The following is a 219,186-nucleotide window of genomic DNA, read 5'->3' as shown; positions in this document are numbered from 1 at the left end:
AGGCCTCTGCTCAGGCAATGGGTGAAGGATAGGGTTCCATAGTTGGTGGTCTCTGATTGGATGGAAGCTAGTACCTAACTCCAGGACAGCCCAGCCATAGGCTGGCTAGCTCCCAATGAGCTGGCTCGAGGAAGATATTCAGCCAATATGCTGTTAACATACACTCACCCAATCCCACAACTCCCCAGGAATACAAAGGGAGAAGGCAGACTTTTGGCATATCACTTTGACCTCTTTTTAGGCAGAGTATCACCGTATTTGCCTTTTAACTTGGGCTAAGGAATCCTCAACTAGCATATAGGACGTAGGAGGAATTTCTCTGTGCACATAAGATCACTATTTGCGTGGCCTCATTTGCTTAGATGGGTAGTAATATTAACAAAAGTGAAATATTGATACTGTATAATAAACCATGGCTACATTTGGAAGAGCCACATAACCCAATGAACCAATATTTTCTAAATGACCAATTCATGATGTTACCAAATCATGCATGAATAAAAGATCTATTCAAAGTGCAAGATAAACCAATGGAGTTTAGTGTAACTGAGTACAAAAGATTCATTCAAATGAATTTATGCAACTAAACTTTAAAAACTACCTCTTCTCAAGTTTTAGTGTAGTATCAAAAAAAGAATATGCACAACCATCTGAATTGTATGAGGCTGGATTGTCTTCATGTATTTCAACGAAAAAAAACGGACAGATTGAATGCAGAAGTAGATAGGAGAATGCAGAACTCCTGTGTTAAGTCAAACTTTAATAAGACCTGCAAATGTGTTAAACAATGCCATTTGGTTTTTTTTTTCTTTTTCTTATAAATTTATTTATCTATTTTTGGCTGCGCTGGGTCTTTGCTGCTGCGCGCGGGCTTTCTCTACTTGCAGTGAGTGGGGGCTACTCTGTTGCGGTGCATGGGCTTCTCATTGTGGTGGCATCTCGTTGTGGAGCACAGGCTCTAGGCGTTCAGGCTTCAGTAGTTGTGGTGCATGGGCTTAGTTGCTCCATGGCATGTAGGATCTTCCCCGACCAGGACTCAAACCTGTGTCTCCTGCATTGGCAGGCGGATTCTTTTTTTTTTTTTTAACATCTTTATTGGAGTATAATTACTTTACATTGTTGTGTTAGTTGCTGCTGTATAACAAAGTGAGTCAACTCTATGTATACATACATCCCCATATCCCCACGCTCTTGCGTCTCCCTCCCACGCTCCCTATCCCACCCCTCTAGGTGGTCACAAAGCACCCAGCTGATCTCCCTGTGCTATGTGGCTACTTCCTACTAGCTATCTATTTTACATTTGGTAGTGTATATGTGTCCATGCCACTCTCTCACTGCGTCTCAGCTTACCCTTCCCCCTCCCTGTGTCCTCAAGTCCATTCTCTATGTCTGCGTCTTTATTCCTGTCCTGGCAGGCAGATTCTTAACCACTGCCCCACCAGGGAAGTCCCCAATGCCATTCTTCTCATTAAATTTTTTGTTCTGGAAAATAGAGTAGTTTTCCACAAAAATATATTATTTATATTACCATGTCATGGGTTTATAATATTATTTTTAAACCATGTTATCTTTTAATAAATTATAAGTAATTTAACATCTTGTCAGTTTTAATTCTTAACAAGGTAAATATCAATTGACATACCCTATATAACAAAAGTTCTTCAGGGTCCTCAAAAATTTTATTTATTTTATTTTATTTTATTGGCTGCACAGCACAGCTTGCAGGGATCCTAGTTCCCCAACCAGAGATTGAACCCTCACCCCCTACAGTGGAAACTTGGAGTCTTAACCACTGGACCACCAGGGAAGTCCCTTTCTTTATTATTATTTATCAATAATTTTAAAGAAACCAAGAAGTTTGAGAACCACTGCCATATTCATTGGAGTTACTCAACCTCAAAGACATTTTTAGTCAGCACATGGATTTTTTAATTTAAATAGTTATGTTTAATATATATTTGGAAAAATATAACAGATCAAACTCAGTATCACAGATATCTTTGCTTAGGATGAGACTACATTTATTTATGTAAAGTAAGGAATTGATTTAAAGAAAAATGTGATATAAATATTAGTACAAAGCTGATTATGTCAAAAATTCATGAGGATAGTACTCAAATGACTGGTCTTTGGGAAACACTGAAATAGTGATGGAGTTTTTTAATCAGGCAAACCTGCCACCAAACCTTACTATGTGGGTGATTTCATATGGAAAATGAATTATTGTGGTGATTAAATAAGTTAGCCCATGTACAGATGTGTTTCCTGTCCTCCTCCCAGGGAGAGGCACCCAGCAGTCCCGTGTCAGGGAAGACCTGCTGCAATAGGAGGTAGGAGGCCTGGATTCGTGACCCAGCTGAACCACTGACCCACTGCCTGAACTGACCCCACCTTCCAAGCCTCAGTTTTCTCATCCAGAAAATCACAGAGTAGGATGTCATCCTCTCTCTGGAGCCTGCCAGTCCTACCAACCATGCTCTGATTAAAGGATTCAGCTTTACCTTGTTTGATTATTGCATCAGAGAATCACAGAATTGCAGCTGGAAAGGACTCAAGAGCTCCAAATACGTCTCCCTGCCAAGACCTCCCCACTCCCCCCACCATTGATTTCATAAATGAGGGAACTGAGGCCCAGAGAGGTTAAGAAGCTGGGGTCTAGGGGTTCAACAGGTACCACCCCAGGGTCCAGTGGGGAAATGAGAGTGCTTCCTCTACACTCTGATAAATGATTTAGATGTTTGGTGGTTTAGACACCACTCACGCTTTAATAAATACTGCACAGTTCTGCTGGGGATATGAATCCCACTTCAGCCTAAGAAAATCAGTGCTGTTTTTTGGGAACACTGTGTCAACCAGATTGATGGATCGCTTCATGTTGCTAACTAAATCCACCTTGAAAGGCCAGTCGCCCCCTCTAAATTCCCCCAGGGAAAGCAGAGGAGATGAAATTGGCAAGGAGAGGATAGAAAGGGATGGCGGGGAGCGAGAACCATAGGAGAGGAGCAGTACCTTCCCTCTTTCTCCTTTCCGTCCCCCTTCCCCCTCTCTCTACCATCTCTGATGTAAGACGACACACCCCTCTCAGTGCCCAACTTGCTCTACCCAAAGCTTCCCTGCAGCCTGGGCCAACTCGCAGCCACAAATAGAACCAGAATCCACTGAAAATAGCTCCTCCTCCCTTCTGCCCAGAGTTTCCAAGTGCTGCCAGGGATGCCCTGCCCCCACTAACCAGGTCCCAAGCAGGGAACTCGGGTCAAGGGACACCAAGACCAGGGTTAGGGACCATCTCAGGGACAACAGTCCCAATAATAGCTGACTCTTATTAAGTGCTGGTTCCGTGACAATACTGCTAGGAGCTTTAGTTCCCAGCAACCCAATGAGGAAGGGCCAGGCGATCCACCCCATCATGCAGATGAGGCTCTGAGAGGTGAGGAACTTGCCCAGAGCCCTAGCCAGTGGGAGGGGGAGGGGGGGTCCACATGGTTAACCACTGTGCTGCCTACACTCCTCTCTCCATGCAACACGGCCGCATCAGCACTCTCCAGATCCCCGAGGCTGTGGGGAGCTCAAGCCATCCAGACCCTCCCTTGCCAGCTGGGGAAACTGAGACCCAGAGAGAGGAAAGTCTTGCCCAAAGGCACTCTGTAAACAAGTAAATCAAGCACCCAGGTCTTTCAGCTCAAAAGCCAATGGTTTTTGCAAAGGTTGAAGCAAACAGAGACTCCCTTGTTCCTTTTATGTAAAAGCCCCATCAGTCTTTTCTTTTTTCTTTCTTTTTTTTCCTTAACATTTCAACTTCCTCCCATTTCCCACCAGAGCAGAGAGCCTGCCCCAAACACCCGTCTGGCAGCCAGGCATCCTGAGATTACCTCTTCTTCCGCCTCTGCTCAGGGTGTCTAATGTTCTAGGGGAAGAGAGCAAACAGTAGGGCATAAATCATGGGTGACACAGGCTGGGTTTCTCCTTTGCTAAGTATGAAGCAGACAGGACCCAGCAAGGGAAGAGAATTAGCAGGGATTTGCTGGCTCATTTAAATTCAAGGTCCAAAAAGACACACGTTTTTCCTTACCCCTGAGAGTTAGATAAATTTTCTTCTACCCTAAGATCCCATTTGTTATAAAATAATTCTCCGAAACAGTCTTAACCTCTAAGGTGATGACAAGAAAGACTAGAATAAGGCTTCAAAAGCTCTGCTGGAAAGGAATTACGTTATTTAAGAAGTGGTCTAGGAGTATGAAAAAGAATCTTATAACCGGTGTCAGAGGATCTCGGTTCCATTCCCAGACCTGCCACACCTCGTCAGTTTCTCCAATGTGTCTAAGAACCAAGCTGCCTCAGTTTCTCCAATGTGTCTGAGAACCAAGGAGTCCAAAGAGCATACACACTCAGTCTTTTGGTTTGTTACCAATGTTTGTGGAGTACCTGCTTTGTCCAGCACAATGCCAAGCTCTGCAGATGCAACAGTGTGCAAGACAATCGGTCCCTGCCCTCCTGGGACTTATGGTCTAGTTGACAAGGCAAAGTCAACAGAAGGCAGATAAGGGCTCTGATGGGGAAGATACAGGATTTACAGCAGCAGTTATGTAGAGAACCCACCCACACTTGTAGTGGTCCAGGTAACATTGATACAGAGACTGGAAAGAAAGCTGGAGTTAATTGGGCAAAAGTCAAGAGAAAGATGACTCTTGAGAGGGAACAGCACGTGCAAAGACCCAGAGGCAAAAGAGAGACTATTCACCAAACCAAGCAACTGAAGCAAGTATAGGTTTATTTGGGCATCTTTCTGTGTGGCAGGCTTACCATTTTAAGATTAAAATTGTGCCGAAATTCTATGATTTAATGCTGTGTTAATCATAGATGGCAGGCTAGATTCCATAATGGTTGCATTCTTCTAATATTACAAATTCCTTCATCAGCACCTCTAGGAAATAATCAACCCTGTTCCAACAAGCCTCTGGATGTTGACAAATTCTTTTATCGGATGTATGCCATCTGTCTCCCCGAGTCCTACATTCTTGACTTTTTAAGTTTGAGTCTTCTAGAACCTGACCCACTCCACCCTTCTTCATCAGGGCATACATGGCATAACAGGGCAGCTGATGTGATCTGGGGGCCTTGGTCTTTCAGGGAAATTACAGAATTATATCCAACCAGAGAGAAAAAATAATCCTGTACCCCTAGCCCAACAGCGTGAAAGATTGCCAACAAACACCTCTGTGGGAAATGTGACTTTAAAGGCAGGAAACAGAGGATCAGACATGTAGCTGGAAATAAGTCTTTGCTTTCCACCAATGAGGCTGGAAGAGGCTGAGTGACTTGCTCAGGGTCTTACAGCAAAGTGGCCAAGCCAGCTGTCAAATGCAAGTGATTGGCCTATAACTTCCGAATTACCCAAATGTTTCTGAGGAATGATATTACGTAGCTATCATCAAAATAAACAGAACAAAACAAAATTTTCCTAACTGAATAAATTTGGGACATGCTGAGTTCAACAAAGGTAACCAGATTATTTTCTTTGCTGTAGGACTTCTCAGAACCTTGATATGCTGTTATACATAGTGACCTTTCAAGAAGAGGTTATGGACTTTTCAGTTTACAGAACTCGTTTGAGCTGAGGACATGTTTCTGGGCAACTCCCAGGATCTGGGCTCCTCAGAACCCACTTTGGGAAATACTGCACTAACTATCCCATGCCTTTGTAGCCTTTTATCCTTACATATAAAGGGAGTCCAGTCTATATATTTTGGATGGATGAATGGATGGATAGCTTGACCATTTCCTTGTTGTGTGACCTCAGATATATGACATCCTCCCCTTCTTTGAGCCCCAGTTTTATCCTCTACCACGGGGGCCAGCAAACTTTATCTGTAAAGGGGCAGATAGTAAATATTTTAGGCTTTGCAAGCCACATACATCTCTGTGGCATATTCTGCCCTTTCCTTCTTTTACCAACACTTTAAAATGTAGAAACCATTCTTAAATCTCAGGCCATACAAAAAGAGGCTGGGGGTGTGTGGAAGAAGGGCAGGATTTGGGCCTGAGCCATAGTATAGAACCCCTGCTCAACAAAGCTTAACACATGTTAAGTATGAGGACATCCACCAGGTATTCTGTACTTTGTTATATGTTGGTCCTCCTAAGCCACCTTAGGAGGTGAAGACCAAGTTTCATCCCCTTTCTAAGGAAAAGCTGATGTCCAAAGAATGAAAATGATGAACCTCATTTGCAGTGTCAGTGACCAGATGAGGTTGAAATGGAGACCCTTGAATGCCAGTCCTAAGTTCTGATGCTCATGAGAACAGATGCCCAAGCTATACTGTGGACCTGTAGCATCTCTGCAATTTCTGTAAGAGAAGGGTTTAAGAGCAGTAGCTTGGTTAAAGGGAGGGACTAGGAAGTCCCTAGCTTTGAGACATCAAAGATGTCTTTGTAAAACACATTTACAAATCACACTCACTTTTTACTTACAGTGGATGTTTACTTTGGTTGCTTGGGAGGGGGCTGAGAGAGAAAATGGGGTAAAACTCCCAAACTATCTCTCAGATCTGTCTTTGCCGCAGCTACTGTGGACCAAGTTCGTTGTTGGCCATTTTCAGTTCCCCAACTCATTGGTCCACAAACTAATCCTGTGAGGCAGGTAATATTATCACCGTTGAACCATGGAGAAGGTGAGGCTCCAGGAGGTTAGTTAACTCACTTACCTGCCCCATGTCTTTCAGGTGATAAATTATGGAATCATAGTTCCAGAGTCAGGGCCTGATTCTTTTCTTTTTTAAAAAAAATTTTTTGGCCCACACCGCACAGCGTATGGAAATTTTAGTTCCCCAACCAAGGATTGAACCTGCACCCTCAGCATTGGAAGCTCGGAGTCTTAACCACTGGACCACCAGGGAAGTCCCAGGGCCTGTTTCAATACAACCTGCTGCTTTGGACCACTTCCCTGGGCCTATGTTGGAATGATCAGGATACTCACAGTCAATTTCTTACAGTTTCATACTTAATTACGTAGATCATTAGATTGCTTGATAAATACTTCACATGTTGGTCTTCATTCAGTCTTTGTATGGACTGATACCACGTGGTAAATATTTGATCAAAATTGCTTTGGGTTCTTGACTTAGAAATAGACACACACAAATACGCCCAACTGATTTTTGACAAAGGTATAAAAGCAATTCAGTAGAAGAAAAATAGCCTTTTAAACATACGTTGCTGGAGCAATTGGACATCCTTAGGCAAAAAAAAATGAACATTGACCTAAACGACACACGATGTACAAAAATTAACTCAACATGGATCAAGGATTTAAATGTAACATATAAGACCATAAAATTTTTAGAAAAGAAAAAAGGAGATCTAGGGTTAGGCAAAACATTTTTTAGACTTGACATCAAAAGCATAACTCATGAAAGGAAGTTAATAAGTTGGACCACATCAAAACTAAAACCTTAGGCTCTGCAAAAGGCTCTACGAAGAATACGAAAAGACAAGCTACAGACTGGGAGAAAATATCTGTAAACTACATATCTGACGAAGAACTCTCAAAACTCAGCAGTAAAAATCAAATAATTCGATTAGAAAATGGGCTAAAGACATGAACAGATGCTTCACGGAAGAGAGTAGACAGATGGCAAACAAGCACATGAAAAGATGTTCAACTTCGTTAGTCATTAGGGAAATGCACATTGAAACCATAGTAAGGTATAACAATAAACCTACCAGAATGGCTAAAATAAAAAATAATAATAACACCAAGGGCTGGTGAGGAAGCAGAGAAACTGATCACTTATACATTGCAGGTGGGAGTGTAAAATGGTAGAGTCACTCTGGAAAAAAGTACAGCAATTTCTTTTCCTTCTTTCTTTCTTTCTTTCTTTTTGGCTGCATTGGGTCTTCATTGCTGCGCATGGGCTTTCTCTAGTTGCGGTGAGCGGGGGCTACTCTTCGATGCGGTGCGCAGCTTCTCATTGCGGTGGCTTCTCTTGTTACGGAGCACGGGCTCTAGGCGCGCAGGCTTCAGTAGTTGTGGCTTGCGGGCTATAGAGCGCAGGCTCAGTAGTTATGGCACGTGGGCTTAGTTGCTCTGCGGCATGTGGGATCTTCCCGGACCAGGGCTCAAACTCGTGTCCCCTGCATTGGCAGGCAGATTCTTATCCACTGTGCCACCAGGGAAGTCCAGTATGGCAATTTCTTACAAAACTAAATATACACTTACAAATACCCAGCAGTTGTGTTCTTAGGCATTTAGTCCAGAGAAATGAAAACTTATGTTCACTCAAAAACCTGTACATGATTGTCCATAGCCGCTTTATTCATAATAGCCCCAAACTGGAATCAAACCAAATGTCCTTCAATGGCTGAATGTAAAACAAATTTTGGCACTTCCATACTATGGAATACTATTCAGTAATAAAAAGGAAGTAACTATTGACACCCACAACAACTTCATGGGATCTCAAGGGAATTATGCTGAACAAAAAAAGAGCCAACTTTAAAAGGCTACATACAGGATGATTCTATGTATATAACATTCTTGCAGTGACAAAATGGTAGAGATGGAGAATACATTAGTGGTTACCAGGCGTTAGGGAAGAAAAGAGGAAGGGAGAAGGCTGTGACTATAAAAGGGTTGCCTGAGGGATGCTTGAAATGAAACTCTTCTGCAACTTGACTGTGGTGGTAGTCAAACAAACCTACACATGTGATAACATTGCATAGAACTACACACACACACACACACACACACACACACACACGTAAAACTGGTGAAATCCAAATAAGTGGGTGGATTATATCAATATCAATTTCCTGGTTGTGATATGGTACTATAGTAATAAAGGGGAAAATCGGTAAAGGGCATGGGGCGATTTCTTACAATTGCATGTAAATCTACAATTATCTCAAAATAAAAGTGGTGTTTTTTTCTGGCTGTGCCATGCAGGATCCTAGTTCCCCAACCAAGGCTCGAACATGTGCCCCTTGCAGTGGAAGTGTGGAGTCTTAACTACTGGACCACTAGGGGAGTCCTGAAGTGGTGTTTTTTTTTTTAATTCCTTTGAGTTCTTGGCCCAAGATGGTTCCTTTCAGGGGTAAAGGTGCATTTAGCATTCATTTGCCTAACATGGTCTCACCTGATAATTTTTAGCAAAGACTGGATACGTCAAGCACTGGGCTAAGCACTCTCCATAGATGATCTCTTTTAAGAGAACTTAATGAAGACAGAAGCACTATTATTATATCTCCATTTAATAGATGAGGAAACAGGCTCAGCAAAGTCAAGTCATTTGCCCCAATCCACATAGTAAGTAAGAGTCAGGAACAAAACCAGAGCCTCTGAGTCCAAGACCCACACCCTTACCCTCTACACTGCTCCTCTTTGATTAGATGCCACATGGCATTTGTCTTTGGCTTAAGCTGGCCTTGAACCTGGGGCAAAAGGCTAGGCCTTTCCTTTGATTAGCTTCTAGGTGTGGCAGTACTACAGTGGAAGGAACACTGGATATTTCCACTAGACTCCCCTAGACCATTCCAATTCCCAGGACTAAGTTTAAGTCGCAAAACCATCACTTGCAGGCTGTATGGCCTTAGAAAAGTCACTTGTGTCTGAGCTTCCTCACCCTCAAATCAGAGCTTGTAATTCCAGCACTGCCAGTGGATCAAATGAAGTAATACATTTCAAAGGGCTTGGGACACTCCAAAGGGGGCAGTTATTAATAACAGGGCACCGTGAAATAAATTCTAAATATAGGCCACTTGCTCCTATTTATCTTCTGGCTTGACAGTAAATGTTCTGAGGGCATGGGCTGAGTTTTGACCTTTTATTTTATCCTAACGTCCCCTTATAAAGTGTTCACAAAAATAGTAGGTTTCTAAAAGTCCTTGTTAACTGCTATGTTGGTAGAAATGTGATCAGAATGCAAAAAGAAAAAGCAAAGTATTGAGGGTAAAAATGAAGAACTTGTTCTTTAACTGCACTTTACTTATAAATTGTGAAGAGAACTGAGAACTGTCTCAGCCCAAAATTGGCCCTTGAATTTCCTTCCTTAAAACCCCAGGTAACTCCTTGTTTTCAGTTTTGGACGTGTGGGTTCTATCTTTTTAGGGACAGGGAAGAATGTGAAATTTGAAAAGTCCTTTGAGGTACAGGGTGTTCTTGCTATTTATACCAACCAGGATCTGTGGCTATTTTTTGGGCAAGGTTTTTCCACATAAAATCAACCTTTTTTTTCCCCCCTTTTCCCAGTTATGACAACCTTGCAAACTCACAAACAAATTCCTCAGCTTTATTACTAATGCCAATAACATGGACTTTTAAAACTGCCTTTCATCTCAACATCTTAAGCAATGCTGCAAACAGTAATTAAATTTCAACACCCTGTTGAGGGAGACATCAATAATTCAACCCATTTTCCAAACAGGTAAGCCCAGACTTACAAATTAGAGGCCTGCCTGGCCGTGGGTCACCAAGGATGGAAACGGAGAGGAGAGCAAAATCAAGAATTCTAGGCCTCCCAGCTCTTGGATTCACCAAGGTGTGGGTAGTAAGAGCCTGTGGAGATGCCCTCTCAGTAACCAGCAGTCACAGAGGTGCGGTGATTCTGAGGGGGGAGAAAAGAATAGGCCAGATTCAATGATACTTAAGAAAAGGAAGGAAAAGAAGGAAGGAAGAAAGGAAGGAAGGAAGGAAGGAAGGGAAGAAGGAAGGAAAGAAGGGAGGAGTGGAGGAAGGAAGAGCTTAAAACTACTTAGAAAATACATTTATTTGATTCATGAAATCCATAAAACAGGAAGGTAAAGAGGAGTGTGGGACTTCCCTGGTGGCACAGTGGTTAAGAACCCACCTGCCAATGCAGGGGACACGGCTTCGATCCCTGGTCCGGGAAGATCCCACATGCCACGGAGCAACTAAGCCCATGCGCCACAACTGCTGTGCCTGTGCTCTAGAGCCCGCGAGCCACAACTACTGAACCTGCATGCCTCGAGCCTGTGCTCCGCAGCAAGAGAAGCCACCACACTGAGAAGTCAGTGCACCGCAATGAAGAGTAGCCCCCACTCACTGCAACTAGAGAAAGCCTGTGCAGCCAAAAATAATTTAAAAAATAAATAAGAGGAGTGCAATTGGAAGAGTAATGTTTAAACTGATTTATTTATTTATCTAAGCTTTGCTTTTATAAAATTAAAAATTTTTTTAAATTTTTTTGGCCACACTGTGCAGCATGTGGGATCTTAGTTCCCCGACCAGAGATTGAACCCATGCCCCCTGCAGTGGAGGTGCGACGCCTTAACCACCAGGGAAGTCCTTGCTTTTTTTTTTATATTGAAGTATAGGTAATGTACAATATTATGTAAATTACAGGTGTACAGTAGAGTGATTCACAATTTTTAAAGGTTATACTCCATTTATAGTTATTATAAAATATATTCTCCATGTTGTACAATATATCCTTGTAGTTTATTTTCTACATAATAGAACCAGGATCCCACAAGCCATGCGATGTGGCCCCACCCCCCACCCCCCAAAAATGCCAAGGAATGACACAGATTGGGGCTAATCTGTTACTATCCAGTCCTGTCCCAAATTTCCCTGTATACCTGATCATAAACTGAGATATTGTCAAATATGTATAAATTGGGCTGCCTCCGTGCCCTGCCAGCCCTGCTCTGGGTTTCTGTTGGAGAGCTAGAGGATTGTCAAAAGGCAAGACATACTGGGCCTGAGGGCCGTTTTGGCAGCAAGGAGCAAGGTTTGAGCTCAGGAGAGGTGGCCAAGGGCCCCGCCAGGAGGGGCGCACAGTAGGTGTATGGGCTGTGTCCAGAAGGTTGAGAAAATGAGGCATTCATCCCAACAGTGTCAGGGATTGTCAGTGGGCATTGGTGGAGGAAACCGAGCCTAGGGAGCAGGAAGCAGAGACATACTGTGACATGTGTCTATAGCCAGTGGAGGAGAGGCAGGCTGCTACAGAAAAGGAGGCAGCCCTTTCTCCAGGCCCCTCTCACTATCTCTGCAAAGACTGCTTTGTGCCTTGTCACCGGCGGGCCACCCCAAGTGAGCTCTTGATGCCCAAGTGGAGTTGAGGGCATGTCAGTCAGAATCACAGGGTGCAGCTGGAGGCAGGGCAGCCTTCCCAGTTCGGCTGGTGACATCTTGATAAAGTTCTCAAGGCTGCAGTCAGCCCCTGACAGCTTCTCTGGGCAGGGGTTCATCTTGGGACACTCCTGCCGCCCGCCTGGCACACCCTGGGCACAGCAGCTGGCAGACCACTGCCTCCTGCCAAGAAAGGTCTGGAACTCACATGGTCTCAAGAGGCTTGACTTTCAGCGCTGAGAGCAGTTTCTACTGAACATGGCCCCCAATCAACAGGCAGGAGGCCAATTTAAAGGCACAAAACTTTCTTTTATTTTCACATGCTGTCTAAAAAGTATAAAGACTTACATCTAAATCTCAGACTAGCTAAGATCTTTGACTTATCCTGGGTTGCCTCAAAATTATTTTACTTATTTATTTATTTTTATTTTATTTATTTTTGGCTGTGTTGTGTCTTCATTGCTGTGCGTGGGCTTTCTCTAGTTGCCACGAGCGGGGGCTACTCTTCGCTGCGGTGTGTGGGCTTCTCACTGTGATTCTCTTCTCTTCTCATTGTGGGCTTCTCTTGTTGCGGAGTACGGGCTCTAGGTGTGCTGGCTTCAGTAGTTGCGGCACGCGGGCTCAGTAGTTGTGGCACACGGGCTTAGTTGCTCCACGGCGTGTGGGCTCTTCCTGGACCAGGGCTCAAACCTGTGTCCCCTGCATTGGCAGGCAGATTCTTAATCACTGCGCCACCAGGGACGTCTCCCCCAAAATTAGAGTCTGAGATAAAGGCTTCTGTGTGAATAGTTTATTTAGGAAGTGGCCCCAGGGAGCAGGAGTGAAGGACAGGCAAGGAACAAGAGCCAAGACAAGGCGGGCCATGGGTGGATCTGATGTGGGTGACTGGTGGCTCAATACCTTGGGATTGTCTGAGATGCCTTAGAAAACATATCTGGGATGTGTCCACTCTGAGGAATAAAAGGGGAAGCATTTAGCGATCAGCTCCGAATCCCTTTGGTCAAGGGTTGCCTCGTGGGCATTAACATCCCACATTTCTAGGTTACACAGGGTGAGTACTGAGCCTGACAGATGGCATAGAGAGAGGAGGGGTGCTGTCCAGTCGCACCTGAGAGCACCTATCATTAGTTGGAATAAAAGGTGAGCTCCGTGCTGCTGAAGTGGTACACAGAGATGTCTGATCCCCTCTATAGATATCCTAACATGCCCCCTCCTCCACAGACCTCTCTTGACCTCATTCAACGGACACCTTTTATTCTTGCCTGCCCAGCATCCATTTCTGCCCTTTCCTGGTAGCTGCATCCCTATTTGGGTATTAGGAAACCAAGCTTCCCCCCCTTTCAGTCCCTCCAGCTGGGTGAGGCTGACTTCCCCACCTCCCCATGCCCTCATCTCTAAGGGTTGGCCAAGTCCCAGGTCCAGCCAATCAACTAGTCTATTCCTCCCCTCCACTAGAATGATTTGTTCTAGAACGCTCACTGGATCCTGTTGGTGCTAAGATCTTCACTTCTTCGTTTGAGTATCTACACAGCCATACCCTGGGAAAGGTGATTCCATCCCAAGCTCCAGGGATGGGACTTGATGGGCATAAACCACACAGCACACCCATTCTACTGAATGTAGATGCTAATTTCAAAGTGGGCTTGTGACTTAAGTGGCCCAGTCAGGCTGGCTCTCGGGACTCTGGCTTGGAATGCAGGAACAGATGTGTTCTTTCAGACCCTGAAGTGAATAAGAAGGCCCATGGTGCTGATGGCTGCTGAAGATCTTCCTAGGGCCTGAAGGTAGACCAATCTCAGTAGAAATCCTCACTGTATATGGCAGAGCAAAAAGACAGAAAGAACTGGTCCCTGAGGATGAGGACACGGGTGAATTGTGGGATCAACCAAACCTGAAGATCAGCTTACTTCTGGGACTCCAGTTATATGAACCAATCACTCCCCTTCACTGTTAAAGTCAGGTTAAGGTGGTTGTTCTGTTACCTGCAGCTGAACACAATCCTAACGGAGACCTGGACTCAGTAATAAAAGAAAACCGTCTGTTCCTGTAACAGAAATGTCCCAGGATGGGGACACTCTGAACAAGTGGAGACCTCACATCTGTGATCTTGTTTGACCATCATATTTCACCTTGGTAATTACTACCTAGATCCCCACTGAATAGATAGGAGAAGAAGAAGAAAGAAAAATACTCAAAGAAGTGAAAGCACTAACCCAGTGGCTCTCAAGTGGGAGCAACTTTGCCCCCGAGGGGACACTTGACAATGTCAAGACTTTTTGGTTGCCACAGCTGGGGGCAGGGGGCGGTATGTTACTGGCGTCTAGTGGGTAGAGGCCAGGAATGCCGCTCCACATCCTACAATGCACAGAACAGTCCCCAAAAAAGAGTTATCTGGGTCAAAATGTCAACAGGGCTATGGTTGAAAAATCCTGCTTGATTAACCCTGAGCCACTTAGATTCTAGGCTCAGAATCAAATCCAACTCACTCCACGGAATGCAGCTGGGCCCACTGTGGACACGCAATACAGCCTAGCACTGGAGCCAGTCAGGATTGCCACAGCGAAGACCCAGGAAAGCAAGGTGCCTGAGAGCCAGAGGAGAGTGGAGCCCAGCCACTTCAAGGGGCACCATGATCTTGTACCAACTTCGCCCTCAGTCAAATGCATTCCAGGGCGAGACCCTTGCAAATTCCTGCATAATTTCTTGGCCCTGGTGGCCTGTGCTTAAGGGGACCTGGGGAGGTCTGTGGCTCCATGCCCAGGGTCCCAAATCCATTTCTACCTGTTTGCCTGGCATTTGCTGCACAAAATTAGAAATTAATAATTCATCTCACCGGATGAATAATTCAACAGAGGGGACAAAGGGCTGCCGGCGATTGTTGGCATCGCAGAAACAGCCTGTGTTGCCTTCAAAAGGGAGAAGGAAAAAGAGATTCTACAGCCAGGCTGGTGTCTGGACCCAAAAGACTCTGATGCTAGACAATTTAAACGAGCTCTCCTTTGGGGCATGGGGAGTTGATGAGGACACTGGGGCTCACAGAAGGGAATTTGGGACCCTATCCCTCTCCCTACATCAATTCTAGCCCCTCAAACCTTCACAGTTCACTACAGCCCAGCTTAATTGGCACCTATTCCAGGAAGCTTTCCCTGATACACTCAACTAGCTGAAGAAGAAAATGCATTTCTCTCTGATTGCACGTGTTAGCCACTTAGCCCTGACCTCTGCTAGCTTCGCAGCCTCACACTAAGCCATGTTTCTGCTGCCAGAGATTCTTGGGCCGTGGAGTGGCTTTTCTAGTGAGAAGGAAAGAAGAGATTCAGCAGAGAGCTAGTGTGAGTGATTCTTAGCATTTGGGGATCTTGCTCATTTGAAGTTCAGATAAAACCTGGCAGCCCTTCCCCTGAAAAAAGCTCCCCAATATACCTGCATACATTTCAGGGGATGCATAGATCCTGGAGCCCCTTCACTGAGTCAGGTTTAGAATTCCTCCCTCATGGGGAGCCTTCTGCTAAGGAGGGGACTACAGTTGTCCAGAGCATGGAACACAGCTGAGTTCCTCAGCCTTGCATTGCCTTGAAGTGGCTGTGTCCCACGTGCCAAGGTATTTTAAGGGAGTGAATAATCAGTAAGGACCTATTAGATGCCTGCATGTGACCCTGGGCAAGTCATTGCCCATCTCTGGGGCACAGTTTCTTTACTTGGAATTAGAAGCATTGTTCTTGGGACTACCCTGGTAGCACAGTGGATAAGTCTCCACGCTCCCAATGCAGGGGGCCTGGGTTTGACCCCTGGCCTGGGAACTAGATCCTGCATGCATGCTGCGAATAAGCGTTCGTGTGCCTCAAATAAGAGTTCGCATGCCGCAACTAAGGAGCCTGCCTGCCACAACTAAGACCTGGTGCAACCAGATAAATAAATAAATAAATAAATACTTTTTAAAAAGAAGAGTCATTCTAGACTATCTTGGCACTTTGATTCAGTCATTCATTCAGCAAATATTTATTGCATGCAATTAGGTGCCAGGTACTAAGCTGAGAATTGGGAATATGGTTAGGGAACAAAACAGATGAGGTTCATAACTTGTCAGGACATATAGTCTAATGAGGGAGGCAGTCACTGATTAAATAATCACACAAAAAATACAAGATGATGAGCTCTGAGCAGTGATACAGGGGGAAATTCAGGGAGTGTATATATCGGGGAAATGATTATAACCTGGGGAAAGAAGAGATGAAGGCTTTACCTTGATAAGGAGAACATGGGGGGCATTTCAGGCTGAGGAAGCAGCATGGCTAATGCCCTGAAGTGTGAAGGGACCAGGGCATTTAAGAAATTAGAAGGCCAGAGTGGCTGCATTCTGGAGTCCGCTGGGGACTATGTGGCCCAGGGAGAAAACACCCAGGAACATGATAAGGCAAGGTTCCTCTGTTTTCATGATAGTCAAGGCATATCTTCCAGTAACTTCTTTTCATGCTCTCCAAAGGACAGCTAAAGAGCTGGCACTATTCCACTGTATTGAAACCCCAGGCTTAATGGTTAAAAATATCAAGTACCTACCTTTCCCATCACCAGAGTAGCTGGAGGTGCCTTTTGCAAGCCCTTCGTCTCAAAACCTACATGTAAAGTCTGAGACGCTACCAAATAAAAAATATTCAATCTTAAAGTGAAGCAAAAATCCCCCTGCCCAGCCCTCGCTGCAATTTAAACCTGGTCGCAGCCCTTGAGGAGTTATTTCTACCCCCTGGTTCTGTGGCTCCATCATCCCACACTGATGATTACCGAGAGCCCGGATGTGCCAATTGCCACTTCAATGGGTGGTCTGAGTGCAGTCTCTGAGCAGCATGGGGCAGACAGAGCTACCCTTTCATCTCCCTGGGTGGAGCTTTCAGCTGGAGCCAGCACGGAGACTTCAATTCCTGTGCCCCTTTGGCCACCCGCCAGTTGTGGACCTCTCTGGGCAAGTCTCACCCCCTTTCTGGGCCTCAGTTCCCTTACCCACCAAATGAGAGATCTGGACTACATGTTTGATAATATTCTTTTCTTTGACTTGGGGGTTCTCTGCCCTCTTGTTTCTAAAATGCATTAGCTTGGACTTTTTTTTTTTTTTTTTTTTTTTTTTGGCTGCACTGGGTCTTCGTTGCTGCGCGCAGTCTTTCTGTAGTTGAGGTAAGTGGGGGCTACTCTTCGTTGCGGTGCACAAGCTTCTCATTGCGGTGGCTTCTCTTGTTGCGGAGCACAGGCTCTAGGTGCGTGGGCTTCAGTAGTTGTGGCGCACGGGCTTAGTTGCTCCACAGCATGTGGGATCTTCCCAGACCAGGGCTTTAACCGTGTCCCTTGCACTGGCAGGTGGATTCTTAACCACTGCGCCACCAGGGAAGTCCGGATGTTTTTTTAATCTTTCCAACTACTGTTTGCAGACCAGTGACAGAAGGCAAGATAACCACTATCTGTAAATTATAATGAGTGGGTAATTAGCTGCCTTCAAATTAAGCCTCCCTTCTTGGAAGCCAGGAGGATTAGTTTTTAAGTTGTTTATCATTATCTTCATTTAATGCTGCTTTCTCACTAAAACCCAGAGGGAAAAGGAAGAATGGCAAGCAGATGTTTTGTTATTAGGGGCCCTGGGGGATGATTTGAGGCTTTCACTGCAGTGATCATTCTCTAGATTCTTCTTGAGTCAGCAGAAGCTTTGATGAACTCGACAGAGGGCAGGGGGATTGGACAGACACGGCCTATGGAGAGAAAGCCTGGCTTAACAGAAAGCTGCTGGGGACAGCAGTTCCTGGCTGGGGACAGTGTAGATTATGAAATTTGTATTTTTATGTAACACTTTGCAAAGAGATTTCACTGCTGTTGTTTCATTTTCTCCTGAGGATACTCTGCTACTGCCAGAGCTCAAAACACCATTATCTCCCACACAAATCTCTCTCATTGCATAGTCTCCCTAGCTGTTGTAGGTTGCCTGTAAAAACGGCCATCAAAAATCTATAGAGACAGGGCTTCCCTGGTGGCGCAGTGGTTGAGAGTCCGCCTGCCGATGCAGGGGACACAGGTTTGTGCCCTGGTCCGGGAAGATCCCACATGCCGCAGAGCGACTGGGCCCGTGAGCCATGGCCGCTGAGCCTGCGCGTCCGGAGCCTGTGCTCCGCAACGGGAGAGGCCACAGCAGTGAGAGGCCCGCGTACCGCAAAAAAAAAAAATAATCTCTAAAGACAGAAAGTAGATGAGTGGTTGCTTGTGGATGGGGCAGGAGGGCTACTTCCTCTCCCCATGAATCAGAGCTGGCCTTATAACTTGCTTTGACCAATAGAATGTGGAGGAAGTGATGTTGTATGAGTATCAGAGCCTAGGCCTCAAAAGATCTGGTAGCTCCCACTGTTACTCTGTGGGGACCCAACCACCATGTAAAGAAGCTTGGGTTGGGGGACTTCCGTGGTGGTCCAGTGGTTAAGATGCTGCGCTTCCACTGCAGGGGACGTGGGTTCGATCCCTGGTTGGGGGATCAAAGATCCTGCATGCTGCGTGGCACGACTGAAAAAAAGAAAGAGAACTTTTCTTTCTTCTTGACTCCAATAAAGATCTCAGAATTTGGTATAATTTGGATCATGTATCTATTCTTGAGTCAGTAACTATGGCTGAGGGTTTGGAATATGCTGATTGCCAGACTCAGATCGATATGGTAGCCACTTTCCAAGATGGCCCCCAACGATCTTGCTTTCTGATATTCATGTCCTTTGTCCCCTCCACGCTGAACAAACGCTGGCCTTTGTGACCAATAGAAATATGGATGAAGTCATGGCATGTGACTGCTAAGGCTAAATCATAGAGGCATAGCTGCTTCTGCTTTGATCTCTTGGATTGCTCCCTCTGAAGGAAGACAGGAGCCATGTTGTGGGGATACTCAAGCAGCCCTGTGGAGAGGAACTGTGGCCTCTGGCCAACAGTTGTTACCAACTTGCCAGCCACATGAGCGGATCCACCTGGAGGTGGGTTCTTTAGCTCTGATCAAGCCTTCAGAGGAGTGCAGTCCCAACTGACACCGATTGTATCTTCATGAGAGACCCTGAGCCAGATCCACCCAGCCTAGCCAGTTTGGAATCCTTAACCCACAGAAACCATGTGAGATAATAAATAATTATTATTGCTCTAAGCCACTGAGTTTTGGGGTGATTTGTTGCACAGCAATAGATAACTAATACAGTTGTACACCCCTCAACTCTGGGTGAAGAGTTAGTCCTACTCCATGTGGAGTGAAGCGGGAAGGATGGTTCTCTGAGGAGTAGTCAGGCTGCTGTGAGTGGGAAAACAGGAAATGAACACTGTGTGGGCCACACAACAGCTAACCCCAACAATGGGTGCTCTGCAGATACACACTTGCTGGAGGATTGAAACACAAAGGCAATACTGATTCATTTTAGGTGACTCAGAGCATCTGGGCCAGGTAGGACTCAGTCCCAGATATTCCTGTGCTGATTTTCTAGCTCCAACTCCTGACAGTTTTTCTCTTTAGCTATCCCTAGACTTGACTGATTATGAGCACCACAGACACTCGCCTCCTTTGCCAACCCAAATAATTGCTCTTAAAGTAAGTTAGTTGTCATTGTGTTTCTTTTAATGTAGAGAATAGAGGCCCCCACATTCCTCCATACTTGTGTGTAACTAATACATGGTTTAAGGTTTCTCCTGTTAAAGTGTTTTTTGTTTTTTGTTTTTTTTGGCTGCATCGGGACTTAGTTGCAGCACAGAGGATCTTCGTTGCGGCATGTGGGATCTTTCCTTGTGGTGCGCAGACTCTAGAGTGCGCGGGCTTAGTTGTCGCGCAGCATGTGGGACCCCTGTTACCCCAACCAGGGATTGAACCCACGACTCCTGCATTGGAAGGCAGATTTTTAACCACTGGACCACCAGGGAAGTCCCTATAGTGGCTTTTTAATTTCATTTCAGTTGGACATATGATAGCTCAGACAAGGATGCCTCCTTTGGAAGCTCACATTCCTCATTAATCTTTTCAGGCAAAGAAGAGAAAACAAAGATGAAATAAATATAAGGGTTAACACTCCAACTGATAGGGAGTCTCCTTCCTTCCTTCCTCCCTCCCTTCCTCCTCTTCTTTCTTCCTTCCTTTCTCTCTACTCAATTTTTTGAGCACTTACTATGTGCTTGCTATTGTCTACTATCTCATTAAGTCTCCTAATGATGATGAAGTGGGTATCAATGACCCCTTTTGACAGATGAGGAAACTGAGACATGTTTAGAGAAGTCAGGTGCCTTATTGGATGTTTTTGTCTTTTTATAGTCATGTTATTTAGCTCTAAAACTTCAGTGATATTAATACCCATCAGGTGAAACCAATCCATACACTTTTGCCAGAAGTCCTATTTTAAGCTTTCTCTGTACCAAAGGCTGCCTCACATTATTGTCCTCCAACCAACCATCAAGATACAAATTATATTTCCTGTGTGCCCAATGGATGTGATGCCAGAAGAAAAAAACATGGAGTTACCGGCACTTTTTTTTCTGTCCCTTCCATATCATTGGATGCTCAGTTTGCCTGAAAAAATGATGCCAATAAAGGGAAGCATTCAGTGTTCTGACACAGCTTGCAGCATTCAGCTGCAGAATTCCTCCTGGATTTGAGATTATGACTGAGTAGGTTAAGGAAGGAGGTGGAAGCCTGGGATCCTAAGAACCCAGGTATCATACTTGTTTTTTCCAAGAGGTGGAACCATACCTGCTCTCCGCCCACCTTCCATTCTCTCTGCAAAAGCAAGAAGGGAGCTAAGGGGGGACAGTGGGCGTGGCTACAGCCAGGCTGTTCCTTATGGGGCCAGAGTCTTGCGGCTGTGGGCGTGGCCCCGGGCCCGGCTTCCCGGCGGCAGTTGGCTTCGGGGGCGGGGCCGGGCCGAGGCTTCCTGTCTGCGCTTGCGGAATCGCAGTTTGACCCCGGAAGTGCCGGCGCTGTGGGAACTGTCATCGTGGAACGCGGCGGCTGTGGCGGCGGCGGTACAGCGCCGGCAGTGGAGCCGCCGAGGTGAGTGCGTGGCTGGGCCCTGCCGGATGTGGGGCATCGGGCCTGGGAAGGGCCGCAACCGTGCCTTACGCGGCCTTGGGCCTCCCTGCCTACACGGCAGGGCCAAGGGTTACGCTGCCCCCGGGGCCGCGAGTCGCCCCGTTCCTCCTACCCCTCCACCGACCCCCGCCCAATTAGGCCGCCAGAGCTTAGAGTCTCGGATTCGAGGATCGGCTCGAGAGTGACCTTGGCCTTGGACGAGTCACGATCCTCCCACTTCACCCCGAGCTTCAGTTTCCTCAACGTTCATTAATTCGTTCAACAAATATATGTCCAGCGCCTTCTGTGTGCCGGGCACAGATCTAGGCACTGGGGATACAAACAGAGCAAGACAGACAAGGCTCCCGCCCTCATGGAGCTTACAGTCTAATGGGCGGAGACAGTCAACGACAAATACATGCGCTAGGTAATTAAAGATATGACAGTAACTAGGGTAGTGAATACTTTAGATAGGGCAGTCTGGTGAGGTCTCTGAGAAGAGTAATATTGAATTGAGACCAGAAGGGTGAAGACAGAAACTGAGGCAGCAGTATCCCTGGGGATGCTCCCAGGACTTATTGAAATTGGTCAATATGGGGCCCTTTCCTAATTTGTGGCATCGACTGCCCTGCTTGGCACTGAGGATGCATTGGTGGGGCACAGATATCATCATGATCATTGTCCTTATTCTTTTGGAACTTAGAGTCCAGTCATTGCCTAGTTAATTTCTACTCACACTTGAGATGAAAACTCAAAACTTCCTTGACATCCTCTCTCCCTCAAGTTAGTTCTCTCCGTTAAATGCTGTTATAGTCCCAAGGGCCTTACCTGCATAGCATACTCACGGTGTTGAGTTTTACGTATTTGTATGGCTGTCTGGTTCACATCTGTCTTAACCATCAAGACTGTAAACTCTATGAATGGCAGAATCAGGTCTGTTACTTGCCCGCCTTAGGATTCTCCAGGCAGGCTTCCGTGCCTGGCACATAGTGGGTACTCAAAAACTCTTTGAATGGCCTATTAACACAGTTAATTAACACAGTTTTTGCTCTCCAGTGGTTCATAGAAGGCCTCTCCTGCACCAGGTTATTATCTTCTCTTTCTGATGGTGTCTCTCCTCTACTTAAATGACGCCTCACTGCCTTCAAATGAAAGGCCAAAACCTTCAGCATAGCATTTGAGGCTCTTTTTAAAATGGCTCCATCTTTCCTATCCAACCTCTTCTCTCCACTTCTGTCACCCCCTCTCTGACCTTGTGTTTTCAGCCATCCCAAATGTCTCCCTCTTCCTTCAGAGCCACAGGCTCTGAGCCTTTACTCATGCTTGCTCTTTGCTTGGAATGTCCTTCCTTTTCATCTTTTCCTCCTATCCTTCAACAGCCAGGTTGTAAGTCATCTTCTCTGTGACATCCTTCCTTTCTCTGCTCTGCTTGTTCTGGAAATTTCCAGTTACAGCTCTAACTACACGGAATGATAGTCATTTACATGCCCAGGATCCAGAATGTATTCAGTTAGTGTTTGTCGAGTAACTGAGGAAGCCCAAAATGCTCTGCTTATGATTGGGACTTGAATAATAACAACAAGTGAACTTTACTGAGTGCTTATTATGTGCCAAGTACTATCCTGATGACTTAGTGCTGGTTATTTATCATATCAACCCTGAGAGCTTATGAGATTATGTACTGTTATCATCCCGATTTTACAGATGAGGAAATCAAGGCTTAGAGAAGTTAAGGAACTGTCTCAAGGTCTCAACATGGGTAGGATGGAGCCAGGATTTGAACCCAGGCTGTAGAACTATAAACCTCTCTTTCAACCATCACACCAGCCTGGGTCTGAACAGGCACTGGCTTGTAGGAGTAGATTTCTTCCAAAAGCAGGTGCTGTCTCTACCTGTCTAGGCCTGAACCTTGGGGCCTAGAATTATAAGGGTGGAGAGCCACCTCCTCATTATGACTCTTTCCCCACCTTAGGTCCCCACACTGGATACTCCCACTACTGACTTTGGAAGGTGAGTATGGAAAGGACTGGGCTTGTGACTTCTGCACTGGTGAGCTGACCACTGATGTTTCCAGCTGCCCTCCCAGCATCGCTGAGGGGTTAGGAAAGAAGTATTTTTAACATATTCAGCACAAGAGACCCAGGTGCCCAGGCACAAGAGCTGGGCTTCAGTTTCAACTTGGCCACTCATGTATTTACCTGAGCAAATCAGGGCCCCTCTTTGGACATCTGAGCATAATAATCCTTGTCGTTCTTATCTGGGTTATTGCAAAAGGCTAGTAAGATAGTAACTTGATTAGAAGTAATGTATATACAACAGATGGTGTTATCTACATTTTGCAAAGGTGAAAGATGAAAGCTCAGACACGGGGACCATGTATCTGATCCACTATCCACTGCGATCCTAGAGCTGGAACAAGCCTCGAGGACTAGACAGACTGGACCTCTCTCTTTGCATCCCATGTGAAGATGGATATCTTCACAGTCTTTAAAGCAGCCGCTGAACCAAGGTTCCTCGTATACCAAGCTGCTTCCTACCTCCTTACCTTTGCTCCTGCCGTTTCCTCTGCCTGGGACACCCTTCTTCCCTGGCCATTCTCCACTCTCAAGACTCAACTCAGGCTCTCCTGAGCCTTCAGGCACTCCTCTAGAAATGCTTCTCCGACAGCCACAGCCCCCACCAGCTCAAGTGCACTAGACTCAGTACAGTGAATGGTTAAGAGCCAGCCTGCTTCACCAGCCACTAACTCTGAGACCTAGGGCAAGTTTCTTATCTTCTCCAAGCCTCTGTTACCTTATTGATAAAATGAAGGTAATAATAGTACCAACCTTAGAGTTGTTACGAGCATTAATACATGTAAAGCAACTTAAGGTGTATAAAGCGAGTTCATGCTGAGAAAAGCACTGAGAAGAGCACCAGCACATGAGAAGCATGCTTCCGCTGCTGCTATTGTCATTATTATTATTGGATCAGAAGCTCCCCCAGGGCAGAGACCCTGCTTTATCAGTCTGTCTTCATAACACCAGGGCCAGGCCTAATATCTGAGATCTGGGACTCCAGTAACTCATGGCTGACCATGCCCCTCAGCTCCTCTGTGAGGGGTCAGGAGGTGATGATTTCCTCATCCCAGGCTTGATATGTCTTCATGTCGTCATTGAGACTGTGCTGGCCTTTTGTGGCATGTCTGAGGCCTGAGTCACTTCTGTACCATGATTCAGCCAATACGCATGTCTTTCCGCAGGTCAGGCCAAGTTGTATTGAGAAAAGAGCATTGGATGGGAAGACAGGAGACGTGGTGTCCGCTGCTCACTGACTCTGAGGCCAGTTTGTGCCTCTCTAGAAAGGAGCTCGCTCTGGCAGTTTTCTGTGAATTCTGTTGACCTCCCTGGTCCTCCTGTTTATCCGTGTCCTTCTTTCCTGAAGCTTAGAAAGGTTGTAAACTCTTAACTCCCTCTGCAAGTGAAGAAAGGCCCATGGCTCCAACCCGCAAAAGACTTAAAATCTGGTTAGAGTGGTAAGAAAAGTATCCTCATATTCAGTTGTTCATGAAATATTGGATGAAGCCACGTCTGTATCAAGCCTGTGCTTGTCACAGGAAAGGTAGCAAGAGAAGGAGAGCCCAGGTACTGTCTTCACAGAGTTCACAGGCCAAGGAGGGCACAGACCTGGAGCCATAATAAAGATAATCTAGGTACTTTTAACCAGTACTTCTCAAATTGGGTGGGAATATTTCAGGAGTCACCTGGGGAGTGTTTTCCTCCTCAGCTGATAACTGCTGCTTTAGGCAAAAAAGTCACTTTGGTCTAGATTAGTAGGTACAGGAACCAGGCCTTTGAAGCCTTTGAGGCCAGAGGCTGAAGCTTCTCTCCTGGCTCTGGGATCAGCCCCAAAGCAGGCCTCTGCCCCCAGGAGCCTCTGTGTCTGCTGTCTTCTTCCCATCCATATTCCTTTCAGGAGGGTCAATGCAGCACAATGCCAGCTCTGCCCCTGGACCAACTCCAGATCACCCACAAGGACCTGAAGACAGGGAAGCTGAGGACTTCACCAGCGCTGGTGAGCCGGTGCCTTGAGGCCGTTCAGCCTGATATTATCATTCTTGCAATTTCAGAAGCAAAAAGTAAATTCCTTCTTTATCTGTTCTAGAATGACCCAAGGGCCACAGTGTGTAATTCAGTAGTCGGGACGCTATTAGGTCCTTCCAGGCCCATCGTAGAAGTTTCCTTTCCGAGCAGCTTGAATTTGAGTGGTATTTTCCATGTCACCACCCCACACCTTGCCTGCAAAGCATTTCATTTTGAATCAAAGTCTGATGGCAGTTCTGACTCAGCCTGAGCTGGCTAGCAGTGGGGCTGGCCCAAAGCTGGGTCTGGGGATTGGACCCTGTGGGAGGTGCTCAGGTTTCGGATGGGCCTTTTTCAGAGCTGTACCAGCTGCTATCCACTTTAGCAGGGCACACTGATTTCAGAGGTCAGTTCTGAGCGGACTGAGAAGCGCCACACACAGACCTGGCAGGGCCTGTGAGACTGAAAATTAAGGAGGCTGTGAGCATGCCGATTACCAGCTGTGGGGAGAGATTAGAGCCTCAGAGAGGTGCCAGGGTGCTGGAGAAGGAGACAGACGCGGGGACTGGAGTCCCCATACCCCCTTGCTCTTTTCCCAAGAATATGAGCTTACTTGAACAAGGTGGGAGGAAGTATTTTCTGGGAGCTTGAGTAAAATTGTGGGAAACAAGAGCTTGGTGTTTTATTTCCTGCTTTCTGGATGGCTTCCTATTATTTCCTAACTACTCTCTAATAATAGTACTTAATATTTATAGAGGGTGGCTCAGTGGTTAAGAATTCCCTGGTGGCTCAGTGGTTAAGAATCCGCCTGCCAATGCAGGGGACACGGGTTCGAGCCCTGGTCCGGGAAGATCCCACATGCCGCGGAATAACTAAGCCTGTGTGCCACAACTACTGAGCCTGTGCTCTAGAGCCCGCGAGCCACAACTGCTGAGCCCAAGCGCCTAGAGCCTGTGCTCCACAACAAGAGAAGCCACTGCAATGAGAAGCCCGTGCACCGTAACAAAGAGGAGCCCCTGCTCGCCGCAACTAGAGAAGGCCCGTGTGCAGCAACGAAGACCCAATATAGCCATAAATTTTTAAAAAATAAAAAAATAAAATGTATAGAGCACTCGCTCTGGGCCAAACCTTTCACCGGGATTATCTCATGTAAGCCGGACCACAGCCCTCTGAGTAGGCATTTTGGTTGTCCCCATTTTACAAATGAGGAAACTAAAAGTTCAGGGTCATAAAACTGGAAAATGAGGGGAGCCAGGATGGGAACACAGCTAGGCTGCCCCTAGAGCCCATACCCTTAACCTTTCTGCTATAAAGCCTCTTGTTTCTTTTTTATAACTTTTTTTTTAAATTGAAGTAGAGTTGATGTCCAACATTATATGTTTCAGGTGTATAATATAGTGATTCACAATTTTAAAGGTTATATTCCATTTATAGTTATTATAAAATGTTGGCTGTGTTCCCTGTGTTGTGCAATATATCCTTGTATTCATAATCTTTTTATGTAAGGGGCTTATTGATCAGAAAATTGAGAACTGTTCTGTCCAATATGTTAGCTGTTCACCACGTGTGGTGGTTGAGCTCTTGAAATTGTGGCTAGTTCAACTGAGGAACTGGATTTTTAATTTAGTTTTAGTTCATTTAAGTTAAAATAGCCCCATGTGGTGAGAGCCTACTGTATTGGCCAGCACGGACCAGGTCTAGAGCAGTTCCGTCACTGCAGAGGTTCTGTTGGTCGGCGCTGGTGGAGATGGGTTCCTTGGGTCTGATTTCCCACCTCAGTCCTTCCCCGTGTACTGGACACCTGGGCTGCTAGACTGTGGGCTCCGTGGGAACAGAGACTGGGCCCTTCCCTTTGTTATGGTTTTCCAGTGCCAGGCACATAGTAGCTCTCAGGAGACATTCAGTAAATGAGTCAAGGACCCTAGCCATGCTTTGTGACAGGCACTGGAGCTACAAAGAGAAAAGACGTGGTTCCTGCCCTTGAGGGGAGAAAGCAGACTGGTAGTTCTCTGCAGCATGATCAGGATATGAGGGAAGGAAGTCCAGGCTGCTGATCCAGACCAGCAGGGTGTATGGGTATGGGGAGGTCTTAGGGTGGTGGGAGAGCACACACTGCCAGGGACCCCTTCCAGAAAGAGGGGGATCCTGAACTGGGTATTGAAGGGTGAATAGGCACTAGCCGGGCAGAGCAATGGGAGGAGGGTGGACCTGGCAGGAGGACCTGAGTCTATTGGCCTGGGCTCCTGAGAGCCTGACTCCTACACCAACCACCTGGGGTGGAAGCAGAGTTAAGGAGCCCGGCTTTGTGTTTAATGTCACACAGACTTGGCCCTGTGACTTTGGGCAAGTTACTTAACGTCTCTAAGCCTCAGGATCCAAAACAGGGTAACAGTAGAACCAGCCTTGCGGGGGTGGCTGTGAGGATTAAATGAGATGCCTGTGAATTAGCAGTGAACCTAGGACATAGTGAGCACTCAATGAAGACGGTGATGACAGCTGTGACGGTGACAGCGGCATTATGAATGGGGTGTAGGGCGGGAAGAGGGACGAGCTAAGGAAGACAGCTGCTTGATTGAGGAGCAGTCTTTTGGCTGTGCTGCAGGCCACTAGAAGCTCCTGAAAGATTGTCCTCAGAGATGTACCTGCCCTGTATTTGTCTCTTTAGTCCCAACTTGGGAGAAGAAGATCTCCAGCAAAGGGACAGCCATCATGCTGCCTCTGCAGAGTGATAGCTGAAGCTAATGTTTATTGAGTAGTTACCGTGCAGATGCACATACTTACTATTGAAGATCCAAAAGAAATCAAGTCTTGGGCCAAAGTGGGTGAATGGGCTGTTGAGAAAGACAAGACTCATATAAGTGGAGCATTTGGAGAACAGTCCAAAATAGTTTCTTATCAGGATAAACAGAGCAGAAGTTTGAGGGGCAGAGAATGTTCAGCAAGCTTCATGCAGCAATGGGACCTAAGCCAGGCCTGAAGGGTAGAAGATACAGTTGGAGCCTGCTGCTCCTTGCCCTGGAATCTTCCATGCCCCCTACTCATTTTTTTTTTTTTTTTCTTTTTCGGCTGCACCACTCGGCATGTGGGATCTTAGTTCCCTGACCAGGGATCGAATCCATGCCCCCTGCATTGGGAGCATGGAGTCTTAACCACTGGACCGCCAGGGAAATCCCCAATGGCCCCTACTCTTGAGCGTGGCATTGAAGGTCCTTCAGAGACCCTGGCAGGATCTGGTCCTTCATTACCTCCATGCATTCCTTTGTTCAATCAGCAAATGTATATGGAGAGTCTGCTCAATGCCAGGCACTGTTCTAGGGGTTGGGACTGCTGTGGTGAGCAAAACTCAAACTCTCTCCAGAGACCTGCAGGGTAGTGGGGGAGAAGGAGAAGGCAGGCCCTCCCTTTTATATCACTTTATTGAGGTATCATTGGAGAACAATAAACTGCATGTATTTATCTAAAGTATGCGATTTGATTGGTTTTGACATCTGCATACACCCATGAAACCATCACCATAATCAAGATAATGAACATTTCTGGACTTCCATGGTGGTCCAGTGGTTAAGACTCTGCACTTCCACTGCAGGGGCCACGGGTTCTATCCCTTGTACCCCTGGTCGGGGAAGTTCCGCATGCTGTGTGGTGTGGCCAGAAAAAAAAAAAGATACTGAACATTTCTACTACTCCCGAAAGTGTCCTGGTGCCCCCGCTATAATCTATCCCTTCCTCTGTTCCCTTCCACAGCAACCACGGATCTGCAAGCACTTCTGATACAGTTTAACAAGTGCTACAGTCGGGGAAGCACAGAGTGCAGGTGTTGGGGAGCCCAGGTGAAACCCATAACCTAGTCAGGGTGGGACTTGGGAGACTTCCTGGAGGAGATGAGGCCAGAGCTGGGGTGAGAAGGATGAGCAGTGAGACTAGGGTGACACGTGGTACCTTAGGTCATTTAGTAGGTCTGCAGTGTCAGGTTTGGTTCAAATCCTGCCTCAATTGCTTCCTTAGCCCTGTGACCTTGGCAAAGTTCCTGAATCTGACTGAGTCTTGGTTTCCTCCTCTGTAAAATGGGGAGAATACTGTCTCCTTTTGAAATAGTTGTTGTAGGTAAAAAAGAAATGGGCCGGGGGACAGGCCTACTCAGCAGCCCGCACAAGGCAGGTCCTCCGTGAGTGATGGCTTTTATTATCCTTCCAGCATCTCTCCCTCCAAATCCATCTCCCACCGCCTGGTGCAATCTGTGCGCCCCCCCCCCTTTTTTTTAAATGGCCCATTTTTATGCTTCCATAAAAATACTGTGTTTTCCACCTAAAAATCCTTCTCATCGTCCAAGGGCCAGCTCAGATGCTGCCGGCCCTGGGAAGCGGCCCCTCGTCCTCCAGGCGCAGTTAATCACCTGTTGCCCTCTCACAGTCCCTCTTCCGGGTTTGAGCTGTCTGTGTTGTGCTCATTTGATAGCTTAGATGTGCATCTTCCCCTCTGCAGAGTGGGCTCTGGAAGCACACGGATGCCTTTCTTCATGTGCGCAGCAGGGTGCCAGTAAATGTGTAGGATTGTAGGGAGGTAGACTCTCAGGGGTGTGTGTATGTGTGTGTCTGTTGGGCAAGTGGGGTGAGTAGCCTGGCCTGAGAAGTGACCTAAGAGGTGAGATGTCAACAGACAAAGGCAGGAGGGGAACTCAAAAACCAAGGAAGTGAAATTAGGGCCTAGAGAGTAGTTTTGAACTTGTTTCAGGCAGCAGGATTCCTTTTGTATAAATTCTGATTTAAATGGGAGGGGTCCTGAAGACCCACCTGGCAGGTGACCCCCAAGGAATCCTGCAGGACTCAAGAGACTCCACAGTTTGCAAACTTGCGTTAGGCAGTTGGGAGGTGTAGGTGGTTCTCGAGGAGACTGACCAATCAGCTGTGGTTTCCTGTCCCCCCTCGATTGACAGACCTGGAAGTGGGTGGATTGTGGTTGATAATAGCTGAGACGCAGCCCAGCCTTCTTCCTGTTCTCACCTCCCCCCCACCCCAAGAGAAAGCAGCCCTTATGTAGTCAGAGGAGAAAACTGAGCTCATCCTCTCCTCTTTATGGTGAACAAAGTAAGATTTGTTCATGGCAAGGTAAGGGTTGCAAGAGAGAGCTTGTGATGCTAAGCTGAGACCTGCAATTACCTGATTAGCATCTTTTAAAAAAATATTGAGGTTTTTTTCTGATTATACGATATAGCACAATGATATGTACAGTATACTGTTTGTGTCAGAAAGATGAAAATGGGTCCAAACAATGCCTCATATGGGCACATTTTAATGTAAATACTTAGAAAAGGTCTGTGAGGATGCTCAGGGAATGGTGAGGGGTTACCTCTGGGTTGACACAGGGGCTGGGGGTATGGGCCAGGCAACTCACCTTTCTGTACTATTGTGAGTTTTTGAAAGAAAGGATGCTCAATGCCTCACTTGTATGATTTAAAAAATAATTTTAAAAATAATACATGTTCTTTTTTTTAATGGGAAAATATAGTCAAGTCATAATCCCTTCCACTAGAGATAGCCAGTGTTAGCTTTGGGGGGTTGCCCCCCCACACACACTTTTTAAAAAAATCTGTACCAGTGTGTGAATGTGTTAAATATGTGTACTTTTTTTTTTTACTCCCCAAACTGGTTTTATAAAATAGAGAGGTTTGTGTCCTGCTTTTTCTTCCCTTAACCTTTCCCCGTGTCATTAAATATTCTCCAAAAAACATGGTATTTAATGCCCGCCTGGTGTTCCCTGGCTGCAACCAAGCCCCCTTTGTCAGAGACACTCAGTTCTTTATGCTTGAGGGTCACCGGTTGGAACAGCCCAGTGTTGTCATTGCTGTGGGTTGGCAAATGGGCCCTCACTGACTAACCTCTGCCACGTTAACACGTGGTTTTTGGATCCGTAGCACCCCGAGCAGAAGGCAGACCGGTATTTTGTGTTATACAAACCGCCCCCTAAAGACAACATTCCCGCCCTAGTGGAGGAGTACCTGGAACGCGCCACCTTCGTAGCCAATGACCTCGACTGGCTCCTGGCCCTGCCTCACGATAAATTCTGGTGCCAGGTAACATTCTATCAAAATTCACGCTAAGACAAAGCACATGACATGCCATTGGTTGGGTGCTGTTGTTTTCCTCTTCCAGAAGATGCTTTTTTTCTCTCCTTCTTACACTGGATCCTTAACAGCAAATTGTGGTTTGGATTGCTCTGACTTGTATCACAGTCTTAGTGATGTTTACACAACGCCTTCCAACACGTCATTTTTAGAAACTCGTGTTTAGCCCTCGGCTCATTTATACCTCTTCGGTCCCTTGGGGTTGGAGTGTTTGCCACAGGCCAGGGCTGATGGGCCGTGAGCCCTGCACAGTCCACCCACACGCCCTTGGGCCTCAGTGACGAGCCCTTGCTGTCCTCTGTCGCCTGGTTTAGGTTGTCTTCGACGAGACTCTGCAGAAGTGCCTGGACTCCTACCTGCACTATGTCCCCCGAAAGTTCGACGAGTGGGTGGCCCCGGCCCCTGAGGTCGTTGACATGGAGAAGCGCCTCCACCGAAGTGTTTTTCTCACCTTCCTTCGCATGTCCACTCACAAGGAATCCAAAGTAAGCCCCGGATCCCGTGACAGGTCACCACCGCCACCTGACACCTCTGTGCCAGGCTCTCAGCCCTGGGAAGGAAGGCTCTGGAAGTATCATGTTTCCTCTGTCTCCCCTCTGCTTTTATTCCCACCATTGGGGAAGAAATCTGTGCCACCTCCCTTATCCTCTAAGTCACCGGGTCGCCTGCGTTACACCCAATGTTTTCATCAATGGGGAGCCGAGGGCCCTGTGCCAGGTGGCGCGTGACTGTGCCCTCCTTGTGCGTCAGAGGGTGAAAACATTGATTCTGAGTTTTTAGAGGAACTCGTATGTGCTTTTTAAAAACCTTTACTTTTTTCCCCCTGATTTTAAAAATAATAATGCTGTCTCTAAACAACTCAAACATAACAGAAATATTTTGTAGATAATGAAAGTCATCCACAAAATTCCCTCCCCTCAAAATGACCACTGTCAAGGTGCATGTTCCTTCAGGAAACTTTTTTCCTTTCAATGTGTGTGTGTGTGTGTGTGTGCGCATATTTATTTTAAAAATAGTATCTTGCTTTTTTGTTTTTTTAACTTGTTACATGGAAATTTTCAAATATACACAAAAGTATAATGACTCCCACATACCCATTACCTGGGTTCAACAGGTATAGACATCTTGTTTGCTCCTTCCCCCTGAGTTTTCTGTTTTTCTTGGAGTATTTTAAACAATCCCAGACATCTTGGTGAGTTACACATAGACATTTTAGAATGATTCCCCAGCTGATAGTTTTATAGTGAGCTTTTGCTTCTGTTTACATTAAGATGAAGTGTGACCACTGCTCCAGGTCAGTCCACGAGGCTCGGACGTATCCGCGGTGTGGACAGAGCTTCTTCTGTTAGCCAGGTCCCTGCTGATGGACCTGAAAGTTGTTTCTTGTGAGCTTGCTATTACCCTGCAATGCACAGTTTTTGGAAAGTCTCTCATCCTTCCTGCACTGTTCCTTAGGATCACTTCATTTCCCCCTCTGCTTTTGGAGAAATCCTCTACAACAACTTCCTGTTTGACATCCCAAAGATCCTGGACCTCTGCGTGCTCTTTGGAAAAGGCAACTCCCCGCTGCTGCAGAAGATGATAGGTGAGTAGGGCCTGTGGCCTGGGGGCGGCAGGGTGGGGGGGGGCACAGAGATGGCCCCCACATTCCAAAGGCGGGCGCCCGGATGAGCACAGGGGGATTCAGAGCAGCAGCAGTGGGTGGTGCTTGGAAATGTCTTAGTGGACGTGTGTGTCAACCCTGAAAGAAGTGACTAAGTGGCGGTGGGGGAGTGGAGACAAAAATGGGCATCACGCAGCTGCTCCAGGATCTTGGAGTCCTAGCATTAGGCCACGTGTCAAACAGTCGAAGGAGTCGGGGAGTTTGCTTCGGCAATGAGAGTAAGAACGGTGGCGACAGCTAACAGGTATCTGAGTGCTCACTGGCGACTCTGCCGACGCTCCTCATACATCATCTCAGTTGATCCAGTCGCCCTGTGATGTCGGTAGTGTCATCATCCCCATTTACAGTTAAGGAAACTGAGGTTAAATGTAAGGGGCTTGCCTGAGAGGCCATGACTAAGGAGTGGCCAGGCTGGGATTTATGTCACTTCGGCCTGACTCTCAAGCTCTCGCCCTGGGCCACTCCCTGCCTCAGGGGTGAGGAGGCTGCCTCAGAAATGTCGAGATTTGCGTTGCTGCTGAGAACAGGTGGGGGCAGAGTTCAGGGAGGACCCTTTGGGGTTGTGAAGGGAACAGACATCAGCAGTTGGATCCCACCAGGAGGCCATGGGTTGGAAGGTTCACTCAGAGGCGGAAGCTTTGTTGGGAAGTTACAGAGGGAACAGTGCCGCAGTGGACTCGTCTTTGAATAGCCACTCATGGCATTGGACTGGCGCGGAGAGCTACTCACCCTGGACACCCCTGTCAGCACTCCTCACCCTGAGATTGTAGGATAGAGACTTCCAAATGCCCAGTTACCGAGCTCAGTTATCCCTAGAAATGTCTTCTTCCCTTCCTTCCTACCTCCCCCCCTGCAATAATAAAGGTAATATATGTTAATTTAGAAAATTTTGAAAGAATATAAAGTGTAAAGAAACAGGAAAGCAATTACTAAATTCCTGCAACCAGAGACAATGATTTGGTGATTATTCCCTTCTAGTCTTTTCTCCTTGTATTTTTTTTAAAACAGAGCATAATGTGTATGAAATTTCACATCCAGCTTTTTCATTGGAACGACCTCTGGTTTCTCATTCAAATCTAATTATTGCCTGATCATCAGTTAATTTCTTTTATTTTCCCCAGGAAAGACCCTTAATAATTATACTCTAGCAGAGGTTGCGGTGAGTGCACACAAGCAGGCACGATTAGTTAGAGAAACAATTATTAGGCTGGTTTAGTTGGAGTGGAGCATTCTGGGAGGGCAGCGCAGGAGACAGGGGAAGAAGCTGGGGCCAGATCAAGGAGGGCTCCACGCCAGGCTTTGGCACCTGGGGAGCAGTATCGTTTGGTGGCTAAGAAGGCAGGTTCTAGAGTTGAACTGGCCAATCCACAGCTCTAGTCCCGGCTGTGTCACCTTGACCAAGTCAGTTAGCCACCCTAAGCCTGAGTTTTCTCACTTGAAGAAAGGGAAGACCAACTTGTAGGATGGTTGTGGGGATTAAATATGAAGTGGTGCTCAGCACAGAGCCTGACACATTACAGGCACTTGGTAAGTGCGAGCTCTTACTGTGACGAGGCTGTGGGAGCCTCTAGGAGCTTGGAGCACCTAGGAGCTTGGAGCAGGCCGGGGAGCCATCTGGCGACAAGGTTAATCTGGCAGCATGCAGGTGGGGAGGGTGATGACGGGAGCCCATGGAGGGGGCCAGGGCTTCAGCGTGGGTTTGAAGGTGAGAGCCTGCTTGGGCTGCTGGGGCAGAAAAGGACACATCTGGGAGTAAAGCGGGGCTTAGTGAGGTCAGCTGTAGGGAGGAGTCTTAACGAATCTGGAGAAAACGTGAGGTGGGGGAGCAGGTTGTAAGTAGAGGCAAGGGCAGCATTAGGTCCGTGGGCTGTAGACGGCTGTGAGGGTCCAGGCAGAGATGCTGTCTGGCCGCATTTCCAGACAAGCAAGGGTGGTGTGAGAGAGCTCCGCCTGTTGCCAGGGTTCCTAATCTTTTGGGTCACTGACTCCTTTGAGAATCAGATGAAAGCTTGTCTCCAGGAAAACATACCCCCTCATAGAGTTCGAGCTGTTTTAGATATTCTCACCCCCAGATTGGGAACCCTAAATTGGCTTATTAAGGAGAGCCCTTTCTTTGGCTCACAGAGGCTGGTTCACAGAAAAGAGGGCAGGATCAGGTATCAGGAGCCCCTTCATATTGTGTGTGTGTGTCTGTCTATCTGCCTCTCCGTCTGCAGGCCCCTTCTCCACACCCTTCAACACGCGTGTGCACGCACACACACACACACACACACACACACACACACTAGCTCTCTTTCCAACCCTTGAGCAGAAGACACGAGACACAGCAAGGGGCAGCCTCCACTTTCTCCACCACAGAAGCTCTTGAGCAAAGCAGATCAGCTGGAAGAGGGTTGACAAAAGAGACAAGGGGGGAGCAAGGGAACTGGCCAACTGTCCTTTGGGCAGAAGCCCAGTCCTTGCCCTGTCCCTGCCTCCTCCTTGTTTTTTCAACCTTAAGGCTGGTGTTGTGAATCAGCAAGTGTAATTGTGAAAGCAGGGCCCTTCAGTTAGACTCTCTTGGAGCTGCTTTGCCAGAGCAGGAGTATATGAGGCCTTGGCCCTGTGGAGGACAGCACTGATCTCTTTGGCAATACCTTGCATCCACCCTGGGTTTCTGAACTACTTCAGTCTGAGAAGGGATATTTCAAGGGAAGCCATTGCTGTCCCTTCTTTTTTAATTATTTCTTTAAGAGATCAAAGTCAGATCTTCAATGTCATTGGAATCAGATAAAGGAGAAGAAGGAGACTCCAAAGACCGCAAGGGTATATTGTGAAATGTGATCTATTTTGATGCTTATAAAATATCCCTGTTACTCAGGCCTAAGCATGGAAAGGATTATGGAAGAGTGCCTCCCCCTCTTCCCGGTGGTCCAGGAGTGGTGAGGACCACTGTGTGGCCTGGGAAGTATGGGAGGAGACCTGCTCCTGATGCCTGGGTCAGGAGACTCTGCCTGGAGAGGGTGACATCTGCCTTATGGTAGGCTTAGCTCTGGGAGGTCACTGCAGTCAGAGGGAGGGGACAGGGCTCACTGTGTGAGGTTGAGGATGGTGTGAGGGAAGAATGCAATTCGAGGGTTGGGAAGAGGGTGGCCGGAGATGCCAGCAGAAGCCAGATCTTACAGGCCCTTCGTGCCGTGGTCAGGAGTTCAAACTTGCCCTTGAGGATATTGCTAGGAGGGTTTTATGAGGAAGAGCAGAGGTTGGTGGGGAGACAGCGCAGTCACTCCCCGCCTGTCAGGAGCAGGTGGGCACAGATGGTCAGGGAGTACCTTCACAGGTTGAGGGGTCAGATGGGAGGTGCTGAGGAAGCTCCTGCTGGTGAAACTCAGTTTTCTGGAATCGAGGAATGAAGCGGCCTCCAGGAAGGTGTATACACAAAGTCCAGCCACCTAGTGACTTGCTTACTCACCCAGCCCCATCTGGCCTTTGATCTCATTCATTTTCAAATCCTCCAGGATAGGGCGAGGGCTGCAGGGTTATCATTAAGGCAACCGAGGACAGACCTGCCCAAAGACAGAGGACACCTAGAGGTCAGAGCACCCTGACAGTCAGCCAGCCTTAGGTCCTGGGATTGTAGTAGGATGAGGAACCCAGGCTCTTCTTAAGGGCTGGGGCATTTTGCATCATCATGTCCCCTAGCTAGCTGTGATCCTCCTTCCCTCCCCCCTTCCCCCACCCATTTGGGCAGCCAGGACACTCGGTTTCTGTTCCAGTTACCATATGCTCTAACCTCCGCACTCACAGCAGCAGCACTTGGAGGATAGTGAACACTTGGGGGGGGGGCTTCATTTTATAGGAATAAGTGCAAATGTGTGGTAAATCTATCTCCAGGTCCCGGCAGGCCTCTCACCTTGGAGTAGGGATTAGTATGGCTAGCAGATTCAAAAGCAGAGGGTAAGAGAATTTCTAGAGAAATTTCTCCCTAGAATCTCCTCACATTACTAGAGGCGTGGCCTGGCAAGACTCCTGGACTGTAGCACCCAGGCTTCTTGAGCAGAGTGATCCTGTCTCCTAATTTTCCTGGATGACCAGCTCCAGTTTACAAAGCCAGTGCTGTCATACAAAGGACACTGCCCAAGTGTGATCATTCCCTGGGGATGGCAGGGTGAGCTGGTTTGACCAGGGAGGGTCTTTTACGTAATTTGCTGGGCAGAGGTGCTTAAAAGGTTAACTTGTACTGAGCAAGGTCCCTCCCTCACCCTGGGGAAGTTTCTAGGCTGGGCCAAAGCTCTGTGCCAGCGGGGCCCAGGGCCAGGACTGCTTTAGTGCAGGCAGGCTTAGGAAAGAGGAGAAAGGTCACAGAACATGCTGGCAACCATTTGTACTGCGTCCTCTCCACTCCTACTGTCTTTTCCCAATTCCTACCTTTCTCTTCTCTTTTCAGGAAACATCTTTCTCCAACAGCCAAGTTATTACAATGACCTGGATGAAACCATGCCCACCATCCTTCAGGTACTGACTGACTCTCAGCCCTGCCCAGGGGAGGCAGAGCCCTTCTCCTACCTGCTGATGTTTCTCAACTTTCCTGGAAGAGTCGGGGAGAAATCCCCCCCACCCGCCACCCCAGATACACCTCCAGACTGTCTCTTTGTTGCACCCCTCACCTCGCTCCTTTGAATTCATCCTTTCCTCTCTTGAACAGGACTGAAATCTAAGGGCTGTCCAGCACTCATACAGAAAGAGCTTGGGGTGCATTTTGTGTTGTTTGTCAACAGCCATCTACCTCTAAGGATACCCCTGTACGTTTCTCAAATCAGATGAAATAATGTTCATTGTAGAAAATTTGGAAAATTTTAAAAAAAGAAAAAAAAAACAGAAAGAGGAAGATTAATCTCCCTCCATAATCCCACCACCAAGAGATAACCACTGTTGACAGTAACTCTTAGAATTTTACATGCTAGCATACTTAAAATATAGCACAATCAGTTAAACACTTACATGATTTTATGATGGGCTCTGTTTTCCCCTCACTGTTGATTTGTCTTTTATTTCAATATAGTTCCCATAAATCGCCATCTCCAGGGGATCCAAAAACATATGTTACTGACTGTAACTCTTAAATATTCATCACCATACACTTGTCCAGTCTATCCAGGTAATATCCACAGGATTTACATACATTTTGTCATTTTAATCCTCACCACAATCCTGCAAGAAGGATGCCCCCATTATTCCACTTTGACACAGATTCCACTCTGACCCCGCTCTCTGAGAAGGTCACTGTCTCAGCTGGTGTCCCAGGAGTGCTGGCATATATTTAAAGATTCCGAGGCAGTTTTCAGATCACCAGTCCCTCGCTGCAGGGTGGGGGTCCTAGCTGCTGGCTCGACGGGATGTGGGAGAGTCATCTATTGTGTTTCACAGGTCTTCAGCAATATCCTCCAGCACTGTGGTTTGCAAGGGGACGGGGCCTGCGCCACACCCCAGAAGCTTGAGGAGAGGGGCCGGCTGACCCCCAGCGACATGCCTCTCCTGGTGAGGTTGCCCTTCAGCCCAGCTTCTTTCTGGCCAGTAGAAGGCCCAGCAGCTTCTTCCTCTGCTCACAGCCCTTTTTACCCCAACCCCACCGGCAGCTGTTCCCGTCACACAGGTATAGAGCGTTTCAGCAGGCCTTCTCTTTTCACTGGGAGCTTCATTTATGGAGTAGCAGAGGGAACAGGATGGAGGTTGAGTCTTCACATAGTTCAGGTGGACAGGTTCCTTGGTGCGTTATTCATTGAGCCTTTCATCCACCGCGCTGATTTGCGCGGAGGAGCCCCTAGCACGTGCCAGGCCCCAGGCTGGGCTGTGAAGGTGAAGCAGTGAGCAGAAGCAGACATGGCGCCTGCTCTCATGGAACTCAGAATCTAATGGGGATGACAGACGGGAGGTAAATGTTTAAGGAGCCTGGACGTGCGTCTGGCCCTGTGTTAAGCACCAAAGTTAGAGGAGGAACGAAGCAGCTGTGAGCTGCCCTCCTGGAGCTTGCGATCTCGTGGGAGAACAGGCCTTAAACAAGTGTTTCAGAAAAGGGCACACCGAGTGCTGTGGGAGCAGGGCATGTTACCCCTCTGAACCGCAGAGAAGTCTCTACAGATAAGTCTCCTCATCTGTAAAATGGAGATCCCAGCCTGCTTGTTAGCGTCATCGTGAGAATCAGAGAAGCCTATGAGGACGCACTCTCTGTTCTGTACAGGCGCTTCAAACTCTAAGGAAAGTGGGGTGGGCTATTCTTGTCCTCACTGGGATGTACTTTCTGTGTGGGACCTCAGGCGCTGTCTTCAGATTCAGGGACAGGTTCTCCTTCAACTTCCAAGAGAGAATCGTATTAGCCCAGGGGACCTCCCTGGCGGTCCAGTGGTTAAGACTTTGCCTTCCAGTGCAGGGGGTGCGTGTTCGATCCCTGGTTGGGGACCTAAGATCCCACATATGCCTTGCGGCCAAAAAACCAAGACAAGGCAGAAGCAATATTGTAACATTCAATAAAGACTTTTAAAATGGTACACATCAAAAAATATATATATATATTTAATTTAAAAAAAAAGAGAGAGAGAGAGAGAATCGTATTAGCCCAGAGCTAGAAGTCACCCTAGAGATCCCCGGCTGTGCATCTGTTTGAACTACAGTAGCAAGACCCGAGCTCCCCAGATCGTGCTTCTATAGATGGACAAGCCAGTCTTTGCCCGGGACCTCCAGCGTTCACCTGCCTGTTGGGGACCCCCGGCTTTGTCAGCTTTGTCTCAGACCCTCTACAGAGCTGTCCCTGGGGGTGGAAGAGAATAATGCAGTGTTTTCCTTTGGCGACAGGAATTAAAGGACATCGTTCTCTACCTTTGTGATACCTGCACCACACTCTGGGCCTTTCTGGATATCTTCCCTTTGGCTTGCCCAACCTTCCAGAAGCACGACTTCTGTTACAGGTACAGAGGTAGTTCTGGCTGTTGAAGTCGAGGTTGGAGTTCACATCTTCGTTCAGCAAGTATTTATTGGGTGCTTAGGATGCACCAGGCCCTCTTCCAGCTCCTGCCTGTGTGGAGGCTGCATTTGAGAAGCACTGCTATTTGGGGCTAAGAACAGGGGAGGGGAGGAAGAAAAACACCAACCCAAGAGTCGGGCAGTTTCAATTCAGTCCCATTTTGTTTCAGAGCCCCTGTCACAGGCAGTCACAGGGAGTGAGAGATGATAAGGAGCGGGCTGAGGACTTCAGCCTCCAGCCCAGGGAAGAGCACACGTGAGGACGTGAGCAGATGTGCGCCCGTGTGGCGCCAGCTGCTGGGGCCGAATTATGAACACAGACGAGGGAGCAAAGTTCTATCTGGTGAAATAAGAGAAGGTTTCAAGGCGACCCTTAAATGAGGTCTTAAGAATGAACAGCAACCTTCCAGGCAGAGAAAGGTTTCCACGGCCGGAAGGGCATTCAGGCTGGCAGAGTGAAGCCTGTGGAGGCCCAGCGTGTGTTCCGGGGAGAACAGGGGAGTGGAGTGTGACACGGAGGGCGGGTGTGGGCGTGGGGAGCAGGCGACAACCAGAGAGGGCTCCAGGGAAGTCAGACTTGGTTTGATGTGTGCTGGCAGGGAGTGGGGCCTTTGTTGTGCAGGCAGGAGGGAGGCCCTGGAGGCTTTTATCCAAAGAACTCATAGAAAGATCCTGCTGTGATGAAGAAAGATACCAAGGGGGATACGGGGTGGGGAGGGAGACCCTGTTTGCCCACTTAGCACCGTGGGCATCTGTTCCATGTGCAGTGAGAAGGGGGTGCGCGGGGGGTGGGCTGGTAACTGGCACACTGCCTGGCAATGGCAGAAGGTGGGGGTGGGCTGCCCTGTTCTCAGTGGCCTCTGGCTGTTCTTGCCAGGCGTCTCTCCCCACCGTTCGCAGGAGCTTCTGGGAGCTGCCCAGCCCCGTCCACCCAGCCCTCTGTGCATTCGGTCATTTGCTCATTTTGTTTCAACAAAACATTTATCTAGCCCTGGCATGTGCCAGAGATGGCAGCTTGGTGCCCTGAGCCTGCCTGGATCTCCTCAGCTCCCGAAAATCAGACATGAGGATTGATCGGCCTCCCGGAGAACGTTAGAATAAAGCACTGATCCATACTTTCCCCAGAAGGAAGGGGTTAGGATGGGACTCTTAAAAATGTTGTCACAGTTTTTAAAAGGTATCTTTTCTCATGGTAAATGTGACAAATGCTTGTAGGAACTTCGGGAAATCCCCAAAGGTAGGAAATGAAAATCACTCTGAGAGATCATGCTGTTCTTAGACGTATTTTACTCCCCATAAGCATTTTCCCATTTTGTGAAAGCATCTTCCCAAACATGGCACAGATGGCTTTGGAAAGGGTCTTTGGAGATGGGAGGGTCATTTCTGGAAGAGCTGACTTTCCTGCGAGGTACCCGTGGTGGCAGGGGAGCAGCTCCACCCGTCTCAAGATGAGGAGGAAGAAAACACTCTTGACTGAGAGTGACCCTGCCTTTGGCAAATGACACTGCCTCTGACCCACAAACAGCCTGGGGCTGGCTCAGCCTGTTCCAACTGTGCTGGAGGCCAGGAACACCCACTGAGCGAAGCAGCCCCTCAGTCCCAGAGGGCTCTGGTCAAGGGGCTACCTCCCCAAACAGCCCTCTAGCTAATCTCTCTCAGAACAACCTTCTCCGCCCTCCTCTCTTTCTGTCCTTTAATTCTGTGAAGGAATAATACATTCACATGGTTCAAAACTCAGAAAGTATAAAATACACATTGAAAAGCCTCCCTCTCCCCCTTCCCCAGTTCTGTTCCTCACACACAAGCATCGTGTTAGTTTTTTTTGTGGAATTTTCCAGAGATATGCATATAAATACGCACATATAAGCAAATATACACATTATAAATCTCCTGCCCTCTTTTTAATATTTAATATACTGGCATATTATGAGGACTGTATGTACTGTTTGCATTTTACTTTTAAATTTAATGTACATCTGTGCATAAAGCACCTTCAGTCTTTGGTATGGCTGGGTAGAATTCCATTGTGTGGGACACCAGCCCCCAGAGATTTAGTTTTTTTCCAACTGTTTGCTATTACAAAAAAATTGCCGTAAAGAATAACTTTGCACACAGGTCATTATGTACCTCTTTACAAGTACATCTGAGAAATAAATTCCTAGAAGTAGGAATTTGTGGGAACAAATGGTATATGCATTTAAAATTTTCACAGATCTCACCAAATCACCCTCTATAGGGGTTGTTTCAGTTAACCCTCCCACCAGCAGTGTATCCTGGCAACTCCTGACTCTGCTTGAGCCAAACTACCCTCTCTCTTGTCTTCTGGGTGCCATGCTGTGGGCCTCGAAAGGCCTGCCTCTTTGGGCCTGCTTACCCTCTGCTACGCACAGCACTGCACTAGGAAAAAGTTGTCAGCAGCCAGCCGATTGACAGACAGATGTTTACAGGGTGCCTGCTGCAGATTCAGCACTGTCCTAGGCACGTCAGCTGCATTTCTGGCTTTGGGAAGCTTAAGATGTTCAGAGATAGAATTACACCCCAGAAGAGAGGTAGCTGCATTTTAAGTTGTGAAAACACGATCTTCTGAGTGCTGTGCATCTAGTTCCGGGGAGGAGTAATCACAGGGGTGAGCGCGATCAGGAAGCGTGTGGCTGGGATGAAGAGTTTCTGTTTTCGCTTTTGTTGAAATTTTTATTGGAGTATAGTTGATTTACAGTGTTGTTAGTTTCAGGTGTACAGCAAAGTGAATCAGTTATACACACACACACACATATATATATATATATATATATATATATATCCATTCTTTTTCAGATTCTTTTCCCATATATCAGTAGGTTGCTACAGAATTTTTTTTTCTTTATTTATTTTTGGCTGCATTGGGTCTTCGTTGATGTGTGCGGGCTTTCTCTAGTTGTGGCGAGCGGGGGCTACTCTTCGTTGGTGCGCGGGCTTCTCATTGCAGTGGCTTCTCTTGTTGTGGAGCACAGGTTCTAGGCGCGCGGGCTTCAGTAGTTGTGGCACACAGGCTTAGTTGCTCTGCGGCATGTGGGATCTTCCCAGACCAGAGATCGAGCCCCTGTCCCCTGCATTGGCAGACAGATTCTTATCCACTGCGCCACCAGGGAAGCCCTGTTACAGAACATTGAGTAGAGCTCCCTGTGCTATACAGTAGGTTCTTATTAGTTATCTATTTTATATATAGTAGTGTGTCTATGTTAATCCCAGTCTCCTAATTTAGGGGATGGAGAGTTTAAATCTGAGTTGAGAAGGGGTGGCTGTGAGGTTGCTGAGGTGAGAAGCAGGGTTGGCTATACTGTGCCAGGTATGGATGTACCAGAGAGGAGTTACACTTTGATGTCATAGGAGGTAGGGAGCTGCCGGCAGTTTTTGAGCAAGAAAAAAGTCACCTTGTATTTGTTCTTCAAACCCCAGTGAGTCCTGGGTGGCCTTCTCATTGCTCTGTTAGAATGAGCCTATCTGGGCCTTGGTTTCCCATATGAATGGGGGAAGTAGCTCCAGGGCACTTCCCACGAGGCTCTTCCTAGGACCAGCCACTGTGGGACAGTCTGGGGTGAACTTCAGGAAGAGCCAGGGTGGTCCCGGGAGAAAACTGTGGTGACAACTTGGGAGCAAGAAATAGGCCTTCCCACTCCCTTGAGTTTGCTTTGCTTTTTCTAATGAAGTGTGATATTTGTGAGCTAATCCAGCCTTTTACCCACGTGTGCCACCACAGGCTAGCTTCCTTTTACGAAATAGCAGTTCCCGAACTGGAGTCTGCAATTAAGAAGAGGAGGCTTGAAGATAGCAAGTGAGGCGGGGACAAAACTAAGAGTATTGTTGTGGGAGAGAGAAGCCCAGCTCTGGCCCTGCCCTCCGTGGGCCTTGGCATCCCCATCTCTAAGCAAGGGGGTGGGACCAAGGACCATGCGGATTTGGCTGGTGCCTCCCTACCTAATGGCCTACCGGCCTCGGTATTGAAGCCTTTTCCCTTCAGCTGTTGCTCCAAGCTCTTATTGACCTGCTGGTTCCTGACCCCCTGTTTGAGCTGAGAAGTGGCCCTGGAACCAGCTGGCCTTTCAGAGCCTGTAGCCTTTTGCCAACTGCTGTCAACAGCGAACTGTGAGGCTTTCCCAGCCCCTGGGGGCGGGAGCAGGGGTTGGGGGGCAAGGGGCACCTGCAAATGCTGGAAAAAGTTCCCTCGGTGCCTTTTTTGCCTCTCAAATCTACTTCTTTTTTCTCTGTGGCCTTCGAAGGCTGCTGGGTGACCTGTGGCAGAGGCTCTCCCATTCCAGGAAGAAGCTACTGGAGATTTTTCACATCCTCCTGAACCAGATCTGCCTTCTTCCAGTCCTAGAAAGCAGGTAAACACTCGGGAGCCACTGCCCCACCCAGGGGGAAGAGCCCCCTCCCCAAGCCCAGCAGAGGCATCTCCCTCACTTCATCTTGTCCCTCCCCTGCTCCAGGGTTACTGAGCAAAGATGGGAAACTGAGAAAAATGCCTCTTTCTTCCAACTGGCTGGAGGCCTGGCAGAGGGGTGGGGTGAGCGGGCGAGGAAGGGAGCTGCAGATTGTCTGCATGGAATGAGCTCATCTTGCCTGTGTCCTGTTCCAGCTGTGACAACATTCAGGGCTTCATTGAAGAGTTCCTTCAGATCTTCAGCTCCTTGCTGCAGGAGAAGAGGTGAGCGTGTGGCTGAGTTAGGACGGGCCCGTGGCACTCCCACCAGCCCCAGGAGACCTTACGTAATAGAGCCCCTGCCATGTACTCACCACAGTCTAAGCTTCTGGGATTTGTTGTTGGGCAGCAGACACGGGGAGTGGCCCGCAGCAAACCAGCCCCTGTGGCTCCAGCCCTGTCTTCCCCGGCACCCTCTCCCCACCACCCCCGCTGCGCTCTCTCTGGCAGGTTCCTCCGGGACTATGATGCGCTCTTCCCCGTGGCCGATGACATCAGCCTGTTGCAGCAGGCCTCGTCAGCCTTGTATCCTTCCACTGCAGCCCCTGGGACGGGCCTGACCTGACCGGGTCAGACCCACAGGAGTGGAGGGACATTGGGCCCCAGAACATGCGGCCAGCCTGCCCTAGACGCCCGCCGAGGCCCCGGCCCCAGTCTCTGGAGGAGATGACTGCTCTGATCCTTGGGGCAAATACAGCCCTACTTACCCTAGTCTTTGCTGAGCATCTGGACCTGTGTGACCAAGATGTACTCAGCCCTGCCCTTATGGACCTCACTGCAGGATGAGAGATAGATAATTAAATAGGCAGTTAGAGTGTCATATGGGAGAAATTCAGAGTCAGGGGAAACCAAGGGGGCCTTCAACCCAGTGGAGCTTGGGGTGGGGGTGTCACACGGAAGTGAAATCCAAGTTGAGAACAGCACAAGGAAGAGGAGGTAGCCAAACCCTGAATTAAGTGTTCCCAGGGGACAGCGGACAGAGCAGGCCTGTCTGAGGAGCCCACAGATGTTGTGTGCAGATTGCAGAGGGCTGAGGGGAAGGGGTCTAGCAGGAGGGGGTTTAGGCCATGGCAGATGAGCTGGGGCTGGGCAGACCTGCATGGCCCAGGGATGGCCCTCACTGAGAAGTTTGGGGTCAGCCCTGCAAGTGCTGGGGAGCCATGGAAGGGTGTGAAGCAGAGGGTGACATTGTCAGTTTCATACTTTGGCTGGTGGGGGGTTGGGCTAGAAGTAGAGTGGGGGGGTCTAGGGCAACTCCCCAGCATCTGGCTTGGCAATACCCAGGGTAGTGGAGAGGGAGGAGGGGCAGGAACGAGCAGGCCCAAGGGCCATTTTGGTGGCTGGGTAGGTTGCTCAGTCCTGTCTCAGCGACACCCTGTGGGCCCCCAGCCTTTGCAGAAAGCCCGCAACTGGTTCGACAGGAAGCCCAGTGGTAGTGTCCCCACCAGGCCCTCTTCCTGGGGGTCAGTACAGAGGAGGAGCTGCTGGCTTGTCCAAATGCCATGTTCCAGGATGCTCTGCTGCCAGCCCCTGGCCCTGTCTTTACCCAGAGCTGCTTTCTGCTGAGTGGCAGGTACCGGGTTTTCAGGCTGGTGTGGCTCTGGTCTGCCTGGCCCATTTCCTCATGTAGCCCAGGTGCCCATGATGCCCACTGGATGCAGCCCAGAAAGCCCCTGGCCGAAGCTGTACAGTCAGATGCTGGGGATGAATTGAGAAACAATGCTGCCTTGGAGCTGCCCTCCCGAGAGACTCCTTAACACGTCCTCACAGGGACGAGACTCGGACCGCCTACATCCTCCAGGCAGTTGAGAGTGCATGGGAAGGGGTGGACCGAAGGAAAGCCACCAATGCCAAAGACCCACCGGTGGCTGAGAATCCTAACGGGGTCGTGGAGGCGGTAGAGGCGGTCAGCAGACCGTCATCACTTCCCCAGAACTCGGAAGAAGAGGAGGTGTGTGACAAGAGCGGTGCTTCCCCTGCTCCCCAGCCCCTCCTGGCCCCATCGAGAGGTTGGGGCAGCGGGAAACCTCCCTTCTTTGTTCCTGCTCTCAGGGAAAAGGGTTTCTTTTGGAGTTGACAGTCTTGAGCTGCTGGTCAGCTCTGCGTTGCCTTTAGAGGGTTCTGAGCTGCGGGCATGCTAGGCGGGGTGTGAGGAAGGCAAGTCGCTTAGCTGTCAAAGCCTCAGTTTCCCCTCCATAAGATGAAGCAGTGAAATTCCATGTGAAATCCTTGTTGGCCCTCTCCTCTAAACAGAGTGGAAACCTCTGATCTAGTGCTTTCACTCCAGATTTTTCCAGAACTCACCATCGCCAAGTCTGTGGCCGTACTGATTGGCCACTGAGCCCAGGACTCTCCCTGCATGTCAGGAGGCACCATGATGTGGGGATTAAGACCACACAGTCTCTGGGGTCAGGCAGCTCAGGGACGTATCCTGGTTCTGCCACCTGCCAGCTGTGTGGCCTCAGGCACGTCCCTCACATCACCCTTGGTTTCTCACCTGTAAGGTGGGGACTGCCACTGTCCCCACCTCCATGTGGCTGTGGGATGATGCTCAGAGCTGCTGTGTGGAGTGAGTGCTCTGAGCCTGGCTGGCCCTCAATGCTCCATTGACAGACGCTGCTGCTCTTCCTGTTAGACCCTAGGCCTCATGACTGCTGTCCCAGGACCTTGGAGAATGACAGCCCCTTGTGCCTCCCCGCACCACCACCCCTTTTCCCCGTTTGGCTTATTTCAGACATGGAGGAGTTTTACTGTTGTTTTTTTGATTTGTAAATTTCCTTAAAAGCCTAAAAAATTAAGCCACTTCGAGCTGTCTATACACTGAATACCCCTCATTGAGGCGGAGATAATCAAAGGAGAGCATCTCCACGTAGTCAGGTCTGGTGGTTGCTGTTCCGCTCTGACATCAGTCATCAACCCGTCAGAGCAGGAAAAGGACTTGATTCATAGAAGCCATGGCCGTTTATGGAGAGCCTAGTCCATGCCAGGCACAGTGCTCTGTGTTTTTTGTGCAAAAGCACACTGCCCCAAGTCACACAGCCAGAAGTAGCTCAGCTGGTAAATCGTAGAGCCCCCTTTCACTTAAGTGACTTGGCTCAGGTCCCTCGGCCAGGAGGGACAGGGCTGGGACTCAAACCAGGTCCCCTGACTCGAGACCAGCACTGTTGGGGGCCGGTTGCCCTGTCACTGGCCCAACCTAGCCTTCCTCTACTTCACTCTGGCTCTTCCCACAGTGCCTGGGGGCAGCAGCTGCTCCAGGCCCCGCCGTGTGTGGCGTGGAGCTGGACTCACTCATCTCCCAAGTGAAGGACCTGCTGCCAGACCTTGGCGAGGGCTTCATCCTGGCCTGCCTGGAGCACTACAGCTATGACCCGGAGCAGGTGATCAACAACATCCTGGAGGGGCGGCTGGCCCCTGCCCTCAGCCAGCTGGACCGCAGCCTAGACAGGTGGGAGAGACGGGTGGGAGGAGGCTCACAGCGTCCAGCCTGCCCCGGGGCCCTTGTCAGGGGCCCTTCTTAGTTCCTCTGCCTCCCACGCCTCCTTCCCACGTGTCCCGGGACTCAGCTCGCTTGCTCTTCCCCACAGCAGTTTCCCAACCATGGAAGCTAATGTCCTCTTTGAGGAAACAGAAACCTCAGGCCCCGGAGGTCCTCACATGCCCCCTGCAGGGCAGAGTGGGCACCGCCGGACTGCCCTGCTCCACCTCGTAGGAAGACCCATTAGAGCCACAGGGATGTGACCAAGGGGTCGACAGCCTTCAGAGCTCTGATGTTGCTGGCCTGCCGTGTCATTGCCACCTTCCCAGTAGATTCCTGAGGGAGGACAGCCAAAGCTCACTTCCTTCACAACCACCCTTCTTTTTTGGGGGGGGGGGGGCTGCACCGCACGCCTTGTGGGATTTTAGTTCCCGACCAGGGATCGAACCTGGACCCTCGGCAGTGAGAGCGCAGAGTCCTAACCACTGGACTGCCAGGGAATTCCCCCATACCCACCTTTCCTGAGTCGGGCCCACTGCTTCCCTGAAGGCCCCGGGAGGCAGAAGGAATGAGTGCAGGAATGGATGTTTCTTCCATGAATAAATTTTGTTTATTGAATGAATGAATGAATGAATGAAGTTAGCTCTGCCTTTGGACAAGCTCCTCAGCCTCCGTGTGCCAATTTTACAGGTGAGGGCACTTGAGGCAAAAAGAGCTTGAGTGACCTCTGACTATCTCATAGCGCTGTCGTGAGCAAAACCTGTGTGAATGGCATGCAGGACCAAGGGACACTTTGTATGAGGGGTGGCCGCCTACCCAGGCAGGGGCAGGATTAGACAGGATTGGGCAGGTTTTTAGGCTGTGTCCCAGGTGTGGCTATTGAAGGGGGGTGGAGTCTCTGACGGATAAGACATGATGGGGGGAATGGGTGCAGATAGACATCCACTAGCAAGGCCCCCTGAAATGGATTTCTGTGCTGCCCCCCAGACAGGTAAAGCCAGACCCGACTCCCCTGCTGGCATCTCGTCACAACATCTTCCAGAATGATGAGTTTGATGTGTTCAGCAGGGACTCAGTGGACCTGAGCCGGGTACACAAGGGCAGGAGGTGAGTGTGGTGGGCCGTGGGGTTCCAGGGACCCCAACTCTGCAAGTGCAGAGAGAAAGCGAGAAACTCAGGGCCCCCATCTTGATGGAATTGGTCGTGGAGCTTCAGCTCGGGGCTCCCCCCATACCTGGCACCCATGTGCTCCCAGCAGCCGAGCTCAGGGTCTCTAATGATCCTGCTTTAGGCTCCAACTCTGCACACAGAGTTAGTGAGTCCTCCTTGTTGACAGCAAAAGGCCAGCGGGACCGAAACCAGCCCCTCTTCCCTTCTTACATCTTTGGAGGTGTCCGCCACTGAATCCCTGGATGGGAGAGCTGGGCAGTGCTTCCCAGCAGCTGCTCCTTGACCTGAATTTTTCCATCTGGTGACAAAATGAGCAAATGAAGGACCTGTCCTGAGTGAGCTTTTCAGAAGTGAATGTATTCCATTTTAAGGCCTTTCCACTTAATGTTTGGTCTATGTCCTTTTTACTTTTTTGGCATTGAAAAGTCCATTCATCATTTATTCAACAAATATTTGCCTGGTGCTTCTAGGCCCTGGATTTATTAGGTGCTGGGGATGTGGTGGGGAGTGAAACAGGCAGAGCCCCTGCCCACGTGGAGTTTGCACTAATCAGCTTGACAAACAAGCAACATGAAATTGCAGATGAAAAAGATTCTCCAAGGTGGAGGTGCACAGACTTCCAAGCCTCTAGTCGGGGCTTCAGTCCAGGCAGAAAGGCTCCTTGGAGAAAATGATGTGGGACTGACTGTGGAAGGATGAGGAAGGGTCAGTTGTGCAAAGGGGGCAGAAGCTTTCCAAGCAGAGTGAACAGCAGGGGTGGTGGCCCCGAGGACGTGGGAGCATGGTGAGGGTCGCTTGAGCCGATACATTATGTTTTGGAAAGATCACCTGGCTTCGGAATGGAGACCCCTTGGAGGGGCTGAGAGTCAGCAGCCACATGGCATGATGGAGAATGGCGGGATCAGACACCGTCAGCCCTGCACTAGACCCCCAGCGTTCTCCTGCATGGGGCTGCTGCACGGAATCCAGAAATCTAGGAACCGCTGGATGAGTCCAGCCTGCCCTCTCCCCCAACACGTAGATGGAGGTGGTGAGGGTCAGAGAGGGGAGAGGACCTGCCCCGTTCTTGGGATAGGAGCCTCAGTGCCAGAAGCTCAAGCTGTTCCCCATTCCCAGGGCTGTCCCAACGCTAGAAGCGTGGCTGACTGCTGGCCTGTGTACCCGGCACAGGGCAACTATAAAGCCATCTGGCTGGCTGGACAGGAAGCATTTGCAAACTGCTTAGTCACGCACGTTGCAACATCCCCAGATCCCAGGCTGGCGATGTTCTCCTGTATCAGTGGCCACTGTTCCAGGCCAGAATGACCCTGCCATGGGGAGAGGGGCAGATGAGGAGGGCTGTACCCCTGCTCGAAGGAGCTCCCGGCTGCCTGGCTGAGAGACCAGGTAGCAAATGTTTACTGAACTTGTTGTGCCGGGTAGCCCGGTCAGAGTCTCTGTTCATGTGTTCATTATTTATTTATTCATACAGCAAATATTTATTAAGTGATTCACTATCTCCAGATCCTGTGCTAGAGACACCAGGAGACAAGGTGAGCAGGGTGCCCAGGCCTCATCCTCAAAGGGCACAGAGACTGTGGGAAAGACTTAGGACATTAAACGAGCCGTGACAGAGTGGAGAGGTGCCAGGATGGGGCACGGAGGGGCCTCAGTGGGGACCCCTGTCCTGATGCGGGCAGGGCAGTGGGGCTTAGGGCCTTGGCCCTGCCTTCACGGAGCATGTGAGAAATTAAGTAGCACAAGGCAGATCACCCTTGAGTTAAAATGCGTGTGTGTCATTAAACCAGATAAGATATACTCAGTGGCTCAAGTAATAAGGAAATCTGTCCCCTTGCGTCACAGGCAGTCACAGGGTAGGGAAGTCTAGGCTTGGTTGACCTGTGGTGCAGCCACATCATCAAGGGTGCATCTTGCTCCCTCAGGGCCACTGGGTAACTGCAGCTGTTTCAGCTGTGATGTCCAGAAATGACACAGCCAAGAGGAAGTCTGGACCAGGTCTTTCTGCATCTCTCTTAGAGGCCAGGAAACCTTTCCCAGAACTCCCCAGATTCCCCTCACATCTCACCGAGGAACTGGGTCACAGGGCCGAGGTCCAGGGCTCCCGGAAAAGGGGGAAGGGGGAGGACCTGAGCAAAATGAGGGTCTGATAGGAGTGGGGGTGCGGTAAGGGGGGGTTGTTGGGTAGACGCCAAGCACATATGCCACAGGTGTATAGTAGCTAAGGAAGGAGGCGGTGTGTGTAAGGTGGGGTCCCCTAACTCCTTTGGACTGGACAGTGGTGCCCTGGAAGATAATAAGTGTTCTCTCTCAAATTAGTTCTATTGCCAAAAATGTCTGTGCACCCTGTGTGCCTCCTGGAGAGTCACAGGGCACATTAGTACATTAAAGGCTCTGACAAGTCCTGTAGTGAAAGAAGTAGGATTCCCTTTGCTGAGCTCAGCAGGTGCCAGGTCCACTTCTGCTCATTGTCTGATTTCATGCTCACATCATCCCTGGGAGGCAGAACTAAGTCTTGGCAAGGATAAGGGGCCAGCCTGTGATCACACCACTCAGGAAGTAGCCAAGTAGACTTGAGTCAGGAGGCCTGTGTTATGGCCGTGGCTCTGCTGGTAGAAGGTGTGTGACCTTGGGAAGGTTACATTGCCTCTCTGGATCCCCTGATCCCTCACCTGGAAAAGGGGGGGTTTATTGCCTCTGCAGACCCTTTAGAGGTTCAAAAGTGGGTGTCACCCCACTAAGGGCCAGTTAGAGTTGGGCCTTGAAGGATAGGCTGGAGGAAACAAGGAGGGAAAAGGTGGCACGTTTCAGGAGAGCCCGTGTGTTCCCTGGGCTTGTAGGAGGCCAAGGAAGCAACTTGCACCAAATACAGTCTCCGAAGCTACTGCTGCTTGACTGATGTTCTTGCTCTCAGATGGATCCTTTTTTTTTTTAACATATTTATTGGAATATAATTGCTTTACAATGTTGTGTTAGTTGCTGCTGTATAACAAAGTGAATCAGCTCTATGTATTCATATATCCCCATATCCCCAAACTCTTGCGTCTCCCTCCCACCCTCCCTATTCCACCCCTCTGGGTGGTCACAGAGCACCGAGCTGATCTCCCTGTGCTATGCAGCTGCTTCCCACTAGCTAGCTATTTTACATTTGGTAGTATATATATGTCCATGCCACTCTCTCACTTCGTCCCAGCTTACCCTTCCTCCTCCCCGTGTCCTCAAGTCAATTCTCTACGTCTGCATCTTTATTCCTGTCCTGCCCCTAGGTTCATCAGAACCATTTTTTTTTTAGATTCCATGTACATGTGTTAGCATACAGTATTTGTTTTTCTCTTTCTGACTTACTTCACTCTGTGTGACAGACTCCAGGTCCATCCACCTCACTACAGATAACTCACTTTCGTTTCTTTTTATGGCTGAGTAATATTCCATTGTATATTTGTGCCACATCTTCTTTATCCATTCATCTGTCAATGGACACTTTGGTTGCTTCCATGTCCTGGCTATTATAAATAGAGCTGCAATGAACATTGTGGTACATGACTCTTCTTTTTTTTTTTTTTTTTTGCGGTACGCGGGCCTCTCACTGCTGTGGCCTCTCCCGTTGTGGAGCACAGGCTCCGGACACACAGGCTCAGCGGCCATGGTTCATGGGCCCAGCTGCTCCGCGGCATGTGGGGTCCTCCCGGACCAGGGCATGAACCCATGTCCCCTGCATCGGCAGGCGGACTGTCAACCACTGCACCATCAGGGAAGCCCATGACTCTTTTTGAATTATGGTTTTCTCAGGGTATATGCCCAGTAGTGGGATTGCTGGGTTGTATGGTAGTTCTATTTTGAGGTTTTTTTTTTTTGCGGTACGCGGGCCTCTCACTGCTGCGGCCTCTCCCGTCGCGGAGCACAGGCTCCGGACGCGCAGGCTCAGCGGCCACGGCTCACGGGCCCAGCTGCTCCACGGAATGTGGGATCCTCCGAGACTGGGGCACGAACCCGTGTCCCCTGTATCGGCAGGTGGACTCTCAACCACCGTGCCACCAGGGAAGCCCTATTTTTAGTTTTTTAAGGAACCTCCATACTGTCCTCCATAATGGCTGTATCAATTTACATTCCAACCAACAGTGCAAGAGGGTTCCCTTTTCTCCACACCCTCTCCAGTATTTATTGTTTGTAGATCTTTTGATGATGGCCATTCTGACTGGTGTGAGGTGATACCTCATTGTGATTTTGATTTGCATTTCTCTAATGATTAGTGATGTTGAGCATCCTTTCATGTGTTTGTTGGCAATCTGTGTATCTTCTTTGGAGAAATGTCTATTTAGATCTTCTGCCCATTTTTGGATTGGGTTGTTTGTTTTTTTGATATTGAGCTGCATGAGTTGCTTGTATATTTTGGAGATTAATCCGATGTCAGTTGCTTTGTTTGCAAATATTTTCTCCCATTCTGAGGGTTTTTTCATCTTGTTTATGGTTTCCTTTGCTGTGCAAAAGCTCTTAAGTTTCATTAGGTTCCATTTGTTTATTTTTGTTTTTATTTCCATTTCTCTAGGAGGTGGGTCAAAAAGGATCTTGCTGTGATTTATGTCAAAGAGTATTCTTCCTGTATTTTCCTCTAAGAGTTTTATAGTGTCTGGTCTTACATTTATGTCTTTAATCCATTTTGAGTTTATTTTTGTGTATGGTGTTAGGAAGTGTTCTAATTTCATTCTTTTACATGCAGCTGTCCAGTTTTCCCAGCACCACTTTTTGAAGAGGCTGTCTTTTCTCCATTGTATATTCTTGCCTCCTTTATCAAAGATAAGGTGACCGTATGTGCGTGGGTTTATCTCTGGCCTTTCTGTCCTGTTCCATTGATGTATATTTCTGTTTTGGTGCCAGTACCATACTATCTTGATTACTGTAGCTTTGTAGTATAGTCTGAAGTCAGGAAGCCTGATTCCTCCAGCTCCATTTTTCTTTCTCAAGTTTGCTTTGGCTATTCGGGGTCAGATGGATCTTTTCCTGGCTGTTTTTTTTTTTTTTTTTGCGGTACGCGGGCCTCTCACTGTTGTGGCCTCTCCCATTGCGGAGCACAGGCTCTGGACACACAGGCTCAGCGGCCATGGCTCATGGGCCTAGCCGCTCTGCAGCATGTGGGATCTTTCCGGACTGGGGCACGAACCCGTGTCCCCTGCGTCGGCAGGCGGACTCTCAACCACTGCGCCACCAGAGAAGCCCCCTGGCTGGTTTTGCCCCTGATTTTCGTTTCCTTCTCTGGCTCCCAATGAGGTCATGGGGCCAAAGCCACACTTCTTGGATGGGGTACCCAGGGCACCAGGCTCCTCTGTCCTTACCCGTGTCCTCTCCCAGGACCCAGCTGGGGCAGGTGCAATTTGCCAGGCTTCTCTGTGGTGCTGCTAGGAGCAACATAACCAGAGGGCGCACCGTGTGAAAGAACCTCCCTACTGCCGGGACTGGGGGCCAGGTAGACCAGGAGCTGTGAGATGTGGCAGAGAGAACAGTGACAGCTCTAATCTATCCTTGGTCCCCTGGCCCAGGGCAGAGCCTGGCGCCTAGCAGGCCCTCAGGAAACGTGTGTTGATTGAATGGGTGTGCTTCTGCCAGTGGCACCAACCACATGGACATGCTTGGCCCCTTTCATTTCCTCTCTGCCTCTTTTCTCTCCAGCCCTCAACGTGGCAAAGAGAGCCAGGTAAGGGCCGAGGCCACAGTCAGACGCCCCCTCTCCTGGCATGAGCTGAAAGATTCCCGTGGACCAAGATTTTTCCCTGGTCCAGACAAACATCTCTGCACCATAGAGCCTCCATTACCCCTTCTCCAGCTCCCCAACTAGGCCCCCTGCACCGCAGTTCATTTCTCCTTTCCTTGTGTTTCCAGGACATGCTTGCCTTCATCTAGCACACTTCTGCTCTTTGCCACTAGACTGAGCTCCTTAAGGGCAAATCCAGATCTTACTCTTTTCTGAATCTCTCCCTAACCCAGCTTTAGCACCCTGCCCAGCATGTAGTAGGCCCTTTATAAAAACGGTTGAAGGAAGCAAATCCTAACCCACCATGCTGGGGGCTGCAGTCCTGACCTGCACCAGGCTCCCAGGCTAGACACAGCCCACCAGACTCAGGCGCCTGCCCCTCCCTGCACCAAAAGCCAGATAATAGAAGATTTTTATGAATGCTATAGACTTTGTGTCTCTTCTTTTTTTTCCCCTTACCCTTGATACATTCCAGAGGCCCGATTTCACAGCTAAGCTGGATTTTCTTTCCTGGCATCTCATATTGATTTCCACTGCAGGGCTAGAAACTACATTCCACAGGCCTATGTGTCTGACAAACCAGGTTTTTCTACAGATTTGCAAAACCCGGAGTCAAGAGGCCTGAGTCCCCGCTATGGCTGTGCTACAGCTCACTGTGTTCCCAAAACACGTCTCTCCCCTTCCCTCCCCTGCACCCGACTTTCCTCCCCTGTGATATTACAGGAGTTAAACTTTCAGACTTTTTCCTACCATGCAGTCTGACATGGAAGATTGAACTGCAGGACGGACGAGGCCCTGTGCTAAATCGGGGGTGAAAGTGAGAGACCAGGACCCCTCCTTGCCCCTCACACCCTGAGGCCGCCTAGGGCTCCCCTGAGCTCACTAAGAAAGCGACATGTGGCCTTGCTATTTCTTCAGTTTGTGTTTGTTTTAAAAGATTTGGATAACTCCAGGCCCCTCCTTGGAGTAACCAGCCATTTGGCAGGGGGCTTACTAGCCCTCTCTCTGTGCATTTACGTGCATAGATAGGTATGTGCCCACAGGAGGAGACAGTTGTTCTGGTTTGCTTTCTGCTTTTTATACAGATGGGATCATACTGTGAGTTTTTCTCTGCTTGCTTTTTTCCTGGAGAATGTCTTAGATTTCTTTCTCCATCAGCACAAATAGATCACCGTCATTCTTGAGAGCTGCCGCCCAGCATTCTGTGGCACAGAGGGAGCACAGGTCCTTTGGCCATTTCACCCGTGATGGACATGAGTTGCTCTCCGTTTTTCACTGTTAAAAACGATGCTGAAAAGAAAATCCCCAATCAGACCTCTGTGCGCACATGGCCAGCGTTGCTGCAGGGTGGACGCCTTGAAAGGGAGTCTCCCAGCTGAAGCGGGGGGCATGTTTTCCACTTTAACAGCTGCTCCTGGGGTGCCCTCTAGAGTGGCTGGACCCAGTCACATGGGCATCAGCAGCGGTGAGCCCCACGCCCCCACCAGTGCTTGATCTCGGTTTGTGGCGGCCTGAGGTGGGGAGAAGTAAGCCATGGAAGCCGCAGCCCCTTCCCATGCCTTCAAAGCCTAATGGTTTTCTTTTGTGCCTCCTTGCTGTTTCCTCTCGGTGCCAGGAAGGAGGAGAGCGCGCGGAGCCTGCTGAACGACAAGCGTGAGGTGGTGGCGCAGCGGCGGCGCTATGAGCAGTACAGCGTGGTGGCGGAGGAGGTAGGCGTCCCCAGGCCACCGGCTGTGCTGCGGGGGGAGACCGGGCAGCCCCGGGCCCCTCGGACCCACACTTCTGCCGTCTCAGGTGCCAGTACAGCCAGGGGAGGACTCGCCTTACCGCGGTGACGACTACGAGGATGAGTATGATGACACATATGATGGCAACCAGGTGGGCGCCAACGACGCAGACTCAGATGATGAGCTCATCAGCCGCAGGTGAGGCTGTCAAATTCCAGGGGCAGAGCGGCCTCCCGCAGCCTCTTGTTTATACAGATGGGGGAGCCAGGGCCCAGGTCACGTGAGCAAGTCAGTGGCAGAACCAGGGCCCGAACCCAGGCCTCCTGACTCCTAGTCCAGTGCTCCCTCCACCCCAGCCACCCCCTTGGCCGGTTGGTCCAACCTACCTGAGTGAGGCAGCATTTATTGGGTCTCATGCAGGAGTTTTACATTTTTCTTCCTAATTGCAGAAAACTTTTCCCAGTGGGATCTTATGGAGATTCCCCAATTCCCCAGTAAAAGCAGAGCTGCCCTGACTAGAGAGAACTGGAGACCCCCACAGCCCCAGCTCAGTCTCCCCAAAGCCCCCACGTCAGACCCTGGTACCCACACAGAATCCAGGGGCTGGAGCAAAGCTGGCTTCAAAAGCACTTTGGTTTTTCCCAGCCTCCTGAGCCCTTCCCCATCCTGGCAGCCCCTCTCACCCAGTGGGGTTCCCTCCTCCCTGAGGCTTACGCTCCAGGTTTCTAGTCTTTGATCTCACTTTCTCTCTAAACCCTCAGGCCCTTCACCATCCCTCAGGTGCTGAGAACCAAAGTGCCCAGAGAAGGGCAGGAGGAGGAAGAGGAGGAGGAGGAAGCTGAGGACGAGGCCCCCAAGGTACCTCCTTGGCAGGTGGCAGGTTAAGGGGAGGGTGAATCAGGATCTGCGCCCCGCTTCCCTGAACCTGGCCTTGAGGCGGCTCCAGCATTACTGCCCGGGGGGTGGGGGTCCCTCTGAGCCCGGGATGTCTGCTTGGAGAGCTGCTGGCTTAGAACCCACCTCTGCTGCCCAGTGAGGGCCCAGGGGATGGATCAGAGGCTGGGCCTTCGAGCTGCTGGGTTCATTAGGCCCAGGAGCCTGGGGCCCAGGAGAGGGACAGCTGTTGGCCTCCGTGCCCAGGTTGGCAATTCTTGAAATCAGAGAGGCATTAGAGCCCAAGGGCCCTTTGGAGGTCATCTGGGATGATGGGTTTGAAAATTCTGTTTTTTAGCCACTAAACTTTTTCTTCAAGTGAAATCTTAACTAGAGCCTCATATAAAATAGATAAGAGCAGCGCTGCTCAGGTTGAATGGGGCAGCAGCCTGGGACCCCTGGATCCCCCACCATGTCCTCCCGCCAGGGTGACAAATTCAGATGTGTCCGGGGCCAGGCCACCAACGTAAATGAGTAGCGGGACCTGATGGAAACTGAGGTGGGGGGACACACATGCCCTGCCCAGGGGCTCCTCAGCACTGTGGAGGCCCGGACCCTCCAGGGTTTTCCCTTCTTCCAGGCAAGGGATCAGCCTGGATTTTTATGTCAAATCCTGAAGTTTTCAAAAGTTACTAATTCCCCTTGTTTTGTTGTTGTTTTTGTGAAACAGCCCGGGCCCCCAAAGCCTGTCTGTGGTCCTTGGGTCCTGCTTTCTCCCGCTAGTCCAGTCTCTCCCCACCTTGGCACAGGGCGGGCGCTCCCGCAGCCCATTGCTTGTGGTGCCAGCGGGGGGAGGAGTCAGCTTCCAGGGCGCTCTCTTGGGTTTCCAGGCCCCGTGTGGTCTCTCGTGGTGGCCATCCTGGCCTTTCCCCATTGCTCCCACCTGTCATCATCGTGCTCCTGCTATCATGGAGCCATCTTTAGCTGCCTCTCTTCTGGAAATTGGTGGGAGGGTCAGAGGAGGGGCTTCTGGTGGAAACCTTGAACCATAGCAAGCCGGCTCCATTCTGGGGCATTGCCCAGCCGCACTGTGGCTTAGCCCCACTCCTGGCATGGGGGTGTCACCAGGATTGGGCCAGGTGCAGCCTCACCTCAACTTAGGGAAATGGGGCAGCTCATGATTCTTTTCTCCCCTCCCCTCCACAGCCTGACCATTTTGTGCAGGACCCTGCAGTGCTGCGGGAAAAAGCAGAAGCCAGGCGCATGGCCTTCCTGGCCAGGAAGGGGTGAGCATTTAAGAGGCTGTGTTGGTGGGAGGGGGAAGCCCAGCCAACCACACAGGAAGCCCACACACAAACCCCAAGTGCTTTACATGTGTTAATTTAGTTCTGGCAACAGACCTATGAAGTAGCTACTATTACCATTACCCTCGTTTTACAGATGAGGAAACTGAGGCCCAGACATGTTAAGTAACCCGCCAAAGGTCACACAGCTGGTAGGTGGCGGAGCAGAGACTGAGTCCAGGTGGCCTATCTCTGGGGTCCACACTTGTAACCATTACTTGATAGATACTACAAGGGGTTTATCACCCAGTGTGGGAGCATGATGTGTCCACGGCTCGCTGGTGTCAGGCAGAGTGTAAAATGTGGGAGAGCCCAGACAGACAGACAAGCACATATCCTTTATGGCCAAGAGAGGCATGTTAGGGATGGGGCATGTGAGCTGGGCCCTTAAAGGTGGAAAGTGTGCAAAGGAGTTTGTCATGTGAGGGGAAAAAGGCAAGAAAGCTCAGGGTGGTCAGGGAGGGGGTCTTCGAAGGTGAGCTGGGAACAGGTAACCAGAGACTCCTCTAATTCACCCCGTTGTCTTCCTGGGGGTGGGGTGCGGTCCAGAGGGGCCAAGGACCTGCCCCAGGTCCCTCTTCCACTTAAAGCCAAGCCAGGGGTTTCAAGCCCAGTCCCCCATCCTCGCCCTGGGACTCCCACAGCCCTGCCCACTGGGTGCAGGGGGCCTAACCAAGTGGGGAAGACATTGGATCTCATTCTGAAGGCAGCCGGGAGCCACAGAAGGTCATTGAGCAGAGAGCAGAGTGACTCTGACCTCTGATCCATCGCAGCCCCCTGAGCACAGAGCTCTGGGTAAACCCAGCAGCTGATGTGGTCTGAAGAGGCCCAAGGTCAAATCTGAGTGCACTTGGTCTTGGGAGGCCACCAAGCAAGGCCCTGGGGTGTAGAACTGGAGTCCTACCTCATCTGTATCATGTGGCCCTGGGTGGAGAAGAGAGGGGCTCATCCCCAGGCCCTCGTCCTCTCTGCACTGTGGGCTGCGTTCAGCCCACTAGCTGGTCCACCCTCAGAGCTTAGCCAGAGGCCCATCGGGAGGCAGGGCTCAGAGGAGAGTAAACAGAGGGCACGGCGCTGGCCGGAGCCCCCGCAGCCCTGCCCCTGCCAGGTTCCATTTCTCCTCCCCCTGGAAGCTGGGACGGGTATCCTGGCCCAAGCTTTGTGTCCTCTCCCAGGGTCCTCCGAGGAAGGCAAAGGGCTCTTCCCATCAGGGCCTCCTCCTTTGGCTGATGGGTTCTTGTGGGGGCGGGTTGTTCCTCCCTCAGGTACCGGCATGACAGCTCGATGGCAGTGGCTGGCAGCCCCCGGGGCCACGGGCAGAGCCGAGAGACAACACAGGAACGCAGGAAGAAGGAATCCAGCAAGGCCACACGAGCCAACCACAACCGGAGAGCCATGACCGACCGCAAAAGAAGCAAAGGCATGATTCCATCCTGAGGCCGCTGCACCAGGGCCAGCCGGACCTGCCAGGCTGAGGTACCATAGCCTGGGGCCTCCTCGCCAGTTGGCCCCCTGCCAGGCCCCAAGTTCAAGTCCACCCCTCAACAGCCTCAGCTTCGCAGCCCCTGAGAAGGCCACCTCGTCGTCTGCCAGCCAGCCGTGAGCGCCATCCTGCAGAACACACAGTGCCTTATCCACAGCAGAGGAACCGAGCGGCCAGCGCGCAGGTGCAAGGGACGGGGTTGGAACCCCAAGGCCAGCCCCCAAACCTCGTGCAGCTGGACACCACGTCCCTTTCTCCCTGGACGGCAGGAAACCTGTGTATTCAAAAACAAAAAAAAAACACAAAAAACCCCTGCGAATAAAGTTTTGACCCTTTCAAGAAATGATCCGTGCCGGGCCTGTGACCCGCTCCCCCTGTGTCCCAGTGCTTCGATGACAGCCGCCGTCAGGAGAGGAGGGCGGCAGGGCGGTGCTCTTTTCATCAGCCTTTCATGCTTGCCTCTCGTTTTCACCCCTCCTGATCTCGCTCTGCCTCACTGTGTGGCCCAGAGAACATCACTCCCTTCTCTGAGCCTCCGGTCCCTGCCTGCGGAAGCAGGGGCTGAGCGTGTGAGGCCCTGCAGTCCTTTCTGTGAGCTTGTTCAGTCCCCATGACCGCCACCCTAGGAGGTAGGTAGGTACGATTTTCAGCCCCATAGTGCAGATGAAGGAGGCCAGGCACTGAGAACTGCAGGTGGCTGTCCGCCCACAGCCAGGAGGTGGGAGAACAGGGATTGGACACCCAGTCTGACCCCTGGCCTTTTCGGGGACCTGGGCCCCCACGGGTGGTGTCTTCTCCATCTCATAGCTGCCCAAGGATGGTCGGCCAGTGGCCGAGCCAAAACCAGAACTCAGTGCCTCCTGGTTGCACAGACGTTCCATTAAATCCTCCAAAATCAAGGGGTCGGAGACAGGAAGTAACAAGTGACGATGTCACTACCAAGTCCTGTTGAAGCGAGTGGGACTTGGGCCTTGTTCCTCAAAGCCCCCTCCCAGGCATGGCCAACCAGCTCCTAGCATGGCCGCAGCTGCCAGACATCCTGATTCTTGGGCCGCCCAGAATGTGGCTGATCGGTGGCGGATCAGCAGCAGGGCATTTGCTGGACTGACCCCCCCGCCAGCCTGGCCCGGAGACCATCAGTGGAAGCCAGGGCCCCTGCCCAGCTGGACCTTGACAAATCAGCCTAGATGCTAGTGCACTTTATTTGCACGTGGTTAGGATGAGCGTCTGAAGCAGCGAGGCAGACAGGCACTTGATGAATTGGTTTTGTTAGGTCAGACTGCACAAGTGGAAATCAATAGCAATTCCTCTGTCACACCAGTTCTCTCGGTGTGTTTGAGATGCAGAGTAGATATGGGGGTGGTGTCCTCCCCTCACGCTGTCAAATTAGCTGAGATCAGGCCCAGGGACAGCTGTCCTGACAGGCAGCAGGAAGACTCTTTCCTCCTGGAGGCATTTGCCAGGGACCCAGCTCAGTGGCAGGCCCATTTTTTTTCTCTGAGCTGCTTAAGCCCAGCCCTTGGCCCTGGAGCGAAGTAAGGTGGGTTGGGTGGCGCTCCTGGGCTTTACCTGCCTTACCTGTTACTGTTTATACAGCCCCTCACACCTTCACTTGTCATCTGTACCTCCTGACCACCTGGAGTTCAGGCTTCACGTTAGCGTCCTGGTTTAAAGGATTTGAGAAGACGGGGGATTTTTGAAAATTTCCAGAATGTAGTGCCAGGTCCAACTTAGTCTCCCTTGAAGAATCACCTCAAGGTGATTTTCCATTTCAGATCATGAGGGCATCCTTTTGGGCTTGCTTTGGAAACAGCTCAGGGGTCATCCAGAATAGTGCTGGCAGACATTCCCCTTCACCTCTTGGGGCCTTGGTTTTCCTACATATGAAGTGGGTACATTGGACCAGATGAATGGTTTCCACTTGGTGCCAATTAGATCCACCGAGGAGGCCCCAGGGTTTAAGATGGGCAGCATTATAAGTGAAGTGGGGTGGAGGCTCTGAACCCTGCCCACTCACTCACTGGGCCCTACCACCCCCATGACTGCTCCTAAGCAGGAATTTTCTAAGTGCCTTCTCTGTACCCTGGCAGAGAACATGACTATCACAGGCATTTCCCAGGAAGCTTTTAAGACCTTGTGCCTCCAAGAGGACTTAAGATTTGAGTGTCTTTGTCTCCAGTCCATGATTGGCAGTGACGGTGGACATGTCAGTTTGAACACTGCACCTGTGCCTCTGTGAGGTGGGTGGGCAGAGCCATTCAAAGGGGCCCCGGCAGCCCAGGGAGGGCAAGTAACATGCCTGGAGCCCATGGATACAGATCCTTTCTGAGTGGCCCTCTGAGATGGCTAGGTGCAGTTTGGAAGAGTAGATACTTGGCAAGAACCTGCCTGTCCCAGCCACACCAGAAGCTTGGGTTAAATAATACAGGGAGAGAAACAAACAATTAAAGTTAAACCCACCAAAAATGCAGGGGGGTGTTGTGTATCCCTTTAACATGATGTCAAGGAATACTTGGTAGCAACATGAGAAACTAAATATTCAAGAATTTTTAAAAAAATTTAAGAATAAATGTGAAAGCAGAATACATGGTAATGCACCATGATTGTGAAAATGTTAGAAAAAAGTTTTTTTTTTGCATTTTTCCAAGTCTGGAAGGGAATGTGCATAACTGAAAATGATGATAAGAGCATGGATGACGATGGTGGTGAGACCACAATTATTTGTAATTAGAATAAAAAGCACTTACTGTGGCCAGAGTTTCTGCCTGGCTCATTCCTTGCATTATCTTGTTTAATCCTCACACAGGTACAGATGAGAAGACCGAGGTACAGAGAGGGTAGGTGGCCTGTCCAAGGTCACACATTTAGCAAGTGACTGAGGGAGGATTTGGTCCCAGGATTGTCTCCTAAAGCCGACTCTTAACCCCGAAGCCACCTACCATTCATTTCCCCCACACCCGCATCCTCTTTACTACTGTTCTTACAAAGAAAGAAAAATACAAGTAGCAGCTGCAGAACAAGATGGGAAATGCCATTTCAGCAGACCAAGCTAATGGGACTTTGATTTCATGTATGTTGGACTGTTTGATATTGTCCCCCAGATCTCAGATGCTCTGAGTTTCATTTTTAAACTTCCTATTTCCAAATTCATGTATCCTTTCCTCTGTGTGTCCAGTCTGCCATTAAGCCCACTGAATGATTCTTCATTTTTGTGTCCAGTCTCTCTAAGGCTGGAGGCTAAGATGGGGCTAGCAGAGGCTGGGGAGCACTGAGACCTGGGAGGGGGCCAGGAGGTGGGAAAGTCAAGGGATCCAGGGTGAATGTGGAAGGGGGGGCAGAGGAGAGGGAATGCAGTGTTAGGCTGCAGTCTAGAGGTCAAGCAGGCTAAGACAATGGGGCTCACTGCCCAGCTTTGCCAGGAAGTCGTGGGGAGATAGCCAGTGGGAAGAATGGGAAATGAGGAAGAGGAGGCAGGAGAGTGGGCCCACCTAAGAAGGAACTTGACATCAAAGAGAAGGAAGAGGGGGCTCAGAGGTGAGGAGGGAGTGTTGGCATCCAGAGCATGTTTATGGGATCTTTAGAAGGAGCGGGGGAGGTGCCTAGGGGACCCACCTTGGGGACACTAGTCCCTAGGGAGGGGAAGGGTGGAGCCAGAGCCCCCGTGGAGCTCTCAGATCAGCCCAGTGGAGCGAGGGGCAGCCTGGCATCAGCTCTTACCTAGATCTCTGTGCCGGGGCAGCAGGGAGGGGCCTTGACCTCAGTCAGAAGCTATTGCAATTCTGCAGGCTGAACCGAGATGAAAAATTCAGTCTAAAGGTTACCATCTCCAGCCCTATGTGTGTGTGTGATGAGGGGTGGAGGGATTGTAAAATGAGCATTAAATTCCAACTTCACATCATACTAGAAATTCTCTTCCAACAATCGATAATCACCAAGAGAATTTTACACAGACTGGCAGAACTGGAGAGCCTTAAAGGGCGTTTAGTCCAGAGTTTTTCAACCTATTTAAAACCCCTAACCTGCCCCAATCTCAGGCCCTGGGATTTCGGATTCCACCTCCTCCCCTGGGGATGGGGAAGTTTGCCCTGCTTAAGAATTCACTGGGCTCCTGGGGGTCTCTCCCAGCCCTGGAGGTGGTGTGGAGCTTCACTTGCTTTGGTCTGAATTACAAAAACAACGGGTCCTTAATTCTAGTTCTCCACATATGAAATTATGACATTGAATATGCTTTGTCTGGCTGCATGAGCCTACCCTCAGCAATCTGACATGTCCCTTAAATGCTCTGCCATCCCGAGGGGGTAATTATGGTTTTCTCCTCCTTAAAATGGTTTTCATAGAAGATCCTGGTAGAAAAAGAGCCTCCAGCAGGATGAGCACCAATCATTCCTGTACACTTAGGATTTTATTTACAGAGATTACACGCAGGCACCCACCCTGTCTCCCATCTCATGGTCTGATCTACTTAGCGTTCTTTCCCATGCACATTCCCAGGCCTCACATGTCCATCCTTTTTATTTTTAATTTGCTCATAAAGGTGGCCAGGGGTGGTGAAAAAAAGCACTGGATGGAGGGTCAAGAGGCTGGGGCCCAGGTTCTAGACTTCAATAAACTGTGTGACCTTATGTCAGTCACTCGGACTCTCTGGGCCTTGATTTCTTCTTGTGCGAAACAGGGATGATCATTCTCTAAGCCCTCTTGCCTCGTGGGGACCAGTAACTGTGAGGGTCAGATGAGGTCACAACTGGGGGACACTCTGAGAGCAGTGAACTTGTTCAGTCGGGAAAGAAGAAAACTGGTGGGCAGCCCTCTGCACTCTGCACTTGTCCAGCCCTGCATTACTCTGCTCTCTTTTAATCACCCTGCCGCAAACCTCTTTGCACAAATCACCTGTTATTTCCGGGGGGGCACATTTCTAAATGTGGGATTCTGGGGTCCCAGGGCCATGAACAGTTTTAGAGCTGCCTCTATCTGTATTTTTGCTGACAGCTCCCACCAGGAGGACAGAATCGGGGATGGCTTTTACCTCCGTGGGCAAGTTCTGTCATGAAACAGCCTTCCCCACAGGCCCCTGCCTCTAGGGAGCCTCGGGAACAGTCGAGCTGAGACCCCTTTGGATGGGAGTTTGATTAGTGGCAGGTGAGGCTGCTGTCTGTTCCTGTGACAGGCTCACCAGGTCCACATGACGATGGGCAGAGCCCCGCCCCCAGGTCCAGTCAGCCTGTCACAGGAGAGGAGCAACAGGTGAGGACCAGCTGGGAGACCTGCTAAAGGGGATGCATGTGGCTTGTTACACCTGGAAAACCAGACTCCCCCGCTCGGGAGGGGTGTGCACAAAAAGGCATTGGTTCCTCCCCGAGAGTCGTAACTCAGAGTAACATGCAATGGGCAGGCCAGAACTTTTCCTTGGGGATCTGGGGCTTCTGAATGGCCAGTGGCCTATTTCGCTTTTGCCATTCAGAGCAGGGCCCAGGCTCTGGGGTCAGAAGCCAGCTGGCCTCAGCCCCTGTCTGTCTGTGTGACTCTGAGCAAGGTGGCCTCACCTCTCCGAGCCACAGACAGTTGTCTTGTCTGTAAATTGGAGATGCTGGCAGGATGGCTGGGATAAGGCGTGCACAGTCGTGGCCTGCTGTGAGGTGGCCAGTGAACTCGCAGGGCCCTGCTCACAGGGACCCAGGTGAGGGGTGGCGGGTGCCTCCCACCAATGCTCCAGCCAGCTTTCTGGGCACCCCACGTCTCACCCCCTCAGCACAGCTGCCCTGACTCCTCCAGGGCAGTCTTCCCAGAGGCCTCTGGGCTCAGGATGACCGAGACACACAGGAGCCAGAGAGAGAAGAGGACAGGCACAAGTCAGCCTGGTAAGTGTGTGCTGGGTGCCCTGGGAGCCCAGAGGAGGTGCCCAGGGGACTGTAAACTACCTCACTGAATCCTTGAAACAAAGCCAGTGATAGGTGTGATTATAAGCCCCATTTAGCAGGTTAGTCGCTTGATCGTGGCTAAGTCAGGATTCAAACCCAGGTTTGCCAGCCTCCAAAGTCCCTATTTTCAGCCTCTTGGTTTTCCTACCTCTCTATAGCTTGGCACTTGAACAGGAAGCCACAATACTCTACAAGCGGTTGGCTTAGCATGAAAAAGAGGACCTATCACCTCCTCCGTTCTAAACACCATACTTCTGATGATACCACCTCTCTAATAGAGTCATTCCATTGACAGAGGGGCAGGGGATAGGAGAGGAGAGTAGAAAGCCGGGCAGGACCTATTTTCCAAGTCCCCACTCTGCCACAGTCTCCCCTGTCTGCCAGTGGAAGGAAAGGATAATCATTGGAGGGTGCAGTTTGAAGGAGGGGTTTCATAAGGAAAGCTTAGTGAACCAAGGAGACAAAGCATCTCGTGGAATTTCAGCCCCAGGGCAGGAAGTGGCTTCTCTGTTGGAAGCCTATAGAGGAGGGAGACAGAAGTCTGCTTAGACATCAGGAAGGAAGGAAGATGGACGGAAGCAGAGGACCCTGTTACACAGTGAAAGGTGTGGGGAAAAGATAAGGTCTGCCTGAGGAAGACACGAGGCTGCTGGGTTTACAACAGTGTTAGAGACACCGAAAACAAGATTGTCAAGGGACACCGAGGGGAACACAAGAAAGCGATCCGTCCTCAGAGGGATGGAAAGGAGGTAGGGAACATGGTTTTAAAGCAGCTGGGACAACGGCAGTGTCGGGGAGGGGTCACTTGGATGACTCAGCGGTACAGTCATCCCCAAAGCTCTCAGCCATCATTTTGTGGACTGAATATGCTAATTAGGCACAGGTCCCTAGAGACTGTGCAGGGAGCACCCCCCCACCATTAACTTGCTGGCTTAAGCAATGTAACAAAACTACCCCTGACAGGCCTGTGCTAAGCACAGCACAAGCCTTATCCCGCATGTCTTCCCAAGCACCTTGTGAGGTCTCATCATCGTTATCCCATTTTCCACATGAGGAAACTGAGGCTCACAGAGGAGAAGCAACCCGCCCAAAGTCTCCTGGCTGTAGAGGCGCAGAGCCGGAGTTCAAACTCGGGCATGTTCTGCTTCCATAATCCATGTGTTTTTGTTGTTGTTGGTGGTGGTCATACCACGCAGCTCACGGGATCTTGGTTCCCCGACCAGGGATTGAACCCGCGCCCTTGGCAGTGAAAGCGCAAAGTCCTGGTTAGGACTAGACCGCCAGGGAATCCCCATAATCCATGTTTAAGCACAAGATGAGACAGCAAAGGGCCCTATTTGGAAGGTGTATTAAGTGAGGTTTGAGGTAGCCTAGATCTTAAATGTCAGGCTGAGAAATTTGAACTTGATCTTATAGGTAGTGGGGAGCTATTAAAGGCGTTTGAGCAGGGGAGTTGACCTGGCAGCCTTCTGAGGGTTCAGTGGAGAGGAAGGGTCCAGAGCAGTCGAGGAAGTTTCCATGTAGGAGTCCTGAAGGCAGGATAAGCCAGGAGCAGCAGGAAGGGAGTCAGCACCCTTGTACTCACAGACTGTCGATGGAAGAGCTCCCAGCCAACGCTCTCTGCATTCCATCATTGCCCTGTCCTTGATGCCGGCTGGAGCCTGCCCTTGGCTTTCAGTCTGTGCATAAATCCAAGCATATCAGGCCAAGGCCTCAGTGAAAAGGGAAAAATGATTTTTACACGGTGTGGTGGATATAAGCTCCAGAGCCAACTGCCCTGTTTTTGAACCTCTGCTCCACTCTCACTAGCTGTGTTACCCTAGGCAAGACACTTAACCTCTCTGAGCCTCATTTTCCACCTGTAAAATGGGGTGGAGGGCAGTGCCCACCTCGGATTGAGGATCCAGTGATACAGGGCATGTTAATGGCATGGGGCCCAGGCCTGGTCCTGGGTGAATGCCTGGAAAAGGCAGGTGTGTGTGTGTGTGTGTGTGTGTGTGTGCGCGCGTGTGTGTGTGTGATATCTTCTGAGTGGGCCAATGCCCGCCTGGAAAAGGCAGGTGTGTGTGTGTGTGTGTGTGTGTGTGTGTGTGTGTGTGATCTTCTGAGTGGGCCAATGCCCGCCCCTGGTACAGAGTGTTCATCCTTTCCTAACACTCAAGAAGCTGCCATTACCTCCATCTTGCCTGGGAATTTGTATTCCCTCCAACTTTGCACATTGCTCAGACATTTATTTTATTTGTTTGTTTGTTTGTTTTTTAACATCTTTATTGGAGTATAATCACTTTACAATGTTGTGTTAGTTTCTACTGTATAACAAAGTGAATCAGCTATATGTATACATATATCCCCACATCCCCTCACTCTTGCATCTCCCTCCCACCCTCCCTATCCCACACCTCTAGGTGGTCACAAAGCACCGAGCTGATCTCCCCTCCCCGTGCAATACAGCTGCTTCCCACTAGCTATTTTACATTTGGTAGTGTATATATGTCCATGCCACTCTCTCACTTCGTCCCAGCTTACCCTTCCCCCTCCCCATGTCCTCAAGTCCATTCTCTACGTGCTCAGACATTTTAAATTCATTGATTTCTGTCCCTTCCTCAGAAGACTTCAAGCTCATCTGTAGGACAGTCCGTGTTCCTTGTTGTTGGAAGGGCTGGCTGCATCATGGGATGGAATCTATTTCTTTTTAGTAACTTACATTGGCCCCCCTCTACCTTCTTACAAAAGCAGTAACGTGCTTGGTGTGGGTCACACAAATAAGCAAAGAAAGAAAAACCAGCAGAAATAATCGCTGTTAGGATTTTAGTTCTCATCCTTCTAGCATTATTTTAGAAAAAGGAATATAAACATTGGTTTTCTACAAAAATGAGATCATTTGACACATGCTGTTCTCACCATTTTTTCAGTTAATAAGACATTGTGAACATTTTTCCAGTTCTCGTCTGCATCCTTTAACAGGCAAATGCATGTCTAGTTATCTTTATTTTGCAAATTGGATCTTGCAGAGCCCCAAGGAGTGGATGCAGGTATACACGGCCCGAAGCCTCCATTAAGACAGCATTTACATCTGGCTTCTCCCTCTGGTGGCCCTATTTCCTATCCTTCCTTTGTCAAACTGAAGGATATTAACCCCAAGGGCATTCCTTAATAAACCTCCTGCACCCTAACTTCCAGCCCAGAGTCTGCTTCCCAGGGAACCCAGCCTGTGATAGGTGGCATTCTTGTGTTTACCGTGGACTAGCCTAGAATGCTCTGAGGGCTGGGCCTTCCTTCTTTCTTTGAGCTGCCGGGACAAATTGGACTCCATCCAGAGCTGAAAAGTTTTGAGCCTTGGCAGGCTGCCCTGGAGTGCCAGAAGTTTCCAGGGTGGCCCCTAGCTGGGTTAATTAAGCAGACAGCTGGGTGAGGATTTACTGTAAGTAATCTTTACTCCCCTTGACACCCCTCCAAGGTGACATCTCCAGAAATAATAAGAATCATAGCTGTCATTGTGAATATCACGGTGAGTATTTTACAGATGAGGAAACCAACTCAGAGAGGGTAAGTAACTTGGCTGACTTTACACAGCTAGTGAGTGGTGGGGCTTTAATTCTAACGCAGGACTGTCCATTCTAAAGTTAGTGCTCTTCAGCAAAGGAAACCATAAACAAGACCAAAAGACAACCCTCAGAATGGGAGAAAATATTTGCAAATGAAGCAACTGACAAAGGATTAATCTCCAAAATTTATAAGCAGCTCATGCAGCTCAATAACAAAAAAACAAACAACCCAATCCAAAAATGGGCAGAAGACCTAAATAGACATTTCTCCACAGAAGATATACAGACTGTCAACAAACACATGAAAGGATGCTCAACATCTTCACTCATTAGAGAAATGCAAATCAAAACTACAATGAGATATCATCTCACACCAGTCAGAATGGCCATCATCAAAAAATCTAGAAACAATAAATGCTGGAGAGGGTGTGGAAAAAGGGAACACTCTTGCACTGCTGGTGGGAATGTGAATTGGTACAGCCACTATGGAGAACGGTATGGAGGTTCCTTAAAAAACTACAAATAGAACTACCATATGACCCAGCAATCCCACTACTGGGCATATACCCTGAGAAAACCATAATTCAAAAAGAGACATGTACCAAAATGTTCATAGCAGCCCTATTTACAATAGCCCGGAGATGGAAACAACCTAAGTGTCTGTCCATCATTGGATGAATGGATAAAGAAGATGTGGCACATATATACAATGGAATATTACTCAGCCATAAAAAGAAACGAAATTGAGCTATTTGTAATGAGGTGGATGGACCTAGAGTCTGTCATACAGAGTGAAGTAAGTCAGAAAGAGAAAGACAAATACTGTATGCTGACACATATTTATGGAATTTAAGAAAAAAATGTCATGAAGAACACAGGGGTAAGACAGGAATAAAGACACAGACCTACTAGAAAATGGACTTGAGGATATGGGGAGGGGGAAGGGTAAGCTGTGACAAAGTGAAAGAGCGGCATGGACATATATACACTACCAAACGTAAGGTAGATAGCTAGTGGGAAGCAGCCGCATAGCACAGGGAGATCAACTTGGTGCTTTGTGACCGCCTGGAGGGGTGGGATAGGGAGGGTGGGAGGGGATATGGGAACATATGTATATGTATAATTGATTAAATTTGTTATAAAAAAATAAATAAAAATAAATAAAAATAAAAAATAAAATAATAATAAAATAAATAAATAAATAAAATTAGTGCTCTTTACACTTCACTAGAGCTATTCAGTAGGAATAATATCAATAATATGACCTTTTGGATTGTTGTTATTGTTCAAATTAAATGACATGTGAACTGCTGAGCACCGAGTACAATGCCTGGCTCATAGTAAATGGTTGATAAATGTAAATCATTAATCAGAACCCCACCCCCACCCCAGGGGCTTCCCTTTCTTCTTAGAATGAAATCCAGGACCTCCCTGGTGGCACAGTGGTTAAGAATCCGCCTGCCAATGCAAGGGACATGGGTTCAAGCCCTGGTCCGGGAAGATTCCACATGCCGCGGAGCAACTAAGCCTGTGTTCCACAACTACTGAGCCTGCGCTCTTGAGCCCACAAGCCTAGAGCCCATGCTCCGCAACAAGAGAAGCCATGGCAATGAGAAGCCCGTGCACTGCAATGAAGAGTAGTCCCCGCTCGCCGCACCTAGAGAAAGCCCGCGTGCACCAACAAAGACCCAACGCAGCCAAAAATAAACAAATAAATAAATTTATTAAAAAAACAAACAAAAAAGAATGAAATCCAAACTCTTTTAGTGTGGCCTACAAGACCACACAGCATCTGACCCTGTCATTCCCTCTCTTCCTTCAGTACAGTGACTAAACCAAACTCACGTCTACCTCAGGGCCTTCGCACTTGCTGTTCTCATTTACTGGAATGCTCTTACTCTGGGTCTTTACCTGACTGATATTTCTATTCAAATCGCAGCTCAAATGTCATCTCCATAGAGAAGACTTCCTTGACCATTTAATGTTGCTCTTCAAACCTGAGTCACTCCCTATATGTTACCCAGTTTTATTTTCTTCATAGCCCTTAACATGAGCTATAATTCTTATTTACTTTCTTGTTTACTGTCTGTCTCACCTTAAGCTCCAAGAGGTTAAAGGTCTTTCTGGTTCTCCACTATTTGCCCAAGGTCTAGGACAGTGCCAGGAAGAATAGGCACTCAACAGAGATGTATTGGTTGAATGAATGAATGAATGAATGGTTTCTACCAGTTTGAAGAGATGTTTCTGAATACAAGAGAGAAGCTAGAGGAATGGGACATCAGCATAAAACTCTTTGCCCAGAGAGCAGTCCTACTTGCTCAGAGCTATACCAGATGCTAACTTCTGAAGACAATTTCAGAGACCTTCTGGAACTTGCTTTATGAGGCACCTAAGCAATTAGCTTTTCCTGACACCTGTGCAAGGGAACCAGGTGCAGAGTCCTTGGGGCTTTCTAACTGTAAAGACAGCTCTTGTCTCCAGAACATGCCTCCAGCTGAGCTTGGGACAGAGGTGAATTTTTTTTCCAGCAATAAACAGCTTCTCTGTGTCAGTCTGAGGAGGGTGCTAATTCTCACTTCCCCCACCTTTGGGCAGACCCACCCAGCCCTGGGTAGGTCCAGCTCCCATTTGGCAGTGCCAATCAAGGACAAGTGCCCACTGGGACCTCAGGAAGAGGAGCCCTGGGCCACCCAGCAGCCGGGTTCCAGGCCTGGAGCCAGGGCTGGGGGCTCACATTTTTCATCTCTCTGTGATCAAGCTCTTTCCTCCTTTTACTTATACCCCCACATTATGAAGAGCGTACATGCTTGACGCAGAAAACTTAGAACTCATGGGGAAATACAATGGAAAAGAAAATAGTTCAGCCAGTTCACCACGGTGAACAATTTGGTGTGAGCATTTCCTCTTTTTTTTGGCCACACCTCACTGCTTGAGGGATCTTAGTTCCCCGACCAGGGATTGAACCCAGGCCCACGGCAGTGAAAGCGCTGAGTCTTAAAAAATGTATCATGCTTGGGCTTCCCTGGTGGCGTAGTGGTTAAGAATCTGTCTGCCAATGCAGGGGACACGGGTTTGAGCCTTGGTCCAGGAAGATCCCACATGCTGCAGAGCAACTAAGCCCATGTGCCACAACTACTGAGCCTGCGCTCTGGAGCCTGCAAGCCACAACCACTGAGCCTGCGTGCCACAACTACTGAAGCCCGCGCACCTAGAGCCTGTGCTCTGCAACAAGAGAAGCCACAATGAGAAGTCCCCGCACTGCAACAAAGAGTAGCCCCCGCTCACCACAACTAGAGAAAGCCTGTGCACAGCAACAAAGACCCAACATAGCCAAGAATAAAAACAAATAAATTTAAAAATGTATCATGGTGTATAGGAATTTGTGACCTCCTTTTTTCACTTAGCTTTATATTTTGACTGTTTTATCTGAGCATTTGCCTTAAACATTTTTTACTGAATTGCTTTCTTTGCTATAAAATATTTTTATTAGAACATCAGTATCTGCTTGTTGCAAGAAAAAGTCAACCACTGTTGCACAAAGTGCAGGTTTGAAATACTAGCCCTCAGGTGTGTTTTCCCAGGAGAATTTAGTGCACATCCTGCAGTACTCTGTGTGTACCCTTATCAATGTGCATGTGTCTACATAAGTGAGATCAAACTAAACAACTAAACATACCGTTTTGCAGCTTGATTTCGTTCACTTTTCAACTACACACTGAGTCACCTCAGTCTTTTTTTTTTTGTCTGCATAGATTTCTGTGGTATGAATCTACCTTGTATTTAACCACTCCCCTATTGAAGGGCGTTTTTCTTCTTTTTTAATTCCGAACAATGCTCCAATGACTTTTTGTGTGGGTTCATGTGCACATGGGATTCTGGAGTATTTTTCTAGATGTGGAAGATCAAGGTCAAAAGCAACAAACATTTAAATAAAAGATATCGACAAGGTACCCTCCAAAATCACTGTCCCAATGCCTGTGGGCAGTGCTTCTTCACTAAAATACTGGTGCTGCTAATCTTTTCCATCTTTGTTCATCTGATGTGCGAAAAATGGTATTTCATTTTGTTTCTTTATTAGTGAAACTGGGCATCTTTTCATGTTTGTGGCCATTTGTATTCCTTAATTGCCTATTCCTGTCATTCACCCCAGCTTCTACTTAGTCTTATGGATTTGGAAGACTGCTTCATATTAGTGAGGTTGGATATGCCATGTTTGTTGGATATTTCCTTCATATTGAGGTTGGATATGCCGTGTTTGTTAGATATTGTCTCCCAGCTAAAACTTGGTTTTAAATGACTGCATATTTCACCTCAATAGTAATTCCTGTTTTGGATATTTCATAACCCCCACCCCCCACCCCCCACCCATTATAAACAACATGATGAACATCTCTTGTGGACCTTTTTCTTTTTTTTTTTTTTTTAGGAAAAGTTGCTAGAAGTGGAATTTATTGGATCAAGGGTATGTATATTAAGGATCTTAATACATATGTACAAAATATCCTCCAGGAAATGGTACCACTGCACACACTCTTTCCAGTAGTGCATCTGTGCCAATTTTCCATATCATTTCTTTTGGCTGTGCCATGCAGCATACGGGATCTTAGTTCCCCCACCCAGGGATCGAATCCGTGCCCCCTGCAGTGGAAGCGCATAGTCGTAACCACTGGACCGCCAGGGAATTCCCCCTCTGGTTTTTAGGGAAGAATCCTTCCTTGTCCCTTTCCTTGCTTCTGGTGGTTGCTGGCAATCTCTGGCATTCCTTGGCCTGTGAAAGCTCAACTCCAATCTCTGTTGCTGTCTTCATATGGCCTTCTTAAAAGGGCACCAGTCATTGGATTTAGGGCCCACCCCAACCTATTATGACCTCATCTTAATTTAACTAATTACATCTGCAAAGACCCTAGTTCCAAATAAGGTCACATTCTGAGGTTCTGGGTGGAAAATATTCAATCCCCTAAAATAAGTAAAACAGGGTTTATTATTTTAATGTTTGGCTCTTATTGAAAGGACACCCCCACACCCCCCCACCCCCACACCCCCCCACCCCCACATACCCACACCCACACACCCACACCTCAACAGCCCAGAAATGCTGATGACAAATAATGGGGCTTTTTTTTTTTTTTTTTTTTTTTGGCTGGGCCGCACTGCATGCAGGATCTTCCCCGATCAGGGATCGAACCTGCACCCGCTGCAGTGGGAGCAGAGAGCCTTAACCACTGGACCACCAGGGAAGTCCAATAAAGGGGCATTTTAATGTAGAATGGCTTAGAAATACGCTTGCTGCTTGGGCTGAATGTGCCCCGAGACAAGTGATCAACTAAGCTCATTCTAACTCTGCTGCCCTGAGCTCATCATCAGGTGCTCAAGAATAATGTAGAATAACTCTTCGAGAATGCTCCCTGCTTTACTGTTTCTCACCAGCACGTTGCCCTCAAATCGTTGGGAACAGTGTAAAGTAAGTGACAATCTTCAACCTCCAGAGTGTTCCTCTATTAATGCTGAAATCATTCTTAGAATCAGTCTTAGAATGAACCTCTACTTTGGTTCAGGTCTTGATTTGGCCCCCAGAGCTGTACTACCTTTGGCAGGTCACGATTTCTCAAGGGCTTGACTTCATCTTCATTAAGATATGCCTCAGGTAGGGCAAACTGGGCAACTCCTAAGTTCTCTCCTACCCCTGTGTTTCCCGACCTGACTCTTCCCCGTTAGTTGCTGGTGGTTGATCCAGCTCTGGCCCAATCAAGCCAAGCTCCAGGTGAAATATGGCGGACAGGTGAGTCACTCATCTTCCCAGGCCAGTTACCAAACAACTACTCTACTCCTGTTCAGCACATCCCAGTGCTCTCCATGGCTACTCCCAGCCATGCTGCATGCTTTCCAACGTCCCTTACAGCCATCAGAAGATGAGCGCTGGCCCAGAGAGGTACGCCAGCTTACCCAAAGATACTCAGCAAGTTAAAGGCAGAATGGAGACTAAATCTTCAGGCCATGGTTTGTTCCTCCGCTGGATCCATGGAGCTTCCCTAGGGCCAAGCCAGTTAGCTATCCTCTGCCTGACTTAAGAATGGAGTTATTGGTTTAGAAGCCAAAGCTGAAGATAACATCACCAACTCTAGCTCATGGTTTGAAAACTAGAATTCTTCTTTGGAAGTTAATGAGAAACCCAAAATAATGGAATTTGTCCTTCAGATGTTCGCAGAGGACTTTGAAGTGGTGTCAAATAACTGTTAAGTGAAGATCAGGTAGTTAAAAAGCACCCCATGCAGAAGCAGGTCTCAAGGACAATTTACATTTATTTGTTGATGACCCTGACTAAACATACTTCAAACATAGCAGAAGTTAAAGAGTCTGTCAGGTGACGTCATCTCCTGCCAACAGCTAAAGGTGGCCCGTGTAGAGTGACATGAGCTTCATCTTCAAGCTGAGGCCCTGACTCTGGGCAAACAGCTGGTGGGTGGACCTGGTCCTTCTGGCCTGGATTGGGGCCTCCGAGGAACTACGCCTTGTTCTCATACTTGTGCTTGATGTGTTTCCATAGCTTCTGCATTTTAAAGACAAGAACCACAAACTTAGTTTTGCCTCTCACATTTTGTAAGTCCTCCCACTGCCCTGGTCTCTAAAACAAACCTGAGAGAAACATGTACCACATCCTGACAGTTTGCAGTGGGCAAACTGGAAGCAGTACTAGGCTTGATGTACATTCCTAACATTTACAGAATGCTCTGATGCTCTCAATCAGTGTGTGAAGTAAGTGGGAAGGCATGATCTCACTTTACAGGAAACAGGTAGAGAGACTGAGGGACCTACCCCCAGAGCACACAATTATTAAGGAACAGAGGCTGGAGAATGTCTCATTTCTTCAACTCCCAGGTATTACTCAAGAGGTCCTAAGTGCATGGTCCCCAAATACTTCACATTGAGCCATTTAAAAAATTTCCTCAGACTTATGATCCTTGAGTCAGGAACTAGCTGTATTCTCATTCCTAAAAGCAACAAAGATGGGTGGGTTATGACAACATCCTGAGATGCCTTCCCCACACATTGGAAATGGCCAGAGGAACTGCTTGAAGATGACCAGTAGCAGCACTTTCATAAGGGCAGAAAATTGACCTGGCCACAGGCAGTACATCAGTGGACAGAGCCTGCCTGGGCTGTAGGGCCAGACAGCTTCAAGTTAAAAACAGAGTGAGTGGCGGCACAGGCCTTATTTGTCCGAGACCTTCCCCAGTATGAGCCACAATTTAACGATAGAAAGCAGGCAAGGCATCCAGCACAGTGCCTGGCACACAGTGAGTCTAAAAAGTGCTGTTATTCTCTATCTTATGCTTCCACTTTCTCGTGAGGAATGTAACAAATGCCATTTTTTGAGAGTACCACCTACCAGGTACTGTGGCACCTTGCCTGCATCTCATATAATCCTCACAATTCCCTGAGATAGTTACTATTATTATCATTTCTATTCCACAGATAAAAGTGAAGCTCAGACAGGTTAAGAAACTTGCCCACCTTAATGCCACAGTTATTAATTGATAAGGCCCAGTATTCCCATCCAGGGCTCTCTGATTTCATACCCACCCTACTCTTAACCATTATTAATACCACCGCTGGCAGCATGGAAAGACTTTGGAACTGAAAAGTGTTATCTGAAAAGGCCAGCCACGGTATCTAAAGAGTTGTTCTTTTCACGACCGTCGCCCGCTCAAATCTGCCCTTGAAACCTTCAGAGGAGATAGGGGGTTCCGGGTCCAGCCCTGACTTGCCTCTAACTCCCTGGTAATGTGGCCCTAACAAGTCCTTTGCTCTCATTAGGTTAGTCTTCGCTTCTGCAAATGGACAAGTGGGTGTATGGGGCGGGAGACAGCAATACTTAAAACCCCTGCAAAGTGGGATCTATTGACCCCGTTTAACGTTTTAGGATTCACACCGGGCGGAGCGAACAGACGGCAGTCTGCAGACAGAAGACACCCAGGGATACACCCCGCTCCTCGTAAAGGTAGACTGAATCCCGCCCCACCCCCACTCTCACTGTCACCCCTCAGAGGGACCCAAGGTCAGGGACGGCCCAGGCCCTCACCCCTTCGTTGATGTGTTCGTAGATCGCGTCCGCGCCTTGATCGAAGGCGCGCTCGAAGATTACGGCGCCCACGGCTATGGTGAGGGCAAAGGTAGAGGTCCTGCGGAACAGCAGGGAGTACAACCTCGCAGTCAACGTCGGTACCGCCATGTTTGTCCGCTGCCGAACTAGCGCCACCGCGCATGCACCGCGACCGAGCTTTCTCTCCAAAGGTCCTCAACGTGTAATGCTTTATGGGATTTGTAGTTCTTCTGGATCTCAGCGCTCGTCGTTTTGAAGTATGGAAGTAACTGATGGCTTGCGCGTGAATCAAATCACCAAAAATCCAGATCACGGCAGCCCAAATAGTTGGTAAAATGTATTACCGAATTTTTCTCCTCAATCATTTCTTGCTGATTGAATATTTTAAACTACAACACCCAGAAGCCCTCGCGCTCCCCCCACTTCCTCCTGCGCGGTCTCAGCTTTGATTCGCAAAGGTTTCTGGGAAGGGTGGACCGATACCCAAGGAAGGACTACGAATCCCAGCAAGCAGTTCGTGGCGTGAGGGCGCAGGAGGGGGAACTCAGAGCCGTTTGGCCCCGCGGAGCCAGGTACCTTCTTTGGCGGGACGTCGAGGGCGAGTGTCCTAACCCCCACGGGAGGGCTTGGGCTCTTCCATCTAAGTCCGCGAGCCCCGCGGCGGGCCACACTATTAAACGGAATGCGGAGTGGATAGGGGAGCGAGGCCTGGGTGCCCGGTCCCAGGCTTGTCCCCCATCCTGTCTCCTCTGTCAGCCCCAAGTCCTGGGCTAGAGTTGGAGCCTGTGGCACAAATCGGGTCCCGGGGACTGAATCCCTCTGCCCAGCCTCAGGGGAAGTGGCGATTCTGCCCATGCTTCATGTTACCCTCATCCCTGGGTTTCGCAGCTGACAATCCTGGCTTGGAAGGCAGGAGACCTAGATCCACTCATTCTTTCTTGGGAATAGAAATAGCAAGGATTTTGGAGGACTAGGGCCATCCAGCACATGTTTTCTAAGGGCCTCTGGGCCTTGCGCTGGGGACCCAGCGGTGAACAAGTCCCTGCCTTCATGGAGCGCCCATTCTACTGTGTATGGGTAGATGGGAAGGTGCAGTAATGACAAGTAATGCTTTGAAGAGCTGAAGAAAGGTTGATTGGGGAGCGGGTGGTGGTGGTAATATTTTAGACAAGGTGGGCCCCAGGGCGACACTTAACCCTAGACCTGAGTGAATAGTAGCCGTTCAAACAGGAAAATGTTGGTACAAAGGCCTTGAGGCTGCTCTATTCTGGGGTGTTTGAGGAGGAAAAAAGTAGAGTGGACTATGAAGTAGGCTCAGGTCAGCTCATATCTGGCCTTGTAACCCGTGGTAAAGAGTCTTATTTTTTCTAATTGCACTAGGAAGCCAATGAAGGGTTTTAAGCTGGGGTGTGACATGATCTAATTTACATTTTAATGTCATCATTTCTGGCTGCTCTGGAGAACAGACTGAAGAGGGGAAGTTGCTGTGGTGGGTCAATTGAGGCAGGGTGGTAATTTAGATTAGGGTGTGGGTTAGAGTAGTGATCAGATTTGGGATGTATTTTTGGAGGTGGGACAAACAGAACAAACTGACAGATGCATGTAGGGCGTACAGGAAAGTGGACTCAAGAATGGCATCAAAGTTTTTACCTCAACAACTTAAAGTCAACAGGGTGATCTTAAGTTCTGTTTGGCCACATTAAGTTTGAGCTGCCCCTTAGGCATCAAATGGAGAGGTCCAGAGGCTAATTGGGATTTGGATCTGGAGTTCAGAGGAGAGGCCTGAGCCAGAGCTAAAAGTCATTGGCGTTCATGTGGCATTGAAAACCAGGGACTGGATTCGAGACCTGGATCTGCCTCTGACTTGTAATAGCAACAGTAATGCCTCGTTTGGGGACTGGGAGGAAAAACGTGAAATGCTCTATATCCACGATTCAGTTATTTTCTATTTGCAAAGCGTCCTGGTAGCCCTTTCGGGCAGGAAGTTGTGAAGCTTCTGGGAAAGAATACTTATATCTTTTTTTTTTTTTTTCTTTTTGCGGTATGCGGACCTCTCACTGTTGTGGCCTCTCCCGTTGCGGAGCACAGGCTCCGGATGCGCAGGCCCAGCGGCCATGGCTCACGGGCCCAGCCGCTCCGCGGCATATGGGATTCTCCCAGACCGGGGCACGAACCCGTATCCCCTGCATCGGCAGGCGGACTCTCAACCACTGCGCCACCAGGGAGGCCCAAGAATACTTATATCTTGCTGACAACTTCCCAGATGAGAAGTTCAGAGGAGGGAGGAATTATTTTAAGTGAGATGGGTTGGGAAGACCACAGGGAGTTAAGGTGGAGCTTGTTTTATTTTTTTGCCTTTTTAGTTCATTCTCATTTTGGAGCAACAATTTTTTAAAAAATCTAATTTTCTTTAGGCCATCGATTTCAACTTAGAAATTATTATTCTATACATAAATCTAGAAAAATAAGAAAAATGACCTTAACTTTCCCTTTGATTAATGTTTGAACTCAACTTGAACAAACTAAATTCCTTTAAACATTCAGCCCTATCTTCAGCTCAGTTACATTCCCTTACACATTTAATTCCACTTATACATTTAATATATTTGATTTTCTTTTTAAGTACTTCAGATATATAACCTAACAAGCTTAATTTCCCCAGAATACTTAAACAGTTACTAGAAAATCTAATAAAATTAACCTTATAAATGTAATAAATTTTAATACTTTTCAATACTTTTAACAAACTTAGTCAAATTCTGTTTTGTCAACTTGTTATCAGTTGGGGGATTCAAAAAATACAGGCTCCATCTCTGACAAGAAATTAGGATATGGCGGGCACCCTTAGTAGCTTTTATAGCACCCCAGTGATTTTAATGTGCAGCCAGTGTTTCCAACCATTGCTAACCCCTCAACTTAGAATCACAAGTCTCATATCAATTACTGACAGATACTTTATCAATTACCTAACTACATATTTTAACTTTTATATTTTATTTTATTTTTTTTTTTTTTTGCGGTATGCGGGCCTCTCACTGTTGTGGCCTCCCCCGTTGCGGAGCACAGGCTCCGGATGCGCAGGCTCCGGACGCGCAGGCTCAGCGGCCATGGCTCACGGGCCCAGCCGCTCCGCGGCATATGGGATCCTCCCAGACCGGGGCACGAACCCGTATCCCCTGCATCGGCAGGCGGACTCTCAACCACTTGCGCCACCAGGGAGGCCCCAAACTTTTATATTTTAAATTGGAATCACAGTGCTTTTCTGTTATATACTCAACATGTCAAATTCTTTTCAATGTGATACTTTTAAGCACCAGGTAGACACTGATTATTAATAAACTTAGGACAGGAACATTAGTACAATAATTGATTTAGTTTACTACCTCTGTTTTCAATTTTAAGCTTTCCTGGAGTGTGACAGGATGCTTAGCCAGTAAGAAGACACTTTTATCCTCTCTAACAAATTGTGCTTAGCATTCTCATCAAGTCGGGGTTACCATTTCAGCTTACTGAGGTGGTTCATAGTCCGACCAGTTTCTGACTGGGACACAGATTTGTGGGCTGTGTCTACCCAGAGTGACTGCCTTCAGCAAAGGCTGCCTTTGGGATGCAGGGGATGAAGAGGTCAATGAACAGTGGAAGCTCAGTTCTCCAGGCTTTCATTTCTTGGGGGTACCTACTGGGGGTGGCTAGAGTCCCTGGTTAAAATGCAAATTTCTGAGCCCCTCTCCAGATCTGCTGAGCCAGAATTCCTGAGGATCTGATTCAGGAGACTTCATTTTTAATAAGCTCTTCACCAGGAGCAATGGAAAATTTTGAGGAGTTGTTTTGAGAGGGTTGATCTGATGCTGCCAAAGAGTGGGCTGAACTAAGGAGGCTGGTCCAGATGTGAAGCGGTGAGACCTGACTTGGGCAGTGGTAACAGAGAGTCACATGGTATTTGGAGCCCAGACTTGGCGGTGGAGTGAGAAGGGAAAGGCAGAGGTATTTATATGAGTCAGGGTATATGGTTCAAAAGCCTCTTTCAGACTATTTTTGCCTTTCCTATTTGGAAACTCTGGCCTCTTGAGACCTCTGCCTATCTGGTGAGAAACTGTCTCCATCCTGAAGCTCCTGGAGCCCAGATTTGGGTTCAGCTGACCTTCACTGGGCCAGGTCCACTTGGAATCAGGGCTTATCCTATCAACCATCAGCCTGGACTGAGGGAAATGTTTACGCTAGATCCCTTTCAACACCACCCCTGGCTGGTTCATCCCAGGTGAACCGGGTCACTGGAACCCTCCATGGCAGCCTCCTAAGGAAGAAGGAATAGGGTTTATCCCTGCCTGACAAATTTCCCACTTTTTTGAAGGGAATTTTTTGGGAAAATTTTAAAACTATACACACCAAAAGTAGAAACTTAGAAAAACAGAAAAACACAAAATGAAAAAAAAAATCCCGCACATCGTAATTTTATTCTCTAGACATAACTACAGTAAATATTTTGTGTCTTCTCCAGTCTTTGTATGTGTGTCTGTTTGTATATGTGTGTGTTGAGGTGGGAAGTTCCTTCTCGTTAAAAAAGTGGTATCATGTTATACATACTGTTGTGACAATGAGTCATTTTTCATTTACAATATGGGATGAACATTTTGTCCCTGTAGGGAATTGTTCCCTTTGATTCTTCTTTAACTGAAGTATAGTTGATGTATTACTTTGACTTGATTTTTAATGGCACCATTGAATAGGTTGGCTCACACCCTACTCTTGCTCCTTGCCAGTTGTGGGCTCCCTCTACCCAAAGTTATTTTTAGGGTAAAATGAGGATGGTAGGCTTTGTGCATCATCATTGAACCCCTTCCCCCACTCTACACAGGACCCTGAGTGGTCTGCCTGGCATGTGGTGAGCAATGGATAACCATCAGCTCTTTTTACTCTTGGACATTTGGAGTTTGGTTTCAGGACAAGCTACATTGCAGTGCTCACCTTGGTACCTAGATCTTCGAGATGATCTCTGATCATTTCCTTGGAGGAAGTCCCTGTTGGATGCAGGCGCCCCTCCTTGGGACCCCCGGCACAGAGCTTGTTACCTATGACTGTTACTGGGGGTACATCTGTCGGCCACCCATCCCCAGCACATACTCAGCTCACATTCTCGTGAGAGCATGGACTCTGTGTCATGAAGCGTGAACCCCAGTCTGGCAGAGAGGAAGTGCTCAGTGTGTTTGGCTGGTGAATGAATGACTGAAAAGGGAACCATGGAACTTTAGGGTTGTGCATATGCGAGTGGGAGGGGGGCCCTCCTTTGACTTGACTCAGGAGAGTTTTGGGTTGTGGGGCACTTTGTACCTGTGGCCATCACAAATTGTAAAGTGATTTAGTTTCTCCCTTCATGTATTTCACTGTATTAGTTAGCTGTTGCTGCATAACAAATTACCCTAGAATTTAGTGACTTACCACAACAAACATTATCTGATATGGTTTCCGATGGTCGGGAATTTGGGAGTGGCATAGCTGGGTGGTTCTGGCTCAGAGTCTCCCACAAGGTTGCAGTCAAGCTGTCATCCAGGGCTGCCCTCCTCTGAAGGCTGGACTGGGGCTGGACAGTCTGCTTCCAAGCTCACTCACTTGGCTGTTAACAGGAGGTCTCAGTTCCTTGCCATGTGGGCCTCCCTACTGGGCTGCTCACAGTATGGTAGCTGGCTTCCCCACAGAACAAGTGATCAGAGAAAGGGAGACCCCAGGATGGAAGCCACGTTGTCTTATAACCTGATCTTGGGGGTGACATACCATCCTTCTGCTCTCTTCTCTTAGTCACAGAGACCAACCCTGATACGCTTTGGAACGGGAGACACAAAGTGCAGACACCAGGAGGTGGGGTCATTGGGTGCCACAGAGGCTGGCTGCCACGTCCACAGATGTGCATTGAGCAGCACTGGCTTGCCAGACACTCTGCCAAACACCTAGCATGCATGACTCAATCCTCACAGTACTCTTGTGAAAAGTATTATTACCCCCGACTTCCAGATGAGGCTCAGGGGTAGGTAGTTTGATGAGAGTATCACAGCCCGCGAGTGGCAGGGCTGGGATTCAGGCCTGGGTGTGTGGCTATACAGTAAGGACTGTCTTGTGGGTCCTGTGTGACTTCAGGCAAACTCCCTCCTTCTCTGTTCCTCAGTCTGTCATCTCCCCCCTTAGACCAGCATTTCTCCAAGTATGGTCTGTGGACTCTGCATCAGGGCCTCCTTAGACCCTACCACTGTCCCAGACCTGCTGAGTTAAGAAATCGCTGTGGGTGGAGTCCCCACTGCCTTATATTGCTGAGAGTGGATAATATACTTTACTTCAAGAAGTGAACACGTGAACGAGGTCAGGATGAGAAAGCTGCGTGGTTGCTACAAAACCCTGGGGCATCTGAGGGAGACCCTTAACATATCAGGGCTCCTACCAGGGGAGACATCTGGATCTTCCTGGCACTTCTGTTGGAGCTGGGTCCTGAGCAGGCAGTCTGCAGGCCACCTGCATGGGCCAGGTCCGATGCCGCCGACTCCAGACGGCGGGCGTATGTGGCGCTGGGACATTGCCATGTTCCTAGTGGGCGTGCAGTAAAGCCATCCTCTGGCTGAGGCTTGCTGTTCACCTGGGGTCTGGTGGTGCCATAACTAGAAGAAATGACAGGTAAGCTCGAGGGCGGCATGTGGTGAGCACAAGTCCTGTATAATTACAGCATGCATCCCAGCCCCTGGCCATGGCTGAGCTGTTGGCTTATTTTAGCCTTGTGCCAAAGCCAGCTCTGTACCTGAAACACACGTGATGAAAGCAACCAAGAATATCAGTGAAGCACAGATGTCTGCCTTGAGCCAGCCTCACGGTGGAGCAGTGGGGTGGGGAGAGAATGGGTCCCGGGTCAGCCAGGCCTCAGTGTGAATGCTGGCTCCGGTGTGCCTTGGCACGCCTGGTGAGGGCTCCACAGGAGGTGCACGGGGCCCCTCAGCACCACTGGCCCATCCGCAGCACTCAGGTTGATGAGAAATCTTCCTTATCAGTGTCTCTCCCAGTCGAGGCTTTGAGCAAAGTAGGAGTGAGTGTTTCTGAACCTGTTTCCTCATCTGTGAGATGGATGCCTTGATATCTACTCCGAGGGTCTGTGAGGATTAAATAAAAGAATGCCTAGCACACAGTGTCAAATCTGATTCTCCTTTCTTCCTTCTTCCACCCCACAGCATCTCAACTCATTGGTCATCTTTTCCTTGAGCCTGGAGGCCTGCAGTCAGGTGCTGTGGGCTCGCCGGGAGTGGTCTAAGTCGGTAGTGGGGGCCCTGCTGGAGACAGAAGCCCTGCAGGGAGGGCGGGGGTGGCAGAGACCTGCTTTCAGGGGCCTTACATGTCTCTCTTCTCGTCCCCGTCCTTGTCCCCACATTCAGGCTTGTGGAGAAGAGGGTCGGTGAGCAAAGGGCGGGGGGCCTTGGGCTCCACGGGTGGCTCCCTCGCTTATTCCACCAGCAGTTCTGTGTTTGATCCTCTGTTCCGGGTGGTGCAGTTGGACAGACAGACAGAACTCTCTGCCCTCGTGGAGCCTGTATTCTATTGGAGAGGCAGCTCTTGTGACAGTAAATCAGTGTGTGAGACGAGCTATGGAAAACAGAGCAGGTGGTGAGGGGGCAGATGTGTGTGCTGCTGTGACTTTGGCTACAATTTTAAATCAAGTGGTCAGGACGTGCTGGGGGTAGGAGGGGAGTGAGCCTCCCAGGGGATGATGGCAACAGCAGTAACGGCCTCCATTCTCTGTGGTGGTAAATTCACAGCAGCGGCGGGGTCCCTGTTGTGTAGCTAAGGTCAGACTCCGGGAGATGAAATAACTTTCTAGTGGTGGAGCTAGAATTTGAACCCAGGCCTGTGTGACCTCAGAGGGTGGTCCCACTAGCCTTGCCCTCTGCCCCGTGCCCATGAGGAGCCACCCTGTCACCTGGCGAAGCTTCAGGGAGCCAGCAGATGCTGTTGCCACCGTGGACCTGGTCTCTGGGAGTGGGTGGATGGCACTGCCTGTGTTCCTGGTGAGGGAGTGGGGCGGGATGGTCCTGTGTTCCGGACAGGACCTCGCTCACACACTGCAGAGCGCGCCAGCCTCAGAGGACGAGGATGAATCACGGCAGAGAGGGCCAGCTTAGTCAGCACCCCATGCTGGTGTCTGGGTGCCGTAGAGACGTCCGGCTGTCCCCATTCCCCTTTCCCTGACCTCCCACTCAGGGCTGCCAAGTGCGGTGGTGCAGGCTGTGCCTTGTGCAAGGACGCCTGGCTGCGAGGTGAGGCAGAGTGAAATACACTCTGCTTGCCAAGTTGTGTGTCTGTCCCGGCGCTGTATCTGTCCAGAGGATTCTGCAGCCGCATCTTTTGCTAATGTGTGCCAGGGCACTGGAGCGGGAGGGAGTTGGGTCAGGAGCTCTAGAACTTCACACCTGGGTGATGCCTGGGTGAGGTCACCTTGCTGGAGGCCAGCTCCTAACCAGGGACAGGGCCTCTGCCTCCATGGGGTCAGGCCTGTGAAGGAGGCAGGAAGTGTTGGCCCCTCTAAAGCCACTCTGCTCCCTTGACGCCGTTCCCGGGCACTGGGGGCTCTGCAGAGCTGCTGTGCAGGCAGAGGTCTTAGCCTGCCAAAGGGGCTGAGGTTCAGTCCCACCCCTGCCTTGTGCTGTGTGCTTTGGACAACTCAGTTCCCCTTTCCCGGCCTCCCTTGCCTCATCTGTAATATGGAGCAGCTGACCACAGAGGTCACTTGGGCACTGATATCCTGTTCCTTGTTCTGAGTCTCAGTTTTCTGAAATACAGGCTTTTGGAGGCTAATAATAATGATGGTGATGACGGCCAACGTTTCTGGAGGGCCTCCTGTGGGCCAGGCTCTGTGCTAAGTGACACACGGGTGTGTGTGTGTGCCCTTAGAGATCACCTGGTCTAGCTGCCTGCCTCCCACTTCACATGTGGGGAAACCAAGGCCTAGAGAGGGCAAGTGACAGAGCCACATCCTCACCTGGCAGGGCTGGGACTAGACACAAGTCCATTGACCCGTCCCGGACGGCTGAGCCCTTCCCTGTGCCAGATGAGGGGTGGCCAGGGTGGGCAGAGGGAGGCACAGGTGGGCAGTGCGGCCACGATGGCCCTCAGCTGAGGCTGGTGTGCCCCCCATGGTTTGTGCATGTGAGAGAGAGGGGAAAACACGAATACACACGCTCACACAGACACACACAGCCCAGCCCCGAGGGGCTCATCATTTGAATCAGTGTTGCTGGGCAGGTTGGGAGAGGGGCATGTGATCTTCATTTCCTGGTGGTTTGGTGGGAGACCTGCTTTGCCCTTCCTGGATGTGTGGTCTGGGGCACCTCACAGCACCTCTCTGGGCCTCAGTTTCCTCAATCATAAATGAGGTTGTAATACATACCTCTTGGGGTTTAAAGGGGCCACGTGGTCCTGGGGGTGTAGTGAGCAAAGGAAAGCTGTCATCAGTATGACTTGTTGCGAGGCGACTTTCAGAAGTGATGAGGAGTGTGGGGGCTCTAGAGCCATCGTGCCTGTGTTCTAAGCCCAGCTCGGCTGCTTTCTAGCAGCATGATCTTGGCTGAGTCACTTCACTTCTTGGAGCCTCAGTGCCCTCATCTGAAACCTCACAGGTTGTCCTGAGGATTAAGAGATGATGCATTATAAAGCTTTTAGCCCAGTGCTGGCACATAATAGGTACTTAGTGCATCAAATATAACATAACATTTATTGTACACTTGCTCAATGCCAGACATTATTAGTGTCATTTGTACTGCTGTTACTCTTTTATTAATAATTCATTTGGATTCAAACTTCTGTGTGCTGCTCCCTAAGCAATCAGCCAGCCCGTTGGACCCACCGCCCCCTATTCCTACAGTGAAAGTAGAGGCCTGGAGAGGTCCAAGTCACACAGCTGGCTTCCCAGTGCCCTGTGTGGTTTTGCCCAGCTAAGTCTGCCGCAGAGCCACTGTTCCTTATCAGTCTCCTGGAGGAACACCCCTCCCACTGCCCCTCCCCTCCCCTCCCCTCCCCTCCCCTCCCCTCCCCTTTATGCTCCAGAGCCAGCGGCTCCTCTGAGCTTCAGCCTTCATGAATGGCTTAGTTAAGCACTCGGCGGTTAAACGTTCATCTCTTACAATCTCAGTCCAATTCCTATAAGTTTATTGGCAAGACGGGGTGTATTAGAGCTGCCAAATTTAATATATCACGTCCGCATGTCTGGGATGCGGTTTCTCAGCAGTAATGGGAGAAGAGAGGTTTTATACGTTTTCATTTTGAATGACTGTTCCTGATCCCATTACAGCCCTTGACTTAATGGCCACTGTCTCTGCCGCAGGAGCGGCTTTCTCCATCCCTCGCCTGGCTGCCTGGACTGTCCAGGGGCTTGTTTGTCTCTGTGTCTCTCCCCATTCTCTTCTTCCCAACATGTATTCCCCCATCTCTCTGCCCTGTGGGTCAGGTCTCAGCTTTAACTTTATTTGCCAGATTCTGAGAGTCTGGGGCCTTTGCCACTGGCCTGGGCTGCTACCTCGTGACCTTGGGGAAGTCACTTTTCTTCCTCCTCTTGGCCTCAGGAACCTGCTTTGGGAAATGAGGGGTCAGACTATAGGACCTGAAAGGTGAGAGGCTATTCTGGGCTCAGCCTTTGCAGATCCCACCTGGTGGCCCTGAGTGGACCCATTTGTCCTCTGGTCTTGTGACACCAAACGGGGACCCAAGGGCTGGCCTTGAGTCATGGCTACAGATCTCCTGGGTCAGGAGTGGCAGCTGTGGTCACCAGGACTGAGGGGTCTTAAGTGTCTGAAGACCCTGAAACGTTCTCATTTCCCTCTGTGATTGCCGCCTAAGTGTTTAGCTGATCTCCTTGGGAAGCTGTGTGCATTTCTGCCTGAGCCCTCTGGCTTCTCTAAGCCTTAAGCTGGCTGTGGAAGAGAGGACACCAGCAGCGGGATTTTAGGGCACCTGGGTTTGCCTTCTGCTTACCAGCTGTGTGACCTTGGGCAAATCGCTTCCTCTCTGTGAACCCCAGTTGTCCCATAAGGACAATGGGAATTAACTCATTATTGAATAACAAATATTGGGTTGCCTACTCTGTACCGTGCACCACTTTGGGGGCTGGGGCTTTGTAAATTTTATGTAGAAAAATAAAGTGTGAGTGTCCTAAAAACAACAACAACAACAAAAAAAAAAACACAAAAATATCCCAGCCCACATGGATTTATATTCCTTTTGAAGGAAAGAAAAATATAATAAACATAACAAGTAACTTATTACTTCAAAGGTGATAAAAGTGAAGCAGGGAATGGGGAAAGCTAAGTGGAGGGTTCTGCAATTTTTTTTTAAAATTAATTAATTTATTATTATTATTATTTTGCGGTACGCGGGCCTCTCACTGTTGTGCCCTCTCCTGTTGCGGAGCACAGGCTCCGGACGCGCAGGCTCAGCGGCCATGGCTCACGGGCCTAGCCACTCCACGGCATGTGGGATCTTCCCAGACCGGGGCACGAACCTGCGTCCCCTGCATCGGCAGGCGGACTCTCAACCACTGCACCACCAGGGAAGCCCCAGGGTTCTGCAATTTTAAATAAAGTGGTCATGGGAGATTACTGAGAAGGTAGTATTTGAGCAAAGATTGAAGGAGTCAAGTGAGCAAGCAGGGCAGGTGTGCGGGGGGAGCATCCCGGCAGAGGGAACAGCAGGTGCAAACAGCGGGAGGTAGGCGTGTGCCTGGCGTGTGCCTGGCGCATGTGAGGAGCAGAGAGGGGGGCTGTGCGGCCAGCATGGAGGAACAGGAGAGGGGACGTCAGAGGTGGTGGTGGGGGGGCTGTCCAGAGTGGGTGAGGCGGTGTTTTGCCAGCCTGGCTGCAGACAAGAATTCCCTGGGGCGCATTAAAACATGCTGATGCCCAGGCCTCACCCACTGTGTTTCTGCTTTAACCGACCTGGGGTGGAAGCTGGGCGTCAGAACTGTTAAAAGACCCCTCTGGAATGAGGCCTCTCAGGCCATAAGCATCTGCCCGGGTAGCCCCTCATGGGCTGTTGTGGAGTTCCTACGAGCTGGTGTGGGTAAGTAAGTAGAGCCTTCCTGACGTGGCACAGGCCTGGCCCCCGGGCGTGCTCAAGCAGGGTGGTGGCGTTTCCTCTGCTCTCTGACCCAGCGCCCTGTGACTTCCCAGGCAGCGGCAGCACCCGGCGGGGGTGACCATGGGGAAGCGTTACTTCTGCGACTACTGCGACCGCTCCTTCCAGGACAACCTCCATAACCGCAAGAAGCACCTGAACGGGCTGCAGCACCTCAAGGCCAAGAAGCTCTGGTACGACATGTTCCGAGGTGGGTGCTGCCGGCCTGGCGGCCGGGCTGACGGAGCCCTGTTCTCCAGTCTTTCTTATCATCAGACAGGGAAACGCTGCGGGCCAGCAACAGTGCTGGTCTGGGCTCTTTGAGGAGCAAAAGAGAGGAGGCCTGGGTTGCTGGCCCCTGGGGCAGACGGGCCCTCAGAGGGGCAGGTGGAAGGCAAGCTCCTTTCCCGCAATCCTGACTGAGGGCTCCGTTCTCTGACGCCTTGCCAGGCTCTGGGGACACTGTGGCCAAGAAGGCCTCTCTAAGGAGCTAAAGTCTGGGCCCACGGCTGAAAAGTAAGGAAAAGCCAGTGCTCCATCCTGGGCAGAGGGCAAAGCGCCAGCTGCTCTCAGAGCCGAAGAGAGGATGAGAAGGAGCATGGTAGGGGCCGAGGCTGGCCACAGGGCCAGGGCCAGATCGTGCAGGCCTGCAGAGGCCATGGTAAGGGGGATGGGCAGAGGGCAGCCTTTGAAGGGCTGTGGGCAATAGCCACCATGACTGGAGCTACATTTGATGGCAATGGCCGACTGCTGCCTGAGCAGGGGGCGCAGTAAATGGCTGTCGAATGACTGAGCTGCTTCTGGGAAAGGCTTATGAAACAAAGGAATTAAGGCCATAAGCACCTGGCACAGGGCCTGGCACCCAGGAGCACTCGCTGGAGGGGAGCTGCTGCTGCTCTGCTGTCTTTAGACACACACTGAGCAGTAGTGAGAGAGGCGCCAGGAGCTGGACAAATGGAGGGGGACTGTGGCAGTGGGGTGGGGTGACCAGGAGCTCCTGGAATGAGCCGGGGCAGGGCCGGGGCTCCATGAGCTGGGGAGCAGGATTCCAGGACAGGACCCAGAGGCTGGAAGGAAGGAGCTGAGTCCCAGCAGCTCGGAAGGGGAGACAGAGAGTTCCCTGGTCTGTGACTCAGATTCAGGTCACTCACATTTTATTGAGTGCCTGCTGTATGCCAGGTGCCTTCCATGGTCTGTCATTTGCTTTTCTCAGTAACTCTGTAAGGCAGCAGATCTAAACCCTTTGAGTTAGGATCACCTAGAGACCTTAAAATAAAAAACACTGATCCCCTGACCCCCATCCCCAGAGGCAGGTTTGGGCTGGGGTCTAGGCTTGGGTGAGGGAGGGTGGCCAAGCCACTCAGCAGACCAGGCGCGGCTATGGTTGCAAGGGGCTGGGAGTGGGGGCAGAGGGGAATTCAGGGGCAGAGGGGTCTCCCAGGTGCCTCAGAGGCCTCTGAACCTGGTGTCAGGCAGAGGCTCCCTGTACCCCAAATCTAGTAGGGGCTGTGATCTGGTGTGGTGCTAGGCCTCAAGGTTATCCTGGTATTTGTTCCTAGTCCCAGACTTTCAGCCAAGAACCCTGGGCCCGTGGGTACAGGGTTGATTGGAAGAGGGCTATAGAAAAGATGAAACAGTGGGTGCCACAAACCCCTTCTCAGGGTTCCCAGCATTCGCTCACATCCCCAGCCACATCCAGTCCTTAAAACAGCACTTCAAGGGAAGCTGGGCAGGCCAGGGAGCCCCACTTACAGGTGGTGACTTAGAAATCCAGAGCTGTGGATCACCTCACCCTGGTCCCCAAACTGACATATGAGCTCTTTCCCCTTCCTTGTGAGGCTTCCCCAGGGCTCCAGCTCATGTGCACAGCCGCACAGCACAGTCTCTGCAAGGGCACAGGGTACCCCGCCTCAGCTAGGACCCGAGACCTGCTCTGCTCCCGGCTTCGTGGCCTTGGACAAGTCCCTTAACCCTCAGAGGGATGATGATCCATCTGCCTTGGTCAGGACAGGCATGGGCCCTGGAGCTGGGCTGCCTGATGTCAGTCCCAACGTGTCACTCACTAGCACTGTAGCCCTAATTTTTGCCATGTGTAAAACAGCTGTAATAGCCATACCCCCCCTCCCAGGGATGTGACGGGGCTCAGTAATCTGATGACTGTATGGCACGTAAGGACTTACTAAGTAAGAACGATGCTTATGGGTTCACAAAAGGATTGGCCTTGGACCCTTTATCTCATGGCTCATTCATTCAGCCAACACTTGGTGGGCGCTTAGCGTGTCCTTGGCTCCCAGAGAGGCTCTGAAGACTTAAAGGTAAATAAAACAGGGCCCCTCTCCTGTGTAACCTCACACCCCATTACAACAGTGTGTTCTGGGTGGAACCCCTGTCCCGCCCAGGCCTCCAAGCCCTGCTGGCCTGTCCCTCCAAGCTCCAGCCACACTGACCACCACAAGTACTGTCCCCTCTGCAGGCATGCCTTTCCTGCTGTCCTCCCCACCCCAGACAGTCCTCCGGGACGCCCTCTCCAACCCCTGGGCCAGGTCAGGTCATTTGGCTGCATGCTGGCTGTTTACCCCGTTTATATCCACATGGATTAGTGTGACTATTGGAGTGGAAGGAAGGACCAGGTCTGACTTGTTCTCCACTAAATCCTCATCCTGGCGCAGCGACTGGCACACAGGACGTGCTCAGTAAATGTTTGTTAGATGAATATCTCAATGAACGAGCAAACAAACCCAGGGCAGCCGGGCAGCTGTTAATTTGGGGAGCTGAAGCGAGAAGGACCAATGGGGTCAGATCCTGAAGAGCCTTGAACGCCAGGCGGAGGAGCAGGGCCTGTGGCTGGGGGTTCTCAATCCTGGGTGCACTTCAGAATCACTAAGGAGCTTTTAACAATTCTCATGCCCTCCCCTTAGATGAATTACAACAGAACCTGAGAAAGATGGGCTTGGGCTGTGTATACTTTAAAAGCTGCCAAGTGATTCGCCATGTGGCTGGAGTTGAGAACAACCAGCCAGATGCTGGGCAGCCTGGAACTCTTCTCCCATACTGAGTCACCCCACCAGGGCCTCTTGTCTAAGACTCAGACTCAGCCCCATTTCCAGTTTAGCTGTCCTACCCCAGTGGGGCCCTGGGCAATGTCCACATGCCCTCCACCAGCCCTCCTCCCCAGGGAAAGCCTCTGGCACCAGCTGGGTGGGCTGAGTCTGACAAGTCCAGTGCTGACCCTCTCCCCACGCTGCTGGCCCCACCCACGCTCCTGCAGGCCGCCCCGGGAGTGAGTCCTCTGATAGCTAACTCTCGACCCCAGCAGCCCAGCCCTGAGGAAGTGAGGAGCCCCCCTCAGAGTCAGCTACTCACCAGCCACCAGGAAATCAGCAACTGCACAGGAAAGGGTGGGGGCTTGAGACGCACAGGCTAGGGTTCAAACCTGGCACTGCCACTTCCTATGTGTGTGCCCCCTTTCCCTATGTGAACCTCAGTTTTTCTGTCTGCAAAATGGGAATGTTCATGTAAATGGTGGGTTTATGAGGAGGAAATGGAGTAAGAACTGCTCCCGTTTGTTGAGCATCCACTTCAGAGGCTCTCAGCCCTGGCTGCACGTTAGCATCACCCAGGGACCGTGGTGCTGAAGCCGTTCCCAGGCCCACTTTCCCACAATTCTAACATGGGACCTCCTCTGCCCAGTGCTCTCTCCATCTGTTATCTTATTAAATGTTGACAGAAGCCCTACCAGGTGAGAATTTCCCTCCCATTTTACGTATGGGGAAACTGAGACTTGGAGAGAGTTCACCTACCAGTCAGGGCTCGTTAATGGAGAGCCCACCTAACCCCTCACTCCACTTGGACGTGGTCTAGAGAGTATTCAATTGGAAATGCTTGGTACCTGCCCCAGCTGGGAAGTCTGACTTGAGGGCTAAGTAGGAATTTAGTGGTGAGGTCTCCATCTTGGAGTAACCAGCAGAGATGTGTTTGATTTCCGAATAAATTTAGAAAAGAAACAAGAAAGTGTAACAGAAAATCTAAACAAAGAAGAACAGAGGGCCCAGGGGGCTCTTAGAGTGAAGGTCAGAAGCACCAGGGGAATTATTTTGACTCGGTGACTTTGGAATCCAGTGAAAAGGAATGGCTAACACCATGAAATGAAGCATAGAAGTCAGAAGTCAGGTGGGATAAGGCTTCCAACAGCCATTAGACTTCTGAGGTGGAAGTCATGGTGACATTTGGAGGATGTGGTCCTGTGTACCTGGACTCAGTAGCCCATGGTCTTTCCTTTACCCCAGCGGCCTCTAGAAAAGGCAGCAGATGGACAGGTAAAGTGCACAGCCAAGACCTGGCCTCTCCTTCCTCCAGGGTGACATGAGGGCCTCTGAGTCAGGGCACCTTCCTCACTCGTCTCACTCACAGATTTTGACTGATTGATTCCTTGCCCACCAAGGAGCATACAAGATTTAAACTGTACCTATATGATGAAGATAAAAGTAGGAAAAATCGGAGGAAACCGGGGTTAAGGTTCATGTCCAGAAAGATTGCCAGGAAGTCCTGTTGAGGCCGGTGGCTAGTGTGAGAGGGGAACAGAGGGAGATGGGGTACAGCCTTGGCCATGGAGCGATGCCTGGGCCCTGGGATTTACTGGTGGGCTTTTTAGGTTTTTATTTTGAAATAATTAGAGAGTCTCAGGAAGTTGCAAAGACAATACAGAGAAGTCTTCTTCTGGTACCAGGACTTAAAAAAACAAAAAAACAAAAAAAAACCCTCCCAATATGATCTACTGTGCAAAGTTGAGAGTCTCTGACCTCAAACCTGGTCCTGGCCTTTGGCTGGGTCTAGGTGGGGTGGGTGGGGCTGAGGTCACCTGAAGCTCGGATCCCTCTGCCCAGCATCCCTACCTGTGGTCATCCCCCCTTACACTCCTCCGTGGATGAGGACCTCTTTCCTTCCCTGATCTCGGTGGTAGGAAGTGCCTGTGTGCAGCTCAAGTCTGAACCCGGATCCTCTCTCCTTGCAGATGCAGCTGCCATCTTGCTGGATGAGCAGAACAAGCGGCCCTGCAGGAAGTTTCTACTGACAGGTAAAGTGTTCTACTCTGTTCAGGTCCCTCTAGGGACCAGCATGCCCTGTCTGGTCTGCTTGGACTTCTGCACAGCCTCCCCCCACCCTCCCGCCTGAGCCCGCTTTGTGGCCTTGGTGCATCAGCTGGCTTGACACAGTCAACAGGGGCCTTCCCAGGGATTGTGCTTTATGACATCAAGGGCTTGGTCCTCAGCTCTTCAGACCTAGAATGTGATTTTTATCAGCTTACCCAGAACAAGCAAGGGCGGGGAGACTACAAGTAAATCCAGGAGATACTAATGGGTGTAATAGACTGACTGATTAAGTTAGCCTGGGAGCCTGACCTCCACTGTGCCCTCCCTCCCAGCAGGCAGGGCTGGAGACAGGAACAGGCCTGACAATGCTGAGAAGCTTCAGGGTTAGAACAAAGGACGCTGGGTGTTGATTTTACTGCTTAGTACGTAGCTAATAAAGATGCATATAGTTTAGAGACAAAAACCTCAGTAAGTGAAGGAGCCAAAGGCAGATGAAAATAAGGGTAGGAAAAATAAGACAAGGCCAGGAGAATGCTTAGTCTCCTCCATGCTTGCCTTGAGGTCCTGTATACTCTAAGAGTTTGGCCTTGAGTTTCCTAGCAGCCAAGGCAAAGAGGAAAACCGTGATGATTAACATGGTGTAAAAGGGAGCTTAGCGCCAGGGAGAGGTACTGCCGTTGGCCTAGGAGAGCGGGGTGAATGGCCATGCTCCCCTCAGGAGACCATGCTGCCCCTAGAATGGGCACCAGGCCTGCGAATCAGGGGCTGCCATTCCCCGTGGGCTGCACCTTGATGTGAACACACTGCTGGTAGGCAAGGCTGTCTTAGGACACCTCTAGTCTCCTATTATTATTTTTTATTATTTATTTATTTTGGGCTGCTTTGGGTCTTTGTTGCTGTGCGCGAGCTTTCTCTGGTTGCAGCGAGCAGGGGCTACTCTTTCATTGTTGTGCGCAGGCTTCTCACTACGGTGGCTTCTCTTGTTGCGGAGCACGGGCTGTAGGCACGTGGGCTTCAGTAGTTGTGGCACACGGGCTCAGTAGTTGTGGCTCACGGGCTCTAGAGCGCAGGCTCAGTAGTTGTGGCACACGGGATTAGTTGCTCTGCGGCATGTGGGATCTTCCCGGACCAGGGCTTGAACCCACGTCCCCTGCGTTGGCAGGCGGATTCTTAACCACTGCACCACCAGAGAAGCCCTATTTTTTTTTGTAATTTTTATTGGAGTGTAGTTGATTTACAGTGTTGTGTTACTCCAGGTGTACAGCAAAGAGAATCAGTTACACATATACATATATCCACTCTTTTCTTTTTTATTTAATTTAATTAATTAATTTATTTATTTTGCGGTATGCAGGCCTCTCACTGTTGTGGCCTCTCCCGTTGCGGAGCACAGGCTCCGGATGCCCAGGCTCAGTGGCCATGGCTCGGAGGCCCAGCCGCTCCGCGGCATGTGGGATCTTCCCGGACCAGGGCACAAACCTGTGTCCCCTGCATCGGCAGGTGGACTCTCAACCACTGCGCCACCAGGGAAGCCCTCTTTTTTTTTTTTTTTAAGATTCTTTTCCCATATAGGCCATTACAGAGTATTGAGTAGAGTTCCCTGTGCTATACAGCAGGTTCTTATTAGTTATCTATTTTATCTATAGTAGTGTGGATATGTCAGTCCCAATCTCCCAATTTATCCCTTCTCCCCCTAGTCTCCTATTATTTTGAGAAACATTTTGGTCTCCCCAGTTGAGATTTGGAAAGCCAACCTGGACTTTGGTACCTCCTTGACAAAGCTGCCATTAAAGCCTTTCTGGGGCACAGTCCAGCTACTTGTGACCCCCCCCCGCCATGGGCAGGGGGCACCAAGGGGGGGCATGAGGAAGCAGAACCCTCTCAGGGACCCACTCATAGTTAGTCGGGGCTGTGGGCCAGGACAAGGGGAGGTAACAGGAGACAAGCCTGCAGAGGCTTATGGAACCCAATCATGAAAGGCTTCAGTGGACTTTGGTCCCCGGCCAGGAAAGGGCTGTGAGCAGGGCCTAGTGGACCAGACAAGCCGTGCCGGCTGCTTTTATGACTGGGCCAGAGAGAGTCCAGCTTCTTCCTCAGGGCTGGAGTTGCTACTCCTTAGTCCCTAACACCCTGCCCCTAAAACTCTGGTGGCCCCTCATCAGGCTGCCCTTCAGCTCAATGGTAGGAGTCCATCCCAGGCAGCAAGTGACTCTCTCCTCCCGTTGCAGGCCAGTGTGACTTTGGCTCCAACTGCAGATTTTCCCACATGTCAGAGCGAGACCTGCAGGAGCTGAGTATGCAGGTGGAGGGTGCGTTTCACTGGGACCCTGGGCTGGGCAGGGGTGGGTGCTGGGGGGATGTAGGGGAATTCTGCCCTGTGTCTCCCCACTTCCCCCTCTTTTGTGGCTGCCATGTGGGGTAGGCTGAGGGCTATCCAGGGCATCAGGAACTGCTTTCAAACCACCCCAGGCATGAGTGGGGAAGGAGCCAGGGAGCCCCCATCCATGTGCCCAGCTGGGTTTAAAGTGACACGCATGGCTTCCTGTCCAGGAGTCCCAAGGGTGTGCCTCAGCCCCACCTGGGCCCTGCTAGCCTGGCATTCATTCATGTACACCCACCCGCCCTTCCTCAATCAGGCAATGTGTTTGGAGCCCCTATTTGGCCCCTGGCAGATCCCTCACTGCGCTCTGGGGACAAGGGGATAAAGAGAGCACCTTCCCTGCCCTCAGGATGCTCAGGCCTGGGGACTACAGGGAAGGGCAAGTTCAGCTTCCCTCTGGAAACTGGCATGACTGCCTTTGGGAAATTCACTTCCTACTGCTCCAATTAGAGATAAGGAAATTCCCACTTAGATGGTCTTTATCGATCTTCGCATACAGCCCCTCATTGAATGGATGGAGAAACTGAGCCTCACGTGAGCCCCCGTCCAGTGCGGTTCCTCTGTCCACATGGCCTCGGGCAGCCAGCAAGCGTCTGAGGTGGCCTGGCCTTCGCCCTTATCCACCAATAGGCCTCACTCCCCTCTGACCAGTCAGACCCTGTGGGCAGTGCCCTGCCCTGGGGATCTGATGACAGTGTAGCTGCAGCCCTGCCACAAACACAGGTTTCTAGGAGCTTTCCCAGGGTGGAAGTGAGGCCTTATGGGCCAGGCCAGTGAGTCCTGGTGGCAGCTGTATCTCCAGCTCTTCCAGCCATGATCTCTCAGAGCCATTGGCCCGTGGCGGGAGAGCGCAGGCTTTGCCTGTTCTGCAGCCCACGCTGCCTCCCTGACCCCAGGTTTGGACCCCTCCTGAGGACCAGGCTCTCAGCTGTCCTGTGTCCAACTCCACAAAGCTTGGGAGGCAGCCAGTGTTTTGTCTTCACTTCATGGGGAAGCAGAGTGAGGCCCAGAGGGGCTACCTGGGGAGGTGGCTGCAGGATGGGGACAGGCCAGAGGACCTGCTCCTGGCCTCCCAGCCTGTGCCCGCCCCCCCGCCTCTGGAAGGTTCCAGCTGCTTTGTGAGAGTGTGGGGTTCAGATGGGGGTGAGTATGCCCCTCAGTTGCCTGTCTCTCTATCCCCACAGAGGAGAGGTGGGCCAGGGAGTGGCCACTAGACGTCACCGAGCTCCCTGAGGTCCACGTGGAGGACTGGCTGGAGAAGAGAGCCCAGCGGCTGAGCTCGGCCCCAAGCAGCAGGTACAGGCCCCGTGGGTCCCCTTCTCCCATGCCCTCCAGGAGCAAGACACCAGCCAGCTTGCCCTTGTCTCCACAAACTGCCCAGGGACCAGACACGGGCGCCCCCAAAGGACTCCTCAGGTGGGGGCCACATCGGGAGCTCTTAGGTCCCCAGGCCCTGGCCAGAGGCTGAAGGGCACTTGCCTGAAGGTTCCTGTGCCTAGGCCTCATCCCCCTGCCTTGGTGGAGTCTGCAGTGGCTGAAGGGGGCAGGTGGCCAAGCCAGCTTGACTCCACATCACCAATTCCATTGCCAGAGGGAGAGGCCTGACTGTGGTTACTGAGGCCCCAGAAAGCCAGTCACCACACTGTCCCCTCTGGGCCCTGCCAGATAGGCATGGTTGCTCTGACCCTGCAGAAGGGGAAGTGAGGCTCATGGGATGATGTGACTTGTCCAAGGGCACACAGCTCGGAGCAGGCACAGCTGGGTTGCACAGGCATGTGATAGGCTTTGTCATTGTCCCACTGCCTCCTCGAGGAGGGGGCTGGGGTGGGGCTGGCCCAGCTACTGCCTGGGCCCAGCACTCAGGATGCTCAGAAGTGGACAGGGGGGCTTCCCTGGTGGTGCAGTGGTTGAGAGTCCGCCTGCCGATGCAGGGGACACGGGTTCGTGCCCCAGTCCGGGAGGATCCCACATGCCGCGGAGTGGCTGGGCCTGTAAGCCATGGCCGCTGAGCCTGCGCGTCCGGAGCCTGTGCTCCGCAACGGGAGAGGCCACAACAGTGAGAGGCCTGCGTACTGCAAAAAAAAAAAAAAAAAAAAAAAAAAAGAAGTGGACAGGGTACCCTTTACCCCTTGTATGGGGAGCACCCTGGGTCAGGAGCCCACAGGTGTGTGCTGCATGCCGTCCTAGGTTCTCCTCTTCAAGGTCACAGCCAAGACCAAAGCCAGGGCTCCTGGGGTCTTCTACCAGGTATTGAAAGAGAGAGAAGGGAGGAAAAGGGCTAAAGGATGTGCCTGTGAGCTGCCTGACTTGGTAAAGTCACCCCGTGCCGGGCTGCCTCCTTTCCCGTACTGCACTGGGACGCGGTGGCCTCATGGGACAGCAGCCTGGCTGGGACAGTCTGTGGGGTGAGGCCTTCCCTTAAGGCTCCGCCAGGAGATGAGGGCCAAGCTTCTTGCCTTCTCCGTGCCTCAGTGAGGAGAGTTTGTTAAACTATTTTAAAATTAACTTTGTTTTTAAATCTGTGCCCAGTTTGTCCCCCGACCTTGAAAATATATAGTACAGTCATGACTCCTGTGTTGGAGTGTGACGTCCCTTCCGTCTGGTCATGTCAGAAGTGGTTGTGATCTTGGTAGTGTGGGCGCCTCCCTCGGGACTGGTCCAGGGACCCATGTCCTGCACCCCAGGCTCAGGGCTGAGGCCACTCAGAGAACTCTGGGGGCTTCCCCGCTCCCCCGCTCCCTGGACCCAGCTGCCTCCCCGCTCCGCCACTGTGGTTCCTCTGCTGGGAGTGAGCCCCAGAGGCCTGGGCACCCCCTGGGCTTGTGCCGAGGGCTCAGGGAGACCCTGTGGCTGGGCTGAGGGGGCGTGGGGGTGGGTAGAGATGGGTGCCCTGAAGTCCCTTCCTAGGGACAGATGTGTCCCTGTGCTAAGGCAGTGTGCCTGTGACCATGAGACTCAGAGGACTAGGGGACAAGATGGAGAAACTGAGGCTGAATGACGGGCCCAGAGTCACAGGAAGAGTGGTGACCACGTGATAATCAGGTGTGTTGGTGCCGTGGTGTGCCCGGCACTCAGCCCCAGCCTTTAGGGGGATTGGTGCCCCCGGTTTGTAGCTGAGGAATCTCTTCCCCTCCAGGAGGTTGTGACTGCCTTGGTCACACACCTGCTACCCTTGGCAGTACTCAGCTGTCACTTGAGAGAGAGCTTAGGTCCCTGCCCTGGCTTTGGACCCTGGGCCACTTCTGTTACCAGGTCTAGGGCTGGCCAAGGGCCAGTGCAGTGGTTGGCCACTGCAGCCGGAAGTCTGCAGTGGTAGTGGCAGTGGCAGTAGCCGGCTGCTGGGATGGCAGTGACTGTTTCTAGAATAGAGCTTGCCGCTGGGGACCACCCTAGGCTGAGCCCTATCCCCCGGGCTCCTCTCCTGCTGACCACCCAACCTGGCCCCTTCCAGGGGACCTGCTTTTCCACTTGTTCTCTGTGCCTTTGCACCTGTCCACCTGCCTCCTGGGGGCTTGGAGCCAAAATGAATGACCCTCTGGGCAGAGCAGGCCAGTCCAGCCTTGAGAAAAGGGGGTTGTTAGGAGGGAGGTGACCATTTATCATTGCTTTTGCCATCACAGCCTTGGTCTTCCTCAGCCCTCTCCCCTCAGGTTGGTCTCATGAAAAATGATACCCACACCCTGCGGCCCACAGGCTTTGGGCTCTGCCCTTACGTCCCTGGCCCCCACTCCACAGGGTCGGGGAGGTGGATTAGAGCCAGGAGGCTGCCTCTCTCTGTCCCGAGTCTCCTACCATCAAGGCAGCCCTGTGGCAACAGTGCCCTCTCTGCCCTTCACCCACCTTGGCTCTCCTAGATGTCACGGCAGCCCCTCCTGGTCTCCTACCTGCCTCTGCTCCTCCAGTCCATCCTCCACACAACAGCCCCAACCAGCTTCTAGAACACTCCCTGGCCCCGGCCCTGCTGAAACCCTCCTGGGCTTCCTCCCCGTCGGGTGGACCCGGACTCCGCAGCCCAGTTTGCAGGGCCCCGGAGAACTTCCCTGCCACCTCCAGGGCCCTTGAGGGTCACCTTCTCACCTCTCCCATCTGGCCTCTTTGTCAATCTCGCCGGATGCTTGGCAGCTGGTTAGGTGTGGTGGGCGTTGCTGATTTCGGGGCACCTTGTGCACACTGTTTCCTCTGCCTGGAACTGCCCCACCACCACCACGCCTGCCTGGCAAATTCAGACTCATCCTTCAGGCTTTAGCTGAGACATCTCCCCTTTCTCCCCTTCCACCCCTGGGCCTCCCCGTCACGGCCCTAAGCTCACACTGTCATCAGCCTGGCGCAGACCCAGGACATGTTGGCTGCATGAGAGAGCATTCGGGGGAGCAGGGTCCCGGCCTGGAGGACTATTCCTGAGTATTAGTGCCGTTGGCGCCTCGTGGGGACGGGTCTGGTGGCCCCTCTTCCTCTCTGGGTGTCTGTGTCCTCCCCCCAGGACACAGGGCAGAGACGGCTGCCTGGCCCACCTGGGGCCACCCAGACCCGAGGGCTCTGACCTTACAGGCTGATCGGAGCCCTCAAGGTGAGCTGGGCTAACCGTCCTTGTAAAGGGGAGATGGAGGCTCAATGGGGCCCCAGCCTGGTGCACTGTCCCACCCCCGTGCCCCAGCAGACTGACCCTGAGGCACCTGCTGGGAGCAGACAGTAGGGAGAGGGAGGGGCCAGCCTCAGGTGAGCAGGCTGATCCCTGCGAGGCCAGTGCTCGCCCCTGCTTTCCACTGTTGGCTCTTCAGATTGTGACTTTATCCGTCTTAATCTTCCCCTTTGCACCCCTCTCAGGGCTGGTGCTACTGTTCTGGCCCAGGTGCCTCCCTAAGACTCTCTCCTTCTAATTAGGACCATAGCTGGGGACAGGTGAAAGAGAGCTGCCCTGTCCCTGTGACGGGGCAGACAGGCCAAGAGAGAAGCCACGAGCACAGTCCTGCACACCTGTGTCCCTGTCTGCTCCGTGCAGGCTGGAGGGGTGTGCTCCAAGGCCTTGCGGCCCGCATGTCTGAAGCCCAGGGAACGCACCCTTCTCCTGGCGGGAGGCCTCAGCTGCCCGGGAGTCTGCCCCGTGTCCTAGAGGAAGAGCCTGAGGCTCACAAGAAGGGGCTCCCCGATGGATCACACCCTCTCTGAGGAGAACTGAGATCACCCCAGCCCCACAGGGAGCCGGGGCTTGGCTGGCAGCCGGGGCTCTCCCTTCCAGCAACTGCGGAGCCTCCCTCCATTCCCACCCTTCTCTGCGCCTGGTGGAGTTTATAAAATCTCCCCTGCACCATAAATCATGCTGGGAGCCGCTTTCTGTGCTTTCCAGTGGGCAGCAGGCAGCCGAGCAGGGATTCCCCTGTCCTCGCGCCACGGGAGGCCCCAGAGGCTGCACCGGGGCTGTCTGAAGCCCTTGCTCTGGGTCCGACAGCAGGTCAGGCCCGGGAGGGGTGGCTGGTCGAGCCTTCAAACCTCTCAGTGGGCCTGGGACGCTCCCGTCCTGCAGAGGCCTGGCCACTGGGCCCCTGAGCCTGCCAGGGCCTCACCTTCACTGAAAGTGGGGCCTGGGGGTGAGCTGGGCTGGGGGCAGAAGCATGAAGGGCCAACATCTGGGGCCCACGTGTAGGTGGCATTCCGGCCTCTCATCCCCGATTCTAGACTGTGTCGCTTGGGCCCGTGACTGATTCCATGCACCTCAGTTGCCTCATCTGTAAAATGGGGCTCAGTAAGGATTCTTGAGGTTCCTCTCAGCCGTGCTGTCTGGCCCAGAGTAGTATCCAAGCAGTAATAGCACTCAGCATGGCTGTTTGTCATCAGCACTCACTCACTGGGTGGCTCCCTGTGCCAGGCCCGGCTCTGGGCACTGCGGGAGCAGATGGACGCCACCCCATCCCCTGGTCTCTCCCCCTTGGAGAGCTCCAGTCCTACAGGGGCGACGTGAGCTCCCAAGTGAGTTCAAGGTAGCCTGAGGGGCAGAGCAGCCCTGGAGTGGCAGTCTGAGTGGGGGTCGAGTCCAGAAGGATCGGAATGTGGAGCAGTTGGTGGGGAGGCTGCCTTTGTGCCTCAGCGGCTCCCTTAGGAAACGCCACCCCGGGCTGAGCACACAGGGTGGGTGCTTCAGATAGGCCCCGGGCCTTAGGAGGTGGCTCCGGGGGGCGGTGGACCTTAAGGGGAAGGGGAGTAAGTAGCATGAGAAATGAGGCTTTTAAAAAATTTTTAGACAATGTTTTTTTCTCATTTCAAAGGCTTGCGTGCTTGAAAAACTTTCTTGAAAAGTATAAAGAAGTAAAAAAAAATCACCCATAATTGCACCACTCAGATAGAACCACTGTTAACATTTTGCTGTGTCTTCCAGGTTTTTTTTATGCATTTATATATGCTATATATCTTTAAACAAAAATAGTATCATGCTATATACATTATTTTATAAGCTGCTTTTTCTCCCTACTCACACAGTAGTACATCATGACACCTTTCCTCGTCAGTGCATATAAGTTTGCCTTAATTCTCACGCAGGCTGCATAGCATTCTCTGCTGTGGACGTGCATATATATTTAATCAGTCCCCCACAGGTGGACACTTAGGTTATTTCCATTTCTTATAGCTCAGTCTCTGCCCACAGCCCCCCTCTTTCCTTGGGCTCAATCCTAGAGGTGAGGTGGCGGGCTCAAAGGGTCAAAGGCGTGTTTCTGAGACTCTGCCTTCCATAAAGGTGATACAGGCAGCTGCCCCTGCCCACAGCTGGGGTGGTGGGGAGGGTGAGCTGGAGGGGGGTGCCCCCGCCTGGGCCTGGGCTGTGCTCCACACTAATTCTCTGTTCTTCTCTTTCCCTCTAGGGCTGAACCCATCAGAGCCGCCGTCTTCCAGTACCCGGTGGGCTGGCCACCAGTCCAGGAGCTTCCTCCATCACTGCGGGCACCCCCGCCTGGGGGCTGGCCCCTGCAGTCCAGCGTCCAGTGGGGCTGAGTCCCTTATTCCTGCCTAGTCAGCCCTCCAGTCAGCCACAATCAAGATAAGGGCTTGTACGGGGGACACCCAGGCCCCCTCCTGCTGCACCCCATGGAGCATCTGAAACTAAAGACTGGGCCTGGCCTGGCCTCTCTGAGGACTAAGCGTCCTCCCCAACCAGGTGCAGCCCTGGTCCTGGCTCTGAGCCAGGCAACTCCACCACCCACACCCCAACGGGACATCTTGAGAAGACTTCCTTCCAGATGTTTATAAAGAAAGTCTGTCACCACCATTGCGCGGCTGCTCTTGCCCCTTGCCTGGCGCCCTCAGCTCCGTGCTCTGGCCCTGGGTCAGATGATGGGCAGGGGTGGAGTGAGGTGAGGTCCTCTCCAGGGTGACCGGTGCTTGTTGCCCTTCTCCCTTGGGGGCCGGCAGAGGCTCAGCACAGCCGGGCAGGGGGCAGCCAGCATGGCTGTGACTCGCCCAGGTGAGCAGTAGCCCCAGATCTGGGGAGGGGAGCTGAGGACTCAGTCTGCCGTCCTGGCCCCCACATCAGCCTGTGCTGAGCTGGTGCCCGACCATGAGATGGCACAGCTCGGGCAGGGATGGGAGCTGGGTCTCCGGCCTGGATGGTGTGGAGAAGCGGGCGACCCAGGAGGACGGGCCCTGAGCTTGGGAGAGTGGCCTGGCTGAGCTTCCTGGCACTGACACCAGGGGTGACTTCTGCCCTGGAGGAGCTCCCCAGTCAGTAGAGAGACCACATAGGCTGCTCAGGGGATTCGCAGCCTCTGGGCCCCAGCTCTGCTTCTTGCCTCCACTGCACTCCACTGTGCTGGGGTACTCGTGGGCAATGTGGCCCTCAGGTCACTGGGCCTCTGGTGGGGGGCCCAATGGGTGAGGTGGCAGCTGGGCCACCTCAGATCCTCCATCTTCTGTGAGCTTCTGCCCTGCCTAAAAATCACCATTGATGGGGGAACTGAGGCCAAATCTGGGAGCCCTCTGAGCCTCAGGGTCCTCATCTTTGAAATGGGCTGATTCTCTAGCCCTAGTGGGTGTGTGGAGGAGGGCTGGGTTTGAGTCTAAGGAAGATCAGAGGAAGGGACTCAGCAGAAGGCCGGGGGCTTCCTCAGGCCATGCCAGGGAGAAGGGCCCAGGAGACCCCAGCCTCATGTTGCCTTCCAGGAGGAGGCTTTCTGTCCCCTGCACTCCCCTCCATGGCCCTGGGCAGACCTGAGGGACCAGGGTTGGGTTGGCTATGTGGCCCTGGGCACACAATGCCTCCTCCTGCCCAAGGGACCTGCAGCTACTGGGCCCTGTATAAATTCCTCCTTAATTTCCCAGGAGCCCCTGCACAGCGGGAAAAGTTAGTGCTACATAAAGGCCAGGGTGGGGCACGGGCAGGGTGCAGGCAGGGCCAGGGCCGTCCTCAGAGCCACCACCAGGCCCTCTGCAGCTGGGCCACAGCTCCATGCAAGGCCTGTGGGGCGGGCCGGGTGGTGCCGCTGGACGCCCAGGCCCTGAAGTACACGCGGTGGTGGCCCAGGGAGTCGGTGGAGGGAGAGGACTGCGGGCGGCGGTGGGTGTGGAGGGGGCCCCACGCACCGCGCGCCCCACGGGGGCACCCAGGTGGCGCCTATTTCATGCCGCTGCGCAGCACCTGGTTGGCTGCGATGAGCATGACGCTGATGATGAAGGCGATGGCGAAGGCGCAGATCAGGCTCTTGCGCACACACGTCTGACGGATCTGCTGGTTGGAGCAGGCTGTGGCCGCCCGCCGCCGGGGAGCACCAGAGAGAAAAGGGGACAGCCAAGCGATGGACTCAGGAGCCGCCTGCCCTGCACATGGGCTCGTCCCGCGGGGCACACGGGGACGCAAGGTTTGGGGCAGGCAAGGAGGCCCCCAGCCCCCCTCTGCAAGCCCCTAGGTCCTCCCCTGCCCGAGCAGTCGGCCCGCCCGTGGGGCCCGGAGGTGGGTCACTCACTCTCCACGTCCACGGGGCCCTCCTCCGCCGTGCCGAGGTGGCTCTCCTCCTCCGTCATGATGATGTTCTCAATGTCCTTCATGGACAGGTGCTCACAGAAGGTGTCGTAGAGCAGCCGCTTCAGCTCGTCCACGGTCAGCTTTTGCATGTCACACTTGGGTGGGGGGAGACACAGCGCTCTGGACACCAGCACCACCACGGTCCCCCCCAGCACCTGCAGCCACACAAGCCAGTGACAAGCCTCCAGATTCTGGAGGGCTGGGAACCACTCACTCCATTCTCTGAGTCCTCGACCAACACCAACCTCCCCAGGGAACCCCATGGCCCGCTGGGAGACAAGACGTCCAGTGGACAGAGCCTGTGGGTGTCATCCCCCCCCTTTATGGTGTGGGCCCGACCCTTCGCTGGCCCAGTACAGCCCTTCACTGTGCACACAGCCCTGGTCCCAATCAGCCAGGGAGTACCTTCCAGAAGACAGTGTCGAAGTCAGTGCCGTGGAATTTCTCTGGGATCCCCGAGGTGGAGAGCTTGGGTCCCAGGAGGGTCACAAACTCCTCGAAGTCCACTTGGCCATCACCTAGAGCAGGCACAGTTCCAGTCAGCTGGTGAGGCTGCACCTGGGCACCTTGGGCCACCATGGGACCTCAGGCAGGTCCCCTCCTCAGAGCCTCATGTGCCAGTCTCTGGGCTGATGCTGAAGCCAAGTGTGCTGGGGCCCCACCTGACAAGGTGGGGGGGGGGGGTGGCACGCAGCAGGTGGGCCCTGAGCAGGCCTTGCGTGTGGGAGACACGTTTCCCTCTGAACCCTACATGGCTTCCCAGCACCCTGCTGCTGTCCCGGAGCAGGTGTGGAGCCGGACATCCTCCCCACCACACAGACAGGAAATTAAACTCAGGATGGGGGACCGCCTGCCCAGGTCATCACCTGCTCTCTGGGTGGAGATGAGGTGGGGGAGGCAGCCAGAGGAGGATGAGCGGAGGGCACTGGGCATTACTGGTTCTTATGAGTTTTTCCTTGATTAAATGCCAGGTGGCAAATATTTACAACTAAATTGATTTTTCATTTTTGGTGATGGGAAGTGGGGTATTTAGTATATCCGTTCTGCTTTCCTGTACTTTAAAAATTTCTTGGAACACAGAGTGAGAGGGGCAGAATCTCCAACCTTTGGGTATGGCTGGGGCTGTCACTCTCTAGCCTCAATTCTCCAGGCTGAGAAATGGGGCCAGACCTGGCTGCAAACCTAAGCCATGGGCTTGGAAGGCTGGCTGGGAGTGGGGAGAGTAAGAGGCCCCCCCCATGGGCTCAGGCCCTAGACTTGCCCCCCGCCACCAGGTGAGGGGTGAGGAAACAGGCAGGGGGCAGGGCTCACCGTCCATGTCCAGCCGCTGGATGATAACCTCCAGCTCCACCTCGTTGGGCATGTATCCCAGGGAGCGCATGGCCGTGCCCAGCTCCTGCTTGGAGATGAAGCCATTGCCATCGCGGTCGAAGACTTTGAAGGCCTCTCGGATCTCTGTGGGAGGAGCAGAGCAGGTCAAGACCTCACTCCTGTCCCCGACAGCCCACTCTCCAGACCTCCAGGATCCCGGATGCCACAGCCTGAGCCCGGGATGGAGAATCCCCCCTTCCCCTCTAGAGCCCGAAAGTCTGGTCAGAGACAATTGGCAGGTGGCTCAAGAGTCCACTACAGCGCTGCCTCCCTGGAGCTCAGGGCAGGCCAAGCAGGCAGCAAAGGTGCCCAGGCCCCGCATCAGTGACAAGACCGCCCCGGGGGTCTCCGGCTCCGCGTGCCAGGCTCCCACAGCCTCTCCAGGCGTGCTCACGACGACCCCGTGTGGCCGGTACCACGGGTCCCACGGGGCAGGGGAGGACGCCGGGCTAGGCAGCCGGTCTTCTGTGAGCTGCCGAAGGCTTCCCTGCCCACCCTCCCCCTCCATCCCCCCTCCTTTCATCCCCATCGCACTTCCTCCCCAGGCTCAGCTCCCTAACACCGGCCAACACTCATTAATGGCGGCCACGTGAGGCAGCCGCAGCTCCGGGCTAATGGGCTGACAGCTCAGTGCAGACTGCCTCCCAGACGGAGCCCAAGGTTTGGGGGAAGACAGAGGATGGATGGAGCAGCCCCAGGCCAGCTCAGGTGTGGGGGGTCACTCCCCCCACCATTGTATGGAGAGGGAGACAGGCCTGAGGACCTGGGTGACTCAGGGGTGGGGAGCAAGGCACTGGGCTGGGAGCCTGGGAACAAGCAACCCCGTGAGTGACCGTGGGCTAGCCTCAGTCTTACCCACAGTAAAATGGGCGGTAATGGTGTAAGGATGAAAGGGTTTTACCAAGGACATCCAGGAACTGTTGAGGGTTGAAGGGTCCTAACCTCTCCCTGTTCACCCTTTTTTCACCTCTGTTTCTCTGTTTGCTGTCCCTTCATTGTTACTCAGCCCAAGAAAAGTCCTACAGAACATTTCCCGTTGATGGGGAGTGAATCTCATTCCACTCCCACCCTCTCTGCACTAGCTCCCGGGGGTTTCCTTGTTCAATTCACGGGCAGAGGTGAGTTCATGTGCATGCATGCGAGCGTGCGTGCGAGCGTGCGTGCAATCGTGCGAGCGTGCATTTGGAAGGAGAGACAGATGAGATGCTCCACGCTGCCCTCCTGGAAAATGAGGCCCAGAGAGGCTAGGTGGCCAGTGTGGGGTCAGGGCTGTTTCTGGTGAGGGCAGGAGTTAGGCTAGCCCAGGCCTGGCCTAGAGGGTCTGTGAGCCCCTGAAACTGACTGTGGGATCCTGCACCTTGGGGTCATCCCCTGATTCTGCTGGACCCACTACAGCCCAGAGAGGGTGGCCATGTGTCCCAAGCCACATGTGAAGGTGGCTTGGGCTGAAGTCCCAAACTTCATCAGGCTCCTCCCACCTGGCATCTACAGCCAATGCCTGGAGGTTCCAGTTGACATGCAGGCCAAGACAGAGTCAGTGGGCCACACCTGAGTTGCCTAGGCCCCCAGACCCTCTGACTCTGGACCACCCCCTACCCATCCCAGGCAGGGCCTGAGAACCTGGTCTCCTAATCAGTGGCCCCTTGGCCAGGAGAGCAGCTGGGAAGGGAGATCTGGGCCAGGCCCAGGGGCTTCTGTAAACCCTGGACCCTGGGAACTCCAGACCAACTCCCACCTGAATTTTCCAGGGCCACAGAGGAGGTAGTGAGCTCCCCATCCCCAGAGGTGTGTGAGCAGAGGCCCAGCAGTTACGGAGGCTGCTGAGGGAATTCCAATCACCTGGGAGTCTTTGGGTTCAGAGGAAGGCACTGACCATGCAGCCAGGCACACCCTCTGCCCAGCCCTCCACACACACACTTAGGATTCTGGCTGGCACTGTTGGCCTCCTGACCCAGCCATGGGCTCTGCCCATCTCAGGTGTCCTGAACTCCAGCCCTAGGGGCCCTTTCAGTCATGGTGGGCACCAGGGCTGCTCCACCTCCAGGCCTTTGAATATGAGGCTCCTTTTGCTTGGAATGCTCTTCCTCTCACCATGGTGAATTCTGATACATCCCTAGTTCCCAGCGTGGATGGTATCACCTCCCTGGAGCCCTCCCTGCCCCCCCAGCTGACTCTGGCCCTCCTCTGGGCTCCCGCAGACTCCACCCTTCCCCCAAGGATTCCTTCCTGACCACACCAGATTGTGAACTATGAGACGCCATGAGAGCAGGAGCCAGGTCAGTCTTGTTCACCGCTGTGTCCCCGCTACCTGGAACAGTGCCTGTCATTCAAGCATAACCATTTGCTAGTAAGTGGTTAAGTGAATGAATGACTGATTCAGGGAGCCCACCCATCTGGAGCACACACACAAAGGAGCTGACCAGAAGTTCATGCTCCACTTGGTGTGGGGTCATCACTCAGAGCCCATTTACTCTTAGTTTACAAATGACCCTAGTAAGGGCAAGCGTTTGCTTTCTACTCCCCAAGCAGGCAAGAAGCAGGAAGGGAGGCTGAGGATGCTGCTTGTCCCCTTGTGCAGTCCCTAAGGACCCCCTCACTCCATGGGCCACCCAGAGGAGGGGGATCAAGCCGAAGTCAGGGGTGGGGGAACCATCCTCAGACACCCCCAGGTCAGGGGTTGGTTTGGGGAACCCAAGGCAGGCACCCCATCCTTCTGGGTCCTTGGTCGGGAGAGCTCAGGGTGGGATGGCAAAACCCTGGACCCACAGTGGGGCTGCAGTGGGTGCTGGCTCTCTCCCTTGCAATGAATTGGGGTCCAGGCTGTCCCTCCCACACTGACAGGGGCCAGGTGTGGCTCCCAGAGCCCAGGGCTGTTTCAATTGGAGCCCCTGATCTCCTTCTAAAAGTCTTGAGAAAACGCACAGGAGACAGTGGAGGGCAGGTGAATCTTGGGGTCCGTGGGCAGGCGACAGGCCCAGGGGCAGCCCTTTCTCAGGCAGGACTAACCTTCCAAGACCACTAGATCAATCCAAAGACCGCCACCTCCTCATTCATGTGTCGCCTCAGCCACTCCTCCCTGGCATGCCTGGCTCACACCTCAGTCTTACTCTGTGTCCTCACCCTTGCTCAGAGCTGTGACCCAGCACCAGCTGATTTCTGAGGCCAAGTTCAGGGATCACCTTCCCTGCCAGAGAATCAGCACTAAGTCACACAGATTCAGGGTCAGATCCCAGCTCTCCCACATCCTGGTCGGGTGCCCTTGAGTAGGTGTTTGCTCACCTGTACAATGGGGCTGCGGAAATGACTAAATAAGAAAATCAAGCATGTAAGTGCTTGGCTGGGGCTGGGGCTGGCTCAGAACAGGATGCTATAAATCAGAACATCCCAGACGTTCTGGCAGAGCCGGAAGGAGAGGGAGGACTAGGGGAGCTTCAAGCACCAGGCCGGCCTTCCTGTTTGCTGGTGCCAAGACTCGGGGGCCGGGGCTTGGAGTCTGGCTTTGCCACTCAGCAGCCGAGTGACCTGAGCAAGGCACCTCCCTCTCTGAACCTCAAGAGCCTCGCCTGTGAGATGGGAACGTGACTCTTGCCCATCTCTGAAGGCTGGACTCTGCTGGGGGCTCCCAGAGTGGGGTGGGTGTCCTGTTGCTGCTGCCGCCATTGGCACATCCCAGCTGGGCAAGTTTCCCTGAAAGCCTTGCTCTGTTCGCCCCCCACGAGGCAGGGGAAAGCCTGCCGTGCTCCACGTTGGCATGGGGAAGCCTGGCCCAGGCAAGGGCTGGCAGGGCCTCTGGGTTTCTGGGCCGACACTGGTCCCTACCTGCCACCTCCAGCCTGACGCCCTCAATCCCCTCCCCGGCCCGAGGAGCTGCGTCAGGGCCTGAGTCCCCAACCGCCCCCAAGGGATGCCAGCACTGTCAGGGAGCCAGAGTCCAGAGAGGGGGTGCGTGGGCTGGAGGTCACTTTGAGGGGGGCAGTGTCTGTCGTCTGCGGCAACAGCCACTCTCCGCGGCATTGGCCCCGCGCCCCAGCACTTTGGCCTCCCTGAGATTCCAGCCTGACAGAGGCGGCTGCTGGGCTTGCAGAGAAGAGGGGCAGGAAAAGGGACTCCTCTGCCCCCCCATACCCTGAACGCCCTCGTTTGGCCACTCTCATTGCAGGGTCCACCATCTGACTGGGCAGGTCAAGTGCCAAGCCCAGACCTCTGCCCTGGTGGTTGTCTGCCTGTCCGTCTGTCTTCCTTCTCCTCTCTCAGAGGAAGGGCCAGGCTAGGGCTTGCAGCTGCCCCAATTCCCACCCTCAGGTGCTCAAGCACGTCGATGCCACTGGGGTCAGCCTCAGCACTGCCACAGGCCAGGGGGGCTCTGCTATGTGCATCTCAGGGAGAATCCGGGAGATCCTGTACCTCCGCCTCAAGGGAGGTTGGGGGACCCAGACCAGCTCTGCCCAGCCACGTCTACCCTGCCAACTGCCATCCAGGGGTCCCCAGGTGCCTCTGCCAGACCTTCAAGGCCGTTTCCACCCACCCTCTCCCCCAGCCTGCCTTTCTGGCCTGGCCCCCCTGCATACCCCGTGTTCCTTCCTCATGGGCCTTCCCCGACCCCCACCCCTCAGCCTCCCCGCTGCTGCGTCCCGGTCCCTGAGTCCCCACTGCATGCCAGGCCCTGTGCTGAGCACTTCCATCACATCCTCTGTCACTGGCAACCCTGGGGAGGGGCAAAGGGTCAACCCCCTTTTACAGATGGAGAAACCGAGGCAAGAGAGGCAAGTGACTGCCCAAGGTCACTCCATAAATTGAGGGAACAGAGAACTCAAACCCACCACTGCTTGGTTAGGAAGCCCTCACCTTAACCGGGTGTGCTCCACCTCCCTTCCTAGTCCTCCTCCCCCCTCGGACTAACCACCCCCTGGATTTCTGCAGGCAGGCACGTACCGTCTGTAGCATTTCATCCCAAGCTACCGGGCTCCCTCTCCTCGGCACGTGTGGCTCCCCCAGTGATGGGCATCCTCCCAGCAAAGAGCCTGGGTCTTACCCACACTACCCTGGGGTGGGAGCACTGATGAGGCACTGGGGAGGTGGGGGGGGCAGAGGGGGGATCTGTGCTGTGGATGGTCACCCTTCCCACCCAGCCCTGGCACTCAAGGCCCACTGGGGCCTGCAGAGACTTGGTCTCCTAGGAGAAGGGCTTCCAGAGGGCCTGCAGCCAACAAGGGGGCCGATCACCGAGGACTTCCTGTCTTCATCCATGGCTGCCCGCAGACCGGGAGATGGGCTAGGGCCACCAGGCATCTGCTTGCTCCATGACGCCCCCCCTGCCCACCCCAGGGAGGGCTCTGTCCTTCAGATGCCCCCTGTGCCAGGTCCTTCTGCTTCACAGGGCCCAGGAGAAGTGGACAGGAGAGAAGCAGGGAGTGCGTTTTGGTGTGGCTGGTGACTAACGTTCCTGGGCTCCTGCCAGCATGTCCGCCATGCGGTCCAAGGGGAGCCTGCGGCCTCTTTGCCCCTGCACTGCCCACCCTGTGCCCTGCTCACCCCTGCACCCCAGCCTCCTCAGCTTCTCCCCTTCCTTGGGGTCTGTACTCCAGGGCTGGGAGATCAGGAGAGGAGGGACCAGTGAGGCCCATAGCAGGGCTGCCAGGGTCATGGTGGGGTGCTGGGAGCAAGGGGAGGGAATGAGGGGAAAGCTGCCGGTGTAGGGGGACAATGTTTACCCCTGCCCGCGTGGCCAGGAGGAAGGTGTGGATGAGGATCTGTGGAGGGGAAACTGGTAAGAGGTTTGCGGTGGACCAGGGCAGGAGAAGACAGTGTTAGGGAAGAGACAGCCTATGCCCCATCCCCTGCCCTCTTGTCCCTCATCATACTCCCTCCTTTTCCCAGGCCCTGGATGAGACTTTTTGTTCCTGGGCTTCGGCCCAGACAGGGCAGGGACTTGGGCTTTGGAATTCAAGGCCAAAGACCCAGTAGCGGCACCCATCCATCTGTCCTGCCCGCCTCAAACATCAGGCTCTATTTCCATGGTTCTCCCAACCTCTGGAGGCTTTTGGGGGGACTTGGTGAGAAGCAGGCGGCTCATAGTCTGTGGTGCAGTGCAGGGGTGGGGGTGGGGTGGGGTGGGGGTAGCTGCCTTCTCTTGATCTTCCCCCTGATCCCGTCTGACTCCCCCAGGATCTGCTCCCTCCAGGGCTGGGGGATGAGGCTGGATCGCTCTCCATGGCTTGTGCTCCCACCATCATCCCTGACTGCGCTGGTGTCTCAGCTGCACCCCCCAAAGGCCCTGTTGAGTCCCAGATCGCAGAGACCCCTGGACCTAAGGTACCTGAAGAGAGGCCCAGCTTCTGGGTGATCACAGCCCCTCCCCCAACAGCAGACAAGCAGATCCCAGGGGGCCAAGACTCCCATCAGCCCAGAGCCCCTCACTCCACTCCATATGGGACCCCAGGAGGTCTGGGGGGAGGGAAAACCTAAGCACCTGTCCCCAGCCCAGTAGGGAAAGAGCTCGCAGGCCCCAGGGGTCTCATCGCTCCTCAGAAGTCTCTGTCCAGGGACCCTGGCCTCTGCCATCTGCTCTGATCTCGCCTAGCCTGCTGCCTAAGGTCCCCATTCATGTCCAGAGGTGGAGGGACTCCAGGGGGACAGATTTAGGTCCCGGCCTCTCTGCCTTTCCCTACCAGGTTTGGTTATCTCAACCAAGCCGCCCAATCTGGCCACTTGTTGTCGCCACCACCTCCCGGGCCGCCTTCCTGGCGCTCCAGGCTGGGGGTCCCCGCAGGGCTGTGGGGAAGGGGCTATGGCCGCAAGAGGGGCTGCGGGCAGCCCGGGAGCCGGCAGGAGCAGGGCAGTCGCCCTCTCCCCTTCTCTCGCTGCCCGAGCAGATTGGATTTTAAAAGCGACACGAGCGGAATGTCAATGCCAGCGCAGAGCCGCGGGCGGCCGCCGCGGAGGGGATCAAGATGCGGGTGCTCTGGCCGGGCCGGCGGAGGGGGCACAGCTCAGACCCCAACCCAACCCGCCGCGTTGCCGCACCGTCACCGCGGATTGCGCGGCCCCGTGACCCCGCTGCGGGGCCCGGCAAGTTTCCGCAGCGCGGGGGACCACGCGGGCAGGGGCTGGGCCGCCCCTCCGCCTTGGCGACCCCCACCGCGGCGCCCAGGGTGCGAACTCGTCCTGCCTCCCCGCGCAGCTGTTCGCTGGAGTGCCCACCTGGCAGGCGGCACCTGCAGACAGCCCCCCACCCCCGCTCCCCTAGACCGCGCTTCACCTGGGCGCACAGGTAGGAGAGCCGGCGGGCGGGGGTCCCGGCGGGGCACTCACCCTCGAGCTCGTCCTCAGGGATGTCCACGGGGCGCTGCTCCGACAGCAGGTTGGGCACGGTGTAGATGCCCCGGTACATCAACGCCGCCGTCACCGGGTGGAACGGCATCTTGGAGGCTCCGCGCCCGCCCGCCCGCCGCAAACTTTGAGGTCGGGGCTCATGGGCCGGCGGCGGCCCCGGGGGCGGCTGGAGCGGGCAGGGCGCGCGGCTGCGGAGGGCGGCCCGGCGGCGGCAGTGGCGGCGAGGCGAGGGGCGCCCCTCCGGGGGCCTAGCGCCCCCGCGCCCCGGGCCGCCGGTCCATGCCGCCCCCTCGTTCGTCGGGCTCCCGGCCGGGGCCCCGCAGGGGCCGCGGGGGCGGCGCCACTCGGGCCTCTTCGCTCGGGCCGCTGCTCGCTGCGCCCGCCGCTCCCGCTCCTCGGTGCCCCGCGCGCTCCGCGCTGCGCGCTGCTCGCCGCCCGCTGGTCCGCTCGCCGGCGCGGCCGCCCGGCCCGCCGCTCCGGTTCTCGCCGCCTCCCGTGCTCGCTCTCTCGCTCTGTGCAGCTCTGGCTGCGCTCCCCGCCTCCTCCGCCCGCCGCCCGCCCCCTTCGTGCTCCCCCACCCCCACCCCGCCCGCCCCTTCCCGCCGCCGGCCCCTGTGCGGCCGCCCCTCGCCGGCCAGGGGTTCCTTCTCCCCTTTGCCCCGGGCTCCCCTTTCTTCCTGAGGAGGATCACTCGCCCCCCCCAACGCCCATACAAACCAAGTCCGCAGCCACCAGGATTAAATTAAGGTGGGGGTGGGGCCCTTCCTTCCAGCCCCTTGGCTGGCCCCCACCCCCATGAACAGAGAGCCAGGAACTGAGGACCAGATACCTGGCAGCGAGGGGAGGTCTGCCCCAGACGCCTGGATCCTCGAAGAGAATCACACAGTGTTGGCGCCAGGAGAGGCTCCAAAGTGGGGAAACTGAGGCTGAGAGAGAAGGGCGTTGACCAAGGTCATGGGGCAGGGCCGGCAGGCAGGAGCTGGGGACAGCTCTGGAGCAGGCTTCCCTGCCCTGTGGCTGAGACATCGCACCTGACCTTGCCTCCAACAGTGGAGCCTCCTTCCCAAGCCCTCACCACCGCTCAGCCTGCAGAGAGGGAGCCAGGCCCCAGAGAGAGTGGGGGACAGAGAGGTGGCTGGGTGCCTGTAGGGACTGGTGTGAGGGAGGCTTTGTCAGTTCACATAGCTCCAGGTTAGACCTAATACTTGTGCAGGGCTCTCCCAGGCCCCAGAGCTTGTGTGCGCGTGGAGTGAGGGGTCAGGTGTTCGTGGGAGCAGTATGCCTGTGCATGTATCCGTTATCCACGAGGGTGTGTACATGTGTTTTCGAGTCCACACGCAGATGAACGCATGTTGGGAGTGTGTGTGGACACCTGTGTGTGCCAAGGTTGTAAGCTGGGAGGGCAGGGCAGGAACCCGTGGGCGGGTGGGGGGCAGTGTGCAGCCCCTGGCTGTGGGCCTGTGTTCGCAGACGGCCATGCATATTTATGGAGGAGGGATTGACCCTCTGGCCTCGCCATGGCCCCAGCTGCGGACCCCGCCCCTTGAGGCCCCATCGGAACCACCTCCCTGCTCCCTTTGGTCCAATCAGCCCTCGGCCCCAGGGGAAAAGCTGATTGCCACGGCCCTCTATGGCCCTGCCCTTCCCAGGCTGATTACATTTTTCTGCTTTTGTCGCTGATTAATCACAGCCCTGTCTCATGGCCTGGGGAGAGGGGCTCAGGGAGAGATGCCAGCCTTGGCTGAGCTGGGCTGGGCCAGGCCTGGGCCCCAGCACTTCTTGGACTTGGCTGTGGACACAGCTCCCAGCAGCATCTACAACCTGCAGAGAAGCCAGGAAGGACCCCAGCTGTTTGTCTGTCTGTCTCCCCAGCCTCTATGGGCCAGCTGGGTGCCCATTAGGACCTGGGACTGGGGGCTGTGTGAGGCCCCAGAAAAGCCCCTCCCGAAGCCCTCCTGGTCCAGCTGTCCCGGGTCTGATGTTCCACCCTTAGAACTGAGTGCTTTGAGCTCCCTCGGGTCTTCTGCTGGAGCAGAGGAATGGGGAAGAAAGAACCTGGACCTCGGAGCCAGACAGACCTGGGGCTGCTGCCGTGGGACCTTCGTCACCTCCCTTAACCTCCTGGGGCCTCGGTTTCCCTCATGAAGTGAGGGTGGCAGTGCTACCTCCCGGGCAGTGTGAAGATGAAGAGATGTAACCTATGAGAGGTGCCTGGCAGGGCGTCCCTGTGTCTCTTGGGAGTTTACTATTAGCATGAAAATCCCCCCGGGGTATATGCAATAATAATAATTATAGCTGCAACGTACTGATGGGGAGCGTGAATGACAGCAGCTCAATCCTTTGGTGTTTACTGAGTGGCTAGCCAGTTCTAAATCAGGACCCCCACGTCTAGGGAAGGTGGGCTGGAACCTGCTGAGGGGCTGCTGGGAAACCCAGCTCCTGGTGACTTTCCAAGAGGCTGCCACACAGCATGTTGGCACTCGCCAGACGGAGCTCCCATTGCATCCCCTGTGGCTCCCAGCCGCGCTGTCCAGGCAGAGAATCTTCAAAGGACGGGCAGAAACAGCCCCCGAGTAAATCAAGCAAAAATCAATTGTGTGGGCCTGACTAGCACTACCTGCAGGTCAGTGCTGAGGGAAGGTGTGGGTGTCTGCTAAGACATGGGCCCTCCTCCTGGCCTCAGCCTTGGTCTGTGACCATCTTGTGACCAGGCTGCTCCCTGGGACAGGCTCCCACCAGGCCAAAGGGACAGGACCCTCCAGGTTTATAGCACCAAGGGATTATAGCACCAAGGTCGTGGTGCACCCCACTGCTTGGGTCATTCTTGACCTCAGGCCAGTCGCTCTTATCTCCCCTGGTGCAAAGCCATGGCCCATGGAGCTGGCTGTGTGTCCAGGGAGCTTCCACACGCCACCAGCTGCACCTGGGCTACACCTGGGCTGTGCATATGACCTGCACAGAGTCCCCTAAGACTCTGAAGGCATTTTGGCCACACCCCACTCATGGTCAAGGGCACCCCCATTCAGGGAGCTGAAGGGACCAGGTTAGGTCATGCAGAGTTATGAGATAGAGCTGGGGTTCAAGCTCAAGGCAGGAGCTGGGTAGGGATGGGATGGGAATACAGGCTCTGGGCCATGCTGCTCTCTTCCTGCCCTTCCAGGGTCAGAGGAATGCCACCTCCTCTGGGAACCTTCATCGACCTCCTCGGCCCTCTGGTGGGCAGCCCCTGGGTGCTAGGTCCTGCGAGCAAGCCAGGCTGGGAGTCAGAGGATGAGGGGGAGCTGCTTGTACCTGGGGCTCACAGAGCAAGCGCCAGAGGGCTGGGCAGCATGGTTAAGGCCGAAGCTCATTGCCTGATGAAGGGCAGGTGCGGGGGGCAGTTTTTACAGAGGAAGGACATGGAAACAGGGCTTTCGGTTGAGGAGGCAGTGCCATGAGCAGTAAGAGCTCTGCATGGAGAATCTAGAGCTGGACATGTGCCTTTGGGTGTCTCTGAACCTCAGCTTACTCACCTGTTAAATAGGAACACATCCAGCCCCCAGAATGAATGCTTAGTTCCTGCACGCGAAGTGCTCAGGCACGGAACACGGTGGCTCTTACTATGAGTCAAGGGAACTCCAGGAGGAAGAGCAAGGGTGGGCAAAAGCTCAGAGGTGTGTGAGGACCCCACTCAGCTCTGGAGGGCAGGGTCTGGGTCTGCACCCCCCAGATCCGAGTGCCTGGCACAGGACTGGGCTGGGCTTGGGAAAGTGGCAGGGGCTGGATGAACATCTGCTGAGAGAATGAATGAGAGAATGAATGAATGAACGAAAGATCACACACCAGCCCACCCGCCCTTCGGTGTTGCAGCCCCGTCCTCTCCTCTGCACGTCACAGGGGAGCAGATGGTGAGATCACAGCGTGTGAATTGTGTCTGTCACTCCCCCATCTGGGGAAGGTGCTGCTACCATCACACTGCACTCCCTGGGGTGCCACCAGGAGACTCGTGGGCCCTCCAGGGAGGGGTCTCCACAGACTTCCCCCACTAGTCCTTTGCTCAGGGTGCTGGAAACCTGGGGAGAGGTGCCCCATCTGTGACTCTGGGAGAATCCACCAAGTGGCAGGGAGGCAAGAGGAGAGAAGTGGGGACTACCCTGTCCAGAGGCTGGCTGCCTCCCTGCCAGAGACTGGAGCCCTCTCATCTCAAAACCAGCATGTTCCCCAGCATCCTGTCGCCACCCACATTCAGCACCAGGGAGAGCTACTGGCAGAGCCCAGGGCCAAGCCATAGCGGGTAAAGTTGTGGAAGGATCCGGGAGGGCCTTACAGCAATACATGGACCCATTATCCAGAAGAGGATATCAAAATGGAGGGAGGGCAAGCACCAAGCTCAAGGTTTTGCTGGGGCTGCTGACCGCAGCCCTGCCCAAACTTGGGGACCGCTGGGGGAGGCAGGGAGGTGCTGGTGGGGGAAGGGCACATCCAGGGAGGGCAGAGGCTCTGGCCTCTGCTCCTTGGCTAGGGGACAATATTGTTCCAAGAACCCGCTGGGGACAGTGTGTGGAGATGAATAAAATATTCATCATCCGGGAAAACTCACACAGTCACTTGATGAATAATGGAATTTATAGACCTGCAGAGGCAGACCCAGCCATGAGGGGTGCGGGCCAGGACCCAGAGGCCCCTGTCTGCTCTGATCTTGCCTTGCCCTGAGCACCCTCTCTGAGCCCTTAGATGCCCAGTTCCTACAGGTGACAGGGGTAGACAGGACAGAGCAGGAGGCAGAGTCCATGAGAGGGAAACAGGGTGAAAGGGACAAGTCCTTGAATTTGTTACTCCTTGAGAATCAGCTTGGTGGTAGAAAAAGAGCACTGAACTCAGAGTCCCTTGTGGCTGGGATGAAACCTGGCTGCTGTTACCAGTTCTGTGCCCTGGGTGTGACACCCAGTCCTGCCTCAGTTTCCTCCTCTGTAAGATAGGGTTGACTCTACCACTACCCAACCAGGGTTGCTGGGATCTGATGAGATAACAAAGGTGACAGTGCCTGGTACGTCTGTCCCTGGCACACACAGGGCTGGGACATGTTGCTGAGAGGCTGGACCTTTAGAGCCTCCCTTTCTGGCTCTCACCCTACCCTGGGCCCAGAAATGGTCTGGAAGGCAGAGGGAGGCATGGCCATAGGAGCAGAGAAGCTTCTAGTCCTTGGGGCAGGGTTTGATGTCAATAAGTGCAAAAAACCTGGCCTGGGAGAGACAGACTCAGGCACTCAACCAGGCCCCCCTACCCCGGAGAGTCGGCTTGGCTGGGGCCTGGGCAAGGGCACCTTTAAAAAGCTTCCCAGGAGCTTCCAAGGGTTAGAACCACTGCTCCAGGGAAGAAGGCTTGGTCAGGGAAACTGAGTCTGGGCAAGGGTGAGAAGAACTTGGTGGTGTCCAACCCAGGAAATGACAGCGATCCCTGCCCCTGGTCCCCTTTGGGCCTCGGTCTCCCCCTTTGGGCAGGCTGCTGACTGGCTGGGGCATCAGGGGCCCAGCCCCTGCTCCAGTCCCACTTCCTGAGTGCCAGCTGTGGCAGCTGGCAGAAGACAGGCGCGAGGCAGCTCCTAATTGCTCTGGGCGCCCAGATCCCTGCCTCAGTCTGTCGCCTCTGATGAGATGCTTGACTGATTTGCCCAGGGCAGCCGCTCCTCCAGAAGAGGCCCCAAGTCCTGCTGGCCCGAGCATCAGACAAGGGTGTGGGTAGGAGGAAGTTGCCTCTCCTCGCAGGCTCTGGCCATCTCTGGAGTGGGATGAGGGTGCCTCTCCTTTCGGCATTTCTTTGTGTGACATAAAGAGCTTGTGCATAAACTTCCATTTGAACAAGAGCTGCATAGGTGCTGAAATGTGCAGACCTTGTGGGTGGGCTCTGCGGCCTCATCTGGCACACGACATGTCCTCTGGGATCAGACCTGAGAGAGAAACAGTGTGACCTCAGGCAAGTTGTTGGACTTCAGAGTCTTGGTGTCTCACCTGGGAATAAGGGTACCCATTTCTCAGGATGAGCACAGGAGGAGGATGACAGGGAAGGCACTGAGCCCAGGGTCCAGGGCAGAGCGCAAACATTCGCCGTCACTGCTCCTGTGGTGTCTCAGAGGGGTCATTGTGGTACCGGGGACCGGCAGCCTTTAGCACACCAGGCTGAGTTCTCAGGCTGGTGCCTACCTCCCTGTCTCCAGCTGCCCGGGCCCTTCCCCCCACCCCGTCCCCTGCTCCTGCCCCTCCCCTGTTGTGGAAGCACCTCCAGGGCAAGGGCTGGAGATCAGACAACTGAACCCTCTGGCCCTCCCAAGGGGGTTCTCAGATCCTGACATCTCAAATTCGTTCTCGGGAGAAGCAAATTACTTACCTGGCTTCAATCATCCAGCCCAACATTTACCTTTCTCCATGTGTGAGCTTCTGCCTCCACCTGCCACCATGCGGCCTGGGTGCTGCCTGTGTTTGCACACCTCCAGGGACGGGGAGCTCACTCCCCCCACCTCCAGGCAGGGCAAGCACTTGCCTATTCCCTGGCCTCTGGCTTTGTGCTCCAAGATCTCCCCTGTGCTGAGACAAGGCACTGAGGGTCCCCCAAAGGAGCACCTGCTTGTCACCTGGGAGATGGACAGTGCTGATCTGTGAGTAGCTCATCAGAGTGGTGCCCCCAGCACAGTGGGGACACCGTGTAATGATGGCACCTCGAGGCTATGGGCAGAGGGCACTGTGGTAGCAGAGAGAGGGGGCAGGGGATGGGGGGGCCAGGCTTTCAGATGAGTGCTTACGGCCCCTCGTCCTGGGTCTCAGCTATGCAGGTTGGCCTGGCGCTGAAACACGGGGCCATGAACCAGTGAGTCTGATGAGAACGTGGGGGAGGCCCAGACTGGAGGCGCTGCCCAGGTAGAGGCTGGTTTTGCCGAAGTCCCTCCTCCCCTGCCCGCTTCCGATTCCGTAGGGAACAGGGCTATGATCTTTTGGAGTCCCTGATGTTGGGGGACAGGGCACTAGGACGCCAGGGGTGGTGGGTGGAGGGACTTCCTTCTGAGCTGCTGAGTTAGGCCCCCAGCCCTGGCCCTGGTCAGACCCCACGCAAGGGGCCGCTGATGGGCCTCTGTGGCCTGAAGTGCCCTGGTCATGTCGAGCCTAAGTGACGATAAAATCGACAGCAGTTTAATTGGTAATTTTAATCCTGGACAGAGCAGTAATGGCGTTACTAATTGGATTGTTAGAGATTTGTGCTTTATGGCTATGTAATTAGAAGAGCTATGGAGGGCCAGGGTGAACTGGGGGGCCATGCAGGGCCAGGGCCAGGGAGCAGCAGGTGGGGGGGGCCCTTCCCTGGCTGGCGTTGGGTCATCACTGGGACCTCCTGCTCTTCTGCCGCTCCTTCCAAGCAGGGCTCCTGGGGCAGCTGAGTGGGGTGGGGGCAGCCAGGGTCTACACATGCCCCTCTCAGACCTGGGGTTCCATCATGTCGAGAGGAGAGGAGGAGACCTTGGCAAGCATGACACGAGGGGACCTGTAAGTTCAAAGCTCAGTTCCCTATAGAACGGGGTAGAGGGGCTCCCTGAAGCCCAGCCCCTCTCTGTGCTCCCAGGGCTCTGGGGAATCAGAAAGAGGTCTTAGGTCCTCTCTCCCTGTTCAGTTCCCAGATGGGGAAACTGAGGCCCAGGGAGGGGAGGGGACAGCCTGTGTGGGCTCCACGCTGGCCTCATATGTGTGTCTGAGACTCACCAGCCCTGGAAACTGGCATTTGGTGGCTTTTTTGCACACACATCGCTGCCATTCTGCACCTGTGTGAGGGACACACGGGCTGACATCTGGAGCATAGAGAGGGGCTGAGGGGGGCGTCCAGACCTACCCCAGGCATGCGGGGCAGACGTTGTGAGGTGTCTTGTCAGGGGGGCAGGGTGGAGAATCCTTTGGATTGAGTTCACAAGAGGCTACAATGATTTCTGGCACTCAATAAACATTTGCTGGATTAATTAATAAGGAAAGAAAAAGAAAAAAGAAAAGGGAGGGAGGGAGGACAGACAGACCATGGACAGAGGGCCTCTGTCCAATGTTAGGCCCTCCCATTGGTCTGCTAAACTACCACTGGTCACTTTCCTAACCTAGGCGTAGTTCCCTCCACCTTCTTCCAAGGGAGCACAATGTACCTCTCTCCTCACCTCTCTGCCCTCGACTCTTCCCCTTGTTTACCTGCTCCAGCTGCCTCACCTGACAGAGTGCCAGGCACACTCCTGCCCCAGGGCCTTTGCACTTGCTGTGTTGTCTGCTAGAAATGCTCTCCCCCTAGACATCTTCATCGCTCACTCCTTCAGGTCTTTACTCAAAAGTCACCTTCCTGATGGGCTTTCCTTGGCCACACACTTGCTTAAAAAAACAAAGCAAAAGACAAACCACACCTGTTCTCCCACTGCCCTGCTTTATTGTCCTGGCTTGCACTTACCACAACATAACACACCGTGGACTTTCTTTTTTTTTTTTTTTTTTTTTTTTTTTTTTTTTTTTTGCGGTATGCGGGCCTCTCACTGTTGTGGCCTCCCCCGTTGCGGAGCACAGGCTCCGGACGCGCAGGCTCCGGACGCGCAGGCTCAGCGGCCATGGCTCACGGGCCCAGCCGCTCCGCGGCATATGGGATCCTCCCAGACCGGGGCACGAACCCGTATCCCCTGCATCGGCAGGCGGACTCTCAACCACTTGCGCCACCAGGGAGGCCCGCGTGGACTTTCTTTTCTTGCCTGTTGCTGGATTTTGTTCACGACTGCATCCCTAGTGTTGTGACATAGAGCAGATGATCATACATAGTTGTTGAATGAGTGAATAAGTGAATGAATGAATGCAAACTTGGAGGCTCCCTACCGAGGCAGCCCTGGGAGGTGAGGGCAGGTTGTGTGGGGGTGCACTGTGCAGGTTGAGGGGGCCAGGAGGCTGACATGGGGTGGTGTGGTGACTAAGACCCCCCAACTGTGAGCCTTCCCTCTGGCTCCCCACCCCCACAGCATGGCTCCATAAGGAGCAGTGTCCCAGCGACCTACATCAGCAAATTACTCGGCAGATGGGGGCTGGGGAGATAAAAATCTCCATCCTCCTGCCAAGTGCTCCACCTCGGTTCCCTCCACTTGCATCAACTGACCATCAGCCTGACCCACACTCCCTTTCGGGTCACCCCATGGCCTCCAACTGCCTCTTTTGTGCTCCTCCCGCAGGAATCGGCTACCTCTGGGGTGGGCTTTGGGACTCCAAGGAGACCCCTCCTCTGCTGGCCCCAGCTCCCTGTTCACAGGCAAGAGTCAGTGCCCGAAACCTCACCATCAGCACCAGGGTGGGTCCCTCCAGGGCGAGCGCCAGCCCACCTGCCTGGCCAGGCTGCCTCAGGCTTCTTCGTTGGGTGATGTATGGCCCAGTGGCCCTGCCAGGAGGCGACAGCAGATGGATGGGCAGTGCCGAGGGGTGGGCTCAGAGCCAGAGCGGGAGCGGGCAGTGGGGAGGCGCCTGGCTCTGGAGAAAGCCATTCCCGGAATGCCACCCTCACTGACCTCGGGCAGGACAGCGAGTGCAGAGGGAGCTGTCTCCCGCGTGGCGCTCACACTGTGGCCCTCGGTGTGGGGAAGTGCAGGGAGCTGGGGGCTCTTGGCTCCTCCTGGCATCTCTCCAGGCCTCAGTTTCCTCCTCTGTAAAATGGCAATGAAGCACCCACTGGGAGGCGGCAGGGAGGATTACCTGAGAGGATGCTCACCACCCACAGCCCCCGGCCTCAGGGGCGCTCCCACTCCCAACCCTGTTAGGCCTGGTGCTGGGCCAGGGAGGGGCTATCCCTAAAAGTCCACTTCCTCCTCCCTGTGTCTCCCCCTGACCCCCTCCCCCACCTTCCCTCTCCTGGCCTTTGGGAGAATCGCACAGCCAGAGATGTAGAAGACCTTGGCAAATTTCTAGTTCAACCTCCCTCCAATTTTCCAGAGGGGAAAACCGAGGTCTTGAAGGAGGCAGGACCTGCCCAAGGTCAGGTGGGAGGGCTTGGGAGACCCCTCATGGTGCTTCCTGAAAGAAGTCGCCTCTCCACCCCAGGAGGGTGGGGCGTGAGGGGCTGGTACCGCTGCCCAGCAGGTGGGGAAGGACGGGCAGGACAGCGCTGGACACAGGGAAGGGGGCCGGGAGGGCTGGTGCAGTTGCTGCGGCCGAGTCAGGATGCGCCAGACGCCTCCGTGGGATCTGTCTGCATCCAAGGAGACCAGGACACTGGGCGGACGGACGGCGTGTCCTTGCTGGCTGGGCCTGGAGGAGGGCTGGGGAGTGTGTGGGGGGGTCATTCTGGGAACCAGGCTGCCTGTGGAGCCAGGCGGCATCTCCTGGCATCTGTTCACCTGCCCTGCTCCCCAGAGGAGCCCGGACTCCACATGGGGCTCCCGACGGCTGTGGGTACGTGACACAGATGTACGTGGACAGGTCTGCTGGACGCGTGAGGGGTGTGGGCCTGTGCATGTGTGTCTGTAGCCAAGTGTGTGTGCACACGTGTGTGCCGGGGGGATAGGCACATGCAGGGGTCTGAGCACCTGGGCCCCTAGAACCCAGGGCTGGGGCCCACATCACACGTGTCTGGGTGTGCAATGCACTTTGCACGTGTGGGCCTCTCTGGACACGCAGGCATGGATGAGGTGTGGGAGTACACAGGTGGGCATGGGGAGAGACAGATGTTCACTCGGCAGCCACCAGGCCCCGCACAATTCGGCCTCAGCTTTGGTCCAAAGGAATCGTCAAATGGGGAAACTGAGGGCAGCAGCCTGCCTAAGGCCCCCAGGGCTCCTGCCTGTAAATCCAGGAGAACCGCTCGTGCCCCATCCTCCTCACAAGGTGGGGCTCAGACAAGAAAGTGCACCCCTCAAGGTAAGAGATGGGAAAGGCTCTGCAGCAGATCATGGCAGCACTCTGGAATGTGAGTCTTACTTTGGACTCGTTCTTCTGAGCAGAACCCCAGGGTTGGATGTGGCCTTTGAGGTCACCTGGGGAGCCCCTGCTTCTAAGTCTGGGGGGGGATGGGGGTGCTGACAGCCAGGACCCTTGCAGAGGAGGGAGCCCCTGCTGGAGGGTCTCGTCCCCTCTCCGAGTCTCTATTTCCCCACTTGTAGAATGGAGAGGACCCCTCCTCCCGGGTCCCTGCTGGAGGGCTGGAGACCCAAGGTCATCTCAGGGGCGAGGCAGTGGTCCCGCCATGCTCTCCTGCCGGTCTGGGAGGGGTGATGAGCCCAGGGCGGGGGAGGAGGGGGCTGAGGGATATGAGGCAGGGAGGCAGGCCTTCCGGTTCAGTTAGTGAAGGGATTTGTCATTTTAATGATGCGATATTTCTTGCCTGGCTCCTGTCCGTGGCAGCACGAAGGGGACAGCTGCCTCCCTGAATAAGTTGGTGCCCGTGCCGGTGGGGGCTGCCCTTGGACTACCTCACCAAGCCAGGCTGAGGCTGGGGTCGAGGCTCAGATACCAGGGCTCAAGGGGCCAATGGCTCCCACACAACCTCGCCCCCAGCCCAGCTCTGCTTCTCCCTCTCTGTGTGACCTTGGGCAGGTCCTGCCCCGTCTCCAAGGCTTGGTTTCCTCATCTATAAAATGGGGCTAACGCGATCACCCCCGTGGCTTCTGCCACTGACAACTATTGGCTCCAGAATCTTCACTCCCTCCCCTTTGCTGCCCCCTCCAGTCCCACCTGCCAGGGTCTGCTTCTGCTCCTGAATTTCTACAGACCCTTGGCAGGCTGCCCTCCCCCAGGAGCAGTGGGGTTTTTTTGAAGCGCCAACCTGGCTCTGGCTCCCCCTCATCCAGAGGTGAGCCCAAGCTGGCCTCGCCCCAGTCCCCAGACTCCCTGGGCCCCCGTCCCATCCCATCTCCAAGCCTCAGTCATTCTGAACCTGTCACAGCTGTGGGACCATCCCTTGCTTTTCTCATTTCTGGCCCTTTGTACAAGCTGCTCCTTCTGCCCTAGTCAGACCCATCACCCTGGTCCCTCAGGTCAGAGGCCTCCTCTGGCTTTCACAACTGCCCTCTATTTGCCCTGTGACCACACTTGTTACACTGGAGGGTGACAACTGGTTTCCTAATCTGTGTTGCCTGCTCTGTGTTCCAGCACATAGTAGGCCCTTGATAAACATGTGTTTGTTGAATGACTGAATGAGGGGCTGCAGAGCCGCCCTCCTGACCCTGGAGCACAGCTACGAGGATGCGGGTGGCAGCGGCAGCGAGGGTGGCCCGGCGGGCGGCCCATCCATCAGGCTGGCGCGGTGCCTGACCAGATGGAGCCGAGCCCCTGGGGAGGGGAGAGGAGGAAGAGATCCATCACCCAACGGTCAGCCTGTGGGTGTGTGGGCGTGTTGCACCTGCCCCTCCACAGGACCCTCATCCATCACGCTGTCCCTGGGATGCTGGGATGGGGTGAGCAGGCTTGGCGGGGCTGGAGCCTGCAGGAAGTCTGCAGCTCTCTTAGCACAGGGGAGACTGAGGCCTGGATAAGGGCGGCAGAAGTAAAAAGTGGGGACCCTGGAGCCAGACCAATCTGCATTTGAGTGACAGCTCCGGGCCTCACTTGTGTGACCTTGGGCAAGTCTCTGGCCTCTGGGAGCCAATGTCCTCATCCGTAAAATGGGGACACAGCAGTGCCCCCTGACCCAGAAGAGGAGAGGATTCACAGAGATGAGGCACCATGCTTGCCCCGCACGCCCCACTCCTAACCCCGACCCCCAGCCTGGCCCCTGGCGGAGGAGGGGCGAAGCAGTGGTGGTGGCTTTGAGTGGCAGGGCCATTGGATTCAGGCAGAACTGCCTAACTGTCTGGGCCATCAGGGCGAAGGAGACGTTGATGGATGCTCCTCTGGGACAGAAGGGTTGGGGGTGGGGGTGGCTGAGTGACGACGACCAGGCCCCACGGTAAGTACAGCTCAGTTGACCCAACCAGCTGGCCGGGGGACATTGTGGCCTGGACTCTCCCAGCCCTCACCCGGTTTGCTGGGAGGTCACTGCCTCCCTCCCCCTCCTCCTCAGCATATTAATTATCAAAACAAATGCTTTCTGAGCCATCATTTCACCTGAACTGCACAACGGCCTAGGGAGTGGGGCGAGATCCTTGGGCATTAAGAGCCTCATTCTAGGGACTTCCCTGGTGGTCCAGTGGGTAAGGCTCCACACTCCCAATGCAGGGATCCTGGGTTTGAGCCCTGGGTGGGGAACTAGATCCCGCATGCATGTAGCAGCTAAGAGTTTGCATGCCGCAGCTAAGACCCAGCGCAGCCTAAATAAATAAATAAATATTTAAAAAAAGAAAAGATCTTCAAAAAAAAAAAAGAAAAGATCTTCATTTCACAGATGGGGGCACCTGAGACCCATTCACCCAGCAGTTAAGTACTGAGCACCCACTCCGGGCCAGGCTCTGTGCTGGGCGCCAGGGAATCAGACAAGAAGGCTTCGGCCGCATGCTTGCCCCACGCACCCTGGAAGTTACAGGACTGGGTTTTGCACCCCTCATGGTAGATACTGGGAATGTGGCACACAGCATTCTGCTGTGGCGTGTGCTCCCTGGCAGCGATGGCACCCTGGGTGCCAGGCACAGTCTGCACTTAAAGTGCGTTCTCATTTAGTCATCCAAGGCAGACATCGGTGACCCTGTTTTCCAGCTTCGAAAACTGGAGCTCAGAGGGGTGACCTGACTTGCCTGGGCCCCCCAGCTGGGAGGAGGAGGAGGGAGGCGCCCACATCTGCGCCTCAGACCTGCACTCGCTCCACGCGGCCAGGGCCACAGCGCGGCCCAGGGACAGGCTCAACGAGGAGTGCCTGGCAGGGGGGCTCGTGAATGAACCCGTGCCCCCCAACAGCACCGAGCTCAACCCTGCATCCCCAGCTCCTCCCTTGCTGGGACGGCTGAGGATTAGAGACAGGCCAGGTGTGTCAAGGCCAACACGGATCACTGTTGTAGTAAATATCCTCCTCGGGGCCTGGCCAGAGCAGACAGGGTCGGTGCTGGGGTGGGGGGCCGGGCCTGCTCCCCTGAGCCAGGCAGGGGGGCTGGACCTGCTGGGAGGAGCTGGAGGGCTGGGGGGGCGGGGCTGTGCTTGGCCTGTGCCGACCTACTCAGTGAAGCAGAGCCGGCTCTAATGAAGGGGGCCAGTCCCAGGCTGGCCCTGATTTCACATCTCGGTGGCCACTTCCCAGCTGGTAAATGTCACTGGAGAGAGTAGCTGTGGCACCTGGCATGGACCATCTTGGGTGGGGGCGGGCAGTCGTCGGAGGGGCCAGGGATGCCCATGGAATGCTGATGCTGGCCCAGGGCTCCCAGACCCTCCAGACTCCCCCCAAGTCCCAAAGGCTGTGCCCAGGCAGCTGCAGCTGTCACCCACTCAAGGATATTTGCAACCACCAGCCCCTCTCCTGCTGTCAGCCTGTGAGGGGCCCAGCTTCAGGGCAGGGAGGGTTCTCTGTGGCTGGTCACATCCTGCCCCTGTCTTCGTGGGAGGGGGGCAGTTCAGGGTGGTCTGGAGGGGGGCACAGCTGCCCAGGGCTCAGGAGTGGGAACAGAGCTGTGGGAGAAGACCTCCCTGCCCCCAGTAGCTCCTGCTGCCCTGAGCTGTCTCCTTTGATACCTGAATCAGGACGAGCTAATAGTGAAGAGCTATAACCACACAGCAGCAGGCCTTGTTTAATAAACTCTCTCTGTGGCAGATGCTGGCTCAGAACCTGGTACCCATGATGACCCTGTGGTGGGCTAGGAACTGAATCGATCCTGCGGAAGAGGAATGTGGAGCTCAAAAGGCCAAGCCCTCTCCTCCGAGCACCACTGTCCCCCAACAGCCCTGCGGTGCCACCCTCGGTCCTCGTGGGACCCTCTCTCTGCCCTGCTCCCCAACCCAGAGGGGATGGGGCCTGGCCCCCCTGTCTGCCTTGCATCCTCCTCCCCTCCTCCTCGCCTGGGATCGCCAGGAGGCGGGAGGGGGGGTGGGGGTGGCCTGGGGTCGGGGGGTGTTGCTTTTCCCCTGCTCATCATGGGACTCTCAGCCCCCCTCAGCTTCCCGGCCCATGGGAGCCAGAGTGGGGGAGGGGGGGTGTCCAGGTTTGGGAGGAGGAGCTGGGCCTCCTGGAGGACTGGAAAGCACGAGGGGCCGAGGGGGGTGTTTCCCTGTGCACCGTTCCCTCCCCTGCCCTCCTCCCTTTTCTCTCCTTTTAGATCCTCCATCTCCAGATCTGAGACCTGACAACCATGCCCAACCACCCCCGGCCTAGACCCCATAGTTCCTGGGTGCGAACACTCTTAAGTTGCCTCCGTGACAGGACGGGAGAGCGGTCTGGCGCCGGTTCTGCAACCGGAGGGTCAGACCCACCTGGAACGCTGTGACTTCCACGTCATTCAGACCCACCTGGAACGCTGTGACTTCCACGTCGTCGTCACTGCCGGGGGGCCCCTCCGCCCAGCGGGAGCCACCCCTGATTTATCCGCATCACCCGGCCCCCTTCCCTAAGGAGCACCTCGGGGTGGGGCTCTGGCTCCCAGACTGCTGCTTTGCTGGGCCTCTCTACCCGACGCCCAGTACGAACTGGTTACAGCAGAGCTTGGCAAATAAGGGCACTGGGGTGGGGGCGGCCCCTGGAGCCTAACGGCCTCCTGGAGGGGGCAGCGGGGGACGGGGCGCAGCTCACGAATGCACCTCGAGGGGAGCGTGCCTGCGCCCCCTGAGAGCTGCTCCCTGCTCCCCATTCTCGGCGTTTCCGGGGACCTTCCTACGTGGAGCGGGGAGCCCTGGCATTCCCAGCCACTCTCCCCTTTCCGGGAGAGAAAAGGGGGGAGGAGAAAAAAGCTGCACGGATACTTCGCTGCGTGTGCAGCTCAGAATAGTAATGTGCTTTCTCAAGGCAAACAGAACTCCCCACGTGTTAATGCAAATTCACTCCAGTTAAGATGAAAGAGGGCCGTTTCCCCCTTTGCCGGCTAATATGAAGAACTTAATATTGATTCTGCCTCAGGAGCTCGGCTGGGAGCAGAAGGCTGGGGGAGGGGTGTGGGCGTGGACAAAGAAGGCGGGGTCCCCGTGGGCTTTAGAGCAGAGCCCCTGTCACAGCAGGCCTGGCCGACGCGCACTTGGCTGCCCCAGCCACCACCTGGGCTGTCAGGAGCTGGACCTGCTGCCGGGCAGGAGGCTGCGGGGAAGCCCAGGTGGCAGTGCCAGGCCCCTGCAATGGTGCCCATTGCCCTTCACACTAACTCGGGGGCTGGCACCAGAACTGCCACTCCCCAGTTTGTGCCAGAGGAGACTGGGGCTGGGAGAGAGGATGGGGTGAAGCAGGCTGGCCCTGCAGGGTGCCTGGTTCAAGACCAGCTGTGCCACGGCTGTCCCTGTGGTATCCTGGGTCTGTCTTTTCCGGCTCCCTGGAGGGTGAAACAGACCAGCCTGAGGAATTCTTTTAGAAACATGACATTTGTAGATGGCTGGAACTGGGAGGGGTCTGGGTTCCTCTGGTCCAAACTTGACCTACAGCCGAGGACAAGAGCGGAAGGGACCTTCTCAAGGCCACACGGCTGGAAGCAGGGAGCTGCTCTCCTGAAGCGCAGGCTGGATCCCGACAGGCCAGGGTGGGACAATCAGTCTGGGTGGCTCTGCCAGCCACGGGCCCCTTCCTCCCATGGGGGGAGCCCTTCTCCAGCCCAGACAATCCCAGACCACTCCAATTCTGCACACGCATTTCTCTCGGAATCACCCTCCCCTGGAAACTATGCAGGGCCAAGCTGGGCCGTTGCTGGGGAGGGTGGGGGGAACTGGAAGGTGTCTCTGGATGAAGGGAGCTCCAGGGGGAGGGTGGGCAGGAGAGAGGCTGTCCCCACCGGTCCACTTCACTCGTTCTGGATTTAACTCCAATCCACTCTCGGGTAAATGGCACAGCAGGTGCCTACAAGGAGACACCTCAGCAGCCTTCTTCGCTTTTGTTTACTGACTTAATTCCTTCGGATCAAAGGCTGCCCCTTCCTCCCTGAGCAGGCAGGCGGGGGAATTACATTATTTATATTGAAAATGGGCAAGATTCCACGGGGACTTCTTCCTTATGCCTGATAAGAGAAAATTAGGTCACCGCCGTGCCCGTCGCCGACTCCCCCCTGCCCCAACCCCCAGCGTCTGAGGTGGGTTTTTATGGTCCAGGTGCCCACGGGCTCAGGGAGCTGCTCCAGGTGCAGGGCCAAGGGCTGCCCACCCAGCCGCTCTCCCACCCTGAGCCTCCAGTAAATTATTGACCTGAGCAGCATGTATTAATGTGACAAAGCCAGAACATCCTTTCCAGGCAGCCCTAGCCTGGGTTATCTATCATCTCCTGGGCTTTGCAGCTGGCACTGGGCAAACACAGTGAGGACAAATAGGCCAGATGCAGGTAATTAAGCTCCTGGTACAGGTGGAGGGATGGGGCCCATGTGGGGGCCCCATCCCTCTTGACCTGGGGCTTCCTCTGGGTGTCCACTTGCTCTTTTTTCTGCTTCCTCCTGTAAGCCCCCCACCCCTCCAAAGGAAACATCCAGAGAGAGTCACCTTCCCCTTGTGGCACTGGGCTTAGAGCTTCCCAGGCATGATCGATCCCCACAAAACCCTATAAAACTCCCCTTTTAGATGAAGAGATTGCAGTGCCCAAAACTTAGGTGACTTGCCTAGATCACATGGCTGCTAATTGACTGAAACCAGGTCTTTCTGAGTTCCAAGTTGGGGGCCCTGAGCCCCTCAGCTATGTGGTTTCCTTAGCCCTCCGCATGGCTGGGTGTAAAGAAAAGATTTCATGTTTCTTCGTGTGTACTGCTTCTGTTACTTGTAAATAATGGTGGCACTGCTACACATCCTCATCTCTTTTTCCTTAGAAATCTGAGTGTTTTTTGTGTCTGTTCTTCATGTTATCCTGACAACATCTCAGAGGTACCCAGAGGCATCATTGCCAACCCTCGTTACAGAGGGGGAGCCGGGAGGCACAGAGCAAGCGTGCAGCTCCAGCTGCGGACCTCTCCAGGAGATGTCTTGATTTCTTTGGCTCAGAGGCAACATGCCAGGTGCTATTCTGGGGCTACCACCCCAGTGGGAAATGGGTATCAAGTGGGAACCGGCAGGAGACCCGGTGGGGGTTCCTCTGAGTCAGCTCAGGTCCTGGCAGTGCTGAACAGCCCTGAGCCTTCTCCGTGTAAGCGAGCTCTGGACTCCCTACCAGGGCCGGGACTGTGGCCGCAGCATCCTGCTGTAATGCAGTAATGACAGGCTGCCAGGGAGTCCCGCCACAGCCCGGGAGGGGAGAGGAGCCCTTGGCCTCTCTCAGCTGCCTGGGCTGTCTGAGACGGAGACGGAGACGGAGAACACACAGACGGCTCGACTCTCTTCTCCAGACCCTCAAGAGATTAGATTAGACATGGTTGCAGCAATCTTCTCACCGATACCTTTCCCCCCAGAGTCCGGCTGCCAACTCATTGTTATACGTGGGTGGCTCCCGACCCGCTCCTCCAAAGCGAAGGCTTCTGGGGTGGGCAGCCCTGGGGACATCTGCCAGGTGCTCAGCTCAGGCGAGGACGACAGAAAAGGATGAAGTGCTGGCAGGAGCGCCACTAAAGGACCTCATGGGGCCGGGCTGCAAATGCCACAATTAAACACCCAGGTCCAGCCTGCAGCTTTGGGTTTACAGCACTGTCAAAACAAACTAAAAACAAACCAAAAAAAGCAGAGGAGAATTCAACCTGTCCCCCCAGTACCCAAATATCAGTATTATTAATTCTAACCCCACTGAATGGGGCCCTTGGGATCCGTGAGAGCCTTACTGTCTTTTGGGGATCAGGAGTTGTCTTTTTTTAAAAAAGTCAGGTAAAAATATTGTCTGGGGCTTCCCAGGTGGTGCAGTGGTTGAGAGTCCGCCTGCCGATGCAGGGGACACGGGTTCCTGCCCCGGTCCTGGAAGACCCCACATGCCGTGGAGCAGCTGGGCCCGTGAGCCATGGCCGCTGAGCCTGAGCGTCCAGAGCCTGTGCTCCGCAACGGGAGAGGCCCCAACAGTGAGAGGCCCGTGTACCAAAAAAAAAAAAAAAAAATTTTGTCTGAACAGCTTCAAATGACCAGTATGTATAAAGTATTTTCTCTAGCTTGGACTACGTAGGAAATAAAACTATTTCCAATCACTGAAAATAACATAACCTACATTTAAGAAATGCAGCAGTTTCTGCACACCTGAAACTGACAAACATTGTAAATCAACTATACTTCAACTAAAAAAATAAACGCAGCAGTTTCACATTATTCATCCAACAAAAAGTTGAATTAGTTACTAATTCTATACATTTAAAACTAACAAAATATTGTTTAAAAACTTCAAAATTCTCTAGTTTTACAACTTCATATCTTTCCAAAATATATAAAAAGCTGGTTATATTTAACTCAAACTCTTGGAAAGTTTTGTGTACTTTGATAGGCAGCCCTGTGGACCCTCAGAAGTCCTGAGAACACATTGTGCCACCTGAATCTCTATTTTAGGCTGTGTGATTTGGGATAGAATTATCCTATAGTAATTTTGGTCTTAATAAAGGACTTTTGTTGACTAAAACAATAAAACCAGCAAAAAAAACCCAAAGCTCTGCAGCGGTAGTTCCCAACTCCAAGCGTGAATGGCATGTGGCTCTGTGACCACAGCGGGGCCTCATCTGTCCTGCAGGCTGTGCCTGGGCCCCCAGTGGCTCTGCATGCTGCCCACGCCCCGTCTTCCAGAGCAGGAGTGCCTGGAGTGATTGCCCAGTCCAGTGCCCTAGTTTTCAGGTCTAGAATTGAGGACAGGCGAGGGGTGTGGGAAGGACATGGAGAGACTGGGACCCAGTACAGGGCCTGCCTCACGGGAAGCACGAGGGGTGCCCTGATGAAGGCACAGTCGCGGTGCTGTCATCAGCCCGGAAAAGGGGATGACACCACCAAAGACGTGGGGCTGGAGCTGAGGTCCCGGACATCAGGGAGCCACCACCCCCCAGCCCCAGTCACCACTTCAATGGCCAGAGCAACAAGCAAACTGAGGGAGCCCAAGACGAACTTTTTACAACTTAGAATTTTTATTAAAACAATCATTTAAATTACAACAACCCCCCAGAATAGAAAATAGCCTTCCCTGGTCTGGCCCTGACAGGAAGCCCCATAGGAAGAAGGATGGTTTGACGTCTTTGAAAACGGGTGGATGGAGCTTCCCTGGAAGCCCAGAGGGGCCAGCCTGGCCCCCGGGCTGCTGGGAGAGCCATCTGCCTGCCAAGGCCACCCCCTCCAGGGGCCTGCAGGCCCCAGCCCTGTCAGCGGGCGAAGCTTAGCCCGTCGCAGGTTGTTAGCCTCAGGACTTGCGGTTTTGATTTGAAAGAGAAAAGAAAGGGAGGGAGAAACCTGTCCCCAAGACTACAGAACGCAATCACTCAGGAAGCGTTATGTAGCGTCGCGGGGTGCTGTCCAGCAGGGCCCGGTGGGCGCGCGAATAACTGAATAACTGTGAGGACAGCACAGGGCAGAGCCGCTGGGGCTGAGGTGGAGCCTCAGTCAGATCAACGAGGTGCCCCGTGTGGACCCACCAGGGTGTTACCAGCACGGTGAGTGTTACCAGCTGAGTGTTACCAGCACGGTGCTTCTGCGCAAGGACCATCAGGAGCACTTCTAACGAAACAATCCGGGCAGGGCCCTGCTCTCAGTGGAGGTCAGGGGCTTCCTTACTTAATAAGACCTAAGCTCATTCACTTACAAATCACACGTCACCTCGGCCATTGGCTCACGCCCTGAAAACCAAGCTCTGCTTTCATTCCTTCTTCCACTGGGGCTCAAGATATTTCTGAGGGCCACCATCCTCTCCGCCTGTTCATCTCTGGGAGGTACCTGCCAGCTCTTGTCCCTAGGGAGAGCTGCCTTGTCCCTGCGGGAGCCAGGCTCTGCCGGCCCTCCAGAGTCTGCTGCTCCACAGCTCAGATCCCAGCCGGCTCCCCTGTGGCTGCATGGCTTGCCATTTCCCAGACTTCAGATATACACACAGCAGTTAAATAATACAAAAAACAAAGCCTGACAACATTTTTATAAATGACCACCATACTCTGTGCCCACAGCCACTGTTACAGACCAAATGTGCAGGTCAGGGATGGGTGGTGAGCCTGAGGAAACAGCCTCACAACTGTCAGACCTTATATTACAAATGCGGCCGGAGGACCCCCGCCGGGACCGTGTCTCAGGGGAAGAGGCCTCGGAGGGACAGAGAAACAGAGACACAAGGGAACCTTCCAGCTACAGCCATTCATGCTTAGTGTCCAGATTCGGAGTCCCATCCTGCATGTCCTGAGGGACTGGGGGGACACATAGGGCTGGCTTCCTCCGTGCAAGGTGACCCAAGAAGGTGGCGGCGAGCCCAGGACACCACTAGGTCAGCTTGACCACAGAATTTGGCAGGATCTTTGCGAGCTTCTCAGTTTCTCAAAACCACACAAGATTGCCAGAGGCCACCTCTGCCCTCAGGAAATCTCCAGGCCCTCCCACGCCTTCATTTACTACACGTCTTTTCACTGGTTAGCACTTATCCCCGGCTCTGCACAGCAGCCTCATCGGAAGGATGTGAATGGCCTGGTGGGTCACAGCAGCACCACTAGCCATGGAGGAAGAAAGGGCAGGAAAGCGGCCCCAAACCAAGGAGTGAGTATGGGCCGTGGGGTGGCTTTGTGACCTGCTGCCACCCGGCATGGCCAGGGGTCGCGTGTCAGCAGGTGCAGCGCACTGTGAGGGGTCACCTGCATCCCCTCCCTCACATGGCCCAGGGGAGAACATAAGGCGAAAGGCTCTCAAGGAGATGAGGGCAACAGCCAAGGAGGCCCAGGTACAGCCACGTCAGGGGAGGGCCTTGCTGGTGTGTGGCCAGGAGGAAAGACGATTCAGATCAACGAGGCAGACTGGGGCCAGTGGAACTGGGTGTCGGGGCCTCAGAGCTCTACAGAGACCCCGGTCATGGCTGGGCTGCCAGGTGCTGACTAGAGTGACGGGGAGCCCCCCCCACCCCGCCTGCCACGTGCAAGAGAGGCTACGGTTGGAGAGGGCCCCGCCTGCCTCCTGGACCCTGGTCTGAGGTGGCAGAAGAAAGGCAGCGAGTGTTCTGTAGGGTGCAGGTTCCTACACGGCTCTGCTGGCCTCCCAGGCCCTCTGCTGGCAGCCAGCCCTTCATCACAGCTTCTGCCGGGTCTTCCCCCAGGCACAGCTGCCTTTCCCATTCCCCACCAGCTGGCAGCCAGAGCGCTACCTCAGGGTGCCTAGGCCGAGGACCCATCGCCTGGCTCGCTCTCCAATGACGTGTAGCAGGCAGGTTGCTGTGGGCCTGGGCTTGGGCGGCCACGCTTCTTCCCATGCCAGTTCCTCACCAGTGAAGGAGATGAATGTTCTGGAACCCTGGGGGGGTGGGGGGGATGCCACCAGCCTCCCGGTCTCCAGGGGGCCTGTGTACTTCATTTCCTACAGCCACTTCCCAGACAGGGCTGGGAGGTCAGCAGTGGACAGTAAGACACACACCCCAGGGTGCTTTGGACAAAGGAAGCACGGAATCCCACATTAGATAAGGAAAGACAAATACTCAAAAAAATTTAAAGACTCAGGTCAGGAGAACTAGAACCCCAAGAGAGATACTTCTGCAGGGTCATAGTTCAAGGCAATTGCACATGAAGGGGGCTGGGCTCTCTGCTCAGCCAGGAAAAGCTCCCGAGCTCCCGAGGAAGCCCCCATCCAGCCCGCCTACAGACGGCTCCCGTGGTGTCAGGCCCATCCCATCGGTGCCGCAAGCAGAAGTGGCCAATCCTCGGGTGGCTGGGTCACCTGCTAGAGCTCTTCAAAGAAGGCCACTCGGGACTTGGCGCTCTGTAGGGTGAGCTGCAAGGAAGCAGAGAAGAAAGTGAAAGGGGGGCTGGCTTTCAGCTTTCACAACAGGATGCCCTCCTGCCTCCCGGACTAAACTCAAAGGTGGCTGGGAGTGAAAGGGAAGACGGTTCAAGTAGATGTTCAAGAAGCTGGTGGTCAATCCCAAGTAAGCTTCCAGATTTGCCCAGGAACTCAAATTAGGAGGTGACAAATGAGGACATGCCAGGAGGGATGGCTGGTGGGCAGAAGCATGTCAGCAGGAAAATGTCATCAGTGTCCCCTTTTCACAGAGGGCAGGGGAACCCTGGGCATTTTAATAGATTCTCACATCCCCATCTACAAAGGAGTCTCTACGATGCCTCTTGGTGTGCTGTCCATGCTGGTCCCAGCCTGGGTGCTCATCCGCTCCAGGGCTCGAGGGCCAGCTCAGCAATGCAAGCGTCTCAGTCCTCATACCCTGGGCACGCTGCTGGGGCAAGGAGACATGGCCTCGGGCAGGGCAGGCCTGTGTCAGGTGAGGAAGGGCTCATCCTTTCCACTCCTGGCTCCCCAGGTGGCCCCAAAGCAGACGTGCCCGTGACCTGGCAGCTGAGAGGGGGTTTCCATCCACAAACTGGGAGGCAACAGGCTTTCCAGGTAGGGCTGGTTTAGGCAGGGAGGGCGCAGCACATGGGGCGGTGCTCTGGGCGGAAACTGTGAGGCCTTCCCAGGAATGCTGTCCTGAGCGGCACAAGCTTGAGAAGATGTGGAAGGAGAGGGAGAGGGAGGATGGGCGGTGGAGCTCTCGGTTTGGCAGATAAAGAACTAACTAGGGTTTGCAACCTCCCGGGCTGCCAAACCCCAATCCCCCAACTCAGGAGGCCGCTTCTCAGGACCTCCCCACACAGAAGCATCTGGCATGGGCGCACCCCCAGTGCCCTGCTTCCCGCTCTACTCCTGAAATCAGTTACTTGGGTGAGACCGTGCGCTCCATATCCAGCTCTGGGATTTTGCTAAGGAGTGTTTTCAGGGAGGGGGGACACAGAGTGCATACTGTTCATCTTCATACCCTCAAACCACTTAGCTTAGTGCTTTGCACATAGCAGAAGCTCAGTTTGTTGAGTGAATAAGATGTAGGTGATAACGATAACGAAATGGTGAGATGCATGGGAAAGTCGAGAATTCCACCTGGGGCTAAGAAGGCCCAGGCTCTAATTCTCCGTCACCACCTCGCTGTGTAGCCTCAGTGGACACCCTTGACCTCTCTGAGCCACTTTTCTCTGGAGTTAAACCATGGGGCCAGGCTAGATGGTCTGGCCCATTCCCTCGACCTCTGGCAGTCCCTGAATCCAAAGAGAGCTTGGCTCTCCAAAGGGTGGGGGAAGAAGACTCCAAACCAACCACTTCACCATCAAAGACACGCAGCATCAGTACACTCAAAATGAGACAGCTTGAGAGCCAGCTCTTTAAATCCTGCCAAATCTTTTGGCCTTGAAGTTCCTGACTAACAAGCTAAATGCAGGGAGACATCTGAGTTCTTTTTTTCAGTGGAACCAATTTCAGAAACCCTTTGGAAAGCTCAGCTCCAACGGGAGTGGAGCTTTCATTTCTTTGCTGAAAAGGAACTCCCTCTAGAAGGATGGGTTTCTTCCTAAACACAAGTGGAGGAGACGGGCCGGGAGTTACGTGCTCTGTGATAATGGGAACAAGGATGGTAACTGGGGAAGAAAGAAAGAGCCAGGGAGCCAGTGGGACAAAAAGGCTCTTGGGGAGAGTGAATCAAAAGGTGTGAAACCCTGTGTCTCCACTCGGGTTCCTCCCACACTCCCAGGGAGACCTCAGGCCGGCTCCTCAGGGTACAGGGGACCTGCAGGGGACGGGGCTCTGCTGCAGCCCTTCCTTCCGTACACTGAGTCACTCACAGGCACGGCCAGACTGCCCGACCCAAAGCCCATCTGGGCGGCTGGGTGGTCCTGGGCAGGTCACTGACTTCTTCTGGCCCCAGTTCCCACCGAGAAGCAGGGGTGGTGGCAGCCCCTGCCTCACAGGGTGACGTGCGGAGGGACAGAAACTCTGTGGAGCGCTCGGTGACGGGCCTGGCGCGCGGTGAAACGCTACAGCTGGTGTTACTAACAGCAGTGTCACGTCCCGCCTCCCCCAGCTCCGGCGCCTCTCCTTCCGGGGGGAGCAGGGCCGAGGGCAGGTTCGGAGGGGTGAGGGCGAAGGCAGGGTTCACAGCCTCTGAGGCAGGGAGAGCAGATGCCCCCGAGAGGCCTGGCCTCTTCCCCAGGCACGGAGCCTGAGCTGTGGGGGCCTCCGAGAGCCTCCTGCCCGTTTGTACAATGATGGCGCCAAGAATTCCTGGATCCTCCTATAGGAGCTGCGTGCTGGCTGCCCCTCGAGGTGCCAGTGGAGGGTTTTGGCAGCTCTGGCAGCGCCAGACTCCAGTCACTTGAGTGTGTGCTTGTCGGGAGGCAAAGCCCTCTTCGGGTGGGCAACACAGTGCCCTGGATCCGAGCCCACACTGACCTCTTATCTCGCGAGAGCAGCAGTCGCACCCCAGCCCAAGGAGGGGTGCGGCGCGAGATCGAACACTGGCCGTGCAGAAGCAGGAGAGCACCCTGGACGCGCAGCCTCGGCAAGAAGACAGTACCATGGTCTCCAGGCTGTTGGAGGGATGGGCAGAGCCACGGGACGGAGGTGGCGGACGTGGCTGCTGACACCAAGGGCACTGGAGCGTCCCACCTCGGCCCACAGGCAGACCTGGCTGCCCCGTCCCCGCCTTTCACCCTTTCTGTACAGTTTGTGGTGGTTCCAATTCCAACAGGAAGCCCGTCGTCAGAGGATAATCCCGCACGAGCTGACTGGCGCGGACCGAACCCTTCCTCTGCCCGCCCTACCTCCGCAGCGTCCCTCATCTCAGGCATCAGGACCTGCTCATGCTGGAGCGCAGGCGGGGGAGCTGGGCAGTGAGGATGGTCCGTGGAGAGAAGCCTGGGCTTCTTTCTTCCACATGGGGACTCAAGCCCAGGGGCAGGGACGTTCCCCCTCAGGCACTGCCAGCTGTGCTCCCGGCCCGGCTCCGCCCCACGCCCCAGCCCTCCCCTCACCTGTGGGATCCCTCACCACCTGCTCTTTCTAGAAAGCTCACCGACTGTCACATTGACCATGTAGCCTCAGGCAGGAGGTATCCCTAAAGGAGGAGGGGAAGGCTTAGAGGAAACGGCACAAAGCTAGCCCTTCATAAGAACTGCCTCTGCAGGTTGTCTTCGTAGACTCCTGGAAATCGGCTCACAAGCATCCTGGATTCCCACTACCCTCTCCTGCCCCAAGGTGTACAAGCCACGTCAGCGTTCGGTACGTCTTCCTGCTCAGGGATGGGCCTGGCTCTCCGCACAGCGCGGCAAAGGGCCCACAGAGATGATCCGCCACCCTGGGCCTCGCATCCTGCGGTGCTACACGGTGAGAGCCAGAGTCAGCCACGAGGGCCACCCACCACCCTGCAGCCCCTTTGGTGATCCAGCAACACCTGTCATCACCCCAGACCCACTGCTTGGGGGGCAGCACCTCCAGGACTGGGGCGGTGCCATGGGGGACTCCCCAAGTGCACAGAACGTGGCTCTACGACCACGCTGCCATGCTGGGAGGACTCCAAATTTCAGTAGATGGTGAAGCAGAAAGGCCTCAGGACGCGGACAGACAAGCAGGGCCTCTTGGACAGTGGCTGCCTCATTCTGGGACCTGTCAAGTCTGGTCCACCTTCTCTGAATCCTTCTGAGGACACACAGGTAGGGTTCTGCCCGAGCATGACTGGTGGCCACGTCTGCCCCACACAGTCCAAACCTCCCCCTGGGTCCAGACAGAGGCGGCCAGGGAGTCCTGGCGGCCGCGTCCAGCCCCTCCGGGAGCTCTGCACCCCACGTTCCTCTCACCAGTTCCCTGAAGATGACAAAAGAACATGAAGTCTCCTCACCAGGCACGGGACTGACCCGCTTCTCTCTTGCAGCTGTCTCCTCACATCTGATTAAAATCCGCCGTGTGAATAATACAGGAGGAATTAAGTTCTCTCTTGACTGAACCGGCTGTTCAAGTCTGTCACTAATCCAGCTCCATTCTGAGGAGACAAACTTCCTCTTCTTTCTTGGCTGCATATCTGTATGGTGTGGTTTTTGTCTTCGGGGGGCTCTGGTCCACCTGTGGCCTGGCCCCTTCCTCCTGCCCAGCCTTGATAGACACAGCCTGGCAGAGTTCCCCCACAGCCACCTCCCCATCACACTGCCCGTTGTTTGTGACGGCCACCAGGCTGTGCAAGGGCAGGACAGGGAGCCTCCTGGCAGGGCGAGACCTCTTCACACCACCCGAGCTGTGTGCGGTATCACCGAACAGACACCTCCACCAGCTAATGAATCAGATTCAGGAGACACTTCTGCCTCCTTAAAAAGACAGGAGGCTGGCTCCCCCAACCCTAGGGAAGGACTTGGTACCCAGCAGCCTCTCCTGAACCCGGGCATGCATACAATATGCAGACTCACGGGCTCCCCCTCACTGGGCGAGGGTTTCAGGCAGCCCATCTAGATACCAGGACCTGGCTTGCCCCTGAGAAAGGGCCCCAGGGTCTAGAGACAGCAAGCCTGGAAGCACCGAGACCAGCACCAGGCTCACCGATCCTTCCTGGCCTGCTCTGCAGTGAAGGCTTCCAGCTACGAAGCTCCTCCGGCCTCACTCCCAGGAGTGCCCCCTGCTGGAAAACCACAGCCCCAGCCTGGCTGCCAGCTCCCTCCTTCCAGCTCTCCTCCAAAAGTCCTTTTGAGGGGGATTGCTTCCTAAAGTGAAGAGAGAATAACTAAATGTATTCGGGCACAGAGCCTGCAGCAGCAAGGCTGTTTGATTAAGAATGAATTACACTTTCATCAGCACAGAGAAATTGATTCACAAGGCCGCACTGTGATAATCTTGTTCCTAAAGCAAAAGGGGGTGGGTGGGACACAGAGCCACTTCGGCTATCAACGATGAGAGAGAAGAAGCTCTACAATTAAGCTGGAAGAAGAAAACTAATCAGAGCGCCAGGATTCCTCCAACTAGTCTCTGGGGGCCTCACCTCAATCCACTCATCCCCGGGGGGAGAAGAGAAGAAGGGGTGGGGGAGCGTCTAATTCATTTTCAACAAAAAGACCCATAACGCTGAACCCATTTTAGATACTAACCTAATAACTCTAGGCGCTGAGACTCTGCTTGTCCCATAAAAATGCAGTGGAATTGAAATGCAAGCCCTAAAATCATGTTACACTTCCTCTCCACCACTACATATTGAGAACGAAGGAGCCGGGGAGGGCGCAGATACAAAAGGACAGGCAGATTCTCCACCAGGAGCAGGAAGGTGACAGCCAAATCCAGCAGCAGCAAATTCCAACATAATCTCTGGTTTGGGGTGTGATAAACATTCCCCTTCCAAATCAAAGCTGAGGGGGCAGGGCCAGTGAGGGGGGATGGCTGCTATAAACTGGTCAGATTAAGCTATTCTGCTGTCTTGCCAGTTGACAGCTTGTACCCAAATGCCATCTGGTGATGTGCACGGGGAGACAGCTGTCCACACACTTATCCCTAAGCAGAGGTGGGATGAAAGGCCGAGTCCACCACAATTAACAAATCCAATTTGGTATCAGCTACCATCTGCTCTAGAGAGAAATATGCCTGGGAAAACCCAGAGGGTGCCTTTGGTTTATTAATCCTTTAGGGACCTAAAGTGGCAGAATGATGCCTGGAAACCGGTATCTGCCCATGTCTCAAGCTGCCTGTGTGACGCTGGCAGGGCCTCACTTCATTCCTCCACCTGGAAAATGGACGAATCAGCCTGATTCACCTCGCTGGGCAGGGGGAGGCTAACTGATGGGCACAGAGCATTCTGAACGAGCGCCTTCGGGAAATGGGGCAGATAGACCGATGTCATTTCAAATTGCCAGTATCAGAAGGGAAATCACAGCAAGGATCATAAGAATAGAACCTCGAGCCCGCAGAATGAGTTTGCATCCCGACTCTTCCCTCCCACTGTTGCAGTGACAAATCAGGTGCTGGAGGAAAGCTGCACTGAAACGTATCTTCAGTGCTGAGGGACCAAATGAGATGTCTTACTGCATCCAATAAGGCCCACTAATGTCCTCAGACACTTCGAAATGGTGGTAAAATACCCTAGAAGGGCGAGGCAGGTTTTGCACGCTCCTCAACGCCTCCCAAAGGGCAACTGCTTAACCAGGTAAAGCCCACCAACCAAAGGGAGGGACTGGATCATGGTCTTTTGGCAAAGAGGCTGGTAGAATCTCCTACCTAGGGAGCTACCAGGAACAAGCAAGAACACTGGAAGCGCTCGACAGTTAAGAGGCGCGTGGACATTCAGTCTGCGTGAGGTGGGAGTGGCCTTCAGGGATGAGCCCAGGCGTCACGTCCAGGAGAAGGGCGCCCCGAGACCAGCCCATGCCTGCGACGCCTCCCCTGAGCTTCCCACGGAGCCAGTGCCCTCTCTCCTGTGTCCTGCATCCACACCTGGTGCCTCTGCTGACCCCTGCTCCCCACTCCACTCCTGCTCCCCTTTCTTCTCTACCCCCCCACCACCACTTCTGCCCTGTTCTCACAAAGGGAAAGTTCTGGAGCCAGGGAGCCAAGGCAGGGGACGCTCCACCAGACAACGCAGGGTTTCCGAAGCAGGCAGAGCCATGTGGGTCCCTGAGCGGGGCCTGGGGGTGCTGAAGGTATTCACCACATGGGCAGCGCAGCCTGTGGAGCTGCCCCGCCCCCAGGCAGGCGATGCTGATGGAGGTCACAAGGGAGGCCTGGCTGGTTGCTTTAACTGTGGGAAACGCCTTTCACGCATATTCACCCTCGCCCTGTGATTTATCACTTCCCTGGTGTTTTAAGTGCTCCACTTGATTCGGCCAGCCCTGCATCTCCAAAGGGAGTCCGTGCAAATTGAAGATGACATTGGACTTTTATGTCTTCCTGATCTGAGAGAGGCGGCTGGAGCTTCAGATAAATGTCGAGGCTCCTCATTCCTGCTCCTCCACCAGCGGAAGCCACAGCTAGACCTCGATGGTTCACACCATTTACGAAAAAAATAAGCTTTCTAAGCTCTATGACCCACAGGATTTCTCATTTGTCGACTGCGCTTGAAATCCTGTGCTTCTTCAGAGACCATGGGCACAAAAAACAAAGACAAGTTTCCTTGCGCTCAGACCAGCCCAGAATTGGGGAGTGAAGCTGTCCCCCGAGAGGGGATGAAGGGTGCGAACGTGTTGTCACCTCCAGAATGCGCTGCCCAGCAAAGTCACACCTGGCCACCACTCACTTCATCAGTGCAGTGGCTCTGAAGGCAAGAGGTTCAAGCCCAAGACACTGTGTCCTCCTCCCCCAGCCTCACTGCCAGACCCCACGCCCCGCTCACAAGACCCAGAGTCCAGGAATACATGTCACGGTGACTCCCCCTGAGAATGCCACAAATCTACGTTCCCAAGGGCAGCTTCTGATCACAAGCACTGCTCGGGACTCAGATGCAAATGCCAAACCAGTTGTACCGATGATCGATTGGGAGAAAATTGAAATGTGGAGTTAAGATTAACAGGAGGAGAAAAATACACCCTTGCAAATCCAAATCAGGTAGTACAGTCAGCGGAGTTCATTCTGGCTTTTTAAAAGTTTTTACCTCTAAACACATGGAAACTAACACTTACTGGATACGCGTGTCACACGTTGTGCACGTAACTGTGGTGCGTCCCTCGGCCCAGGCTCACAAGCAGATTTGTTTCTTTATATAATTTTAAGCACTCGCTGAGTCCTTACAGTGAACTCACTAAATTCTCATAACAATCCTGGGTTGGGGGGCGAACTGTTTTATTCCCTTTTTACAGATGAGGACACTGACCCTTAACAGAAGGTAAGAATTTTAGAGCTAGGAAGTGGCAGAGCAGCGGCAACCCCGGTGAAGAAAACTGGACTCCCTCTCAGCATTCCCATGGTAACCCGTGGGTAAACCCTTGTAATTAGCTTAAGTGTCACCAGCCCCGGGAGGGTCCTGATGAGTCAGGCTCAGACACCGGCCTCGAGGTGAGGCAGGAGAGGACAGACAGCAAGGGGGAGGAGTACACCCGGATCACGGGAGGTAGGAGAACCAGTCTTTCCTTGAAGAAATCTATGATCAAAAGACATGAAAAACAAAACAAAAATCAATGCAGGCTGGTTTGAACCAAGATTAATGACAAGTTTCAGGACAATGGAAACTCTCCAGTTCACCACCGGTCTGCATTTCTCATCCCGGACTTTCTAGATGGAGCTGTGCCCTTGACATTCTAGGTGCCCACACTTCAAAGCCCGCCATGGTATTTCTCATCAGCTAGGCTGACTTCAGCCCAGACCACAGCAGGCACAAGGCCAGAGCTGCCTTAGCACAGCAGGTGACTGGCCGTCAGGCTTGGTCACTGGCCACAGGGACCACCAAAGTGTAGAAAGTGGGAAGTGCATCCAACTTCACGTGTAGCAAAAGCTGCCACTATTTAATCTGGTGATACTAAGTCCAGCTGTATTAAGAGCCAACTCCATTTTATTAACCCTTGATTAATCAGAATTCTTGATTAACCGGAGCCTGGCAGCATACTTTTGAAAACAAGTTCACATCAAGACACTAAAAAAAAAGAAAAAAAAAAGGCTTCTGTGCATGTCCTAGGAGCGGTACACATTTGACTACAAATCAAACATCATTTGTCTATAATTACAGCTCAGTGAGAACTGACAGTCAGAACTGGGTCCCTGAAGAACTTAAGCGTTCTGAATCATTACAGAAAGAAGAGAGATGAAATCGTATCAAGGTAGAACAGGACGGTCACATGCAGAGAATATCTGACAGCACAGACTAAAACAAAAAGGGACTTCCTGCGTGCCCCTGTGTTTGCCACGGGGTCCAGGAAGCCACAGTGGAGCCGCCCCAGGGTCCTCTGGGTGCCACGGGGTGATCCCTTGAGCAGAGGTGCCACCCGGCCCGCCCACTCTGTGCTCTTCACACCTGCCCGGCGCGCATCATGCGCCGCTTGGTGCTGGCGTGTTCAGCACCAGTGTGCGGTATGAAAGCTGAAGAAACAGGAGCCCGCTAAACAAAAGTGTCACACGCAAATTGTGGTTCACGCCACGGGTTCCTGGAACCACTGACAGATCGAATCCATCTTCTAATGAGATCCATCTGGGACTTTAAGAGCAACCACAAAAAGGATCTATCCTATGCCAGATTGCACTTTTTGGTACAGAGATTCCAATGGGCTTATTTTATTCTGGGAGCAGAAAGCACGGTGAGGACACCAAAGGACACATCCCATGTGACTGTCAGGTGTGGGTGGGCTTGCTGGCAGGGGTACTACTGGGGAGCAGGCGGGGAGCAGAGGCAGGATGTTATTATTGCACTAATAAATTCTCTCCACTGCCTAGGCCTGTTGGGAGAATAATGAACTGTTGCAGAAGGAAAGCAGCAATTATTCAATTAATTCACTCCACAAGCGCTGACTGCCTGTCTGCTGGGTGCCCGGACTGCTCTGTCCCGACATGAGTTCACACCGACTGCGACCGCGCCCCAGACTGCAGAGAAGCCCAGGCAGAGGTGGCCGTTAGTGCGCCGGCGGACAGACAGTCCGCTTAGCCTGACTGCATATCAGACCCCTGTGCTATTGGTTTGCTGTACTTGAAAAGAGAATAGATGTGTACAGAAAGGGAGGCTCTAGAGGAAAATGACGGAGCACGGGCAGCCCCTTCATCCCACGACCAGAAGCCACTAGGTATGACTGCGGGTCTTCAGAGGCTGTCACCACATGAAAGGTCTTGATCTCGTTTTAAAGGCACCAGTCTTAACAACACCCAAATTGACCCCGTTTCCATGCTAGGGTTATTTATCTGAGGAGTACGCCACCAAGACAAAGGACTTTAGACAGATCTGACCGGACGAGAAGCCATGACCTTCCCCAGCCCGACCACGACACAAGATGTGAAGGACGGCTGGTCCTACAGCCCCAGGACATGCTCTTCAGAACGAGGCAGCCTTCTGGACCCTGGAGGCTGTTCTGGCCCCACAGGGCGGATGCCTGCTCTCAGACTCGAAGCATGCTGCGGCCAGTCCCCAGGCGCCACCTGCCCCCGGGAGGGCTCGGCATGGCCCGGGGACAGAGACAGGCAAGCTCATGCAGGGGTTAGTATCACAGAGGGCAGTCCCATCACCACATACAGAGTACCTGGGAATAACCTACTTTGAGGGCTCAAATGCAGATAGGTCTTCTGCCTTGGGCTTGAGGCTAAACCAGCAAAATAAAATGAAGAAAAACAAAAACATACCCTGTGATATCAACAATGCCACATGTGCCATTTGCAAAATGCTCAGACAGGCCTGAAATTGTGACAAGTGACTTCATTTGTGTATTTTTATGGCTTGGAAACAGGTCTCCCCAGCTTTCAGCACCCCAGGGCCCTGTGGCCCTGTGGTCGAGGGCCCGGCTCACGGAAGCAGTGGCAAAGATGAGCCTGTGCCCGGCGCCCAGGGGAGGGAGTGGGGCAGGGAGGGGTCCGAGGCAGCTCCTGTGAGGCCCAGCTGGCTCACTGGCCCAGTCATCCTCCTTTCTTTCTGCTCACTGGCTGAGGCCTCGCTCCAGCTCCCCTTTGCTAACTGTTTCAGAATTTGGTTTGGAAGGGAAATCCGGTAAGTTACAGAAGCTGGAGGAAAGAAGAACGTGGACTGTGGAAAGGTGTCTCCCTCCAGGTCACTCTATTAAAAGGAATTCTCTACTTGGTGCCAATACTAACTGGAGTCAAGAGGGAGGATTCAGGGCTCCCGACTGTACCCCTCAACGATAGCAGGTAGATACAGATCTCTTGAAAACAGACATTTCTCAAACTGGGAGACCAATTTAAAGACTACGCTAAACCGTACAAAGTGAAACACATCTAACTATCACCATGTAAACTCAATGAAGAGCCTTGTCTTACTGACCCCCATTTTACAGTTAGCCTGGTCCTGGGGGAAGAGACAGGAGCTGACATCACCTGGCAGGAGAGGACCTTTCCGCTTTGCCCAGCGTAAGAGATGTACACTCTTGGGCTGATAGTTGGTATAGAATTTAACTTCCTCCAAAATGCTGAAAGCTCAAAATATCCGTGGAGAAAGACATGAAACTGTTAGCAACATAAATGAAGTCTCATCTTTTAAAACATTAAGGTTCTTCTAGACACTCCCTTTCAAGTCTGAAAAAAGTTAAAAATTCAGAATTTGGTTTCTAAATTAAGAACAGAATTTTACAGTCCTTGCCACTTAAAAACACAAAAAGATGAGAGGGAGAGTCCATTCTCAACAGCCTCCCTTTCATTTTGCTTTCTCATTAAGTAAGGCAGCTCCCTGGGCAGAACTCCCCTCGGCTTAAAAGACAGAATTGCTTTACTGCTAAATGATGGATCAAAACCTGTCCTGTAACCGTGATTCATTTCATCAGAGCTTTTAACACAAGCTCCCCTTCCATCGAGCCAATGGGTTCACAGACATGGGCAGATTAAATTCCCTTTCTGGCGTGAGTCAAAAAATTTCCTCAACTAAGTACATATAAAAAATGACAACAGTCTAATGACTCGGCTACCGAGAAAACCAGATGCCAACCTCACATTTCATTAACGACTGTCCTAATCAGCAAAAGACAAGAGACTCGGTACCTTTTTAATGGTATTGTGTTTGCTGCTGGTGCCGCCCTGATCGGAGTTCTCGTTGTGCAGAATATCCAAGGCCGTCTCCCTCTCTTTGAGTTTCAAGGCCTCGATCTCTGTCTTGAGTTCGTTGAGCTGCTCCTGCAGGTGCTTGCTCTTCTCCATATACTCCACTCTGCCAGGGAGAGGACAGAGTATCAGGGGGTCTGGCAAACAGTGAGGCGCACCGTGGCTGAGAGGCTCCAGACCCACACGCTGCTTGGCCCGGGACCCAGGGTCTGAGCCTGGGGTTCACATCTCTGCTCGGCCACTTGTGGGCCATGGGAGCTTGGGCCAGTCACTAAACTGCTCTGCATCTGTTTCCTCATCCATAAGACAGGGATAACGATCACAGGGCTGTGGTCAGGATTAAACAGAAGGAAGTGTAGGAAAGCCTCAGTAAACTCTCATACCAGCTGTAATGGATAACAGATAGGTTTTAGTTCTATACAGAAAACAACACAAGAAACAAGCCTCCTGGCATCCAAAACAATCTTGTCTCAACCCTTCTCGGAGAAGTAATTCCATTCTAGCGACCTCTTCTGATAGGCCATGGCCACATCCCTACTTGTTTTGGGACATAATCTCCTAAAGATGACAGAAGCTCACTCAGCAAACACCAGGAGTAGAAAGATGCCCACCACCACCTGCAAGCACACATGGTTATCTATGAAGGAAGCCATCTTCAGGGTGTCCAGCTACACGGGCACAGCCAGGCAAACCGGGCATCACAGACACAAGGGACATTCTGCAGTGATTCCCAAGCACGGGTGGTGCCTGGTGTGCACAGGTAATGAGAAAGAAAACATAACCTGTAAAAAAGCAGTACGCAGCCTCACCCTGATCACACAACCATGTACTGCTGAGCATGCCTAGAAAACAGTGAAGGGTAGAGGGGAACTCCACCACGGGTGGAGGGGTCTGTGGGTGCCACAGACAGAGACGCTGGGTCCCTCTATCCTTAGGACACGAGCCCAGAGAGACTTAACTGCCCGGCCTGTGGCTGCCCGTGCTGGACACGGAGAGGGTTACCTGAGGACACCAAACAAGGTGAAAGCACATGGGCCGCAAAGTCAGAAGGACGAAGCGCTGCACCCCGGATCTGCCCCTCATCCACTGTGGGGTGCTGGGTGAGCTCCTTAAAGGCTCTAAATCTGGGTTCTCATTTATAAATGGGAACACTAATCCTACCTTTGAAGTCAGTTGGTGGGAATGAAATGAGATAAAAGATAAAGGACCCTGTCACCCAGGCACCCCGTGCCTGGCAGCTACTGTGACATTTCCCTGCCCAGCCATGGCACAGATGGCCGATTTACCGACGGCTCTGATTAGGGGACCTCGGTTAGATGCCCTCTGCAGTGGGGCTCCCTTCCATCTCAGAGCCACGTCCCCTGACCATAAAGTGAAGGAGGAAGACAGCTCAGGGCATGCTGGGCTCAATGTGCGGATCCCGCGGCAGGGCTGTTCAAGCTGACTGTAGCCCCAGCCGTTTGCCCTCCTCAGCCTTGAGCTGGAGTTTCTTCTCTCTCGCCCTTGTTCTAGATATGGGACACGCCACAGAGCTCAGCCGCCAGAGAACACAACTAGGAAACGTGTCGCATCACCAGGTTAGAACATGACCACCATGGACCACCACGTGAACAGCGGTCTGACTGGCTTGGAGACCTCTGACGGCCAGTCCTAGACTTCAGGTGAGCTCTGGAGCTCCGGATCACCAATCAAGTGTCCTTTTTATCCTGGAAGATGAATGCTGGTCTGTCACCCTTCATTTCCAATTAGGAAATTCCTCTCCAGGTGGGTGAGGACAGAACAGACCTTTGTAGGAGTTAGTGCCAGGCTGCCCACGCGGGGCACGGGGGAGGGGAGGGGGCTCCGTACTTTTCTTTCTCTATCTCCATGGAAAGCCGCTTCATGTCAGTATCCTTGAAGTCGAAAGACAGGCTGTCACCAATGAGGTTGAAGCTTGGTATGTCAGGAGGCAGCGGGGCTGGGAGTGGGTTCATGGGCTACGAAGGAGAAATCTGATTAGGCAGTTCGGTTCCACAAGAACAGAAGGCACTGCTGCGTCAACCACCCACCCTTCCAGAGGCCACAAAGGCTCCGGGCCCAGCGTGCCCACCCCTGAAGCAGAGGGTGAGGCAGTTAGATTTGTTTTGAGGAGTTTCTCCTCCCAGATCATTGGATCGTCTAAAATATGGCCCCAATCTACTTCTCCCACCGTCTGCCCTGTAAGATCGTCAATGGTATCATTTATTAGCCCTTGGACCACTTTGCTTCCCACCTCTGTTACTTTGCTTAAACCAAGTCACCTCCCTACATCCCATCTCTCTTTCAAGGCCCTAGAACATTCTGCACCATTCGCTCCACCATGCGTTTGCTTAACAGTCGCCCTGAAGGCCCCACCAGGGGAACCGGAGGGCTGGGAGGGAAGGGACCGCTACGAGGTGAGAAGCAGCGTGGCTGGCAGCCCCAGGCTCACCGGGTATGTGGGCTTGGTGGTGATTTCCAGGAGCTTCTGCTTGGCTCTTCGCTCTGCCTCGCGGGCTTCCTGCAGGTCCTGCTTCAGCTGATCTGCCTCCTTGGCCCTGCAAGGAGAGAAGGGGCCCTCAGCTCCACAGAAGATGACAGGAGGAGGAAAGAGACCCCTCTTCCCCCTTGATCCCCGGAGAGGAGGGAGCTGGGTTAACCCTGAGGGTGGCACCAGACCAGGCAAACAAGCATGGGGGTGGGGGAGGATTTACATGAAATCAGAACTTCTGAAGCAGGAACAACATTCCCAGGTATTGTTCATTTCAACTGATTTCCAGTTTAAATCAAAACTGGGAGAGCAGTGAAGCAGGTGGCCAGAAGAGTCAAGGATGAACCTTTGCAACTGGGGGAGGGGGAGGGAAATCGGGGGAGGGGCTAGAAGCTTCCTCTGCTTCTTTCTGGGTGAGAGTGGGCCGGGCAAAGGTGTCATACTGGATCACAAAGGGCAGGATGTGAAAGAACTGATTCTTCACGACCCCCAAGTGAAACAACCTCTTCGGGCAGGAAGATAAGCACGTCGCTGAGGGCCTCGTGCCTCATCAGGACACTGGACCCAGGGGACCCAGCCCAACACACATGACTCACGGGGAAGTGACTGCACATGGACAGAAAGGAGCCTGGGGCAGGGCGGGAAACACGGAACCGTATTCCCAGAATGACACGTAAAGAATGGAGAGGAAACTGTAGTGACTGCACCCTGGCAGTGAAAAGCCAAATTCAGGTGCTCTAAACCCACAGACCGAGTGCCGTGAGGAATGAGCCAGGGTTGTCTGACGGCTGCGGAACCAGCACAGCCCAGAGCCTCCAATTGTCTTTGAAAAGCACAGACTACAGTCTCATCCTTCGACCTGGTCGTGAGCCAGGGCACCCTGCCCTCCCCTCCCACCTTCAGGGAAGCGTTAAAGGTGAATAGCTGCTGTCTCCCCACACACCCCTCAAACCAAAAGGGAAAAGAAGCACGTTCTGTAAATGTCAGAAGAGCTTCCTCATGTCTCCTCAGCTAACAGCAGCCTGTGAACAAGCTCGATGGTTTTCCTGCAAACACGAGCATCACAGAGACGGGGGCTCATCGCAAAGGCACAGACCGACCAGAGTCCACTGGACAGGAGAACTACGTTCCTCCGCCCATCCAGCTCCAGCCCCACTGGCCTGTACAGGAAGGAGCCTCTGCCCCTGCCCGGGAGACGGGTCAGCAGCTGCCAGCAGGCTCTGCCCCAGCGCAGGGCCTCCCCACCCCCATGCTGACCTCCTCTCGGACTCCTCAGCCATCTTCAGCGCCAGCACTTCGGCCTCCAGCACCTTCTGCTCCATAAGGCGCTTCTCTTCCTCCGTCCGGATGGCCGTGGCCTTGATGCGCTGCATCTCCTGTTCGGCCTCTGCCGCCTTCTGTGCCAGAAGCTTCGCCTCCTCCTCAGTGATTTGGGCCTTTTCGGCCAACAGGTCGGCTGTCTCCTCGGACCGCATCTGGAGAAAAGAGCGTGCTCAGTGGGAACAGGAGTACTGTGCCTGTCATCCCGCCCCGATCAGGCCTCAGACACTCAGGTCAGCAAGGACCAAGGTCTTGGACTCCTTCGGGCCCTGCCACTGAATGTCCCCAAGCCACACCCTTCAGCTTCTCAGAAGGCCCTTCAGGGTCCCTCCATGGGGACCCACTTGAGCTGAGGCTACACTTTATGAGGGAGAAACCCAGCTTAACTCTGTCCTTCTTTCTCTTTAAATAAGTGCTTCAAAAGCACGGGAGACTGTGCCCTCTGGGGACACGTCACAATGTCTAGAGCCATTTTTTTTTTTTTTTTTTTTTCTTTTTGCGGTATGCGGGCCTCTCACTGTTGTGGCCTCTCCCATTGCGGAGCACAGGCTCCGGATGCGCAGGCCCAGCGGCCATGGCTCACGGGCCCAGCCGCTCCACGGTATATGGGATCCTCCCAGACCGGGGCACGAACCCGTATCCCCTGCATCGGCAGGCGGACTCTCAACCACTGCGCCACCAGGGAGGCCCTAGAGCCATTTTTGATTGTCACAAATGGGGGAATCTAGTGGGCAGAGGCCAGGGACACGGCCAACCAGCCGTCAACACATAGGATGGCCCCCACCAGGGGACGACCTGGCCCCGAGGTGGGGCGGGCCAAGGCTGAGACACCCTATGGGAAAGGTGACCCACAGTGAGTGGAGTCTGCCTGCACTTGGAGGTTGAACTCAATCTAAATCTGCCCCTGGAAACACAGGCAGAGAGGAAGACAATAATTTTTTTAAGCCAAAATGTCAAAGTAAATGTGGCTAATCCGTGGTCCTTGGGGGCCTAACTTCAGAACCAGAGGGAGTCTGAGTAGCCTCCCAGGACCCAGCCCCTTGGAAGTCACCAGGGCTTCGTTGGCCATCGTCGCCTCTTCCTTCATCTGCAGCAGCCTCCTCTCCAGTTCGTCCCTCGTGCGTTCAGCCTCCTCCCTCATCTGCTTCTCTCGAGCGAGGCGCTGCCTCTCCATCTGGGGGGAATGAGCAGCCTCTGGTCACAGGGCCCATGACCTGCTGTGCCATAGATCTGAGGACAGCCAGTGCCCAGGGTCTCCCCTCTGGGGACCCTTTTCTTCCCTGGACTTTAGGTACCAGTGTCGTTCTCCTCGCCCACCACCCTCCATCCTTCTAAACCAGCTGTAGAGTAGAAAGCCATGCTCCTTGAAAAATCATCTAGTTGTAAATGAACAAACAGCAGAACACGGAGCCAGTCTCCACCTGGATGTACGGGCGCATCCGTACACGCTGGGTATGGAAACAGCTACCTGGCCAACGTGCCTGAGACCCCAGTGGCTCTGCCCTGCAGCTGACAGGACACAATGCAGGCTCCTTCTCCCCAAGGGGCAGCTCCAGAGATAGACCACGTGTCCCTCTCCACCACCGTGAGCCACCGTGCCACTTCTTATCCACACGGACCCCTCTCACACCTCTAATCTCATCAACAGTAGCTCCACTCTTGCCTCTGACCCTCGGAGAAGATGGAATCATCCGTGATGCATCAATAGCTCACACACGTATTTCACAGCAGGAGGCGGCAGCAGCCAGGCACAGACCCCCACAGCCTCAAGCGAAAGCAACTCCTGAGCCAGGCCTGCGACAGGAGGGAGCTCGGGGGGAGGAGTGGGGACGCGGTCCTGATCCTTAGGGCACCAGCACTAAGCTGCTGGCGCCTCCCTTGCCTTCTGGATCACTGTATTAATTGGGCCACATGCCGAGCTTAATAAGGGGAACAAGCAGAGGACAAGTGCTATTCTCTGTGATCCTAGGCCTCTAGCTGAGTTCAGAAAGCAGGAGCCAGAAGTGACCACTGCACTATTTTCTTCCTTAAATAATTAAAGCACATTTAATTACGTACTTCTTGCTTCAATCTTCTCCCAAACACAAGATTTTTAAGATTGCTGCTTTTTCTAAATAGTAAGTCAAAAAAATGCATTGGGCCTCGAAGGAATAATGCAAAGACAAGCAATAAAATACAGTAAATTTTTCTCCAGTTTTCCTCTTGCAGGTCAATGAAAAGCTTGGCCGATTTGTTCTCTAATTTCCATCATATTACAATTCCCATTAGGTGGATGACTAGATCCCCATTATCCTCCACTGGAAAAAAAGTCTACAATCCCCTTCTGCTCTCAGCATTGCACCCTCCCTGAGACTTCCACCCCAATCATAAGGGACCTCCTGTTTGTAAAGTGGTTTCAGCTCACAAAGACCTTCAGGTACAGTGTGTCCTCTGATCTGAGACACGGAAGAGAGATACTTAGCTCCACTTGACAGATAAGAAAACCGAGATCTGGAAGGTAAGTCAATCACTAGGGTCACATACTAAGCTTCACATCTGGCTCCAAGGTCAATGCCTATACTGCTGGGCCATGGAGCCCCTGACCTGTGGGTGCCAGATGCCAGGAACGTGCATCTGCCATCCTACAGGCAGTGCAGGCCCAGGGGTGTGTTCAAGCTACTCTCTGCACAGCCTGGAGGCTTACACGCTCCTTGCCGTGATCAGATCTCTCACTTCTAAGCTTTCCTCTGCTGATAAAGAGGTCAGAGAGGGCTCTTCTTTTTTTTTTTTTTTTTTTTAATTAATTTATTTTTGCTGTGTTGCGTCTTCGTTTCTGTGCGAGGGCTTTCTCTAATTGTGGCAAGCGGGGGCCACTCTTCATCGCGGTGCGCGGGCCTCTCACTATCGCGGCCTCTTGTTGCGGAGCACAGGCTCCAGACGCGCAGGCTCAGTAGTCGTGGCTCACGGGCCTAGTTGCTCCGCGGCATGTGGGATCCTTCCAGACCAGGGCTCGAACCCGTGTCCCCTGCATTAGCAGGCAGACTCTCAACCACTGTGCCACCAGGGAAGCCCGTGAGGGCTCTTCTTAAAGTTGCCACTATGACCCTGTGCTGGCCCAGGAGCATTTCTTTGTCCAGCAAAACCCATTCCACTGCCCCCCACCCCACCCCAAAGCATCCCGAAGAGTACATCTGTGGCCTGCCATCTCAGAGAGCAAAGAGACGGAGCCGAGAGCACAGAGACGGAGCCGAGAGCACAATGGATCAAACTGGGCATTTCATTCTAAATCTCAGGGCCGGGAGCCAGCTTCGTCAGAGGACCCAAATTAGAGAGCTGCACACAGACTAATTATTACCCCTCCAAGCCTGCAAGTCCTAAGGGCAGCCGATTGCAGCTGCTGCTACTCTGTCTAGTAGTTCATCCAAAGCCATGATTGATATTCTCAGCAGCAGGGCTCAGATTAGCTCTGTGGATTGCGGTGAGTCAAAAAGGTCTAAGAGTAGGAAACAATGATGCAGATCGTCCAGGCTGCTGCTACCGTGCTCCTGGCACCTCTCGCTGTGGGCGATGTGCCGCCTGGGCTGACATGCAATGGGGAAGTGCGGCTGGAGTCTAATTCCAGCAGTGGGCGCAGAGATGCCGCCCTGCATTCCATCACCATCTAATTAGAAAAGGAGAAGTCTGGGCACAGGAGACAGGCAGGCAGAAAGAATGAAAGCTTAGCTGCATGGACGATGGATGGATGGATGGATGGATGGATGGGTGGATAGGTGGGTGGATACATGTGGGCTTGGCTATCTCTGCCCACAACGTGCATTAATCACACTTCACTCAATTCACTGGAGAAATAACTAGGAATGTGTCTTTGAGTTATGCTGTTAGAGTTTATTCCTCATTTCCAGAGCTGACGTCCCACCATCATTTATTCATCAGCCAAAAAGACCCAACAGGAATAAAATAAGAGTAGGCAGATCCGTGCTCAAAGGACTCCTATGAGCCCAGACCACTCCTTACCTCCTGGCCGAATCCACCACCAGGAGACAACGGCAGTTCACCTGCTCACCTGCTTTCTGGCCTTCTCCTCCCTGGCCTGAGCTTTCATCTGCTGAACTTCCAAAGAATCGGCCTTCCTCCTCCTCATAAACAGGTCATGGTTCCCGATACAAAGCTGGAGAATCTGTGCGATGAAAGCAGGAGAAATGTTATACCCACACGCTGACTCCACTGAGACAGCACGGCAGCTACAGCTTCTTGGTCCAAGGGCTCTTGTGGGGAACCTGAGAGAAGGTATGGAGGGAAACACCGTCCTCCCTGTGGCCTCCAGGCCTCAGCTCTGGAGACAATCACAGTGAAGAGAGGAGGGGGTGCCATTTAGCTTGTCTTCTGATGCCCCTCACTCTGTGGAGTCAGGGCGTGGGTCTGCAGACCAGGGAAGATGACGGCAAAGCTTGTGCAACAGGCAGGGCTGGGACGACAGGTCATTCGTGGGAAAAAAGTAAGTTGGATTCCCCCACCTCCACCACATGCAAAACTCGACTCCAGAGGAATTAATGCCTTAAGTGCAATGATCAAGCCCTGGAAATTCTTAGAAGAGAACATAGAAGAATATCTTGATGGTCACAGGATAAGGAAAGATGTCAAGCAAGACACAAAAAGCACAAATAATTAAGGAAAAGATGTATACATCTATCTACATTAAAATTTGCTAAGACATACAAAAAAAGAGGAAAAATAAGACACAAACTGGAAGAAGAGATAACCAATAAAGAAAACAAACAACCCAAAAGAAAAACAGCCAAAAGACAAGAAACAAGTTTGACAAAAGAGACAATGAGACTGGCCAATAAATATACAAAAAGATATTCAACCTCGTTAGTAAATATAAAGATGCAAATTAATATGACACTGAGATACCATTTTAAATGCACAAGATTGGCAAAAATTTTTAAAGGCTAATAACACAATTGCTGAGGATATAGGATATAAGGCAAAAGGAAGTCTCACCCAGGGCTGTTGGATCTGTACATTAATTCACCTTCTTTGGAAAACAACGTGACATAACCTTGAATTTGGACATATATCACATGCAGGGCTATGTGAAGACACTCTCTAGACTCCAGGGAAGCGATTGCCCATGCGCACCAGCGGGCAGATACAAGACGCAGAAAGCACTTAATTGTCCATTAACAGGAGAACGGAGAAAAAAAAAATATATATATATATATATTTTAACAGAATATATAATGGAATACTATACAGCAGTGAAATGAAAGGACCATATCTTTGAGCGTCAACACAGATAAATCTCAAAAAATAATGTGTGAAAAAGGCATGTGACAGAAGAACACAGTTGATAGCATATATATAAATTTCAAAAACATACATAACTTGCCATGTACGAACTAAAGTTCTGATGAAAAGCAGGGGGATATTAAGCACACAGCTGAGAATGGTGGTCACCCTCGGGGAGAGGGGGGACAGCAGGGTGCTAATGCAAGGGCGGTTCCACAGTGTTGGGAGTGTGCTATTTCTTAAAGCTTGGTGGTGGGTAGGTAGCTGTTTATTTCTGTTGTTCTTTACACCCCATGTATACATTATACATATCCTTTCATATATATGAAGTACTTCAATAAAAATAACTTTTAGAAATTCCTCATCACAAAATGTAGGTTTGACTCTTTAGGTTAAGCTAAAGAGAAATCTTTCAAGGCTGATCAGAGAAGCACGTACCAAGTGAGTTATCATTCTACACCTCACAACATGTCACTCTGATACTGGTTCAAAAACGGCTTTCAGTTTCACAGAAAAACTACAGTCTGTAACAAAAACCAGGATCTCAACTTACCAGCTTATTAACACGAAGCTTTGAGGAGTTAAATTTGAAGACATCAATTTTCTTATCCAATGGCTTAATAGTAAACTGAAAGGAAAAAGCAGAAAACAGTTTCAGTCTGATAGCCTAGAACATTGCCACCAACTGGGAAATTCCACAAAAGCAGCAAACCCCCTGGCAAAGATCCAGCACGGGGCCATGCCTTGTCCTGGCTTCATGGTGCCCAGGAAGTTCAGGATCCTGGAAGCTGGGTTCTCGGCACCATCTTAGGCTTGGAAATCTGAAATACAAACCCTTGACGGGCCCAACTTTTTTTTTTTTTGCGGTACGCGGGCCTCTCACTGTTGTGGCCTCTCCCGTTGCGGAGCACAGGCTCCGGACGCACAGGCTCAGCGGCCATGGCTCACGGGCCTAGCCACTCTGCGGCATGTGGGATCCTCCCAGACCGGGGCACGAACCCGTGTCCCCTGCATCGGCAGGCGGACTCTCAACCACTGCGCCACCAGGGAAGCCCTGACGGGCCCAACTTTGAGGCCAACACTGGGAGGGCCGCCGCAGAGGCAGCCCTGCCTACAGGAGGCTCACCACCTGGCTGGAACTAGACCAACAAGAGTCAACTACTCAAGAGATTACATCACGTGTTAGTGCCTCATTGGGTGGCACAAATCACAAATCCTCAGGGTAGGATGGACATAAGCTGGTCTTAGACAAAGAATATGACAGAGAAGCTAAAAGGTAGGATGGAGGGGCATTCTGGACAGGGCAGGCAATAGAAATAAGGCAGAGATGGGGAAATGAGCAGTGTTAGCATGCGTGTGTGTCTGTGTGTGTGTGTGTGTGTGTGTGATTATTAACTCTTTGATGACTAAGATAAAACCATGGGTTTAGACTGGGAGGAAGGCAGGAGTGGGGGCTGGTGAGGTGGGCTGGGGATGGGCAGTCAGAAGGGCTTAGATTTGATGCGACTGCATACAGGACGTCACCCCAGATTTCCAAACATGGGGATGGTTTGATGAAAGCTGTTAATAGAAAGAATACGGTTAAAGAGTGACAAAGAATGGACTGTAGTAGAAAAGGAAAATACTACAAAAATCAAAGGGGAGAGAAAGAGGAATGCTATGGATGGGCGGGTGGGAGGGTGCGTAGCTTAGTAGGAGAACCCAGGGCCAGACTACCAGGCAGGGTCAAATATAAAGAAAAAATGGCAACTGTTGTTCTCACTCATTCCTGATGAGACCGGGCAGATCCTAGATTTCAAAGATGCACTTTATTTATTTTATTTTTTTTTTATTTTTAACATCTTTATTGGAGTATAATTGCTTTACAATGGTGTGTTAGTTTCTGCTTTATAACAAAGTGAATCAGCTATACGTATACATATATCCCCATATCTCCTTCCTCTTGCGTCTCCCTCCCACCCCTCTAGGTGGTTACAAAGCACCGAGCTGATCTCCCTGTGCTATGCAGCTGCTTCCCACTAGCTATCTATTTTACATTTGGTAGTGTATATATGTCCATGCCACTCTCTCACTTCGTCCCAGCTTACCCTTCCCCCTCCCCGTGTCCTCAAGTCCATTCTTTACGTCTGTGTCTTTATTCCTGTCCTGCCCCTAGGCTCTTCAGAACCTTTTTTTTTTCTTTTTTAGATTCCATATATATGTTAGCATACGGTATTTGTTTTTCTCTTTCTGACTTACTTCACTCTGTATGACAGACTCTAGGTCCATCCACCACACTACAAATAACTCAATTTCATTTCTTTTTATGGCTGAGTAATATTCCATTGTATATATGTGCCACACCTTCTTTATCCATTCATCTGTCGATGGACACTTCAGTTGCTTCCATGTCCTCGCTATTGTGAATAGAGCTGCAATGAACACTGTGGTACATGACTCTTTTTGAATTATGGTTTTCTCTGGGTATATGCCCAGTAGTGGGATTGCTGGGTCGTATGGTAGTTCTATTTTTAGTTTTTTAAGGAACCTCCATACTGTTCTCCATAGTGGCTGTATCAATTTACATTCCCAGCAACAGTGCAAGAGGGTTCCCTTTTCTCCACACCCTCTCCAGCATTTATTGTTTGTAGATTTTTTGATGATGGCCATTCTAACTGGTGTGAGGTGATACCTCATTGTAGTTTTGATTTTCATTTCTCTAATGATTAGTGATGTTGAGCATGCTCTCATGTGTTTGTTGGCAATCTGTATATCTTCTTTGGAGAAATGTCAATTTAGGTCCTCTGCCCATTTTTGGATTGGGTTGTTTGCTTTTTTGATATTGAGCTGCTTGTAAATTTTGGAGATTAATCCTTTGTCAGTTGCTTCATTTGCAAATATTTTCTCCTATTCTGAGGGTTGTCTTTTCATCTTATGTTTTCCTTTGCTGTGCAAAAGCTCTTAAGTTTCATTAGGTCCCATTTGTTTATTTTTGTTTTTATTTCCATTTCTCTAGGAGGTGGGTCAAAAAGGATCTTGCTGTGATTTATGTCATAGACAAAGATGCACTTTAAACATGAATATCCACTCCCAAGAAAGACTTGCTAAGCAGATTAAGTCGTTTAGGAAGATCTATTCTTGGGTATTTCTTTCACATGCTATATTGTCCAACAAGGGGTTAGCACACAGAGGACAGAAAAATGGTCCTTTCTTTCGCTTTTGGTCAAGTGAACTTAGAAGCAGTATTGCTCTTGTGTCGGCTGCTATTTATGAATTTCGTGAGCTTATTTGTGGCCTTGCTATCAAAGCCCAGAGCTGTCAGTGGGAAACCTCAAGGAGTGGGGAAACCACAGGCTCTGTGCCACGCCGGGGCGTGCACACAGAATCAATGGCTCACTTAAAATAAACCAGCACTTCTGTTGTGACAGCATGATTGTTGTATATAACGACCAAGATTACTTCTCATCATGTCAAGTCAGCTTGGGGCCCTTGCACTGTGCGAGTTGCTGACGTGATGGAACTCGGGGGCGCCTTGCCCCGGGAGAGGGAATATTAGTTTATTGTGTCGAGCCATCGCACTAGGGGAGACTTCACTCCTTGGCTTCCGTGAAGGATGAGTGTTTTGGGAGCCTTTAGCACGCCAAGTTGTGGATGTGCAGTAAACAGACTTTATGAAATTAGAGATGAAAAACTACCAGCACACCTACTGCTTTAAGTCACGTAGAACTTTCAGTTTAAGTGCTTTAAAAAAGAAATACCTAAATGCTCATCTCCTGGACTACTTACAAAAATCTGAGAAGCCAAAATGTTTTGAATTAAGAAGCTCAATTTGTCTCATCAAGTATGGCCGAGTGGATCTCAACCACATACTGGCAACCGGGGGCCTGGTGCTCCTTTCCTCGAGTTGCTACACGAGGAAAGAGAAAGCAGGAAACCTGCACGGGGTGGAGGCTCTGCAGGCAGCCACGTGGGCCGTCTCTGTTACTCACTCCACGCCCGGGCCTGCCTTCCTCAGCCCGGTGCAGAGTCTCAGGGCCCGTCCTCTGTGCTTCTCTGGAAACTCGGGGGATGTGGCTTCTGCTATTCCTCTCACCAGACACACACAGGTCACCTGATCCCTCTGCATCTCCGCTTCCTGAGGTGACACAGAGCAACCAGAACACAGCCCCTATTCTCACAGCAGTGTTCTTGTGAAGACTGAATCAGAGCCAGGGCAAAGCTTCTGGCAGGTGGAAAAGCACCATATCATCACCACCTCTGTCACCAGCTGCTTACACTGAGGTTATGTATCACGGCAGTTGAGTCACTATTTGACTATAACTTCCCTGAGGGCTGAGACTGCATTCTCTACATCTTTGTTTCTCCCACAAAACCTAACACAAAGAAGATGCTCAAAAACTCCCTTAAAATTAACAGTGAGGGCCTCCCTGGTGGCGCAGTGGTTAAGAGTCCGCCTGCCGATGCAGGGGATACGGGTTCGTGCCCCGGTCTGGGAGGATCCCATATGCCGCGGAGCGGCTGGGCCCGTGAGCCATGGCCGCTGGGCCTGCGCATCCGGAGCCTGTGCTCCGCAACGGGAGAGGCCACAACAGTGAGAGGCCCACATACCGCAAAAAGAAAAAAAAAAAAAAATTAACAGTGAATGTGGTTACCAAAGGGGAAAGGGTGGGGGAGGGGATAAATTGGGAGATTGGGACTGACATATACACACTACTATATATCAAATAGATAACTAATAAGAACCTACTGTATAGCACAGGGAACTCTACTCAATACTCTGTAATGACCTATATGGGAAAAGAATCTAAAAGAGTAGATATATGTATATGTGTAACTGATTCACTTTGCTGTACAGCAGAAACTAACACAACATTGTAAAGCAACTATACTCCAATTAAACATTAATTTAAAAAATTAACAAAGAATGAATGAATATAGGATTACAGCATTAGGGAAAAGTCACAATCCTATATAGTAATATTTGAATTCTAAGTTAGAGTGCTCATTTGAGTTATTCAAACTTAATTTTTCTTGAATTCTTGTAAGCAAGTTGGCCTGATACCCTCTATATCACTGCTGATATGTATATATTATGTATACAATATTTATATATAATACATATACATTCATATACATGTTATGGAGAGGTATGTGTATGTGTGTGTGTATATATATACATATCTCTGCATCGCATGAATCAAGCACTGGACACACAGAGAGGGTTTAATTTACACCGCATTTAAAATACAAAGAGAGGGGCTTCCCTGGTGGCGCAGTTGTTAAGAATCCGCCTGCCAATGCAGGGTACATGGGTTTGATCCCTGGTCTGGGAAGATCCCACATGCTGCAGAGCAACTAAGCCCGTGTGCCACAGCTACTGAGCCTGCGCTCTGGAGTCAGCAAGCCACAACTACTGAGCCCACGTGCCACAACTACTGAAGCCCGCGCGCCTAGAGGCCGTGCTCCGCAACAGGAGAAGCCACCACAATGAGAAGCCTGCGCACCACAACGAACAGTAGCCCGCTCTTGCCGCAACTAGAGAAAGCCCGCGCACAGCAACTAAGACCCACTCGGCCAAAAATAAAAATAAATTAAATAAATTTATTTAAAAAAAAAGAGAGAGAATTCTCACCAGAAATAGAAAGCCAAGTAATAAGAAAGGGTTACTTTCTGGTTTGTTTACTGTTCTCCGGGGTTTAGTCCTGACAGTTGAGCTTCCCAGCCTCTCATTAGTCAGCAGAGGGGTTTAGTGATGCTGTTTGAAAATAGGATGCCAGTACTGTTCTGTAAATACTATAAAGATCAACAAGCAAAAACCCAAAGCCTGGGAATTAAAGGATCTTGCTGTTAACAAGGAGCGGTCTGCCTGGGGCCGCTCCAGAAGGAGGAGAGATGGGGAAAAACCTGCTGGGCCGTCAGGGCATCTACAGTGCAGACGGGTCCTACCTCCTTGTCGCTGTACGAGATGTTTCGGATTTCGTTCCACGGGAAGGAGATCTTGGGGGTCAGCCTGTTCTCAGGGTCATAAATGTGAAGCCCCAAAGCATCCACTCCGAGCAGCAGCTCTGTGCCCTTTTTATTCTGTAGATTTGACAAAGAACAGCCACCGTCAGCTCCAGCTGAGGCTCAAGATTTTATTCAACTTCCCAAAGAACCTGGCATAGACCGTTACATGTGACAAGTTTCAACAGGTCCCAACAGAAGTCACTGTTGTCTTAGAACCCAGGGGGACTCCAGCTTCCTGAACTGGGACGGGTGGAGGCAAAATGATACTGTTCTTGTGACTCATGTGTCCCACGGAAGGATCACTGGGGGCTCCTGTCACTGGCTCGATGGCTAAAGTAGAGGTAATCAAAACATTGTTACCGCTAATTAAATAACTGGCTTATCATAGATGTAGAATAAAAACTTGTAGGACTAAACAGCTCTTATGTTAAAAGAAAAGGTTATTGTACTACCAGAAAGAAAACTCTAAGTGCTGGGATCAGATGGCCTTATTTTACATTAAAATGTTGTTTCAGTGTGATAAAGCAAGTATAAAGTGTTAACTGTAGAATCCAGGCTGTGGGTATACATAGGTATGCACTGTAAAAGTCTTCCAACTTTCCTGCGTGTTGGAAATTTTTTACTACAAAATATCGGAAAAATATATCAAAATGAATTATATATAAATTGTACCCCAATAAAGTTGTGTAAAAATTTAATTGATAGACTGTACGCAGGCTGTACCTCTGATGGCAGTCTGGCCACCAGCCAGGGCACCCATAGGGCAAGCGCCCTGGGACCCCATGTCACTGACCAGTGTGCACCTGGAGGCCACCTCTTCGGGCTGCAGGCCCATCCCCCTGTGCTGCAGTCCGGTCCTCGTACGGCAGTGGGGGGAATCTCCCCACACTTGACCCCTTGCTGACAACAAGGAAATGGACCCAAGACTCCAGGCCAGGAAAAAGGGTCTGCAAACTGAGAAGGTGCCGGGACTGTGATGAGAAGTACAAGGCTAACAGCAGGCGTCAGGAGGAGGAGTGAGCACTCTGAGATAAATCTTTTACTCCAGCTAACATCTGAAGTCAGATGTGATCACCAAACCAGGAGGGAGAGTCATCTGCTCGTCTGCAGGGCTCTTAAAACCACTGCGTTAACACAAGCGAGGCTTTGTGCTTTAAAAATCTACAGTACGTTTTGGAAAACAAGACGTTTCATTATGTTTCTAGCTTAAGTTTTTAAAAAAAATGGATCGCACCCTCTGCCTCCTATCATGAGGCTCCAACTGTTCTAGAGAATAAACAGAGAAGTGGGGACTCAAGCAGCCCCTTTTAAATTGTTTTAAGCACACGTCTTCCTTAGGTGATGGTGAAATTTCAGGAACTTTAACACAAAGACACTAAAATATCCATTAGCCTCGTCTATCACGCAATACAAGACACACACGCACAAAATAGTATAATTTAGTCTGACTGCTGTAGAAATATTCCCTCATAAGAAGCTGTTTTTGAAGCGTTATAAAACACTAGTTTTCTAGAATGTAGGTGGTGGGGCAAGAGGAGTCATATGGAAAAAACCACAGAAATGTGTCAAATGAGTCTGACCTTAAAGAAACCAAACAATTAGCAAATACAAATTAATAAAACTTTAGAAAACAACCTTCGGCGTTATTAGGGAAAATCTTTTAGGCATTTGTATACTATACAAAAATGACATAATTTGTCAGTGTGCCTTATTTCATACAAATGATCCATTAAAAATACGTATGTAGAAAACAAAGTAGAAAGTTATCCCTAGGATATTTTAAATGTGTTTCAATTTACCTAAATTTAATACAAAATTTATGGAAACCCTGAAAAGGAAAGCAAGCCTTAACTATAATGCTGTTTTACTGTCTACTCATCTACAGTTTGGAACCAGCAATGAAATACTTCAGCAAATCGCATGAACTCCTTTGGGAGGAGCTGCGTCCAGCAGCAGAGCCTCAGGAGAAAGATGCTTGAAAGGCCGGACAGGGGCTGAAAACAAACACTTCTCCGGTGCAGGAGCAGCGGGTTCCCAGAGGACAGTGGACTATTAATGGTCTGCATAGAAAATCAATTAGCCTGCCAGGGAGAGTCCCCACCCAAACAAATCAGTAATCTGTAAAAGCAGCTTTACTCTCCTTGTGTCCTGGGGGAAGAAAGTATTTACAGGTGTTCCCTGTGGACCCGGATCTCACAGAGCCAGAGATAATCAAATGTTACAGAGAGCATTCAGACAGGTTTCTGCCCAGACAGGACCAGGCCCTCCCCGGCTCCACTGATACTTAATTACCTAGGATCTAATTTAAGTCCCAATATAGAAAATGAGGCTCTTAGACCCTCCCCTTCCTCTTCCCTGTTCACCACTGAACTGTTGAAGTGTCTACCGCCCTGGGATGGGGAGGGACCCATTTTAACAGACTGCCCTCATTCAGTCTCCACCCACACACGGGGAACTCGCAGAGGCTTCTACACACCCGGATTGTAAAGTAGTTCACACCGTACATCTCCAGGTCCTGAGCTATCTTCAAATATTCCATTTCAGCTTCGTCCCTGCGAGGAGAATGAAAGACACCGTCACTGGCGCAGAAAAGAGAAATCTGGAGGGCGGCGCACACCGAGCTGAGCTTCGAAACTGCGGGAAGACACGAGCCAGGCAGCTACCAGCCAAGCTCTGCCAGATCCCAAGTCTGTTAACCACACCACACAGAGGTGAAGCAGAATTTCCCATCCCCATGAAAACAAGAGAAGAGATTCATTACAGTGTCTCTTGGCTTCAATTTCACGCTTTACCCTTGGTAAATAGTGACACCCGGCTTGAGTAATTCAAGAAAAGCACATAGTACATCTGCTCCCTCAAATGGATTTGTATGTTCCAATTTTACATAAGCTGTTGCTTTATCTAATTGCGTACTTTCTTCACCTAGAAGGTTTTGGTAATGATGTATCTCTCTCTGCAAGCTACCTGAGAGCTGCCTTTCTGATTTTATTCCTTTGGGTGTTATTGGAGGTTAAGGCACCTTCCTGATTTTAATCCTTTGGATATTGCTGGAGGTTAGGGCAAGAGCTATCCAGGCTGTCAAACCCAAGCCAGGTCACCCACTTCTAAGTTGTGAGTCAGACTTAAAGGAAGCTCTTGAAGTAGCAATGACTTGCAGAAAACTCCCAGATAGGTACAGTGTTGAAGTATCTTAACTCAAGTCTCCCTATGACCTTGCCTTCTTCCCTCTCTCCCATCTCAAAATGGTCTCAAATTAATTTTAAAAATTCAACCTGAGAGGATGAGCAGTGGCAAGCAGGTGGAGCAACTCGAAATCACACACATTGTTGATGTAAATTGATACAATTGCTTTGGAAAATTGTTTGATGTTATTTGTAACAGCAAAAACCAGGAGACAATGGGACAACCTAAATGTCCATCAATAGTGGAATGGATAAATAATGTGTGGTCTATGAATACAGCGGAATTCTACACAGTAACGAAAATGGAAAAAACCACCATTACGAGCCACAAACCAAAATCTCACAATATCAGGCTGCATAAAAGAAGTGAGGCAAAAATAACAGAAACTGTCTGATTGCACTTATACAATGTTTAAAATAACAGAAACTGTCTGATTGCACTTATACAATGTTTAAAACAGGCAACACTAATCCATGGAGTTGGATTCAGAAGAGTGGTTACTTCTGGGGAGGAGTGATCGGGGGCACATGCTTTCTTGTCACCTGGTGTTACCTGGTGTTTTCACTTTATAAGAATCCATCAAGTGGTATATTTACGACTTGTCCACTTTTGGGTATACTTTTTTAAGAGTTAAAAACAACATGTGGGCTTCCCTGGTGGCGCAGTGGTTGAGAGTCTGCCTGCTGATGCAGGGGACACGGGTTCGTGCCCCGGTCCGGGAAGATCCCACATGCCGCAGAGCGGCTGGGCCCGTGAGCCATGGCCGCTGAGCCTGCGTGTCCGGAGCCTATGCTCCGCAATGGGAGAGGCCACAACAGTGAGAGGCCCGCGTACCGCAAAAAAAAACCCAAAAAAACACATGTGATAGGAAGTTGATTTGAAGAAGAGAAAAAAATTATTAAAGGCTAATGAAAAGATGATCAGTTCCTAAAGTGATCAGGGAAATGCTAATTAATATTTAGGATACAAAATTTCATCTTTTAGATCACAAAAATTAGATTGGTTAAAAACCAGTGTTGGGGAGAGAATGGGGGGGGAGACTTTCACATACTGCCGATGGGCTTGTAAATAGGTACAACCTTTTCAGAGGGCAATTTGGAGGCACCTGTCAAGACGCAAAATGCTCACATCCTTTGCCTCAGCAACTCCTCTAAAGGATCTATCCTCAGAACTACTCATACAATTATATAATGATATCAGATTGTACACTGCAGATCATTCTGTAAAAGTGAAAGACCTATAGCTACTCCAAATACCATCAATAGAGGAATGGACGCAAAAGCTATGGGATATGCATATAATAGAACTTTTTTTTTTGAATTTTATTTTTTTATACAGCACGTTCTTATTAGTTATTTTATACATATTAGTGAATGTGTGTTAATCCCAATCTCCCAATTCACCCCACCACCACGCCCCCGCCACTTTCCCCCCTTGGTGTCCATACATTTGTTCTCTACATCTGTGTCTCTATTTCTGCCCTGCAAACTGGTTCATCTGTACCATTTTTCTAGGTTCCACATATATGCGTTAATATATGATAATTGTTTTTCTCTTTCTGAGTTACTTCACTCTGTATGACAGTCTCTAGATCCATCCAGGTCTCTACAAATGACCCAATTTCGTTCCTTTTTATGGCTGAGTAATATTCCATTGTATATATATACCACACCTTCTTTATCCATTCATCTGTCAATGGGCATTTAGGTTGCTTCCATGAGGTGGCTATTGTAAATAGTGCTGCAATGAACACTGGGGTGCATGTGTCTTTTTTAAATTATTTAATCAATTATTTATTTATTTTATTTTTTGGCTGCATTGGGTCCTCCTTGCTGCATGCGGCCTTTCTCTAGTTGCAGTGAGCAGGGGCTACTCTTCGTTGCAGTGCACAGGCTTCTCATTAGGGTGGCTTCTCTTGTTGCGGAGCATGGGTTCTAGGCGCATGGGCTTCAGTAGTTGTGACACGTGGGCTCAGTAGTTGTGGCTTGTGGGCTCTAGAGCTCAGACTCAGTAGTTGTGGTGAAGGGGCTTAGTTGCTCTGCGGCATGTGGGATCTTCCTGGACCAGGGATTGAACCCGTGTTCCCTGCATTGGCAGGCAGATTCTTAACCACTGCACCACCAGAGAAGCCTTGTCTTCATTTCTTCTCATTCTTTTTTCTTTATTCTGTTCCATGGCAGTGAATTTCACCATTCTGTCTTCCAGGTCACTTATCCATTCTTCTGCCTCAGTTATTCTGCTATTGATTCCTTCTAGTGTATTTTTCATTTCAGTTATTGTATTCTTCATCTCTCTTTGTTTGTTCTTTAATTCATCTAGGTGTTTCTTCTTTAATTCTTCTAGGTCTTTGTTAAACATTTCTTGCATCTTCTTGATCTTTGCCTCCATTCTTTTTCTGAGGTCCTGGATCATCTTCACTATCATTATTCTGAATTCTTTTTCTGGAAAGTTGCCTATCTCCACTTCATTTAGTTGTTTTTCTGGGGTTTTATCTTGTTCCTTCATCTGGTACATAGTCCTCTGCCTTTTCATTTTGTCTATCTTTCTGTGAATGTGGTTTTCCTTCCACAGGCTGCAGAATTGTAGTTCTTCTTGCTTCTGCTGTCTGCCCTCTGGTGGATGAGGCTATCTAAGAGGCTTGTGCAAGCTTCCTGATGGGAGGGACTCAATACAATTCTTAAAATGAACATAAATTAGCACTGAATGCAGTAGGTCTGTACATCCTGACAGGCAGTAGGTACCCATGCCCCCACACACCAGAAGAAGGACAGACACAGTACTGAAGACCAGCCCTGCTGCCAGCTCTCCCCTTTTCTTCTATATACTTCGGTACTGCATTTTGTTCAACAAACACATCCCAGTTTTGTAGTTCCTTAAAAAAGAAAAAAAGGCCCATAAGGTAATATAAATCAGTGATGAAGCAGCCTCACCTGGCTCGGCCTCGGTGCTCTGCGTACCAGGCTGTGATTCTTTCCTCCCACATTTCTGGAGTCATTTGATACAGATTTATTACCTAGCAAAAAAGAGAGCAAAATAAAAAACCCACACACAAAGAAAGTTCTGGTATTGTTTGGTATTTTTATAATTATGCATCATTTTTACAAAACAGCAAAGCTATTTTTAAAAAGCCATATACAGGGAGCCAGTCACCCGCAGAGGTGGGCGTGTAAATAAGCACCGTTCAACCTGAGTCACAACTCAGAAAGCTGCACCATTTCTCAGGCCACGGGGCACCCCTCGCCTGGCAGTACCCCTCTTTCCTGGGCCATAGAGCCCAGGGGGAGGACCTTGCTCAGGAGCAGAGTTCACTAATTTCGGGCCAGCCGCGGGCCAGGCTGTACATGCTGCAGCCTTTGCCTCGGCAGAAATCATTAGAGGAGCAGGTAAAGTCAGGGGAAGGTGAGGAGCAGACCTTTATCACACATGACAGGGGAGTGGAGCTATAAAATCAGAAGCAGCAGAAGGGAGGGAAGGCCTGCTTCTGAGGCTAATGAACAAGACAAACACCACCAAGGATTAAAAGCTACAATGCCCACCCCTGACTCATCCCGTCTATCCACCGCGCCCCGTACAGCTGCAAACAGCTCATTTCCCCAGGCTGAACTCAGGCTGCTCCACGCCCCTCCCTAGGAATCACTGACACTCCCCCACCTTTAAAGAAAGGACCATCCGCAGGCCATGCCTGTCCTGGCAACCCCAAACGAATCCCACGAACCTTTGCTTTTTAATGTGCTTAACAGAGATCATTACTCGAGATTGATTACAAAACATTTATAAAAATGTTCTTGCCACCTATGTCCAATATTCCTTCCGGTCCTTTGGTTATGTCTTCCCAAACAGGGAATTTGACTTCTTACCCTTTTTGGAAGCAATTCCTCTTGGGCCAAAAATCCCCGCTTGTGAACAGAGGGGTCGTAGTCACCGTACTGGAAGGAGAGGAAAAGGAGAGAGTGGGATTGAGATTCTAAAGACAACTGCGTTTCTGAACAGGAGGTCGACTCAGCCTCTGTCCCTCCCAGCTCCAGGGAGCAATTTAATTCTGATGACAAGTCAAGATTGCAACCTTGCTAGTTTGTTATCCTTGGATGAAAATACAAAACTGATTATATCTGTGAAGAGTCGCATAATCCTGTAAGGGATGGATGGGTGACACATTAATAAGAATGTGACATTTGTAGAGAAATGTGGTCAAGTTTTCTAACTTGGTAGGAAGCCATCACTACCAAAACAGCTTTTGAAAGGAGACAACAAAACACAACTGTGTAAGTTGTGATTAGCAACCCGGTGATAAGAGTCTTACCTATAAATGCTTCTAAGTGGCTGGTAATTGGAGCCAACTGACAGGTGGGAGCCGGGGAAAATGCCAGCAATATTTTTAATAACTTTCAATCAAGGCTCTGAAAAATGCTTTGGAAAAATGTGATGCCAACACTGTCATTTCTATCGTACAGACAAAGAAATGAGGAAAATGTTAACAGATTTTCCTGAAGCTGCAGAGCAAATCACTCTGGGGCCTGCATTTTAATGTACTCACCAGGGACAATAACTTGAAGTTTATTTTCTGATTTCAAAACAAATACCCCTCCCTGCTCTGCAGCGGGAAGGCCACAGCAGTGAGAAACCTGTGCACCTTGCTGCAACTAGGGAGGGCCCGCACGCAGCAATGAAGATCCAAAACAGCCAAAAATAAATAGGATGGATAAATTTATAAACAAACAAACAAACAAATACCCCTTTCTTTCCTAGAAAGTTAGTCTGACCAGGAAATAATCAGAAATGAAGAAATTTTTTAAAAGAAACTAACCATAAAATATATAGAAGATCAGGGGCCTCCCTGGTGGCGCAAGTGGTTGAGAGTCCGCCTGCCGATGCAGGGGATACGGGTTCGTGCCCCGGTCTGGGAGGATCCCATATGCCGCGGAGCGGCTGGGCCCGTGAGCCATGGCCGCTGAGCCTGCGCGTCCGGAGCCTGCGCGTCCGGAGCCTGTGCTCCGCAACGGGGGAGGCCACAACAGTGAGAGGCCCGCATACCACAAAAAAAAAAAAAAAAAAAAAAAAAAAAAATATATATATATATATATATATATATATATAGAAGATCAAAGCCTGTCTCTTGTCAATTAGCATTCAGTGGCTTTTCTTTTGACCAAAAACAACAAAGCTCAGTATTTTAGTATTATCTTCTATAAACATTTATCCTTTTTGCCACCAACACTGGAAAAACAAAAGAAAGGTCTGGCACAAGGCTGTTGGCTCTACATCCCACCAAATCGGGTGAGGACATGGCCCACCCTCATTCCCAAAGAACCTTAAGTTAGATTTCTGGTGAGTTTTCCAACAGACACTCATGAGATTGAAGAGATGTTCATCATCAACTGTAAATCATGACTTCTTCCCATACTACCCTTCTATAAAAGCCCCGAGGATTAATATCTCTTATGAATCTCATAATTACCTTGCAAATAACAGAATTGTATTGCTTGTTTTTTCAGTTTAAAAAATTAACTGGTCAAACTTAAATACTTAACCCTGTCTATGCATTTCTTCATTTAAAAAACTTGAAGGAGGGACTTCCCTGGTGGTCCAGTGGTTAAGACTACACGCTTTCAATGCAGGGGGCATGGGTTTGATTCCTGGTTGGGGAACTAAGCTCCCGCATGCTGTTCGGTGTGGCCAAAAAAATTAAAAAAAAAAGAAGGAAACTGGTTTCTCTGGATTTCTGAAAGGCCAGAGGGGTGTACTAAGTCAGGAACTGTATGAGCTTTAACAGTACTCTCTGTGGAGAGTGCAGGTAGGAGCCTGAAATTGGGGGGGGAGAGGGAGGGGAGGGGTACAGGAGGCAGGCTGCTTAAAGTTCAATTCCAGCTCCTTCACTTATTAGCTGTGACCTTAGAAATTCTGTGTCTGTTTTCTCGTCTGTAAAATGGGAATAACAGCAGTATTTATCTTATAGGATTCTTGTGGGGATTAAATGAAATACCCAGAAATTTTTTTTAAATTTTTTTGGCTGTACCATAAGGCATGCAGGATCTTAGTTCCCTAACCAGGGATCAAACCCTTGCCCCCTGCATTGGGATCGTGGAGTCTTAACCACTGGACCACCAGGGAAGTCCCGACCCATAAAAATTTTAAAACTATGATTAACACACAGCATTCAATACAACCTGATGTCAAAAGATTAAAAACTCAGGTCATGTCACTTCTCCAAGTCTGTTTCCTAATTTGTCAAACGACAGCATTTGTGTTGGAGGATTTTGAAGCGGGGGTGGCGGTGGGGGTGGGGGTGCTCTGGAGCATCCCCTGAGGCCCCGAGTGAGGCACCCTCTCTCTAAACCTCAGCTTCCCCATCTGGAAAGCAAGGGTCAGAACAGTGCCTGCCTCCTGGGGGGTGATGAGGATGAAGACAGTCAGGTAAGCATTTTGCATGGTGCCCAGCTCATAATGAGTCAGGTATTATTGTCATCAGCTGCGTTATTTATGACGACACTGGTTACTCTTTGCCTTTCAGATTCTTAAAGGGGGAGGATGATAAAGAAAGCCCTGTGAGTTGTACTTGCAAACCTCTCAACAGTGCTGACCAAACTCTAGTGCTTTTGCAAGCAGATATGCAAAATGAAAGCTGTAAATTCAGGCTCCAAAGGCTTGCAAGATTAAGGATCCACATTGTCATACTGAGCTCCCAGCTACTCCATTGATCAAATGCTACATCTGAGCACTGGGGAGGTGGCAAAGACACTGCTGAAGGAACTTCTCCACTGGACGAATTCCACTTATAACATTAAAGCCACCTTGAGGTATGTGTCTGCTCTTAAATGTCTTTTTTTTTTTTTTTTTTTTCTTTTTGCGGTATGTGGGCCTCTCACTGTTGTGGCCTCTCCCGTTGCGGAGCACAGGCTCCGGATGCGCAGGCCCAGTGGCCATGGCTCACGGGCCCAGCCGCTCCGCGGCATATGGGATCCTCCCAGACCGGGGCACGAACCCGTATCCCCTGCATCGGCAGGCGGACTCTTAACCACTTGCGCCACCAGGGAGGCCCAATGTCTTTTTTTTTTGCGGTATACGGGCCTCTCACTGTTGTGGTCTCTCCCGTTGCGGAGCACAGGCTCCGGACGCGCAGGCTCAGCAGCCGTGGCTCACGGGCCCAGCCGCTCTGCAGCATGTGGGATCTTCCCGGACCGGGGCACGAACCCGTGTCCCCTGCATCGGCAGGCGGACTCTCAACCACTGCGCCACGAGGGAAGCCCTTAAATGTCTTTTTAAAAAACAAAAGAAGAAAATCCTCAAGTTGTGGTGGCTGGTGAATATAAAAGAAAGTCAGACCACTCCATGGATGGAGATGGCTGTTCCTCCTCATTTTATATACAGAGGCATCCCAATAACATAAGCAGGAGTGAATTTGCTGGGAAGTTAATGAGGCTTGGGTTTCAGGTCTCTGCACCTGCATGGGCCTGTACCTAATTTTATATTAATAATTTGGTGTTCTTGCCACCCTAAATTATATAAGCTTCAGGGCCCACAAAACCTGGATCCACCCCTGATATAAACCAATTGAATTTAAATTCAAGAAAGGAGTTCACCTTTTAAAGGACTCTCAGAGTCACTTCTTAAACAGAGACAAATACTTTCCTCTGCTTATATGTATGAAAAATTAGACCAAATGCTCTGAATAGGATTTCACAAAACATAAAGGTCTAATCAATACATATATAGAATAAACAGTTAGATCCCAACCACACACCAGTCACTAAATTCCAGATGGATTAAAGACTTAAACCTATAAATGAAAATCCATAAAAATACCAGAATAAAATATAGAAGAACATGTGTATATTAAGTTGGTGAAGTCATTCCAAAAGTCACTCAAAACATGAAAAGGACTGACATGTAAAAAATGATAAAAGATTAATATCCATAATATATAGAGCTCCTATAACTCAATTAGAAAAAGACAAACAATAAAGTGGAGGGCTTCCCTGGTGGTGCAGTGGTTGAGAGTCTGCCTGCCGATGCAGGGGATGCGGGTTCTTGCCCCAGTCCGGGAGGATCCCATATGCCGCGGAGCGGCTGGGCCCGTGAGCCATGGCCGCTGAGCCTGCGCGTCCAGAGCCTGTGCTCCGCAACAGGAGAGGCCACGGCGGTGAGAGGCCCGCGTACCGCAAAAAAAATAAAAATAAAAATAAATAAATAAATAAATAAATAAAGTGGAAAAAACAGGCAAGTCATAAACACTTGATTCACAGAGGAAAGAAATACAAATGGCCAATAAGTCTATGAAAATGATGCCCCAGTGGTAATCAAGGAAATGAAAACTTTTTAAAAATCTGCTTTTTTGTCAAATTAGCAAAATATTTAAAGGCTGATAGCAACCACTGTTGTTGAGGATATGGAAAAACAGATATTCTCACCACTATTGGTAGAAGTTAAATTAGGAACTTTTGGAGAGCAATTTGGCCATAACTATTTAAATTTTTTTGAGATAAAATTTACATACATAAAATTCACAATTTTAAGCATATAATTCGGTGGTTTTTAGTACATTTAAAATGTTGTACAACCATCACCACTGTCTAAATTCCAGAATATTTCCATCACCTCAAAAAGAAATCCCTTACCCATTAGCAGTAAGTCCTAATTTTCTCCTCCTGTCCCCTGACAACCATTCAACCTACCTTCTGTCTCCATGAATTTGCCTCATCTGGACATTTGCCTCATCTGGACATACAAATGGAATCATACAATATGTGGTCTTTCCTGTCTGCTTCTTTCACTTAGCATTATTTAAACTTTAAACGTTCCTATCCTTCAACCCATTTATACCATTTCTTGATATCTATCATAGACAAATGTTGTTCGTATGTGCCCAAACAGGCGTACTCAAGGATGTTCACTGCACCCATATAAGTAGAAAACTAATAGAAAGAAAAACAAGCCTAAGTATCTACCAATAAAGATATATTTAAATAAACAACAAGGACCTACTGTATAGCACAGGGAACTATACTCAATATCTTGTAATAACCTATAACAGAAAAGAATCTGAAAAAGAATATATACATATATGTATAACTGAATCACTTTGCTGGACACTTGAAACCAACACAACATTGTAAATTAACCATACTTCAATTAAAAAAAAGAAAACAAAAACAAAAAACAAAACAACAAGAAAAAGATATTTAAATAAACCACAGCCCCTCTGTTCTATGAAATACAGTTCAATAGTTTAAAAAACTGAGTACTTTAAGAACTCTCTTCTGACAGTTTTAAGTGGAAAGGGTGCGCTATGCAAGATTTCCTCTAGAGTGGTGGCCTAGGAGTGGGATTTCAGGGACTCGGGGAGGGGGTGTCTCCTCACTGACAGGGCCCTACCATACCCATCACCCCACAGAGCTTATGCCAATTCAGTCTCTTCCTGCATGGAAATGAGCTCAGAGCTTCTATTCAATTTATTTGTTTATTTTACTTTTTTTTTTTAATTGAGGTATAGTTGATTTATAATGTTGTGTCAATTTCTTCTGTACAGCAAAGTGACTCAGTTATACATATATGTATATTCTTTTTCATATTCTTTTCCATTATGGTTTGTCACAGGATATTGAACATAGTTCCCTGTGCTATACAGTAGGACCTTATTCTTCATCCGTCCTATATTAATCCTTGTCAATCTCATGGGTTTGAAATGTTTCCTTATTGCTTTAATTCTTCTTTTTCTTAATTACTAATAAGATTGAGCATCTTTTTGTATTTACAGATTCTTCTCATATTCTATAAATTGCCTGTTATTCGTACCCTTTGCTCCCATTTTTCTGCTTTTTTCTTAGAAACTTAAGAGTTCTTTATATTCAGGGATATATCTGCAATTCTACTTCTAGAAATCTACCTTAAGGGGAAAAAGCTTTTGCACATGTACACAAGGAAGCATATAAAAGAGTTCTCAGTAAAGTGCTGCTTATAATAGGGAAACAGCAGAAACTAAACCTACCTCCTCCTCAGGAGGATAGAAAAATAAATTAGGCTTATTCATCAATGGCTACCATACAGCAGTAAGAATCAATGAGCTACATCAACACGTACAACACGATACATATCAAAATTGACACTGAGTGAGAGAAAATACCCATTTGTAAAAGGATAAGCCCCCCAGAAAGGGGGATATGCAGAGGATAGTATACCATTTATATCAACTTTTACCTCCTGGGTATTTTTTTTCCCTGGATTATTTTAAAGTTAGTCTCCTCCCATCCAACTGACCACTGCCCAAGTTGGGAACCCCACAGTCTCAGCCAGATGACCACCACAGCCTTCTAACAGGTCTACCTGTTTCCAAACTGGTCTTACTCCAATCTGTCCTTCACACAGCCACCAAAGGATCTGTCTAAAATATAAACCCTTCACTGGCTCTGCATCCCCCACAGGATAAAGTTAAGAAGACCCTTTATGATCTGACCCCCAGCAGACCTCTCCAGCCTCAACTCTTGCCACTCTACCTACACTTTACATATACCCAACTTCTTAGCTGCCTTTTGGCACTCTGCCCCTAATTAGCATCAAAGAGCACTAGGAAACAACAAGCCTCCTCTCCCACCAGACTTTTCTCTCTCTGAACACTAGGAATCTGCTGGCCAGCCCTGCAAGATTGGGGAATTACATACCATTCTCTCCCAAAGTCATTTTTAATAAGAACACATTTCAAACACCAAATTGTCAATATAAAATCCAACAGGTGGCTTAGTACGTTGCAGGATGGTTTGGTGTGTCACATGACTGGGCCAAAAAAACCAGCCTATATTTCTGATTCAAAAATAACCTAGGGCCTCCCTGGTGGCGCAGTGGTTAAGAGTCCGCCTGCCGATGCAGGGGATACGGGTTCGTGCCCCGGTCTGGGAGGATCCCACGTGCCGCGGAGCGGCTGGGCCCGTGAGCCATGGCCGCTGGGCCTGCGCGTCCGGAGCCTGTGCTCCGCAGCGGGAGAGGCCACAACAGTAAGAGGCCCGCATACCGCAAAAAGAAAAAAAAAAAAAAAAAAAAAAATAACCTAAACTTCTACTAAGAAATATGGTTCTTGTTAACTGAACCATGTGATTAATATCTATATTTATGCTTTAAGGGTAATTGTTTCTTTATGCTTTGGAATGAACTGTCTATATCAGTTGAACAGCTGAAATACTATAATGAATACATTTGTGCGTAATTACATCCCATGTGTTAGTGAGCTCAATTCACTTTCCCCACCACACTTTTACATTTCCTATCTGTCTCAGAAAGGTTGTGGAAGAAAAGAAATGGAATATAATGGAAGGAACCAGGATGATTTACTGAAAAGTTTGGACTGATGTGACCATATAAATAACCTGGAATTTAGTGAAAGGTAGTGTGTGGTACCCAGAGACCCCTCTCACAGTGAGGGCAAGAGCAAGTGCTAAATTATGCAATCCAGACACTAGGGTTCTCACTCCTGCTCCGTTCTCCAGCTCCATTCTGCTTCAAATCCTGTCCATTAAGAAGTGGGCTACAAACTCCATTTAAAAAAGGATTTACATCAGGCTTCCCTGGTGGCGCAGTGGTTGAGAATCCGCCTGCCAATGCAGGGGACACGGGTTCGAGCCCTGGTCTGGGAAAATCTCACATGCCGCAGAGCAACTAAGCCCATGCACCACAACTACTGAGCCTGTGCTCTAGAGCCCACGGGCCACAACTACTGAAGCCTGCGTACCTAGAGCCTGTGCTCCGCAACAAGAGAAGCCACCATAATGAGAAGCCCGCACACCACAATGAAGAGTAGCCCCTGCTCACTGCAACTAGAGAAAAGCCCATGTGCAGCAACTAAGACCCAACGCAACCAAAAATAAATAAATAAATAAATTTATATTAAAAAAAATAATTAACATCAAGTATTGTGACTTTAGACAAATTATTAGTCCTTTCTGAGCCTTAAATTCTTTGGTTTACAGAAAAGACTCCATTGAGTATCTCAAGAAATATTCATGTTATAACACTTTGTAAAACTGTAAAACACTACAGGTGTGTAAGATCTGATCAATATTGTAATCAGAGGCACCCTATTAATATTAATAGCTGTCCTAGAAACTGGAAGCATGTTATAATAATCCTTAGTTTCCCAAATGCAGACTTGAAGCCATAGATTACCTTTATTTGTAGGTTCCTGACAATTTACACTGGGAAAAACAGTTAAAGCACGCTCCTCCATATGAACCCCATATGCTGTCTGTGAATCACTTTCATCTCTAAATTAGCAGGATCCAAATTAGGAGGGCTTTCCTACAGTGAAATCTGTTTAAGCAAACATCTGCTGGTTCCCTGAAAAGTTATTTTTTTCTACAGGTGGCCTTTGAATTTGTAGCCCAAAATTTATGCAAAGAAAATGTAGCCTTTGAGACTAAAATCCTTCAGAGAGGTAGTATCTTTGAGAAGATACTGGGCCTCCTCTCAGCCGGGGAGAAGGCGTGCTAGAGAGGAGCTCAGTTCCGGGCCAGGAAGTGCTTAGATTTAATGAAAGTGACAACTGCTTCATCACTGTCAGGGCGATACTGATTGAAAGGACACATTTTTCCTGTTATTAATATTCTTAATCAAAGCATAAAAGGAAGCATATGTTTTAGTTGAATCAAGGCCCATTTTCTGTTTTCTCAATTACTCATTTGTCAGGACAATGCAATAGGGGAGGCTCAAAATGCAATCCCAAAGCCATGAATTCTGCCCTTAGCTTTACCCAAGATTGCCCAAATGACCTTGGGCAAATCACTGAGGGCAGATACTCACTTGTGTCTGTATCAGTGACAGGGTCAACAACCTCCCCTCAGGCCAGTGAATACTCAGCAAATATTAGACGAGTCATCAAATGACCCTGATGCTTCTGTTAGTGTGACAAGCACGTACAGACCCTTTTTTCCTCCAAATGATAGGCCAGTTACTTCCTGGCTTTGATTTGAGATTATCTTAAGCTACCCCAAAAAGTGGGCTAAGAAGTTGAGGGTCTTATTAATTTCTCTAACATGTCAGGGAAATGGCTCTAACAGGAAAGTAATAACTGAAAAGATTAGGCAAAAATCACAAAAGTAACCCAGGTGTCCCAATTCTGAGGTCATCTTATGCTGCAGTGAAAGGTAGTAAGCAGAGGGATCAGGAGAAAGTGGCACGTGATTGAATTCGGAAACCTGAGGGGCATGAAGCACCCTGGGCAGACCCTGTAGTGCGTCTTATAAAAACAGAGAGGACAGAAGCACAAGACCAGTGGTCTCCCTCTCCCACCACTCCCAGTCTGCAGCGATTTCTCTGTGAAAGACTCTCAGGTCACCAGACAGCTCAGCTGGGCTTGGTGGGGCCGAGAGCCTGCAGTGCCCGACCGTAAGCACGGCCAGCACGTCCATCCAGGTGGATGAAGCAGGACATTCCCCAGGGTGTGACATAGTCCCGAGGCATAGGGCCACTGGTCCTCAGAAGATGAGTTTGCAGTGACGACCTGGGCCTTTCTGACCCCAAGGCCATGTTTGGCCAAAACTGGAGATGATAACCACATTCTTCCTAGTTAATAAAAAGAGAGGTTGGCTGGGTGAATGTAATTAACCACATGTGCATAGTGAGATTACACAGATAATTCATCAAGCTGTACACTTATTGTTTATACACACAGAGACACTCTCACAAGATGACACAGCAGTGGAGCAGTGAGAGTGGTCCCCCAAGTCCACAAGTGCCACAGCATCCCACTTTCTGGGGAAAGTCTCTGAAGCCTAGAAGATCCAAAGAAACAGATGACTAGTGTGATCCTGTGACATGCATTAATGCCCAGGAAGAATGCATTTTTCTTCTTTGAGCCTACCTTGGCCTGGACGGCGTAAGAAGCCAGGAGCACAGAAGCCTCGGGAGGGCAGTAGATCTTTTCATCTAAAATCTGCTTCTTTACCTGAAAGGGGCAACAGGGGAGACATGATACCGTATGTGTGGACAGGAGCCGTGCAGGCTGGTCAGAGCAAGACACTGCAGCGTGTTCTAATGAGGCCTGTCAACCCAGCCTGCTAATGATTTTCTGACAAAGGGAACGATTTTTTCTTTTTACCGCTGCCGACAGGTTGGGAGCTCGGTCCCCGAGAAGTTATTGGTAAGATGGCTACGCAGAAAAAAAAACCTTAATCTCTTCTGTTCGTGATCAAATGCCGAAGAGGAAAAACAATCTTCGTAGTTAAAAAAAGAGACTGACATCTGGGTTGTGACGGAGGAGAGCTGTGAACTCGGGAAATGTCAGGAGCGGCTCTGGTGGTGATTGCAGCCTCGGCCCCAGCTGAGCACACGCAGAATCCGAGGAAATGGAGTGTGCTTTTAAGTCTTAACACAAGACCAAAGTCAGCGAGGCCACTGAGTTATGACTGCAGGAAAAAAACCCATCACTTTCAGTATGCCTGCTCTAAGGAAAAAGGAAGCAATAAAGTTTGATCGATTAAACCTTTAAGTCCACTTGAGGTCTGGGAAATATAATTCTTAAGCCATAATGTTGAATTAACATATCTCATTGCATTTAATTTCTTAGACTGGTACGGTGGGTGATGTTCCAGACGTAGAGGCAAGACAGCCTCCTGAAGTGAGGGCATGCTGAAATAAACACAACGGGAAAGCCAGCTCTCTTTCACAGACGTCAGCAGTCACCAGATTCATAAAAGTAGTAAATTTTGCCTTGCTCAGCCATGAAAGCGCTCCAACATTTCAGTAGGAGGGGAAATTAAGCCAAAGTCAAATGGAGAATGGGCACTGCTTACAAGAAAGCCATCTCTATATGGCTAGGACATTCTGGGGCCTAGGAGGTCATTTTGTGGTTTCATTCAAAGCAGGGCAACTTTCTTTCGGTTTTAAGCTGCACTACAGAAAAACTAAAAGGGCTTCCCTTTGACATGAAAATATTGGAGAGGGGATATACAAACACACATTTTTTTTCGCAAACTTTTTTTTGCAAGAGAAATTATTGGAGGGGGTTATTACATTTAACTTAATATTTACTTAATGCAATAATCTGAGGCTCAAACTAATTATAGGAGGACAGGCTATATGTGTACGTCTGGGCAATTATGTAATTAACGCCCTGCTAGGGTCTTTTCCGTCACTGATGGTGGACACACCAGCCGTTCCAGTGCCAAGCACCATAACTAACCGTGAAACTCGGGAAGTGCTCTGAGTGAGCAGTAGGAACACAAGCAAAACTGACAAGGTTCTCATCCTCACACCAGTCCCCCTAGCTGCACCTCTAGCTGGTCAACCAGCTGTCTTTGAACCTTTAATTATGGATCTCCTAATTTCTTCAATTTGGTGGAACAATTACTTACGGGGTGCCCACCGTGCACTCAATGAGCCTTGCCTTAAAGGGGCTTACAGTCTAATGAGGGAATAAGTGGAAAATAAGACAATACAGTCAAAGAGTGGCATGAAACATGATGTTTGAAGTACCACGTGTGTGGGATTTACCAAGTGTCACTGGAGTTCTGAAGTCCTGCCTTCATGAGAGCAGATTTTAAATTTCTGGAAGAACTCCTCTTTGCAAGACTCTCTTTTTAGACTTCCTGGGCAACTACTGAGTACTTCTAAGTTAGTGAGGAACCATCTTCAAAGATGTTTCTAGTTAGGGAGCTACTTGCATGTGTTCTTTCGCCATCATACTTTTGCAATTTCATCTGACACCAATTCTCATCACTCAAGTATAGTTCTGTCCTGAAGACTGTTTTTCATTACAGAACCAAAGGGACTGGCTTTCCAGAGGGAGAACATTTTCACAATGTGGAGGCATTTGTGGTCAAATCCGAGGGGTTGGCCCAGGCTGCCTCTGCTGCTACCCCTGGGGGCGGTTCTCTCAAGATCAGGGGGGTGGCATGGAAAGGGGTACCTGCAAGAAGAATAAATGTTGCGTGATCTCCTGAACCAGCTCCTCCTCGGCATTCTCAGGATAAAATTTGGCCAGGAAGTGAAAGGTGACTGGCTCTTCCTTTGAAACGTCATGATCCAGCACCTGCAGAATTGCAGAGCAAAAGAAAAGCAAGCTAGTTTCGCCCCTCTCCCTCCCAGGCCACCATCAAAGGACCTTCTGCAGGGAGTGTATAAACATTTTTCTCCCTTCTAAATTTATCACATTTCCCAAAGGTTGTGATTCTACAGTTTGAAGCATTCACAAAGCCATCTATAACAGGAGGTAACACTCACTTCACATGGTGAATTAATCAAATTAATCAATATCCCCAAGTGGTGAGTGGAGCTACGATGATTCAGGCACAAATGTTTTCAAGGCCACAGAGATAGCTAAAAACTAGAAATTTATAACTCAAAGGCCTTGGGCACTATCCTTTACGGTAGGCTGAAGGTTTTTTAATTTTCTCAAGTAGTGGAATCTTCCTTTATTCTTTTGTCTTGCTGACTACCTCCAACATTTAGGTCCATACTGGAATGGAGCTTAGAGATGATGAACTAGATATTTGTGAAATCATCTAAACATTAACTGAGCAACAAAAGTGAAACACGTCCATCATGGCAACCCTTTGTTTCAAGGAACCTCTAGAGATGCCCCACGAAATACTTGAGCACAGCCAGTAAACCACTCTGCCTTTAATATTCTAACAATTTCATCCGCCCACTGGAAAGCTTGAGCCATCTGCTCTCCAGAATGAATTTCATCTCAGGACATAAACATGCCATGTGACAGGCTACAAGGCTCCATTAACATGTGTCATAATTTATTTCCTTTGAGCAGCAGGCTCCATGGCTCCTGAGGCCCCCAATCTAATATCCATTTGGCCAACACTCAGGTACGATTTCAAATTTACTTTGCCGAGAGTCACAAAATGATACTGAGGGTTTTGCTGTCTTTGGTAGATAACTCTCCAGGTTCCTGCCCAAATTCCTGGTCGTGGTGCCCAAGAGATTCAAAATAAACCTGATCTAGGATGCTCTTGCTGGCATGGCAGCACTTGGACATTCATGATCGTTGGGAATTACCATGTGAAATTTATAACCAGCAGGGACCCCAACGTGAAGATTCAGATTACTGCGTACATATGTAAACACAATTTGAATGCCTGAGTTTAGAGTCAAACTGGTAGAAGACGGGAGGCTTTCACTGTTTATCATGCGAAGTAGTAGATAACAGAATGAGGTAGGCAATTGCAGGGGGTAATTTGGGGTAAAAATGAGACACTGACTTACTTGGAGATTCAGGGGTCTTTTAGGAGTCACTGACTAAAACATACGGCCCTGCTCTCAGCGTCTCCATGGATAGTTTGGCAGGTAAGTAGGTGACAGCGTCTTTGTGAGCACATAAGAACCCACGCAGAGGGCAGTTCCCCGAGGCAATATCCATTTCTAAGCCACATTAGAACTGCTGGGAGTCCAGACTTGTCCACCAGGCCTCAGAAGCCCCAGAATATCATGAGAACAAAATAGACATTCTGCCTTCACCACGGGAACCAGGGCACCCTTTATTCCTTAGATCATGTTAATGAATAAATTGAGTTGGGCCATGGTGTTTCTCAAAAATACTCTAAAAAATTCCCTAAAGAACAGGAGCCCCAAGAAAATCATTCAAAGACATAAGTTGTGGGAAAAAAAACCAAAACGATAATACAATAGTAATTTTTATCCATGAAGCCTGACTCATGGCTCAGTCAACAGAACAGCATTAAGCCTGAAGCAATCAGGTGACACCCAGTGACAACAAGGAAGAAGCCAGGGATGGCAGCTGGTCAGTCCTAGGTGGTTCTGCAGGCCCGGGGTAGCCGGTGAGGAACAGGGGCGGGGCCTCCCCAGGCCTGCATCCTATCCCATATAACTTCCTCCGCAACCTACCCCTCTCTCTGCTGTGTACCCATAATGCCCCATGATGAGCAATAAGCTAGACACATGCTCAGGGGAAATCCAGAGCCCATGCCAGCCCCACTGGTGTCATCAGGGTCTGGGCCCACCTTCTTGTCCATCTTGAGCCAGGCCACGGTGTCCTTGATTGTATACTGCAGGCCAAAGAACCAGGTTTCCCGAAGACCCAGGGTCCGGCACACCAAGTCAAACAGGTCCTTCCCCTTCCACTTCATCTGCAAGGGAACAAACCAACAGGGGAAGACAGCTGAGCCCAAGTGGTAATCTGCTCGCAGGAAAACCTTTTCTCTGCTCCCCCCACCTCAGGCTCTGAAAGGTGGGGATGACGCTAAGATGGCTGAGGATCACAGAATTCCTAAATAATTGTAAACCTTCCTACACAAAACCATGAGTGGTAAAATAATAATTAGAGCTTAATGGCTTAATCACTGCAAAGCATACACAATACCTCCCTTGGACAGTTCCTTACAGATCTTAATATGCCCAAAGCTGCTAATTTAGGAAAGCTGGTAAATAACGTCCACATTTAAGAGAGTCGAGCTTCTCCCGTTAACCCAAGGTTAGCTTCTAGAGACATTCGTTTCCTCAAGATTTTGTTGTTGATCTTTTTTTTTTGCGGTACACGGGACTCTCACTGCTGTGGCCTCTCCCGTTGTGGAGCACAGGCTCTGGACACGCAGGCCCAGCGGCCATGGCTCATGGGCCCAGCCACTCCGCGGCATGTGGGATCTTCCCGGACAGGGGCACGAACCCGTGTCCCCTACATCGGCAGGCGGCTCAACCACTGCACCACCAGGGAAGCCCTGATCTTCTTTTTAATCATGACTCTGCCCTTTAATAAAAGGCTAGTATTTTTAAATGTAAAGACTAGTTTTACTTGATTTTTTTAAAAACGCAACATAGGGTAAGAAGTTGTAACTGACGTCACAAATCATGGGGAAAAAGAACCACTAGAGACCAGCCAGTCCCCGTCATGATGTGTAACCGAGGCCAAAGAGGAGGTGTCCACCCATAGCCACATGAAGCAACTTCAAACTCTTGTATCGAAACCCAGGGGACAAACAGACAGGAATATACTGTAGTGTGCTAATCCCGTAGCCTCATTTTCAAAAGGACCTGAAGCAATGGCTGCTAAACCCATTTCTCAGCTCTTCAATCTTGTGGCCAGAAAAGCAGGTTCAACATCATAATAGGGGAAGAAAATACCCAGGAGCTTAGTAAATGTTGCCACCTGTGATACAGCCACCCATAGCGGCTGCTGGCCTCAACCCCAGTCAGTGGCCCCCAAGTATCAGGTGGACATTCAAATGGACATCTGGGTACAGGGATGAGCACAAGACACATCACGGAGATGGTGGTCACAGATGGTGGATTCAAACACAAATTCGCCAGACATCGGAAGAGGAAGACCACCTGACTGCAGGGGCGTCTGTCCTTCTCCCGCTCTCATTAGAAATTTCTACCCAAGGTCCTGGCACACTGAAGATGCACAATGAAAAGGAACTGGGGAAAGTTCAGGGTTCAGAGACTTCTTATAAAAGCAAGAAGGAAAAAAAATAAGTTAGACCTCTAAAATCTGATTGGTGTTTGCTAAAACCTGATTCTAGAGGATTTTTCAAGCAGGCCTTCTATTTTTTTTTTTTTTTTTGCGGTATGCGGGCCTCCCACTGTTGTGGCCTCTCCCATTGCGGACGTGCAGGCTCAGTGGCCACGGCTCACGGGACCAACCACTCCGCGGCATGTGGGATCCTCCCGGACCGGGGCACGAACCCGTGTCCCCTGCATCGGCAGGCGGACTCTCAACCACTGCGCCACCAGGGAAGCCCAGGCCTTCTATTTTTAATATATGTGCATGGACGGTGTGTTCCCTTCGAGGAACTCAACAGGAAAGCCCATCCTTCTCCGTGTGTATAGTCAAAGTCAAAGGGCAAAGGAGCAGCCTAGATGGAAGGACACCAAAACTGCAGCAGACACGGGGTGGAGATGTGGATTAGCTTTTGTCCTTCTCCAAAAGACGCTTTAGCTCTGCCCCGTCCCCTCTCTGTGACTTCAGTGGGGCCCCTGCAACACTACAAAGGTTGAGTTCTTTAGAAATTATTTTGAGTAGAATAAAATAAAATGTTTTATTTTAAAAAGATGATCTCCTTCCCCTTTTGTAAGGCTTAATAATGCTTGTTGGCACACCTGTGTCCCACTCTGACACTGGGACAAAGGGTTTTTTAATTCACGGTAGGTTTTAATTCCTACAGGCAGACTTACTGAAGAAATGTTATTTTGGAAAACTAGGAGCTTCAGGATGCTGATTATCCTCTTGTTTCTATTTTAAGCCAGTACATAGTATATAAATTATAAATGACTACTTTGCTACAAGATAATGTAACACTTAAGAGCACACATTAACTTGGAGAATTGAAATACCCAAGGGCCAAGAAGATCAAGGTAATGATCCCCAATCCGCCATAACTCACGGCCACCGCAGGGCAGGCTCTGGCACAAGGGGCTGTCTGCAAGTGGGTGTGTGGTGCATCTAAACGAGAGCCACCAAGAGAGTGCTGAGTGGACTTCCTGATTTGGGAGCTTAAATCCTCAAACATAATCTCGTATTAATGCAGTTTTCTACTTCCTTGTTTCTAAAATGCAAAATTATCTCTGTTGAATGCAGAGACAATGTCTTTGCTACTATGGAGCTTGCAATAAAGTGAAGAGAGGGGAAAAATTCTCACACCGATTCAGAATGCCTGGCTTAGATTTTCAACTTTAGGAATTGTAGGGTGTCAAATTGGAAATGAGTCTGAGTAATTAATTACCTACAGTAGACCTGTCCCCTTCTTGTATAAGGAAACATTCTTTGGCAGCCTGCTACAGCAGACACCGGCCTTCTTCTTGGCGGTCTAAGGTAGGCAACCCCCCAGGTAGGCAACCCCCCAGATCGCCTCTTTTTCTGCTCTGTGGGGTTCCTTTCATCTTGCTCTCCTCCAGCACTCCCCAGCCACCTTTTCCAGTAAGTAACTGGTATCTTAACACTCTTCTCCCACCTTAAAACAAAACCCATTTTCAGAAGAGCCAGGTATTTATTGCTCCTTTACAGCTCAACGTGAATTAAAGCCTCTGCTTCCTCTCATCTAATCCTTTTTTTGGCTGCACCTGTGGGATCTCAGTTCCCCGACCAGGGATTGAACGCTGTCCACAGCAGTGAAAGCCTGGAATCCTAACCACTAGGCCACCAGGGAACTCCCCATCCTCTCAGCTAATCTTTCAGCAAGGATTACACAGCACATCCTACGCGCCCAGCAATATTAGACACTGAGGATGTGAAATTCTGGAAGAATGTTCCCTGCCGAAGACTCAAGTAACGACCCAGGTTGGAAAAAGCTTTAAAGAACAAGGGAGAATTAGTTAAAGGAGAAAAGGAAATAAGTCTAAAAACAGACAAACGTCATGATCTTTATAGGGAACTGCACGTCATCTGGCAGAGGTGAAACAGCCTGAACTCAGTGGGCCTGGTGGGGATGGACCAGGATTCTCCATATACCCAGAGGCAGAGGAATGATGGGATCAGACCTGCATTCTAGAATGTGCACTAACAACAGGGTGGAGAATGGGTTGGAGGAAAGGAGCCTGGAATCAAGAAGGGCTGGAGGGAGGCCAACTCCCGCCTTGATGAAGGCAGTGCGAAGGAGAGAAAGCCTGAGAACTGGAAAAGCATCAAGAGAAACACCTGAATTCCTGGCTTGAGCATCAGGTGGTTCCAGTAAAGAAGGGATGGAAGACAGGAGAAGCAGGAGCAGCAAGTTTTGAGGGAAACAGATGAGTAATTAAGTTCTAGACAAAGTAAGATCGGGTGCCTGAGGAAACCAAGTAGAGATATCCTAAATACACCTGATTTTAAGTCTTAGCTCTATTTGCAAAATAAAGGGTTCTAGTTTTAAGTCATTAAGTTTTTCTCTTGGGCTAAATCTAACCTCCAATGTGTTGTTACCTACATGAGGGTGCACTTTTCAACATGCCTTCCCCAAATGTATGAGGCTTGCTTAGTCTTCCTAATTTGGGTTTCTACTTTTTCACAAACAAGAACCACCAGTCACAGTTACTCCTGGTGGTTCTTGGGACACCCTGAGGACGGGAGGTCTTGCGTTGTGATGGGGCTTCCTTGGTGCTGCCGACTCGCAAGAGCATGAGCACGCCCACCTCCCGTTCTATCACTGGTCCACTGTGCTGTGCTGATGTGACCACCTGAGCATCTCCCTAGATCATAGGCGCCTCAGAACAAGAGCAACGCCGGTCATCTCTCTACTCCCCATGGCACCCGCTGAGTGTGTACACACAAGACGTGGCAAACAATGGCTGTGTGACAGAACAGACTTGACCACTTCAAAACCCCGAGGCTCAAAAGTGTAAAGCAAAATGAACCCCCATTCGTCCACTCCTTCGACAAACATTTAGTGAACACACGCTGTGTCCGAGCACCAGCCGAGGTGCAGGGGATAAATGGGGGACAGAAGACAACAGGCCCAACCTGTTGGGCCAACCTGTCAGAAGCAGATAATCATTCCCCTCGCCCCACACACAAATCAACTCCGGGTGTGGTGGTCAGCACTATAGCACTCAGTGCCACAACAGGGACATCAGGGACTGGAGGGACTCTCTATCTTGAAGGGGTGGGCAATGGCATCTGAACTGGTGGGAAAGAGAAGCCAAGTGAAGACCAGCCTAGGGGAAGGAGGAGAGAGCAGGGAAGTGTGTTACAGGCAGAGGGAAGAGCATATGCAAAGGTCTAGGGGTCTAGATGGTTCTTGTAGGAAATGACAGTATTGTAGTTCAGTCTGGCTGGAGAACAGAGGCTGGGGAACACTTGCTGTGCTTTCAACTACTGTCTAAAATCAATTCTTGGGAATTCTCTGGCAGTCCAGTGGTTAGGACTCCACGCTTCCACTGCAGGGGGCACGGTTGGGGAACTAAGATCCCGAAAGCCATATGGCATGGCCAAAAAAAATAAAAAATAAAAATAAAACCAATTCTTTGCCTCCTAACTCTGACCTGTTGTGTGAACCACAGAAAGCTGTCTGAATGGCCGTTTTCTCCTTTTTCCCTAGGATGGAACATAACTCGTACCATTCTAGATGTACAGGAGAGAAGCTAAATCATTACATAAGATGGATGCTTCCGAAGATTAGGGCTTAATTCCTCCCAGGAACCAGTCTAAAAGGCAGAGAGAAACAGTGGTTATCTAACATCGGTATGAATCTCAGTGCTGCTGCTGTGTGACCTTGGGCAAGTTATTGAACTTCCTTGTGCTTTGCAACAGGGATAATAAACAGAACCTGTTTTAGCAGATTGATCTCAGGATTAAGTGCACTGATACATTTGAAAAGCCTAAGAAGGTGCCACAGTAAATACTCAATAAAAGGTGGTGATTACTCATTCTAACCCCGCCTCTTCTTATATTCTCAAGGGGCATTGTTTAAAGCCTCCAGTTGTGTTCCACTCCACACATGATGGATGGCAGATCAGAAAGGGCACCATCAATTCTCATCGTGCTAACCACACCGTCACTCACTTGACAAACATTTATTGAGCACCCACTACATCCTAGTCACTGCGCTCGGCCCCAGAGATGAATGATGAATCTGGGACAAGATGCTGTCCCTATTTACGGCTGATGGGGAAGACAGGTGAATGGATAAGGAAAGTGCAACCTGGCAAATGATCACAGAACAGAGGACTAAGGGAACACAGCGGGCCTGGGGGTCTGTGGGGTGAGTCGCTTCCCTGGGGAGATGCTCTCTGAGCTGGGTCTCAAAAGCCAGGCAGCAGCTGGTCCTCTGGTGAAGGGGCTGAAGGAAGAGAGGTCACTCCAACCGGAGGGAACAGCATGTCTGCCGCTTGGGTCCAGGCTGTTGTCAAGTGAAGGAACGCTCTTTGCGCTCTTCTGGTATCTGACAAGCAGCGTGACTGTCCTATCTGCAGTACTGAATGTTCAGTGCGGTACTGTGTACATGGCTTCAGCCCCATGCGTGTGACAGATCGCACCCACCACGGCCACTCAGGGCCTGGGTCGTTCAGTTCCTGCTCTGAGCGACCAGGCCCCCCTGAACAATACCTGCCACGTCTCTAAGGAGCTACGACCAGTGGGATGAGTCTCGTGTTTCTTTTTTTTTTCTCCCGCTGCGGAGCACAGGCTCCAGACGCACAGGCCCAGAGGCCATGGCTCACGGGCCCAGTCACTCCGAGGCACGCGGGATCCTCCCAGACCGGGGCACAAACCCGCGTCCCCTGCATCGGCAGGCGGACTCTCAACCACTGCGCCACCAGGGAAGCCCTCGTGTTTCTTTTTTTATTAAAACATTTTCTCTTCTGATATCTGCTAGCACATAAGCCATTCAGGCTTTGCACTTTATGCTACTTACAGGCCTTTTTGGAGGGTTTGTCATTTTTCCCGAACAGATTGCCAAAAAGAGAACAGCCCTTGGTGCTGATGAAATGTTCACCTGAACTCATCTCTTCTGCCCTGGGGGAAGTGTTCCACTGCTCCACATACCCCCTCACCCCCACCTCTGCTCAGCCCAGCGAAGGGAGGGAGGCGACGAGGCAGGGGCTCATCTTGCAGGCAGAAAAGGAGCGGTGGAGGGAGGGAGAAAGGAGATTTGCAGGAAGGAGTCGGACTCCATGGCCTGTGGGCTCCAGCTCTGTGGGCCTCGGCCTCCAGATGCCCTTGAAGCTCAGGGCAAATGGCAGCGAGTCTGGGCACACAGCACGTCTTGCATCGTGGCTGTGTCCTTGCATTACTTTAACGGGCTGCGGTGCTATTTCCCAGATCCATCCCGTGCCTCTATCACAGATGGATGTGTATGAACTTTATAAACAGGACTAAGTGCTGTCAGCTTGTTATCTTTTGTAGGGGCCGGATTTATGAGCTTTACCCAGAGTGAAGTGCTTGTCATTTATCAACCTCAAATGTTTTAAGGAAATAGCACTAAGCACTTAGGCTCTGCAGCAGGAACGTAGCTGGAATGCAGCACTTTTCTGTTGTTGGAAGCAACTGGCACCAATAACCTACAGGACCAATCAGGGTCTATTAACCGGGGAAGCATTTTGAATAACGTCTGAGACATCTTCTTACAACAGGCCAGGTTTAGACTCACAACCCTAAAACTACCACTTGTTTTTTTGGCTTTGGCAGCCTTCGCATTGCATTTCTCGCACTGCTTTCTCTGGGCCGTGCAGAGAGCCGAATGTGGCTGCCATGTGTGAAATGCCTGAGAATCAGAAGCCCCAGAGAAACTTCAGCTTTACAGAGAAGACTCAAACCTGGAGAAGCTAGCAGAGAAGTGACATCCCATTTCATAGATGTTGGGGGACAGGATTATCATCCACACAAGAGATGGTATTTGACTGGCTGTCTACTCCACAGAAGAGGAAAGAGAACCGATGGACAGACCCGGCATTCACTTATCAGGGTTCCTTCTAATTAGTTCACAAGCTGCCCCAGCATTTTCCATAAAAACTATTGAAAGGTTAGCTCCCTTACAGACAGAGCAATAGAAGGGACCGTGCCTCCCCGGGCTCAGGACACATGTAGCGTGTTTACCATGATTTCGGGAACGCGAGAGCAAGGAGGGCTGTGATCTCCCCTCTCCACGTTCACCTCTAATTGACTTTTGCAGTCGTGGCTGCCCTACGAGAACCGATTTCAGAGAAGAGTTGAGAATTTAAGATGCTGATGTGCCAGATCCAAACCTAAATACAACTTTTATTGGTCTGTTTTGAAAAAACAGATGCCAAACATCTCCATTTACAAGATAAACACAATGGAAAGAGTTATAAAAATGATTTTGCTGTGCAGCAGTGAATAATGAGTCCCATTAAAATCTATTCCAGTTAATCAAAGAGGATAAAAGAGTGCAGTAATGGGCGTGTAAAACCGACCCTCCCCGACTCATACCACGGAAGCAGGTTCTGTGTCTCACGTCTGTGTTTCCTGTCGTGGTTAAGGACACACACACACCACTCCTAATCAGCCATTATTTCTGAGGGAAAAGGAGACCCTCCAAACAGAAACAAGATTTTAGCCAAAAAAAGAGACTCGTCTCTTTGCTCTACCAATCATGACCCCCAAATCCCTTATCTTGATCTGCACAAAATCTCACAAACCTGAAACCTCCTTTTTGCAAAAACAAAACAGAACAAAAAACTCAATTCCAATCTTGCCCTGTCAGTTTCTGCCAGAATCAACCATAGCAAGTAATTTTCCTCTCCCAGCCCTCTAATCATCGCTGTTAGTAGGCTGAATCTATTTAAATCATTGGTTTCAAGGCCCTCCACCAATTACTTCCTCTCTCCTCCAACCAACTGCTCTGCCTTGTTACAAGGCAGCCTGTGCCTTCCCTGGTCAGCAAACCTACATGCCTCTAGTTACCCACAACCAGACCTTTCTAAGATCCCTTCTTTTTTCTTTTTTTTTTTTTTTTGCGATACGCGGGCCTCTCACCGTTGTGGCTTCTCCCGTTGCGGAGCACAGGCTCCAGACGCGCAGGCTCAGCGGCCATGGCTCACGGGCCCAGCCGCTCCGCGGCATGTGGGATCCTCCTGGACCGGGGCACGAACCCGCGTCCCCTGCATCGGCAGGCGGACTCTCAACCACTGCGCCACCAGGGAAGCCCCTCTAAGATCCCTTCTTTATCTCACCACTGTCTCCCTCCCCTGCATACAATACCAGATATGTGAGTTAGTATGTACTTTACATACACGGAAAAATGAGGTGTCTGTCTTTGCCCAAGATTCCTGTCCTTCCTGCAATTCTGCAGATCATAAACTCCTTGAAGGCAAGGGCTAACACACACACACACACACACACACACACACTCTCTCTCTCTCTCTCTCTCTCTCTCTCTCTCTCTCTTTCTTTCTCCCTTCCTCTTTCTCTCTAAGTCTCCCAGGACCCAGACAAGTGCTGCATAATCTGTGGCCACTTCACAAATGCTTGTGGTTGGCTGGTGATGTTGATGATAATGATGATGATACCTAAGCTGAGCCTTCTGAGTAGAACAGTCTTCTATTGCAATGAAGAAGGTAATGATTGCAATGAAGCGAGGATTTATGACACTCCTCATTAAAATTCTAATTGCATAATTGGGCCTGAAGGTATATATCCCCCCCACTTTGGGGACACATACTGATCTCCACTCTCTAAAAATACCTTGGCAAGGAAATCTAAATCTCAAAAAGCCAACCAAGAAAAATTTCCACAGAACAAGAGACCAGTAAGAAACAGATCACAGCGCCTCGGCAAGCCACAAAACAGAGGTTTTAAACTCTGAGAAGTCTTTCAAAACAAAATGAATTATAGATTTTTTGGGGGGAGAAAAGTCCTTATGTTTGCAGCTCCTGGCACGTTGCCTGCTTTAGTGGAGACAGGTTCTGGCAGCGGCCGTGAGCCCAGAGAGGGGATCTGCGACCTAAACTACCCCCTCCACCACGCACAACCTTGGGTGAGCCACGCAGCTTAACTGCGCCTCCTGTCAATCATTTGTGCCCCATGCAAGGCCCAAATTTTATAATGCTGTGAAAAAAGATGAGAGGCTTGAATCTTTGAAAGTCAGCTGACAGATGACAAAGCAAAAAGAAACAATAGTTATATGCTATAATAGCAATGCAATCCCTCCAAAGTAAAGAAGACAATCTCTATCTTTGGAATTTAACTCACAACATGAGGGCAATCATGGCCTTGTCAAATAGCTATAAAACACCTAAACCCGCTGTGTTGGGAAAGTCGCTTAACCTCTCTGGGTCTCAGCTTCCACACTCATCAAGTGGGCTTTCAGGATTAATACCCTCTGAGTCTACGAGCTTGAGATGGTTTTGTATAAACCATGGAGTACTTTTTTCACTGCTATAATCATTTTCTTTTAATCCTTTAACATCCCATTCTATATCTTAAAATCATTTTGGGGGATGTCAATGACCCTCAACACTTAATTTCTGTGTGCTTTCTACTTTCCCTTACTCAGGTACTGCCACTGCAATCATTCCTTTCTACTAATAATCAGGAGTTGACTTACAATAATGAACTCTCTAATGCAACAAAAATGGTGATTGTCATGCTAATGAAAAATACAAGTTTTTTAGCACCAAGCATGCTGTTGATATTCAGCAATTACCAATGGTTACAAATGTTTCCTACTAGAGCATGGACTTGAGGATATGGGGAGAGGGAAGGGTAAGCTGTGACAAAGCGAGAGAGGCATGGACATATATACACTACCAAACGTAAAATCGAAAGCTAGTGGGAAGTAGCCGCATAGCACAGGGAGATCAGCTCAGTGCTCTGTGACCACCTAGAGGGGTGGGATAGGGAGGGTGGGAGGGAGGGAGATGCAAGAGGGAAGAGATATGGGAACATATGTATATGTATAACTGATTCACTTTGTTATAAAGCAGAAACTAACACGCCATAGTAAAGCAATTATACTCCAATAAAGATGTTAAAAAAAATGTTTCAAACACTGAGAATAAGAACTCTGCGGAGAGCTATGAATAGGAAACAATAGTAAATTCAGGGTTGGCAGCACAAAGCTCAATTTCAAATGCCTAAACATGAAGTAAAATGAACAGACTCATGACTAAGCGTTACCCAGTGGATTAACTCCTCCTGCCCTGGACTCTGTGAAAATTGTAATTTATATTTAAAAGTACTTCAAAAAAAGGAGAGGAAAAGGGCCAATTCCTTTAGAAATGATGTGCTCTGACCCCACCTAGTGGTGTCGGAGTGATTCCTGAACTAGGACAAGTGCCTCAACTCAGCACAGGTGACTGAAGACTTCCCGAGGTCAGCATTAAATTGGTAATAAATTTTTGCTTGACAAAAATGTACTAAAGCGGGCTTCCCTGGTGGCGCAGTGGTTAAGAATCTGCCTGCCAATGCAGGGGACGTGGGTTTGAGCCCTGGGCCTTGGAGATCCCACGTGCTGCGGAGCAACGAAGCCCGTGAGCCACAACTACTGAGCCTGCGCTCTAGAACCTGCGAGCCACAACTACTGAAGCCTGTGCACCTAGAGCCTGCGCTCCACAACAAGAGAAGCCACTGCAATGAGAAGCCCGCACGTCACAATGAAGAGTAGCCCCTGCTCGCCACAACTAGAGAAAGCCACATGCAGCAATGAAGGCCCAACACAGCCAAAAATTTAAAAATTAAAAAAAAAAAGTACTAAAACGTGGACTTAGAATCTAAATCAGACAAAGCACAGACAAGAGGATGGAAAACATCATCCTGTCACAAACCAGAGAAGCCTTGTCATCAGCTGGCTAAAATGATTACCAGCTCTGAGAAAACTCAATTCTGGGTTTTTAAGACCGCAAATGCTTTTTTAACTTCTGAAATTAAGAATAAACAAGCACCAAAAATGTTCTTGGAGAAGAATGCAAAACTAGCATGAATAACTGGAGAAGTCATCAAAAACAAAAGAGAAAAATTTCAAAATGACACATGGGGGACAAAGGAATGGAGAATAATTAAGCTTGGCAGAAATCAGAAAAGAATCCTGCTATCACAGTGGACATCGAGCTAAACAGAGACCAGTTATAGAGCACATTACAAAAAAGATCCTTAAGTATACGGCATAAGGTAAAGCTCACTATATTTAGACTAACTGTGGAGTCTAGAGGGTCCACAATTACAAAGCCATGGATAACCTGAAGAAGATTCAAAGAAAATGACAGAGATGATTAAAGGAGAAAATTTACAGTGCCTCTAGCATGAGACCTTTCCTCTTTATTCTCACACTCCCAACTCATGATACGAAGCTAGTGTTTACCAAGTGCTTACTATGGTCGGGCCCTGGGCTAAGTGCCTGTAAAGGTCTACCTCGTTCATGCCTTAAAACAATCCTATAAGAAAATACTATTATTCTCATTTAGAATAATAGTATTTAGGTTTAGAGAGGTAAGTCTAAGATCAATCAGGGAGACGGGGGCAGTGGTGGGTCTTCCTTCCACCTAAGCCAACTTACCCCTTCTATCAGGATGCTGGCTCTTTTCCCTAAGCAATATTTGTTCTGTCCTCTAGCAGATTTTCTCATACCTACATGCTCAAACCCTGAAATGACTTCCTACCTAAGACGGAAATATGAAACAGAAAGTTGCACAATGAGCTTCTTCTGCCCAGATCACCTAAAATAGGATGTGAAGCTGAGAGCCTTTGAAATCAAGTTCTTCCCCCTGTTCTGCAGTGGAAGAACTGAGGCCTGGGAGAAAAAAGAGATTTGCCCAAGGTCACAGAAGAGCTCCACGGAGAAGCCAGGGTTCAAACACCAGTTTGAACTCCCTCCTGGAGTTTACATCCTGGAAGGGAATCATTTGCCTCGATCTTGGGGAGCCTAGGATTTAACACCTTACTGAAATCACCAGAGTTGTTCTTTCTGTCTTCTCCTTTTGAAAGTTCTGCCCGTCATGGACCACTGTATGTCCACTTGTATGCTAAAATGATCTGTAATGTTGGTATTTAATCCAATCATAATTGTGCTTGGGTATGTGAAAATGTTTGGGATGCCAACAAACAGGAGAAGGAGGCTTTGGTTTTGATATAAGATGGTATTAGAATCTCTCACAACTCAAGTTCGAGAAATTTTTCATATTTGGCTCTTCTTACTGATAGATTGAATTATTAGAGTAAAATTCCTGCCTAGAAAAGAAATAACAGAACCGTTTAGCCTCCTGGCAAATTACATTCAGCACCCACTTTCTCAAAATGACAACTATCAAATCTTTCAAGTGGAAAAATCCCAAAGCATCAAGCCAATTGTGCAATGCAGTAAGTGGTGCAAGAAAGAGATTTTCCCCCCTATCTCTGCAGCAAAAAAAGTCTGAAATGATTAGCATCATTAACATGATTCATATGTTAACTACCACTGGTTCTGAAATTGAGTCCTTCTTAGAAAGCCACCTACATCTGACCTCAATAAAACCAAGAATTCCTCAAGTACCATCTCTCTTTTTTTCAAAATGCATCTTTGCATTAGCATCTTCTCGCATTAGCATCTTGCTCAGTTAATGTACAACATAAAAATAGAGCAGGAGAGCAAGACTAGTGGCTTCTCAGAGTTCTCTCCATCATCATAAATCAAACTACCATTACTTTCAACAGAATTATTTATTTATTTATTTATTTATTTTTGCGGTACGCGGGCCTCTCACTGCTGTGGCCTCTCCCATTGCAGAGCACAGGCTCCGGATGCACAGGCTCAGCGGCCATGGCTCACGGGCCCAGCTGCTCCGCAGCATGTGGGATCTTCGCGGACCGGGGCACGAACCCGTGTCCCCTGCATCGGCAGGCAGACTCTCAACCACTGCGCCACCAGGGAAGCCCTCGACAGAATATTTGAACATGGTTTACAAAGAGGTATTTTCACTGGAAATTTGAGGTTTGATGAGATACAACGGCTGGACAAATCATAACAGGGCAGTCAGTGCCCATAGTGACCCAAGCCTCCTGCTTCAGGCCAACTATAGTCCCTTCCTTTCTGCCCAGCACTAAGCATTCCATGAGTCCTTAGAACAACCTTGCAGGGTCAGTAATAGTAGTTCCATTTTACTGATGTGCATACTGAGGTTCAGAGAGCTTGAGTATCTTATCCAAGCTTTAAGTAGTTTAGCTGGAATTCCAGCCCAGGTCTGTCTTATTTCAAAGCCTGTGCACTCTCTACTACTCCCTTTTTTATTTTTATAAATTTATTTATTTTATTTTTGGCTATGTTGGGTCTTCGTTTCTGCGCACAGGCTTTCTCTAGTTGCATTGAGCGGGGGCTACTCTTTGTTGCGGTGCGCGGGCTTCTCATCACGGTGGCTTCTCTGGTTGTGGAGAGCGGGCTTCAGTAGTTGTGGCACGCAGGCTCAGTAGCTGTGGCTTGCGGGCTGTAGAGCGCAGGCTCAGTACTTGTGGCTCACGGGCTTAGTTGCTCCGAGGCATGTGGGATCTTCCCGGACCAGGGCTCGAACCTGTGTCCCCTGCATTGGCAGGCAGATTCCTAACCACTGCACCACCAGGGAGGCCCTCTACTACTACTTTTTACTACTACTACTACTGCTTTGCTACTTTAGTGTGGTCCCTGGACCAGTAGCATTGGCATCACTCGAGAATTTGTTAGAAATGCAGAATTCTCAGTCAACTGCAGAACTACAGAATCAGAATCTGCATTTTACCAAGATCCTCAGGTCATGTATGTGTACATTAAAGCCTGACAGGCTGTATGTTGTAACAGTCTGTCTCTCTGAATATCACTACTATTATTCCTTCCACTGGTTCTCAATGTGGTGGAGGATAGGGTGGAGGGAAGAGGAGTGTGTTTTGCCTTCAGGGTCAGTTGACGGTGTCTGAAGACACTTTTTAGTTGTCACAACTGGGGCAAGGTAGGAGGTGCTCCTGTAATCTAATAGGTGGAGGCCAGTGATGTCGCTACACATCCTACAGTGCACAGGGTAGTCCCCACCACAAAGAACCCTCCAGCCAAAATGTCAATAGTTTCAAGGTTGAGAAATCCTGACATTGATAATAGTGTCCATCCTCTGGGTCTGGGGTCTGTTTAAAGAAGAAAAACTAAGAGTTTTTCATTGCAAAATTATGGCCGAACAAATGTCACAAAAAATTCCTTTCCCTATGGGTCAGTCTCTCACAACATGTATCAAATAGTAACTTCGATCAGGGGTCAGTAAACTGTGGTCCACAAGACAAGTCCAACCTACTGCAGTATGAGAACTAAGAATGAGTTTTACACTTTTAAATGATTGAAGAAAACATTTTTTAATTTTTAAAAATTTTTTATTTTATTTTATTTTTTGGCCATGCTGTGCGGCTTGTGGGATTGTAGTTCCCCGACCAGGGATCAAACCCGGGCCCTTGGCAGTGAAAGCGTAGAGTCCTAACCACTGGACTGCCAGAGAATTCCCCCCCCCAAATTTTAATAACATTTCCTCACTTGTGAAAATTACATGAAATTCAAATTTCAATGTCCATAAAGAAAGTTTTATTGGAACAAAGTCATGTCTATTATTTTTTAATTTTATCAAAGGCTGCTTTTTGTTTTTTTTGCAGTACGCGGGCCTCTCACTGTTGTGGTCTCTCCCGTTGCAGAGCACAGGCTCCGGACGCGCAGGCTCAGCGGCCATGGCTCACGGGCCTAGCCGCTCCGTGGCATGTGGGATCTTCCCGGACCGGTGCACGAACCCGTGTCCCCTAGCATCAGCAGGCGGACTCTCAACCACTGCGCCACCAGGGAAGCCCTCAAAAGCTGCTTTTTAAAAAACAGCTCTATTGAGATATAATTCACATACCTTAAAATTCACCTATTTAAAGTGTACAAGTAAATGGTTTTTAGCATAGTCACCAAGTTGTGCAGCCATCAGAGTCAAGTTTAGAACATTTTCATCACCTTAAAAAGAAACCTCGTACACTTTAGCTATAGTGCCCCTATCCCCGCACCTAATTTCCCAGCCCTAAGCAATCACAAATCTACTCTCATTATAGATATCCCTATAATAGACTTGTATATGAATGGAATCATATAATATATGATCTTTTGTGACTGGCTTCTTCCACTTATAATGTTTTCAAGGTTCATCCATGTTGTAGCATGTATTGTTACCTCCTTCTTTTTTATTGCTAAATAATATCTCATTGTACAGACAGACCACATTTTGTTTATCCATTCATCATCTGATGGACATCTGGGTTGTTTCCACTTTTGGCTTTTACGAATAATGCTACTATAAACATTCATGTACAAGCTTCTCTATAGACATGTTTTCACTTTTGAGTAGATACCTACAAGTAAAATTGCTGGACCATATGGTAACTCTATGCTCAACTGTTTAAGGAACTGTCAGACTCTTCCAAAGAGTCTTACAAAGAGTCTTACATCACCACCAGTGGTATATGAGGATTCCAATTTCTTCATATTCTCACCAACACTTGTTATTATATGTCTTTTTTAAAAATTTATTTTATTTATTTATTTTTGGCTGCATTGGGTCTTCGTTGCTGCTCACAGGCTTTCTCTAGTTGCGGTGAGTGGGGGCTATTCTTCATTGCGGTGTGTGGGCTTCTCATTGCGGTGGCTTCTCTTGTTGCAGAGCATGGGCTCTAGGTGCACGGGCTTCAGTAGTTGTAGCACGTGGGCTCAGCAGTTGTGGCTCGCGGGCTCTAGAGCAAAGGCACAGTAGGTGTGGCGCATGGGCCTAGTTGCTCCACAGCATGTGGGATCTTCCCGGACCAGGGTTCGAACCCGTGTCACCTGCATTGGCAGGCAGATTCTTAACCACTGCGCCACCAGGGAAGTCCTTATATGTCTTTTGGATTCTAGTCATACAACTGGTTGGCTCTCATTATGGTAAAATGGTATTTCCAATATATTTAAAATGATGAAAGGGAAGAACCTACAACCAAGATTACTCTACCTGGCAAGGATCTCGTTCAGAATTGATGGAGAAATCAAAAGCTTTACAGACAAGCAAAACCTAAGAGAATTCAGCACTACCAAACCAGCTCTACAACAAATGCTAAAGGAACTTCTCTAAGTGGGAAACCCAAGAGAAGAAAAGGACCTACAAAAACAAACCCATAACAATTAAGAAAATGGTAATAGGGACATACATATCGATAATTACCTTAAACGTGACTGGATTAAATGCTCCAACCAAAAGACACAGGCTCGCTGAATGGATACAAAAACAAGACCCATATATATACTGTCTACAAGAGACCCACTTCAGACCTAGGGACACATACAGACTGAAAGTGAGGGGATGGAAAAAGATATTCCATGCAAATGGAAATCAAAAGAAAGCTGGAGTAGCAATACTCATATCAGATAAAATAGACTTTAAAATAAAGAATGGGGCTTCCCTGGTGGCGCAGTGGTTGAGAGTCCGCCTGCTGATGCAGGGGACGCAGGTTCGTGCCCTGGTCTGGGAGGATACCACGTGCCGCGAAGCGGCTGAGCCCGTGAGCCATGGCCGCTGAGCCTGCGTGTCTTGAGCCTGTGGTCCGCAACGGGAGAGGCCACAAGAGTGAGAGGCCCGCGTACCGCAAAAAATAAATAAATAAATAAAGTAAAGAATATTACAAGAGACAAGGAAGGACACTACATAATGATCAAGGGATCAATCCAAGAAGAAGATATAACAATTACAAATATATATGCACCCAACATAGGAGCACCTCAATACATAAGGCAACTACTAACAGCTATAAAAGAGGAAATCGACAGCAACACAATAATAGTGGGGGACTTTAACACCTCACTTACATCAATGGACAGATCATCCAGACAGAAAAGTAATAAGGAAACACAAGCTTTAAATAATACATTATACAAGATGGACTTAACTGATATTTATAGGATATTCCATCCAAAAACAGCAGATTACACTTCCATGTCAAGTGCTCATGGAACATTCTCCAAGATGGATCACACCTTGAATCACAAATCAAGCCTTAGTAAATTTAGGAAAAGTGAAATCATATCAAGTATCTTTTCTGACCACAACGCTATGAGACTAGATATCAATTACAGGAAACAATCTGTAAAATATACAAACACATGGAGGCTAAACAGTACACTACTAAATAACCAAGGGATCACTGAAGAAATCAAAATGGAAATCAAAAAATATTTAGAAACAAATGACAATAAAAACACAACGACCTGGACTTCCCTGGTGGCGCAGCGGTTAAAAATCCACCTGCCAGTGCAGGGGATACAGGTTCGAGTCTTGGTCCGGGAAGATCCCACATGCCGTGGAGCAACTAAGCCTGTGTGCCACAACTACTAAGCCTGGGCTCTAGAGCCTGCAAGCCACAACTACTGAAGCCCACGTGCCTAGAGCCCATTCTCTGCAACAAGAGACGTCATTGCAGTGAGAAGCCCATGCACCAAAATGAAGAGTAGCCCCCACTCACCACAACTAGAGAAAGCCGGTGCACTGCAACGAAGACCCAACACAGACAAAATAAATAAATAAATAAACAACTTTTTAAAAAAAACAAACACACAAACACGAAGACCCAAAACCTATGGGATGAAGCAAAAGCAGTTCTAAGAGGGAAATTTAGAGCAATACAAGAAACAAAAAACATCTACCTACCTCAAGAAACAAGAAACATCTCAAATAAACAACCTAAACTTACACCTAAAGCAATTAGAGAAAGAAGAACAAAAAAACCCCAAAGTTAGCAGAAGGAAAGAAATCATAAGATCAGATCAGAAATAAATGAAAAAGAAATGAAGGAAACAACAGCAAAGATCAATAAAACTAAAAGCTGGTTCTTTGAGAATATAAACAAAGTTGATAAACCATTAGCCAGGCTCAACAAGAAAAAAAGCGAGAAGACTCAAATCAATAGAATTAGAAATGAAAACGGAGAAGTAAGAACTGACACTGCAGAAATACAAAGGATCATGAGAGATTACTACAGCAACTCTATGCCAATAAAATGGACAACCTGGAAGAAATGGACAAATTCTTAGAAAAGCACAACCTTCCGAGACTGAATGAGGAAGAAATAGAAAATATAAACAGACCAATCAGAAGCATTGAAATTGAAACTGTGATTTAAAATCTTCCAACAAACAAAAGCCCAGGACCAGATGGCTTCAGAGACTAATTCTATCAAACATTTAGAGAAGAGCTAAAACCTATCTTTCTCAAACTCTTCCAAAATATAGCAGAGGCAGGAACACTCCCAAACTCATTCTACGAAGCCACCATCACCCTGATACCAAAACCAGACAAAGATGCCGCAAAAAAAGAAAACTACAGGCCAATATCACTGATGAACATAGATGCAAAAATCCTCAACAAAATACTAGCAAACAGAATCCAACAGCACATTATAAAAGGATCATACAACATGATCAAGTGGGGTTTATCCCTGGAATGCAAGGACTCTTCAACATAAGCAAATCAATCAATGTGATAAACCATATTAACAAACCGAAGGAGAAAAGCCATATGATCATCTCAAAGATGCAGAAAAAGCTTTTGACAAAATTCAACACCCATTTATGATAAAAACCCTCTAGAAAGTAAGCATAGAGGGAACTTACCTCAACATAAAAAAGGCCATATATGACAAGCACACAGCCAATATCGTCCCCAATGGTGAAAAACTGAAACCATTTCCTCTAAGATCAGGAACAAGACAAGGTTGTCCACTCTCACCACTATTATTCAACATAGCTTTGGAAGTTTTAGCCACAGCAATCAGAGAAGAAAAGGAAATAAAAGGAATCCAAATCGGAAAAGAAGAAGTAAAACAGTCACTGTTTGCAGGTGACATGATACTATACATAGAGAATCCTAAAGATACTACCAGAAAACTACTAGAGCTAATCAATGAATTTGGTAGAGTAGCAGGATACAAAATTAATGCACAGAAATCTCTTGCATTCCTATACACTAATGATGAAAAATCTGAAAGAGAAATTAAGGAAACACTGCCATTTACCACTGCAACAAAAAGAATAAAATACCTAGGAATAAACCTACCTAAGGAGACAAAAAACCTCTATGCAGAAAACTATAAGGCACTGATGAAAGAAATTAAAGATGATACAAATAGATGGAGAGGTATACCATGTTCTTGGATTGGAAGAATCAACATTGTGAAAATGACTCTACTACCCAAAGCAATCTACAGATTCAATGCAATCCCTATCAAACTACCAATGGCATTTTTCACAGAACTAGAACAAAAAATTTCACAATTTGTATGGAAACACAAAAGACCCTAAATAGCCAAAGCAATCTTGAGAAAGAAAAACAGAGCTGGAGGAATCAGACTCCCTGACTTCAGACTATACTACAAAGCTACATTAATCAAGACAGTATGGTCCTGGCACAAAAACAGAAATATAGATCAATGGAACAGGATAGAAAGCCCAGAGATAAACCCACGCACATATGGTCAACTTATCTTTGATAAAAGAGGCAAGAATATACAATGGAGAAAAGACAGTCTCTTCAATAAATGGTGCTGGGAAAACTGGACAGCTACATGTAAAAGAATGAAATTAGAACACTCCCTAACACCATACACAAAAATAAACTCAGAATGGATTAATGACCTAAATGTAAGGCCAGACACTATAAAACTCTTAGAGGAAAACATAGGCAGAACACTCCATGACATAAATCACAGCAAGATCCTTTTTGACCCACCTCCTAGAGAAATGGAAATAAAAACAAAAATAAACAAATGTGACGTAATGAAACTTAAAAGCTTTTGCACAGCAAAGGAAAACATAAACAGGACAAAAGACAACCCTCAGAATGGTAGAAAATATTTGCAAATGAAGCAACTGACAAAGGATTAAACTCCAAAATATACAAGCAGCTCATGCAGCTCAATATGAAAAAAACAAACAACCCAATCCAAAAATGGGCAGAGGACCTAAATTGATATTTCTCCAAAGAAGATATACATATTGCCAACAAACACATGAAAGCATGCTCAACAACACTAATCATTAGAGAAATGAAAATCAAAACTACAATGAGGTATCACCTCACACCAGTTAAAATGACCATCATCAAAAAATCTACAAACAATAAATGCTAGAGAGGGTGTGGAGAAAAGGGAACCCTCTTGCACTGTTGGTGGGAATGTAAATTGATACAGCCACTATGGAGAACAGTATGGAGGTTCCTTAAAAAACTAAAAATAGAACTACCATACGACCCAGCAATCCCACTACTGGGCAAATACCCTGAGAAAACCATAATTCAAAAAGAGTCATGTACCACAATGTTCACTGCAGCTCTATTTACAATAGCCAGGACATGGAAGCCACCTAAGTATCCATCGACAGATGAATGGATAAAGAAGATGTGGCACATATATACAATGGAATATTACTCAGCCATAAAAAGAAATGAAACTGAGTTATTTGTAGCGAGGTGGATGGACTTAGAGACTGTCAAACAGAGTGAAATAAGTCAGAAAGAGAAAAACAAAGACCATATGCTAACACAAATATATGGAATCTAAAAAGAAAAGGTTCTGAAGAACCTAGTGGCAGGACAGGAATAAAGACGCAGATGTAGAGAATAGATTTGAGGACACAGGGAGGGGGAAGGGTAAGCTGGGACGAAGTGAGAGAGTGGCATGAACATATATATACTACCAAATGTAAAATAGATAGCTAGTGAGAAGCAGCCGCATAGCACAGGGAGATCAGCTCGGTGCTTTGTGTCCACCTAAAGGGGTGGGATAGGGAGGGTGGGAGGGAGATGCAAGAGGGAGGAGATATGGGGATGTATGTATATGTATAGCTGATTCACTTTGTTATACAGCAGAAACTAACACACCATTGTAAAGCAATTATACTCCAATAAAGATGTTAAATAAATAAATAATTTAAATATCTGTATACAAGATAATATTATGTGTAAATAGACATAGGTTTACTTCTTCCTTTCCAATATACATGCCTTTTATTTCATGTCTTGCCTAATTGTCCTGGCTAGAACCAGCAGTACAATGTTGAATAGAAGTGGTGAGAGTGGACATCCTTGTCTTATTCCTGATCTTAAAGAGTAAACATCCAGTCTTTCACCATTAAGTGTGATATTGGGCTGTTCCCTTCTATTCCTATTTTGTTGGGTGCTTTTATCATGAAATGCTGTTGCACTTTGTCAAGTGCTTTTTCTGCATCTATTGAGATAATCCTGTAATTTCTGCTTTTTGTTCTATTGATAATATATATTACATTAATTGATTTTTTGATGTTAAACCAACCTTGCATTTCTGGGATAAATCTCACTTGGTTATGGAGTATAGTTTCTTTAATATGTTGCTGGATTCCTAACATTTTTGTTAAGGATTGTGGCTTCCATACTCATAAGAGATATTGATCTCTAGTTTTCTTGTGTTATCTTTGTCTTGTTTCGGTATCAGGATAATGATGGCCTCATAAAATGAGCTGGGATGTGGTCCCTCCTCTTCTAGTTTTTTGGAAATGTTTGTGAAGAATTGGTATTTATTGATCGTGAAATGTTTGGTAGAATTCAGTGGTGAAGCCACCTGGGCCACTACTGGGTAGAACATGGGTTTTTTACTGTAAGTAGTATTTTTATTGCTAATTTACTCTTTCAGTTGTTATAGGTCTATTCAGATTATCTTTCTTCTTGAGTCACTTTTGGTAGCTGGTTTCATTTTAGGAATTTGTCCACTTCATTTAAGTTATCTAACTATTTGGGATACAACTGCCATTTTATTTTTTGTTTTCTATGTTTTTCTTGTCTTTTTTACTTCTCTATTCCTCCTTTACTACTTGATTTGCATTAAGTGAATAGTTTCTAATGAAGCATTTAAATTTCTTTAATAATTTTTCCACTATTTATTTATTTATTTTTCCACTGTATTTTTAAAGATTTTTTTTTAAGTGGTTACTCTAGGGTTTAACCACATAATCCTGACTTATCAGAATCAGCTTCAGAGGGACTTCCCTGGCGGTCCAGTGGTTAAGACTTCGCCTTCCAATGCAGGTTCAACCCCTGGTTGGGGAGCTAGATCCCACATGCCTTGGGGCCAAGAAACAGAAGCAAAATTGTAACAAACTCAATAAAAACTTTAAAAATGGTTCACATCAAAAACTATATATATTGGACTTCCCTGGTGGCGCAGTGGTTAAGAATCCGCCTGCCAATGCAGGGGACATGGGTTCAAGCCCTGGTCCCGGAAGATCCCACATGCCGCAGAGCAACTAAGCCCATGCACCACAACTACTGAGCCTGCACTCTAGAGCACACAAGCCACAGCTACTGAGCCCACGTGCTGCAACTACTGAAGCTGCATGCCTAGATCCCGTGCTCCACAACAAGAGAAGCCACTGCAATGAGAAGCCCACGCACCTCAACAAAGAGTAGCCCCTGCTCGCTGCAAGTAGAGAAAGCCCGTGCACAGCAATGAAAATCAAATGCAGCCAAAAAGTAAATAAACTAATTTAAAATATATATATATAGTAAAAAAAGAATCAACTTCAGATTTACACTAGCTTAACTGCAGCAATTATATAGAAATGTTATTCTACATAGTTCTGTTCCCTTCTCCCTTTTTTATAGTATTATAACTATTGTATACTATTTAATAAAGTTACAAACCCAGCAATACATTGTTGTAGTTATTACTTTACCATCTGTAGTCATTTCCTTAGCCTATTACAGCTTGGTTTTCACTCACCTCCTTTGTACTGTTATTGGCACACCTATTAAACATATATTACGTTTCCATGTTATAGGCCCAACAATATAGTCTATACAAATATTATTGTATATTATATACAAATTATTTTATATAATTGCATTTTAAATCAGTTAAAAGAAGGAGGAAAATATACATTTATACTGTCTTTTATAATTATATTATTACATTTACTGGTGCTCTTTGATTTTTTTCACATGGATTTGAATTACTATCTGGGGTCACTTGCTTTAGGCCTGAAAAGCTTCCTTCAATATTTCTTGTAAGGTGGGTCTTTAAACAACAAAGTCTCTGTTTTTGTTTATCTGGGAAAGTCTTTATTTAACTTTGTTTTTGAAATGTCCTTTTCATTTATATCCAGCTATGTTGGAGATAGGTTTCCTAGTTGACAAGTTTTTTCTTTGAGCACTTTGAATGTGATCCCACTGCCTCTGGCCTCCACAGCTTCTCCTGAGAAGTTAGCTGTTAATCTTATTGGGGTTCCCTTATAAGTGTCAAGTCATTTTTCTCTTGTTGCCTTCCAGATTTTCTCCCTGTCTGACTGTCAGCATTTTTACTATGATGTGTCTGTGAATCTCTTTGTGTTTATCCTCCTTGGAGTTCATTGAGCTTCCTAAATATACAGGTTATTGTTTTTCAATTAATTTAGGAAGTTTCAGCCAATTTTTTTGGAATATTTTTTCTCTCTCCTCTCCTCTGGTAGTCCCATTACACATGTTGGTGCACTGAATGATCCTCACATTTCTCTGAGGCTCTACATTTTTCTTCATTCTTCTTCTCTCTACTCTTCACCTTACATGCTCTCTATCAATCTATCTTTAAGTACACTAATTATTTCTTCTGCCTGTTGGAATCTACCTTGAGCCCCTCTAGTGAACTTTTTATTTCAGTCATTGTATTTTCTAATTCCAGAATTTTTTTTAATTAATTAATTTATTTTATTTTATTATTTTGGCTGCCTTGGGTCTTTGTTGATGTGCACAGGCTTTCTCTAGTGTGGTGAGCGGGGGTTACTCTTTGTTGTGGTGTGCAGGCTTCTCTTTGCGGTGGCTCCTCTTGTTGCAGAGCATGGGCTCTAGGCACCCGGGCTTCAGGAGTTGTGGCACACAGGCTTAGTTGCTCCACAGCATGTGGGATCTTCCCGGACCAGGGCTTGAACCCGTGTCCCCTGCATTGGCAGGGGGATTCTTAACCACTGCGCCACCAGGGAAGCCCCAATTCCAGGATTTCAATTTGGTTCTTTTTATAATTCATATCTCTTTACTGATAAAGAGTAAATCTAGTTGATGTAAAAATGTCATTATACCTTCCTTCTTAATCATGCTTTCTTTTAGTTCTGTGAACATATTTACAGCAACTCTAGGGAGTGGTTCCCCCCCACCCAACTGGGCTGGTTACTGTTATTTGCTTGTTTATTTGTTAGTGACTGGCTGGACTGTTTTAGTGAAACTTATTTCCCCTGTAACAGTGTTAAGGCCTATGATGTTGCTCCTCAGGAAGACATATCTTTGGATTTGCCCAAAGTCACCCAAGATGACAGTGGTCTTAGTAGGACTCTCCCTCTCTTTCCCTGGTCACACCCAACCATTAAACTCCACTAATTGTGGTATATTATTCTATTATTTTCAACAATGCCCTGGGGCATAACTTGTTCTATAAAGTAATCCAATCAAAAGGTGGCTCTTTTGAGATTAGTGTTTGATATTTGTTCTGACCCCAGGAGGGCTCTTCCCAGCTGTCTTATTCTCTCCTGCAAACTAGCTGGCTTACAGTCTAGGCTGTATCTTTATTAAATCCACAAATCTCCTCCCAATTGCCTTTCACTAAAACCTCCACAGTTCTTGAAAGCACCCTTAGGCATAAATTTCTCCACACTCTACTACAAATGAAATCACTACTTTCTGGGAAGAGATTAGGAGCCTGCTTCTCCCTCCAGGCAAAATCTCTGAGCTCTTGATAGAAGGGGGGAGGGGGAGACAGACTAGCCTGAGGTCTTCTCAGTTTGCCTCTCCTGGCTAGTACCACCATCTCACAAACTGAGGGTGGGGACAGAGCAACTGGGACCACAGTACTCTCGGTGGGCCATGCCCAGAGTACAGCTTCCATTCCATAAGTGGGAGCTGGGTGAAGGAAGGAAGCCCCATCTTTCAGCTTCACTCACCCAGGATTTAGCCTCAGCAGCAAGTAGCCTTGGGCAGGAGAAGCCCTATTAGTCATGCTCCTCCTGGGAAGAAAGCTGTCTGACTGGGAGCTAGGGGGAGAGGGAGCCCAGTGTACTGGGTTGCAGCCATTGTCGAGAGCTGGGAGCAGGGACGGTAGTAGTGGTCTTGGTTCAAATACCACAAACTCTCAGGACTTCCCTGTCAGTCCAGTGGTTAAGACTCCATGCTTCCACTGCAGGGGGCGTGGGTTTGATCCCCAGTCAGGGAACTAAGATCCCTTATGCCTCTCGGCCAAAACAAAAACAAATATCACAAATTCTTGCCTTTCTTACCGAGAATTTTCATAGATTTTCTTGAGTAGCTGTTTCTTCACTTGATGTTTGCCCTTAGGACAATTTCCAGAGGGTTTAAATTGTTTTTTTTTTTTTAATGTTTTACCGGTTTACAGGGAACCAGGTCAGTGGAGTTCCTCACCCTGTCATGCTGGAAGTTGATCCTGTCTAAGGCTGCTTTTGTGCTACCATGGTAGAGCTGAGTTGAGTAGTTGCAACTGAGACCCTAAAGCCAGCAAAGCTGAAAATATTTACTATGTGGGCCTTTACAGAAAAAGTTTGCCAACCCCTGACTTAGGTTACTGCTGCTAATGCTGCTGGTCCACAGGCCACACTTTGAGTAGCAAGGACTTAAGCTACTTGAGAGGCAGTACTGTATTGGCTAAGATCTCGAGTCAAAACCCCCCTTCGCCATTTACTAGATATATGGTTTGGGGTACCTACCTCATTGAGTTGTTTTGAGAATTAAGTGTATGAATATCTGGCATTTAGGAAGTATTCAATAAATGATAACTGTTACCATCATGATAGAAACTGTATGGAAAGTTTAAGACACCATCTCTTTCCTCAAAGGTTTTTTTTTTTTCCCCAGAAAATTTAAGCTGTGAAAAAGGGAAACAAGTACTATAGACTTTCCAATAAAACGAGATGCAACTTATAATATCTGGGGTACATAATATTATCTAATAAAGTTTAAACTGTATAGAGCTGGAGCTTAAGCATGACACTAAAAACTAGAATTCGCTACCACGAATGCTTTCAGACTCTTGCAGTAACAATGAATGAAAACCTTCAGGAAGTGCTTCCAAACCCGAAAGCCCCATTAAAAAAAAGCAGAGATTATCTTTAACATGAGGATTTGGGCCTAGATGGCCCCTTCCAGTTCTGGTTGACTCTATCTTTGCCCAGAGCTGATATAAACAGAATCCCGAAGCTTCCACTTCCACTGTCACCGCGGCAAGGGCGTCCGCGTCGGTGCCGTACCAGCACCGGCCCGATCCCGCCGCGCTCCCCTTCGCCGCAGCCCGTTGCAGCCAGTTACCTCGCAATTGAACTCCATCTCCGCGTCCATGGTGACGATCCGCACTGTGAACGTCTTGGGCTGCTTCCTCTTGAGCGAGCTGAAGCTCATTCGGGAAGCGATGGCTCCGGCCATGGCGCGGGGCTCAGGTTCGGGACCCTCGCTCCCCGAGGCCTGCGCTCTGGACCTTTTAGCCTCCCTGGAGGAGCCTCACAGGCCTCAGGGCCACCATGGTGGCCGGCCGGCCGGCCCGGGAGCTGACTGAGCGGCGCGGGCCCCCAGCGGCCAGCATGGACCGCGAGGACCCTGCCCCGGGAACCGAAATGCGAGTTGGGGGGCGGACCCTGACGGCCAGGGGAAGGGATCGCGATCGGGGACCGACGGGGCGGGCACGGCCCGGCTCTCCGGGACTCGGGCCGGGGACGCTGGTGACGCCCAGGGACGGGGCCCCTAGACGCCGGCGGCCCAGACCCCGCGCGCTTCTCAGCCTCCGAGGGAGGTGTCGGGGCCGCGCTGCAGCCGGGCACGCACGTGCGCGCGTGGCTGTCACCGTCTTCACTCCGCGTGCCCGCGGGAAGCGTCCCCTCCCCGCAGCCCCCGGCCTGCTCCCCGCCCCGCCCTCGGGCCCCCTAGATCACTACACGGGGCGCAACCGAACTCGGCGGCTGCCGCCCCGACGCCGCGGTTGGCTGAGAATCCCGAGGGAGGAGGAATTTTCCCGCTCTGTTCCACCTTCTTCAACAACACTTCACCAATTGGAAGTTCCGATCTAATTGGAGGCGCCGGCCTGGGCTCGGCGTTGAGTGGCTGAGGCAGCAGTCTCTCCGAATGCTTTTGTTCGCAGGGGTAAGCCTACTCTAGCAAGACTGGTTGAGGTGGCGGAGCCCGGCTCGCCTTTCCCGGGAAAACACGTAGAGGCTCGTGCCGGGGCGAGAGAGACGGGTTACCCCTGGTACCGCGAGGGACTGCCCTTCGGACCAAGTCTGCGCCGCGTGTGGCCCCCCAGGGGATCGTGTTTCGGACACCAGGCGGATAATCCTGTTTAGCACTTAATTAATTACATGTACTGATCTCTGTTTCTCAAACTTTCAAATCACTTGTGGAGGCCGTTTAGGTAGCCGGCACTTTCCCCCCAAGTCCTTCTTCTCTTTAGGAGAAATTCTAATCATTACCGAGGGAGAGGGTAATAATTGTTCCTACGTTATGGGGTTGTTGGGGACTATAAAGCTTTAGAACGGTGGCTGGCCATATTAGGTTGAATCCTATGAAATTGCTCTTTTTGTAGATTTTTTTTTTTTAATGAAAGTATTTTGGGGGAATTCCCTGGCGGTCCAGTGGTTAGGACTCCGCACTTTTACGGCGGAGGGCCCGGGTTCAATACCTGGTCGGGGAATTAAGATCCCGCAAGCCACTGCCCGGACAAAAAAAGAGCATTTTTCATTTTACACTGTGTGATTTCCAATTTGTTTCGGATCATATACGTGTACTGTTTATTTTTTTAATGTCATCAAGGGTTATATGGATGTGTGTGTGAGGTGGGGAAGTATAACTTTGTGTATTTAAAAAAAAATACTATTTTTGAATAACTCTTAATGGTTGAATACCTGAATGGTTGATCAAGAAGCATTCCACGAATAACTATCATTAGCATCACCCCAACCCTACAGGTGAAGAAATAGAAGCTCAGCATGACAGAGCTACTTGCTGGCTATCACCCAACTAGTGAGGGGCAAAGCTGGAACTCAAACCGAGGCCTATCTCACCCAGAGGCTGTTGGTATCACCTCTACTCTGCTCTGCTTCCCTGGTGGTGGCTTCTAAATTGCTCCTCCCTGTTCTGGCCCCAAGACCATGAAATACAGTTTTGGAACACTGAGCAGACACTGTTGCTGTAACTATACTAATAGCATAAATTAGCTCTTTTCCATGGGCCCCGGCGGTGCCCGTGAAGCACCAGCCAGGCCCCAGGAATCATTTGCTGGCACACTCAGCAAGGCTGCCAGGCTGCCGTGGGGGAACTTTATGTCTTGCCTACTGCTAGCAAACTCTCCCCACCAAACTGGTTGTTTAGGGCACTCTAGTGTGGGAGTGTCTTTATTTTCATTGCTTCAGTTCTTCCCTGCAGGTGGGAAAACCAGGCTGGATTCTCCTATGGGCTCCCCACAGGGACAACAAATCAGGGCTTTAACCCAGGGCCAAGACTGCTGACAGAAAATAAGTGACTCTGAGAACCCACTGAGGAGTAGCAAGAGGAGGTGGATCAGCAGGGGGTAAAAATGACACTGATGACCAGTAATAGCTCATTTTTATGGAGGGCTCTCTAGGTGCTAGGCACTGGGCTAATTGGCCAAACATGCTGTTAACGTTCCTGGGGGACATCCAGGTAGATGTATGGGTCTGGACCTCAGAAAGGAGGCCAGGGCCAGGAATCAAAATAGACGTGATAGAATATTATGCTGGCATTAAAAGTGCTGTTCACACAGAGTAAATAGAGATGGTAATAGTACATACCAGATAAGGTTTTGAGAAAGAAAAATTCAGGTAGGGCTTACTAAGAAAGACCTGGCACACAGACACCAGTTACTGAATATTTGTTGCATGAATAAGTGAAGGACATGAGGAAATACTTACAGTCTCAACTATGGGAACAATGTTAATAGCTGCCATATATTAAGTGCTTACCATATAAGGTACTCTGCAAAGTGCCTGGCATGCTTCTTCTGATCTTTATCAAAACCCTATTTGGTAGGTATATGTCCCTTGTTTATACATGGGGAAACTGGATAAGGCTGAAATGAAGTAATTTACCCAAAATCATAATTGGTAGAGTTGCAATTTTCATATAGGACTGTTTTAATCCAGATCTCACCTGATATATTTTGTTCCTTCATTCTTCCAGAAGATCAGAGTTTCTCCAAGTGACATCCTTTCCCTCCAGGGGGGCATTTGGCAATGTCTGGAGATTTTTTTGTTTTTTTTGTTTTTGGTTGTCACAACCAGGGGGTGCCTCTCTCCCCTCTATGGGAAGATGAAGGATGTGTGACCTGGTACCTAAGACTTCTGAGGCGATAGCCTTTTTAATTAATTTATTTATTTTTTAAGGCCACACCAGCAGCTTGCTGGATCTTAGTTCCCCACCAGGGATTGAACCCAGACCTCGGCAGTGAAGGCATGGAGTCCTAACCACTGGACTGCAAGGGAATTCCCCTGAGGCCATAGCTGGGATGCTCCAAGGCGCTATCCTGAAGCACTGAGCCTGGATGAAAGTAGTTGCGGATAACAGCTCCTACCTGAATAACGGTGAGTAAGAACCTACAAGGCCTGGGACTTCCCTGGTGGTCCAGTGGTTAAGAATCCACCTTCCGAAGCAGGGAACGTGGGTTCAATCCCTGGTCAGGGAACTAAGATCCTACAGGCCTCAGGGCAACTAAACCCAGGTGCTGCAACTAGGGAGCCCATGTGCTCTGGAGCCCACGTGCCGCAACTAAGACTCGACGCAGCCATAAATAAATAAATAAATAAATAAATACTTTAAAAAAAAAAAAAAGTACAAGGCCTTAGGAAATCACTGGTGCTCACCCTCTTCCCTTCAGGCCCACGACTGAAGATTCTTGAATTTGCCCAGACTGTCACCTGCAGTGTTGGAAGCAGGCAGATCTGAGTAGCAATTTCAACTTTTCTGTGACCTTGGGCATAACTTAGCTTCTCTGAGCCTCAGTTACCTCATCTGTAAAAATGGGCATAATAATAAATGATATGACATGTTTAAGGGTCACTCTTAAATAGGAATTAATATTTATTGAGCACTATAAGGTGCTGTGTAACCTAAAAAAGTTTTTTTTTTTTTAACCATTTCTGGACCTCCGTTTCATCATCACTTAAAATGGGGAGAATAGGAAATGGGATTGCAAATACCAAAGCCTAAGAGCACATATAGATAGAACTTTAACTGGTGCTCATTTTCATATGCATGCATTTGCATTTAATTCTCATGACTAAGTAGATTATTATACCCATTTGACAGTTAAGAAAACAGAGACGCCCAAAGCTAAGTTACTGGCCAAAGACCACACAGCCTAATAGAGATACAGCCTGGATCCCAAACCCAGGTCTCTAACCCGGGTCCATGGCCTTTCAAGGACAGCATGCTGCAGGTTGCAAGGGGCCTTGTCTACAGCAGGCACTGAAAAATGACTGTTTTCTGGCCTAAAATTCATGCTCATGCCTAATTCGAAATTTTTGCTATTCCTTTTTCTTTTCTTTTTTTGAAGATGTTGGGGGTAGGAGTTTATTAATTAATTAATTTATTTTGGCTGTGTCGGGTCTTCGTTTCTGTGCGAGGGCTTTCTCTAGCTGTGGCAAGCGGGGGCCACTCTTCATCGCGGTGCACGGGCCTCTCACTATCGCAGCCTCTCTTGTTGCGGAGCACAGGCTCCAGACGCGCAGGCTCAGTAGTTGTGACTCACGGGCCTAGTTGCTCCGCGGCATGTGGGATCTTCCCAGACCAGGGCTCGAACACGTGTCCCCTGCATTAGCAGGCAGATTCTCAACCACTGCGCCACCAGGGAAGCCCAATTTTCTGCTATTTCTGTGCTCCTTACTGTGGTAGATAATTTTGAGTCTCAAGCTGACATTCTGTATTAGTTTCCAAGGCTGCTGTAGCAAAATCACACAAACTGGATGGCCCAGAGCAAAAGAAATGTATTATCTCACAGCTCTGGAGGCTAGAAGTCTGAGATCAAGGTGTCAGCAGGGCCCTGCTCCTTCTGTAACCTGTAGGGGAGGATCTTTTCCTTGGCTCTTGCAGCTTCTGGAATCTCCAGATGTTCTCTGGCTTGTGGCTGCATCGCTCTAGTTTTCCTATGGTGTTCTCCTTGTGTCTCTTCACATCCTCTTCCCTCTGTGCCTGGCTGTGTACGTGTCTGTTTCCCCTTTTTATAAGGACACCAGTCAGGCTGGGTTAGGGCCCACCCTAATGACCTCATTATAACTTGATTACCTCTGTAAAGACCCTATTTCCAAATAATGTCACATTCTGAGGTGCTGGGCTTAGGACTTCAATATCATTTTTAGGGCACACATGAGAAAAACACTCCTGTGTTTCTCCTTTACTCTCATACCCACAATACTTCTGACACCAAGTGCATGGGTTTTCCACACTAAGCAATCCTCTGGGACACCAGCTGCATGTCGTATAATTTAATCCAATTCTGACACTAACTAGAGTTAGTACAGACCCCACAGGTTAAGGGCTCAGTCCCACGAGACTGCCCCCCACCCTCGCTCCTGGCTTCAGACGCCAATCAGAATTCCAAGTTGTAATCTAAACTTCTGGAGGACTGGTTATAAATCAGGGATCCTGTGACCTCCTCCTTGGGTTTGATAATTTGCTAGAATGGCTCGTAGAACTCAAGGAAACATTTAGGTTAACCGGTTTTTTATTTAATAAAGGATACAGATGAACAGCCAGTTGAAGAGACACATAGGATGAGGTTTGCAGTGGTCCAGGGAGCAGGAACTTCTGTTCCCGTGGCATTGGGGTGCACCATCTTCCAAGCACATGCATGTGTTCACCAACCTGGAAACTCTCTGAACCCCATACTTTTGGGATTTTTATGGAGGCTTTCTCATGTAGGCATGATCCATCATCAACTCAACTTCTAGCCTTTCTTCCCTTCCAGGAGGATGGGGGCTGGGGCTAAAAGCTCCAGGCTTCTAATGATGGCTTAATCTTTCTAGTAACCAGCCCGCATCCAGGAGCCCATCAAGCATTGCCTCATTAGAGCAAAAGATGTTCCCATCACCCAGGAAATTCAAGGGATTTAGGAGCTCTGTGTTAGGAACCAGGATCAAAGACCAAATAATTTGAACACACAGGGCTCCTGGTGCTTTTATCACTTAGGAAATTACAAGAGTTTTAGGAGCTCAGGTGCCAGGAACTGGGGTCAGAGACCACATAAAGATTTTCTATTATTTCACAGGACACAATTCAACCTACAACATTCCCCTTCGAGCAGTGGGCTCCAGGAGCCATATTTCTACCAGGATATCTGGGGGAGGTCCAGGGAAGTCCCATTTTTTTCAGGAAGGATGCCTTCTGTAAACTTCACATGATTCAAAACGTTGCATACCAAGACCCATGTTTCCCCATAGGAATGAATGTGAAGGAGGCGATGAAATGCGCTCCCACAGCTCGTAAATCTATAACCATCTTACCATATTTTTGCTTTTGATGCTACTTCGTGTCTTTGCTGCGTTATCTCTATCCGCTGGCACTCTCCCAAATTTTCTGCACCGCCTGTCATGGAGGTGGTTCAATCTTCTTCACGGTGTTCTATCACGTCCAATAGTCGCTCCAAAGTATTGATTTGGGGGCGTGGTTTTCAGCATTGACCTCTCTACTTCGTGAACGATGTTGTTGAATGACGTTGTTATAGCTTTTTAAAGTTGTTTATAATGACAGTGAGTGGCAAAATAACAGCTCAGTATTCACAAAGAGGCAGTTGCTGGAGTCCAAAGCATGCTAACAACTGTGTGATTTGCTCCATAGTGACACAGAATGTGGTCGTTTT

The 219,186-nt window shown here is 50.3% G+C and overlaps 5 protein-coding genes across 14 annotated transcripts; 2 read left to right on the top strand and 3 right to left on the bottom strand.

Annotated features, from left to right (window-relative positions):
- Window positions 1–21,011: 21,011 nt before the first annotated feature.
- ASCC2 (activating signal cointegrator 1 complex subunit 2) lies at window positions 21,012–60,594 on the top strand. Of its 7 annotated transcripts, none has more exons than XM_060118283.1 (22): window positions 21,012–21,116; window positions 23,107–23,144; window positions 23,479–23,643; window positions 25,089–25,187; window positions 31,180–31,265; window positions 31,631–31,801; window positions 32,772–32,901; window positions 37,406–37,473; window positions 38,386–38,496; window positions 39,808–39,920; window positions 43,712–43,786; window positions 44,232–44,339; window positions 44,591–44,659; window positions 44,885–44,959; window positions 46,205–46,385; window positions 47,668–47,882; window positions 48,900–49,019; window positions 56,441–56,534; window positions 56,620–56,750; window positions 57,314–57,410; window positions 58,632–58,711; window positions 60,034–60,594. In XM_060118283.1, exons 4-22 carry the CDS (start codon window positions 25,097–25,099, stop codon window positions 60,203–60,205), a joined length of 2,187 nt encoding a protein of 728 aa, XP_059974266.1. In that variant the 5' UTR covers window positions 21,012–21,116; window positions 23,107–23,144; window positions 23,479–23,643; window positions 25,089–25,096; the 3' UTR covers window positions 60,206–60,594. The 7 variants fall into 7 exon arrangements, with proteins under 7 accessions (XP_059974266.1, XP_059974263.1, XP_059974265.1 ...); XM_060118280.1 differs by having other exon boundaries at window positions 31,107–31,265; XM_060118282.1 differs by lacking the exon at window positions 23,479–23,643.
- A 15,398-nt stretch (window positions 60,595–75,992) lies between these two features.
- On the bottom strand, window positions 75,993–77,968 carry LOC132502886 (cytochrome b-c1 complex subunit 9). Its single transcript, XM_060119147.1, has 2 exons — window positions 77,792–77,968; window positions 75,993–76,258 (listed from the first exon to the last, which is right to left on the bottom strand). The coding sequence occupies exons 1-2, from the start codon at window positions 77,939–77,941 to the stop codon at window positions 76,214–76,216; spliced, it is 195 nt and encodes a 64-aa protein (XP_059975130.1). The 5' UTR covers window positions 77,942–77,968; the 3' UTR covers window positions 75,993–76,213.
- A 337-nt stretch (window positions 77,969–78,305) lies between these two features.
- ZMAT5 (zinc finger matrin-type 5) lies at window positions 78,306–104,666 on the top strand. The gene is made up of 6 exons (XM_060119217.1): window positions 78,306–78,384; window positions 89,998–90,152; window positions 94,953–95,015; window positions 97,260–97,340; window positions 98,596–98,707; window positions 104,263–104,666. Exons 2-6 carry the CDS (start codon window positions 90,026–90,028, stop codon window positions 104,390–104,392), a joined length of 513 nt encoding a protein of 170 aa, XP_059975200.1. The 5' UTR covers window positions 78,306–78,384; window positions 89,998–90,025; the 3' UTR covers window positions 104,393–104,666.
- Window positions 104,667–106,007: 1,341 nt separating this feature from the next.
- On the bottom strand, window positions 106,008–115,206 carry CABP7 (calcium binding protein 7). Its single transcript, XM_060119573.1, has 5 exons — window positions 115,098–115,206; window positions 107,727–107,870; window positions 106,821–106,933; window positions 106,357–106,510; window positions 106,008–106,135 (listed from the first exon to the last, which is right to left on the bottom strand). Exons 1-5 carry the CDS (start codon window positions 115,204–115,206, stop codon window positions 106,008–106,010), a joined length of 648 nt encoding a protein of 215 aa, XP_059975556.1.
- A 19,952-nt stretch (window positions 115,207–135,158) lies between these two features.
- On the bottom strand, window positions 135,159–213,219 carry NF2 (NF2, moesin-ezrin-radixin like (MERLIN) tumor suppressor). Of its 4 annotated transcripts, none has more exons than XM_060119667.1 (17): window positions 212,637–213,219; window positions 185,939–186,064; window positions 183,874–183,996; window positions 181,828–181,911; window positions 171,845–171,913; window positions 170,918–171,000; window positions 167,281–167,356; window positions 164,745–164,879; window positions 159,373–159,447; window positions 157,591–157,704; window positions 154,600–154,722; window positions 153,486–153,703; window positions 152,190–152,295; window positions 151,589–151,716; window positions 149,681–149,846; window positions 148,234–148,278; window positions 135,159–137,998 (listed from the first exon to the last, which is right to left on the bottom strand). In XM_060119667.1, exons 1-16 carry the CDS (start codon window positions 212,748–212,750, stop codon window positions 148,243–148,245), a joined length of 1,776 nt encoding a protein of 591 aa, XP_059975650.1. In that variant the 5' UTR covers window positions 212,751–213,219; the 3' UTR covers window positions 135,159–137,998; window positions 148,234–148,242. The 4 variants fall into 4 exon arrangements, with proteins under 4 accessions (XP_059975650.1, XP_059975649.1, XP_059975651.1 ...); XM_060119668.1 differs by lacking the exon at window positions 135,159–137,998 and adding an exon at window positions 145,859–146,141; XM_060119666.1 differs by lacking the exon at window positions 148,234–148,278.
- Window positions 213,220–219,186: the final 5,967 nt, after the last annotated feature.

The sequence above is a fragment of the Mesoplodon densirostris genome, chromosome 15 (genome assembly GCF_025265405.1).
Source record: "Mesoplodon densirostris isolate mMesDen1 chromosome 15, mMesDen1 primary haplotype, whole genome shotgun sequence".
Lineage (NCBI taxonomy): Eukaryota > Metazoa > Chordata > Mammalia > Artiodactyla > Ziphiidae > Mesoplodon > Mesoplodon densirostris.
This window is presented reverse-complemented; position numbering and strand designations above follow the sequence as displayed.

What these genes read in the sequence shown, in the direction of transcription:
- ASCC2 (XM_060118279.1), top strand. Translation starts at nt 25,107, where the DNA reads ATGCCAGCTCTGCCCCTGGACCAACTCCAGATCACCCACAAGGACCTG. An exon ending in AAGCACGACTTCTGTTACAG is followed by an intron (nt 39,921 to 43,711) that starts GTACAGAGGTAG and finishes GTGCCACCACAG; the next exon opens with GCTAGCTTCCTTTTACGAAA. An exon ending in CGGGTACACAAGGGCAGGAG is followed by an intron (nt 49,020 to 56,440) that starts GTGAGTGTGGTG and finishes TCTCGGTGCCAG; the next exon opens with GAAGGAGGAGAGCGCGCGGA.
- LOC132502886 (XM_060119147.1), bottom strand. Translation starts at nt 77,941, where the DNA reads ATGGCGGTACCGACGTTGACTGCGAGGTTGTACTCCCTGCTGTTCCGC. An exon ending in ACGAACACATCAACGAAGGG is followed by an intron (nt 76,259 to 77,791) that starts GTGAGGGCCTGG and finishes TTTAAAATGCAG; the next exon opens with AAGCTATGGAAACACATCAA.
- ZMAT5 (XM_060119217.1), top strand. Translation starts at nt 90,026, where the DNA reads ATGGGGAAGCGTTACTTCTGCGACTACTGCGACCGCTCCTTCCAGGAC. An exon ending in CTGGTACGACATGTTCCGAG is followed by an intron (nt 90,153 to 94,952) that starts GTGGGTGCTGCC and finishes CTCTCCTTGCAG; the next exon opens with ATGCAGCTGCCATCTTGCTG. An exon ending in AGCTCGGCCCCAAGCAGCAG is followed by an intron (nt 98,708 to 104,262) that starts GTACAGGCCCCG and finishes CTTTCCCTCTAG; the next exon opens with GGCTGAACCCATCAGAGCCG.
- CABP7 (XM_060119573.1), bottom strand. Translation starts at nt 115,206, where the DNA reads ATGCCGTTCCACCCGGTGACGGCGGCGTTGATGTACCGGGGCATCTAC. An exon ending in CCAGCGGCTGGACATGGACG is followed by an intron (nt 106,934 to 107,726) that starts GTGAGCCCTGCC and finishes TGCCTGCTCTAG; the next exon opens with GTGATGGCCAAGTGGACTTC. An exon ending in TCGACACTGTCTTCTGGAAG is followed by an intron (nt 106,511 to 106,820) that starts GTACTCCCTGGC and finishes CCCCCACCCAAG; the next exon opens with TGTGACATGCAAAAGCTGAC.
- NF2 (XM_060119669.1), bottom strand. Translation starts at nt 212,750, where the DNA reads ATGGCCGGAGCCATCGCTTCCCGAATGAGCTTCAGCTCGCTCAAGAGG. An exon ending in GCTGAGGAGTCCGAGAGGAG is followed by an intron (nt 152,296 to 153,485) that starts GTCAGCATGGGG and finishes CTCTCCTTGCAG; the next exon opens with GGCCAAGGAGGCAGATCAGC. An exon ending in TACCATTAAAAAGGTACCGA is followed by an intron (nt 148,279 to 149,673) that starts GTCTCTTGTCTT and finishes TTGCTGGTTTAG; the next exon opens with CCTCAAGCCCAAGGCAGAAG.